Source organism: Halichoeres trimaculatus, unplaced genomic scaffold (genome assembly GCF_033239565.1).
Source record: "Halichoeres trimaculatus isolate MK-OKI-2021-1 unplaced genomic scaffold, fHalTri1.1 fHalTri1_scaffold_18, whole genome shotgun sequence".
NCBI classification, from domain to species: domain Eukaryota; kingdom Metazoa; phylum Chordata; class Actinopteri; order Labriformes; family Labridae; genus Halichoeres; species Halichoeres trimaculatus.
In genome coordinates this window covers 6,564,404-6,804,136 of record NW_027437196.1, presented here as the reverse complement: position 1 = coordinate 6,804,136, position 239,733 = coordinate 6,564,404, and the positions used below count along the sequence as shown (strand labels likewise).

Genomic DNA, 239,733 nt, shown 5'->3' with positions numbered 1-239,733 from the left:
TCAAAATTTTAAACTTGACCAGCTAAACTTCATTCAGAGCAGGGGCAGAGCCAGACTTTTTTTAATCCTGGGTTGGCTAAACTGGAGCACTGATATTTGTTGGGGTGGCCGTGTATGGTAAACAGTAGAAGATTATGTTTTATTATTTTATACATTTAAGATCAAAGAGAAGCTCAACAGCAAGGCAAAATAAAAATATGCTGAAGATTTTTGTCCAAAGCCGATATTTGTTCCACACACAAATGCAAAGAAGTTTCTAGCAGCTCATCAAACAACCCGAATCGCTCAATTTAAGTTCTTCCTCTAACAAGTTAGTTAGCCAATCAGAGTTTAAAAGTCCAGGGTGGCCTGTCAGATCTCAGGCCCAGCCACCCTCTAGCACCGGCCCTTCATGAAAGCCAAAATCAAACCTCATGAAACTACTTTGTAACATCTTTCCTCCACTTTTTATGATGTTAGATTATTTGAAGACCATGACTTTTTGCCTCACACACACGGAAGCAGGTCCTGCGACTGTGTCAGTGTCTCAGCATGTCTTCTTCAACCAACTCTCACACACCTACACACGAACACACACACACACACCTTATCTTTGTTTCCTGTAAGAGACTGTTTCTGAATCAATGAGAACACTGAAAACAGAGCGAATTCTGACATCATCATTCGTTGAATTTATGATTCACGGGAACTTTTTATCTCAGCTGCTATCAAGAAACTCATAGAAGCACAATTTGCCGTGGGCATTTGAGGTAATGGGGCTTTTTTCTTAATAACACATGGATCATCACACAGTCAGAGCATGGATTTATGTCTTAAAGGTGTTTAACAACCAAGAATTAAAAAAACAACAACACACAGACCACAGCTCTTTTAGGGAGTCACTGTCAGACCTGTCTCTCCATACACATTTAGTTTTACCTCATAAACAAAGACCATGAACTGGCATTAAAATAACTTGGCCCTATAAGTGAAAAACGTCAGCATTTGCCGTAGCAACCAAAAAATCTTATTTCAGAGATCAACCATTCTGGACTCATGTTAACATTTCACCTGCTGTTGGTGACTCATTTATATCCTATTGACGCAAGGGGACAAACCTTTGAAAATAGAAAGAGTGTTTAAAACATGGTCATAGTTCATGATGTCACTGATCTGCTTCCAAAGAAGAGTTTTTGAAGCTGGTTAACATCTGAAAAAGCTGACGCAACCTATTTTTGTTTAAGTTCTAATGAGGTAGAAAGGTGGGCATTTATTTTCCTTGTTAACAGCTACAGGATGCACGGCATGTCAGTCAAGTCAGACAAAAGTATGCAGGTTAAATCACTTAAAAATAACAAATTATCAAAAAAAACACCTGTACAGCATGTGCTGATAGAGAAATGGCTATACAAACTATAATACACTTTTTAACCAGAAGATTGCAAACATGCATATTATGCATGGTTTTACAGCGCTTCTGCAGCCACCTTCTAGTGGACACTCAAGGAACTGCAGTTTTTTTTTTCTTTTCTTATTTTTGCATCCCCACATCAATTTCATTTTTTTCAAGATCAAACGTTAATGATTGGAAATTAATGTTATATAAAGACTCTAACCAACAAAATGAAAGATCAAAAATATGACAGACTCCCACACAAGTAGTTCAGCACAGTTCATTTTCAGGTCATTAGAAGACCACAAAATCAACTAAACCCACACATAAATTAATTTTATATGTGAGTTTTTCTTTTTAGCAATATCATATTTTTTTATGTTATGATATTCATTTGAAACAGTAGACACTATATGTTTCAAGTAACAAGTATAACGAAACACAACAACCAACCTGAGAAAGTTAACTGTGCCATACAGATCTTCAGAATACACATCATGGCTTTTTAGCATCCTACACATTCTTTGCTTCTTATTAACTTGACCTTTTTCTGTGGTTTGTCACCTGGAGTCAATTGTTTCTGAATGAGTTACACCTCCCAGCAGGTGAAATGCTGATGAAACCCTCAGGCTGAAACGAGTTCTTTTCTCAAAGCTGCCATCAGTCGCTGACATCTTTTCATCATTTTGAGCTTTATTACTCTTTTCTTACTGGCAGTTTGATGTACCCAAACAGGAGTACTTATAGAAGCTTTTCAAGCACATTTACATTAAAATAACTGGTTTTAAATTTACATATAGGTGCAAAAACAGCTTGTAGAAAGAGAGAAGAGATGGTATTCTATAGGGTTTAAGGGTTTTATGCAGAAAATGCTGAGTGTTAAAATGCTGAGCCCTAACCCTGAACCATATCTCAAGCCCCTTTTGACATAATCGGCTGTGTGGTTTCCATGGCAATGGAACTTTTCCATTCATTTCAATTGGGGAAAAAACAACAACAATGCTGAATATCTTAAAAAATATGAGGGTTAGAGACATGAAAAGTATAAGCATATTTCTCCAGAATATGCTCAATATATTCCTATATGTCAATATGTTATGTGCTTTGCAATTTAAAATACTTTCTAAGAAATAAACACATACACAGCTATCACTTTAATGTGCTAATTAGATCAATTAATTACATCGCAAATTAATGCCACCCCTTGAAAAACATCAGTTACTTCTTTAGACACAGTATATGTTTGTAATTGAATTGGCATCTATAGACGTCAAAAGCAGTGAACATGGACATTTTAATATTGGCCTGTTGAAAAAGATGTGGATTTACAAATCTTCTTTTTTAGTGTATGTATTTGATTAGTCATGCACCACCATTAATTGTAATGTCCTAAAATTCAAATTCTTTATTTTGGGACCTTGAGCCGATATGAGATCAAAATGCTATTAATTCGATTAATTAATTACAAATCCTGAAATTAATTTTTTTAATCACCCGGCAGCACTACACAAAACCCAACAACAACAATGATAAAAAAAAAAAAACCTATATCAAAGCTGGTGTTTTGGATAATAGAGCAGAATGTGTTTTCAGTGGCTGTTTTTTGTCTATCTTCTGTTAAAATATAACAGTACATGTGTTGGTGTGTGTTAAAAAGCATGTTAGCTACATGTTTCCTCTGTCTCGGCTGTTTCTCTGCTCTCAGTCAGCCCAACAAGGATTCAAGGTGACAGGTTTGTGCTGGTTAACGTGTCGAGTGTTTGCAGGTGGAATCAGGTTAATCGTGTGAGAGGTGGTTTTCAGGGGACATAATGGACTGGGCAGGGGAACCAGGAGGAAAATGTAGGTGGGGTACAACAATAAAAAATATGAGGTTATAAATATTCTAGCAGGTTAAGTATTCAGAGCTGCATTAGAGAGGAAAGAAGGAAGGAATTAGCCCAGATGAGCGACCTGAAATTCAGATATTTCAAAAATTTCAGGTTAAAAAGTCAAAACGGAGAACAGCTTCTCTTTCAGGGAACCTCTGCTCTGCTTCACTTTTCTTTGAGCAGTTTTTCTTCTTCTGAGGTTTAGTTCAAGGAGAGTTTAACCTCAAACCACCAAGAGAGGAAGACAAAGAGGTGGAGGAGGAATTAAAGGAAGAGGAGTGAAGATCAGATCTTTGGGTGGAGAGGAGAGGGTGAACTAATGAGCCCAGATGGCTTAAAGACACTCAAGGATGAGGATTAACTGTACGGTGTGTGTTTGTGTGAGCGTGCGTGTGTGTGTGTGTGAGATCAATACCCAGCATTAGAAGTGAATATGTCCTCAGGCTGAACACTGACCCCACATTCAGAGAAAAGCTGCTCTTTGTCGTGTAAATGAAAAATCAAATTGATGTTTTCTGCACCATTTAACACTTAGCTTCCTTGTCTTTGCACATACTCAGACTAATAATTGAACATTTAAACAACATATCAAGTTGTTTAACCCCAAAAGTCTGAGCTGTTAAATGCAAGGTTTGTTCATCCAATTATTCATAAACATTACACCCTGATTTGCCCGTATGCAGACGACACTCTGGTGTTTCATCCAGACTCTGGTTTCCTGAGGTCTTTAAAGAGCACTTTTCCTCATATTGGCAGCTGAATGGTCTGCAGCAGGGGTCTAACAAACACACATGCACAGGATAAATCAAATACTGCCACCTGCTGGTCTTTTAGTGGACTACAAGGGGTGTTTTGCAAAGATTTTCTGCATCTAATATAACCAAAATTAACACATTAAAATTGTGGTTTTGATTCTATTTTATTTATTACATAAAATTCTTATTTAATACATATTTGTGACTTAATAAATGTGTTTATTCCACCATGTCACATCTTCATACTTTTAAATTTTCAGAAAACTATCTGCTTGCTTTTACCTGTGACAAATTACTTAAAATTATTCACCGTGGCCCTCTGTACCTGTTTTTTTTTTTTTTTTTCAGACAAGCAGCCCCCTCTAGCGGCTGCTGTCAGTTACTACACCTTGAGGACACTTTCTGACAAATGTTAGAACATTTTGTTTTTCACTTCTTCCCTGAAAACACTTCAAATAATATCTGCTAATTTTCTTCTGTTTTAGATCTGACCTTTGTGATAGTGCTCATGGGAAATGGAGTCTTTATCCTTGAAGAAGACTACAGATTCCAGATAGTCCTAACAGTGCTTTGAAATCCCAGCATAGGTTTAATAGATGTAAGGAAACATGTTTTTTCAGGAGAATGAAAGTTCCTGGTAGTTTTTGTTCAGGTCTGCAGGTTTGATTTTAGATAGCTGTCTACTGCCCCCCTGTGACTGATTTAAGCACTGCACTAAGTACAACAGGCTGTGTGTTTTTTTGCATGCTGAGAAAAGTTTATTTCTGCAGTCAGTATCTTCTGACCCAGTACTGTCAGAAAGGTTCTGGTTTCCCTGTAGGATCTTATTAAACCACTAAATTGACCAGAGCTTTCACAGCTGTACAACAAACGTTAAATAAGCAGTGATAGGGAGGAAAGAAGGAAGGGATTAGCCCCCAAAAAATTCACGCTAAATAGTTAGCATGGAGATTAGTGTATCTTTCTGTAAACCTTGGCTGTACTTCACTTATCTGTGAGCAGATTTTCTTCTGAAGTTACACCTAAGTTACAATTAACTGTAATTACATTAAGAATAAGTTTAATTACACTTTGTGACAGGGCATACAAGAGTACCTGAAAAACTTAGAGTCACTGGTCTCCACTGTTGTTTATGTCGCCTGATGTGACTCTGGCTTTTACCATCTGACAAAAATGGTCATTTCAAAGTAGTTTGAGATAAATTGAGCTTTGTGACATGGAAGTCTCCATCTGAAGATGGGTACACTGGGATCATAAAGGGATGGACATAGTCAGCAACTATACTCAGGTGGGCTGTGGGGCAGACCAGGCCATGTTTTTACAATTTCCCATTATCCAATTTTGGTGGGCTCTGCCTCTGTGTGAATTGAAGCCTCAGTTTTTTCCTGTTTTTAGCTTATGGGAATGTCACCCATGGTGGTCTTGATTATTTTTTCTCCAATCAGTTTGTCCTTTCTCCTCTGACCCCTGGCATCAATAGGATTTTTTTTTTTTTACCTCAATGACTGCTGCTGCTTAATCGATATTTTCTCTTTCTGGGGTCATTGGCCATTTTCTGTAGGGTCTGAGGATGATTTTGTGTAAATATCCCAGTAAATCAGGCAAATTATGCCATTTGTGGTATTTTATTTTCTATCTTTTTATTATTATTATAATTATTAACTATTAAGTAGAGGAGGTGGGTATAAATAAGATTAACTTCTACTCACTCCTTTTCTGATATATGATTTATTTAATCATTTGATATGCTTTATTGCTTATTTTTCATGTGTTTGGCTTCTGTAGAGTATTTTTTTGTTTGTTTATTATTATCATCACTATTATCATTATTATTACTGTATTTTTAGTACTATTATTATTATTGTCATTATTTTGTCCTAAATAAACTTTGCTACTACTACTACTACTACTACTACTAATAGCAGCAACTACAGCAACATGACTCAAGGGGAAGACTACTTTAATGATTTATTATAAAATACTTATTTGAGGTTTAATTATTTTGTTTTGTCTCATTTAGACTACACATTTTATTCACATTTTATAGCCATTTATACGTCATGGAGTTTTCAATTAGAGGTGATATAATGCCATTTTTGAGCTTATTATTCTTGCCCTCCATTATTATTATTATTATTATTATCATTATTATTTTTATTATGATTATTATTATTATTTAACTCGAGGACTCAAGGTTTCTCCCTCGCTCCCTCTCTGTGGGAGTGGCCTCCAGCAGGTCACGTGGTCTCAGCCTTTGTTGATGTGATTCAGTGGAGAAAGAACAGGAGGACAAAAAAAAAAAAAAGGAGTCCCAGTCCGACCGACCGACCGACTGACCCACCGTACCGCATCCGTTCACCCTCCCCGGCTCACACTCACTCCTCCTCGGTCTGGGTGCTGCTGGGAACCCCTCCGGATCACCACCTGGATCTTTTTCTCTGCGTTCCGCGGCGCTCCGCGGTTTCCCCCGCTGGTTTGAGAGCGAGGCAGCGGGGCTGGGGGATGGAGGCTCTGTCGGGGCTGTGAGCAGACTGGTTTAAAGGGGTGGTGGAGGTGTGGGGGGGTCGGTGTGTGAAGCCCCAGGCCCTGCTTTTGCTTTGTTATCCTGGGCTCGGTTTACCGGCTTTCTCTGCGTGTTTTCCAGCCTATTTCTTCTCCTTTTTACGCTCCAAGTCCTCCCCCTGAGAGGCTGGAAGGAGTTTTTCTGAAACAGAAGGAAACACATGTACAACAGAGGGATTTGAGGCTGTGATTGGCTCCAGGACTTCATTTTTCCTCGTTTTCAGTGGCGTATTTTCCTTACTGAGGATTTCTTTGAAGACTGAATCCAGGAAAACATTTCCTTTCATTCATTTTTCCTGATTTTTTTTTTACATTTTACCCTTTTTTATCCACCTATCTGTCCGAGCAAACCTCTATCCACCCCCACACACACCCTTTGACACCTCCGTCTTGTTACGTTTAGATATTTACCTCTCCTTTTTGGCCTTTAATCCTCCCATTTCCCTCTCCTAACCTCCATTTATATTATTATATAGCACCTTTCAGTCTCCACCTCTCCCCTCCATCTGTTCCCCTCCCTCCCTCCCTTCGTCCTCCATCATGGCTCCAGCGTGCCGGTTCCCCTGGTGCTGTTCCCTTCTGGTCCTGCTGCTCCTCCCCGCCATTCAGAGCTCGTTTCCCCGCAGCAAAGAGGACTGCGGTCCGGGAAAGGCCACCGACTGCCCAGGTGAGACTCCTAAACGTCCTGTTTACACCTGAGCTCCTACTTCCGGTCTGTCAGGCCGAAGGTGTAGGTGGGCCTATCTGATGCTCTCGACGTGGAGGTCAGAGGTCGTCTTTATTAATCTCAACCTTCCTGTCACGTGGTTCAGATGTTGTTGATGTGTCTGGTGATGTATGGTGTTTCTGTTGTCATGGTGAGGACTGAAGGTGTGTGTGTGTGTGTGTGTGTGTGTGTGTGTGTGTGTGTGTGTGTGTGTGTGTGTGTGTGTGTGTGTGTGTGTGCGTGTGTGTGTACTGTTTTCTATCAGAGCCGTCAATAACACACCTGCAAAGCAGCCATGTTGCTTGATGAATTGTGTGTGTGTTTGTCAGGTGGTTCAAGGCCTTCATGTTAGATCCTCATATGTGTGTGTGTGTGTGTGTGTGTGTGTGTGTATGTATGTGTGTGTTTGACCACTCCTCACTTTAACTGGGCTCTATTTTGGCTCTTAATGACAGGGTGGAGAAACAGGGCGAGGTTAAATGAGTAGGTACCGTGTGTGTGTGTGTGGTTCAGCCTATATGTACAAGCACTCATAGAAACCATCCTTACTGGTTAACTTTGAAGACCCGCTTTGCTCAAGCTTTAGACTGAACAACAAAAAAAGATCATGCAAAATGTTGCCTGGACGCTGTAGCAGTTAAAAGTGTTCACTTAGATCTTAAAGGGGACATATCATGCTGATCCCTGATTTAATACTTACATAAAATATAATAAATTTGAAAACAAGACCTTACACCCCCTGAATTTTCAAAAAATTAGATATTGTATTTTTTCTGATATCCTAGAACGAGATTTGATGCCTCTGAAAATTGGTCATTTTCAGTTGGCCGCGAGATTTCAAACGTCGTGACAACACGAGGATCCCTTCTTTTTATTGGAGTAATCTGATAAAGCAGCTCCTCCTCTGTGATGTCAGTTAGTCACACAACTGCCACCGAGGGATACACCCACCAAGAGCAGAGTATAAACGTATAAACTATACATGTTACAGTACCGGTTTGACTCACCACACTGAAGCGTCCTGAGATGATCTGTGTCCAGGTGGATTTTCTTCCTCCTGAGCTGCAGAACCGTCCGGGTCTGAATCGGGGTCCAATACAAAAGGACGCATCCTACACTCTGCCATTTTATTAGTGCTATCAATGCCTTACGGTGAAGTTTTGGCAAACAGCAAACTCGCTCGGTCTGCTCCATTCAATGTGGTGATTTTGTAAATACTGCCATGCTGCAAAAACCGCCCCCTAGCTCTACCCCCTCCGCCCCTCTGATAGAACTGACCAATCAGAGCACAAAGGGCTGTGACGTTGCGAGGTTACTGGAGGTCATTCTCCAAACGGAGCATTTCAACAAGATCTTCAGAATGGCCTAAAATGAGGATATTGAGAACGCTATTGTGGGGCAATGAAGGAACTAAATGACTTGTACTGAGGGCAGAAATGCTTTACAGGCATCCTAGTCTGGCATAGTGAAAAGGAGAAACAAGCATGATATGTCCCCTTTAAAAAGGTGAAATCAGGTCTGAACATCAAGATTTTCTTACAGGAGTAGCATCCAGTCAAGGGTTTGTGGTGAGTCTCAGTTTCACTGTAAACACTAAGTTACACAGAGGCTTCACTTTATAGAGGTTTGGAGCAAAAAGTAAGTAAAAAGTCGTGTTTTGTTTGGTCTTTTTTCAAGAGGGGAAAAAAAAATACTTAAATATTTGTTAAACTGAGGTCTCCAAGAGAATGAGGAGGATTCTAGAATTTAAACATCAAATACAGAATTCTGCCTTTGATCTCTGAGTTCTAGAATGCTGCTGTTTGTTTCAACTGACACCTGATTGGTTGATGCCACTGAGACAACAGACAGAAACAAGAATGCCTCTCAGATTTCAACTGTTTTCTTCCTGGTGATCAATTAATTATTTCTTTAAAATAAAATAAAATAAAAATGTATGAGTGAAGTAAAGAGGAACACCAAGCTGTGAGGAAGTTTGTGCCGCCTGTCATGAGCAGTCCTCTTCCCTCTCTGCTCTCTGTGGGATCATTCCTCTGATCTAAATGTAGACACATGGAACTAAAATACCTCCAGCAAACGCTCATCTGCCTTCAAAGCATGGCTTTAAGTTCCTTAATGATCTAAAGGATAAAATCTTTGTAATTTCTATTTTCAGAAGATCTGAACTCTTTCCAAACATGTCTGCCCACTTCAGCTCAGCCACAGATGCTCTGTGAGGACACACCACTCTGTCACTGTTTCTATTCAGCCATATGCAATTTACGACCTCTGGACTCCTTCTGTTGCCTTAAATAGGAAAATGTGTAAATGAGGAGTAAACATGGAGTGTGTGGGTTTTTAGAGTAAGGGCTTAATGGACTTGGAGCCTTTTAGACAGTTTGTGGGTTGAGGAAATGGTCGAAGGAAGGGGTTTGGTTTTTTGATTTACAGTGCTTAACAAATGTATTCCTCCACTACCCAGTGTAAGAATATAAACGGCGATAAAAATGAAAAATGTTGTCTCCTAAATATCTGTCATATTTTTCCAAAGGATTAACTTGGTCCCTAAATATCTTTTATCTTTGCATGAGCTCAACATCTGCCATCTTTAATACACTAACCCCTTTTTTTAACTGGTAGTTTCCTCTGCCAACGAGTTTATGTTTTCGGGAGAGTTTGTCTGTCAGTTTGTGACTCAAAAAGTAACACACAGATCTCGATGAAATTTTCAGGAAATGTTCAAAATGGGATAAGGAAGAAGTGAATAAATTTTGGAGGTGATCCAGATCACTGTCTGGATCCAGGATTTTTTTTAAAGGATTCTTTATCATTGTGAGATAGGGCCGTTTTCATTATATGTATATAACTCCACCATAAATGGTCGGATTGCTTTGAAGAAGAATACAAGACAAAGTCACCATAATTTCTGACAGATTGTAAAAGTACGATCCAGATCCTGGCAATATTCTGGATACTAAGATCTGGAATATGAAATATGTACTGGGCCGTCATAATTTTCAACACTGTCAGGAAACAAATTTTCGCAACCAAAATCAAATTGGAGCAGACAGACTGCTGAAAGGGAGTACAACATTAAAGTAGGACTAAAGTGTGAGTGCTTTTATAGTTCAGTCTGTTTTCATCGCTAATGACTGAATGTGCATGTGTACAAAGACCTGAAAGCAGAAGTCACAGTGATGCTAACCAAAGTAGCTTTTTCAAAGTGTCCTCAGACCTTTCCCTTTGTATCGTAGCCACAGTGTCTCTGGATGTAGGCTGGGAGGAGGAAAGCAAAGAGAGGAGATAATGAAGTCAGCAGAGCGTAAAAGACCAGGAGACATGGAGTGACAGAGAGAGCAGCCTTCACTTCAGTGAGCTTTAGCTCTTCCTGATCTCAGATCAGCTTCTGTACAGAATACTCTGATAATTCTGCCTCACTGGTTAAAGAGAAGCTGCAGTCCCTGAGTGTCCACTAGAGGCTATCTCCAGCAGTGAGCCAGTGTCCATAGAGTCCCAGCAGAAAACCAAGTGGTTCAAACCACTGAGACTACGTCTGTTTTTATATAGTCAGGTGAAATCCAATAATCATTATCTCCTGACTTACATTCATTAACTCTAGTCCTGTTCCCTCTTCGGACCTGACTCTGACATGTCGTTCTACTGTCACATCACAGGTCACTGACTCAGCACAGTTTTAACAGTGGCCTGATCAGCTCCTGGAATCCAGTTCACAGCACAGTGACACACTTTCCCACACTGAGAGCCAGACGGCTTCCTCTGAGTTTGTGTGATCAGCAGCTCACTTTGATCTGTTTTTGGTCTAATTTGTTTCGTCATAGCCGGCCAAGTTGTTGCTCAGAAAGAAACGGACACGTCATGATTAGGCTTGAACAGTCCGTGTTTCTGGAGCAAGAATATTTTGTTGCCGGAACCAGGGACAAACATAGAGTCAGCTACTTAAAATGTTACTTATCAGAAAAAAAATCTGTTCTGAAGGCTCCATTTTGTTCTTTATCTTTTAAAACTTTTACAGGCACATTAGCGATGACGCTACATGAATGAGAAAATCTTAGTTTTATACCACTAGACTCATGAATTGATAAAATATGACAGGGAAGAGGGATTATGATCATTTTATAACCACAAAGTTGCTTAAAATGAAATAGAAGTTTGTAATATTCAAGTTAAAGACTTAAAAACATTTTTGGTATAGAGTAAGATATCGTCTGCATACAGTATGAGTGAGATGATTGCTTGTTTTGCGCATTGCTAGGTTATATATTTCTGGAAAGTAGGGATGGGTACTTTTCACATTTGAAATGATACAGTACATATTCCCAGTACCTGGCAATCGGTACTCAATGGTACCAATTTTTGGTACTTTTGTGTGTTTATGTGGTAAAAAATACCATTTTGTTTAACAATTAAATGTAAATTCTTTTAATTTAACATATTTATTCTTCAACATATAACCATGTAATGCTGTGTTCATGTCCAGGATGGAAAATCACCTTCTCTTCCACTCTCTCACAGTCACAAGGATGCATTTAGGTACCTTTTCATTTTACATGAATCGGTACCCGGTATCTATAAAAGTACCAATTCAGTACCCATCCCTACTGGAAAGTGGGGAGAAGGGCTCATGAATCTGCTTTTTATGTATTCCTATGAGTTTCATCATTGTCAACTTTGGCCTGTTACTAAAATCTCAGATTTTGTCAGAACATCAAATTCAAGATTTAACTCTGAAATAATAAAAAATGTAGACTGAAATTAACTGAAATGGTCCATCCAATAGATGTAACCCCAAACTCTTAAAAAGGGTGATCTCTGTTGCTCCTGTTAAAGGAACACCGACTTTAGACTTCCAACAGATCCCTGTCCAGTCCATCTCCACTCCACTGTCTCAATTATATCGGTTTGTTGTTGTAGTTAAGGGAAATACGATATGCTGTCATCACTGAACAGTGTTTTAATCTAAAAACCAACCAGATATCTGAGTGTAATTCTGCTGTCTGACTTTCTATCCTCCTTTCAATCCACGGTCTAGTGATTCACGCAATGTGCTACGGCAAAATTGAAGTTAGTTAAAACACATAATGACTAGACCTCCAGCTTATTAGATCTGCTGCCATGGCAGGGAGGAAACAGACCGGACACAGATCTGGTGGAAGTTTGTCATGAAGAAGTCCTTTAAGTAAAACTACTGAAAGAAGCAGCTCCTCTGTCCTGAAGTCGGGAAAAACTGCTTGTTTTGACAGTTATTTTCTTGATATAAACCGAGTTGACTTTGCAGTTATGTGGTAGACTGAATTTGTGGGTTTGTTTCCTTCCTTTAGATTTCAGTATTTACATGTTGGCCAATCAGCAGCATAGTTAGTTTGGACACAGGGATGTAGCATGTAGCAATTTTGGTATTGATCCTTTAGTCAACAACCTGAGCCTCTCAGTTTAACACCTATCCGGGGTTCCTGCCTTCAGGGCCCGACTCAGCCTCGCTGTGCTTCTGTTCTCCAGATGTGTCAGTCATCTCCACAGCACGCTATCATCAGCACAAAGCTTGAGCTCCCTGTTGTCTTGTCTTCAAGGCTTTCCTCTCTTTAGCTCCCCACAGAGCCTCTGTGTCGGGGTCTCTGCAGACCTGTGTGTCGCTGTAAACAAGCTGCGGCTGCTGATGCAACAAACACCTGTCAGATGAGGAGTTAGTTACTGCAGCAACAGAGGGGGTTGATGTTTTTCAGAGGAAAAGAGATGAAGAGCTGCAGACGGGATGAGAGCTGACAGGTTTTATCTTCACTGACCCACTTTTGCTTTTTTTTGTCGAAGTTAACCCTGAAAATCCTGAAGCAGTTTAAGGGACAAAAAGTTTGACATCTTGAGCAGTTATGAGAAAAATTCGACAGAGTTGACAGAGAGGATCCTGGGAACACAGTGGTTCTGTTTCACCGTCCGCCCCCACAGTAGCCTCTGTGTGTCAGCCGCTCGTTCAGGCTGCCTCAGCACACCGAGGTATTTACTAATTACAGGGGAGGCGGGGGTCACGACCGCTGTAATTACCTGCTCTAATAGGCCAGCCTGCAGTGCTGCCGACCAATCAGCTGCCATCAGGAAATTACAGCCCTGGATAATAGACAGTGTGTGTGAGTTGTTTCAGTGTTTCCCGCGGTGTTTGTGTGTTTCACAGGGTTTGAGTGGTGTCTTAATTTACTGACACGTTACAGCCGTGCTGGTTTCATGCTCCTCAGAGGATGAATCCAATGTAGTATAAGATATGATGCTACCCCTGTAAGAAATCAAAGCTTTGCTGTGCCATGGAGGCCTCTCAAAAACATCCAGAAGTTGCATCAGAGATTTCACAACCAAACTCCATCAAAAAACATTTTTTTCAGACTCATTGTTTTCTCAAACTGCAGTCAGACCAGACAAATCCTGAAATCACTGATCTGATCTGATATTGTTATTGTTTATGATGGTGCTTGTTTTTTGTCATTAAATCAGAAAATATGGGTTAACTTTGGCTCCATAGTGCTGCACTGGAAAAAAAATGAATCTTATAAAGTATTTTGTCTTATTTTCAGTAGAAAATGTCTTTTTAGACTTAACATGAGCCACATTCGCCTGACCAGTCCAGAAAAATGGCTTATTTCAAGTTATTTCAAGACAAAAATGAGGTCTAAATTGCGTGTAACAAATTCAAAAAATCCACAAATGGAACAAGAGAAACGTTTATTGTATCAAGACATTATTCTAGTTTTAAACTAATTTTTCTTGTCCTATTGGCAGATTTTTTTTTACTTGTTCTGAGCAATTTAGACCTCATTTTTGTCCTAAAATAACTTGAAACAAGACACTTTTCTGGACTGACCAGGTAAATGTGGCTCATATCAAGTATAACAAGACAATTTGTATAGAGATAGACCGATATGGATTTTTTGGGGCCGATATGGATACTGATTATTAGTAGGCAAGGAGGCTGATATTTGAAGCCGATATTAATTTGCAGTCAAAGTGAAAACATTGGCGTAAAATTTCAAAACAATACAAACTCCAAAACTTAACTGCAATCAAATGCCTTCAAGCATATGTTTATTAAACAGCTCCCAGGTTTAGCAGCATGTTTTATAAAGTTAAGTTAAATCTTAAATGAAAATAAATAGCTTAAGTTTTCTACGGAAAATAAAGTTTTCCAAAATTTCTATGCAACTGCAATAAAACTGGACAGAATTGAGTTTGTGCTGCCTTTTACAGGCATGTAATGCAGCTGAATTAATTTTCTGTTTGATTTTAAATGTTTTTAACATCTAGGGCTTCCATGGTGGAGACAGGGAGAAATTCTATGTAGAGAAGCATCAACAAGCAGCTCCTGAATGTCTGCAGTTTAAAACATTTCTTATAATCTTATCATTTTTTCAAGAGGCAGAAAAACATATTCCTGTGGGTATTGATAAGAGGACTGGTTCTTGTGTCTGTGGAAGTTAAAATAAGCTCATAGACAGTAAGATAGTCTCAATGCTAATTGCGTTAGACCGTCAATTAGCATTATCGGCCTTCGGATTAAAAAAAGGCCCCAAAATGCCAAATATTGGCCCCGATAATCAGCCCGGCCGATAATAGGTCTATCCCTACATTTTTACTGAAATTAACACAAAAACACTTAATGACATTCTGTTTTTTGCAGTGTGCAGTAAGCTTGGCTTTCATTTTAGTTACAGTGAAGCTGAGACCCTGCTGACACGGCTCCACAGCTCAACGATGGAGATTTTGTTGCCTGGCTTTTTTTTCAGGGGCAAACAGTTTGAGATTTTTGACTGGCGTGAACAGACTTGAATGATATTTCAGTGAAGTTGTACAATCAAATTTTGGGGCATTGGTGATCGGCCCATCCTTACATATGAAACTGATCTTATATACCTCCGGGAAGGTCTGTCAGCCAGCTATTGTTGCTTTTTGCTCTGAGACCTAAAACTCAGGACACTTTAGTGGTTGTTTGAGTTAAAGCACAAAGTTTTTATTGTTACACTGGTATTGTTCACAATGATTGTCAATAAAAATAAGATTGGAACATTGAAGGTATATACTGTCGGTTATAAAACCAAAAAATAAAAATGGTTAGTGGCCCAAATCGGTATTGGCAGATCAGGTTTTTTAATGATCGGTGATTGGCCAAAATTCTAATCGATGCACCCCTACTTTTGTCTCGTTTTTTCAGATCTGTCAGAGAAGAAGAGCGACCTGCGTGTGTGTGACGCTGGGACATGTCGCTTCGGAGGAACCTGCCGAGAGAATGGAGCTGACATCAAGTGTGTCTGTCAGTTTCATGTGAGTCACACACACACATTCCCACATGTGAACATTATCCAACGTCTCCTCTGCTCTAATCCTGAAAATGATTCTCCTCATGTTTTTATTCATCCTTGTACGTGCTGCTCCTCTGTGGTTTGAACCAGTCACAACATGTATACTCCACCTCCTCATGCAGACACAGTTTCTTATCTATGACTCATCAAAACAAAGATAAGCTGTAAAAATGAGGTCACACACCCTGAAACGTAACCTCTGATTGCTGAGTGACGATGATGTCATCCTGCAGCATCATCCATTAATTTCCTCAATGCGTTTTGCTTTCACAGACATCCTGCATTCCTTCCTTTTGACTTGTTTTATTTGTGTTAAATAAAATAAATCTTAAAACAAACTGTGTGTTTCAGTGTCATAAGAAGTACATCCCTGTGTGTGGGTCCAACGGTGACACGTACCAGAATGAGTGTTTCCTCCGGAGGGCCGCCTGCAAGAAGCAGAGAAACATCAGCATCATGTCTGAGGGGGCCTGCTATCATGGTAGTTACACACTAACATACACATTTTTAGTGTTTTCAGAGAATCTAGTTTGTTGAATATGAAAATAAGAAATTATTATAGAAAAAAAAATTTTAATGTCAACCTCTCTCTTTGTGTCTTTATCAGATGGAGGCTCAGGATCCGGTGATGGAGGTAAACAGCGTCACACTTTTACTCCTGTGTTGAGTTTTATTTTATCTTCAGCTTCAGATTATGATGGGGTTATATGAAACTACAAATTTTAGAATTTCATTTTAAATTTAGAAAAATAAACCAGAGCCACACAGCTAGTTAAATAAAATTCAGAAACAGAAACCAAAAGCTGCAGAAAAATCAGATATGTCTGGACTCAACATATGGTGTTAATAGCTGCAGATAAACTGATGTTATTTTACATTTCAGCCTCAAAAAGTATAATTTCTTGACATTTTATTTCAGCTATGTTTAAAACTAACCCTTTTTTACAATCCCAGTGTGTAAAAAACAACGTGTTTTTCCATTCTTGATAAATTGACTTTTTTTTTTTTTTATTTCTGCATTATTTCCATTTTTGAAAGCACATAAGTCTCTTCCTCCTATATTTTGTTTTAATATTTTTTAAAAACCCATCTTGGCTTTTATTTGTCACATTTACTGCGTATTTAGAAACTTCTGGAAAAAAATAACGGTTGGAAAACCGTTGGCTTTCCTGCGCATGGCAATTGTGCGTTGGCTATTTCGCGCATGCGCACAGATGGCGGCTGGCTCCCGGTTTGTTTACCTTCGCCCGATAGTGTCGGGTTGAAATACATGTTATGAGCAAAACCTCGCTGTTTTTCGTCGTTATATTTTGGCGTGAGGAAGAGAGAAATTCCCGTGGACCGTAGTTTTTGTAATTCGCTTCTCCGTACACAGATTTAAGGACGGTTAATGTTAACGCTCAACACGCATGCGCATAACTTTGTGCTCAGTCTGTGGGCTCTGAAGGTTGACGCTAGCTAACGGTCTGGCGTGCTTACACGAGCGTTTCTAACGGTTTCTGTGTTGCTGTGTGAACTAAGACATATTCAAAATCACAACATGGGTGGATTTTTCTTTAAAATAGAGCAAGAAAGAAGATATATTGCCAAAATTTCTAATTAGTTTAAACTGCAATCATCATTTTCTTACTTAATCTTGTGGGAACACAACGCCTCCAGTCACTCAAAACAGAGGTGTAAGGATGTTTTTTCTTTGTTCACAGATGATGAAGGCTCTGGTCGAGGGAAAAAGGCCTCAAAATGCGGAAACTGCAAGTTTGGAGCCGAATGTGATGAAGACTCTGAGGATATGCTGTAAGAACACATACACAAAACACCTCCTCTTTCAAAATAAAAGTCCTACACTGACACAATGAAACTGATGCAACAACAAAGAGCCACACAAGTTTCACAGTCTTATTATGTGTGTCTGGGTGTGTTTGTCTCCAGCTGCATGTGTAACATTGTGTGTAATGGCCACAACGAAAACCCAGTGTGTGGGATCGATGGCGTCACCTACGACACGCCGTGCCACGTCCGCGAGGCGTCCTGTCTTAAGCAGCTGAAGATTGATATCAAACACGTGGGCCGCTGCCAAGGTAAGGAGGGAATACACACACAGACACACACTCTGCTGCAGGGGCCTGATATCATGTGACCCTGGAGAGGAAGAGGAAGGAGCAAACAAAGATGGGAGAGTAGAAGATGTACAAGAGCAGGAAGAATAGTGAACATATTAAAGCAGTGAAGAAAAGAATACAACAGACATGACGTGACGAGGAGGAAAGGATGGAGGACAAAGGAAGGTAGAGGACAAGACGATGGGGAATAGAAGATGAGGAGGAACCAGAGGCACAATGAGGCATCTGTGGGAGAAGAAATAAGAAGGGTTGGAATGAGGGGTGATACGTTTGCTAAGAAAATGGTAAGAAATAGAAAGAAAAGAAGGATGGTGTTGAAAAGAAGAACATGGTTTTCAGAGTAATGATAAATAAGAGGAATGAAAAACAGAGAAGAAGTTGGAGGAAACAGAGGGATAAGGGGAAAGAGAAGGAGGAAAGGGAGTTGTAGGAAGAAAGATGGTAAGGGACAACAGAAGAAGAAATCCAGGGGAAGAATGTGAAAAAATGTAAAAAAAAAAAAAAAAAAGAAAGGGATGGAAGAAACAAGAGATAAGGGAAGGAAAGGAGGAAAATGAAGAAAGCAAGAGACTCCAGAAGAAGAGATCCAGGTGAGAAAAGAAGAATAGATGGAATGATGGATGGAGTGTAAAACAGGAGAAGAAGGAAGGAAAACAGAATAGAAAAAAGAAAAAGTAAGGTGGAAATGGAGTAGAAAGAGGTTGGATAAAGAGGAAGAGAAGGAGATGAAGGATGTGAGGAGGGACCATAAAAAGAGAAGAGCACATAGGTGAACGAAGATCAAAAAGACTGCTGTGCTGTTTTTTTGCTCATCCATATTGAATGATGACCTGACCCCAATTCTGACACACACACACACACACACGCACACGGAGGATTAACTCGGCCGACTGAACAACCAGCTGGTCACATTTTAACACGACGACCTTCTGTCATCCATGTTTCATCCCTTTTGTTCTCTCATTTTGCTTCCTTTCTTCTTCGTTGGTGTTTCATTCTGGGCGTTTAAAATCCTTCACAGCTTCTTCTTCTGTACTGCTAAATAAAAGAAGATTTTACATCTTATACTACAGCAGGGTAGATTACTAAGATATGCTCATTTACTGTAGATGAATTCACAACAAATATTGAGCAGTGTTTCAGTTTTAAGAGCGACCCTGTTAACTGGAGACTTTGTTTGGTTTATCTTAAAATACTGATCTGAAGAGGAGATCTGAATCAAAACTAAACCAGGATACATTCCCAGAGACTTCTTCAATGTTTTAACAGCTTTAGTAAACTCAACGTTCAGCTGAAGGTCTCCAGTTTACAGGGTCACTCTTTAAACTGGAACACTGAGAGCTGACAGAGACATGGTCACGCTATCAGGCTAAAAGAAGACCATTGTTTAGGAGTTATTAAACCAAGTCAAAAGCTGCGTTTCCATTACACCGAGAATTGTGCAAAACGTAAATATCCCAATAAAGAAATGATTGTGGAAACACCATGTTTTAACAGCTCTGCTGTAAGTTCTGTGTTTAGTGCGGATGTTGGTGTTTTTCACCGACATTTGTGGAGGCATCAGGACGGCTGAGAGCTGGTCAGAGAGCAGTAGGAGGGAGGGGAGAAGGGCTGTTTGTCTGAGTGAGAGTACGCGAGCTGGAGATGACGATTTTCATTCAGTGTCTGTTCCTGCCTGTTTTGAGTTTGCGTGATCACGGCCGACAGTTTAACCAGAGAATAGAAACACTAATGCAGGGGTGGCCAACCTGCAGCTCCCTCTGGCTTGTGGCTCTTTGATCCATTCGTATAAATATATACATAAAATATTGTTATGAATAGTGGTGTGACAATCGATCTAAAATATTGATATATTGATGCCAACGTTGGGATCAGTATTGGCCAATACCTGGGGAGATTAAATTAATACTTAAGTTTCAGTTTCTCTTCTCTACATGTGCTCCTCTCAATCATTCATAGATAGATAGATAGATAGATAGATAGATAGATAGATAGATAGATAGATAGATAGATAGATAGATAGATAGATAGATAGATAGATAGATAGAAAGATTGAACTTTGTCTCTTCTACGGTAAAAACAGAAATTTGACCTTGGTAGGCTCCAAGTGCAAATTTGCACACGCTTACACACCCACTCAATCTTGCTTTGAAAATTGGAACTGTATTGTTTTTCATTTTATGTCATTTTGTTAATGTGTGAGAAAAAGGGGGGTTGTAAGACCATGGGTATGATGTGGCTCTTTGTAATTCCACTGTAGTTTTTGTGGCTCTTGGTCTCTGACTGGTTGGCCACTCCTGCACTAATGTCCATTGAACGACATTATCATGAGGGCAGCGTCTGGACGGACGTTACATTTTATTTTACTCAAGCTGTGCGCAATTCTAGTCGTAATGGACACACCGGCAAAGCGCAATTGTTCTTTATTGAAACTTCAGAAATATTGATTTTATTTGCAAAAAAGTGTAAACGCAGCTAGTCAAAAAGGTTCCTGGATCTTGGGAAGGAAAAGTACCACATTCTGAGCTAGAACTTTTGACCTTGATTCTTGCTGTCTTTACGCACTGACTTCCCCTCCTTTAATTTTTGAATATTTTAGATAAATCTGAAAAACAAAACACATAAAATCAGCTCCAGAATTTCAGATTTTCACGAGTCTCTGTAAACGTTTCCTCTTTGTGTGTTAAAGAGTGGAGAGAGGAACAAATTATCCTGTCGTTTTAAGTAGGACATTTCTGCTGATGAAGCGTCACCCTGAAGCAATAAGATACTGTGTGTGTGTGTGTGTGTGTGTGTGTGTGTGTGTGTGTGTGTGTGTGTGTGTGTGTGTGTGTGTGTGTGTGTGTGGGTGTGTGTGTGGGTGTGTATGTGTGTGACCTGTTTAAACACTCTCTCTTCACCACTTAATCACATCACATTAACTCTGAGCCTGCTTCACTCTCTGGAAGCTGCACACAGTCCGTGGATGGAGTGCACAGTTTGTCCTGAGGGGGGCGCCAGAGGAACATCTTCATACACCAGAAATCCATCACAAAAATAAGAAACAACAGTTTAATTTTCTAAACTTCTCCAGGCTCTAATCCTTGAAAAGGTTGGACTTCAAGCCTGTTTAATCGTCTGATTTATCTACATCAACCTAATTTATCTCTGAATTAATGAACCACATTTTTTTCTTTTTTTTTGTTTTTGTTTTTTTGAAAGAGTGGAGACATTTTGGATATTAAAGCAAAAAAAAGGCAGAAAAAAATAAGTAAAATATCTTAGCTTGTCATTTTGCAGTGTGTCAATCCATTTTTAAAACTTTTGCCCCTTAAAGAACTCATTAAAATTAGATTTTCTCTAAACGATTAAGACAAAAAATAAAAATCAAAGCAAAAATGAGTCTCACTTTGCATTATTTTCTCCTGTGTTTTTCAGATAAGGGCAGGAAGGACGACGGCATGAAGAGTAAACCAGACATCTACGGTAAGACCTCCTCTGTAATGTTAATATTCCTCAGACAGGAAGTCTGTCCAACAGCCAATCAGAAACAAAATTTCTTCTTCTTTGTTTTCCAGCTGTGTCTAAGCCTGGTGACGGGGACGGGTTCGGCGATGTTCCCACGCCCTGTCACGAAGACTACGCCCAGTTCTGTGAGCACGGCCAGTGTGAGATGAGACACAACCTCCCCACGTGCAGGTAACACTTCTTCTTCTTCTGTGGTGTGAGCCAATCAGAGCCCTCAACGGGTTTATGGTTCAGTCCTGCACCTGTTACATTAAAATGTTGCAAAAAATAACTATATAACCATCACTAATTATTTAATCCTATATTCTTTTACAATTTGGGTGATGACTCCACCAGGGGACGCCAATAGTCAGTGTTAAAAATGGCGATGTGAGCAAATATTGGTTCCACAGCCACTAAAAAAAAGAGACAAAATTGGGAGCATGAATGTTTTTAGTTTTCTAGCCAAAATGTGTAAGATAAAAAATCTTCTGATTAATTATTCTTTGTAGTCTTATACGGATCCGACTCGTATCCCTAAGTTTTCTTGTGGTAGGAAACTTGCAAAAATCATTTGGTATGAACACTGTCCTTTTGTTAGGGCAGAATTTAGCATTTTCGTCTCTGCCATCTTGTTTTTTTTTTTAGCCAAACGTTTGCTTAGGCATAAAAGAGAGGATTTGTATAAAGCTGTCTTTATACTGAATGAAAACTGTGAATCCTGGTAGTCAAATGCATAGATTTCAATATTGTCGCCCCCTGCTGGACATTAGAAAGAATGCAGTTTGAAACATGTGATAATATTTTTGTGTATCTGTGTGTGTGTCAGGTGTGAGGCAGCGTACGGTGGCCCTCAGTGCGATCAGCTCCTGGACTTCAACATCCTCTACGTGGTGCCTAGTGGTCAGAAGCTGCATTACGTCCTCATCGCCGCCATCATCGGAGCCGTCCAGATCGCCGTTATCGTAGCTGTCGTCATGTGCTTCACCAGGTACCCTCCTCACTCTTTCATGCCCCCCAAAATGACTTACAGTAGAGCTGTATATAACATGTAATTCCTGTTCTGTCCTGCAGGAGGTGCAACAAGACGAAGCGTGGGCGGAGACAGAAGCAGCATCTCGGCCACTTCCCGTCAGGAACGTCCTCCAGGATGATGTAGCTGTTTTTTTTTCTCCTCTATCTCACGTTTTTATGAAAAACAAGAAGTCTAACGTTTTCACACAGACTGACACATTTTTGATATCTCGACTTTTTGGTGCCTCTGTTTTTCCCTTTTTTTAAAATGTTTCTTGAATTTCGTACGGGGCCTTATTTTAAAGATTTTCCTTCATCTTTGATTTCTGTTTCTTCCTCCTGTGGGACAGTTTTCCGTCCTCGCCGTTCGCAGATGGTTTTCTGTTTTCTATCAGACGGAGCGAAGGCGTTGAGTTTGATTTGTCGCGGCGCTGGCGGACTCTGAAACACTGTGGATCCTCCGACGTGACTTTCTGACATTATTTATGTGATTGTATCCTCACTTTGGACCGTCCACGAGCAAACTGGAAAAACACAGATTGTCTGTTTTTGTTAGGACCCTGTGAGACGCACGTGATGCTCTATCTGTGCCTTTGTTTGGGTTTAGTTTGAGGGAATATTTACACCTATCATAGTCCTTATCAACCTTTTCTTTCCTGACCTGCTGCTGAAATTTGACTCACGCTTTAAAGTAGAAGTAAACACTAACATTGATTATTAAAGGTGATGTGTCATGGCAGAGGTTAGTTTTATCATCAGATTTTCCTTTAAAATGCACCCAAACGACAGATTTAGCACATTTTTCTGCTGATATTTTGCATCTTCTCTTTATCTTTTACATTCGTATGATTAAAGCCTTAATACTCCAGGGGGCGCTTTGTACTAGGACCACAGGATTATCAGGGACCACTGAAGCCCTCTGGGTGTTTCTGCTGGAGTTAGTCTGATTGTTTTCTTTTTTTCTGCCTCTCACAGGGTCAAACACTCCACTTCATGTAACTGAATTTGACGTTTTTATTTGTATTTGTTACGATGAGTCGCACCTGAAAACCAAAATGCTGTTTTTTCTACTGCTTAAAAAAAAAGATATGGTACAAGCTAACATGTACAGGTTGTTGTTATAATTATTTTAATGCTTAATTTTCAGATGACGCCATTCCGGAAATGGATTCCAATGTTTTTTTTGTGTGTGTTTTTGATGAGCCGATGCTAATTTAAACGCTGGAGTTTCGTCTTCTTTTATATAACTTGTAATGATGGTACGAAGTGTCTGTTTGTGTTTGTTGTGGTAGAAGGAGTAGACTCAATAAGCTGCGAGCGTCCCTGAAGCCTGGCTGCTCTGAGGTCAGACTGAAGCTGTCGCTCTGGGTCAGGTGATGTCTGCGGGGATCCAGCCCGATTTTACTGTAGATGTTGCATAATGCATGAACCAGTGAAGTTGATGTTTAGACTGTGCTGTAGATGAGCTAGAATTAAATTATGATGTTGGAAACTGCTGCGTCGTTTTGTAATTTCATGTGGGTAAATCACAAACACGGTAAACCAGGGGTCTTCAACCTGTGGCTCTGGAGCCTCATACAGCTCTTCAACTCCTTTGCAGTGGCTCTTTGTAGCTTTAAAAATTATTAAAATTATCAAAATAAAGGGCTTTTATATATTTTACTGATTACAACACAGACACTAAGTAACATAATATAAAATTTGGACTAAAAATGCATCACCTCTTGAAACGAATCTTTAATATTTTAGTGATATTTTTGTAGTTTTTATTTATTTATTTATTTATTTATTTTTTCATTTCAATTTTTGACATTTTTGCAAAGTAAGAAAAATAATTCCACATTTTTAAAGATTTTGCAAATTTTTGTTTTTTTTAATATATATCCCTTTTTTTTTTTTTTACAGTTTTTGGAAATTAAGCAAATTTTTGAAATTGCAGTATTTAGGTTTTTTTATTTAAATTTATGACATTTCATCAATTTCTTTGAAATTTTGCACATTTTTAAATGAATATTTTATTTTGCAAATTTTTGATCTTTTTTTTTTCAATTTCCAAATTTTGCAAAATTTATAAAATCTAGGACACTACAATTTTTTTTCTTAAATTTGCAAATTTGTTAAAAAATAAAATTAATAAAATAATTAATAAAAAACTAAGAAATCACATGTACAAATTTATAAACACTAAAACTTCTCTTTTAGATAACTATTCTTTATAACTAGATGATTACTCACTTTTTTTTGTCTTAATGTGAAGATAAAGTAGATTTTGCGGCTCCTGAATGACTTTCATCCAGGTGAGGTGAGGCAAAACGGCTCTTTTGAAAGTAAAGGTTGCAGACCCCTGCTGTAAACCACCAAGATCTTCTTCAGATTATCCCTTTTAGCCTGGTTGCAACAATTATGTGTGTATACCTTTAAGACCAGATGCCTCATATGGATGTTTATCTCAGATGGCTTGGGATGCGTGGTCATTTTAGACTGTGTCATCAGTTTTAACCGTCAAAAACGACTCATAAAAAGAAATAAATAATAACACAAACTTTCCATGTGAGTTTAGAAAAAATCCAGGAGCACATTTTTAAAAGTGTCATGTCCTGAAAATGATGGCACCGTCTGAAACGGACTGCACGTCACGTCTGAGTAAATGTTCAACAGATTCATGAACACTTCTTTAACTGTTGATCATTATCTCAATTATTCATGGTCTTGAATTCATAAATGCCCTGTCCTCTTAATTTTATAGATTTATTTCCTGATTAGTCAAGATATACAACCCTTAAAGGTGTAGTCGGCGATCATCTAATCTGCACTATATGTCAAAATCGCCGTATTTCTCCTCTTACTCCACAAGATATCACTGACAGCATGTTGAAAAAAGTCCGGTTTCAATACACAGCATTGGCTCTGAATTTCAGATTATATTCTGGTTATATAGTGCATTTACACCTTTAAAAGCTCAAAGCCCTTCACAGGTAAAAAGTTTCATCAGCAATTAAAACGTTCAACAATAAAACAACAACAACAAAAACACTCAGCTCAACTCAGTGTTGAAGGCCCTTAAAATAAGATGTGTCTTATTTTAAGATGTATGATTCAAAATGCTGGAGAGAATCAGCGGTCCTGACATGCAGCGGTAAATTGTTCCAGTAAAGATATCCTTCATACATTTAAAAACTTTAATTTTAAGTTTTACACCTACAAAGTAGCTATTTGATGTTCAGGCAGCCAAATCATTTTAATAACCATGCCTTATTAAACAAACTAATAAAGATATTAAAGTTTCATTAACCAGCCATAGTGAATAGACCAGTACTTCTGCACCACACTCGAACTGGACTCAACTGAAAGGGGGACATTCATACTCAACACCCTACTGACCTACAGAGGCAGAAAACTTTTCCGAACTTTTGAATTGAATTATTCCCGAATGATCAGATCAGTATGTTTGTCCAACATTGCCTTAACTCTCCCAAACCTCACACTCAACTCAGGGACATTCATACTCCTCCATACCCAGCTGATCCGTGGAGATAACAGAGAAAGAAACAAAAATTTGAACAGATTTTATTAATATGCCACAGTTATGTTCACACCTGATCCTACTGATGCTGCATCTTTGAAAATAGATGACATGCAGTTCCTTAAACAGCCACTAGAGGCTGCTCAAAGTAGCTTCTGACTGCAAAGTTAATGCACAGGTGTTGACATCACATTCATGTTTTGCTGCTGTCGTCACTGTTACTAAAAGTATGACTACCCCGCCGAACAGCATCCAGCTTCCTTTGGCCCTTCAACCACATCAAACTCTCTCCTCATTCTTTAAACTGCAGGCACCAGACCTTAAACCCCACCCATCCATGGTTAACGAGGAGTGGAAACCAGCCACCAAGCGCTCCTGCTGGCTGTAGAAGCATGTGTGTCTTTTACAGGGGGTGGAGTTAAATATAGTGGTGACGGCAGGATAATTATAGGCAGCAGCTGGTGGAGGGTTTTTGGACTGCGGGGAGTCCCCTTATTCCTCCATCTGATTCCATCCCTCCTTTCTCACCTCGTCTTTCTGTCTCTGTCTCTTTCTTCTCTGTGTTTTGATCACCAGCTGGATGCTGTCCAGGGGTCTGGAGGTTCTCTGAACTTTCAAGGGCACCATGGCTTCTGCTATAGAAAGAAATGTGACATGATGCTGCTTCGAGTGAGAATGAGAAATCAGAGTTAGAGTTTAGTTTTCACCATCATCTGTGAGAAACATGGTCGTAACCAAGGTGGACATTACGCAGTCAATGTAACCACGCCCCTTTTATGCACATCAACAATGAACTCTTAGCCTTAATACAAAACTGATACTCTAATGAAACTATGAAAAACAGACAGCCAGGATGTTTTAGTCCAAGGCTGTAGACATGTTGATTTTATCTTTATAGATGGACTTTATAACATGGAGCCCTATGGGGACTTACTCACTACTGGGGACAGCCTCTAGTGGACACTTTGGGAACAACACAAGTTTTTTACATTTCCGTTAGAGCTACCAAAGCTTTCAAATCTGCCACCCTAACCCAAATTCAGGTGCAATACTTTCTTGACTGAAGACTGCAGTTGCCAGACTGCCATTGGTGTCCACTAGAGGCAGGTCCCAAAAGTGAGACAGTCCCCATAGAGCCCCATGTTAAAAAGTCAAACCTAACAGCAGAAATGAACATGTGCACAGCTTGGAAAAAAAATGGTACATTGTTAATACATCTGTCATTTTTAAACAAAAAAATAAATAAATGAACAAATAAATACATGAATGAATAAATACATGTAAGAACAGAGATGTTTTCTGTATTTCATAAAATAAAAACACAAGTTATTAGAAAGCTGTTTTGGTGAGGGCTGAAAAACATTTTAAGTACAGATAGGCAAAAATGCCAGTAAACCGTTAATTTTTCAGCTTAGTACATTGTATTTCAGTATTTATATATATATATATATATATATATATATATATATATATATATATATATATATATATATATATACACACACACATTTTTTTATTTTATATATTGTCATATTTTTATTATATTTTTATATATTGTTTATTTTGAAGTTATTATTTATTTATATTATTTCCATTATATTGACTTGGAACTTGTTAATACCTGCAGTACCTTCCGTGTCCACTAGAGCTGTGCCAGCACTGAGACTGTTCTTACAGAAGCCCATTTTGAAATTAAAATATTTTAAAATTTGGTTAAAAGTCAGGTAAATTGGGGGGTTGGCCTCATGGAGTGCAAGGCAGAATCTGTATGCTAAGTTATTTCCTAAGCTAAATCAACACTGACCTCTGTGGTGTGATTGGCGTTAAGATTTTACCTCAAATCTAGTCCTATCATACCTTCACGGACTCACGACTTGATTCTTTGATCCTGCTTTACAAGTGTACCCACCTCATTAGCTTTTAAAGCTTCCAGCAGTTTAATCTGTTGTCTTCACTTTTCCCAGTGAGTTATATCAGCTTCTGCTCACTCATCCCATCTCAGCCCTTCCCAGACTCCACCCCGCTGGTACAAATTTGGCCTCCCCGGGTTTCAGTGCAGACAAAGATGGCAGCAGATGCAAATGTTAGCACGAGGAATTCTTTTGGGAAACTTAGCCGTTCATTCGGAGGCCTGAACGGTCTAAACCTGGAGGGAGAGATTAAGACAGAAGAAGTGAAAAGGTGGCAGATGATAGATGGCTGATGGAGGAATAGACGAGAGGGGGTTTCCATTTCTTCAAATACACCCGTCTCCCAAAGAGGTGCAGGGAGTCACTTTACCCCCCGTGGTATTTTTAGCCACAGAGAACACAGAGAGGAGCCAGGATCCATCTCAGTCATTAACACATTCATTCCTCTAGTGTTCAGTTTACCTCCACTCTTTGATTGGTGGGCAGTTTGCAGGAATGTCACCGTTTCTCAGCGGCTTCAGAAGTTAGACATGATGTTGTAACACTGAGCTTGCTCTTGTTTACTTTTATAGTTTGCTCATTCTCTTTATAATCTGGCGCCGTGCTCTGAAAACATTGATTAATGATTGTTAGAGTCAGTGATACTCTCAGCTCTACCTCTACTTTTACCTTCCCTCTCATTTTAGCCTCATTATGCCCCCTCCATCCCTCCTTTCCCCCTAACTCCTGTCATCCCTCCCTCCTTGTCCCAGTAGGGTGGAGTCTATCACTTGATCTGACCACAGTCAGGGTCAACCTCCAGTAGTAGAGGGGCGATCTGGTGCTCCTGTCCTCCTCCCTTGTGCTCCTTCTTTTTCTTTGGATCTGCCAATGCTGACTCTCTCCACCTTCAACTTTTCGTGGCGTTGATCGTCTTTTTTACCCAAACATCCTGCTGCCAGGTGCAAAAAGATTGTGTAGGACCTTGGACCACCCACCCGTCTTTTCCTCACCCCTTCTTTCCTTTGCATCTGGATCGCTGGGCTCCAACAGTCGATCCAAGTACTAAGACAAGCAACACCAGTCAGCTGAGTTTGAAGACAGTATGACGGACAAAGGTGGCGTGACAGGTGCCGGGGATGATGCAGGAAGCATCATGGCGTTGCTGGAACGTGTGGCAGGCCTCATGGACACCGTCCAGACCACGCAGCAGCGCATGGAGGAGCGTCAGCTGGAGCTGGAGAGCACGGTAAAGACCATCCAGGCCGACGTCATCAAGCTGACCAACGAACACGCCAACACCAGCTCGACTGTCGACCGGCTGCTGGAGAAGACGCGTAAGGTCAGCCGCCACATCAAGGACGTCAGGGTGCGGGTGGAGAACCAGAACCTCAGAGTGAAGAAGGTGGAGGCCACTCAGGGGGATCTTCTCGCCAAGAACAAGTTCAGGGTGGTCATTTACCAGGTAAGACTTGAGGACGATCGTAGAAATGGACCTTTGAGGAACTCCAAAGTTCCTGAAAGTGAAACTGAGGGTCCCAATGTGCTTGAATCAAATCCCATAAACTCAACCAAAGAGATAAAACAGGATTCATGCCAAATCAAAATCCACAGCTCCAACCTGACCAGAAGGAACATGCCTCTGGTTAGGTCTAGGCAATGAGGAACCATGTACACCTGTGGGCACATCTGGTTGGATAAAACTTTGTCTAAGAAGTCCAAATTCACCTCTTCAAAGCCCCAAAGCAGAAAACATCACCAGAGTAAATGAGTTTGATCTGTACAGGAAGAAAAACATCCTTCTATTCGTGATGATGTGGCCAGAGAAGCTTGTGCTCTTTGAGTAATACTTTTAGAGTTGACTCAGATCTCTGAGTCCTTTGAACATGAACAAACTGCATTAGCTCAGTTCATTCTGGGGGGGTTGAAATAGCAACAAGGCACACTCACACCAGGCTTCGTTTTACTTCTTTGGCCTTCACAGTTAGCAGCTGCCAGCGCAGTGGTGACCCGGTTATTTTAGCCCTGGATAAACGTCAGTGTGCTGAAAGGTTACACCGCAGAGCTGCGGCTCATGGAGGAGACTGAGAACAGTTTGTGAATGATGATTTGGCAGTGAGACTTCAGTAAACTGGATTCTGTGTTGGTGAAGACAGTGCAGCTTCAGGTTTATGTTATGCTAATGCTACGAACAGCTGAGACGAAGACCAGAGCTGAATTCTTGAATTGCTCTGTGGGGTGCGGTTCATTACTGTAATCTAGGGTCTGCAGGGTACAGTGTCGGTTTGCAGTGAGGTCACATGTCGATCACACCTCAGAGGGAGCCTGTGATTGGCTGTCTGCAGCTGCTGGATGTCAGGGTGCACCATGCACATTTGGTACAGAGAAAAAAAAAAACGGAAAAATTGCAGTTTCTTTTAGGGATAGACCGTTTATCGATTGGGGCTGATATTTGGCATTTTGGGGCGTATCGGCATCTGCTTTTTTTTTTTTTATCTGACGGCCGATATAAAACTCATTCAAAACTGTGATGCTTCTCTGCACAGAATTTCTCCCTGTCTACACTATGGAAGCCCTAGATGGTCATTTAAAATCAGTCATGTAAAACCAAACAGAAAATTAATTCAGCTGCATTACATGCCTGTAAAAGGCAGCACAAACTCAATTCTGTCCAGTTTTATTGCAGTTACATAAAAATTTTTGAAAACTTAATCTACTGTAAAAAATTTATTTATTTTTTTGAGTTAACTTTAGAAAACACGCTGCTAAGCGTGGGAGCTGTTTAATAATTATATGTTTGAAGGCATTTGATTGCAGTTAAGTGTTGGAGTTTGTATCGTTCAACATTTTCACATTGACTACAAATGAATATCGGCTTCGTTGCCTACAAATAATCATTATCAGTATCGACCCCCAAAAATCCATATGGGTCTGTCTCTTCTTTCTTTGTCTAAACATTTTTTAGTTTGTGACATTGCTTGGTAAAATGTTACAGACAAATGTCAGAGTCTGTTATTTTTAAAAGGAAATTTTGTCTTTTTAGGAATTGGAACACTGACTTTACCTCTGTATTTATCGAGCACATCTGAAAACCCAGGCTAAACCACCACCTCTAGTGGGCTGGAACTCAATAAAAAGCAAAGTCAGAAAACTTGGCTGGTAGAATGAAAGTTTCATCAGAATCATAAATACAGTATTCTTCCAAGAGGGCAAAAATTCAGCTCACAAAATTGCTCTTAAACACTATTAAGTAATAAAATTGGAGGCTAATGGAAGTAGCCTAAAACTTTGACACCATTAGCTTGTCCCTCCATTTGCAAGATATCGAATGTTTTCTGTATTGACAGAGGAGAGGCAAAATCTGCGTCATTTTTCCCTCACAGCTTTGTTGCTTCTCTGCATCCTCTAAATGTCTAGATTTTTGCAGAAATATTCACCAGTTGAGCCAAAAAGGCACTGAGCTTTAAAGCGACCACCTGCATCAACAACAGGAACAGTCGTGTGGTGAAAGTTAGAGAAACAATCAGGGAAACCAAGCCCAAATTTTCCCAAAATACATTTTTAGAGAGTAAACTGCATAAAACCTCATCAGAAACCAATTGCAAACACCTACTCCCATGTTTTGTCTAGTGTTGGATGCTCAAAAGGTATTATGAAGCTGTAGAAAGTTATGTCTAAAAATAAAAAGACTGGGTTTTTTTTTTTTTCACTGATTCTCCATCCACCGGCAAATAGAGGCTAATAGTGCAGCAGATAATGACAAATTTCAGGAGCATCGTTTAAATGGTGAGGCAAGCATGAAATTTGGCACAGATACTCTCTAAAAGCCACTCTTTTGAAATACAATGGTAAGACACGTGAAAATTTAAGATGGCGGCCATTTTTTTGTCTGACATTTCTATCAAAGGCTTATTATTTCAATAGTTCAAATGGTGGTGCCAGCATGAAATTTGGCGCAAATGCTCTCTAAGGGACATTCTCTTGAAATATATCATTAGAAATGCATAAATTAAGGATGGAGGCCATTTTTTAAGATGGCCGCCATTTCTATTGTACGCACATTTTTTCAATATTTCAAATGGTGATGCAGGCTTAAAAGTTGGCACAGATACTTTCTTGAATGGTCACTTGAATGGTGGTCATCTTGAAAAATGGCCGCCGACTAGAATTTTCAGTTGACTAAAATTGTATTTCAAAAGAGGGTCCTTTAGAGAGCATCTGTGCCACAATTCATGCTTGCATCATCATGGGGACGATTTTTTTCACTTATCTGCTGCACTATGATATCAAGAGATGATGAGCTAAAATTGAGAGGCTAGCAACAGATTAGCATTCAACTTTTTGCTTGTTTAGCTTGTAGAGCCCGACCAATGTGGGATTTTTGGGCCTGTTGCCGATACCGATGCAAAAAGAAGCCGATATCTGATATATCGTCTGTTTTCCGATATATTGACTGATGTCCGATATATCAGCTGATATATATAGTAAAATCATTGATATACACAGGATAAATATTCAAATTATTACTAGCTATTGAAAAGTTCCATCTTCCATTTAATGCATGGGACTAAACTAGATTTTAACTAACATTGAAGCTGCTTTCAAAACATGCAATAGATACAATTACTGATTAATCGGGCGGGCCGATTAATTGGCCCGCCCAATTAATCGGTCGGGCTCTATTAGCTTGTTGGTTGGCCTGCTCACCCGACTCATTGGTAGAATTTTTCACCTTTACGATTCTATAATGAAATACTGACGTACGGTAGGAGGAGATTCCTAATACTTCTGTTTAACATGAAAAATGATGAGATCATCAGATTTCAGCTTGTTTACAATATCCATTACCTAAATATGTCTCTTTCCAATTTTTTCTGCAACAGATAAAAACTTCATTTCTTTGAAAACTGATTGATGATGATATTCATTGTATTTTGAAAAGATTTCTTATCTTCATACCTGTTGATACCAAAAGCTGGCGCAGGCCGATGCTCCTATTTCTATAAAAGTTATGTTGTTATGGAAGAATTATAAGAACAGTTAAGCCTGAATAATGAACGTAACCTCATCCTCAGAGGTCTGATTGCTGCTCCCTTACTCCAAATTATCACAGTTATTATTATGACACAGTGCTGGGAAACCAACTAAAGAGACTCTTGTTGGGTTTCAGTGACATGTGAGGCGTGAAATGAAGATTAGTTTTGTAGTAATGTTAACAAACATCAGCTTCAGTTAGCCGAGCTGCTCTGCTCTCTATACTGTAAGTGACTGTGCCAGCTGAGCGCTGACGGACCGGGTTATTCTGAGTCTGAACCTCCACCATCTCCTAATATAGATGTCTGCTCTCTGTCTCTCTGGACGCGGTAACGGCGGCTTCCTGGACGAGGGTTATAAATCATTCTGTTAGCCGCTAACAGGCCGTGCTCGCTCTTTGATTTGTTCTGACTGTTTCAGAGACTAATGGAGGAAATCCTCTCAGTCAGCTGGAGTGATGGCTCTGTGATGTCACGGGTCGTGACCTTTCACCTGAGGTCTCTAACCCAAAGAGAAAGTCTTCAGTCGCTTATGAGTCCGATACTCCAAATAAATATACAAATGTGATTTTTGTTCAAAACTGTAACAGATAAAAAGAATAAAACTGGATTTAAATCTATATGACTTTTTCCCCATTCCACTGTTTAATGAAAGTGTAACTGTTACTTTAAGACGGCACAGAAGGTGTCAAACATTGTTGGAAAGTCACATTTTCCTGAACACGTCCATGTCTGTGTGGTATAAGCTTCCTGGTAATATTGGAATACATTTTTTATTTCTCACGTCTTGCAGTTTAACTGATCTGAAGCCATTTGACTGATTTAGTTAGTAACAAGATCGTTGTTTTAGACACTGTGTAAGATGTAACTCACAAATTTGTTTTCTTTGGTTTTTAAATTTGGCAGCCAAATTCCCTTTTTTTTATGAGACACTGGCTGTTTTCCAAACCCCCTACTACACTAGCAGTGCCTACTATTTTGGCTAAACTTCAGTATGTAGTCGTCAGTATGCGAAAACTTGCAAAATCTGCAGTAAACTAAAAGTCCCCAGATGTCCTACTGATCCAGGAAAATTTCTCAGTATGCAACAGATCAGTCTACCTCCCACAATGCATAGCGCTTTTGGTGAATTACCGCCATCTACTGGAATGAGTTGGGATTACAACTAGAATACAACAACACTAACGTTATAATTTCAAATTTTTGCAAAATTTTGAAATTTCAGAATTGTTTAAACTTTTGTAAAATATATTCAATTCAAAAAGTTTCAAAATCTTTCCAAATTTAAAAAATTCAAAAATGTCATTGCATTTTTTAAAATATTTTTATTTTATTTTGGCAACTTTGATTTTGAGCTATTTTTTTTTTCAAATGTTCGATAATAAAAAAAAAAGTTACAAAATTTCTGAAATTTCCTTATTTTTTAATTCCAATTTTTTTTTTTTTTTCCACATTTGCAAATTAATTTGATTTAACTTTTATACATTTTTGCATATTTGTGATTATTCTTTTCAGAATTTTTGTTTGTTTAATTTTTTAAATATTTGCAATTTTTTTTAATTATAATCTTTTTTTTATTTTGCAGATATAAAAATAAAAAAATACAACTAACACATCACTTTTTCAGTTTCATAAATTCAAACTGCTCTATTGCAAATTTAATAATGCTATAAGATATATGTTGTACTATTTTTATTAACTCTATGAGCCTGGTTGTGAAGATTAAGTTGACTAATGTGGCTCCTGATATAAGAATAACTTTAATCCAGGTGAGCTGATGCAAAATGGCTCGCATGAAAGTAAAGGATGAAGGCCCCTGCCACTTTGCATCAGTTTCTGACCCCCTCAGCGTGTTGCAAAAGATCCCAGTCTTGTGTGTTGGGTTAGCAGCTGCAAAAAAGATAATGCTAGTCCAAGTTAGCACTGAAGACGAAGCTGAAAGAAACAGTCACAGCATTTATTTTTCAGCTCAGGGCCTCCAGCTGCAGGTGGTGAGCGCTTAAACCAAACCTGGCAACCTTTCATTGCAGGAAGCTTTGAACAATCTGTGAACGAGCGAGCCTCTCTAGCTTTTAGCTTGTTAGCTTACTCTGCTGAATGCTCTCTCTCCTGCTGTGAGGCTCAGGGATGACAGTTATGTATTCTGTCAAAGCTTTGGAAATGTCAGCCTCTCGGTCTGGTTTCATAGACTGCAGCGGCTCTGAAGCATGCACTGAAAGATCCTGATGATCCCATACAGAAACACATTCTACCTTCAGATTGATCAGCTTTAGATTTCACCTTCCAGGTTTTATAAAAACAACATCAGGGACTTCCAATTATGTCCGATCAATTTGTGGCTCACTTATTCTTAATGGCAGGTTTTGGTGGACTGATTTTTTTTCCAGATCCTGTGCCTCGCAGTAAAATGTTGGAGTTCAGTTCAATGGTTGAGAATCAAACCTCCCAGAGTGACCCGCTGCAGAGATCTGGGTCAGTTTGCAGCTTTGGCCTTAAAACGGTTGCTCTGTTTCATGATCGGGTGTAATGTGATCGCTCAGTTTCAGACTGCTGCATGCCATGACGTGGTCTGAAGCTGAAAGTGATCCAGATTTGCTCGGCACACTGCTGCTGCTGCTCCCTGATATGTTTAGCTTTCTGCAGCTGAGCGCTGAGCTGCAGAGACAGGTGCTGCAGTTTATTTATGGACGGAGGATCAGGGCCTGCACGCTAACCGCTAAAGTCTGCAGGACAGTTTAACTAGAGGCAGCTTTAAACCTGCAGAGAGAACAATCAAAACCAAGCCTGGATCGAGACCCATGGTGGTGTTTGGACCAAGAGACTTTGGAGGATTTTTGATCAAAATCAAGACCAAGAATATGAGGGAACAGGACTGAGTCAAGTCCAAAAGTTTAAGAGGGTTAAGACTAAATTGATGCCCTGACCAGAAAGAATCACTACTAAAACTTTGGGGGTTAAGGACTGAGCCAAGACTAGGACTTTGGGGGACTAAGTTCAACCTTAAATCCAAGACCCGAGATGTAGCCAGTAGAGTCCAAGACAAAGACAAGGTTGTCAAGAAGCGGGGTTTCAGAGAACATAGTCCAAATCAATGCCAGAGACCAGAGAGTAGAAGACCCAGACTTTAGGGGTTAGGGACTGTGTCAGGACCAACAGTTTGTGCAATTAAGACAAAATCAAGACCTAGACCAGAACAGTTTTGAGGGGTTGCCTAGACCAGAAAGAATCACGACCAAAACTTTGGAGGTTAAGGACTGAGCCAAGATGAAGACTCAGAGGGGGTTAAGACAAAATGAAGACCTAAATAAAAAGAGTTTTGAGGGGTTCAGAAACTGAGCCGAGACCAACACTTTATATGATCAACATGAAATCAAGACCTGGACCATAAGAGTTTTGAGACCAAGACTTTGTGGGGTTTTAGACCAAATTAAAGCCTAACTTTGACCTCAAGCCCCCAAATCTTGATCATGACTCAGTCAAAGTCAAATGCAGGACCAAGGCAGGGAGAAGCCAACAAAGCAGGGTCTCCCAAACTTTTCAGCCCACGACCCCCATAGTTGCAGTTTCAGGTCCAGAAGACTTTACTTTGTCATGAAACCAATGGTTGTCTCTGAGATTCACAGGATTTTTCTCTCCTTTCTCAGGGTGACCAGGAAGTCAAATCTGTTGCACCAGGAAATGAACCAGCAGACTCCAGCAGCGGTGCTGGTGCCAGAGCTGAAGTGGAACCGGACAAATTCGAGCTCCCTCCAGAGTCGGACGAGGAGTACATGGTTGTGGAGGAGGCAGACTCCGCCTCGGCCGGCCGCTTGAAGAAAACCGGGCTGACGCGCATCGAGAGCTTCAAAGCCACCTTCTCCAAGGAGAACATGAGCAAGACCAGAGAGAACCTAGGCACCAAGGTCAACAAGTTCGGTGAGCGCATCGTGACGGCTGAGAGGCGCGAGAAGATCCGCCAGTCTGGCGAGAGGCTGAAGCAGTCAGGCGAGAGGCTGAAGGAGACAATCACCAAAAGTGTCCCGGCCAAGCTCAACTTAAAGAAGGAGAGGACTGTAGCAGAGGGCCAGGAAGGAGCCGAGGGAGCCAGTGAGGGAGCCGTGCCAGTCGCTCCTCCAAAGGGGCGCAAGGGTAGCCCGGGTCCTGCCAAGTCTGCCGAGGCTGAGGGAAAGGGAGCTGAGGCTGAGGTGCCAATGTACGACATGAAGCAGCTATCGTAAACCACCGGACAGTGATGAGATCTGGGACGTTTAACTTGGACCACTGAGACCGCAGAGAGGGAAGGGAAGCTGTTACAGAGCAGAGCCGCAGAAGAGGAAGTACGGAGGAGGAATTACTGTTTGTTGAAGGAAGTGATCAGAGAGCCGGCCAGTCACAGGTCCAAACATCAAGAAAATAATGAAACATTGAGGTTATGTCACATGCAAATGTTCCGGACATTTCTCATCAAAACTACAAACATTTACTGTCTTTGACTGTTTTGTGACACTGACTTGGTAAAACAAAGAAGAAGGGACTTTTCCATCATCACACGGATGCTGTTCGCTTGTGTTTGCATGCTGAAGATGTTGAAATGTTGGATGACAAAACTCAAACAGGGTTATGGTACGTTTGGTTCTGTCAAATGTTTGGACAAAGTGTTTTGGACCCACTGTGGGTGGATTGATAGAGGTTAAGATGTCAAATAAGATAGAGGCTGAATCTAGAAAGAGTAACAGTGAAAGGAGCTATTGGAGTCAACAAATTGGGTGTTCATTGGTGCCTTCAAATGTCCAAAAGTTTGGATATGTAGACCCCAGGCCAAACAGTGGGACCCAGATAAGATTACCTGTCACAAAACAAGTCGAAATATTGTTTGATGTAGTCATAAGTTATTTTTCATATCCAAACTGGCGCTGATGGAAGTTTAGCTTGCTAAGAGTTCTTATTTGTGTCCCTGACAGGCTCAGATTGTCCGTCTTAGAGTCTGACAACTTTACAGGAATGATCCAGACAGATAGAGCACCCTTTCTTATGAAGGACAATGTTTTTTTTTATAAACACAAACAGCTGCTAGCAAGTGCTCTACAAAGCTAACCAAACCCCATTGAGAAAAAGAGTAATTTTTCAGCTCAGCATGCAGGAGTTGCTGGTCTACCCTTGGCTTGCTTGTTCACTTTCTTTGTGTCACAGTGAGACTTTTTTGTTTGGTAGCTACAACAGAGTGTTCATGCAACACACAACAATACAGAGTCACAAGGAGATAAATGGGGAGGTAGACCAGCAGCTCCTGTTTGTAGTGAGGTGAAAATCTCTGTTTATTTAAATGGAGTCTGGTGGGCATGTGAAGAGGGATTTACCAGCTGCTCCCACTGCTTTTTCTGAGTTTTTGTTGGATTTTTTTGGAATATATAACACCAATAGACAGTTCACGCAGAAGATAATTAGATTTGTACAAACAGAGCAGGTTATTTTTCCCTTAATGAGACAGCCTTTTCCACTTCTCTAAAGTTATTTATTATTTTAACAGTTATTTATATCAAAGCTGCTAAAGATAGAATCTGATTCTTCTGTAGTTTAATTTATTCAGCCACATCTGACCAACAGGCCACCACACTGAACATAAAGCCGTTTTTGTGGTGATTTATCTGCTCTTTTTGAAATGATCTACTCTGTGAGGATGCCTTGTACCTGTAACGTCATGATGATCAGCATTTTTCAGTGTTGTTGGAGTTTTTTGGTGTTTGTTAGTGAGTGACTGCATGGCTGTAGTTTGTCAGAGATGTAACATTAAAGCAGATTGTGTTTGTCATTTAAAAAAAAATAAAAGTTCTTGGATCACTTATGTAACAAAAGAGAAGTTGTTTAAGAACATTTCATTTCTACAGGCCTGTAAATCAAGTTTTATCCAACAAAAAAAAAGATACAGATAAGATTCAATAAGTTTAATTCATTAGTTGGAGTTAATCATGTGTAACATCTTCAAAACTACACAAGTAGCATCCCAGGTGTGACATCACCCATGACGCTACCTGCCTGGTCACTCCGTAAAATCCTCACATATGTATTGTATCATATTATTTTAATTAAGTTAAAATTGTGTTGTTTTTTTCTTCTTTGAAATTGCTTAAAATTCTATACGAGATGCTAACAACCACATTAAAGCTAACGTGGTCATATGGTCACTTGCAGTCACAGAGCAGAGCAGCTCCTCTCAGCGTCCAGTGCTCTGCCGGCTGCGCGCTCCTCAGCTGCAGGGAGAAGATGAAGTTCAAGTCTGTGCGACGAGGTTTCTTATAAACGGGACATGAGTACAAGTTGATTGTCCCGCCCCCTGGCTGTCGCTTGGTGTCAGCCATGTTAGCTGAGCTGACGGCGTAGACATGAGCGACAGGGAGGGGGGTGAAGAGGACCTAAAGAGAGTCGTCATAGGAGTGTCAGGATTACATTTGACGTTAACAACTTTTTCTCTCAACATTAGCATTTCATTTTTGTAGCATTACCAGGATTTTTAAAGAAAACAAACGCCAACCTTGGGTGGTGCCTCAGTGAGTCTGGCGCTGCGTCTGTCCCAACCTGCCCCGTCCAGGAAGAGGCCGTAAATGTAAACCCCGCCAATATCCTGTGGGGGAGGAGCTGACACATCCTCCCTCATCATCTTGGTGACATCATTGCTCAGGATCACTGTATCTAAAGCCCAGCCTCGGGACACGTTAGAGCGAGTCGTCTCCTGGCGCATGGCGGTCAGGAAACCCTGGGATGAGAAAATGAATATTAACCTGCGAAGATGATTGGACACAAGGTGAAGCGTCAAAGTTTTCAGCCTTGCTTCAGTCTGGGCCAACCTGTGGGTTAAAGAACCCGGTGATCCAGAACTGGTTGGGCCGCCCACTGCTGATCCAGGTGCTGAGCTGCTGGTTCCTCTCCAGCAACTCGCTGAACCAGAATCCTAAGGTGGCCGAGGGCCAGCTGAGGCGCAGCCACAGGCGAGGGATCCGAGCGTCAAACATGCAGTCGAGAGCGTCACGCAGGTCCTCTGACATGATGATGGTGCCTAAGGATGGAGAGGGAGGGTACTGATACTGTAATCACTCTTTAGAGCAAGCCACTTTAAAGAGGGGGTACTTTGCTTTTGTTAGGCTTCTAACTGTCAATGACTTAATTTAACTAAAAAAAAAAGCTCTTTTTTCTTTTCACTATTCTATTTTTTTCTAAAATCCATTGTTCCACCCTTTGTCTGAAACACTGTCTCTTTAAGGCACCTGCTCCACATACCCCTTCCTCCTTATTGGTCAGCCCACTGGAGACCTGTCAGGGGCAGAGCTATTGGTTTACCTTTGTGTTTGAGGCTCAACCCGCCAAGGTATCATAAACCAATTGGGAGATTATGCAATGACCTCACATCACATAAAGATTTCAACCTCCTCTTTAATCTGGCTCTATGATCTGGTTTTAGGACATAAGAAACTGTGCTGTGACTGACCATCAATGGCCAGGTTGAGGTCGGTGAGTGTGGTCCGTACACTACTGATGACTCGCTGCATGCGATCCAACTCCTGTCGCAGGAAGATGTTCATTGGCTGGAGTGCACCCATCTTCTGAAGCTGACCTTTGACCTTAAGCACACAGAAACAGTCTTTCCTGTGAGATTCTCTGATTGTGTTTGAGTAGACTGATACTGGGCACTTTCATAATCCCTGTGACCTCACCTCATGGGGGATGTAGTCAGGTGGAAGCTTCTCCAACATCTCACAGGCCAGTCTCTGCACACTAGCTTCTCTCGTCTCCCCGCCACCGCCCCCGCTGTCCTTTGGTTGAATGCTAATGATGGTGCTGAGTGTCTCATTGGCCAGGTTGGTCTGATAGGTGATGTCAGCGTTGGAGTGGAGCCCAAAAACCTGCAAACAAAAACACAGACTTATCAAAGATGTTGGACTGTGAATGTCCTGATGAGACTCTTCAGTGGTTCAGACCTCGGGGGTGTCGACCAGCGGCAGGGTCTCGATGTGATGAAGGACATCCTGGACGGTCTTGGGCTTGCTCGGGATGCAGTAGCCTTTGTAGAAGCAGAAGCTTTCGCTGAAGGTGTTCTCGCTGAACCACACTTGGGTGAAGGTGTTCAGGAGACGTTTGTCCAAGTCGTCTGTCACCCTGCCGCCATACTGGACCTCACCTGAGTTTGACACGAAGGAGTAAGAAGAAAAAAATCTGATAAGCAGAGGAGGTCAGAAGCTCTGGTTTGTGCTCATGACACTTAGCCGTACTTAGAGAACAAGGAATCAGCGTTTGTTTCGCTCGGTTTACCCAGGCTGTTCTCGCACATTGATACATCAGTCTTTTCAGGAGCCATTTTGAACCTTTGAGTCTTTTCTTCCTGGTAGACTAACCTAGCATGTAGCGCAGGCAGTTCCAGTTGACTCCTCTCTTTTTGTCCAGCTCATCCAGGTGATTCTGCACAAACTGCATACTGGAGGTGAAATCCGCCTGGTTGAACTCATACGGGATGTTCCAGCCGAGAGGACCAAACTTGCGACGCTCCTGATGTGAGAAGAAGAGAAAGACAGTGACAGTCTAAAGACACATTTCTTCATTTGTTTTTTCATTTGTGTGTTGAGCTAAATTTGTTTTTTGGATGCACAGACCTGCACGACGGTGTGAAGGAAGGCTACAGCGTACAGCAGAGGCTTCCACTGGGGCAGGCTGATGATCTCGAACTGATCCTGAGTGACACCATTGAAGGTCCTCTTCAGGCCAGCTTTCATTCCTAACAAAGGAAGATGAATGAACAGTAAATGAGATTAAACAGGAGTGTTTAGATTCATAGATTCAAGATTAAGTTCAGTAAAGATCAGGAAGAAGGACAAGGAAGCTGAGGGTGACCATAAAGCAAACCTAGAGACCACTGAGAGAGGAGTTCTTTGTTTTACCTAAAGGAGGTTCGTTGGTGAACTTGATGGAGGACTGAAGGAAGGTGATTGGGAATCTGCCGCCAAACACAGATGGACAGGATAGATGTTAATACACAAACAAACCTTGTGGTTACGAGCAGCCTCTAGTGGACACTCAGGGAACTGCTGTTTACGGAACTGCAGTGCTGGCTTAAAAGGTTGCCGCTTGGCTATCAGAAATGTATTTACCCTTCAAATCCAATCAGCTGCATCTGTAAGCACTATATCTTTACTGTAGCGCCACCATCAGGTCAAGCCTCCTCATGTGAATCGGTTACCTGGGATGCACGTCAGTTGTCAGCCAAACCCTGAAACCTTTGTGCACGTTCTCTGGTGACGCTGTGACAACAGTCTCCAGCAGCTCATCCAGGAAGTCCAGTCCCAGGTGGCAGTTCTGGAGGAGGAGCCAACCACCGTCCATCATGCTGTTGGCTAATAGCCTGCGAGCATGAACTTCTTGGCCCTGCCCCATGGAAATAGGACGACATGGCGCCCCCTGCAGCGAAAGAAAAGGGGTTTTGTGTTGTAAATCTTTCACCTTTTGTTTGCCTTCCTCCACCCACAGACTGCATCCATCGACCGGACTCCCTCACCTTGTTCTTGGCAAGTCTCTCAATGTTTTCTGTCGGGTCAGAGCCCATCGACAGCAGACACACCATCGGAGTCCAGCTGTCACTCTCTGCCCACATGGCGTCCAGGTCCAGAACCAAACCTTCAGCGTACTGCGGACCCAGAGACTCTGAGATGTAGTGACGCGCCTGGTGGATGCACAGAAACACACTCCGTCAACTCACAACCCATTTCTCTTCCTGTGACATCACTAATGTGAACAAGTCAGACCTGAGCAGTGGTTCGATCAGGACACCAGCTCCGGATGAGCAGAAGCTTCCCGAAAGTGTTCAGCTTCTCCTGGTAGCCATCAGGCAGAGTGGCCTCCTCTGGAGCGGGATGGTCAAACCAGGTCTTCCAGGAGCGCTCGTTCTGGCTCACCTGGGAACAAAGAAGCTCTGGTAAGTCTCTTTCTTTCATCTGTACCTGTGATGCTGTCAGCAGACGTAGGGTTTACCTGGGTCAGGATCTGGCTGAAAGCCGGCAGGGTGGACAGCTGCACCAGGTTGAGCCACGTCTGATCCAAGATCCAGCGCCGTGGTTTGGACTCAACAGAGTTAAGGTCTAATGAGGCTCCACCTACATGATTGAAGTTTTCCTGTTTGGTTTCTTTTTAAATAGTGTAAACACAGAGAAAAAGACGGTGTGGAGGAAGAGTGTGTAACCTTTGACGAAGGTGAGCACCTCCGTGTGCGAGATGTTTCTGGACTGTAGGTCGATCTTCAGAGCCAGCAGCAGCGTGAACAGCAGTTTGTGCTCTTCGTACAGACTCCTGACTGTGTAACAGAACACCTGAGAGGGGGACAAACAGGTGCTCAGATGAGGCACACCTGAAGTTTACATAACTGACAGTTACCTTGCAGTCTGGTTCTACTCAAGGTTTCTGCCTGTCACAGGAAGTTAGTTGTGTCCAGAGTAGAGTCATGCTGGGTTTCTGTCAATCAGACCTGCCTGTTTTTTTTGGAAAGTGTCACGACCTCGTTAAAAATTAACTTATTATGTTGATTAGATCTTCAAGAGTCTAAGATGATAGACCCAAACCAAATGGACCTATATCCTTTCTCGCGAGCAATGTTTTTCAACCAGGAACCTTTGGAACCCAAAAATTCCCTTCAAGGAACTAAATGCTTCCAGTGACTCACTGTTGCCATGTTTTTCCACCATGACTTGAAGTTCTGTGAAGATTAGGCAAATCAGGCAGGTGAAGTTAGGAAGAGGAATAAAAGTGACTGCACTACTCATCAAGACCAGGAGAGGGCAGTAAGAAAAGACACTCAGGAATACAACAAGATAAACCAAGATGGATTTTAAAAGCCATGCTAGCGATTACCAAACAGTACCTGGTATGTGAGGAAGCTGATGATGTTGCTGATGCGTTTGGATGTCACTGGTGACTTCGTCGAGTTCTGCATGGAAGAGTCGAAGAGTCCCAGGAACTGCCGAAGAGATGTCTGGTACATGACGTTAACCAGCGACATCTCCACGATCAGGAAGTAGAGGATGCTCCCCCTGGTGGCCACCGGACGATACTCCTCCCGAGCCTGGTTGATCTTTATCTCCGTCTCTGCTGCAATGGACAGTTTCTCACTCACCTGGAAGGCAAGAGTGTTTATTCTGCCACCTGTTAGTTATCTCCACGGATACTCTTACATTCAGAGAAGGAGCAGTTACCTCCTGAGCGGTAGTCTTGGTGACGCTCAAAACCTCGATTAGAGACTCATCCTCCACCAGAGAGCCCTGTGTGCTGGTCAGCCTGAAGAGCAGACTGTCCTCAAGCTCCTGCATTTTCCTCTTGTTGGAGGTCACTTCCTCTAGGAGCTGCACTCGCTCTGCCTCCAGCTCCTGGTGGGACCAACAGCAGCAGAAGGTCAGACAGTGATGCTTGCTCTGTTCTGTACACTGGGGTCTTTGTTGCTGCTCTCTTGGCCTTAGATTTTCAACCACACTAACAAAAGAGGATATGTGTGCTCTCCCTACCTTGACTTCAATATCTACACATAACTGAGAGGAGAAGTGTGCTCCTCCTACCTCGACTTTTATAACTACACATGATTAAGAGGAGGTGTGCTCTTCCTACCTTGCTTTTTATATCAACACTTGACTGAGAGGAGAAGTGTGCTCTCCCTGCCTTGACTTTCATTTCTACACATGATTGGGAGAAGTGTGCTCCCCCTACCTTTACTTTTATATCTACACGTGATTGAGAGAAGTGTGCCCCCCCTGCCTCAGGCTTTGGTATTCCCCGTAGGCAGTACTTTACTTCCTGTATGATACTGTATCTAAGTGTAGCTCAGGTGAGATGACCTGTTTCTCCAGCAGGATGACCCGGCCCAGCAGCTGGTCCTCCAGGCCGCGCTGAGTAACGGTGAAGTCGACCACTGCCGTCCTGGCGCTGACCTCGGGACTGTATGCCGGATTGGCCAGTTTGGTGGTGATATAGAGGGTGAAGCCCTTCATCACATCCACCTCTTTATCTCCCACTTTCACCTGCAGGGGGCAGAGGAGGGAGGAATAACCAGGTGGGTCTGATGGTTGTACATTTAAATCAATGGAAATAAGTCAGTGATGACTTGCTTTATAGGTCGATCCAGACTTGATGTAGTTTTTGTCCAGTATGTTGTCCAGGACAGGGTCCAGCTCCTCCCCCACGTCTTCTAGTAGCAGGGGGCGTCCCAGAGACAGACCGTCCTCCAGGTGTGAGCGGAAATATTTATTGTTCAGAGACGTTACCTGAAACATGAAAACGATGACAGTTAAGAGTTTTATCTCCGTGTTTGTCGAACATTGCTTGAATTATTGCGCCCTGTGGGAGTCATGGTTGTTTTTGAATTTTCTGTAAAATGCTTCTCATATTCAGTCAAAACTAAGATGTAAGACAATCCTTCTGGTCCTGACCTGGAGTTGGTGGTCCTTCTCTCTGTTCTGGATCCAAGTCTTGCCCTGACCCTGAGGGTCTATTAGCAGGGGGTAGCGGGATGCCTTTGTCACCACAATGCCGTTCTGGATTGACAGGTCATCGCTGGGTAAACCCTGCAGGTTCCACTCACTCACTGTGGCGTTGTCCACCAGTAGTCCGATCACATTCAGGTCCTGCAGCAGAGCAGGACATTTTTTCAGTTTGCAAAGGAAAATCATCAGGGAGCATGAAAAGCAGAAAACTGTCTCTCACAGGACTAAAAGGAATTTTCTTCTCCTCCATCTCTCCCTTCCACAGATCAAGCAGCAAGCTGCGATACTCCTGGTTAAAGGGTCCAGCATAGGACAGGAAACCTGCCGCCAGCAGAACGTCCCCCACCAGGTTTGAGATCTGGGTCTGAAAGCCTGCGCTGCTGTTGGTCCAACGAACCTGAAAACACAAGAGCAGGACACAGAGACAGAGCGTGTTGACAGAGAGATGGTTTAATGGATGGATGCTGAAGGAGTGAGAGCCGACCTTCTCTCCTCCCAACCCATCAATCAGAGCTGTAGCGTTGGCCATTTTACGGCGGCAGGCCTGGGCGTCGTCTTCAAGGTCCTGTTTCTCCTTCATGGCGGCATCATAGAGCGCCTAAAGTCCAGGAAACAAATATTTATGTATGTGAACAAATTTTACTAAAAATTTTACCAAACAAATTTCTAAATATGTACTTATGTGATTGTTACCTGCACGGCATCCAGCTCCTTCTGTTTAGCGTCCAACTGTTCCTGAGCATTCCCCAGCTCAGTCTGAGCGACCACCAGCCGAGCCTCCTGCATGGCCAGGTTAGCCTTTGAACAGACACATCACAACATTTAATCCACATGAATTCAACGCCATGCTATCAACATTTCTTGCTGTAAACCCCTGGGCTCCTCCGTCTTGGTACCTTTAGCGGTAGCACCTCCTTGTTGATGCCAAAGAAGTCGACCATGGCCTGGGTCCAGGAGCAGAGTCCTGCTACGTTTCCACAGATCCTCTTGGCTGACTCCAGGTTGTAGTCCTCCATATCCAGGTACGGAGCCATCAGCTCCACCACCTCCTCTGTGATGGAGTCCTAAAAACCAAGCAGACGTTCAATCAGCAGACAGTTCTCTGTCTTTGGGGGTCTTTGCTGATGCTCTCCCTTCTTTGGCTTTTTATGTATGCACAAGAAAGACAGGGGAAGTGTGAACCCCATACTTCAGTGTGCAGTATAGACATGAAAGAGAGGGAAGGGGTGCTCTTCCTGCCCTAGCTTTGTCATACGCACATAAAAGGTGGGAATAGTGTGCTCTCCCTGCCTTGGCTTTTATGCCATCTAATGCCCTTGCCAAATCTGGAATGAAATCAGACATTGTCTGTTTCGAAAAGCCACACACCTTAAAAAAACTACAGTGAAATCTTAAATGTGTCTGATTGAACCTTGCTGAAGTTGAGCAGCATGCCGAGGAAGCCAGAGTTCTGCATCAGCTTCATCGCCTCAGCCCACGACGGTCGAGGACAAGGCCGTTCAGGGTCAGCGGTCACAGGATCAAGCTAGGAGACAAACAAAGCAAATAAGGTCTGTAAGGAGGGCGTCACCCAAACATCTTATTTCAGTGATTTTATTAAATCAGATGAGCTAGAGAGACCTTCCTCTGGAATAGCAGCAGCACAGCGTCCATGATCCTCATGATGAGGTGAGGAGGCTTCTGCAGCTTCCTCACGGTGGCGATATCTGCTGGTTTGATGGTCTACAGAGACACACACGATGAAGCAGATTAATCTTCCAGAGTTAGTGAATCAGTGTCATGACTACATTTTTTTTTTGTGTGTTCCAGCGCCCTCTGGAGCCCAGTTTGTGTGCTGTACTGAAACCTTCTGTGTGTGCTTGTGTGTGTGTGTGAGAAAGAGACCTGCAGTGCCGCCTCAGCAGCCTCCAGAGCAGGTTTTGCAGCTTCCAGTTTGGTCTCTGCTACTGATTTGTCTGCTTCAATCTCATCAACGATGAGCTGAGCTTTGTCCTTTACCTTCTGCACCTGCTGCTTCACCTGCACAGTTGTAAAATTAAACAAACAAGGACTTGAAGAGACTTAAGACTTTAGAAAAATCCACTACTCACCTCCTGATTTATTCTCTAGCATGATCTTTAAGCTGCTGTTTAACTGAAATTGTCATCATAAAAGTAAAAGTTGTGTGTCAGTGTGTTGTGTTGAACCTGCTCAGCCGCCTGAGCTTTGGCCGTGACCTCCTGCAGGACCCCATCTGCCTTTTGAGAGGCGACGGCGAGCTCCTTCTCCTTCACCACCAGCTCTTCAGAGAGCTGAGACACCGACACCTCGGCCTCCATCAGTTTACACAGACCTACAGACCACAAACAGGACATGCAAAACTGCTCTTTCTGCAGTGCATCATGGGAAAACACCACAGCCTCACCTGTCTTCATGCGCTCCGCCAGCGTGCCGACATGGGCGATCTTCTCAGAGTAGATGATTTTGTAACTGTCAATGAAAGACAGGTACGACTTCGGCGTCACAAACGTTTGACGGCGGAATCGCTCGAAGTATTCAGTGCATTTCTCTGCCACCACGTCCTGAAGAAAAGACAGGGGTCATGTGATCAGATGGCTGGACATGGTGATGATACACCTGATCAGAGAGGGAGCGATACCTGGAAGGTTCCCATCGTCGCCACCACGCTCTGCTTTACGTCATCTGAGCAGCGGAGGTCCTGGTACTGAGACAGAAAGTGATGGGATACAGCGACCAGGGCGTCCCGAGGCCAGCGCTGGAACCAATCCACCGTGCAGCCGGAAATCAGGCCTGGAAACTGTAGAGGTCAAAGGTCAAAGATGATGATATGTTGTAAAAGAGGAGCGGGGGGGGGAACACGCTGTGATGTCTCATTCACCTTTAAGGCCCGAGTGCGAAACTTTTCTCCAACGGGCGAGAAGCAGAGCACAACGTGGAGGTTGCTGCGCACTCGGGATAGGAAGAAGTCATAGAGGTTCTCAGGTGTTGGAGGTCGACGAGGTTGCTCTCGCTTCATGACGGGGATCAGATCCTGAGTGATTTCATCGAGCTCATCACGGGCGAAGAGGTTTGATACTTCCCCGCTTGCCAGGACGTTGTTCATGTATTCTACAGAGGGAGCAGGATTAGGATTAGAAACACTAATGTGAGCTTAACAAAGCAGGTTAATGGGAACATTTGATGAGGAAGTTATAAAAAAAAAATTCTCAAGTCAAAAAAACAACAGTTGCGGGGAAATCAAGGTCATGTACCAAGGAAAGCTTCATCTTTAATGTCGTTGTCGGTAAAAAGGAAGGTGACTCCTTGTCCCTGCTGACCAGCGATTCGATACAGAGCCTTCAGGTCCTCCAACAGGTTACTGCAGCCGTATGACCTGCAGGACACACACACTTGATCGCTCAACGACACAAAACAAATCCACACACACACCTTGGAGTGACTCGAAGGAGTGTCATCTCAGACCTGGTCAGTGTGATCTGGAAGGTTTGGTATCCAGCGATAAACGACGCCAGCCTCGTCAGACTCTGCTTCCCCGACCCCCCAACCCCAACCAGCAGGGCGTTCCCCTGGGGTGTGCGCAGGATCCGAGAGATCCGCATCAGGTGGATCATTGCATCCTGTTGTTGGATGAAAAAGAAAAGGATGATTTGATGTCAGCTAAACATTTTACAACATAACTCTGTAGTGGAAGCCACCGCATGGGCTTAAAATCAACCCAGAAAACCAGTTTGGATGGACCTCCAACATGGCTGTCCATGATGGTTATTACCTTGAAAAAGACCAGGTCCATGGCTCCGCCCCTCACCACCTCGTTGTACTGCAGCTGGAAAATAGAGAGCCGCTCTGCCAGAGCGTCCAGCGATGGGATTGGCTCATAGATCTGCCAATCATAACAGTTTAAACTAAAAATATTGGAGACATCTAATCATATCATCATGGCATAGCCTTTTTAACTGAAGTGAGGAAGACTTTGGCGGCCACCAGAGGGCCACACCCCACAGTTTGAAAACACTGCTCTATGTTAAGGATATCATTTCATGTAACCAATGAGCTTATTGTTCAGAACCTTTGGAGCCTCCAGGTCAGCATCTTCAGGTTCATCACCTGTCGCCTCTGGAGCGTCCCGCAAGAAGTCCACAAAGCTGCTGTCCCACTGAGCATGCTCAGTCACTGCTTTTCCATGATCCTCCACTGTGATCTGGGGAAGAGGAGGTATGGCTGAAACTCAAACTCAAAGAATCTTTATTCTTACACTCGTAATAAAGTTCCTTCAGCATTTCATCACCCACCCTCTCCACAATGCCGTTGAAGGTTTCTCGGTCGCTGTAGTCGATGAATCTGTCAGCGATCACTCTACAGCATTCGTGGTGGAAGAGAGCTGAGAGGAGCTCTGAGCTCTGACACACCTCAGATGTTACCGTGAGGTTCCCCTGAAACACAACACAACACACTCTGCTGAACAATCCCTTCAGAATAATCCCATTCAGACTTCAGGAATGGTGGTGAGCTGTTTACCTGCCAGATCCTGCTGAGGTCCCTCAGGTTGAAGATGTAGTGAAACTTTGCAGGAGATGGTAACATCTAAAGAGAAGACTTTAATAGTTTTACAAACTGAGGCTTTAATATCAGAAACATTTAAAGCAGGAAGAGAGTCAGAAAACATTTAGCTGAGATCTGACTTTTGTTTTACCTTGGCCTTCACGGCCTGCCACAGCCGCCTAGTGGTGGGTACGATGGCGGCAGCAAGCTGGCAGACGTCATCGGGGAAGCCTCGCTCTGGGCAGAAGTAACCCTGAGCCACGGTGCTGAAGATCTTATCGATGGAGGAGTTGGAGGGCAGGGTGCAGTTAAAGATGGAGAACTGTCTCTTGAGACGCTGAGGGATGTCGTTACGCCCGCCGCCAGGGTGGATCATGGCTGCTACCAGCTGATAAAGGTCATTACATGGTAATTATTCTTTAATTCAAAGTGATGGTTTAGATATGTTCATGCATCATCCTGAGATTTAACTGAATTAATAGCAAAATATAACAAAGACTTTATAATCAAATGTCTATATTCATGTTGTAAAGTAATAATATTATACTGTCAGTGTCACGGGTATAAGGTTGTAATGACCAGATTAGAGCGGTGATGCTACAAGAATTCACTTTCACCTCGTTATTTGTTTAAAGTCGTAACATTACAGGAACAAAGTCACAATGATGAAAGACTCAGGTCTTCTTACAACAAGATAAAAGTAATTCTGTTTCAAAATTAGTCATTATGTTACGAGATAATGCTCATAGATTAAACTAGTAATGTAATAAGATTAAAGTCATCTTGTTACAGGACAGAAGTTGTACTGTTTTATCTTTGACTCATATTGTTTTTCTACTTTTCTACTTATCAGCAACAAATATCACACATCTACCTGTGTGTGTCTGTGTAACGTGCAGTCAGAGAGGATCTGCAGCAGCGTCTTTGGATCAAACCAACTTCAGGGAGAGGGGGTGGATGCTTTTTGAGGTTTGAATGTATGGCACAAGTAGCTGACTTGTGTTGACTTGAAAAAATATTAGAGATGACAGGACCATACTTCAAAATAAGGGGTTATTTGGGAGAAAAAGCAGGAGAATTTCTCTTAAATCTGGAGCGTTGGCAGGTCTATCTGACATGGCTCGCTCAGCCAGACACAGGACAGGAGCTGCAAGTTTAATATGCCTGAGTGCAGAGTGGTCTGTGGGGTTAAAACTGGCGTTTTCAGGATGGAAGTAAACAGACACCACTTCAACGTCATAGATGTAAAAAGCAGAACATACATGTGAACATTATGTCCCAGAGAAAAACCTGCTCAAAAACTGAATTCTTTTTCAAAATTGAAGGTTTTTCAAAAAAAGCAGCACAATAATTACTTTCCCTGGTAACCAATTTATATGAAGGAATAATTCCATTACTAATTCAATTAATTTTTAGGGAAAGTAACAAGTAACTATAATCAATTATTTTATAAAGTAATTCGCACAACACTGGGAATGACATGGGAGAAACAGGCCACAGGCTTGATTCAAAACCGGGCCCCTAACTTCATGGAGCGCAACCTAAACCACTAGGCTGGTGTTATTAAGTTACAAGTCTTCATCTTATGAGAAACAACTTGCTTACTTACCATTTCAAGATTACAGTCAATAAAATTTGTAATGTTACTTGATTAAAGTCAGAAAGGAGAGACAGAAAAGTTATAATGTTCAGGATTAAAAGTAAGACTTTCAAGTAGTTTTTTATAAGAAAAAAGTCTTTGAGTTACCAAAAAATGGCGCAATATTTAAAAAAAAAAAAAAAAAAAAAAAAAAAGTGGGAATGTTTCAAGTTTAAGTCGTAACTTTAGGACTAAGAATTTGTAACCCTATGAGATTAAAGTCGTAATGATAAGGCAAAAACATAGTAGTGTAATGCTGGGAGAATAAAAAACTTTGCTTAAGAGAAGAACGATCTTATTTCATTTTTTAATGGAATGGAAATAAAGCAAAGGGCGATTAATGGCTCACCTGAACATCCACCACAGTGATGAACTCTCCTGGACGATCCAGACTGTAGAAACCTCCCTGCTCCATCAGCTGACGCACAATCTCATTGGTGATCTGAGTTGAAAAGGGGGATAGCACAGGAAATACTAAAAACTGGTTGGTTGTATAACCAGGGATAAACAATTCAGGAAGCTTTTGATTTTCACTTTTTAAACTCAAACTTAGAAAAAAAGAAAACTGATACAAAGAGAGTAGAAGCAAAGGAAAGGACCAATCAGAGAGTGACTTGGGCAGACCTGGTCTCCCCATTCGTTAATGATGGGCATGTTAATGTCATCAATGAAGACAGTCATCCTACGCCCTCCTGGCGGCCCGTAGGTGGCGCCCATTCGCTTATCAATGTAGCTCTCGATGCTCCTCTGGAACATGCTGGGCAGCGTAGCCGACGAAAAGTTCAGCGTCTTACTGAGGTGGACCTCTGGGTCAAGTTTATTGGTGTAGCCCTTTAAAGGGACATGACATTAGCATTAGCATTCCTGTGGCACTGAAACCATCCAAAAACATTTGGCACATTTGGCAAATTTGGCACAGCCGTTCAGAAAGTCCAAGGGAATTCGACTAGGACCATTGATCTTGTTACAAAATCTCGGTCTCACTTTTATCATGACGGTTTTGGCCGTTCCCTGCTCCCCGATCAGCAGCACGCCCTTCTTCTGCTTCACAATGGTCTGCATCAGGAAGTCTGTCCTTACGTTGTCCACATTAGGGACCAAGATGGACGAGTAGTCTGGGACATGGTCCTTTGGGTAGATGTAGTCTGGGACCTGCATGACAGAAATATGTCAAAGTGGAGACAAAGAGTATGAGAAGAAACATCTTTGACATTTGGGACTCTAATGAAAACATCAGGGAATCATCAGCATAACAGGAGATCAGGTTAAAGCACAGACTGTGTCAAAGGATCCCTGATCTGAGCCCTGAGTGCTCCATGTTGTGTTAATCTGCAAGGAAAGGAGGATGTATGTCTGACCTTGCTGGACCAGTGCTCCCACTGTCCCTCCTCGTCCACGGTGAACTCGAAGATGGTCTGGTCATCCTGAGTGTTTGGCAGGTCCAGTGATGAGCTGAAGCTCTTCAAATAGACATACAATGAAAAACTGCATTGGTTAGAGCCCCCTGGAGGACATGACACTCAATGCTGCCAACACGTAAGCAAATGCAACTCATGGAGATTACCGGAGCAACAAATGCTAAGTTTGTCCTAAAGAAAGAGACAAGAGAGAAGGTCCTAAACCCTTTCAAAACATCTTCTTCAAAGCAAACTTGACTGGAGGAAAACAAAGGTGCCACTTTCAGGAAGCCCAGGACCATCAAACGATAATCCCAAAAATGTACAGTAACACTACCTTCAGGACAGTCTCCATCTTGGCTCTGTCGTCCAGCTCCAGCAGTGCTCCCAGAGACCACATCACCGCAAACACGAACAGTCGACCCACAACATCACGACCGCCTGGCTTCTCTTCTGGGGCAGGAAGCAAACCCTGAAGACACAAATACATAAAAAAGACTAAAAACAAGCTGCAACCCTAAAAACATCTGGACTGTGGAACGTTTTTATCTTAAAGCTGCAGTGTGGTCCCCTTCTCTAAAACCCTAAAACATCAGCGTTGTACCTGCAACAAGTCGATTGTCTGTTTGATGTACATACACTCCAGCACCTGCATCTTTGGAGACACAGCAGTGGAGATAAAGTCCAACAAGTCCTGTAGAAAAAAAAGGAAATTCATTAGACCCAGGGATTGCATTAACCATAGACTGTAAAAAAAAATGGACGTTCGCTTGCTCAACTCGAGGTGAGGTCTCCATAAAATCAGAACAGAGCTTTGAAGCTATGAAAAGTCCCTCATCAGTGGGACTAGCTTAGTTTTCTCACCTGGTAGCAGCAGTTAAAGCAGAGCTTCAGGGCGTCTGCCTGCAGCTCAGGCAGCGTCTGTAACCAGGCCTGCAGGATGGGACTCCATCCGAGCACTGACGAGCTCATGAACACCATCCCATTTCTGGAGACCGTGGCGGGGGAGGCGTTGTCGATGTTGTGGGGCTCAAACACGATCTAGGGGAGTTGACATGGAAGTAAGTCTCATTTGCTTCAGGATTCACCTGACACCTGAATCAAGCCTAATGAGTGTTGGTGGTCATGTCACCTTGCAGCAGGGAGCCATGGGGATGCGGTCTCCGTTTGCCAGCGTCAAAGTTTTGTTGTCATCCAGGACTGAGTTTAAGTTCTCGATCCAGATGGCATCAACCGGCCCATCCAACACGATCCAGATGAATTCCCCCTGAAACACAAACAATGGATGCCTCATTTGTATACTTTTCTGGAGCAGAGATATCGGATGCACACAATGAGGTGACTGGAGTGCCTTTGTTTTGCAATGAAAAGCAAAGAACATTAACCTTAAAATCAAAAAAAGCTCATCATACTCATTCAGTGAGCTAGAATATGAAGAACAACCTTCTTGGCTTTGAGCGTTTTCCTCCACAGAGTAGAAAAGATCCCGTCCGTCCAGTCGTTGGTGGTGACATCCAGCGTACCGAACATCTGTGACGCCGTGATCGCTTTGGGGTTCATCCTCATCTCGCGATGCGGGGACCCACACTCTGTCATGGACTTCATTAGTGTGTGGATGCAGGTCGACTTCCCGGCACCACTTGGACCCAGCGCCATCATACCTGCAGGGGGCACAGGTGAGCTGGACTTGTGTAAATCTGAGCCAGTAAATCGGTTCTACATGAGTTTCTAGCAGTAACGTTGTAACAGATGAATTCTCAGTTCAGGTCCTGTCAGGTTTAGTTTCAGTACCGTGTCGGACTCTCTGTGTCTCGTAGAGCTGAACCAGTTTGAGGATCCAGGGAGGATGAGCGATCAGACCGGCCTGTTGAGCCTGACCGCAGATGGATGCCTCCAAATCAGGATACCCGGCTTTATCCAGAACTACAGAGGAGGATTGGTCGAGTCAAGATTTACCCCTCATGGATATTAACCAAAGGATGTAACTTGTGTAATACAGCATATTTGGCGAGCCAGCCAGGAGTTTAGCTTTAGAGACACTATGGGGAGGTTAAAGTGACAGTTAATGGTCTCTTGTTCCCATCCAGTGACTTAATCAAGCACGAAGCCGGATTATAAAACGTTCAAGGGCAAACATGTAATGACATTACCACACTGTTTCAAACTTGCAAAACTTAAGCAGTGTGCAAGAGCAAGAAACTCACCAATGCCAGGGAAGAGATCATTGATCAGACTCATGAACAAAGGCTCGTCCTCATCGACCTTCAGAGATACAGAGAATCAGGATGAAACTGCTTTTTAAAAAGTGTGTCCCCTCAAACGACCACCAGGGGATAAACATTTTCCTAAAGAGTTTATGGTGATGATCTTAAGTTTCAAGTCTTCTTCAACGCAGTATGACAGTTATTATCAAATTTAAAGGGAAGGAATCGGAGGGAGCAAGACAGGGGGACACCTGGGATTAAACAGTTTGGACCACTTCTGGGTCCAGAAACAAAAAACCAAGCGTGCAAAAGCTTTGTTAGGTTTCACCTTGTTTGATTTTTGCCAATATAAAGATAATTATTACACAAAAACTCTATGAACTGTGCTATCTCTTAAGTATTAGAGAGCCAACAGACCAGTTTGGAGAGGTTCATGTCTCTCAGGACTCTCATCACCACCGTCTTCTCTGGTTCTGTGGGGTTGGACCTCTTCACAGCTCCTAGAGTCCTCAACACAGACAAAATGTTCCTCAGGCCGAAGTCATAATGGACCTGGTGAACAGGAAGCAATGAGCATGTGGTCGTTAAACCTTTGTGGAACAAGCAGAGGCTGTGGGTTGCTCTATCAGATGTAACTCTTGTCCCCTGACCTGTTTGGACAGCTGCTCCTCACACAGCTTGTACAGTGTGAAGAACTTCCTGCTGAGCACCTGGTTGTCACGAAAACCTGCACTGGCCAATTTGACCCTCATGATGATGGCTCGATCCGGCACCATCATGGCTACAGTTCGAAACTGAATCTTCAGGTTCTCTGGCAGCTCCTGGCGGCCTGCGTAGCCCGGGTTCTGGAGGACAGAGCAGTGGCTGTTAAAGTCCACAACACTGAGGTTCACAGGATCATGAGCGCCTGAAGCCCAGCTACCATGGTGAGGAAGATGCCAAACTCAGGGTCCATGTCGACCACGTCTCCATCAGTGAAGATAAACTGCTTCTTCTTGTTCTTCTTACACTGCAGGACGATGTAGATCTGTTGGGCAGCGACGGACAAAACCGGCAGTTCAATCCGGTTAAACTCATCAAAGCAGCCCCAGGCTCCGGACTGAGCCAGACCTGCAGAGACCCACAACGACAAACTAATGAAAAAGCTTGCGTTTCGGATGCCAGACTAAAGTGGTTGCTAGAGGAATTGCAGCTTTTTGAAATTTAAAGTCAAGACAAAAATGAGTGCACAGAGTACCCAGTGATCACACACCTTTGTAGATGCGTCCCAGTCCTCTGTAGTCCATCTGGTCTGAACAGTTGAAAACCACCACATATTTCCCCAGACAGCGCCCCATGTCTTTAGTGGTCTCTGTCTTACCTGAAAACACGACCAGGTACATTTTTAAGTTATTTTTTTAGGGCTTTTATGCCTTCAGTTGGAAAGGAGAGGATAGTGGATGGAGCAGGAAACATGGCGAGAGTGGGGAGTGACATGTGGGATAGAGTCCTTCGGCTGGACATGAACTTGGAATAGTTCAGGGATTTAGACAACATGTGAGATCTGCACAGTTTCAGTATGAACATCAGGCATTGGTACTTCATGTTTATGTTGAAAATGTCTGAAAGTGTAACACCCCTCATCAAAGAAAGGAATGCGTCTCTGAGCCGTCACTCTGTTACCTGTTCCTGCCGGCCCGGCTGGAGCTCCGCCCATACTCATGCCAAGAGCCTGTGACAGAGTGATGTAACACCTGGACAGATGTTTAGAGGAGGGTTAACAATCAGCTGATGCGTGTACTGTCTTCCTCTGAGCATGTTCCAGGCGTGTTCATACCTGTCAGTTAGTGGAGTGATGACCAATCTATCTGTACACCCGAGGTACTCGTTGCAGTAGCTGAACTCAACATCCGTGATCTGGATGACACACCTGTCCGTCTCCTCCAAGAAGTAAAACCTCGACTGTTTCTGCCACTCAAAGTCTGACGGGGATCGCACATTCAGACGCACCTGATAACACAGCATTATGGGAAAAATGTCCACGCCTGTGTCAAATTGTTTTTTAGTCACTTCTTTGTCCACCCACCAGCTCGTCAAAGATGTCCCTCTGGTGGACGTGGATGGTGATCAGCGTCTCATATTTAGTCCTCTCGTTCTTGCTCAGCTCCTTCGTCGTCATGTCAATCAGCTCATTCAGGAGGTCCAGGAACTTCTGATTGGTTGTCTGCATGATCTGTCAGCCAATCAGGAGCAGGTTTAGTGAGAAGAGAGAATCAAATATTGAAAGATATGATCACAACTTTTCAAAATAAGGACACCTTCTTGTCTGACTTGCTGTGAACAAGAGCATCTTCTGCATCTCTGGTCCAGATCATCTGGATCCCCAGCAAGCCGACCTGAGCAGGGAACGCAGACTGGAACTCAAGCAGCTTCAGACCGGGGTCACTGATGGCCAGGGAGGCTTGACGAATGATGGCGTGGAGGGTCTGTCTCACACCAATGAGCAGCTGTCCTAACCACTCCTCCACATTCCCCTGGACAGAAGAGTGTATATTCTCTTGTTGTCGACCTAACAAATCTCCCCATCAGGATCAGAAAATGACAGTTTACGTTTGTTTGTGTACCTGAGCCTGTACAGGTTGACTCAGATCCACAGTTTCGCCTTCTTGAGACTGAAAACTGACAATCTGATCGTAGATTTTCTCGTTGAAAACAACTCTGTTGACGTTGTCGAAGAGGCTGAGCAGGTGAACCTGAAGGGCAGAGATAAAAAAGGCAAGTTGTGTTTATTGGTGCTTGAGTCCAAGTCGTCATCTGAAAATCCGGCTCAAGCTTTAGTCCTAGAAATGGATTCTAGTGACTTGTGTGTGTCTTACCTGTATAGTATGTGAGTCAGAAGCTTGGCCCAGGATCTCCAGCAGGGCGGGGTCAGACACAAAGAAGAAACGAGGAAACACAAGACGTTTTTTCTCCAGGTAACCTGACAGAGACTTCTGACAGAGCTCCAGCTGCTCCAGGAGGTGAGGCAGCAGCTGAAGGAAGAAGAGGAAGATAAGAGAGCCTGTCAGGCACTGAAAACTGCAGCATCAGGCTGTGTTGTGTGAGTGTTGTACCTGGCTGAGCGTCTCGTCTCCCACGCAGCACTGCACCACGTTGGGAATCTCGTGCGCTCGCTGCATGATCCGCTGCCATGACTTGTCGATGTTCTGGAAACGTTTGGCTTCCTGCAAGAGTTTGAGGCAAACTTTAAGAAGTTAGAAGTCACAGAAAGCAACTTCGGTACAAAACCTCTTCAGTGATCACTCCAACCTGAGGCAGCTGCTTAGCAATGTCTCCTCCCACAAACACCGCCTCCAGGTAGATCCAGAGGTTTTGAACCTGCAGCCACTTCTCGATGATCTCTGAGGTGTTGGACAGTTTCTGGACCCACAGCTGGATGGTCGGCTTGAAGTGAGTGTTGTACCTTTAAGAGGAAGAACAGATTCATCTCTTTAGACCCATTACAGCATCTGCGTTGCTCTTTTGTTCCACTTCCTTTCTTCCTTTCTTCCTTTCTCGCCGTCGTCTCCTCACCTGTTGCTCAGCAGTGATGTCAGAACCATCAGGCTGTCCTCCATCATGGAGACTTTCTCCGCCGTGTCAGCGCCTCTCAGGAGCAGTTCCCCTCTGGTCCTGAAGGTGGCGAAGGTGAGCGTGTGGCTGCTCCACTCGGCCACCACGTCCTTCAGCTTGGCCTCGATGTCCTGCTCCTTAACCGCACTGATACACACATCCTGATACACACCGAAAATAAAGATGATGTTCTTTAATCTCAAAATAAGCCAGCATTTTTTTTATTCTTCTATCCTGTCATCAGAATTTTTAAAGAGAAGTTCTAATACGCACATTTGTTTCATTTCTGGACTTGTAACTAATCTTTTACTCACAGTATCATTTTAGGCATCCCAACGTTATAAAAATCTTTTCTGCTTGCTTGTTTTGTATTCAACTTTTTGGTTTGTTTCAAATATTAAAAGCTACTGCTAACTTTTTATCAACCTGCCATCTTATTTTGCCATTCTGACAATTTAATTAATCTGAAGTAACAATTTCCTTTTGACAATGTCCAATTGTTTCAATTATGGTGCATATTTTCCAGACTTATTGCAGAATATTTTGGATAATAATTACTTTGCATTGTGATTTCTGAACTTTTATAGAATATTTCAAGAGGGTTAATGTGAAACAGATGATGAAGGAGCCGAATGTGTTCATTTAAAACAGTGTAACTAGAAAACAGTTGACGATATCATCTGTTCAAAAACAGCCTAAACATTTTTTAAGAAGGTCATAAAAAGAAATTAAGATCTGTAAAAGTGTATAGAGTAACTGTGTTATGGAATCAGATTGTGGAAAGCATCATCATCTATCTTTCATAGTACCTCAATATCCTCTTTGTATCTCAGCAGCGGCGCCTCCATGATGTTTCTAAGGGCGAAACTCTCTGACTCCACCTGGAAGCTGTGACCGGTCAGCTGACTGATGCGGGTCCAGTGTCGGGCCAGCATGGCCTGAACCATTAGGAAAATGAAGAAAGTGGTGAGTATGTTGGGTAACTCCAGAGAAACAGGAGTGAAGTCAGACAGCAGGTTGAACAGAAAGAGTAACACCACCTTGTTAGCCATCATGTAGAGCAGCGGGCAGCTCTCAGCGAAGTCATCGATGGTTTTCTTCAGATCTCTGAACGCCTGCCACTCTTTCAAACCCTTTGGAAGCTTCCGGATCCTGACACCAATCAAAGTCATCATCAGACTGATTAATCCACAAACAAAACCAGCAGAAGTTTATAAACTGACTCACAACCAATTTAAATTTTTTAACCCCAAAACAGTCAACTCATTTAAAAATCAGTCAAAAAAAAACCCCAAAAGACTCTACCAAGATTCAACCAATGAACCACAAACCATCCAGTTATCAGTTTGATGGATAAAATAATCAACCAACTGAAACACTTTTTAATTAAATAACCAACTAATCAACCAATCAACAGACTTAAACAATTTAATAAATGAACTAACGGACCAAACAATGAACTATGTTATAGAAAAAACAACATAATCAACCAAAATTAAAACAAACCTTTTAAGTAACTGGAAAATTTAACAACTACCAACACCAAACCAGCTAACCAATAATGCATTTTAAAGAAACAATCATCTCATCAAATAAAACAACCAAACAATCAACTGACAACAAGAAATTAACCATATTAAAACCAATCAACTTATCAACCATACACCAACAAATTAATCAGCTAGTTAGGCAACTAGCAAAACCAACATCAATTTAACAGTTTAACTGGTCAACTAATGGTCTTATACAGCAATCAACAATGAAACAAAAAATAAAACTAATTTCATAAAATAAAAATTAAAACCAACTTATTCATCACCCAACAGCTATGAATAAATGATAAGGAATGTATAAATCTGCAGTTTTCATGTTGTACCTGTTCTGGAAGTCCTGCAGCTCAGTGTTGATCTTCTCAATGTCAAGCTCCGCCCACAGGATGTCTTGGTATCCGCCCACGCTGTCGATGACGGAGTTATACAGAGAGTAGAGTTTGGAGAGCAGAGAGAGCTCCCTCTTGATCCTCTGTAGGTCCGGGTACTCTGAAAGAACGAGACTGAGGTCAGTGAGCTGCTTACTGGAAGCTAGCTGTCACCTCGGCTAATTCAGGTCTTGAACTGAACCTAGAGGTGGTTTTTGTGGAGACAAATTTTATAAGATAGTCCTTTAGAAAATAAGAGGGTGGAGATGCTTCTTTTCTAAGAAACTACCGTTAACAGGAAGTCCAAACAGCTCCTCCCCTCCGCTGTACGTGATGTAGTTCCTCCACAGCTGATCAAACTCGGCCTGGAAATTCTGCAGCCTCTCGCTGGCTTCAGCTGGAGCCACGCCCTCCATCCCAGGACCCCTGAAAACACACGGGTGGGAGTATTTTCCTTGTTACAGAAAAGGAACTGTTTGAGCCTGGTGTGTACCTTTCGTTGTAGTCGCAGTAGAAGCTCTGAACACGGATCTGGAAGTTCTCCACTGATGACAGCAGGTCAGTTTTCATGGTGGGCTGGATCTTAATAAGGGTGTTCTGGTTCTGATCCACCTGAGATTAACAACATCAGAACAAACAAATCAACTCAAACAGAACAACCTGTGACTGTTGCTCTTTGGTTTAACCTAATGAGAGACAATAAGCGGAAAAAAATGCAGTAAAATATGACAACACTTCCTCTGCCTTACCAGAAAGTTGAGGTTTTTCCAGGCGTACATCAGGCTGTCCACACGCTCGGCGTTACCGTCACTGAAGAGCAGCTCGTGCTTGTTGAGCAGAGCAAAGGATTCCTCCACTGGACCAATGGTGGCATCAATACGAACCTCCTCCTCCCGAACCTTGAACATCAAAAGCAGCAAAACATGAGCAGAAGTACTCCAAGTATCATTTGGAGAAGAACAAGGTAAGAATCAGCCAATCAGAGGCTAGCTGACCTCTCGGAGTGCTGCCATCGCCCCCCTAACATCCTCCAGGTCTGTGATTGGGCGCTGCAGCCGCTTTGTTAGAGTGTCAACAAATGAGAAGACATCGTCCATGTCAGCAGATGCTCTAGAGTGGAGCGCGGCGCCGAAGGCTCGTTTCCACAGCCGACACTCCTGAGTGAGCGCCATCTTCAGCTGGTCGGTGTCAAAGAGAATCGAACCCACCATCAAAGAGGCGGGAAGCTCCGAAATCTGCTCCTCCAGTTTCTGTGAGGGAGATTACAGAGGGAGGGAGAATTAGGGGTGTGGCCTCCTGACTGACAGGTGGGAGCTTCTGTCTGCTGCATTTCTGCTACTGTCTCTTTAAGTCACTTCAAAGCACTAAACAACTCAGTGCTAACATTCTGGAATTTTCCTCCCAAGATCAAAGAACGGAATGTTTTTGGTTCAGTTGTGTTAGTGTATGATACTCTTATAAAAACATTCACCAATTAGTGATGTCACAAGTTGAGCAAATCTCATGATCATCTTGCAAAATTCTCGTGAAACTCATCCTGGGATTACTCCAACGCATGGTTACCTCACACTTTGAATCCTAAAGGCTATATCCACTGGGTTTTGAGTTTATATATGAAGAAAACTTCCAGATGTTGGTAAGAAGTTGAATGAACTCACAGAGTAGAAGGAGATTTGAGAGCTGAACTCAGTGAGTGACGGCTCAGACTGCAGGAAGGCTTGGACCTGCTCGTCTGGATCCTGAAAGCACACACGCCAATGTTAGTGTTAGAACAGATTCACACACACACACACACACACACACACACACACACACACACACACACACACACACACACACACACACACACACACACACACACACACACACACACACACACACACACACACACACACACACACACCACACACACCTGGTTCCACAGATCAGAGAAGTGGGAGAGTTGATCCAGGGTGTCGTCCTCCTCAGCTTTAAGATACGACACGATGGAGCCGAGCTGTATCACACACCTGCTCCACACGTGAAAATCATGGTCTCAGTTTATAAATAAACCTATACCATAATAATTTATTTGTATATCATCAAAAACAATGGTTGATTAGCTTGTTGGACTGACTTGGTGATGTCTTTGTGTTCAGCCAGCTGTCGGTCTAAAGACTTCATCACAGGCGGCTTCACTGGGATGTCGTCCCCAGCATCTCTGACTGCTGCCTGCTCCACCTGACAGAAGAAGTGATACTGGAATGTGATTGGCTGGCTGTTAGCAGGTGCAAAATATGAGGAAAGTGAGTAATGAGTATACCTGATGCTGTTTAAACTGCAAGTGAGCAAAAGTCCACAAAGGGATGTCTTTAGCTACCGTCAACAAGACGCTAACCAGCTTGTTCACCATGCTCTGAAACACAGTTTTTAGTCTGAGTAGCAGCAAGCAATCAGAAAAACTGTCTGTATAGAGAGCAAAAGCAGGAGGAACACAATCCAGATCCAAGTCCCATTTTAAAGTCAGTAACCAGTTATTTCTAAGCCTGGTTCAAATCCACAATCCTGAACAAACCCATGATTCTAAAAGTACCTGGATGTCATCCAGACTGGGTGTGAGGACGATGTTTGGAATGGCCAGCTGCACAGAAGCTTGAAAGAGAGGAGCAGGAGATGACTGGCTGCTGCTCGAGGAAGAACGAGGTGGGAATTTAGGGACGTGAAGTCTCCTCCTCAGGGAGTCCAGAGAAGATTTGGTGGCTGGAAGGGAAAGGACCAATCAGAGAGCTAAAAAATGACTGTCACTGCTTTCGAATAAAAGAGTGATTCTATAAATAAAGGTACATTTCAGCTACACAAAAAAATGATAACAACATGTGCTTTTTTGTTTCATATTCTATTTGATTGCAAATGATTCACCTGGAATGTACTTAATTCATTAGTTAGAAAGAGTAAGCTCTAATCATTTTTTTAAATATTTAAGTAACAAAAGAATTTTGGAGCATAATTTTGTCAACCTTGTTATGGACAAAAGTTGTGACTATTTTTTCAACATTAATCCATATTATACAGAATTAAGCATAATTCAACATTTCTCTGCAAGACTACGCTCCCTATAAATGTGCCTCATCATTAAATCACAGTTTAGACAAAATTTAAAAGAATTATGGCACAAAAATCACATGTAACACGGTTGACAGGACAAACCTGTCTCTATAACATAAAATTTTATGATGGGTAACACAGCTGACATTTTCTCTATATTTTACCCCTTGTGCTAACCGCAGACCTTGAACATGGCACCACCTGACCATCATAACCTCATATTTCTGTGTATTTTCTTCACAGTTTGGTCTTTATACCATCTAAAGTAGGAACACCAGAAAACTTTGGTAACACAGTTGATGAAGAATTAAAGCGTATCATGTACAGACAATCATTCTGATGAAATATTGATAAAGAGGAGTTAAAATATGCCACACTTCTCCATGATTCCCACCAAAAAATATGTGACTTCAATTGATTTAAGTCGTGACTTTGAAGCAAACTGTTGCTGATTTATAGTTTTTTTTTCCTTCAACAGGTAACATGGTTGACACTGATTTCTCAGACACACACAAAATGAGTTATGTTCTCCATATAAATTGTTAAACATAGTTTTTGAAACACCTTTGACATACTGTAATTATTACTTTCAACAAATAATACTGAAAATAATATTCACAAACATGTATCAAAGTGTTAATTTTGAAGTGTAAATCTGACATTTGAGAAATCAGACAGCAAAAAACTGCAAATTCCAACACATGATTTGCATTTTTAGCTAAATAAAAGATGGAACCTGCTCACTTTCTGTATTAAATAAAAGTGAATTATTACCCAAATGACCCACAAAAAATTGGTAAATCCCTGAATGAATGAAAATTAATACTCAGTAAAACTGATTCCTAATTTCTGGGGGCTGACCTTTGACCAGAGCTTCAGTGCTGCGATGACACAGCTGACCAATCAGGTTGTAGTAGTAACAAGGAAGACACGACTGACAGCGAGTCTTCTGTTTGGAGTCTGGATTGAGGCACTGGAAAGATCCCTGAGGAGAAGAGAGAAGAAAATCCAAAAAAAAAGATGGGAAAAAAAGCTAAACTATTTGCAGATCCTAAAATCAAGACACTTTGTCAAAGATCGGAAAAGAATAGCTACTTTTAGAGTTATCAAAAAATAGCCATGAACAGTCAGAGAAACACAGAGAGGATCATGCAGACAAGGACAAAGAAATAAAAGACAGTGGATAAAAAATGTGTGTAAATTACAGAAAGAATATGAAATTAGAGGGAAGCCTTAATACTGGCAAAATATTGACAGGGTCCACGTTTGACTCCGCCCATTTAAGCTTGAGTTTCATACAAAGTCAACGTAAAGACTCAAGTAGGCAGCATTTCTTGTCAGCTGGACTAAATTACACAAAAGACAGGAGTAGAGTGCTGAGTGTGTTGTAAAATGAGTCATCTCATATTGCAATACACAATCACATAAAAAATTTGAGGCCAAGCCTGATCATTCACTGACAATCACACTGCAAAAACGGAAATCATATCAAGTGTTTTTGTCTTATTTTCAGTAGAAAATATCTTTTAAGACTTAATATGAGCCACATTCATCTGACCGGTCCAGAAAAATGTCTTGTGTTAATCTATTTAAAGAGAAAAATGAGGTCTGAATTACTTGTAACAATTAAAAAGAAATCTGCCAATGGAATAAGAGAAAAGTTACTTGTATTAAGATATTATTCTAGTTTCAAGCAAATTTCTCTTGTTCCTTTGGCTAAATCTTTTCCCTTGTTACAAGCAGTTTAGACCTCATTTCTGTCTTTAAACCTGTGACTCATAGCGAGTGTATTTAGACAATTTTTACCTAAAATAAGACCAAAACACTTGATAAGATTTCAGGTTTTTGCTGTGTAGATTTATGAAAAATGATAAATGTTGGAAAGCGTTTATTTATTATCATCTGATTGGGATTTTTATTGTTTGATGAGAACATTTCTATAAAATCCAATGGTTCAATACTGTAATGCACAGCTTCCGCCACCAGGTTGTGCCAAAGATCACTGTGGACCAAGTCAAGAAAAATAGGCACCACCAACTGTGCTGAGATAAGGAGAAACAGAAGAACAAGAACACAAGGAAGAGAAAAGAAAGTAAAGAATAGGAGAGCACAGAGAACAGTACAATAAAGGATACAAAAATGAACAAAAAGTAGACGAAAAACTGAAGCATGATAAATGATGGTGATAAATAAACAAGGACAACAAAGAATGGACAATGATGAGGACAAACACAAAGATTAATGTGTCTATTGTTTTACCTCCAGGTTAAGCGCCTCTGTGGTCGTCATCTTCCCCTTCAGGCCATCAATCAGCTCAAAGACGTACCTCTCCACCTGCTGGCTCTGCCTGAGTCCACACAAACAAAGACTGTGAGTTGTCAAACTTGAGTTAGACCTGAGTCAAAGCTGCGGCATCAATACTACCAAGTATGTAAATATCACCTGCTCAGGGTGGCGGCAGCAGCTCGGACTGAGCTCTCCGCCTGCAGCAGGAGGTCCTGAGGTGAGACAGGTGAGTCCTCAGGCAGGATGAGCAGACAGCAGGACGACATGGCCTCCAGCAGGCGACCAATCCCACACTCCAACAGGTCTGAGGCAGCTTTGGAGACCTGATCCAGATCGTTAAGAGCTGCATACACTCCCTGTATGACTGAGGGGGACATAGTGGATGGAAGTTACTGTCAATAATGATGTGACAGAAAAACAGCTGATGTTCTTTCTGCATGAAACTGTCTATGTATGCTCACATGACTCAGTATTGAGAGCGGTCCAGGACAGTGTGGTGAGTCCAGGGGAGAGACAGGCCTCCACCCGACCGATGAAGGGCTGCATGAGAGGGAGGAGTGACGATGGTATCTTTGCAACCACAGAGGAGTAGTCCTTCAGCAATTCCAGCAGCCTGGACCGAATCAAGAAGTTATTTAAATCAGAATTTTCAAGTGATGTCACACTTACAGACCCGCCCCAGAGAGTCGAAAACAGTCTGCTGCTTTGGATAAGATAATACGCTCACCTCTCGTGCAGAGTTTTGATCTGTGCTTCTTTTAAGCTCAGTTTGGCGATGACCCTTGGGACAGAAACCCCAAGCTTGGTCATCCAGCGGGACTCCTGCAGCACCTGTAACACCACGGGGTCCAGGTTCACAAACACCTGCTGAGAATCCACACAGTTCTTCACATTAGCCTACAAACACATTCAATGGCATGACAGTAAACATCTTCACAGGTTTTAATATTTACTCTCAAATAAACTCCATAATCTGGGATTTAGCTTTTCTATCCAAGATTAGGTAATCCAGCTCACTTTTGTCCCAGTATTTCAAAGTTTTTGAAATTTTGAAATCAAACCCCAATGTGGAAATTAAAAAATAAGCACCAGACTGCTGCAACAACTCATACAATCATCTGATGTGTCTTGTCGTCCAGTACCTTGGTGTTCTCATGCCGGACCAGCAGGGCGGCGCTCAGGCAGTGAGGTGCACCCTCTGCTGCCTCACTCCACCCCTGCAGGTGAAGCAGCTCATACTGCAGCAACCCCGCAGCCAGCTTGTTGTAGCTCCGGATCACTTTGGTCATCTCTGGTCCCTAGCACAGAAAAAAACATGAGGCTCAGCAGGGACATATCGATCAGTGATAATAATGATTGAAGAGTAAATTTAAAGTTTGTACTTTGAGGCTGTCGAGCTTCGTCTTTAGAATCAACATGGGAGCTTCAATCTTCCTGAAAAGCTGGCGACACCACAGGATCCTGCCCGCTACCTGAAGGAGACCAGGGCTTATTAGTTATCCCTTTGTGATCTAAGTGTCACACAGGCCACCTGGATTTTTTTGTTGTTTTTGCCCTTAAAAGAGTCCAAGATAATGCCTCAAATGCTCATCTTCTCTTCTTGATTTGTGTATGTGTGACGGAGTGTGTGAGCATATCTCAAACATACTGACAGCCGCTGCTCAGAATCAATTGCTTGATCACTGCTTGATGGTTTCATTTTTCTCATACTGGGAATGTTCGCAAATAATGCAAATTAAACGCAACGTCATGTGTCTATGCGTAAAGTTTTTTTCTGGATTACAGATCAAAAAACCGCATCTGAAAAAACAGACTCAGTGTGCAAAGACCTTTACAGTAATGAGAATGACTTGTATCCAGTATTGCCTGTGATTGGAATGTAGCTGTGCTTGGATTCCTTTGCAGGACCCCAATACCCCGGAAATTGCTACAGAGCTTTTCATTTCTTCTTTGAGGAGCCGATTGAATTTTCTTGCTAGCCCAAATGGTTGAGGAGTTACAGTAATTTTAAGAGCACCAGATGAATTGTGAATTTTTCAAACTATGACATTTTGATTGATAAAGAAAAATAAGAGGACCAAAGACTGAGCCTTGTGGAACACCATGTTAGATTAACGCATGCTAGAGGTGTGTTAGTACCGGAGGCAGGTTGCGTCCCAGAGGTGGACTCTCCCTCTGCCTCTGGTAAGTCTTCCTCAGCAGCTCCAGCTCTTTGCTGTAGCGCTGAAGCAGCAGTAGGTAGTGCTTCTTTAGGTCCAGAGCAGCTGCAGGGCCGGACTCGAACACCTCCAGCAGCTCCAGCATCCGCTCTGTCTGAAACACAATTCTCTGCATGTTTACCCCCACATGTTTCACACATGATTCGCTGACATCGCATTTGTGTTGGACTCACTGTGAGAGGCTGCTGGAACCAAAAATCCAGCAGAGACTGGAGAGACTCATATAAACCCTTAACCTGGTGCCGGAAGTCGGTGTAGTCATTTTCAAACTGGAACACACAAACAAGCTGCATTTACATGCACCTAGAAATTTCAGGTTTAGCTGCCTGTGTCAACACGGATCAAGATATTCAACTCAATTATCAATTTTATATTGAAAAATCAATCTAACCTCCAGCTTGCGATGGTCCAAGATGTCATAGGTTTTGGACTTTGTCATGGTGACAATCGTCTGGTATCGAGCGTAAATCTTGTCAACGCCCTCCACCTGGACAAAACCGCCACCTTGTTAGGATCAGGATGCTGACGAAGTTCACTCACATAATGTGTGCTGCATGACAAATGAACCAACCTTCATGTTCTGCAGAGCTGCCAGGCTCTCTAGCGTGGATGCCATGTCAGCAATCTTCTCCAGACGCCTGCAGAACGCGTCAAACTTCCCGAAAATGTGGTTCTCACTAGACAAAGGGAAAGAGACATTCAAATGTCATCTTTACAGAATAAAAGACAATTTTTATCCTGTTGCTGGTCAAAGTTCAGGGCTTGAAACTACTTGATTGAAGTTTTGTTAGAGCTAGGTGTCCTTTTTTGCAGACGATGCACTGATGCACACTCCTGCAAAACAAAAGCTGATTTATTTGAAAAATCAAGTGTTTCTGCTGTTCGGGTTTACCTGAAGTCAAACTGTCTGTTGTCAGGATTCTCTCTCAGCTTGTCTCTGACACTCTGGAAGTTTCTCTGATACTCCATATTCAGCTTACAACAGTCTGAGATCCGCTGCAGCAGCACCGGCCTGCAAATTACACTTTGGTCAAGTCTAATCCATCTAACATCAAATCCAAGCCTGTCTAACTAGGTGTTCTGGTCCAGTCCTCTGTACCTGCCGTGCTCCCAGATCCGGGTCACACCTTGGGACAGGTAGCTCCTGCAGGTTGTGATCATCTGATTTGTGATCTTCAGCAGCAGAGAGGTCATCCTCTCTGAGGTGTTGTAGTAATGAGACACCGTGTGGATCATGCGGATGCTGGTCATCAGACTGGGGATGTGCTCCAGGATACTGGTCTGTCAGAGCCAGAGAGAGTGGGAGAGTCGTCACCCATTCAACACCTGATCCACACCTGAGACGTGTGAGTGAAGCCTGAGCTACAAGGATGTAGAGAACAATCCTTGCAAGCACTTCCATGATAATTATTTTGTTTTACATGGCACTTTCCAAAAATTTAAAAACTTTAACTCAAGTTATAGAATTGTCTTTTTTTGGGGGGTCATAGTTGATGAAAGAAATACCCATAATGCTCAGCAAACTGAGGCAGCATGTAATTTATCTGGCAATGAGGAGAGAAGCCCCTGTCTTCACATTTATTTTGCAAACTTACAGACTGAGAAATGAGGGCAGCATGGAAACACAATAAAAAACTGCAGTTCTCTCAGTGTCCACAAGAGGCTGTTGCAAGCTGCATGAAGCCTTATGGGGAAATGCCCAACTTTAGAGCAGAATGTCTTTCAAAGGTCAAAGGACAGAACAGGACGTTTCTGATTGATCAGTGTTGGTTTTTGTTGCTCTGGGCTGTATTTCAAAGAAAAGATGAAACATCTTCAAGAATTTCTATTTCCAGTCCAGCAACGTTTTTTGGATCAAGCTTAGAGGCACGTGAAGACTTTCATCTTACCGGAGTGCTTTCACCCAGAGGTCCAAAGAACTTGTCCAGCGTGTAAAGGTACTTAACGTTGTCCTTGGCCTCATTGGCGACAACAGTGATGTCGGCGTCCTGACAGAATCAATGAAACATGATATTAACAAAAGGAACTTCTGAGGAACTAAACTGAACAGACTAATCTGCTGACCAGTTCTTTCCAGGATCTCAGGATTCGAGATTTGGTGATTTGCAGAACTCCCAGAGTCTTTTTCACAAGGGGGCGCTTCAACTCCTCTGTAAGACTGAAAGACACACAAACACACTATATTAATCATGCGTTTTGGCACATTTTGTCCCTTTAGCTTCTTCAGATTTCAGCTGGCGTGAGTCTGATCTGTCCTGAAACTTGTTGGTCAGTTACAGACGCTCACTGTGACTCTCTCTACCTGTTGAAGGTGATCATGCGTCTCTTCCAGTGCTCCAGCTCAGCTGAAGGTCCCACATCATTGGCTTCTTTCCTCATCTGCTCACTCTCTGTCAGCACCTGCTTGATCTGACAGGTCCACGCTGTAACCACGCCCTCCAGATGCTCCACCAGCTCGCTGTTATTGGCTGAGAGCAGGAACACAAAACAATTTCTTCTTTAACATCTGCATTTCAGACATGGGTTAAAGCCTGGTTTGTTGACTGACCTGCAGCAGTGTAGTCTGCTGGGCTGCTCAGCTGATGGATGGCGTCAGGAAGGTCGACCTGCTGCAGGTGGAACTTCTTCTCCATGCTGACTCTGGTGGAGCTCAGATTATTGATGAATTTGTCCACTGAGGACAAAAAGGACTGGACAAGCGGACAGGACATGCCCTCCTGGACTGAACCCCACGCCTAGACACAGATTGATTAAAAAAGCTGAATAAGTCCCACTTTCTGTGACTGCGTTAGGGGAACAGGTGTGCATACCTGTTGTGAGCGGAGCGCTGGTAGCATAACGTGAGCCAGCAGTGTTTCCAGACTACTCAGGAAGCTGCCCTCACTGCAGTCCAACGAGCCAAAGTTCACCTCCTGCAGAGAGAGCAGGTAAAACAGTAAGACTACACCCTGTCTCCTGAACATGAGGACTAACAGTACCAAGTCACTGACCTGCTGAACATTAGCTGTGGTGATTGCCTTGTCGGTGGTTCTGAGGAAGAACAGACACTTCCCCAGTAACGGCTGAAAGAAGCAAGAAAATGTGCATGAATCAGAAACTGAGGCCAGAGAGTAGGGCTGAGCGATTTTGGAAAATAATCTAATTGCGTTTCTTCTTTTTTTTTTTTTCTTTTGCGACTGCAATTTAGCCTGCGATTTCTGTGGCTGTACGTTTATCTTCTGCACAAGCAATAATAAATTATTCTTGAGTATGACAAGCTCAACAAAGGATACTGTCAACATGTAAACAATTCTTTCCTGTGGGCCTCACCCACATGTTACGATGAAATAAGGTGAACTGATACGAATAACATATCTTTATTTAACTATTACAGTCACATTGGAATATTATTGACTGATTGATTTTACTTCAAGTCTTGTTGACATGTAACATAACTATCATTAATGACCTTAAATAAAATCAGAGAGAGGAACAAAGCAATGCAGAACAACAAGCCTGGTGTGAACAACAGCAAAAGATAAATAAAGATCAATTTTTGCCTGAAAAAACAGCATATTGACTTTTGCTGGGTTTAAAGAGAAGGAGTACAAGTTGCTTTTTTTCCTCCAGGTCTGTGTACATGAAACTTATTCTCTTTTTTTTCAATAGTGATTTTAAAATTGCATTCTATTACATTGCAATGTCATTTTTATTTTAATTAATTGTTCAGCCCACATCTTTTGGAAGTGTCCCAAAATTCAGACTTTTTCGGTTGATGTTTGTGTTACTTAAGAAAAGATTTTTGGTTACGGATTGCCTTATGATGTAAAGTTCCCGTATTTTGGTTTGACAAGTGAAAATCTTGTTATGCCAAAAGATTTATACCTCTGTAAGATCCTACTCATCACCTTTAAAAATAAATATATAAATATAAAGAGATGGCATAAACCCAAGCCTCCAAATCTCAACGTTTGGATGGAAATATTAACAGCAATATATCAAATGGTAAAGATGACTGCTGAGACAAAGAGGAGCATCCTTTGCAAAAAAGTGGGAAAGTTGGGCAAACTTCATCACAACAAGGAAGGGCACTATTGTCTTGGGACTTATTTGAACTTTAATGTACTCCACTAGGAAAAATCTTCTTCTTGATGTGCCCCACAATGTTTGACCTGTTTTACCTTTTGTTTCTGTCCTTGTCCTCTTATTCTATATAAGTGTAAAGTTCGGCTAAATAAAACGTATCAAAACAAATAATTGTTCAGCTCTACCAGAGAGTAAAGACAAATTTCCTCTGCCTTGAGAAAAACCTTTATCATCTCACTTCAGTGTATTAAACATCACCCTGTTAACTACCAAACAGAGTAACAGAGGGTTTATCTCCAAGGCAGCACAACGCAGTCTCAATGGGAGCAGTCATTATCTCAAAGGACGGACAATAACTGACTTAAGCAGCACTAAGGTTAGACTGAAAGTGGATAGGTGAAGAACTGCACAGAAACACCTTCAGTTGTTTAGTTACAGGACGTCTAGAAAGGGGGAACAGTTGAGTTGGGGTCTGAACACCTCCCGCCCTCTTTCTGCAGGTTCCCACTTACCTCAGAGCTTCCTGTAGTGATAAAGAGTTTCCTCTGAGACACATCAGGGGGCGCTACATCAAGTGATGAGGAATAACCAGACAGACTCTGGAGATAAAGAGACAGAGAACAAAGGGGCAAAGATGAGAAGTCACACTGATTGAATTTAGCCTTCAAAAAGTGCCAGTTACCTGTTTCACGCTCTGGTAGAAGAACATCAGTTTCTTGGATCCGTTCGCAGCAAAGAAATCCTCAATCAGGCGGAACTGGAAGACACAAACTTTTCATCCAAATGTTCACAGTTCACCTTTCTGAGTTTGTGTTTATGCTGTTACCTTTTCATCAGAGAGGAGTGCGTCCTCCACCTCATGCTCCCCAAGCGTCCCGGCATCCACCAACCTGCTGATGAGGTATTTGTGCCGAGCGTCCAGCAAGGCTCGTCTCTCCTCCTTCACAGCTCGAGCCTGTTTCGCCATTTCTCTCCTGGCCTCGTTGGACATCGGCAGCGTCCTTTTACCAGACACCTGAAGATGACCCAGCAGCCTAAAACGTTGATCTCTACCTTCACTCAAACTCAGTACGACTGTTATTTTGGATCTCTTTTATAGTTTGCGTCACTGCTTTTTGATTTTGGAAAGTGTCAGAAAAGCTGATAGTAAAACTGCTTCAATACTAGTAACATATGACCGCAAAATAATATCTACCATACTTAACTCTGGCATCACAGCGCCTCCTGTGGCCAGTTACTGTCAGTGTTTACTCACTGAGGTGCCAGGTATTGGAGACGCAGCAGCTGCAGGTGACATCGGATTAGTAGTCCTCTGGTTCTGGCCTCCTATTCGCCGGTGACTTCTGACACTGAATTCTGAAAATCACAAACAACAATCAAAGCTCATTCAGGAGATCATGAACTTTCTGTTTTGTTTCACGACAGCTAACTGTATCAGTCTGGTTGCCTCAAAAAGTTGCATTTAGGGTTTAGTAGAGCTGCTAGACATTTTGAGAATATTTTCCTTTTTCCTCCTTTTGTATTGGACCCTGAGTCAAACCCGGACGGTTCTGCAGCTCAGGAGGAAGAAAATCCACCTCGACACAGATCATCTCAGGACGCTTCAGTGTGGTGAGTCAAACCGGTACTGTAACATGTATAGTTTATACATGGAAATATAGGCAGACTTCACCAATAAACTATTTCTATAACAGGGCTCCATCCTGCTCCTTCACTATTCTCTGTCTGTTTTATCCATCATGCTGAAAGTGTAGTCTAAAGATCGCCTCTACCGTCAGTTCCTCACTGTTATTACCGCAGCATTATTGTGGTCCAGGTTCACAGTGCATGTCAGAACAAGCATGCAAATATCATAGTCTCACAAGTATTACGAGGTCTGCTAAAACTACAGTGTTTTAACTGCTAATTCACCATGTAAAGCCGAGCTGCTCAGCAGAGCAGAGTCCCTGCATCCAGCACTCAGTCAAGTTAGCCAGAGGTAGTCGGGAGCTGTATTTATACTCGGCTCTTGGTGGGTGTATCCCTCGGTGGCGGTTGTGTGACTAACTGACATCACAGAGGAGGAGCTACTTTATCAGATTACTCCAATAAAAAGAAAGGATCCTCGTGTCGTCACCAAGGTCGAAATCTCTCGGCCAAATGGCAATGATTTTGAATGAATTTTTAGAGGCATCAAATCTCGTTCTAGGATATCAGAAAAAATACAATATCTAATTTTTTGAAAATTCAGGGGGGGGGGGAGTCTTGTTTTCAAATTTATTATATTATATGTAAGCATTAAATCAGGGATCAGCATGATATGTCCCCTTGAAAAAAATCCTGGATTCAGATGGTGATCCCTATCACCTCCGGAATTCAATCACTTCTTCCTTATCCCATTTTGAACATTTCTGAAAATTTCATCAAGACTCGTTTGTTACTCTTTTAATTATGTTGTTCACAGATAAACAGACAGACTCTCCTAAAAACCTCCTTGGTGAAGGTAATAAAACTTTTTATGCATAAAACTTAGTTGAGGTCATAGCTAGTGATGAAAAATCGGTACACCTCAACCTGAAAAATACTAGAATTATTATTATTTTTCCTTTTTTTGGAGTCCCTTTTAGCAGTATTTGGCTAAGGCAAGAGAACCACAGCAGGTTACTTATCATCTCATTTTATGGATTAGTGCAGTGGTCCCCAACCCCCGTTTACCAGTGGGTCAATTGATACCTGGCCGCACATAAAAAATACTCAACTTACATTATTTCAGTTTGATTTATTATCTGATTCTGAACAAGGTTTTATTTTGAAAAATCACCAGATTCTCTGTGTTATACCCATCTATGACTCATTCTTGATGCCAAACCCCCCAAGCTAGCAAAATGGACAAAAAACTAACATCTTTGGAAAGTTTCTTTAGGCAGGCAAAGAGCCAGTGAGGAGACAGAAGAAGAGCCGGTACATGAAAATATTGTTTGACATTAAATCAGTCTGTGGTGCAAAGGAGGTTTGGGACCACTGGATTAGTGTATTTTCTGTACCTTGGCGTAAGCTAAGCAGAGGAGCTCCGGGTTGAGTCATCTCTGCCTCCTCTTCCTCTCTCTCCTGGACTCTGTGCTCCTCTGCCTGGAGCTGAGCATCCAGGGAGGGTACCAGATCAGGTCCAGGTCCAGAGCTGCCAGTGGGAGGGACAACTGTCCCTTCTTCTCTTTGTGACTCCATAGTGGGAGATTCAGATTTGGGATCTTCTATCTGAGAGCAACATGTTAAAAACCCACTGCATCAGGTGTCACCAGTAAATGGTGGTAAGTGGTAAGTACAAAATGAAAACTTTATTTAAATCATTGATAAAAAAAAACAAACAAAAAAAACAAGTATGTAAAGATGGACTGAATGGGTGAAAATGGAGTAAAGAAGCAAGTAAGGAGGGGAAGAAAGAGTTACGAGGGAAAGAAGACGTAAGTTAAGGGTAAGTTAAGAGTAAGTAAGAATGAGAGAAAAAGGACGGAGGAAGCGTCGAAGGAAAGGAGGAGGAAAGAAGGACACACACACACACACACACACACACACACACACACACACACACACACACACACACACACACACACACTGCTTGTTAACATTTTTAATTAACAAATGCAAAAAAAAAAACGGTTATCTCGGAGAAAACAGCTCTTCAACGGTTACCGACCAAACTGACGGTAACCTGCTAACCAACGGCAGGTTAGCAAACCGACGGTTGGCCAAAGTGAGCTGCGATATATTGTTTGAAAACAGCGGTTATACATTCTTCGGTAATTTGGCTTACGATTTAAATGCTCTTGTATTTCCTCTTATATGTTCCGTTTGGTCAGTCATCATGCCATTTTACATTCACATCTAAAAATTTGGTGTTTTAACGACCAACAGGAGAATCATGTACTCACCATCAAAGACGAGCAGAAGAATGTCAAACTGTCAACCTAACGTCAAAAGTGCATCGAGGTGCGTTCACTTACACTCGGAAATTCTATTGTGTGAGTTGCAGGTTTATTTTTCTTCAGCGTAAAATAAAATAAGTCTTGACTGTATTATTTTAAAGGACACGTAAGACCGCATGCGTGTGTGTTTATTGTAAAGTTCAAAGTGTGGTACTAATGAGGTACATACTGGGAAAAACAGCGACATCAGACTGTCAGAGAATATAAATATATATAATATAATACAATATAATATAATAATATAATAATATAATATAATTGAAAATAATATAATAAAACATAATATAATATACTATACTATACTATACTATACTATACTATACTATACTATACTATAATGTAATATAATACAATATGATATAATATAATATAATCCAATATAATATAATATAATAAAATATAATATAACATAAATCATATAATATAACTAAACATAATTTAATACAATATAATATAATATAATTAGAAATAACATAATTAAACATAATTTAATATAGAAATAGAATGCACAGTATGGGGCCTGAGTCTCCTCAATGAAGATGTCCACTTCACCTTTGATACGTAAACATAGCATTCAGGGTGGACATATTTACATATCCGATTGGAAGCCCACAGAATAAAACTATTATGTTCGTTTCCAAAGAACCTCTTGATATTTATATATATATATATATATATAGACACACATGTAATAGGCTGTCTAATGAGGAACTCTAGAGTCCTGAGCGTTTATCGCTCCAATCACTGCTTCTGTCACACAGATCATTTATTTAATCTCTGCCAGAATTACACATTGCTCTTGCACTTTCTTATGTTTTTTTTTTTGTTTGGAAACTGGATATGCCGAGCCACTTCACTACAATGTAGAAGTGATTCATGCACAGAGAAAAAGTCAGAATTCTGAGAAAAAGTGAGAGTTTACTCTATGGCAATAAATAAATAAATTGGAAGTTTTTTGTGGTTGTCTTTTTCTTTCCACTTTTTCAGTGGCCCTGATCCTCTTCCATAGATTTCAGTGTTCAAGATTAACCAAGGTAAGCTTTGAACCTCAAACTGAAATAAGAAGAGTGGTAACCGACCTTTTTTCCCATCCGTACAAGCTGCTGAAGTATGAGAGTGAGGAAAGGACACAAATCATCCAGTACCAGTCACAGAGAGCAGGGCAAGGGAACAAGGAAGTACTTAAAAACTGGCCCTGCACAGGAAAAGTTTGACTGTTGCTAAAGTAACCCTGCCAGGAAGTCAAGTCTTTGAATGTGTGTGTTTGTGACTCAGCAACTGAAAACACAACAGAGCTGCCTGTAGCTGTCACTGTCTGAGTGAAATTGGTTGCCATGGCAACACTCGAAGCAACAAAAAACTGTATTTTATTTGATATTATTGCTTCTTGTGTACCCTTTCATGCAATCTTTAAAGAGAATCTATCCTGTCAATACTGGCAATTGTAGTGCCTCTTTCGTGAAGAAAAAAACAATTAGAAGTCTTTTATTTTTTCATTCCAGTTTATTTCACATATTTTGACACTTGACAGAAGCAGTCAGTCATTTTGCTCTTTTGTATTTGTTTACAGCTGAGGTTTGGAGTTGTGTTGCATTTCAAGTCTTCCATTAAACGACAGCTTAACATTACCACTGCAGTCTCTCCTGTGCTTGGTTCAAAAAGGTGAATGACTGATTGAAAAGGCTCTGTGTCCATTGGTTTTAGGCCTCAACTTTGGAACAACCAGAATTACCTGGAGCCAGACCCATCAGGTTGGGGATAGGGGTCAGGTTTTGCAGTATCTTTGTGTTTTCATACAATGTTTTTGTTTTTTTTTTGAAAAATTAATTTAAAAGAACCGAAAACTGTACCCTGTGGTACACCATAGCTCTTTAGAGGTTAAAGAGGTTTGATTTCGACTGAAACTATAACACTGAAACCAAAAAAGTGCATCGTCCCTGATATCTATTTATCCATTTTAAGGCATTCAATTGCCTACATAAATAAAATAGGTCCTGAGTAAGAGTGCAACAAAAACACAATTTGAATGACTGATTATAACCGGCATGTTGACTGGCAGAACCAAAAGCCACTGAACATTCATTTTAAGACAACAAAAAATGATGTAATTATATTTATAAAGCATTTTATAACAAAAAATGTACCAACAGAAATATTTTAAAACAGTAAATAAGAGCTTTAAAAACATCTGCTGACCAGCCTGCCTCATTTCAAGAGCAAGCAACAGCGAGAAGGTCAGTCCCCTGAGAACGCCGTGTCCGACCAGGCTCATATGATTTAAACAGGTCAGTTTGATTGATGTTTGGTTGATGAAGAACTAAAGCGCCCCATGTACAGAAAATCATTTTGATGAAATATAGATGAGGAGTTGAAACATGACACACTTTCTTCATGGTTTCCACCAAAAAGGATGTGACTTCAACTTGTTTAAGTCATGTGACTTTGGAGCAAACCATTGCTGATTTATGAGGGGTTTTTTTTCAATGGGTAACACGGTTGACGCTGATTTCTCAGTCACACACAAAATGAATAATTTTACCCATATAAGTTATCAAAATAGTTTTTAAAACACCTTTGTCATGTTTTAATGATTATTTTAAACAAATAAGACTAAAAATATTATTCACAAACATAGGGATGGGTAACTTTCATAATAAGCATCAATTTGTTTAATAACGAAAAATAAAAAAAATTCAATTAAACATTTATTCTTCAATATAAAACCTTGCAATGCTGTGTTCATGTCCAGCATGGAAAATCACCAACTCTTCCACTCCCTCACAGTCACAAGGATGCATTAAGGTACCTAAACATGGAACCTTTTGATTTTATGTGAATTGATACCCAGTACTTTTGACAGAATTTAGTTGGTACCTATAAAGTTCCTAATTCAGTACCCATCCCTACACAAACATGTATCATAGTGTTAAGTTTGAAGAGTAAACTTGACATTTGAGGAATTGGACAACACAAAAACTGCAAATTCCAACACATGATTTGCATTTTTAGCTAAATAAATGATGGAACCTGTAACTGTGTATTAAATAAAAGTGAATTATCACCCAAATGACCCACAGTAAAATTAGTCATTGCTTGAAATTAATACTTGGTAAAACTGACAAGTATATCCCATGGACATGAATAATTACAGAATCACTTAGAAAACTAAAGTGCTTTTTTCTGATGTCCTTCACCCTGTCATTGAAATACTCCAAACAATCATGGGCTGACAGATCAGTGAATAACAGGCTGCCTTCCACAGATACCTGCGATCCTTGATCTTCATGAGGCTACTGAATCCAGCAACGCGTTGCTTTTGCTTCACAGTAAATCCAGCTCCCCGGAGAGAAATTGATCCAGGTCACAGAGAGCGGCAATGAGTATTGAGCTGGCTTTATCTCCCTTTTTTACAACCATTTCAATCAGGTCTCGTGCTTTATCTAGTCTGGTTTTATCCTTAAGATGCATCTTCTCACCATTGTTTATAACACGTTCATCGTCGAGTTTGTCAATGAGGCCTTCCAGATTAGGATCAGACACTCTGTTGATAAGCTGTGTCTTAATTTTGGACAGCTTCTGCGCTGCTGGAAGATACTCCTGTACCGGCTCAGTCTCCTGGACCGGGATACTCTCCTGGACTGCGGTGGTGCTTTTTGGAGTCTCTCTTCCTGAACCTGAAGTAAAGAAACCAAAGATTGATTATTTATGAGAAATTACTTTTTGTCTGATGATGACGTACTTTTGCTTCTCATAAATGCTTAGTTGTGATTTTTACAGATTTTTTTTTTCAGTCCATGATGTGTTTCTGATTTCTTTGCATTGATTTTCTTTTGCTAGTTCATTAGCTGTTCATAAATTTCAGATTCTGTTTAAATCCACAACTTGCTCAGCCCAGCGATGCCTTGAAAAGACAGCTAAAAGGAGGAAATAGATCAAATATGAATCCTTTAATGAAAAAATCTACTAAACATAAATTTCCACACGTTTTGTGCTGAGCTTCTTTTCACCTGGTAGATACACGACACGTTTCCAGACTTCTTTCTTGTCTTTGTCCAGGATGATCAGAGTCACTTCCTCGGGGTCAGAAGTGAGGAAAACTTCAAATGTTGGGTAAAAGTTTGGTCCATCCTTTAAGCCAAACTCTGCATGCTAAACAAGACATTTTACAATTTGTTAGTGAAAAGTAAAAGCCTTAGTCTCCTAATTATAAATATAACTTCAACATGCAGTCAGGGTTTTATAAATGATAACTCTGAGATTCTGAAATGAGTGAAATTGTCTCACCTCGGGCTGAATATGAAAGCCTTCAGGTTTACAGAGGACGCTGTAACTGTGATCACAACACAGTCGACAGTCAGAGGAGATCTTGATGTATTCAGCATCTTCCTGTTGGGCTTTAACCTACACACAACAAAAAGTTTGGTTTTCAGTATTTCATTTTCCATTTGAATTTTATAACTTGGCATGTTTAAGAACAAAAAGGATGATGAAAACGTCCTCAAAGCTCTGCAGCTCTGACCTTTTGATTCACAAAGCTTTATTGTCGTACTGGCACATTTTTACATGTGGACAGCATGAAATTTCACTCTCAAGGTTCTGTTTTTAAGCCCGATAATATCAAAGAAAAACAATCTATAAGAATAGGATTAAGAAGTGAACTTAAGACCAAGAAAAATATATATATTTATAAAAACATGGAGTAAACATAAATGTGCAAATTCTAAATTTTTGCTGAGCAGAGCTGTGCACTCTAATTCTGACAGAGCCCCAGGAACTTTAAGTCTATGGAACTACTCTTCCAGGACCTAAACAGTTCCTTGGTCTTATTGCTGTCTGCTTTTCCAAGGCAAAGATTATTCAAGTCAGGCAGGGGGAAAGTAACTGCACTAAACTGTTAGACCAGTAGGGGGCGATGAAGGTCATTCAGCAAAGGGGACACGAAAGGCTTTTATACAGTTGTGTGCAAAAGTCAGGGCCCCCCTTTTGAAAAAAAAATATTTCACATATTAGAAAATTAACGTTCATATTTAGAGTCTCTCGGGTATATGGGACAAAAAGACATTATAAGGAAACATTAATGCGTAGTTACATTTTATTCACAAATTGAACAAAATTACAAAAATAAAAAACATCATTTTGGCATGTGCAAAAGTTGGGGCACCCTACAACATCAGTGCCTTCAGTACTTCATAGGACCCCCTCTGGCAGATATCACAGCTTGCAAACACTTTTTATAGCCAACCACAAGTCTCTGGATTCTACTACTTGGGATTTTTCCCCATTCTTCCTTACAAAAGGCCTCCAGTTCTGCAATATTCTTGGGTCGTCTTGCATGCACTGCTCTTTTAAGATCCACCCACAGATTTTCAATGATGTTTAAGTCTGGAGACTGTGAGGGCCATTCCAAAACCTTCAGTTTGCGTTTCTTGAGGTAGTCCATGGTGGATTTTGAGGTATGTTTAGGATCATTATCCTGTTGTAGAAGCCATCCTCTTTTCAGCTTCAGCTTCAGCTTTTTTACAGATGCTGTGTTATTTGACTCCAAAATTTGCTGGTATTTAATGGAATCCATTCTTCCCTCCACCGGAGCAATGCTTCCTGTCCCACTGGCTGCAACACAACCCCAAAGCATGATGGATCCACCCCCTTATTAAACAGTTGGCAAGGTGTTCTTTTCATGAAATGCTTCTCCTTTTTTTCTCCAAACACACCTTTTCTTCTTGTGGCCAAAGAGTTCTATTTTAACTTCATCAGTCCACAGCACTTGTTTCCAAAAGTCTTCAGGCTTCTGTAGATGTTCTATTGCATATTTTTGATGTTGTTTTTTATGATGAGGACTCAGGTAAGGTTTACTTCTGCAGACTCTTCCATGAAAGTCTTGTTTGGGCAAGTATCGCCACACAGTGGAAGGATGCACGACCACTCCTGAGTCTGCTAAATCTTCCTGCAGGTCTTTTGTAGTCAAATGTGGGTTTTGATTTACCTTTCTGACCAGGCTACGAGCAGGCTTGACCTCCACAGTTCCCCTCACCTGCCATCTCTTTATCATACCTCACACTGTTGAAACTGCAAACTGAAAACTCTTTGCTATCTTCTTGTAGCCCTCCCCAGCATTGTGGGCATCAATAACTTTCAATTTTTCTGTATTACACAGTTTCTTAGAGGAACCCATTGTTGCTGTGTGTTTGCACAAGGTTTGTGGAGTCACCATACTTAAAAAAACCCTTAAATTTGCAACAACTGGTGCTAATTATGACAATTGTTGACACATGCTTCTGGATCAAATAGCTGGTGAAGGTCTGAGCTTGTAGAAAGAAACTGACACTTCAAACTCTCAGGGTGTCCCAACTTTTGCACATGCAAAAATGATGTTTTTTATTTTTGTAATTTTGTTCAATTTATAAAATAAAGTGCAACTATGCATTAATGTTTCATTATAATATTGTCATTTTTTCCCATATACCGGAAAGACTATAAATATGAATATTAATTTTCTAAAATATAAAATATGGTGTTTTTTAAAGGGGTGCCCTGACTTTCCCACACAACTCTATGTGCCTGTTACTATGGAGGATATTTGGCCTCAGAGGTGTCATAGGTTTTTACATCCATTACTTAAGTATGAACATAGATAGTGGTTTAAAAAGACTTTTGTAGACGTTGAAGTATCAACTCTAATTTTTTACTTAAATAGAAGTGTAAAAGTGCTGGCTTCAAGACGACTTCAAGTATAAAAGTAAAAGTAATGTGAAGGGAACAAATGCAATCATCAAAATCGTAATTCTTTGGCAAAAAAATCTTTTTTTTCCAAAGAAAAAATTCAATTTCCTCATTTCAGTCTTTGTTCCTAAACTGGATTGGAAATAAGTTACAACATTTCTCCAGCAGAGGGCGAAATGTTTCTCTCTGATTCACATGTTGTGCATTTTGTGGCAAAAAATGGCTCATGATGGAGTTCGTAGAGATTATCATCAACATCATTTAAATTTTTTTACATGGTCTGGTGTTAAAATAACAAACTAAAAATCGAAAACATTGAAGAATCGTATCGTGAGAATAGCATAATGTCCCAGACCTGATAGTCCACTAATCCGAAACGTCACTGAGGAGTCCCCGCCCCCCTTAGTCCTGAGCAGGGCTCAATTTGAGAGCACTTTATGCTTCCTTCTTCTGACAAACTTAATGGATTTTTGATTTTCCAGCAGGTCTTGACACCTGCCCACAGCGCCAAAAGCACCAAAACCTGTTTAAATGATACCACCAGCAAACTCGCCAGACCTGAACCCCAGATAAACCCAGACAAACCCAGGACCGGAATATGTGTATTATCTCTGTGGGACAGAAAACACCTCAGGATGGTTCAAAGCAGGTATGACAGTCAGTGTTACCTCATGCAGAGGGATGTTGTTTGGCAGCAAAAACATATCCAGCACTTGATGCCTTCTGTTGGGAGGTCGGAGGAACAGGAGGACTTGGCCTTGTATTGGCTTGGATAAATCCAACACCAGACCAAAGGCAGAAAGATGACAGACATCGACGACCACGTGAGTGTCTGTGATCTCCTGTGGCTTCAGGAAACTCATTTCAGCCCCAGTGGTGTGAGCGACGGACAACAAATCATAAGCAAAAAGCGCTGGGGAAACAAAGGGACAAGCAATTAAGAAATCAATAAAGAAAATCTGAATCTGGAGAACAGGACTCACACGACTTTTCAGCCCAGAGACCAGTGACCTCCTTCTGTTATAATACACCAATGGACCATCAATAACAGACAGAAAGATGTGATTTAGCTCCATTGAACTTCTTCAAACACTAAGGAAACAGGAAAGCTTCGTGGTTACCTTCCTTTGGTTCACAGTGCGGGAGGTGGAGCTGACGCACAGCTTCTTCTGAGCACTCGACGTTAAACAGCAGCCCAGCAGATTTCTTGCCAGCTGATTGGAGGAGGCTGTTATCCCATTTGGCAGGCCCGTACAGAAGCTCCGCCTCCTTTGCCATAACAAACACCAGTCCTGTTGAAGTACACTGGAACACACCTTGACCAGGACACCTGAACCTGCGGGACCCAAAACCAGTGAACTCGTGTAAAATTTTGTGTAATGCATAAGTTTACATTCAATAGCTTAATGAGTTCATAAAGTGGATCAACCATAAAAGAAGTTTTTTTTACCTGTATGTAGATCCAGTCTGTTCAGGTGAGAATGATAATGGAGCCTTGACAAACGTGAAGAAAATCATCAAATCAGTAAGGAACAATCTAAACTGTTTTAAATTAATTAGACAGTATATTCCAACTCAAGCAGCTCAGATATTTATGCATTTCTAATTTCTCCTTCTGTATGACAGTTTTGACTCAAGGTTGATTTTCAACTATTACAAATCTCTCATCCTCAAAATAATAGACCAAAAAACCCATCCGTTGGCATCTTTGCCACATTCTGTAAAAATGTAATTTTACTGAGCTTTGAGAGCTTAATGCACCTCTCTTTTCTAAAATTAGTTTCTAAATGTGTCGATAATCTGGACAGACAGGGCTCTGCACTTTTTCACTGGTAGCACTGGTGCGACCAACTTTCTCAGCTGGTCACACCAATTGTGTATTTATTCATTTGGAGGGGGTGGGGTGGGGGTGCAGTAACTCTATAGCTATAAATTTGATAAATATTTTATTTCAAATATGAAGTTTGCAACAAGCAACAATCACTAGTTGACAAAACAGGTTATTTCTTTTATGTAACTTTAAAGACAGCAAAAAATGCTTTTTAAGTAAAAGCAAAGAATAACAAGAGACATGCATGTGTTTACATGTCAGGGTTATTAAAGTTAATAAAAACATTTTAGTTGAAATAAAAAAATTAAAACGGACTACTTAAATTCTTAAGTGAGTTTACAAAACTCACTAAAGTAACCTAAAATGATAGAGAAATGTTTTAGTTTTTGTCTTTGTCAATCTGTGTCATACATAAACTCATTACTTTCACCTGTCTGAATATGGAGGGAGTTACAGACTTAAATTCCTTCACTGTTAAGTGCTGGCTGAAAGCAAAACCGAGCTGTAACCATTTTCAGTCTGCCACGTTTGTAATTTCCTGTTTTGAACTGTGAATTTGTTGTTTTTTAGGCTGATGTTATCCTTGTAATTTTACTTTTTTCCTATATTTTTTCTTTCCATTTTATTGCTGGTAAATGCACATTTTATGATCTAGTTGTTTTTTTTTAACATGTTCTGTCCAGCGTCACGGCAACAGAATTATGGTCTGGCTGCCGTATTGTGCAGAACACATTTACTTTTCTCCCTACTTTGCTCCCCTTGAGTTTTAAAATGATAATCTATGATCTAGTTTTTTAAAGGCACAACTAGAGACAAGAGTTGGAAACTAGCACTCGCTATAAACTCTCTATGCAGCTGTGAACTATGTCAAACTGCATCGTCCCTATTGAATAAAAAAATTCGAATTCAAAGCCAAAGTGTTTAAAAAGAAGTCGTTAAAGTTTCATTAAGTTATGACATCATTGCAAATCAAGCACATCCTGCTGCTCAGAGAGAAACCACATGACTGGTGTAACACTGTGAAGCTGAACAGGGGACAAACTTGAAATGTTTATAACTAGTCTTGTTACTCTGCCTGTTCAATGCAGGCATCCAGAAGCAGAAATGTAATTCAGTAAATTCCAATCAAGAAATTCTAATCAACCGTTATCAGTTTGTGTTTCTTATTTAACGCTGTTTTTCTCACATTTTTGACATCATCCTCCAGGTGAAGCTTTTCCTTCATATCCTGTTGGACATCGTATTCAGCTGATGGTAAGAGGAAGCGTTTGAACTTTAAGGCTGTAACAAAAACAGAAAAGGTCAAAGTTAAAAAAAAAAGTACCTACAGTACTTGTTACAAAATCAAACACCTCTGTAGAGAAGCTTGATGGAGGATGCTACTAAACTCACATTTTGATTGTTCATTAGATTCCACAGGCACTTCATCAGCCCTACAGAAACAAAAACATGGATTGATTTAACTTTCTGCGTTACTCTGAGTGTAATGCTGAAACAACACAAACATGACCCGGTGGAGGCAGTGTGAGTCGACACATTGACTTAAATGAAACCTATCAGATCCTGAACAGAGAACGCTGCAAAAACAAGTAATTCAGACCTCATTTTTGTCTTTGAAGAACTTGAAACAAGACACTTTTCTTGACTCCTTGCGTGAATGTGGCTCATATTAAATCTAAAAAGACATTTTTACTGAAAATAAGATGAAAACATTTGATACTATTTCAGTTTTTTGCCGTAAATAGACAGACTGGAACCAGAATCTGATGTAATTTGGCTGTCAGTTTCCACATCATTTTTAGGCAACTCTCAACATAACAATGAGAGGAAAATATGATAAATCATTTATCTCTGTCAGAATGACAAAATATTAATGAGAAAAATTTACCATGGTAAGAATGGTACTGCTTTAACATTGAAAACGAAAAGTGTTTCCAAAGAGATAATTGATATGAGAAAGTCCATACTCTGAGTCTGGGGGTCCAGGTTCATTCCAGAAGTTGGTGGGATGCTCTTTAAACTGGTCACTATTCCCATGCAGACAGCTGGAATCAGGAGACTCCGCTTTATCCTCCTCTTCCTCTGGACATTCACTCATGTTTTGCTCTGTCAGAGATCAACCATTAACACAAAAAATGAGAGGGTAGGATACGAGCTTTAAAAAGGAAAAACCTGATCAAAGACTCAGAGAACAGGAAGTAACACACACAAAAAAACACCGGCAGAATACTAAAAACAGCCAGAAAGCTCTCTTCTCCATCAGTGTTATTGTGTCTACATCTAAAATTATATATTGGTTACAAAGGAAGAAGCTGTTTTATCCATAACACAGACTGACTGACTCTAGACTGAATGGGATCTTTTCAGATATGTTTAAAACCCATCTTTAATTATTCACATTTGTGTTGGAACTATTCTCACGTTTTAAACGTGACTATTTTTAACAGTAATTTGTAAAAAGGAAAAGAAAAAGGGAAAGGAAAGAAAGGTTTAAAATATTAAACTTATGTTAACTCTCTAACCTTACTAGACTCCCAAAGCTAACTGCAACTTATCTCTTTCTCTCCTTTCTCTTCATTTTCGCTTTGATTTATTTATTCATCTACTTTTTGCTTATTTATTTATTATTTATTCTTATTTTACTTTGTAAATTTTTTATCATCACTTTCATTTATGGCAATCATGGTTTTTACTGCTTTAACTCTTGTTGCTGCCACTATGACTGCTTAATTTTGTTTCTGATATTAATTTTTGTTATTATTATCCCCCCCCTGTTTTATTTATTTATTTATATATTTTCTTTCTTTTTCTCTCTTTCCTTTTCCTTAAATTATAACTTCTTTCTTTTTATCTTGTACAGTGAGCATAGCCATCTGGGTGGGTGGGTTGGTGGGGATGGAGGGATATTTCGTGTTTTTGTCTGTCACTCAGGTTCTGTTCAGTATTCTTTTTGTTAAGATCTTGGGGAAATGTCTTAAAAAGAAAAAATGTCAGACTTCTCACTTGGAGATATACTTGTACACTGCTCATGATGTCTTTTAAAGTCTGCACAATAAATACATTATATATATATATATATATATATATATATATATATATATATATATATATATATATATATATATATATATATATATATATATATATATATAAACTTAAATCGTGATATAGTTGTAAATCTTTAATTTTAAATCTTAGAAAAAAAAACCTAAGGCGTCTAGATAGTATCACTAAATAACTATCTGCATTCTCTGCATCTAAAAAGCTGCCATTTTCCTACTTGTATCAATTATATCCATGTAATATAAAAACAAGTGACTTTAATTCAGAAAAACACCGTTCCCTTGTCCGCTTGATTACGGTTTACACGGCGGACTTGCCCCTAGTAATATGGCGGACGTATACTAGCGGCAACCGTTGAAGTGCTGCTGCAGCGGAGGAATACAGTAAACACAGCATCTCTAGATAAAAGTCTTCGGTTAGGACGGTTAGGACCCGATGAACGCTTTTGTTTCACCGGCAAACGTTTGACTCCAGGGACACGAGGGATGCCTTTTTAAGAAAACCCTTTTAGTGAGTAAAACACAAGAAAAAAATAAGCATTTCCACCTGGAGACTTGAATTTTTACTTGCGTTGTGTGTGTACGTGCGCGCCTGCACTCTGTTTATGTGCTGACACTCATATTAAACCGACCGGTGTTCGTTAAACTCCATGAACCGAGCCATTGTAGCTTATAACACCGTTGTCTTGCTAACGTCTATTTGCAAGCTACAAAGTACAGTACCAAAAACGCCAGGTTAATTTCGGTTTCTTACTTACTTTTCTAGGTTCCTGGAAAGGTGTCTGATGAAGTATGAGCTCCACCGTGTTCTCCTGTTCTTCCTAGAACCGTTAAACTTACTTTCGAAGTGATGGAGAGTTCTCGTTCACCTGACAGGAACGGTAGGTAAACGCTTCGTCTTCTTCTTCTTCCTCTTTTTCTTCTCCTGTAAGATGTAATTACCGCCCCCTACCAGACTGAAGACTAAATAAATGAGTAAATAAATAAATAAATAAATAAATAAATAAACTTAATCATAATAATCCTGTTAATTCTTGAGCTGTTTTAACTTAGTACTCTTTTTTTTTTTTTTACTGATTGTGCATTCTCCAAGAAAGCATAAGCATGCTTATGAACTCCCTGAGGCACTGATACTCAACCTTGCACTTTTCAGAAGCTCAACTAAAATATTTTTGCAAGAGCTCATATTCAAAAAGTCCATTTCTCCCCTTGAAGCATTTTGTATGTGAGGATATTTATAATGGTAACATTTTTATGGAATGAAGAGCATGATATAACCTGTAATAACCATATATTTATTATTATCCTTATGCAAAAATAAAAAAGTAAAACATTAAAAAAAAAAAAAAAAAAAGTCATACACTTTTATTTTCGCTCTTTTATCTTTATTTTAGGAAAAAAAAAATTAGGAGCACTTTTAAAAAAAATTCAATTTTGAAGTGATGTTATCAAAAACCAGACGGAAGCATTTCCATGAAACACTATGTGAGTTATAATTGTATATTATTTAATAATATAATATATAATTTTAGAAAATAGTATTAGTTTTCTTACTCTGATAAGACACTTGTGCCATCCCCCCACTAGGTGTCAGTCTTGACCTTTTTTTCAATTATAGTTGAGCATAGACCCATTTACTGCTTGTAAACAGTTACCGCTGCATGTGCATGTCTGTAACAAAAGTACCAAGCAATGTAAGGAGGATCATCAAAAAATAAATAAAGATTTATTTTATTTTTTTACCTAATGTCACTTTGACAGTTGGTAAATTATTTCAGCACTCATGAGAAATCAGTCAGTGAATAAAAGACATCAGCAAGTGCACAGGTGTTTTTTTGTTTGTTTGTTTTTTTTAAGTCTAGCGTTACACCAGAGAAAGATTCAATGGTTTTGTAGCTAGTAATGCTAGTTATCTTATCTATAACTAATTTTACTATGAACATGAAGTCTGTATCTGTTAGTCCTCAAAGTAATAACAATTGGACTTAGAATGACACCTGTTAATGTTACTTACTGACAGTCAAACCTGGTTAACTAAAGTTTAATACAGAGACACATTAAATAACTCACAGCCACAGAGTTTGCCGGTGTTTCAGTGTAAAGTGTGACCCTGTTAACTGGTGACTTACAGCCGTTAACATATTCAGTTTCAGGTCACCAGTTAGTATGGTCGCTCTGGTAGTTTTTCTTTGTGTTGAATTAAACCCAAGATATTGGATTTATATACACTCAAGTATACCTGCTTAAGAAGAGAAATGAGTCAAATAATTGGCAAACATATTCAAAGGAAACTTACTGCACATTTGTTTTTATTGCTACATCAGAGCATGCATTATTCTCATTCACATCATCAGCCAAATGTACTGGTGTTGATTGGAAGACTCTACATCATGCATACACTAAAGATAGCCAAAAGTATGAAACTGAAAAAAAAATTAAAAATCTTGGAAGGTATTCACACATTTTCAAATACAGAGCTATAAAAAGTAGAGCTTGTGAAGTCTGCTTTTAGTCCAAATAACATTGTGGTCCCAGGTGGAGGAGGTGATTGAGTGTGGAGGCTCTCAGAGCGTCTGTAGAGGCTGTGAAGTCAGTCGAAGAGAACACAGGGATGATTTCAATCTCCCTGGATCATGAGGATACAGCCAATCCTCTCTGCGCAGACTCTGACTGAGGTCACTTACGCCATCTAAAGATTAATGAGAGAAGAAAGTAGAAATTAGAGGTTGCTGTTACTGAGGCTCGTTTCATCAGCCGTCAGAAAACTGCAAAATGGGACAAGAGGTCACACAGGTTCAATGGGTTATTTGAAATTGAAGTTGCACCCGTCCCTGCCATCACAGGGGCTAGCAAAAATTAAAAGGACAGAGTTGAGGCCTTGTACACATGTAAACTGGTAATTTTAAAAATGAATACACCCCCATTCGTTTTAGGAAATACTTTCGTCCCCATGCACGGGGAAAATCCACCGAAAAGCATGTCAAACCCATGCTACTGGGTTACTGACCTGAGAGTCTCCAGTCGATACTTTGGATTCTCCCTGAGGTCAGACAGAGGCCGTACATCTGAATCCTGAAGGTTGTTTTCCCTCAGATCCAGCTCTTTTAGATGAGAGGGGTTTGACTTTAGAGCTAAAGCCAAAGATGCACAGCCAGAGCTCGACAACCGGCAGGAGCCCAACCTGAAAACAGGATAAACAATAAAGCTTAAGTGACAATCAGACACTTCGCGTGTAAATAATGTTGCAGATTAACTTCTAATTAAATTGATTGAATGCACATAACTCAGTTCAATATTGGCTCATATTTTGTTTCTTCTTTTTTTTTAGAGGACTTCTTTTAAAAAAGAAAGTATCTCACCACAGAATCTCGAGTCTGCAATCAGGGCTCGCCAAAAAAACGCACAGCATCTCCACACCTGAATCCCCCAGCTTGTTAAAGTTTAGCCACAGCTCTCTCAGGTGGAAGCGGTTGGACGTCAGAGCTGAGGCCAGAGAAGCACAATGGGTCTCGGACAGGCCACATTCACTCAATCTGAATAGGGAAAAATTAAGTGAAGATTTTTTCTTTATTCAAACAAAAGTACTTTTTCACAAATAAAAAATCATTTTATTCCAATCCCAGCTTCAGGCCTCAAACTGACCTCAGAGTCTCCAGTCTGCAGTTTGGACTCTTCAGAGCAGCACAAAGTATCTTCACTCCTGAGTCGTGGAGCTTGTTGAAGCTCAGGTTCAGCTCTCTGAGGTGTGAGGGGTTTGATTTCAGAGCTGAGGCCACAACTTCAAAATGAGTCTCTGAGAGTCCACAGCCAGAGAGTCTGTTAGGACACATTTTTTACAGCAATAAAAGCAACTTCATTTTTAAAAAACATAATTTCATCTGCTTCCACATCATGTTAGTTTATAAAACCTCTTAACAACTGAACTTACATCGCTCTCCTGCAGTTCCTCACAGCTGGAATCAGTCTAAGTCGTCCCACCTCTGTTGTGTTGTACTTCTTCAAGTTCAACTCATCCAGGACCTCCTCTGACATCTGCAGCATGTAGGCCAGACCAGAGCAATGGATCTCAGAGAGTTTTTTCGTGACTCCATCCTTTGACTTCAGGAACTTTTGGATCTCCTGATGGACTGAGCGATCGTTCATCTCCATCAGACAGTGGAAGATGTTGATGCTTCTGTCAGGGGCGGTTCTGGTCTGGTTCTCTTGCAGGTTTTCAATGATTCTTTGGACCATGTCTGGGCTGTTGTCTACCTGTCCCAGAAGGCCTCCTAAGAGTCTGCGGTTTGACTCCAGAGAGAGTCCATGAAGGAAGCAAACGAACAGGTCCAGGTGGCCGTTTCTGCTTCTCAGGGATTTCAGCATTGCTTCACGTAGGAGGTCATCCAGGGTCAAATCCACATGTCTTGCCTCCATAAAAGCCACTAATACGGCTGTGTTCCCGTGAGTGAAGCAGTGGAACATGTAGACAGCAGCCAGAAACTCCTGAACACTCAGATGAACAAAGCTGTAGACTGTTTTCTGGAGGATCACACTCTCTCTTTTGAAGATCTCTGTACAAACTCCAGAGTACACCAAGGCCTCTGTGACATCCAGACCACAGCGCTCCAGGTCTTCTTGGTAGAACATGATGTTTCCTTTCTCCAGGTTTTCAAACGCCAGTCTGCCCAGCTTCAGGAGAACTTCTCCATCAGCTGCCATCAGCTCCTGGGGACTCATCTCTTGTCCCTGATCGTACTTCCTCTTCTTCCTCTGAGTCTGAACCAGCAGGAAGTGTGAGTACAGGTCAGTCAGGGTCTTGGGCAGCTCTCCTCTCTGCTCTGTGCTCATCGTGTGCTCCAGAACCGTAGCAGTGATCCAGCAGAAGACTGGGATCTGACACATGATGTGGAGGCTCCTGGACGTCTTGATGTGTGAGATGATTCTGTTGGACAGATCTTCATCCCTGAACCTCCTCCTGAAGTACTCCTTCTTCTGGGCGTCAGTGAAGCCTCGGACTTCTGTTACCCTGTCCACACATGAAGGAGGGATCTGATTGGCTGCTGCAGGTCGAGATGTTATCCAGATGAGAGCTGAGGGAAGCAGATTCCCCTTGATGAGGTTTGTTAACATCACATTTATCGATGACCTCTGTGTGACGTCAGACACGACCTCAATGTTCTTGAAACTCAAAGACGGTCTGCTTTCATCCAGACCGTCAAAGATGAACAAAAGTTTACAGACAGCCAGCGTCTCTGCTGTCAGCTTCTGTAATGTTGGATGGAAAACATGGAGTAGACTAAGGAGACTGTAGCGCACGTCTCTGATCAGGTTCAGCTCCCTGAATGAAAGAGGAACCACCAGACTGAGGTCTTGGTTTTCAGAGCCCTCTGCCCAGTCCAGCGTGAACTTCTGCACTGAGAAAGTTTTTCCAACACCAGCGACACCGTTTGTCAGAACCACTCTGATGAGTTTCTGTTGGTCAGGTGAAGGTTTGAAGATGTCCTGACACTGGATTGGTTTGTCTTGGAGGGTCTCCATCTTGGAGGTTGTCTCGAGCTGTCTCACCTCATGCTGTGTGTTCACCTCTTCACTGAGGCCCTCTGTGATGTAGAGCTCAGTGTAGATCCCTTTGAAGAGGGTTCTACTTCCTGTTTCATCAGTTCCTTCATTCACACGTTCACATTTTTCTCTCAGACTGATCTTATGTTCATATATAACCTCTTGTAGACCACCATCTACTGAAAGAAAGGAGGTGAGATTCTAGTTTAATTCTCAAAACTTACTTTTTAATGTGTACAGACATTTTTATTTGCAGCCAGTCTTACTTTGTTCAGTCCTGGTCAAAGGGGTTGTCAGCAGTCCAGGTTCTGTTCTGGATCTTTTTCCACACTGGGGACAGGAGGGGTCTCCTGATGAACCAGACGGGTTCATCTGGCACACAGCACAGCAGGATGGCTCCTCCTCCACAGAAACATCACTCCTCTTCCTCTTCTTCGTGTCTCTGTTGGAATTAAATTTTTCTTCATTCAATGAATCTCAATATACTGGCCACTTTATTAGGCACACCTGTCCAACTGCTCGTTAACGCAGATTTCTAATCAGCCAATCACATGGCAGCAACTCAACGCATTTAGGCATGTAGACATGGTCAAGACGATCTGCTGCAGTTCAAAGCGAGCATCAGAATGAGGAAGAAAGGTGATTTAAGAGACTTTGAACGTGGCATGGTTGTTGGTCTGAGTATTTCAGAAACTGCTGATCTACTGGGATTTTAACCCACAACCATCTCGAGGGTTTACAGAGAATGGTCCCAAAAAGAGAAAATATCCAGTGAGCAGCAGTTCTGTGGGTAAAATGCCTTGTTGATGCCAGAGGTCAGAGGAGAATGGACAGACTGGTTGGAGCTGATAGAAAGGCAACAGTAACTCAAATAACCACTGGTTACAACCGAGGTCTGCAGAAGAGCATCTCTGAACACACAACACGTAGAATCATCTCAGGCTGGTTTCTTCAACATGACAATGAGTTCCCTGTACTCAAATGTCCTCCACAGTCCCCAGATCTCAATCCAATAGAGCACCTTTGGGATGTGGTGGAACGGGAGATTCTCATCATGGATGTTCAGCCGACAAATCTGCAGCAACTGTGTGATGCTATCATGTCAATATGGACCAAACTCTCTGAGGAATGTTTCCAGGACATTGTTGAATCTATGCCACCAAGGATCAAGGCAGGTCTGAAGGCAAAAGGGGGTCCAACCTGGTACTAGCAACATGTACCAATAAAGTGTGAGTGTATATTATGAACTCAACACAAAAGGTAAGTAAATTTGTGTTTGGTCGATCATTTCTTTGTCGTGACAATGCTTCTTGGCAGTAAATCTGAAACAGTTGTAAAACCTGTTTTCCTTTTAAATGAAGCCACCATGAAAGAAACATGCCACAATTTGGTTTTGTAGTACTGCACCTTGAGGTTGACCTATCCAGATATGTCAAAAAGCATTTGCATGTGTTTCAAGTTAATTGGCTGATGCCGTCATCCGTTTACAAAATTCAACTTTTAAACAATGTTTAGTTCAATGAGATACTAAATTTTGGGTTTCCATAAACTGTAAGTCATAATCACAATTAAGCTTTAATTCAGAGTGTATCATATTTGGTACGTGAGTTTCAAAGCTATCAGTCTAATCATCATGACAAATAGTTTCATTTCACCTAATAAACATTAAAAAACAAATCATATTTACTAAAAGAGTTGCCAAAATTGCACATTTTATCAAGTGTGGTGCAAAAAATACACGTTATATTATATTATCATATATTTTATTATATTATATTATATAATACATTATATTTTGTAGATTTCCCCTCGTTTATTGAGATGTGCCTGTATTTACCTGGTACTGATACTGTTTAGTTTTTTATTCTTGCTGTATCTTCTTTTATCTGTTCAGTTAAATGTTAATGTTTAATATCTGGTTATCGCCCTAAAGTTGCAGTTCATGGTACAAACTCATCGTGATTAAAGCTATAAAGCTGAACCTTGGACCACATCATGGATCATAGAGTTTATATAAAAAGGTGTGACAGATTTATGAGTAGCTGCTGTTACTTCAGACGGTTAAAAAAAACCCAACAATTAATCCATGTTTAGGAGAATAGAAGTAATCTTTGTTTTTGTTGGACATCTCTGGGGACTTTGCCAGAAAAAAGGAACTTGGCTTAAGTTACGATTAAAGATCAGTTTTGCACTTTAGACTCTTGTTCGGTTGGAGCAGAAACGGTGTCTTACTTTGTTCCTGAGGGTCCAGGCTCATTACTGAAGTCTGGAGGTCCATGTTTGGATTTGTCACTCTTCAAAGACAGACAGGTGGGGGCAGCAGACCCTGATTCTTCTTTATCCTCCTCAGATACGTCCATCTTCTCTGATCTGAGGGGGAAACAAGCAGCACTGGAATACAGAAACAGGATGAAGACAGAAATCCACATTTAATGTCACCAACATGACCTCTGAATATTCCTGCTATCCAAAAAATAACTGTGACTTTGATATAAATCAGAGTTCAGAATTCTCATTATAGAAATGATTCTTGTTAAAGCACAGAGTATGAAAACCTGTCTTACCTTCAACTTTTTCTTCCTGTGTGCTGTCCAGGTTTCAAATAGCTCCAATCAGACGGACTCTTAACTTCAACTGTCACTGTCCTTATCTGTTTGCCCCTCCTCCACTCGTAGTAATAAGAAATTGTGTGTGTGTGTGTGTGTGTGTGTGTGTGTGTGTGTGTGTGTGTGTGTGTGTGTGTGTGTGTGTGTGTGTGTGTGTGCGTGAGTGTGTGCTATGACTAACAGTAAGCTAATGCAGGCGTGGCCGCTGGTTGGTTCAATAATCAGGATTTCTGCTTCCTGATTTGATGAAGAAGGAGCGCACTGGTTTGAATCTCTTTGACGCTGCCCCTATACTCCCTCTCCTGCCACACTCAGCCTCAGACAGTTTGAATCTTTAATTTCTGATCTGTGCAAAAAGTGCAGGTGTGCTTCTGGTGGCAGCAGTGGAAACTATACTTACACTCACCATTCACTTTATTAGGTACACCTGTCCAACTGCTCTTTGCTCTGCTCTCTGCTGGAGATTTTCATCATGGATGTTCAGACGACAAATCTGCAGCAACTGTGTGATGCTATCATGTCAATATGGACCAAACTCTCTGAGGAATGTTTCCAGGACCTTGTTGAATCTATGCCACCAAGGATTAAGGCAGTAGGGGTGGGTAAATAAGTAGTTAATTAATCATACACTGTCAGTAAATAGCACAATCAGATATACAGAAGCTGTGAGTAGCTGTCTTCTTGTCTTGTTATTGTTGATTGGGAGCTAAACTTGGTCAGATATTTGGCTTTGCAAAGTCCTGTACTCATGGTGGGTTAAGATGAGATAAGACTCCTTATCTTGTCTTGATGTTGGGTTTCTGTAAATACAATTCTATTAACATTAACGGGTCTAGGCCTGTTAATGTTTCTGTAAAGTGTCTTGAGCTCTTTCAGTTTTCTAGTCTTGTCCTCTATTTGTCTCTGAACGGCACCTCCTGGTGTCCTCTGCACCTATTACCCCCTGGTATTTTTGGTATTGTGAGGCCTGTGAGACCTCGCAGCACATTATTGGTCAATTTCTAATCAAAACAAAATATTTGAAAACGTGAAGATTTCAGCAACCTTTATTGAACACTTTCAAATTTACAGTTCACATATAAAAACATCCAAGACATAATACGCCATAAACAAGGACTTTGATACAAAAATATACAGCCTCAGAAATCATTTATTTACAACAAGGCTTTACAAAAAGTGCTTGTAAACATGTACCGAACAGCCTGTTTCATTTCAAGACAGACACTGATCTGAAGAGTTATTGCACTAAAACTCCTGCTCACCAACTGTCTTTTTCTGACCTTAGGAATGGTGAGAAGGTCAGTCCCCTGAGAGCACAGTGTCTGAGCAGGCACATGGTTTCAGCAGGTCAGTCAGGAATGAGGCTGCAGCATTATTTGCTGGTTTTTGATCACAGTTTAGTTTCAATGACAGGCAGCCTTTGCAGGCATTCTAGACAGCTATGTGTGTTTGTTTCACACTTCAGGCCAGAAGTGCCACTAATGCTCCATTTTTCCAGAGTTCTTTCTTTATGTTAATAAATCATCATTGTGCCAGGGTAAACTGGTCTTTGAAGGGCTCTTCTGAGTCTTTACCGAGGCCACTGAATCCAGAAAGCCTTGGAGTGCACTGCTTAGGATGTGTAAAATACAACTAGACTACAGCTAGCTGCAATCACCATCACGTCCCGCTGTTTTTGTTGCTCATGGGCCTTAAATTCAGCTCCTCACAAAGAAACGGCTCTTTCTCACAAAAAGCATTGATCAGTATTGAGATGGATTTTTCTCTCTTTTTTTCCACCATTTCAATCAGCTCTCTTGCTTTATCCAGTCCAGTTAAACCCTTAAGATGCACCTTCTCATCAATGCTTATAACACCTTTACCCTCGAGTATGTCCATAACAGCTTTCAGATTAGGTTCAGACACTCCACTGATGAGCTCAGTTTTAACTGAGGACAGCTTCTTCTTTAGTGAGCCACACCCCTGTACCAGCTCAGTCCCCTGGACAGGGACAGTCTTCGGAGCTTGGACACTCTCAAGAACCTGGATGGTGCACTGTGGAGTCTCTCTTCTTGGGCCTGGAGTAAAGAAACCAAAAATCAGTTATTGATTAAAATTATGTAGTGTTTTCATGTAAAAAAAAGAAAACTGTTTTATATTTTTTTATGTATGTTTGCTTCTTGTTTTTTTGTTTATGAGTCCTATAGATCTGTTTATAGTTCATAGCTGTTCATAATACACTAGATTAATCCTAAATTCACAACTCGCCCAGCTCAGACGGCTTAAAAAGGTGGCAAGCAGGAGGAAATAGATCCTTTTTGAGCTGGCCTGGGTGTGTACCTCATGCAGACTGCATGTTCAACAGCAGAATAAGCCATTTGTCATTGGCAGAGAAAATTGGCGGGTTTCTCATGGTGCAACCCACACAACTCCGCCATTCTGCTTATCCACATATTTACATTCTCTACAAATGTGGCTTTTTCTCCTGTTTGTCTGGAGATCCTACATTTAACCATGGCTGCATTATTTACATGTGAAATCAGCTGTTAGCAGCCTGTAGCATGTCAAAGCTAACTGGTGCAAGGCCTGATGTTTCCCACAAGGTGAGAAGGAAGTGAGTATGATGTGCTGGTTCTCAGGTGTGAGCTAAGAAGTGACGACATGGACCTGTCCTTTCATCCATCGTTATTGGGAACGTAAGATCTATCTCCAGTCAGATGGACAAGCTAGCCATGCTAACCTAGCAACAGACGGAATACCAGAGGGCAGAGTAGCATCATGCTTTTCAGAGACATGGCTAACGGAGCTAACATCAGACACCAACACCACAAGAGCTTCGCCTGCTGTGAGCAGACAGGATCCAGGAGACAGAGACTGAACAAACTGCTGAAGAAGCTCAGTCCTGGACCCTGTGGAGGTGGAGGCTGGCTGAACTGGACAATGATGGACAAGCTGTCATCATCTATTTTCTTATGGAGCTTTTTGCACTTTCTATACACTTTCTTACGTTTGTTTTCTTGATTGCTGCTGTGACTTCTCCTCAATTTCCCCTCAGGGATAAATAATTTTCTATCCTTATCTCAGATGCTGGTCGTCTGCTACAGGACGAACGGGGAAAGAGACATGATGCAGCACTGGCCTTTTTGTACACTTACGGATTTGTCTGAGTTAAGACAGCCAATCGAGTAACAGAAGGATAGACCTGGACCTCTAACTGCTCTGTCAGAGAGTACAGAGACATGAGGTTGGGTCTCACTCCTGAGGGCTGAAACCGGCTTTACCTGTCAGGGGCACGATACGTTTCCAGACTTCTCTCCAGACCTGGTCCAGGATGATCAGACACACTTCCTTTGGGTTTGACTTGAGGAAAACTTCAAATGTTGGGAAAAAACTTGCCCCACTTTTTTGACGAAATCTTGCATTCTGGAAACAAAAAAGAAAAAGTAATTGTTGTGCTCTCCTCTTTATGTGTGACTGTGATGTGAAGAACAAAATGTATTAATCATAACCGTTTCTGATTGTTGTGGGGATCAGTTCGTCTCACCTTGGGCTGTAGATGGAACTGAGGTTCACTCTGGATGCTGTATCTTTGATCATGGTTTAGTAGACAGTCAGATGAGATCTCAATCTGAGTTTTGTTTTTTCGTTCTTGCTGGGCGACAAGCTTAAAAAAAAAAGAATCCTTTCAAAAACAAAATTTATCAAGACCAAAACAAAGCAGTTTTCTGGCTTTACATCCAAAGAGCTGCAGGCCGTTATACAGGAGGTTGCTCTGCTAAGTACTAATAACGGGAGTCCTAAGGGGTTGAATAACTTTGAGACTGCAAAAGTCATTAAGGATGGTTCTAAGCAGGTATGACATCAAGCTTTACCTTATCCATGTCAGTGTTTTCTGGCACTAGAAACACATCAAGGACTTGATGCCCGTCGCCTGGAGGTCGGAGGAACAGCAGGACCAGGCCATTTACTAGCGAGTTTTCCAGAGACTTTTCAATGAAATCCCAGACCAAGCCAAAGGTAGAGAGTTTGGGGACGTTCACAACCACATGGGTGTCTGTGATCTCGAGCGGCTTCAGGAAGCTCTTTCCATGATCAGTGGCGTGAGCGACGGACAACACGTCACTGATAAGTCGCTCTGAGGAAACAAAGACATGTTAGATGTATCTCATTTACTTCTCACTGATTGAATTCTGAGTCATTATTTATCGACTGAAATCTGTTCTGAAGAACGGTCAGCTCTATATCCATGTGTGATCCATGTGTGTGTGTCCAGTGTTACTGCTCAGCTCATATAAATCTAGCTCGATTGAACTGATTCTTCAAACACTGAGGAAAGCTTTGTCATTACCTTCCTGTGGTTCACAGTGTGGGAAGTGGAGCTGACGCACAGCTCTCTCTGAACACTTGATGTTGAACAACGGTCCCGCTGCTTTCTTGCCAGCTGATTGGAGGAAGCGCAAATCCCATTGGACAATCCAGTACAGAAGCTCCGCCTCCTTTGCCATAACAAACACCAGTTCTGTTGAAGTACATTGGAAGACACCTCTACTAGGACACCAGAACCTAGAAGACCAGAGAAAATCCAATTAATATAACTTTCTATAATATGTTTAACATTAAATTCCCTTTGATTCACAATGTATTTTGACTGTTTGGGTAAATATGGATAAATACATCTTTGCTTGTATAGGGGTTTCACATTAGTGCTCACAATCTTTGAACATTACCAGTTTACCAATCATGCAGGCTGCTGTTTTCTGTGCAGAGCTGAGTTCATGCACTGATTTCCACTACAGAGTCATGTAGTTTGTTTGTTCTTCGTTGCTAGGCACTGCCCAAGTAGCTGCCTGTTGCAGTAGTTCTCTCGTTTTTGTCCGTTTCTTGTAATTTTTTTTCGTCTCTTTTTCGTCATCTTTGTGTTTGGAGTGGATCATAACTTTGTGTGGCCCATTTGTTGGTCAAGGACACCAAACTTTTTGTGGCTTCAGTGATATTTTTACTACTTTTTCTCCTGTGTTTGTCTAGAGATCCTACATGTAACCATGGCTGCATTGTTTACATGTGTACTCAGCTGTTAGCAGTCTGTAGCATGTCAATGCTAACTAGTGTAAGGCCTGATAATTTCCCTTGAGGTGAGGAGGAGGAGGTGAGGAGGAGGAGGTGAGGAGGAGGAGGTGAGAACGACGTGCTGGTTCTCAGGTGTGAGCTGGGAGGTGACGACGTGAACCTGTCCTTCCATCCATCGTTGTCGGGATTGTGGATCTATCTCCAATAAGATGGAGGTGGGCAGACAGGATCCAGGAGACAGAGACTGAACAGACTGTTGGGGAGGCTCAGTCCTGGACCCTGTGGAGGTGGAGGCTGACTGGGCTGGACAATGATGGACAATGATGGACAAGTGAATGGGATGTCGTCATCTATTTTCTTGTAGACCTTTTTGCACTTTGTTTTCTTGATTGCTGCTGTGACTCCTGAATTTCCCCTTGGGGATAAATAAAGTGTTTTTTTATTTTTCTTCTATTCTATGTCTGTTTTTAATGCAGTGCTGAGTCCATTGGGTATTGATTTTAGTCCTTATATATATATATATATATATATATATATATATATATATATATATATATATATATATATATATATATATATATATATATATACCTTTTGTGCATATTTCTCCAGCTGTTCTCAATCTTTTAATCCTATTATGAACTTTGGATGACGATTATTCTGCATTTTAGCATGTTTCATTCTGAGACTCTTCAGATTCATATGATGAAATTAAATTTATGTTACATATAAAACATATTGATATTTGGTTACAAGAGTTATAATTCTCTAGCTGGCTCCCCTAGAAGCCATAGAAAGTTGACTGTCACGCTAAGAGAAGTTATCATCATCAGCTCAGGTACCTGTTGGGTTCAGAGTGTTACCTGTACATACGATCGATCTTTTCAGGTGTAAAGGGTTGTGGAGCCTGGAAATAAGAAAGACAGAGGGATAAAAACTTTCTGTAATGTTGAATCCACTTCTGATATAAATAAAATAATTCTTGAGAGTGATAACATGAGAAATTAATGTAAACAGAATATACTTTAATTTAGGTCACAAGGTCAAGAGATGGCTGTATTGTTTCATTGTTCTTATCTTAGAAATTCAACTACTTCACATAAGAACAGCTGAAATCCTACCTGAAAACTCTGACTAATCACACAAATAACTTACTTTCTGTTCGTACTTCACAACTTGTTTGACATCGTCATCATCCGATGAAGAGAGGTGGGGCTTCGACTCTTGAGCTGTGAGTTTGAAAAAAAAAAGATGAAAGATGAACAAGGGGCACCTGCTGATTGAGAAATCAATAATACACAGTATATTCTGCAAAATAGTTTTAAGAATGGAGGACATTCTTTAATACTCACATTGGGTGTGTTTGTTGGCTCTGCTCACCTTTTCTTCAACCCTGAGGAGATGACGATAAACCCAAAAAGTTACAGACCCAGTCAAAAAAAAAAAAATCTGTCTCTTCAGTTTGCTACATGGTTGTACATGTTAACGGATCAAATGATGTGAAACTTTACCTAAAATAAATTTTAAGACTTATATTCCCTGTTGATTTATAATTTCTGAGCTTGAATCAAAGAAACTAACCAGTCAAATCTGAGAGCTCCTTTACATCCAAGGATATATTCATGAGGAATTTGAAATCTCAGCCTCTTGATTCTTCCTCTTAACTTTTTTTTTTAAACAGGAGCTTTCATTTTTTTAAAACTCAGGTTAAAACATGCAATGAAAACAGGGAAAGAGTAAATGTGTAGGGCTTGGCTCCAGTGAGCTCTGGGCAGCAGTGAAGCTGCAGAAACCCAAGGTTCAAGTAGCACAAGCTTTCTTTGATTACTTTAGAGGTACCTCTACAAAAGATCCTCATCCTTATGGTGCTAATTCCTGCTGGTTCATTTACGTGCCAGAGTAGTTAAAGGAAAACTTTCAGAATAACTCCAATGGAGTATAAACTGACTTTCCAATCTCCAGGCTGTTAAAACATGAACTGACCTCAGAATCTCCAGGCTGTAGTTTGGATTCTCCAGAAAAAAACACAGCAGCTCCACTCCTGAATCCTGAAGCTTGTTGTGGTTCAGCTCCAGCTCTCTCAGATGGAAGGGGTTGGCCCTCAGAGCTGAAGCCAGAGAAGCACAGCTTTTCTCGGACAAACTGCAGTAACTCAATCTGCACGATTGAAAAAAAAAAAGAAAAATTAAATTAGATTATTCAACTCAGAAGTGTTTATAACGCTTTGCTCAAAATCTAAAGATTCAAGAGACTTCATTGTCATACCTGCACGTTGACACATGGATAGTACAAAACTTTACTCTCATCTCGTTATATACTGACCTCAGAGTCTCCAGTTTGCAGTTTGGACTCTCCAGAAAACCACACAGCAGCTCCACTCCTGAATCCTGCAGCTTGTTGTGGTTCAGCTCCAGCTCTCTCAGATGGGAGGGGTTGGACCTTAGAGCTGAGGCCAGGAAACCACAGCTTTGCTCTGTCAAAACGCAGTAGCTCAGTCTGGATAAATTAAAAAAAAAGGTGCAAAAAGAAATTAGATTATTTTAACCAGAAAGGCCTGAGAAACACTGCTGGTATTTTGACAATCTGCAAAACACTTAAGCCACATTAAGAACAAGTTACACCAAGAAAATCAGAGTAAATTTAATACGGTAATAAACTGAACAAAATTAATGGTAGATGAGCAGAAAATAGGGGTGTGAAATAACAAAACAGCAAAATTAATTCAAAAGATGCACAAAGCAAAATAAAGTTAAAAAATATTGAACATTGATCTTAGTGTGTGACTGTGGGTACTCTGCACAAAATATTTCCAAGTCTGGCGCCGATAATGGGCCTCAGAGGGTTTTCTCAACAGGAGGTGCAGATAGCTGAAGGCATCAGTTTAGATCAGCGGTTCTCACACCCTTTACCCAGCGTACATTAGGGCACAGGAGGCTATTGCTGGTTTGGAACAAACTTTGAGAACCGTTAGTTACGTTTGATTAAAACTGAATAAATGGCAGAGTCTAACGGCCTGTTTCAGCGTGTTCAACCTGATGTCTGTATTGGAGTTTGAGAAAACGCTGTCAATCACTATCCTTCTCATCAGCTGACGCTCGTGTGAGCTAAAGCTGAAATACTTGTGCTTAACTATTAACCCTGCCATGTTAAGTGCTAGAGTTCTTATAAAGGGTGTATTTTTGTTTCAAGGTGTTCAGTTTAATTCTGGAGGTCTGATCAGGAGATATGACTGCACTGTTGTGTTTGGGTGTGTTTGATTTATTCTCCCAGTCTGCCCTGTTTGTGAAATAGCTACTGTCTAAGCTAATGCCAGTTATGTCAGGAAGACGTGAGAATCAATTCTTTGATCAAGTAGTGAAACAATCACAAACTTTAATAAGAAAAGGACTTCTATGTTTTTTGAAAGCAAATCTTTTTCTGTGATATTGCAAACAAAAGTCGTATCGTATCACATCATTAGTTGACTATTTTGTTTTGTTGATACTGTGATACCTTCTTTTTCTGCTTTGCTGCATCAATATTAGTCCACAGTTGTTGGTTCAACTGAAGTTTTTAATATTTAGTTTTATGCAGAAATGAAACTAAAACTCTGTGAGACATTATTTGAAACCCCAGCAAAAATTCATATGAATGCAAAACACTTATACTTAAGCACCAGTCATTGAACTGACCTCAGAGTTTCCAGTCTGCAGTTTGGACTCTCCAGAGCAGCACAAAGTATCTTCACTCCTGAGTCCTGCAGGTTGTTGTAGCTCAGGTCCAGCTCTCTCAGATGGGAGGGATTTGACTTCAGAGCTGAGGCCAAAACTTCAAAATGGGGCTCTGAGAGTCCACAGCCAGATAATCTGTCATAAAAATAAAATAATTTAAATGCTATTTAAAAACGATGGACTAATCCCAATAATCTGGTCTGAAACCATTAAATTTCTACAATGTGCACATTTCATAAATAAGTACAATTCCTTATTCCAGATGGACTTACATCGCCTTCCTGCAGTTCCTCACAGCTGGAATCAGTCTCAGTCGTCCCTCCTCTGTCGTATTGTACTTTCTCAAGTCCAACTCATCCAGGACCTCCCATGACATCTGCAGCATGTAGGCCAGGGCAGAGCAATGGATCTCAGAGAGTCTCTGTGATCTGTACTCTGACGTCAGGAACTCTTGGATCTCTTGATGGACTGAGTGATCGTTCATCTCAGTCAGACAATGGAAGATGTTGATGCTCCTGTCAGGAGAGATCTTCTCACTTTTTATCACCTTCAGGTTGTTGATGACTCGTTGGATCATTTCTGGATTGTTGTCTGTGTGACCCAGCAGGCCTCCTAAGAGCCTCTGGTTTGACTGCAGAGAGAGTCCATGAAGGAAGCGAACGAACAGGTCCAGGTGGTCGTTTCTACTGACAAGGGATTTCTCCATGGCTCTCTTCAGGAAGACATCCAGGGTAGAGTTACCACAATCTAAGTTTTTAAACTTAGAAGTCTTCTTTAAAGAGTAAAATGAGGGCCTGGATGTGTAGTCCCCTAGGAAAGCCATCAGAACGGCTGTGTTCCTGTGTGTGAAGCAGTGGAACATGTAGACAGCAGCTAGAAACTCCTGAACGCTCAGATGAACAAAGCTGTAGACTGTTTTCTGGAAGATCACACTCTCTCTTCTGAAGATCTCTGTACAAACTCCAGAGTACACCGAGGCCTCTGTGACATCCAGACCACAGCGCTCCAGGTCTTCTTGGTAGAACAGGATGTTTCCTTCCTCCAGGTTTTCATACGCCAGTCTGCCCAGCTTCAGGAGAACTTCTCCATCAGCCTCCATCAGCTCCTGAGGACTCGTCTCTTGGCCTTCATCGTATTTCTTCTTCTTTCTCTGAGTCTGAACCAGCAGGAAGTGTGAGTACAGGTCAGTCAGGGTCTTGGGCAGCTCTCCTCCCTGCTCTGTGCTCATCATGTGCTCCAGAACCGTAGCAGTGATCCAGCAGAAGACTGGGATCTGACACATGATGTGGAGGCTCCTGGACGTCTTGATGTGTGAGATGATTATGTTGGACAGATCTTCATCCCTGAACCTCCTCCTGAAGTACTCCTCCTTCTGGGCATCAGTGAAGCCTCGGACTTCTGTTAACCTGTCCACACATGAAGGAGGGATCTGATTGGCTGCTGCAGGTCGAGATGTTATCCAGATGAGAGCTGAGGGAAGCAGATTCCCCTTGATAAGGTTTGTTAACAGCACGTTTATCGATGACTTCTGTGTGACGTCAGACACAACCTCAGAGTTCTTGAAATTCAAAGACGGTCTGCTTTCATCCAGACCGTCAAAGATGAACAAAAGTTTACAGACAGCCAGCGTCTCTGCTGTCAGCTTCTGTAATGTTGGATGGAAAACATGGAGCAGACTGAGGAGACTGTAGCGCTCATCTCTGATCAGGTTCAGCTCCCTGAATGAAAGCAGAACCACCAGACTGAGGTCTTGGTTTTCAGAGCCCTCTGCCCAGTCCAGAGTGAACTTCTGCACTGAGAAAGTTTTTCCAACACCAGCGACACCGTTTGTCAGAACCACTCTGATGAGTTTCTGTTGGTCAGGTGAAGGTTTGAAGATGTCCTGGCACTGGATTGGTTTGTCAAGGATGGTCTCCATCTTGGAAGTTGTCTCGAGCTGTCTCACCTCATGTTGTGTGTTCACCTCTTCACTGAGGCCCTCTGTGATGTAGAGCTCAGTGTAGATCCTGTTGAGGAGAATTCTACTTCCTGTTTCATCAGTTCCTTCAGTCACAAGTTCAAACCTCCTCTTCACACAGATCTTATGCTCATCTATAACCTCCTGCAGACGGCGACCCACTAAAAGAGAGGATGTGAGATTCTGATTTTCATCTTTACAACATGTTTTTTTACCGTTTAGACAGTTATAATTGCAGACAGTCTTACTTTCTGATGAACCACACTGGTCCTGGTATGAGGCGATGCACTGTCTGCAGAACCAGTGTCCACAGTCGAGTAAAACCAGATCCTCAAGGACGTCCTCACATCTTGCACAGGAGGACAGCTTCTTCTCCACAGAAACAGGACTCCTCTTCATGTGTCTGTTGGCATAAAACTTCATCTGTTAGACAAGTTTTGATACCTACCTATACATAATGAACTTGACACAAAAAGTTAGGAAATGTGTGTCTGATGGATTATATAGGCTGAAGCTGAGAGGGACTACTGCCTGGGTGAGGAGGGCTTTTCTGTCTGAGTGTTCTGGATAGGAAAGGGGCTCAGCACCCACTGCTTGTTGTGAAGCAGCAAGTGCTGCTGTGGATCGATAGATACTTTCAAATCAGTCCCCATACTCCAGAAAAGTCGCTGAATTTGTCGCTAGTCGCTCTTCAGAAAAAGATGCTGAGAGGAGTCTAAAGAGTTTGCTAAATATAACAACAGAGCTGCTAAGTTGGAAACCCCAGCCAGCCACTGGTGGCATCATCAGTTTGGGTACTGAACCTCGGCAGCATAAGACGAGGCATGTTTTGATACTTTGTACTGCTGAAGCATTTCAGTCAGTCCCATAGAAAAAAAAAAAAAGTTCAGTACCCTGCCCCAGCCTGGCTCCTTCTCATGCCAGTTACACGCTGTTGTAGGATGATATCCTGTTCTTTAACCAGCATTTGACACAAATCTGCTGACTTGGATCACTCTGACACAAACAGCACTCCCAAGCTGATCCCACAAGTGTTCAATGGGTTGAAGTCAGGACTGCTGGCAGCCCATTCCACCCTCTGTACCCCCAAATTTTGGAGGAGGTCTCTGAGAAACCCTGCTGTGTGGGAATGGCGTTAACATTTTGGATAATTGAGATCAGTCCCAGACTGTGAAGATACAGGGTTGTCACCGATCTCAGAGTCTCCTTTCTCAGCATTAAAATGCCCTCCAACTATGACAAGCCTTAACACTGCAGTTCACAGTACAATCTCATCATGATTAAAGGCTGCATGGCTGAACCTTGGATCAGATCATAAAGTTTACATAAAACCTTTTTTTTTGGACTTCTCTGGTGACTCAGAAAAGTGACACCGTTGTAGTTATGATTAAAGATCAGTTTCTCAGTTTAGACCCTCGTACAGTTGGAGCAGAAACAGAGTCTTACTTTGTTCCTGAGGGTTCAGGATCATTACTGAAGTCTGAAGGTCTGCGTCTACAGTTGTCACTCTTCAAAGACAGACAGCTGGGGACAGAAGACACGGATTCTTCTTTATCCTCCTGAGATACGTCCATCTTCTCAGACCTGAGGGGAAGACAAGAAACAGAGGAAACACAGAGGCAAAATGAAGACAGAAATCCACATTTAAAGTCACCAACTTGACCTCTCTATGTCCCAGCCATGCAAACAATAAACTGTGATCCCCATATAAATCAGAGTTCAGCTCAGACAAACTGTCTTAACTTCACTGTGAAAGAAAAAGGAAAAGTTTTCCAAGACTTCACCTCAGCTAAGGATTATTCTTATATTACTATTAATATTCTTACATTAGAGATGATGATTTTAAAAGTCCGAGTATAAAAAACTCACCTTACTGTTTTCTCCTTCTGTTCAGGTTTCAAATGGCGTCCAATCAGACTGACGTCAACCTTAATCTCTCTAGTGATAAGAAATAATGAGTGTGTGTGCTTTGACTGTCAGCAGAACCAGTTTCTATAGCCAAGAGAGACTGGATCTATCAGGTTCTCCTGAAGACAGCACAGCAGGATGGCATCTCCTCCACGGAAACAGGACTCCGCTTCCTCTTCTTCATCTCTCTGTTGGGATGACATTTTCTTTAACAGATGATTTCATACCTATATAAGAAACTTTACACAAAAAGTAAGGAAATTTGTGTTCAAATCAAATCAAAGTTTCAGCCTTTCTTTCTCCACTTGCATCTTAACCCTCCCACCAGAGATGCATGGGAAAGATGCAATGAAATTTAAAAAGTGTGGAAACAAGGGGATTAATTTTAGGAAAAACGAGACGTCCATCCATCCGTAACGTCAGCTGATCACAGCTGGATCATTTTTCAGTCTGCTCTATCGGCTGTTTGTGTGTCTACCAGTAAAGTATGCCATTATTAGATTATTTATTCTTTATTTATCCTTTAGATGGGGGGTATCTTATCATTTACCTTGAAATTTATTTAAATAACTTATTCTTTATATTTTTATTTAATGATGTGTCAGGAACACAAAAGTATTAGTTATTAGATTTCAGGAACATGGCAGGAAAGGGTGAGTACTGGTATCAGGCTGGTACTGGCTTTATTTTAAGGTATCAGTACTACAAAGGCTGCCAATACCAGTAGCTGACACTCAAGACAAAAAACTCTTACATCAACACCAGAGCAAATGTGCGTCAGGTCCTGTTTAGACAACATGAATTATTATATTTATACTTGTATTATATTTTGCACCTTAGTTTATTTTAAAAAATTGCTCAAACTCTGACAGTTGTTAGTTTTGCACTTTTGTTAATTTATTGAAAACAAATCATTAACTGAGAGAGTTGTTTGTGTTTTATTTTGGACTTTATGGCTGAGTGACTGTGCTTTCTTTGTACAAACAATCTGTCACTGCTAATTGAAATTTTATGCATCAAAGTACTAGTAATACCAGGACTCTGTATCAGTGAGTACTAGGGCTGAACGACTTTGGAAAATAATGTAATTGTGATTTTTTTTGGACTAATATTGCAATTGTGATTTAGCATGCGTTTTTTTGGGAGGATGTTTATATTCTGCATTATTCACCAAACACAAGCAATAAACTGTTCTATAGTATGACCAACATGACAAAGAATACTGTCATCATATAAACAATCATTTCCTCTAGGCCAGGCCTACATGTTGTGATGGAACGAGATGATTTGATGCATGAATTGATAAAAATAACATATCTTTATTTAACAATTACAATTACAGCAGAATTTTGACTGATTAATTTAACTTCAAGCCCTGTAGATATGCCATAGAATTATCATCAATTACCTTAAATAAAATCAGAGAACTGAACAAAGCATGACAGAACAACAGGCCTTTTTTAATTGCAGCGTTTGCAATTTGAAAATCGCATTGTATTACATTGAGATGTCTGTTTAAATTTGATTAATTGTTTAGCCCTAGTGAGTACTCAAGAGGTAGTATGGTACTGGTGGTAATATGCCTAGAGCATTGAAATCATGTTACTCTTTACTTACCACATGCTCAACAATGGAACTTAAAAACCTCTAATGTTAATGTAACAAGTGTTTTTATTCATCTTTTAAAAACAGACTTCTCTTCGACCTAAATACTCTTCATTAATAGGGAAGCAATCATGAATATTTACATCCTAATGTAAGTTATTTTTTAGAGGCTGGATTTGACCAACACAGTTATAAAAACTCAGCCGCGATCCTCTGTTATATTGATTTTAGGACAGCTGTGCTCAGTGTTCTTAATATACTTTCATAACTGTACTCAGAGACAGTTTACAACTCCGTCTTTTCTCTATCACTTGTGTCCAGTGACGTGAGGTTTAAGATAAGCCCGAGCCCCTGCAGTATCTGGCAGTGAGTGATTTCCTGTATGGGGGCGTGTCCGTCAGTGTGAAAACTTAAGCGAAACTTGCTCTCGCATCTCATCGCCCATCCGATCAGTCTCCTCTCTCCTTTGAGAATAATTAACGCCTGGGATGTCACCCTGTATGGCGGCTCAGGAACTACTTTCGGTGCCGCGGAGGAAAGAGGAGACTGCAGTTTAGGGCCAAGGGATTCACCCATACTCTGTTCAGGAACTGACAGGTGACGTCGCAGAGACAACGCCCGTTAGCCACTCTATAGTTTGAATACGTCTCTACTGTTAACTTTGAGCAGTCTGACTTAGATGGTTACATTTCGAAACACATTTATACACTTTTCTAGTAACCACTACATGTAACACACACTTTAAATACTACTTTTGTAACAGTTTCACTATCGCAGGTAAACCCTCAAAATGGCGTGTCTCGGCGCTTCCTGTTATACTACGCAGTAAAAATTACTACACTTCTCTCGTCACTATACATCTCAAAACTATCGCTAGACAACACAGAACTACTTTTAGTAATCTTACATAAGTTAAGAAACATGGCTTTTCTTTAAAGCAAGTTTAAACATACCTGTGGAGTATAAGACAGAGGTAGTGGTGTAGGGAGAAGTGTGAAGGGATGTGTCGGCGAAACACGCTTCAAGGCTCGGTTTATATTTAGGAGGAGGAGCCTAAACTGATGACGTCTGAAGCCGCCCTGCCTGGCTGTACCACGTGACTGCCAAGGGAGTTTTGGGGGTTTTTTTTGTTTTTTTTTCTTCAGATTTTTTGCTGCAAGGTTTGACAGAAATGTTAACCCCTCTGGCTCTTTTCAAAATGAGGGTTTTTCATGGAGAGTTTTGGTTAGACTACAGTCTGAAATTTAATAGTTCGGATGGCGTTTATGTAGTTTTATGATAGTTTGGAGAGTTTAGTGAGCCCTAGCTGAGGTAAGTCATTACGATACTACAAACCCACTATCTTAATTTTTCCATGCTGACTATTGTTTACTGGGGCCACACCCCAAATTATATAATCTTGTGCTTGTGTGATGCACGTCATCATCTTCTGTACCATGTGAGATGGTGTTATTCAAGGCAGGAGAGGTTTTGTTAGAAAAAAAGTCACAAAAAAATGTGAATCTGTTATTTCTGAATAAGAATGAATAAAACCTCCCCTGTTCTGAACATCATTGTCCAAGCTACAAAAACACATTCAGTGCCCTCTTCAACCACAACCTTATCTATCATACGATACGACCATTTCTGTCAGAATTTACACAGAATATATCCAAAAATATTTTATTTTACACATATGATAATACATGCAGAGCAATAACTTGATCATACATTTTTAATTTACAGTCATTCAAAAGAGCCATGACAGACACAAAAATAAAATGCATAACACATTACATGGTTAAGATACAGCTGCCTGTGATTATACACCTGACCAGTAGGTGGTTTTGTGTGCACATGAAGTTTTGAGAGATACACTCTTTCTCAAATCAATTGGCTCAAGTGGTTACATTCACGGTTACACCCCCAACTGTAAAAAACCCAAACACTTTTCTGTGTTGTACTTAGTTTAACACTGAAGTATGAAGGCTGAGCCAAAACTCTATACAGTTAAATATGAAATGTCATGCAAAGGAAGAAATTAGTGTGTGGCAAGCATTTATAATTTTCAACAGTTGTTAATTAGACAATATGATGTTTTCCTTGTTTTGAATCAAATAGAATAGAACTTTATTGTCATTGTAACAAGTTAAACGAAATTGAAGTCACAGCAGCAATCAAGAAAACAAAAGTAAGAAAGTGTATAGAAAGTGCAAAAAGGTCCATAAGGTGCCGCAAGGCATTATGGGGCGTTTTCTTCTCCTTTTCTTTTGAAAAGGATGGTCCGGTGTTTCCTAAGCTAAAGGAGATGTTAAAGGAAGCAACGACCCTCCTTTCCTTAACTTTTGAAGAATTCGAACAGCACTTATCATGGCCGATGCTTAAATGCTTCCAGGTCATTTCTTCAGTTAGGAAGGTTCCTGATCAAAAAAGGACTATTCGGATGCCCCCTTTGTCTCCTGGATCCTGTCTGCTCACAGCAGGAGCATGCTGATCATGTCAAAATGCCATAAAATGCCATAAAATGCTATTAATCTGCCTGATTAATCAATCTGTCACTAGTTGACAGAAGAACTGTTTACCTGCATAGAGTTAAGGTTCACCTTGTTAAAATGTGCATTATAAATACACTTGTATTGTATTGGTGCTGACAAGGAATTTGGATTTACAAAATGTGTAAGAATAAATGACAAAGCAGATTCTTCATTTTCATATATTAGAGAACCCTTTTTTAATAATGCAAAAATGTACAAAAAAGTGTCCAGATGGCAAAACTGTGAAATGTATCATTTTTACATGGGACTCTGTGGGAATTCATTCACTTTTGGAGACAGCCTCCAGTGGACATATGATGAACTGCAGTTTGTTTCCGTCCTTTACTTTTTTTTTTTCATACTCTTGTTGATTTTTTCCCTCTTCCTTTTTTACAACATTGGGGGCTTTACCCGCATGGAGTAAATCTCTTTCACTTGTGACAAACAGCCACAAAAATCCACATTTTAAGACAACGGGCAAAATGTAAACTTCCAGCTGTTATCATCACCATATCCCGCCGTTGTGTTGCTTTCTCTTCACCTCAACTTCAGCTTCCGGGAAAGGTATGGATCCAGCTCACGAAGGGCAGAGATAAAAAATAAGCTGGCTTCATTCCCCTTTCTTCGTATCGTGTCAATCACTTCTCGTGCTTTATCTTCTCTATTTGCTATATTAAATGAGTCCATCTCACCATCATTTATGACACCTCTCTGCAGGAGCCGATCCAGAAGATCTTTCAGAACAGAATTAGACACACTCTTTACAAACTGTGTCCTTGCTGAAAACAGCTTTTCCTGTGCTTGGACCCCATCATCTGCTGGGTCCCCGTCCTCTGCAGGGTCTCCCTCCTCTGCTGAGACTCTGTCCAGTCTTGATTCCCTATGTAAACCTGAAAAGCAGCCCAAGAAATGATATTTACTCAACTTATTATCCCTTAACAAAAAAAATAGATAAAACCAGTTATTGTGGTTCAAAATATTCATATTTCTGTAGGGCCGGCATTTGGTTGCCACCACTTGCAGAGGCAGACATGGGGGTCATGTGCATGGGAGGCTGGGTGGCAGTCAAGGTTCTGACCCTCAGTGTGCTGATCCCTGTCAGAGTAAACTGGTCTTGACCTTGAACATTACCTCGCTGACAGGGAAAGAATTGCGGTTTTTGCAGGAGGTTTACAAAGAGGTTACAAAGCGGAAGGTTCTGACACTGGTCGGGGTTGTGAATCCCAGGGACCTCATTGTTGGAAAATCCCAACATGTAGTTCAAGTGAACAGGAGGTCTTCAACTCTTCTGGAGGAGCTTGTCATGCATCCTGGGGGAGGTTGGGAACATGGAATCTGAATGGTCCATGCTCAGTTATGAAAGTGGGTGCAAGAAGCTCTGGCCTAAAGGCCTTTTGTGCCTGTCATGGTAATAACCTTCAAACCTGCTGGTGGACACCTGGGGCGAAAGTAGTTGTCATGCTGAAGAATGAGGCCTTTCAAGCTTGGCTAGCCCAGGAGTCTCTGTTAACAGCTAACAAGGGTCAGGTGGCTAGGAGGGCTGCAACTTCTGCAAACTGTCAGCCCGCTTTAGATGGGAAACAAGTCTGGCCCCTGACTGTTCTCCACAGAGGAGAAGAACTATTGACCCAGTCCATAGTTATTGCCAGTGCAAGGAGGCAAACTTTTGTGGAGTCTGAAAACCCATGGGAGGCTTTGTTCTTATGAGTTTGTTAACTTGTTTAGAATGCTGCTTCAACAACATGACCCTGGATAAAGGGGAGGAAAAAGGTGTTGGATTGATATATGTTAGAAAATAGGGATGTCCTCATCCCTATCTCAGATGCTGGTCCTCTGCTACGGGACAAATGGGGAAAGAGGCTTTAATGTAGCAGTGTAATTTTTTGTGCCACCAAGGTGTTGTCTAAGTAAAGAGAACCACTGGAGTAACAGAAGGATAGACATGGACCTTTAACTCTTCTCCATCACAGGGGTACAAAGACAAGGGATTGGCTCTCACAGCTGAAGGGTGAATCCTGCCTTACCTGTCAGGAACACAGTACGTTTCCAGACTTCTCTCTGGTCTTGGTCCAGGATGATCAGACACACTTCCTCTGGGTTCGACTTGAGGAAAACTTCAAATGTTGGGACAAAACTTTGACCATACTTCAGACGAAATGTCGCACTCTGAAAAGAAAAAGAAGTCATTGTAATGCTCTCCTCTTTATGTGTGACTGTGATGTGAAGTACAAACTGTATTAATCATAACTGTTCCTGATTGTTATCGTGATCAGATTGTCTCACCTTGGGCTGTAGATAAAACTGAGGTTCACTCTGGATGATGTACCTTTGATCATGGTTTAGTAGACAGGCAGAAGAGATCTCAATCTGAGTTTTGTTTTTCCCTTCTTGTTGGGCGACGAGCTTCAGGGACAGAACAAGATTATTTCTGTTATTGGTTTCATTTGCTTTTTTCATCTTTACTTGAAGAATACAGTTAACTTCGTCCAAAACAATCTTCTCAAAGTAAAGTAAACACAGCCATCATTCAGTTCAGTCCAGGATGCTTCTTTAAAGTAAAAAGTGATTCAGTTTGATTCCATTATGAACAGTCTGACCACATCTGATGCAAACTAACCAAGACAATGACCCAAACATTATCAATGCACATTTCTGTGGATAAGCATGAGGCTTCAAATGTTTGCCTGTTTAACAAACAAGTTTCTGCAAATTGCAATATTGGTTTCTGTTATTCAGATCTCCCATAGCTCACTCAGGAAGCACGCCTAGAAAGTAAATTTTGGCAACCACATTACCCCTTTCCATCTGCTGTTGAAATACCATACATCTAAACTTGAGATCACAAGCGTTGGTGTAAAGGTATCAGTTTAGCATCAACACCTCAGGATGGTTTTTAGCAGGTATGACATCAAGCTTTACCTTATCCATGTCAGTGTTTTCTGGCACCAGAAACACATCAAGAACTTGATGCCTGTCGTCTGGAGGTCGGAGGAACAGCAGGACCAGGCCATCTACCGGTGATGAGTTTTCAAGAAACCTTTTAATGAAATCCCAGACCAAGCCCAAGGCAGAGAGGTGGGGGACGTCCACAACCACATGAGTGTCTGTGATGTGAAGCGGCTTCAGGAAGCTCATTCCATCATCAGTGACGTGAGCGACAGACAACACATCATCAATAAGCAGCGCTGAAGAAACAAAGAGATGTTAGATGTATCTCAGTGATTTTTCCCTGCTTGAATTCTGAGTCATTATTTATCGACTGAAATCTACTCTGAAGAACGGTCAACTCTATATCCATGTGTGATCTATGTGTGTGTGTTCATTGTTACAGCTCAGCTCGTATAAGTCTAGCTCCATTTAACTGATTCTTCAAACGCAGAGGAAAGCTTCGTGGTTACCTTCCTGAGGTTCACAGTGTGGGAAGTGGAGCTGACGCACGGCTTTCTCTGAACACTTGATTTTGAACAGCGGTCCAGCTGCTTTCTTTCCAGCTGGTTCGAGGAAGCTCAAATCCCATTGGACAGTCCCGTACAGAAGCTCCGCCTCTTTTGCCATAACAAATACCAGTCCTGTTGAAGTACACTGGAACACACCTTTACCAGGACACCTGAACCTAGAGGACCAAAGAAACTCTAATTAACTTTTATCTCATGCATATTATTCTGAATGTGTTGGATATTAAATTCCCTTTAAATCACAAGATATAAAGTAATACGCTCTGCTTGTGAAAGACTCCTGGTGCTCCCAGCTCAGCGCGGCTCCAAATCTCTAACCAGACTCTTCTCCTCTGTTGTGCCCAAATGGTGGAATGAATTACCTAACTCTTTATGATCCACAGAGTCCCTTTCTACTTTAAGAGATGTCTGAAGACTCATGTGTTCAGGAAACACATAAGCACTTAATCTGACCCTTCTCCTCTTTGTCTTTAAAGGTAGAATGAGTCAGGAGGTCTAAGACCCAGCTCTTAGTGAATTTTCAGCACTATTTATTGAATGTTGTTGAAGGTTGAAGTATGCTGTTGCAGCAATTAATTGTTGTTTGTAAGCTAGATCATTCTACATTATTAAAGAAAAAATCCTGCACTTAATGGCGGCACCTGCAGTCGAATAACTTGTAGCACTGTTGTTGCACCTAGGTTTTACTTGTGTCCAATTCTGTTCCAAATTCTTGCTTGTGTTTTCTGTCACTTTGGACAGAAGCTTCTGCCAAATGAAACTGTAGAGCTGTAGAAATACATCCTCATTTGTACTGGGGTTCTTAGAACATGCCAAACTGTTTTACCAATCGCGCAGGCTGCTAGTTTCTGTGCAGAGCTGAGGGAAAAAAACTCTCAGACTTTAGGAAATGACAGTTGTGACACACAATGTCAGTCGTCAGCATGTTATTTTGCTGTTTTGTTGGCGTACAACTTCATGGTAGCTGTTTGACATGCAGCACCAGAAAATGTCAAACTCATCAGCAACAACATCAGCAATGACCAAAGTGACTCATTTTGGACAACCAAGTCAACAAATCATTGCACTCCTTCAGACAACAGGATAGTTTTCCACTTCTCCTCATCTAAAGGTCCATTTATGCTCAACGTTGCATAGGAATACTGATATGGACAGAGCTCTGCGTTCATTTCCTCTGTATTTCTGCACGTTTCCATAAAGCTTACGGATATGGACCAAACGGAGCAGTATCACTGGAAAGCGTGGGGGCAGTGTTGCTGTTACTACTCGACACAAAGCTTTAGCGAGACACAATGGCTGAGCTTTCGCGATGTATTTGACTGCCTCACTGATCATCGCCTGCTACAACGCTGCCTCTGTTTTTGTCTTCTATGCAAGTGGTACGTTATTAATACCTCCTCCACAGTCCCCATGCTTGTTTTTGAGTTAATTGTCATTAACTTTAAACTCTGGGCTGACCCCCCTGCTGGATGTACTGGTTAACTGCAATGCCAACGCAAAGGACGCACTGAAGCAGTGATGGTACCATCATTTGAAATGGACTAATACATTTTTCGTTTGTAAAGGGAGTATCAATGGGCCTTGCGCTGATTTCCACTACAGAGTCATGTCTGTTTTTTATGCAGTGCTGAGTCCATTTGGTATTGATTGTCTCTCTGCCTTTTATACTGATTTTTCCAGGTTTTCCCAATCTTTTAATGGTATCATGAACTGCTGATGATGATTTTCCAAATGTTTGCAATTCTTACTCTGAGACTTTCAGATTTTTATGATGACATTAAATTTATGTGACATACACAACACACACAACATACCCCAGAAGCCATATAAAGTTGAATGCCACTGTAAGAGAAGTTATCATCATCAGTTCAGGTACCTGTTGGGTTCAGACAGTGAACTAACCAGAAAAGAAAGGATGGAAGAGTGTTACCTGTATGTAGAATCAATCTTTTCGGGTGAGAAGGGTTGTGGAGCCTGGAAATATGAAAGGCAGAGGGGTAAAAACTTTCTGTAACATTGGGTCCACTCCTGACATAAATAAAATAATTCTTGAGAGTGATAACATGTGAAGTCAGTGTAAACAGAATAGACTTTATTTTAGATCATGAGGTCAGGAGGTGGCTGTTTTGTGTCACTGTTGTTCTGATTTTAGTAACTCAGCTACTTCATGACCCCACACAAAAACTATTAATAATCAAAAAATAAATTATATTCTGTTTGTTATTTTAAGAACTATATCAGTAGAGGAACCTTATGTGTTTTGCACCTTTTCTTCATCATAATACAGGGGAAGCTTTTCCTTCGCAACCTGGTTGACATCGTCATCATCTGATGAAGAGATGGAGGGCTTGGGCTGCTGACCTGTGATTTAAAAAGAACAAAAAGATGAAGAAGGAGCACCTGATGGTTATGAAACCAGTTACGTACAGTATGCTCAACAACCTAAAGAATGGACTCTTCAGCCCACCACACAGAAGCTTCGCACCTGAGTCCTGAAGCTTGATGTCCCTCAGGTCTGGATAGTAGGAGTGGAACTGTAGAGCTGAGATCCCAGCCTCACAGAGACGTAATAAGACAGATATTCTGTAACAATGTTTAAAATGTGCCGTTAATAAGAAATCTGTCAAAAATTTCCTTAACCAAAACAAATCCCAGAGTAACTGGGCTTTAGAAGATGGTGTTTTTTGGCTTGGCAGCTGGACCACACCCAAAAAAAGGAAAACAGGAGGGCACAGAAGAGAAACCGTTCAGGACCACCAAGTTACTAGCTCTAAAGTAAGTTCTGATAAAAAAAAAAGATATGTCAGCAGACTGTGAGGTTTTACTTTGCTCATTTTCAGAGCTCTTACTGCTTCTTCAAATCAACGTGATGATGAAGTCTCCCTTTGTTCGGCTGGCAACAACTGAAACGCTTTCAAATGCTTCACACACGTGGCTCATCGATCCATATTTTGATCCATTCATAAAAAGAGTAATCTACAAACCCCTCATACCTCTTGATTAAATGTTAAGGTTGGGATACAATTGTTAACAAGGGGTTCCAAAAGTTATCCTGAAGGAACAACCACTAAAATTGTGAAGGGATAGAGGAGAACAGACAAAATGATGCTGAGCCACGGCACACAGACTCCCTGAACCAAAACAAAGCTCACATACTCTCACCAGCCACTTAATTGGGTACACCTGCCCAACTGCTTGTTAACGCAAATTTCTAATCAGCCAATCACATGGCAGCAACTCAGTGCATTTAGGCATGTAGACATGGTCAAGATGATCTGCTGCGGTTTAAACCGAGCATCAGAATGGAAAAAAAAGGTGATTTCAGAGATTTTGAACGTGGCACAACCATCTCTAGGGTTTACAGAGAATGGTCCCAAAAAGAGAAAATATCCAGTAAGCAGCAGTTCTGTGGGACAAAATGCCTTGTTGATGCCAGAGGTCAGAGGAGAATGGACAGACTGGTTGGAGCTGATAGAAAGGCAACAGTAACTCAAATAACCACTGGTTACAACCGAGGTCTGCAGAAGAGCATCTCTGAACACACAACACGTCCAACCTTGAGGCAGATGGGCTACAGCAGCAGAAGACCACACCAGGTGACCCTCCTGTCAGCTAAGAACAGGAAACTGAGGCTACAATTCACACAGCAACACCAAAACTGGACAATAGCAGATTGGAAAAACGTTGCCTGGTCTGATGAGTCTGGATTTCTGCTCCACATTCAGATGGTAGGGTCAGAATTTGGCATCAACAACATGAAAGCATGGATCCATCCTGCCTTGTATCAATGGTTCAGGCTGCTGCTGGTGTAATGGTGTGGGGGTATTTTCTTGGCTCACTTTGGGCCCCTTAGTACCAACTGAGCATGGTTTAAAGTCCACAGCCTACCTGAGTATTGTTGCTGACCATGTCCATCCCTTTATGAGCACAGTGTACCCATCTTCTGATGGCTACTTCCAGCAGGATAACGCTCCATGTCATAAAGCTGGAATCATCTCAGACTGCTTTCTTCAACATGACAATGAGTTCCCTGTACTCAAATGTCCTCCACAGTCCCCAGATCTCAATCCAATAGAGCACCTTTGGGATGTGGTGAAACGGGAGATTCTCATCATGGATGTCAAGACGACATGAATCTTGAATCCCCTTGAATCTATGCCACCAAGGATTAAGGCAGTTCTGAAGACAAAAGGGGGTCCAACCCGGTACAAGCAAGGTGTTCCTAATAAAGTGGCCGGTGAGTGTAGAAGCTCAGATAAAACCACTGCTGCTGAGCAGCTGACCAGAATACAAACTTCTCAAGAATCACTCTGAATCGTTAAAAAAGCACATGGGAGACCTGGAATCCATGAAGGAAGAACACAAAAAAGCCCAGCTAACAACCCTCACAAAAACTGTAAACTAAAACTGTAAATAAATGTGACTTGCACTTCAGTGCAACTTGTTTTTTTTCCTCTTCCAGGTGCGTTTTTTGAATGATAGCTTAGGAAGTAAAAAACAGTAAGATTCCCACACCTGCTTGAAACTATGAGCAATCAGAGTCAAAAACCTGACTTGCAGTGTGATAACTCAATGAACAAAACCAACAAGTGAGATCCCCTCACACAGTGTTAACACTTTTTCATTATTTCAGTCATAGATACACTCACATTGCCTTTCTGTAGGGCCTCTCAGCATGACTCTCAAGCATTCTTTGAAGCTCATCAGAGCTATTTATTTCATCCCCTATCATATGCAGCATATCAGCCAGAGTACGGCGAGATCTCTCAGAGAGTTTTTCTTCCTCTGACTTCAGGAACTTTTGGATCTCGTTATAAGCTGAGAGGTCCTTCATCTCCATCAGACAGTAGAAGATGTTGATGCGCCTGTCAGGAGAGATCTCATCACTGTTTATCTCCTTCAGGTTGTTGATGACTCTCTGGATCATTTCTGGACTACTGTCTGTGTGACCCAGCAGACCTCCTAAGAGTCTTTGGTTTGACTCCAGAGAGAGTCCATGAAGGAAGCGAACAAACAGGTCCAGGTGTCCGTTTTTACTGACAAGGGATTTCTCCATGGCTCTCTTCAGGAAGACATCCAGGGTTGAGTTACCACTATCAGAGTTTATAAACAACTTGGAAATCTTCTTCAAATAGAAAAACGAGAGCCAGGATGTGTTGTCCTCTAGGAAAGCCTCCAGTACGGCTGTGTTCTTGTTTGTGAAGCAGTGAAACATGTAGACAGCAGCCAGAAACTCCTGAACACTCAGATGAACAAAGCTGTAGACTGGTTTCTGGAAGATCACACTCTCTCCTCTAAAGATCTCTGTACAAACTCCAGAGTACACCGAGGCCTCTGTGACATCCAGACCACAGCGCTCCAGGTCTTCTTGGTAGAACATGATGTTTCCTTCCTCCAGGTTTTCAAACGCCAGTCTGCCCAGCTTCAGGAGAACTTCTCCATCAGCCTCCATCAGCTCCTGAGGACTCGTCTCTTGTCCTTCATGGTACTTCTTCTTCTTCCTCTGAGTCTGAACCAGCAGGAAGTGTGAGTACAGGTCAGTCAGGGTCTTGGGCAGCTCTCCTCTCTGCTCTGTGCTCATCATGTGCTCCAGAACCGTAGCAGTGATCCAGCAGAAGACTGGGATCTGACACATGATGTGGAGGCTCCTGGACGTCTTGATGTGTGAGATGATTCTGTTGGACAGATCTTCATCCCTGAACCTCCTCCTGAAGTACTCCTCCTTCTGGGCGTCAGTGAAGCCTCGGACTTCTGTTACCCTGTCCACACATGAAGGAGGGATCTGATTGGCTGCAGCAGGTCGAGATGTTATCCAGATGAGAGCTGAGGGAAGCAGATTCCCCTTGATGAGGTTTGTTAACAGCACGTTTACGGACGACCTCTGTGTGACGTCAGACACAACCTCAGTGATGTCGAAATCCAGGGGCAGTCTGCTTTCATCCAGACCGTCAAAGATGAACAAAAGTTTACAGACAGCCAGCGTCTCTGCTGTCAGCTTCTGTAATGTTGGATGGAAAACATGGAGCAGACTGAGGAGACTGTAGCGCACGTCTCTGATCAAGTTCAGCTCCCTGAATGAAAGAGGAACCACCAGACTGAGGTCCTGGTTTTCAGAGCCCTCTGCCCAGTCCAGAGTGAACTTCTGCACTGAGAAAGTTTTTCCAACACCAGCGACACCGTTTGTCAGAACCACTCTGATGAGTTTCTGTTGGTCAGGTGAAGGTTTGAAGATATCCTGGCACTGGATCGGTTTGTCTTGGAGGGTCTTCTTCTCGGAAGCTTTGTCGAGTTGTCTCACCTCATGTTGTGTGTTCACCTCTTCACTGAGGCCCTCTGTGATGTAGAGCTCAGTGTAGATCCTGTTGAGGAAGGTTCTACTTCCTGTTTCATCAATTCCTTCAGTCACACGTTCACATCTTTTCCTCAGACTGATCTTCTGTTCATCTATAACCTCCTGTAGACCACCATCTCCTGAAAGAAAGGAGGTGAGATTCTAGTTTAATTCTCAAAACTTACTTTTTAATGTGTACAGACAGTTTTATTTGCAGCCAGTCTTACTTTGTTCAGTCCTGGTCAAAGGGGTTGTCAGCGGTCCAGGGTCTGTTCTGGATCTTTTTCCACACTGGGGACAGGAGGGGTCTCCTGATGAACCAGATGGGTTCATCTGGCACACAGCACAGCAGGATGGCTCCTCCTCCACAGAAACATCACTCCTCTTCCTCATCTTTGTCTCTCTGTTGGAATTAAATTTTCTGTGTTCGATGAATCTGAATCTATACAATGAGCTCAACATAAAAAGTAAGAAAATTTGTTTTTGGTGGATCATTTCATCTATATGGAGGATTCAACAATGGGGGGGGGGGGGGGGGGGGGTAGTTAGTAAGTGACTTTTAAGAAGTGCTGGGATGACTATACCTGGTTTTACTTTGAGTAAGACTTTTGTAAACTGCATTTGGAGCCTATGTTAAAGCCCTATCTGCATTTTCAGCAAGTCAAATTCAAAACTATTTAAGACTTTCAAGGATGTGTGGATGCCCAGATTATTTATAAAGTGAAAATTCAAGGGCAAACCGTATTTCAGGCACACATAGGTCCTCTGATGATACTAATATATATATATATATATATATATATATATATATATATATATATATATATATATATATATATATATTATAATAATTCTAACTATTTATATATTTTTCAGTAACTGCTCATCACACACATTTAGTGTATAGTCTCTTACCTCTTTCCTGTGAACTGAACCTTTTCATTCTTTGAGTCACTCTTTGAAGGTGGAGACCCTGGTATCTCCTCTTTCTTTGTGTGTAAATCCATTTTCTAGTTTTCATCCAGTCTGACAGTTAAACACACACACAGCTCAGGATATAATCAGCAAAACATGTTTTCGCCGAGAGAAGCGAGATCAGGAAGTATCAGCCCGTCTATCTGTCAAAACAGCGACTTCCTCTACTTTATGTGTGCCATACGAGTTCACTTTAACGATCCACAAGGAGAAGTCTGATCCGGTTCAAGTTAAAAAGGAAAAACACGAAAATACCCACCTTCATGTCTCTCCAAACTTTGAACCGTTTCCTCCTTTCTCTGACAGCTGAAGCTCCTCCCGTTCACCTTTGCGTTTATGTGCGTGTGTGTGTGTGTGTGTGTGTGTGTGTGTGTGTGTGTGTGTACGCACTATCTGTGTTTTTGCTGCCCTCTCCTGGAGCCTGCAGGATGAACTTCTTAAGGCTGGTCCACATTACAAGATTCTCCCAAACTTTACACATCTAGAGACCACACACTTCGTGATAACAAAAGACAGATCGCAAAAGATTTCTCCCTCCTGAGCTTCAGCTTCTTCACGCTCAACATTCCAAATCTCGCGTAATAAAACGTGACTTCGGTGCAAAACATGACGGACATACGGGAAAAAGCAAATATGTTTGTTTTCGGACTCTAGAATTTTAAAAAACAAAACAAAACAAAAAAACTCCACATTCTGCAGAAACTCAAGAACTTTCACAGTTGACGTCTTTGAATACATGTTTTGATCAGGATGTGAAAATGTAAGAGTTTAAAAAACACATTATGACACACAAGATGACATTAAAGTTACAAAATGCAGCAGAAGAGACAAAACTGATGACTAAGAATAGCTCAGAAATATTTGCGTATAAAAAGTTTTGCATGCAAAACCATCTGAATATAAAAAACAATCCAGATCCCAACATTAAAAAAAAATCCTACATATTTTGACTGCATCACCCCCTAAAGGAGAACATTTCCTCCACAAATGTTATTTGATATCCATTGTGTTTGTAAGAGACAAAAATAAACAGAACTTAATGTTTTAAAACCTTTATTGCAAAATCATTCAACAATCTCAACTCCATAAATAGTTGATGTTTAACTTCCTTCAGGATCACAGTCACTTTTTTCCTAGGTCTTCTGGGATACAGTTATTCAGCAGGTCTGTATTTTCCCAGAGTTCAGTGGGTGACGACCTCCTGAGTCCAGAGATTTCGCCATCGTCTCATCAAAAAGAGAGGACGGCCTCACAGAGAAGGTGTCTCTCTGGTTTTCACATGATACAGGCTCACATCCAGCAGACATTGGAGTGTCTACGCCACAGCAGGGATGAAATACTGCAGCGACACGTCTTCATGCAGCAGAATCAGGTGGATGACTCGGTCATGGATGATATCTGCCGGGTGAAGAGGTTTTAATCAGGTTATTAACTGCAGTGACTTCCTGCTGGTTTGGGTGTTTTCAGCTCTGTGTTTGGACTTACTGCACATGGCTTTGCTGGGGTTGACCTGCTGACCCATGAGGAATTGCTGCAGCTTCCTTATGTCCACTCGGGCCTGGGCCATGGCCTCTGGGTCCCTGCTCTGAGATGGACCGCCATCCTGAGAGGCGTCGTCACCTGAAGGGAAGGAGGGGAACCAGCGAGGTACAGTTTCAGGCACCTTTGAGAGCTCCTCATTTAAAGTTTAAGTGTTTCATTTGTTTTCATCCAGCTGATCATGACGATAAGACCTCATGATGTCAAAACAATGACATCAGCACACAAAGAGTAACATCAGCACTGCTTTAAAACTACACCACAGCCTTCTCACTTTTTCCTCAAACAGCACAAATTTTGACTTCTTCAAAATCTTTGGAGATTTCACACAACAATACGGTTCAGACAGATTTTTAACGCTCTGAACTGTGAAGGTTTAGGGCAGAAATTACCCCTTCAGCAGTGTTTTTGTGCAGCAGAAGCCCAGGGCGCACACACCAAACACCCCCTCCCTGCTCCTCTGCAGGTTTCCTCTGCACTCAGACGGGGCCATATTTTACTTGACCAAAAACAAAAATAAACGGACTCCCACCGAAAAAATCTGATATCAGTCTGCATTCACGCTTTATTTAGAGAATTTTCAGCGCGTTACTAACACAAAAACACCGCTAAATAAGGCTCTAGTTCTCATAAGTCGTAAAACGGCGCTACCTCCGCTGGAGAGCCACAGCTGGCAATGAGGTGCTCGCCGCTGAGTGTATCTGGCGTGCCAGATATAAACAAACGCAGGTAGTCTGCCAGGACGAAGAGACATGATGAGAACTAGAGCCTTATTTAGCTGTTTTTGTGTGAAAGTAACGCGCTGAAAATTCTCTGAATGAAGCGTGAATGCAGACTGATATCAGATTTTTTTGGTGGGAGTTCGTTTATTTGTGTTTTTGGTCAAGTAAAAATTGGCCCCGTCTGAGTGCAGAGGAAACCGGCAGAGGAGCAGGGAGGGGGTGTTTGGTGCGAGCGCTCTGGGCTTCTGCTGCACAAAAACACTGCTGAAGGGGTAATTTCTGCTCTAAACCTTGTGATAGGACCCAACTTGTTCCATCCCGGAGTATCACTTTAAGCAACGATGCCACAAACATGAAATCTGACAAAATCCAACGTGATCCAGCGTGACCACCATCGTCAGTCAGCTGTCAAGCTGGCACGTGTTCAGTCTTCAGCAACAAAAACCAGGTAAAGTATCAGAGTGATTAACGCCACAACTATGGCGAGCCGTTTTAACATTTAAATGCAAGACTGGATATGTGATGCAGATATCTGTAATTCAATTTCGCCTCAACAAAAAAAAACATTTCATATATCTGCAAATATATTCTGCCTATCCACAACTGTAATTTCAGATACCTACAACATCTTTTTAACTTGGTGAGATGACGTCACTTTTCGCCATTCATGTGTATGGATTATTTAATCTTTAAAAAATAACACCTCGCAGCTCCAAGAGAGAAACTTTTCCATGATGATAGTTAGCACTTTTAAAAACAGAGAGAAGCAAGTTTTGTTTTTACCCCACGGAGGATTTCCCAGGTCTTTGAAGTGAGTGGTGACAGAAACAAGATCAGTCTCAATCTTCAGGTTCATCTCTCCGTTCAGGTTGGCCTCCAGCACCTGAAACACACACAGGGATACAGGCAGACTTTACAGCTTCTCTGGCCAAATTTACCAGAAGCTCCTGTCACATCACTTTCCTGTTAAATATCACAGAAGCACAGAGTTTCAGCAGCAGGGTTGGGGGGTTAAACTAGGTGCTAGATTCACAGATTAGTGAACATAAAATCTCAAATCAGAGTTTGTGATCTAACAGTCTTGTTCAGAGTGATATTTCTATTTTTTTCTCATCGTGTAGCGTGTAACTTTATGTCCTTAAGAAAATCTTTGAAGTCTGATGTTTCAATCTGTTTGTATTTTTAAACTGCTGCAGTCCGAGTCCAGACCAACTCAGGAGATCCTACCAGGAAGTTAGAGAGGTTCTTCATTCTGTCCACCACGTTCTTCATCGTCTTCAGAGGAGGCAGGTAGATGCTGACCTGTAAAGACAGATGTCGAACATTTTATGCAAATGTGATAACAAAATTGAAATTTCAGACATTTAAGAGCATAAAACAGGTCTATATTTGATGTTCTTACATCAAAGTCTGGCATGTCAGGCTCTTTGAACTCGTGCCACAGTCTTCGGGGGATGACATCAACCGGGACGTCATGGGTGACAACTCGACTGACACTGGACAGGGTGGGCTAACGGAGAGAAAGGATGGATATCTATGATAATAAACTTTGTATATATTTATATATGTGTGTTTGTGTGTATTTTGATACTCTGTTGAGTTTTCTAAAAGTCTTCTTTCCGCTCTCACCAGCTCAGCAGCGATGGTGAGACAGGGACAGTGCTTCTTGGTCAGTTTGACTTTGACAGCTTTGGCGTGCTGGCACGTCTTCAGGGCTCTGGACAGATTCTCAGGAGTCACCTCCAGGCAGATCTCATTGTCCTCAGAGGACACGCCCTCCATCTGATATTCATCGAAGAAGTTAGCCTGGAGAGTTGGATGACATTAGAGATGACAAATCATTTCTAGATAAACAACCTAAACCTGTCAGAGACAAAAACAAGAACTCACCTGAGAAAGCTCACACCACATGCTCACCCCTCCGTTGGCCACTTTCCCTGACAGAACGAAGAAAAGGTTGTCTGGAGTCAGCCGCAGGACACACGTCTTGGTCAGCTTGGAGATGGTGGTGATGACTCCTGGTGGGGATGAGGAAGAGCAAAAACACATGGCTTTAACAAGAAATCTATGAGAAACTGAAAAAGTTCAATTACTGTGATAAAACTGTAAGTTGTAAGTTAATGTGAAACTTCGTGGATCACAACCAGATATCAAATAAAATAGAAACCATTACTATTTCCTTCCTTGTGTATATGACAAAAAATGAAGGGACTGACAGGCCAAGGAAGAAAGCTGAAAGTGTCACTGAGCACTCTGGAAAACTGAATATATTTTAAAATGACATGAAAATTAATTCACCAAGAAAAACACATAAATTAAACAGAGAAATCGATATTAGCAGTACTTACTGACTTCAAAAATTGATCTTTTGGGGTTTTTTTTGACGAATAAAGATTTATTTTGAGTCCCTTTTTACTGATTTGCCCTAACAGTCTCAAAAAACTGAAGCGTGTTCCAACACTGCAGCCTGCTGAGTTCAATGAAACGTAAAACCATTTTCTTTGTAATGCTCCTTTATTATCTAATTCTTTCAACTAAATATTTTATCCAGATAATTTTACTTAATTCTTAGCTTAGCCGTTTAAACCTTATTTCGTATTGATTTTATTTTAAAGTATTTAAAAAAAAAAAAAAAAGCAAAAACTTTGTATAAAGGTTGTTGTGTTAATGAAGTTGAAGTTGAGCTTAGGAGGCTCTCATCACATCTCAGGTGTTGTGGTACTGGATCAGAACGTAGTTTAATGAGGCCTGGGGAAAGAATGAGTATTAAAAAAGTATCTTTTATGTGTAAAACTTGGTTTTAATGCGACTTAAAACTCTGACACGTCTTAGTAAAGCAGTTTTGGTTTAGGACCTTGTTTCTCTCTTTCCTTGAATTAACAGTAAGGTACGACACTTTGCGTACTGTTCCTCAAATGTAACACACTGTAACACTATAATTTAAACATGCCGATATCTAACATAGTAGGCAAATATTTGAACAGGTACTGTATTGTTTTCTTAAGTTGTTCCTTGTTGCTTTATTTGCTTAAAAAGGCGAAAAACTGACATTTTGTCAATGAGGTTTGGTTAGCATCGTTTGTCGGTTAGCGGGCGGTTGAAAATGCTAAAAACACTCACGGGTGAAATGGTTGAGACAGGCGATATCGATTATTTTACCCCGAAACTTCATTTTGAGTTTCCATATAATACTTTTTTTATTCCTAAACTTCGAGGAGAGCTTCCACGGCGGGATAGTTTTGAAACGCACTGTTTGGTCCGTTTGTATCAAGGGTCCGACGGAACCAATCGGGAAGGGTGGCATGTAAATAGTTCCGTTGAATTCGAGCGATCATTCAAAGAAAACTGATCATAGAAAATAAAAGAGATAGAATTGATATTTCATTAATATTCCCGAAGCAAGCAGCAAAATGACCATTAATCGTAAAAAAAGACAGGTTTGTATGGTTCATTCACGTGATTCGTGAATAACAAGCATAATAAGTGTGATTGGTCGACCGTGACGACTGACCAATCACAGAGCTTCGTTGTTGATAAATAGTTTTGCAGACTGAAGATCCTCGTGTTTCGTCTTCCTGCAGACTTAGAGAAGGCCTTATGACTTTTAATCTTCCCGACTCCAACATTTGTTTTAATATATAACACAATGCCGCCGCTGTCCATCCAATCAGGAGTGACATACGTCAAAACTCTGCTGCCAGAGGCTCTGGTGAGGTGAGCAGCTGTGATTCTTTTGAACAAGCTGGGCTGGGGAAATAGCATTGGGTGGATTGGTTGACAAAATTTGGGTGCATTTCTTCCTGTTTTTTTTATTTTCCTCAGAAAATATTAACAAAGTAGGCTTATTTTTATGCCAAAAGTTTATAACTTACACACGTCAGTGTTCAGATTTGCACTTAAATCTTGAGTTTAGTTATTTTGAAATGGAGAAAATTTGTCCAATTGACATCATTAATCAGTGATAGTCATTGGTTAGCCATGTGTCACTGTGAAACTATTTTTGATTGCTAATTGTGCGCACCCTAAACGAGGTTCAGAGTTCAACACTGAGGTAGGTTGAAGTAAGGGCCTTTCCTCCCTAGTTTGGACCGTGTCATGCCGAATCAGGAAGTACAAGAACTTGTTAATAAAATGAAGAACTGATCTGAAATGTTGGAGCTGAAATTCATGATTTAAAAGAACATGGTGCTACAAAAAATATAGGTCTAGTTGTGTGTCATGGGTCAAGTATTTTGCAGTACTGATGGAATCTGATTCTGGTCAGAACCAAGATTAAAATAGTTTTGGATTTGTTATTATGGTTTAGTTTTAGTTTTGACAGTTTTTTCCCTATTACAGTTTAGTTTTAATTAGTTTTAGAGCGGGCATTCTAGTTTTTATTTAGTTTTGATTTTTGCAACAAGGCTTAGTTTTAGTTTAGTTTCAGTTTAGTTTCAGTTTAGTTTCAGTTTTTTCATACCTTATTAACCAGGTGCCGGATTCAAAAAGGTCAGAGTAAATATTTTGTAATACTGTTTATTTTCAAGTCCATCATAGTGCTCGCTGCTCAGTCAATGCTGATACTGAACTGAACTGGATGCTGCCTTAAACACCAGAAAATAATATAAACTTAGTATAAAAAATATAAACATAAATCACATAAAAATAATATAATATGAGCTTTAATAATTAGAAACTTGGACTCTGTAACAATAAAGTCAGACTCACGTGAAATTAAACTATTACAGATGCTCTGATTCATTGCTCCACTACGTTTTGTCACAGCACAGCGCACAGCCAGTCAGTGCAGTAAACAAGCACGTCCCACTACGTCACTATGATGGTGCCGTACAGCACTGACAACTGCTGAAAACTGTCATAAAATTGTTTGGGAAAATGTGTCAGATTAGTTTAAATTCTAAAGGCTATTAATATTGTCAGAAACTATAACTAAGGGAATTTTGTCTATAATTTTAGTTAGTTTGAGTTATTTTAATTATTGTTTTTGTTTTCTTTTCTAGTTTTTATTAGTTTGAGTTAACAGCAATGTATTTTAAATTTTAGTTTTCCTTTTAGTTAACTATTATAACCTTGGTCAGAACGCAATAAAAGATGACCAAAAATACTGTGAAATGAGGCTTGCAACATATGTCGCTTGTCACTCATCTATCAATGCATTTCCTGTCTTGTTGGATGTTATTGAGGATGCCCTTCTTTCGTTGTGTAGTTAGTGCAGTTGCACTTTTATTATTGCATGTGCTATAGTGTAACATTTTTTGATATGAGATTTGGTCTTGTTTTTATTGAGGTGGGTGGTTTTTACAGTGGGTTTGAGCTGGAAACTGTCAGATCTGGCAACCCCAGTGAGCAGGTAACTTCTGTTTATTGTTGGTTTCAGTAAAAAAGCTCCACAGCAGCAGCTGGGCTTCATTTAGGCCCTGTCTCTGTTTCTTTTTAATCTGAGAGAATGAAAAGTGGGTTTATTTGGTGATGTGCCTCTTTTTAAACACTCTGGCTTCTTGGCAGGTCTGTATCATCCCTCCAAACCTCCGTCCTACCCTCTGCTCCATCTTGCAGTTTTGAGGTCTTCACCCACCGACGTAGAAATCGATGCATCCTGCAAGCGTCTTCTCTAAACCAGCTGCTGGAGCAGGTGAGTGAGCCACACTCCCTGTACCTGGATTACAGTGGGATTTAAGTGAGTTTGTTTCATGTGTGCTGGCTCTCAGGCTGCCAGAGTCTTCATGTTGACCCACCTCCTGACCCTGGTCCTGGAGGAGGACGGGACAGAGGTGGACTCAGAGGATTTCTTTCAGTCTCTGCCGGGCAGCACGTCTCTGATGGTGTTGGAAAGAGGGGAGACGTGGACACAGAACAAGGTGAGTTCATTCATGTCATTCTCCTGCTTCTCCACTAGAGGGCAGTGTGTCCAAACTTGTGTGGGCTGCTTCATGGACAAAAAAGATCCCTGCATGTAGAAAGTTTTTCTTGATGTATGGATGCTACATTTTCAGATCCTCTCAAGCTTCGACAGGCCGAAGAGAAACGGGATCGCTAAACTGACCTTTGACCTCTACAAGCTGCACCCTAAAGACTTCCTGTGCTGCCTCGCCATCAAAGCCTCCCTGTGCGACATGTACTCGCTGTGTTTTGACTTCAGGTGCACCAGGATTAAACGCATCCTCAGGTGGGTTGACCTCACCTGTAAACAACACAGAACTGTAAATCTAATATGCTTCTTTTTAAAGGTGCAGTTCGTAGTATTTGAATCCTCAATTAACAGGGGTGTGTGCGTTTCCTCCCGGCAGGTCTCTGCTGCAGCGTCTCACCTGTCTGTGCAAACTGACCGGACACCTGCTGCTCTTCACCTCCTCATCATTACTGCCACTCACAGTAGAGGACGACTCTTAGTTCAGAGTGTGTGTCAGATCACTGCCATACACAGCACATTTTATCCATCTGTCCTTAAATGTCTTTGTTTTGTGTGTTTTTGCTGTAAATAAAGTATTTTTTGTGAGAGGATCTGAAAGTTTTAGCTTTGGTTGGAGCTGTGGGATTTTGTATGTGATGTATAAACAAAGATTTTGAGCCGTAAATAGTAATGTGTATTGTTCTGCAGATCTAATCTATGAATAAAGATGAGCTGTCTCTATTCGCTGTCTGCATTCTTGAACTTAAAAGCAGCTCGGCTTGTTCTCTGCTGGATGGAGAAATGAAGCAGAGGTCAGTGTTGCGCAGCGATCGGAGCAGACGCACAGTGTGTCAGCAGTGATGAATTCCTGCTTTATAGCTCTGTGTAAACTGACTCTGCCGGCCTCAGCAGCAGCTGACCCGTGCTTCATCGTCTCTGTGTGGGAAAGTCCACCACATGTTCTCTGAGAGGGCAGAAAAATCCCCCACAGGAGCCTCCCTCATTTTTCAGAGTCATTAAAACTCACTTTATCTAGAAAAAGGTTTTCATCACATGGCTTTCTATCTTTGTTGGAGCTGTGAAAATGTACATACATGATTTTTTTTGTTTGTTATTTCTCCATGAAGATTATCTTAACTCGATTGTCATGCTGTAATAACGTGGTGAATAGTTATCTCCACAGAATGGTGTCAGTGTTTCACTCAGACTCACTGGATTCAAAGCCAGGGCGTGGTCACGTGGGCCCGCGTGAAAGGAGGAGGAGGATGGTGATGAAGAGATGAAGCCGGTCTCTGAATCACAGCGTCACACAGCAGCAGAGCACAGACAGAGCTCAGACCACCAGAGGAGAGACAAAGAGACCAACAGAGAGAGGAAAGATGAGAGAAATAGTTCACATCCAGGCCGGACAGTGCGGGAACCAGATAGGGACCAAGGTACGGACCATGTTTGATTTATCATGTGACTTTCAGCCGTTATCATGCAGATAAATTAACACTGAAACTTTTCATAATACCCAGTCAGGCTTAATTTTACGGAACATTACCAGTGATACAACAAGTATAGGTCTAGCTTCAGTTTAACTGACAAATGTTGAAAAAAATAAAAGGCAAAAATCTGAGAGAAAAGGGAAGATTTTGTGCAAAAGAAGTTGCCAGTTTATAAGAGAATGTTGTTACACATTTCCTAAAGAAAGCCCGCAATTTGTTAGGGAAAAAAAGCTAATTGTTGGACACAAAAGTTGGAAATATTAGAGGAAAAAACTCAAAATATGTAAGGATAAAAAGTGGCAAATTATGAGATGCAAATCTTTTGCAAAATGTCTCAAATTTTGATGGAATAATGGAAAATCAGAAATTAAAAAGTTGCTGATTTTATAAAACAAAAAGCAATCCTGTGAAATTTTAGGAGAAAAAAAAATATCTCAATTTTCCGCTAAAAAATATGCAACTTTTCTCCAAAATTGACAAATTTTTGCTCAAGAAATTGTAAATTTGTGGGGAAAAAAACTTGTGGCAAATTATCAGAGGAATGTCCAAATTTCTTTAAAAAATTAGAAAATAAAAAAGTGAAAAAATAAGCAAATTTAGGACACAAAAGTCGCAAACACGTGAGAAAAAGTCAAATTTTGTAAGGATAAAAAATGCAAGTTTGTGTAAAAAAAAAATGTCATATTTAGAGAAAAAAAAGTGGAAAAATATATTTTAAAAAAATGCAAATTATTGACAGAGATTTTGCAAATATTTGAGAAAAAAATTATGAGATTTTTTTTTTTAAATAATTCTGGTCTAGCCAAAAAACAACAACCAAAAAAAAATTCAAGAAGATGAGTTTACTTTGCGTTTTAGTCATTTTAATTTATTCCACCTTGTTATTGTTGAAGATGTGGGTGAGTACACAGAAATTAAATTGATGAAACTTTTTTTAAATGTATATGTCACTTGAAATTTAGCTAATTTATTTTAATCACACATATCTGACTTTTTTCTCCTAAAAATGTTGAGTTTCTCTGAAGTTCTTGCGAGTAATTTCAGTAGCTCACTTTTTTTTTTTTTTTTATTCATACAGTGGCCCTTTTGGTTTATTCAGGCCTTTGTTTGCATTCCCTTTACTCACACACAGAAAGTTTAGCAGTAAAAACTTGTTCTCATCACAAGTTCACAGATCAGAGACTGCTCTCTCTCCTGTTATAAACTCATCACTGTGGTGTGGAGGAGTGAAGTGAACTCAGAGCCACTGTGAGACTATTCAAGGAATCCGGTCGCACACACACACACACACACACGCACACACACACACACACACACACTCATGCACTGACGAATCACACGACTGTTTCTGTGTTGGTTCAGTGGGCTGAGAGTCAGAGGAATGAATGTAGTGAAATCAAAGAATTAACTTCAGCCAAATGAACAGTGAGCAGGTTGAACTCTGAGCACAAAGGCTGCTGGGTAATGAAGCAGTGGAGAAACAAACTCTTAAAGTGTTTATAACTCTTCATAAACTCTTTAATTTCCATTGTTTAAAGTGTCAGTTCAAGCACGTTTTCTCTAGAAGACAACAACTAATGTATGTACTCTGAAAAGACGGGGGCAGCAGTGGGCCAGAGGAGACCAAATCCTCTATACATGGGTCGCGTGATTACCCACCAAGCCAAGCTGGCACCCTGCCACCGTCATGTTTTGTCTGCTTTGTGTTTGAATGTGGTTTGATGACTTTTTAAGCTCCTCCAGGAAACCAAACAGAATATTTTGTTCCTAAAAATCCACCTGTTGAAGCTCAGGAGCTCCGTCAGAGCAGACAGGGTTAAATTTAGTGAAGTGAGTCAAGTGGATGTTCTCTGACTCCTCATCTTCTTCCTCTTCTCTTTGTTTCCTGCGTCTCCCTCAGTTTTGGGAAGTGATCAGCGATGAGCACGGCATCGACCCAGCGGGGAGCTACGTGGGCGACTCATCTCTGCAGCTTGACAGAGTCAACGTCTACTACAACGAAGCTTCCTGTACGTACGACACGTAGCATCAGAGGGTGTGTGTTTGAGTCACAGTGAGTCAGATTCTTCTGAATCAGTGACGACGTGAGCTCCTACTTCACCCATGGCAACCCTCGTTTCAATAACATGTATCAATTACCAGATTCTGAAGCCTCCTCTCTTTTTGTGCAGCACATAAATATGTCCCCCGAGCTGTGTTGGTTGATCTGGAACCAGGAACCATGGACAGTGTTCGCTCAGGAGCCTTTGGACAGCTCTTCAGACCGGACAACTTCATCTTTGGTAACAATCTGCTGCTGATGCTCAGGAGATTTATTAAAAAAATTTACAAAATCTATTCAACAAAAATTATAAACTGTGGATGAACAGATTCTGAATTTTAGGCAGAGAAAGAAAATACTGAAAATTTTGTGTGATGTTCAAAAACCAGCTCACGCTAGGTCACAAAGACCATCTAGGGCAGGGCTGACCAATTTGGGGCCCGCAGGCCAAAGTTGGCCCTCCAGCAATTTTTTTTTGGCCCACTGCCCATGTTTGAATTTTTATTATATAGATTTTTTTTAATTATCATCATTATTTTCCTACTACCACTAGCCTGAATTTCTCATTCATTATATATTTATTGTTGCACCTTTTCTCCTGACCACAAATTAACACTGTGTTACATTGGGAGTAGGGTGGCGCTGACGCTAGTCCCATCAGCTCAAATCTGTAAGTCCAAGAGAAAGTTTAAAAATAGTTGGGAACATGGACACTTTTTTAAACTTTTTTTTTTTTACAGAAATTGATTCTCCAGCAGAATGCCTAATATGTAGGCAAAAAGTTTACGTTTTAAAAGAGTATAATCATTGTGAGTTAATGTAAATACAGTCGTCATTTATAGGGAAAAATATGTAAAGCAGGTTTCCAGTTTTATGACTATTTCTCATTTTAAACGGATGAAACATGCACTGTTTTGGTTTCATAGGAGCATGCTGTGTACCACGTTGTTTAGGTTATATTGCACTAAATGTCTTAGAATACAAAGGCCTAGTATTTGTGCCATATTTATTATCATGCACTGCAACATGAATCTTTAGTTTTGGCCCGAGACCCTCCACCTGATTCATTTTTGGCCCTCTACTGAAAAAGAATTTGGGCACCCCTGATCTAAAGGATGTAATATCATTAAAGGTTGAGAAAATACGGAGAAACCTCTGCATTAAAAGGAAAGAGACACAGCATGATATAAAAACAGACACGACTCTGTAGTGGAAGTCTCCGCATGGGCTCAAAATCACCTTAAAAATGGTTTAATGACTCAAACTGTAACACTTATTTTGAAAATCCTGCTTAAAATGTCCTTTTTAAGGGAGGACCCTTCATATCCTGACTTGTTACCCACTGAAACCCCTTTCCAAATTTCAGAAACTGGTCTCCTGGTTTCACAGACGCTGTGATGTTCAGGTTTTGTGTGTGTGTGTGTGTGTTTTTGTTGCAGAGGTTTGGGGGTGAATTGTTGTCGGTAGCAGGAGACAGATTCAGAGCAGCAAAGAAACTTTCCAGCTCCTCAAATGTTCAGTGAACAGACTGAAATAACTCAGGGTTTGTTTAATAACTGACGGAGCAGGGAGGTTATAGATGGCTCTCTGTCTTACACACACACACACACACACACACACACACACACTGAGCTGAGAAATGGGTCACCAGACAAGCGTGTGTCTGCACTCACATTCCCATCTGCTGCGGTGATCAGTTTACATTTCTCTGATGGGTTTCTCTCTCATGATTGGTCGTCTGCAGGTCAAACAGGTGCTGGGAACAACTGGGCCAAAGGTCACTACACGGAGGGGGCGGAGCTTGTGGACTCCGTCCTGGACATAGTGAGGAAGGAGTGTGAGCACTGCGACTGTCTGCAGGTGATGAGGTGTCATGGTTTGGTGGAGTTAAACCTTGAGCTTCTGTCAGAAGAAGGTGTTTCAAGTGTCCAGCAGGGGGCGACTCTGCTGGTCTCAATTTCTATTCCAGTCTTCTTCAGTACAGCATGATGTTCATTCATTAACTTATGGTCCCAATAGATTGTTTAAAGTGACTCAAAAAAGTCTTGTTTGGTTCTGAGACGTCGGTATAAAAAGTTTTTGCCAGTTAACTTTTGGTTGTAAACTTTTCATATTGCTATCGCTTGACCAAAAAGAGAAATTCTGGCTGGATTCAAAGCTAGCTTAAATAAGGATTCAGGTTAGCAAACTTAGCATTTAATAATGACCTCAGCTTCCCTTCACATCCATTTTCATTTCTGCCACTTTTGGCCCCAGATAAAAAATGTAAAGTGTCTTTTTGTTTTTGTTGAAATTGTAAACCTGGTTGAGAAATTTTGAAGTAAGTTGGAACTTCAAACCCAAGTTCTTAAAAGTTGATCTTTGTCTTTTGCGGAAGTTCCTTCTTGATTTCTTCTTTTAATTTTTCTCACTAGTTTTTTTTATTTCAAAACTCACGTTCTCCACAAGCATGACCGTATTTCTGTCTGAAAATCAAAGACCATCAGCTGATAGAGCCTACATTCATGTGTAATTCTGTCTGCAGGGTTTCCAGCTGACTCACTCCCTGGGAGGCGGCACCGGCTCGGGTATGGGCACCCTGCTGATCAGTAAGATCCGGGAGGAGTACCCGGACCGGATCATGAACACCTTCAGCGTCATGCCCTCACCAAAGGTATCGGACAAAAGGATCAGTCGGGAAAAGGCTTCAACAAATCCTTTTTGTCTTCCTACCCTATTCCTTTATCACTTGTTGCTTACCGATCCTTCTTCAATGACCTAAAACCTTTGTCTGAAGAGAACACAGTACAGTTTTATTTTTTTTAGCCTTGGTAGTTGGTCTAAATTTCCGACCATCTCTCTGATCCCTCAGGTTTCCGACACCGTGGTGGAGCCTTACAACGCCACCCTGTCGGTTCATCAGCTGGTAGAAAACACAGACGAGACCTACTGCATCGACAATGAGGCCCTCTACGACATCTGCTTCCGCACCCTCAAACTCACCACACCCACATACGGAGACCTCAACCACCTGGTGTCAGCCACCATGAGCGGCGTGACGACCTCGCTTCGTTTCCCCGGGCAGCTGAACGCGGATCTCCGTAAGCTAGCTGTCAACATGGTCCCTTTCCCCAGGCTGCACTTCTTCATGCCGGGATTCGCTCCTCTGACAGCGCGGGGAAGCCAGCAGTATCGAGCACTCACTGTCCCAGAGCTCACACAACAGATGTTTGATGCCAGGAACATGATGGCGGCCTGCGACCCTCGTCACGGGCGATACCTGACTGTCGCCACCGTCTTCCGTGGCCCAATGTCCATGAAGGAAGTGGATGAGCAGATGCTGAACGTCCAGAACAAGAACAGCAGCTACTTCGTGGAGTGGATCCCCAACAACGTCAAGGTGGCCGTCTGCGACATCGCCCCTCGTGGGCTCAAGATGGCTGCCACCTTCATTGGCAACAGCACGGCGATCCAGGAGCTGTTCAAGCGGATCTCTGAGCAGTTCTCAGCAATGTTTCGCCGAAAGGCTTTCCTACACTGGTTCACGGGCGAAGGCATGGACGAGATGGAGTTCACCGAGGCGGAGAGCAACATGAACGACCTGGTGTCCGAATACCAGCAGTACCAGGAAGCCACCGCCAACGATGGCGAGGAGAACTTTGAGGATGAGGAAGACGAGATTGTTGAGTAAGGATTGAACCAAAGACGAAAACTCTTTGAACCCTGTTAGAGCAATTGTTTGGTAGTTACGCACCGTTAGGACCAGGAGTTGAGGGTGAGCCTGTCAGTTTTTTGAAGCATTACGAAGCATTTTTATCCCACATTCGCCAGAACTTTGAAGATTCCATCGCTGATATAAAAACCTTCGTAGATGCTTGATTAGATACACGAACACAGTTTTAATGGCTAGACCAGAAGTCTTTAGGGTAAAAATTCTGACCAAGTTGTCCGAAGAAAAAACAGTTGTTGTGGGTTTTTCTCGGACAGTTTTTCTATTCCAAATTTCGCTGGAATAAAAAACTTTTAGAGCCTGACTGCATCATAGAGTTTGGACCATAGACTGTAAAAGAATTGGACATCATCTTGCTCCGCTTGAAGTGAGGTCCCCACAAAAACTGCTCTTCCTGGTGGCTGGCTGCAGTATAGGTCAAAAAATCCGGCTCTCCAGTCATTCCAGATGGGCTGTGGTCAAACTTAAAAAAAATTAATACACCTCGTAGAAATGTTTCTCACGTCCGATTGTTGTGGTGATTTGAAGATATCATTTGGCTGCCTTGTGTTCAAGTCCTCTTTTTTCTGAAAAGTTTCATTTTCATTAGTTATAAGAGGTTAAAAATGAGGTTTTACGTCATGTTTAAGGATGATTGACAGATGCCGTTCTCGTGTATTTTTTTTCGGGGATTGTAAAATATGTCAGGAGGTAGAGTCAAGAAGTGATTAGACTCACGAAAGAAAAAAAATATATATATTTTTTTGTCACCCAGCTCCACTCACAGTCTTTACTACGCAGACTGTGCCTGTGACGGGGGAATTTTGGCTTCAAAACCGTACAATGATAAATGGCGGAGCCAGACTGTCCACTCTATATACAGTCTATGGTTTGGACCATACAGGCTGATAAAAGATGATTAAAAATGTAGAATAATTGAACGGCAGCAGATCTCAGCACCCTCTGCTGGACAAACTTTGTAACAACATTTCTCCAGATCATTCTGTTTCAGCTGACTGATGTATCTGTCAAGTTTTCTTCGGCTTGTTTTCTCGATTTCAGTTTGGTGATTGAGTTGTTCATGTTGGTTGTATGAGGTGTCTGTCAGAGTGAGAGCATTATTCACACAAGATATCAAGGTCAAAAGGTCAAAAAACCCCAGATGTGCCTCTTTCTGTTAGCAAAATAAAGCTGCGGTGATGTTTTAACGGTTGACAGTGTAGCATCTGTTCAGGTTCTCTGGCTGGTTCCTCAAAGAAGACACTCACAACTGACTACAAGTTCCTCGTACAACCAAACTTTAAAAGCAAAAATAAAAAGTTTACCACACTTTTATTTTCTTAGTTTGACCAAATGCCCACCTCAGAGGCATCCCTTTATTGTAGAAACATTTGAACCAGTTAATCCTTTTGTTAACTTTGTATCCATGAAGATGTAAGAAATGCCTTGACCCACACAAGGTGTTTGAACTTCGAAGAAAAGATGACGTTCATTGATTTCCAATCAAACAGAGATGTGCTTTCTTACATTTACTAAATCCATAAGAGCGTGTTTAATGCTGTTTTTCTGAGTGTGTTTGTTGCTTTCACGCTGTGATTTTTCTACCTGTGAACAGGTGTACAGTACCTGAGGAGAGGTTTCAATAAAAGCTGCTGCTCTGAGATCTTACAGTGTTGTTTGTGTCCTGTGCTTATACGTGAATGATTCGGGGTTACAGGTGTTGCTGGTCTTTTATTAGGTTGTTTTGTCATCATGTGTCAGACAGTTAGTCCATTAGTCAGGTAGTAAAGTTAAAATCTAAAATATCATCCCTGTACAGAGAAAAATAAAACATTTGGCCTAAAATCATGTTTTAAACCAGGCTGTAAACATGTTTGTTTTTGCTGTTAAGATCAGTGTTTTTGGATGAGTGTGTATGTGGTTTCTGGAGCCTGCCTCAAGTGGACACTCGAGGAACTGCACTTTCAAGTAGCTGAGCCAAATCGTTCCTTCATTCTGTGCTGTTTTCAAAATTGTTCGCCGTCAGCTGAAAGCTTTATATAAAATCTGAAAGCAGATTTTTCATGTAGGACCAGAAGCCACCTGACTGATGAGAGAATCTGCCCGCCGCCAGCGCGTTAATCTCCGCTCTGTGTGGGAGTTGATTTCCCAGCAGTTCTGTTTGTGTTGAGGATTAGGTCCAGAGCTGCAGCAGAGAAAAGAAACGCTTGTCTCATGTCTGCTGTCCGTGGATCTGTTCTCCGTCGCGTGGCCTCGACCACGAGGTGTTCAGCAGACTCATAATCGCTCAGCGGCAGGAACCGGCTCTTTTATTCAGAGGTGGGGTTTTAATTCAGTCTGCTCCAGATTCAAAAGGCTGTCTGAAGGTTAAGGTTAGCGCGAGGTTAGGGTGTGGGCCTGAGGAATGTGTTACCTCAGTGGCTGAACAAACGTGTGTGTGTGTGCGTGTGTGTGTGTGTGTGTGTGTGTGTGTGTGTGTGTGTGTGTGTGTGTGTGTGTGTGTGTGTGTGTGTGTGTGTGTGTGTGTGTGTGTGTGTGTCAGATATGCCCAGCTGCTCAGTCGGCTGGTACAGAAATAATTCCCACCTCCCTCGATGTTTTTTCTTTTTTCATGGAGCAGATAAAAACTTTTTTGAACCGAGATGAACTTCATGAATCTGGCATTTTGTGTTTTTGCTGAATCTGTTTTCAACTGTTGCATCCCGCTCATAAACAGAGAAAAAACCATTAAGACCTTTCAGCCAACAGTTTACGGTGCAGCTATCCCCCCCCAGAGGCTCCAGTGGTTACTGCAACCCAATAAAACAAAGTGACATGGCAGAGATATTTCAGTGTGATTTTTGTCTTTATTTTGAATATTCAAACACCACAAAGCTTCAGTGAATTTGATTATTTTTTATTTTAAATTCACATATGAAGTCTAAATTAAAAAAGGTTAGTTACACACATACAGATACATAAATTGAACCCAAGATTCAGAACTCATTTTGCTTCAGAGCATGGGCTCAGTGTGACCTCTAGTGGCCACTGAGGAGAACAGCAAGGATAATCAAGACCCAGATGGGAGCATTGAAATACTTCTACAGCACATTATCAAAGTGGTTTTGTTGATATTTTTTTTCGAGAGCAGCTAATAAGAGAGAAGTAAATTAAACATGTGCATTAGAACATTTATCTCAACATTTACAAAAAAAAAAAGAAAAGAAAAAAAAGTATATATAGCATTTTTGATTTAGGTTATGCACAGCTCTCATCGTGAAGGGATTGTTTTCTGGTATATTAAGACAATTGATCCTCAGAGTGTTGTCCACGGACCACTTGTCCACCACAACTGTGAATGAATTGTATTTTTTATGGAACAATTTAAAAAAAACAAACAAACAAACAAACAAACAAAAAAAACTTAACAAACAAACAAACAAAAAAAACCTGACAAACTGGCTGGGACTCTCAAAAGTTTTCTTGAAGAGAAAATGGTCATGCTAACATTCTCTTTTAAAATCTCTCTTACGCTTATCTTTTCTTCTTTCTCAAGGAGCTGTTTGAATTTCCTCACCATCTCAAATGCTTGAGTTGCGGTTATTTAAAGAGCACTTGAAAAATTTGAGCACTGGTGCTCTGACGAATTTTAAGGAATTGAACTTAATAATAACCTTTTTTTTTTACAATAATATGATGATTATACGGAAGCAGTTTTTTCCAACAGATCTAACTGCTGACAGAGTGTAGTCCCTATTACATACTACTGCCTTAGTTTTGCAGCATAAAGTCAAAGAGATAATATTGTAATAATAATAATAATAATAATAAAAAGTTGTAAAAAACAAAAACAACAACAACAACAACAAATAATAATAATAATAATAATAATAATAATAATAATAATAATAAATAAATAAATAAATAAATAAATTTTGTACCAGGCTGTAAAGGTTGACTTCTGGAGTCAGCCTCTTGCAGACTCCCAAAGAACAGCTCGTTTTTGCCTCATATTTTCAGACCAGAGGTTGATGAATTCTGACCCTTATGGCCTTCCATACAAACAGGAACTAACTTCACATCTGCCCACGCGCACGAAGCGAGCAGCGGTGGCTGAGCAGTGGACAAGTGTCGCTTTTGAAACAGGAGCAGGGAACAAGAAGGAGTCAGAAACACCGGAAACGACCACAGGTTTGTGAGGACACGCAAATTCACGAACGTACCCATTGACGTGTTAATTTTTTTTTAATTGTAAATGACGCTGGTTAAACAGTGACGTAAACACGTTAGGTTTACCTCAAGCGGTGAAAAAAAGTTTGTTTACAGCTCACTGTGCGTCCATAATATCAGGATAAACTCCTCAAGTATGCGCAGTTTATAAAAACAAAGTCATACAAAGTTAAAATAATTATGTCAAGGAGGATCAAGGTCAGTATTTTCCAGTGTATTTATAACCAACACATGACCTGTTTGAGTCCAAAGTTTACTTTTTATTGTCATCAGAGCTGTAAAAAGGTGCTGAGTAGCTTCTGATCAGTCTCATACTCCACCTTGTCATCAGGCTAGACTCAAAAAAGTTAGTCAACAAATATCTTTAACAACAGAGCCACTGAAACAAATGAATCATATTTTTGCTTTTCTTGTTTTGAATTTATTCAGAGATGGATGAAGCCTCGCTCCATCAGGAGATCCAGGAGTACCTGAAGTCAGAGAACAAATCAGAGATTACACTCTCTGAGGAACACTGCTCTGCCTTGGCGGACGTGCTACAGACATCAGAGGAAGTTCTGGATGAGCTGGACCTGAATAAGTACAACACAACAGAGGAGGGACGACTGAGACTGATTCCAGCTGTGAGGAACTGCAGGAAGGCTGTGTAAGTCCAGATGTTAGTAACGCTCAGTGAAGGTTAGAGGTCAACATTTTTTTTTATTGACATCAAGTCATATATTAAATTCAGTCAGGACCACTTTGTCAAAAATAAACTTTATTAACTTGCACAATTTTCATTTGGCGGTATGGTTCTGTTCTGGGACTCCCTGCTCTTCCACGCGCTTGCGTGGAAAGCCTGAGGCAGGAAGAGCACACCTTCCTGCCCATCATGAGCCATCATGATCGGCATAAACAGGGAGCGCAGCAGCAAAATCAAAACCCAGACAGAGCAGAGCAAAACATGAATAAAATAACAGGAGGAGCTGGGGTGGAGGTGGGTTGTGAAGTGCCAGCAGAGGAAGCAGGAAGTAGGTTTGACAGGAGCAGCTTAAATAGCCCGCTCTAACAGCAGTTTTCCAATAGGAGGTGGACACGGGAGTCAGCCGAGCCATCAGCTGATCTGCACCGATGATGACAGCTATGTTGTTAGAGCTTGACGTCGTGACCTGCCTGAATTAACGCTACGCTTAATTTGTATCACAATAAAAATATTCTGAAATCAGTTTGATCAGGTAATCCAGGATCCACTTTTTTATCTGGATAAAGCCATCAGGCCACCCAAATAACAGGATCATCCTGATCCCAGTAGAGGGGATAATTAAGTCTGGATTACATTTATTTTTTATTTATCTATTTTTAATTCAACTGATTTTTATGCTTGTTGCTATAATGAGGTAAAAATAAATACATTAATTGTTGGTTTGGCACCCCCAGTGCCGTGCAGTCCCATGTAAAGCTCTTGAAAACCAGAATTGGTAACTCAAAAAACCTTTGAATCAGGATAAAGCATCAATCCAGTTTTAGTCTTCAGAGTAGGACAAAAGTTATTGAGATAATTTTGATCCTTAATACCCAAAATCTAGACCAGGGGTCTGCAACATTTACTTTCACAGGAGACATTTAGCCCAAGCTCACCTGGATTAAAGACATTCAGGAGCCACAAAAACTACTTTATCTGCTCAATAAGGAAAATAAAGTGTATAAAATTCCATACATACTTAAAAATTGTCTGAATAAGAATTTTTTTAAATAATTTATAAAATACGTGTTGTTTTAGTGTAACAACAACAACAGAGTTAAAAAAAATTGAAACTTTTTAAATTGCAAAAATCTCTGTTTTGAAATTTCCCAAATTGGCAGAAATTTTAGAAAATAATTACTTGAGCAAAAAAATCCCATATTTATCAGTTGCAAAAAGTCCTTTAAAAAAAAACAAACAAACAGAAATTTCTAAAAAATGTTAACATTTCAGAAATTGCAAAAATTTACAAAATTATCAGTTTTTCAAATAATAAAAAAAAAAGTTTAAAAAAACCCACAAAAATAAGACATTTTAATAAATTTGGAAAAGAAAAATAAGAATAAGAAATTATGTACATTTTCCAAAAATGTAAAAAAAAAAAAAAAAAAAAAAAAAGTTATGAAAATTTGCAAAACTTAAGTTTTAGGTAAAACATTTAAAAAATTGTAAAAAAAAGAATAGAAATTTCAATAATTCACAAGCATTTCCAACAAGTATTAATTTCATAAGTTTTCAAAAAAAAAATAATAATAAAATTGAAAAATGTCAAATTTCTAAAAGAATACACAAATTTTATGACATTTATTGACAACATCAGTAGCTGATCTTTATTCGTTGTTTGCTAATGTCTTGCCACATATCAAGTATGTATGTTAAGCTGGCAAATTGGCAGCTAAATGGATCCATCCCACACAGAATTCTTTATTTCAATAATATTTCTTAAAAGCTATAAGGAGCCACAGCAAAAGAGTGAAGGAGCCGCTTGAGGCTTCAGAGCCGCAGGTTGAAGACCCTTGATCTAGACTGAACCCTTTACTTCCTGAATTAATTTACTGTTTTATTAAAAAATGTTTTGTGTGATTTAGCATTCTTACAGGTGGTAAATTGAGTGGAGATTGTAAATTCAATATATTACATTCAATAGTTTCAATAATTTTATGAAATAAAGACATTATAAGTTCACCCTTTGACCAATACAACGGGACATTTTCCATTTGATATAATCCTCAATATGTGTAGAATATAAATCAATGGGCAATAGTGGCATGCAAAGTTCAGCTCAGCTACATCGTAGCCTGACCAAGTGTGTCACAAATTTGCGACAACACATATCAAAGGGTTAACATTTTGAACAGCGTGGCCCTGTGGATAAAGGAGACTGTTCGTGTATCTCTGATGGTTCTGAATCTTGTTGTTTACCATTTTTGAGAGACAGTTTGTTGTCTGCTGAAGTCTGCTCTTTCATTGTGTGGTTGATCCTCTCTGTGTAAGGTTCAAGAGTGAGACAAAACTGTTTTCCTACTTTAATGTACTGCTGTTTGCTTTCTTGCAGACTTACAGGATGTGGACTCACAGAAACTCACTGTGCTTCTTTGGCCTCTGCTTTGAAGTCAAACCCCTCCCATCTGAGGGAGCTGGACCTGAACTCAAATTGCTACCTGCAGGATTCAGGAGTGGCGTTGCTTTCTACTGGGCTAGAGAGTCCAAACTGCAGGCTGGAGACCCTGAGGTAAGATTTTTTTTGTGTGTGTTCGTGTTTGCATTTTTTTTACTGAAGACTCTGCAACTAAAACCTCAAGTTTTTGCTCATCCAGACACTAATCAAATTATGGCCTCTGAATAATTTTAAGTGAGACTTCCAAGTAGTAATCTTTTATCATTTGTTTTTCAGATTGATTGACTGCAGTTTGACAGAGCTTGGCTGTGCTTCTCTGGCCTCAGCTCTGAAGTCAAACCCCTCCCACCTGAGAGAGCTGGAGTTAAGTGCAAACTACGAGGTGGAGGATTCAGGAGTGAAGCTTCTGTGTGGTTTTCTAGAGAGTCCACAATGCAGACTGGAAATTCTGGGGTCAGAATCCATTGTTTCTTTGTATTCCAAAATAGATATTATAAAACATTTGGTACCATTTAACACAAGGCTGACCTTATCATACTCGATATGAAGAGCCAGCTATGGCTTATTGGGGCACTTTTGCAAAAGTGTTCAGAAGAAGAAGGGGGAGCCTCTGGTTTAAGGGATTGGGACAGAAGAAGAAAAAATGACACCAAAAAGTGACACCAATCATTCTCTATTCAGGTTGACTTACTGCAATTTGTCGGCGATCAGCTGTGCTTATCTGGCCTCAGCTCTCAAGTCCAACCCCTCCCATCTGAGAGCACTGTACCTGAATGACAACAATGTGCAGGATTCAGGAGTGAAGTCGCTGTGTGAAATCCTGCAGAATCCACAATGTCGACTGGAGGGTCTGAGGTCAGTTTACTGATTCATTGAAGCTGATCTTGTTTCTATTTTCCATTTATTGCACTTAAAATGTGTGTATGAATGTTGTAGTGTCAGTTAAGTTGAGCTACATTATGAAAATCTGAACACAACTGATGGATTATGAATATCTTGTCATAAAAATAATTTCTTTTCATTTAGACTTTGGGACAACAGTTTGTCAGAGAACAGCTGTGCTTCTCTGGCCTCAGCTCTGAAGTCCAACCCCTCCCATTTGAGAGAACTGCAACTGGGTAGAAATCATCTCCAGGACTCAGGAGTGACCCATCTGTCTGCTGCTCTGGAGAATCCGCAATGCAGACTGGAGTTTCTGGGGTATGGCACTACTTAATTTATCTGAGATTATCGTAATGTGAAGTTTTAGTTAATGTTGCAAGATGTCAAAGTTTTTGACAGCTAATTGAGAAAACTGATCTGACAAACACTATTCAATTTATGCATTTAACGTTAAATTATGTATTCTTATTCTCAGACTGGATAACTGCAGTTTGTCTGAGATGGCCTGTGCTTCTCTGGCCTCGGCTCTGAAGTCAAACCCCTCCCATTTGAGAGAGCTTGACCTAAATGACAATTGCATGCAGGATTCAGGAACCAAACAGCTGACTGAGCTTGTGGAGAGTCCAAACTATAGATTGGAGACCCTGAGACCAGGATATACCACACCACTCTGGACATGTTCAGAGCCCGACTTCTCTGGTAAAAGTGCAATGGACGATTGGGGAGAATCTCTGGATTGAGCAAAAATTAAATTGAAGTCAGTAGACTTTGACTGTAATGTCTCTGTGTTTCTAATCACATTAATTCCTTGAAGGGCTTTTTGATGCACAGATGATCCTTTATTTTTGGTAAAGCTATTGTTCATTCAGCACAGGGGCTAAACTGTTTGTGATAATGTTGATTCCAACCCACAGACAGCAGTTATTCTGCAGCGGTCTGTTCAAACTTGAGAGTCTATCAATAAAATGAAGAGTGAAGTTAGGTTAGCTCTGGTGGTAGATGGCTGGCAGGACATAGCTAACCAGGTTTTACTAACATTAGCTACACATTACAGACATATCTTAGAGCACCGGGCTGCCGGCTAAGCTAAAAGTAATTTATGACAGTGTTCAGAAACTCCGGGCCAGAAGGTGGCGAGGTAATCAAAACAGATCCTCCTCATAGCATATAGAATCTCAGGTGCTGGGCTCCTTTAAGTATGATTTACGTGTTTGAAGGGGGGCGTGGACAGGGAGGGGTTGGGTACTCCAACCTGTGCACTCAATTCCACGCTGATTGGGATGTACCAAGGAAATGTGCTTGGATTCATGCTTGTGCACAGAATCATACATCTGGATACATCTGTGCGTACGACGTTTTCTGGATTCTAGCGTACGCTAAGTTTCAGTTGGAAATCTAGGGAAGTCTTTGTACATGAGGCCTCAGGTCTCTGGGACCTTTGCAAAGGTGGGTCCCTATTTTTCACAGATTTGTCAAACGTCCTGATATATCCTGTAAACAAGTGTGTGTGGTGGTGGTGAGTTGTAGCCCATGTCATTTTTAAAATATCAAGTTTTTCTCATTTTCATTGTGAATTTTAAAAATAAAGCACATTAAACAATCTATTAATCGCTGAAGTGTCTAACGTCACAAACTTTGGAGCAATATCTGAATTAGGAAATATAACATGTATAATATAAATTCACCAGTATGTGCAAAAGTAATCCTTTTTTTAACCCTATTTTTTTTTTTAAATCCTTTGTTTGTTTCTCACAATGGGGTCCCAGGACCCCCAGTTTACCATCCGTAGAAGTGCTGATATAAGTTTAAAACTGCGTTTTTGGTGGTTGACTGTTCCACGCCAGTTGACAAACCATTATACTCCACAGTGCTTCTGCACCCAAGTTGATGCGCCCGCATCGGGTGTTGCTGATAAACAAATAATCCCTCTATAAATGTAGCCTAATTCCATCATTCCGAAATACAATATATTTTTACAAAGTATTAATATTAAGCTATACATTGTTATGATAACGAGGGGGTGAAAAAAGTCTGAACTAAAAGGGGTCCATGGTCTAAAAAAGTTTGAGAACCTCTGCTCTAATGAACCCTCTTCCACAAGTGTTTCTGTCAGTATCATGAGCAGCCACTAGGGGGCACTGTAACACAGCTCTGTGTTAACACCCTGGCAGAGAGATCTTTCTTCATTTTTCACACAGTTAATGAATCCACATTAGAGCGCTGAATTTATGATCTCTTGTATTCAGTCAGCATTTCAAGGACAGCCATCTGACATGTGTTTGTGTGTCTGTGTTTCGACACCTCCAGGGTAAATGCATGCATGTATTCTGATAAATAATTCCACGTCCTCTCTGATTAAAGCAGCAGGAAAAAGTTCCTTCTTCTCACCTCAGTCTGAACTTCAGGAAACAGGACGATGTAAACTCTGCAATTTAGCCAAGCCAGCAACTTTTCCCTCCGTGTTTTAGTCGATTAATGTTCACATGAGACGAGCCGCTGCCCCAAACGAGCGACCTCACATAATTGGCTGCGTCTAACGAGCAGTCTGTGATAAGTGTCCGGCTGTAACACGGCGGCTCAGATGAGCGGATAATGTTAACGAGAACTCTGCTCTGTGATCGAGAGCCAAAAAGCTGCAGAGACAAGCTCGACGTACGCCAGGTGCTTTAATTGGCAATTAGAGGACGAGAAGCGCTCTGCAGAGAGGGTCTAAATATTCAGACCGGCCGTCTGCTCAGGCTGCAGCTGCTCAGGTTTTAAAAATGATGACGTGGATTCTGCTGCTGTTCTGACCACCCCCAAAACTTTGGCAGAGGAGTCTTTGCTCCACATGAACTCAGCTGGAAAGAAGAATGAGGTACGTTTGTCTTACAACATCTTTAAAGGTAGGGTCTGCAGGATTTTCCTATCGTCTCCTAGGAGCCTCTTCACATGTGTGTCAGTGTCAGTGTCTGCCACAACCCCCTCCTCTGTATGTGTGTTGATCTTTTGGTTGTATCAGGATGTTTCTGGGCGGCGAGTCGATGTGGTTACCTCAGCTACTCCCATCAAGCCCAGTGCAGAAGTGACTTAGCGTGTTGATGATAGTGAGTGGAAGAAACTAACATGAGCGGCTACGATAGCAGACGTAGCACGGAGGAAGAAAAGCAACCAAAGAGAAACAAAACGGCAAACAGATAAAGCTTTTTCCGAAAAGAGGGTGAAGCTTGGCTTGACTTTCACTCACTTTCAGGAAGTTGGAGAGTAGCAGGAGACAAAAAATGACATTAGTTAGCTTTATGCTAACCAGGTATGTGTTAAATACCTGTGATTAGCTTGTGCTAACATCCCAAGTCAGGTGCACAGCTCTCAAGTCTCCTTCCCGGGTAGACGTGCTACGCTAGAGGTGGTTGCTGGGTTAGAGAGTGTGTTCATGTGGCTTCAGTCAGAAGCAGTGGGTGTGTGCTGCTGCTGGCACTGAGCCAAGGGGGAGGAGCCAAATTTGAATGTTGTGTTTACTGACAAGTAACAAAAATTCCTGCAGAATTTTGATTTCAAGGAGACGTGTGGCACAGATCATGCTCCAACTTTGTGCAGTATTAGCATCTCTGATTGGGGACAAACAAAATGAAAAATCCCCCCCCTTTTTTTTGTAATGAAATCAGAATTCTTGAAAAATAGGTTGCAACCATTAAACGCACCAAAACAAACGGCTTTAAGGATATTCAAGCACTAAAAGACCCCAATAGTTCAGCAGCTCTGCGCAGTTTGCTCCCCTTTTGCACAATTTTGTGAGAGAGATGAGCTTTTAGCATCTCCAATTGGACGACCCAAAGTTTTATCTGCGTATATGATGAGCTGGATTGAGATGGAGAGAGATGGAAGTCCTTATGATTTTATTTAGGAGTCAATTCAGGACAGATGTGACTCCAAATCTTGTAGCTAGCTTACTTCCAGGATCGAGCTAGCAAAAGTAAAAAGCAAACAAATTTGATCCCTAGTGGTTTAAATAACGTCTTTTTGGCTCATTTGTACACTTGGTGCAAAAGACGCATGACCCTTAAGAGAATCAATGAATTCTTTGACCAACTCACGGCTACATTATTTAAACCTGTTATCAAAGTCTCTCTGACATTCATCATAAATTAATCTCTTTTCTCTCTGCTGTTGGTCTCCACCACCTCCTGACTTCAACCTCCATCTCTTCAGGTATCAGATATTCCTCTTTCTCCAGCAGCTGCTCTTTCTCTCTGCGTCTGTATTCCTGTCTTGTCTTTCTCTTTGCCCTCACCGCCTTCTGCAGTCAGAGGGAAGATTGCAAACATTAATCCAGCAGATGGAGCGGCTGACAGCGGGGCTCTCTGCGGCCTGACGGGCGCTCACGTCCACAGATCAGAGTCTCACCCACGCACTGGAGCTTTTATTATTCGCAAGTTTTAGAAGAGATTCATCTTGAGTTACTCAGAGACGGACAAAAACTGAAGCAGTATAAATGAGCTGTAAGTAACCAAACTGAACTGTTGCTTATTCTCATGTGGAACTGCACAACACGACACGACACGGCACGACATGCAGCATATGTGAAGAGGTCATAATTTGATTTGATAACTTACATTGGGGAAAATAACGCGTTTGAACGCGTCAACTTTTTTCTCTTTACATTTATATCCAAAGCTGCAATTCAAACGATATTTCTACCAGACAGTGGTATCAACTCAAATAATCCACACATGAAAAGAAATCACAACGTTCAGGTCCATAAATAATGATTATGTGGAATTAAGTACGATCACAGGAAAAAAGTATTGAACACACCATGGAAAGGCTGTATACTTTGGCAAGGAAATGCACCATACCACCTGAAATCTGTCAGTAATTATTACTTGAACTTCCAATTAGTGCAAACCAACATCAGCTGGGCTAGAACAAATTGATGGTCCTATAAAAAAGGTTGTTTTTTCACCGAGCAGTTAAATGCCACACACCTCATGATGGGTAAAGGCAAAGAGCTCTCTGAAGACATTCACAACCTGATTGTTGCTCGGCATCAGAATGGAACTGGTTACAGACTTATATCAAAGCACCTGAATATTCCAGTCAGCACCGTTGGGGCCATTATTCACAAGTGGAAGAAGCACCACCTTACCATCAACAGGCCACGCACAGAAGCTCCTTGCAAGATTTCTGACCAGAGAGTCAGAAAGATAGTCAGAAGAGTACTCAACCAGCCAAGGACCACCCTGAAAGTGCTCCAGAAAGACTTGGAGGCAGCAGGTACAATTGTTACAGAGAAAACAATAGGCAATGCACTCCACCACCATGGCCTCTATGGACGCTCAGCCCACAAGACTCCATTCCTCAAGAAAAGGCATGTTGAAGCTGGTTTAAAGTTTGCTAAACAGCATCTTGACAAGCCTGTAGAATACTGGGAGAATGTTGTCTGGTCAGATGAGACCAAAACTGAACTTTTGGGCTGTCATACTACAGACCATGTTTGGAGGAGAAATGGCTCTGCACATCAGCCAAAAAACACTGCACCAACAGTGAAGTTTGGAAGTGGAAGCATCATGGCATGGGGTTGTTTCTCATCTCATGGTGTAGGCAAACTTCATATAACTGACAGAGCAATGAATGGAGCCATGTATGGGGAAATTCTTGATCTGAATCTGCTGCCATCCACCAGGATGATGAAGATGAGACGTGGCTGGACCTTCCAGCAGGACATCGATCCAAAGCACACGGCAAAGTTGACTCTCAAATGGTTTCAAAAAAGAAAATCATGGGATCTTGAGGAAAGAAAAGTAGACATGCTCTCCAAAACAAATGCAAGCCTTGGAAAGAGTCATGTTTTTATGACAATGGGTGATGGTGCTCATGGGAAATGGAGGTGTCACTGCAATCAGCGTCAGATGAGCTGCAGCTGCCCTCTAGTGGCCACAGTTTGTTAAAAACGCCACACACACTCTTTCTATCTCTCTCTCTCACACACCATTTCATCAAACTTGGAACTTTTTCCTCTCTTGAAACCTCATCCTCGTCTCCGAGCAGCCTCAGAGCTCGCTCTTTGTGTGTTTGCAGAACTTTATTGGCATTTTTACAAATCGGGCAATTACCAACAAGCCCTGGGCCTCTGAGCTGTTTTTATTGGAGGCCTCCCCATATATGGCAGGAGGGAGCGAGGGGAGAGGGGTGAGGATGGGGGAGGGAAGAGAAGAAAAGTGAGATGAATGAGGGAGTGCTTTTAATTTGGCGGAGTCCTGAGAAGCAGCATGCGGGGACTGAACCGTAGCCGAGATTTGCTGCCGTGGTAACGGGGTTAAGAGGGGGAGGAGGGAGGGAGGGAGCAGAAGGAGAGAGGGAGAGAGGTACAGTAGCATGTAAATATAAGAGAGAGGCAGTCTGTGAGCGGAGGGACACGGAGAGGAAGGAGCTGTGTGCTGCAGCCTGAACCAAGGAAGGAAGAGGAAAGGGGCCGAACCGACAAGCCTGAGCCTGAGCCTGACACACAAACTCTTTCTCTTTCACACTCACTGCACTTCTCTCTGTTCCAGCAGCGTGAGGAGAAACCAGAGCTGCAGAAAGCAGCCCACGTCCTCTGGAGCCACCGCAGCTGCCTGAGAGTCAGGACTCAGGGTTTACTGCTGAGCCGGAGCGCTGACAGGAGGATCACCTGGAGGAGAGGTCTCACAGTTTATCTCCAGGAGCGTCTGTACGGACCTCTACCACAGGTCAGAGAGTTTCTGAGGAAATCATCCACTAATGTCAGGGGATTTTAAGAAAGTTTGAAGTATATCTGCTCTGGGAACTCAGCTCTGAGAAGGGAAATCATGTGGATTTTTAAGCTCAAAACAGCTCATCATTTTTATTTTAAAGCTGGGAGAGAAGTAATCCAACATCCTGAATATTTCTAAGTGATCAATCAGAGGAAAATCAGGAAGATTTCAAAGAACTCTGATTTTTTTGTGTGTTGAAATTGTGATTTAATCCTGATTCATAACTTGTGTTCATCACTTTAAAGAGAAACCTGAAGAGTCTGAGGAGCAGCAGGATCATCTCTGTGAAGTCCAAACTGTTTGGAGCTGGACTTTGAACACGATGAATCATCAAATCTTCTCATGAACCTGACGAATAAAGATGCTGCAGGATTTAAAACAGAATCCTGAGGATGTCGAGGAACTGGAAGTCTTGAAGCTTTGTTCAAGATGTGAAAGAGAAACCAGACGACTGATGAATCTTCTGCTTAAATTTGCTGAAAGGTAAGAAAAAAAAATCTCTTTTGTTAATTATTTTTGCTCACTCCTGAATGAAATGCATTATTCTTCATCGTGGAACAGAAGCAGGAGGAAGGAGCTTTGGGTTTAATGTCTCCTCCTGCCTCAGATGCAGTTTCAGGGACTCAGAAAGATCAGTGACACTCGCTCGGGGTCTCTTCAGATTTCTCTTCTTTAGGGATGAAAGCAGCTAAGCTCTCTGGGTTTCACTCTGCTGAATCTTCCTCACGCTTCAGATTCTGCTTTAACTGTGCACAAAGTGAAATATTCAGACGCAGAGAGGAGGAATAGTTTGAGGTGTCCTCTGAGGAGGAGCTGCAGAGCAGGACAGCGTCTGCTCGCTGCTTTCCTCAGCAGCAGGAGGTCTGCGGTGCTGTTTGGGGTTTGTTTAGTTTTGCACCTGTTGCATGAGAGCGGCTGAACGCAGCTTCTGTTTGATTTGAACCTGAAGAGCTGCAGAGCGTGACTCCTGGGACACACAACTTCCCAAGTTAGTGTGTAAACTCACATCAGAGTTTTGGATTCATTTCAGATGTTTTAGATCACATTCAAATTATTTTTGGGAACCTGAAGAGTATTTCTTTGAGTCAGCCCCGCTTCCACCAAGCAGTCTAGATCGGATCAGTTTCCACAGCCAACCGTGCCCCCTAGTGGTAGGCAGCGTGTAAGCCGAATGCCGATAGCTGCATCAGTTAAATAACAGCGTGATGCCATATCTGTTTAACCCGCTAATAAATCCAACAAAGAAGAAAAATGCGACACAGTAAACGAAGAGGAACGATGGAAGACATCCAGCATTTTGTCCTCTTTGTGATTAGCATGTAGCTCTTTGATACAAAGAACAATCAAGCTTTGTTTTTAGAGAAGTCTGTGTATAGGGAGGAGAGATGCAGCCGCTGTCACACAGTAAGTGACGATTCTTTCGGCCAATCAATGGTCTGCAGTGTTGTTGCTTCATCTTTCGGGATCGGATCGGTTTAGTCTGGCACCCCAACAGAATGGTCCCAAAAAGTGGGACAGCATTTCTCGATTATTTTGGGATCAGTCCCGGGATTAGTCAGTCCACTTTGTGGAAACGGGGCTATAGTGGTCATGCCACACTGAGCCGAAACCAAATCGTCTTGGTTGATCATCATTTTGTAGCGTTTCCTTTGGCTAAAACTGGGACAGGCCCCCAAATTACCGAACCGTACCTTCCCACTTTTTGGTATCCTTCTGTTGGGGTGCCAGATTAAACCGATCCGATCTTGGAAGGTGGAGCTACAGCACTGTAGCCCAGCTCTATCCAATTAGGCCATGTTTACACAACGCCAAAAATGGTCAAATCTGATAACGTTGCGTTTTTTCCAAAAACTGAAACTTCTGAAAATGCTCTCCAGATTGGAGAGTTTTCAAAACACTCCTCCATCCAGCCTCGTATAAACACAGAGCAGAGTGTTTCAGGTGATGGTTGCGCGCAGCCACAACTTCCAGTTAAGCCATTCCGATCCAGTTGGTGGCAGTAATGAGCCTCAAGGTTGGATTGCCAACCATCTCACAGAATAAAACAGCAGAAAAAGAAAGAACTACAATCAAAACAGGATCAGGACCGATCCGACCCATACCAAACTGTACTGCTCGAAGTGAGGTTGCCACAAAAACTGCTCCCCCTGGTGACTGGCTGTAGTATAGGTAAAAAAAATCTGACTCCCCAGTCATTCCAGATGGGCTGTGGTCAAACTTTAAAAAATTAATACACCTAGTAGAAATGTTTCTCACGTCCGATTGTTGTGGTTATTTGAAGATATCATTTGGCTGTCTTGTATTCAAGTCCTCTTTTTTCTGAAAAGTTTTGTTTTCATTAGTTTTACAAGGTTAAAGACGAGGCTTTACGCAACGTTTAACGATGATTGACAGCTGCCGTTTTTGAGTGTTTTTTTCAGGGATTTTAAAATATGCCAGGAAGTAGAGTCAAGAAGTGATTAGACTCTTAAAAGAAAAAACAAAAACATTATTTCTGTCACTGAGTTCCACTCAGATTCTCCCAGAATCCCTCACCGTCTCTACTGCAGACTCTGGCTGCCAATGGCGATGCCTGTGACGGGGGTATTTTGGCTTCAAAACCGCACAACACACTGGTACGACAGTATTTAGAAATGTTCTCCTATAAATGTTACGTCTAAAGTGAATTACTGCACATTTAAAAAAATAAGTTGCTGTGAGTGAGGACACTGTAAAATTTAAGTTAAGCACTAAATGCTAAAAAAGTCATACAGTACTACTTATCTTTTATGTTTAGTTTTAGTTTAATATTTTGCATAACATTTAGGTTGAAATACAAAAAGCACCAAAAATCTGTTGCAAAACTGCTATCAGAAACTTTTTACTGTAATCCAACTCTTCAAATGAAGAATTTCTCTCCCTCTATTGTTTCTTCATCCTTAATGTCCAAAACATGGTCCAAATGTAAAATATTTTTAACCAGCTCAAATATTTGTGTCAGAAGTTTTTGGGAAATAAAAACCAAAGAAAAGTTCAAATCCTTTCAAACCCGGCGCTGCCTGAATCCTGGCTCTGCGATCGTATAAATAGATGCTGATATTTGTTTCCCCCTCTCCTGGGATCAGCTCGAGAACAGCTGCAGAAGCAATCGCCTCCTCGCCACACACACACTCCCATCAACCAGAAACACACACTGGCGTGTGGAGAAGCCGTTCCTGATCGATTCTCTCTTGGTTGAATGTCTTTCAGGAGCGTCCGAGGAAATCATCAGAGCTGTGAAGCGTCTTTAAGAGAATCGCCGACTGACTTCTGGTAACTCTTTCTGTGTTTTTCCGTGTAAGTACTTTTCTCTCAGCTCATGGTTTGGATGCTTGTGTGATCGGAGCCACAACCGCATCAGGAAATTGTTCCAGAGCTAAATGATTGCATGTCAGAGTTTTTGGAAACAGAGAGAAACTTGTCCAATGGCTTCAGGAGCTGTTTGAGATTCAAAGGGTTTGCTCTTGAACCCGGCATGAACCTCGAGAACAGAAGTTTCATTAGAGAGATTACAGATGATCAGATATCCCAGTTTCCCACGTTTACGCAGGAAGAAAAGGATGAAAAGCTGCACCAATCAGAGCCTCAGAGTCAGAGATCAGAGCATTAAGGATCCTAAAACGTCAACAAGGGAAATTTTGTTTTAACTTTTGTTCTTTCCCATCTTTTCTTTCCAGGCGCAGACGTTTTTAGTCGTTTGTTCCCAGTGAGTTAATTTCTAGGACGCAGCGGCCTCGAAAACTTGAGACCCCACGAGGAGGTGACGTGAGGACAAAATGACGGGGCAGCGGGAGCCTGCTGCTGGCGTGTGTGAGTGAAAGAGTGTGTGGTTTCAGGAGCTGTTGGATGCTTCCTCAGATATCCGTGTGTGTGTGTGTGTGTTTGTGTGTGTGTGGAGGCCTGGATGCGCATCACACAGCGCGACGGCCACTCGCCTGCTTCTGAGTTATTTCCTGTTGCTCAACACTTGAACGGCTCGCTGAGAGAAAAATAAACCAAGCAGACGGATATGAAAAGACGAAATCTCACCACGGACTGGCGACACTTCCAGATATTTCTGGTGGAGACGCTGCAGAGCCGAGCCGGAGGTCGGACGAGTTGACTCAGTCACTAACCAGCAAAAAAACATTTAATTGAGCTCCATAATTTGGATATTTCTTATGATTTGATTCAACTTCCTGGACTTTGGATTACAGCGATGATTCCTGGTTTCTACTAAAAGTGAGAAATCACAGAACAACTGCAAGAAATATCAGTTTCTGGATGGGATCACTCGATATGCAGACGATGGGATGCTTTCCTCCACAGTTCAATCAGTATTAACTCAAAGTGAGACTCTTCTCTGAGGTCGACGTCGTTTTCCTGAGTCTTTGTTGTCGACCTCCACCATGCTCCCTGGAGGACTGATCTCAGGTGGAGGGGGTCGCGGCGGCGGTGGCGGTGGACTCTGCCTGCTCCGGTGGCTGGGACTGAGGCTGTGGTCTCGTCGAGGGACCCTGGTGTTCGCTCTGCTCTGGTTTGGATCCTGGTTGTTCCTGAACGGCCTGGTTCTGGTCCACAGGAGCATCCTGTCCGACTACTGCACCGACGACAAGAGCAAGAGGATCCTGCAGAGGCTGGTGAGTGAAATGCTGTGTGGGTTTGCTTTGTGATGGCGCTGTAAAGATGATGAATGATAAAACTTCAGCATTAAATGAGGGGTAAGATTGTTTTTGGACTCACAGCTCGTCGCTGTGTTGCTGTTTTCATATTTGAGTTTCCCTGAGGTGATTTCAAACCAGAGACGACGTTTCCCTGGAAAGTTTCAAGTCTCCACACGCTGATATTTAGACGTTAACTCCAGCCCGTCGGCCTGAGGGAATGAAATCCATCTAAAAACTGATGATGATCTGAAACCTCAGCAGAAATGTGAGAGGCAGTTAGAAACGACACTCGTCTGTTTTCTTCCTTTTCGTCTTTCAGCCGTAGAAACAAGATTTAAAAAACAGCAAAGAAAAACAAATCGATGTGAATAGATGTTTTCTTTGAATCCTGATTCACTCCTCATACTCTAACAGTAAACAGACGCTCCAGTGAAGATAAACCTGCAGAGGTCATTGACCACTAATGGCCTCCGCTCTTATCCTCCGCAGCATCTCCTGATGCACTGTGGGTAAAAACTGATAACATGACACGCTGTCCCACTTTAGAGAAGGACTCTTGTTCTTTGTCTGCTTCTTATCCTTCATGTCCAGCTTCATTCACCACCTCATGGTCTTGGTGTGTCTCCTATAGCTCAGTCCGTTCCCTCAGGATGAGAGTTTTCTGATAAAAGCAGCTGAAGGACGGGTGAGAGTGGGTTTGTAAATGGAGTCTGGCATTCTCAAAGAGAGACGTACGGTGTTTTTCTGATGAAATATTATCAATCTTTTTCAGACTCAGTTACAAAACCTTCATTAAGGATGATATTAGTTAAGGGTTTTAAGAGTTAAGAAGAGGAAAGGAGAGGAGGAAAGGAAAGACAACTGAAGAAGAAGAAGATGAAGAAGAAAAGGATAGGAAAAGAAAGAGGAGTAGGAGATGGGGAGGAGAGGAGGAGACAGGGGAAATAAAAGGAAAGAGGATTGAGGAAAGATAAAAAGAGGAAAGGAGGGAAGAATAAAGGAATAAGCAGAGAGGGAAGGAGTGAAGCAAAGATGAATGAAGAGAGAGGAGGAGACTTGGGGGAGGAGAGTTGACAAGAGAAGGGGAAAGGAAAGGAAAAGAAAAGGAATGGGACGGAAATGAGAGGAAAGGAAAGGAAAGGAAAGGAAAGGAAAGGAAAGGAAAGGAACTTTAGGAAAAGGGAAGGAAGGAGAAGGAAATAAAACCAAAGAAAGGTAAAGGATGGAAAAGGAAAGGGAAGTTAACCAAAGAAAAGGAAAGGAAAGGAAAGAAAATGAAACCAAAGGAAAGCTAAGGAAAGAAAAGGAAAGGAAAGGAAACCAAAAAGGGAAGGAGAAGCAAGGTAAGGAAAGGAAGCAAAGGAAAGGTAAGGAAAGAAAATGAAAGGAAAGAAAATGACAGGTAAGGAAAGGAAAGAAAAGGAAACCAAGTAAGGAAAAAAAAGAAAAGGAAACCAAGAAAGGAAAGGAAACGAAAGCAAAGGAAAAGAAACCAAAAAAAGGGAAGGAGAAGCAAGGTAAGGAAAGGAAGCAAAGGAAAGGTAAGGAAAGAAAATGAAAGGAAAGGAAAGAGAAGGAAACCAAGGAAAGGAAAGGAAAGGAAAGGAAATGAAAGGAAATGAAAGGAAATAGAAGAAAACCAAGGAAAGGAAAGAAAAGGAAAGGAAAAGAACAGAAATAAAGGGAAAGGAAAGGAAACCAAAGGAAAGGAAAAGAAAGGAAAGGAAAGAAAAGGAAAGGAAAGAGAAGGAAACCAAGGAAAGGAAAGGAAAGCAAAGGGAACAAAGGGGAAGGAAATAAAGGAAAGGAAAGGAAAGGAAAGGAAAGGAAATGAAAGGAAAGGAAACGAAAAGAACAGAAATAAAGGGAAAGGAAAGGAAACGAAACGAAACGAAACGAAACGAAACGAAACGAAAAGAACAGAAATGAAGGAAAGGAAAGGAAAGGAAAGGAAAGGAAAGGAAAGGAAAGGAAAGGAAAGCGAGTTAAAAAACAATAGGAGAAAGGGAACCAAACTTCGGAGAGGACACGGGAGAAGAGAGGACTGAGGAGAGAGGAGGAGACTTTGGGGAGAAGACTTGACAAAACAAGGGTAAAAGAAGAAAGGAAAGGAAAGGAGGGAAAGGGCAAGGAAAAGAAGCACAGTTAGGGGAGGAGAGAGGACGAGAGGACGAGATGACCAGGTGAAAAGGAAAAAAAAATCAGGTGAGGAAAGGAGAGGAGAGGAGAACGGCAAAAGGGAAGGATACTAGACTCAGGAGACGATACTAGAGAGGAGGGAAGTGACAGGGCTTTGAAGGAGATCAGAAAAAGAGATAAGTCTTGGGAAAGGAAAGGTGAAGAGGTTACAAATTTTGGGAGATGAGATGAGATGAGAAGAGTTTCGGGGCTCAGGTCTTAAGAAACCAAAAAAAAAAACAAAAACAAAAGCAGGGCTTGGACTGAGGCTGATGTTCCTGCTCCTGAACTTAACTTCAGCCCCCTCTGAAGATCCTTTCAGAGTTATCAGACACTTGGAACAAGTCAGGGGAAAACTTCTATAGGACACATTTTGAGGATTGAAGGTTGAAGGTTTCTGCTGGATCAGGTCTTGACCTTTCTGTTATTGAGGACCACAGATGATGTGAAACCAGATCTCAGCCCTGAACACTTAAACACTGTGGCTGGATTGCTGTCAGGATGAAATATGATGACATTAAAAAACTTTTGTTTTCAGTCACACTCACAAAGTTTCCATCCCTTACTCCCTCCCTACATTAAAATCTCATCAAGATCCAGAAACTGACGAAATCCCAAACAAACAACCGTCCAACGAAAACAAACAGTTCATGTTTGGTGAACTAACGCTGCTCTTTTGCTTCATACATCACCGTTTGACATGTTCTGCACTGTTGGAGGTTCAGAGGGGGACTCCAGGAACATGACGACTCAGACCTACAGGAGGGTTTGGGTCTTTAGAGGCCAACTTGGCTCTGGAGACAGCAGTAAGTCAGGACAGATGCAGGACAGAGAAAAAACATGAAAAACGTTGATCCCTACGAACAAAACCTCCCATTGTGCCGCCTGACTGACGGGTAATCCTGCCGTCTCTGCAGCGAGTCGGCGGATCGTTACACACATGTGGTTCAGGCTTGTCTTAACTGCTTCAGGTGTTGTGTTGGCCTGAACGAAAGCCCATCAATCCTCCGCTGCTTTCCTTCCTTCCTCCACGATCATCCCTTCTTTTCAAAACGTCAAGCCTGCCTTTGAAGCAGCAGATTAAACCGTCAGTGTGTTGAAACTCTGTTTCAGCTGAGTCCTTCAGGCTCTTTGGGACGTAAAGAGTGAGAGGTTTAGATGGTGTTGACATGAGAGTGATAAATCATACCGCAAGAGAAACATTTGATGTGAAGCAAACAAAGTCTGGACGCCTGATTAAAACTTTTCCTCCTGAAGGAAGACAGAAATATGAGAATAAAAAATGAGACAATGAAGTAGCTAAACTCCTGATCTTTATATCTTCTAAACTGACGAATTCTGGAAAAATCCACCTCGTACAGTTTGTGCTGATAGAGGAATGAGATTTTTTTTAGCCAGGCTGTTTATCAGTGCTGTAAATTTCCACAATTTTGTTTTTGTGAGTTTGTAGTTTCTGGTCTTTCTGCTACAGAATCTTCAAGATCTGCTATATTTTGCTCCTCTGTGATACTTCATTTCTCACAGCTTGAGCTACTTGGTTACACATGACAAAGAAAACTAAAGGTCAGAGGCATGGTTGAAATGTCATTACCAAGGCGACATTCACACGTACAAATTTATTTTCAGAGATGAACCTTTTCCCTCTTGTTAAAAAAGAAAAAAAAGGATCAAAAAATATTTTTAAAATCAAAATCAAAGACAAGATCACAAGCAGATATTGTTGATAAAAGGCATTAAAATATAACAGTTAAAATAAAATAAAATAATAATAGTAATAATAAAAATAATAATAAAAATTGTAATAATAATAATAATAATAATAATAATAATAATAATAATAATAATAACAACAATAAAATATAACAATAATAAATCAATAAATAAATGTAATAATAACAAAAATAATAATAATTAAAGCTGCAAGCAGCGTTGGATGGGTCCTCGGGCTCCAACAAAAGGAGACGAACATTTTGGCGTTTGTTTCATCTCTCTACGACATTCCTAGCCCCAGTTAGGGCTGTTTTGGTGTGTGTAGGGTGGAAATGAGCCTAATGGCTCTGAGAGAATATTATGGGATGTCAGGGAGTCAGTTGATACCATGGCAACGTATCCTCTGCTGTGCTGAGTGACATCACCAGCTGCTGCATGGATGGAACTCCTAATTAGCGTGACACAAACCCCAATAGAGTGTGGAGGGAGAGTTTATCAGCCATCTCATGTAAAGAAGTCCTCCACAATTTGACCCTAATCTGTGTAAAAATATCATGTGCTTGTAGGAAATTTTGTCAGGAATCCTTTTTTGGCATTTTTAAAGCTGTACGAGTCATACATTTTTCTGTAGAAGCCCAAATGCGTCACAAAACCTGGGAAAAAGTGTCGGAAATAGATGATTTATTTTAGAGCAATGTCCAAACTACTTGCCCTACAGGCCAGAATGTTGACTAAATCTGTGTAAAAATATCATGTTGTTTTACGAAATTTTGTGAGGAATCCAATCATGTAATTTTTGAAGCTGTATGACTTTTAGTTTTTTGTCTAGAGGCCCAAATGCGGCACTAGGGAGGTGAGATGAAATCTCTTCTCCTCATCTGCTAACATGGAGAAGGCCGAAAGCGGACGAAAGCGGACGAAAGCAGTTGGCGACTTTGAGGGCTCGCCGTTCGATAACCGGGCCCGAAATAGCAACTTCCCAAACAACTTTTGGACACCTCCCCAGGGAGGTGTCCAGGAGGCATCCTCACCAGAAGCCTGAACCACCTCATCTGGCTCCTCTCGATGCAGAAGGGCAGCAGCTCTTCTACAAGCCTCTCCGCAATCTTGTTCTTTCGGTCATGACCCACAGCTTGTGGCCATAGGTGAGGGTTGGAACGTAGATTGACCAGTAAATTGAGAGCCTTGCCTTCTGGCTCAGCTCTCTTTTCATCACAACAGACTGGTATAGTGTTAGCATCACTGCCGACGCTGCCCCGATCCGTCTGTCGATTTCTTGCTACGTTTTCCCCTCACTCGTGAACAAGACCCCGAGATGCTTGAACTCCTCCACTTTAGGCAAAGACCATCCCGACCTGGAGTGGGCAGTCCACCCTTTTCCGACTGAGAACCATGGCCTCAGACTTAGAGGTACTGATCTTCATCTTGGCTTCTTCACACTCGGCTGCAAACCGGCACAGCGCCAGCTGGAGGTCAGTGTTCGATTAGGCCAACAGACCCAAAACATCTGCAAAAGCAGAAGAAGACTGTAGCCAGTCACCAGTGAGAGCTCTTAGTATTGGGGCTTTTCATTAAAGATGGTGAAGTCACTGACACCTTGTATGTGTTTCATGTGGACTGTTTGAAGCCAATCAGCCGTGCCTCTGAATGTGATGGTGGCTTTTGTCTTATTTACTCGCTTTAAGTGGTTCCAAAAAGCCCGCAACCCCTTCATAAATGAGACCCTAAGCACCTCCTTGTGTTACATTTAGACATGAGAAAAGGGCGGTTGTATTTCTTTAAAGCAGTACAGTCTGGTGTGTTTGATGGATGAAGTCAGTGATGTTAGGGATGGAACGCAGGTTTATACTAGAAGTAAGCTTTAATCAAATGATAATAATAAAACAGCCTAAAATAACTGCAGTCCAGTCAGAACGGAGCAGGATAAACATCAGAGACTCAGTGTGGAGATTTATAAGCCGCCGTAGTGATGTGGGACTAAGATAAAAATACACTCTTGGGAAACTCTGGTTGGTGCTCATTCATCTCGGACACATTAATATGTTGTTAAAGCTGCTCCGTGTCAGATCGGCTCGGCTTGAAAACAAACCCTGCAGAGAAAATTGATCTCACACAGCTAGGTAAAAAATGTTTACTCATTCATTTTCATTTCGCTTTGTGCGTCTTCTTTTATGTTGGGATTTCTGCCTGAAATCCAAAAGGAAAATTGGCTGCTTTAAAACTGAAATCAATAACAATCTTTACACAAACACATTTTATTCCTCCCTCTCCTCTTTCTAAGAGGGTGATAACTCTGGAGCAGTATTCCCTCTGATTCTCCTCCCCTCTGCTCTCATGTAAATATTCAAACATCAGACGGCGCTATCATCTAATATTCCCTATCATGTCTGTTTCCTGCAAGCCAGATTTCATAACAGAGGAATATATTCCAGAGGTATTGTTTCAAAAGCTTAAAGAAGAAGAAACGTTTTTTAAAGAGGTGGTGTTCCATTTTTATGTTTTAATGTTTACGGATCAAACTTGGAGGAAACTGTCTCAGAATAATCCAAGGATGAGTTTTTCAAAAGTTACACGAGAGGATTACAAGATTTGTCACTCAATCTGTGACATCACTGATTGGTAGAGCAACATTATCTAACACTAACCAATCAGAACTATCCTGAACTGTTATTTGATATTTTGATGAACATTCCGGAATGTTAGGTTCTAGAATGCTGAGTTCCTGAGTGCTTTGGAGTGTCTTAAAGAGACAGCAGCAAAAAATTTAGGGCAAGTCCTCATGGATAGAGAAATAAGCTTAGAAAGCCAGACAGTTTTTGTACCAGGATGTAAACATTTTGATCTCTGCTATTGAGTTTTATACTTAAACCAAGTGACAACCTTTAGTCTCAGAATATGAGACAATGTGGAAGTGCTAAAATCTGCTGTTTCTCCAGTGTCCGCTTGAGGCTGACTGCGAAAGTACTGGAAGTCACACACGGAGCAAGCCAAGAAAACACTTTTTCAAAGCAGAAGTTAACCAATTTACAGCCTGGTTCAAAAATGTCTCCTGACTGAATCGCTGATTTCACTATTTGCACACACTGTACAGGGGGTGAATTTTTTTTCTAACTTGGCAGTTCAGAGGATATTAAAGGCCACATATTCTGCTCCTTTTCTGCAGTTTAATATGGATCATTGATGTCTTCATGAATCGGTAGTAACATGTTTTGGTCCAAAAAGCCAATAAATCAAGCACAGCAGCATTGTTTCCAGGCTCTCATAGCCCCTCTGCTCAGAACGCGCTGATTTAGTGGGTGTGGCCTTCATATGTAAATGAGCCACCGCTGATACCGCCCCGCTCTTCCACGTCACTGAGAGTGGCGCCACGAGCTCCGAGTGCACAATGTTTAGAAAACAGCTAAGCTCGTTTACCGTAAAATTACAGGCTAAAACAACAGGCTAACTGCAGCTAAAGTTAGCATCCTGAAGCTAACACAGAGACAGGGGGGACACTGAGGAAAAGCTCTTACATCTGCTCCACAGCACACAGCATTTAAAATACTCACATTTCCAGGGTCCCAGGTTTGTTGGTGGATGGTTGGTAATGCGCCTGGATTCAGGACCTGTCTATTCGCTAGCCCTCTGTTGTACTGTCCAAAGTTGGAAAAGCAGTCGGCCGTGAAGTGTCTAGCACACACATGCACAGTTTTACTGAGTGTAGCTGGAACATTTCCTTGATAAATGAACTCTAGTTGCTTAGTCTTGTCTTCTTCCGAGATGGGAAGCTTGTGCATGGAACTATGTGGCTGTTTACAGCCAAAAACAGAGCAGTGATGGCTCTTCAACTTAAGCATTCTCCTCCCCAAGGGGGGTATCTGCTCCGGTGGACCAATCAGGTCAGACTTGCTCCTGATTGGTCAAAAAAGGGAATCGCTGACGTCAGCAAACCCCGGAAATCCCAAACAGCTCGTTTTAGGTCAGGATTTTACATTCACAAGCTCTACTAAGTACAGGTTTTAAATGTCACATTTTGTGGACTGGGAGGAAAGCCAAAGACCCACAAATTTCACTAAAAGACTTAATAAAGCGATTTTTGCATAATATGGGACCTTTAAGATCACAAGCTAGCCCAATCAAAGGCACAGCTCAGGTCACGTGACCAACAGGCCCCATATAGCTGTACGCTAAGCCCTTGCCACTACCAATATGGCTGCAATTCCCAATTTGCTTTATTTTCCGTTGCAGAAACAGACAGGTGACGTCAGGGAAACTATGTCCATTTTTTATACAGTCTATGATTTTAACACAAAGCTCAATGGGAACCAACTCACTCCTGGAGACAGCCTCTAGTGGACACTCATGGAACTGCAGTTTCTTTCTCTCAGATCACAAAAATCCACATTAACAGTCATATTTCGTCTTCTTCTGTGTCTGATGACCTATTCAATCTGCAGACCCTCATTCTTCACACACATTGTTTCAGCAGAAATCTGCATGTTTCTGGAGATCCTCCGACTATTTATGGAGCACTGGCTGATCTGTTGCATGGTCTGACCCTGTCCCTGCATGTCTCTGGCATCCCTCTGCCTATTTATGGTCTATGCTTCATTTTTTATGGCCTAACCCTGTTCCTGAATGAAGCCTGGTTTGTTACAGAGGGCACTCTCTGCATTTCCTCACACTCTGTTGGGAAGTAAGATCTTCTAACAGGGAAAAATAAATCTGATACCAGCATCAGATAAAGCGATCTAGCACCTTTTTCTTTTCGTTTTTCTAATAGAGCAGGAAGGAAAAACCTGTAAAACACAAGTCCACAGACACCTCATTACCTCTGTAGCACTTGTCAGAGGTTCATAGAGGTCCCGGCACAAAAGCAAACACGCTGACATTTTGACGTTGAGTGCTGTGAGGCCTTTTGACCCAGTGAGGCTGTCAGCGAGCTCGTTTGTGTGTCGCCTCTGGCAGAAGGACTTAACCCCGTCTCTGAAAAACCGGCGTGAGCGTGTGGTTAAGATGCAAGAGGTGATGGGGTGCAACGCTGCCAACGGCTAAAAAAAGACTTCTCTGACTACACCATCAAAGTTCTCACTGTTTACACATTTCACAACATCCAGACCCCCTGGGGCTGCTGGGAATTTGCTAGAAAATCTCCCTGAGGTTGTGTATGTGTCATATCTTGCATTTTTATCTTAAAGAGGACCCTGTAAAGTGAGAGGACATGTCAGAGTACATGTTAACATCTGTTTGTCTTAGTGTTACATCTTTTCAAGACCATCCAGTCTTGGTAATGATGGTCGTCATGAGTATAAAAGCATTACATGTGTGTGTGTGTGTGTGTGTGTCGGGGTAACTTGTCCTTCTACCTTTGTGGGGACGAAATTGAAATATGGAAACGTTTGAAGGAAGTCTTTGTGCTAATGGATTTGAGTTTTTGGTTCTCTTAATGAAGGTCCTTGTAAGTAGAAGATGCATATTCCATATTTGTGAAAATATACCGTGTGTGTGCAAGTGTCTTTACTTGTTCTTGTTTTTCTGTCTTTGTGGGGACTCGTTTTTTGGGACACTTTTTGGGGTACAGCTTTTTTGTCATTTCACACTTCAACACTTTAACAGAAATGTTCAAAAGAAGTTCACATGTTTGTGTGTACATGTGTCTTCATCTCTTTTGCCTGACCAGCAGCCCCAGAGAGCAGATATAGCAGATATGAGCAGACTGATGAGAAGATATTGTTCGGGTAATAATTCAGTCTTGGAGTTATTTTAAGTGATTGAAGAGGAGGAACATTTCAGGATTTGGCTTAAGCACAACAAAAACAGAAGAGAGTTGCTCCTTTTTTGGTGTTTTAGATTTGTCTTTGTGGTTTTATTTTAGCAGTTAAGCAGCACATCTTGTCTCTACCTGACCGTTCTTGATTTCTTTGCTGTTTAAAATCTGTTTTAAAGTCTGTGTTGTGGGTAGTTTTAAACTCTGCCAGTCTTTCATGAAGATACTGATAAGATTTTTGCATTAGCATTGGCATTGTTCCTTGGCCAGGGTTCGTATTGTTTCAGCATTCTGCCGTTTCTCAGCTGTAAATTCACTATTTTTGACTTATCGACTTGGTCAGGAATTCTTCTTGCCTTTTTCTCTGGTTAAAATAAAAGTAGATTCATCATACCTTCCTCTAAGTGTAGTTTAAATCTCAGGAAATGAAAAAGTAGCATAGAAATATGACTTCTCCCTCCCCCTGAATCGATTCTGCACATCTGTGGGACTCATTCATCAAACTCTGCATTAATGTCTCTCCTTAGAAAAGCTTTTGTTCCCTCAGCGTTCTGCGGGGAGTGAAGCCTCCAGCCAGAGGAGGGGTTCAACCTTTTTCATTTTTCTGCAGCACTTACAGAACTCACACCTGTGACCTGCAGCAGTAAATCAGCCTCACGCAGATCTATGGTTTTCCTGAGATTCATGCTCCTGTCATCTTTGTATATTTATCTCACAGTCTGGTTTGATTTAGCAGCTGCTGCCTGCCCATGTGTGAAGGAAAAGCCCTCTCCTTGCAGAAGACTCATGTCTTTAAGTAGTCAGGATGTTTCACAATCTTGATTTGAGACCAGGACTACTTCCTGCTGAAGATAACGCTGAATGAAACTCAAACTACAGGAAAATGTGGTCCCTATAGCAGCATGAAACACTCCTTCACAGCAGCTCTGAACCTCTGGTGATTTCTGAACTCTGAGTGTTTGCACATTTGAGAGGGAAAGAGAAGTCCTCTTAAGATATGCTGTCAAAAAACAATATCCAGACAACTTCATGAAACTTATCTCCAGCAGTCAGGAGGGAAGTGTTTATCCCTACTTATTCCCCTCTCCTCATCATCAAGTGCCTGCTCCAGCGGCTGTCGCTCATCCTGACAAGCTGTCATTTAGCCTGAGACGGAGGCAAACACCATCTGTGAAACCTGCGCAGATGCTGAAAAAGCAGACGGGTGCTACAAAAAGTAAAAAAAAAAATCTGTGAGACGCTGAAATTTTAGTTCAAAAAGGTTGAAACACAGGATGATTGAGGCAGAGAGTCTTGATGTTTCACCATCAGTCAGGAGCTGTAACTTCTGTCAGACTGTCTCGAACTCACCTCTCCTCCTGCTGGCTTTCTCAATGTCTCCAGTAACACCAAGAAAATGAGCAATCTGTCGACTGACTCCCACTTCCTGTCAAACAGCTGCATCTGCAGGAGGCCGGTCCGCTACTTGTGTTAAAGTTAAAGCTTCATATTTTAATTCAAAGCCATGAAACACTTTCAGCAAGACGGGCAGGTTGATAAAGCCTTTAAAATGTAGATTTAGGGTGAACGGTTGATGAGTCATTGACGGAGAGAGAATAAAAAGAGGAAGAAACAAGTGAGGGATGTTAAACAGAAGTCGCAGAGGTAAATGGGCATCTAGGTGAAGGCAAGCAAAAACAGCTCTGACTTGGTGAGAAAATAACAAGAACAAGAGTAGTTCTAGTCTTAATTGGATCCATACAAAGCTGAAAATAACATGGTTGCTTTACAATTGTTCCCAACCATCAAAACAACCATCCTCTGATTGGCCAGCCCTCTTGAAGCCTGTTGGAAGGAAGAGTTATGAGCAAACATTGGTGTTTGAGGCCCATCCTTCCTCTGTGTGATGACACAGATAGGAGATCCTCATGTGATGACCTCATCTTTTCAGCAAGTCTCATGAAGAGCTTGTCAAGATCTCGTGAACATCTACTGGGGAGCTCAAGATCCAGAATTGGTACTTCAGTCAAGACCACTTTGTCAAAACAATCTTTATTAACTTGCACAGTTTTATTTGGCGGTTTGGTTCAGTTCAGGGACTCCCTGCTCTTCCACCTGCTTGTGTGGAAAGCCTTAAGCAGGGAGAGCACACCTTCCTGCCCATCACGAGCCATCGTGAACGGCATAAGCAGGGAGTGCAGCAGCAAAAATGAAAACCCAGGCAGAGCAGAGCAATCGACATGAATACATTGACAGGAGGAGGTGGGGTGGGGGTGAGTTGCAAAATGCCACCAGAGGAAGCAGGAAGGAGGCTGGGCGAGAGCTGTTTGGATAGCCCGCTCTGAATGCAATTTGGAGCTGCACGGTGGCGCAATGGTTAGCGCTGCAGCCTCACAGCAAGAAGGTCACCATTTCAAATCCCCAGATTGGTCGGTGGGTCCTTCTGTGTGGAGTTTGCATGTTCTCATGTGTGGGTTCTCTCCGGGTACTCTGGCTTCCTCCCACAGTCCAAAAACATGCTCACTAGGTTAATTGTGCACTCTAAAGTGTCCCTAGGTGTGAGTGTGTGTGAATGGTTGTCAGCCCTGTGATTGCCTGGAGACCAGTCCAGGGTGTACCCTGCCTCTCACCCAATGACAGCTGTGATAGTCTCCAGCCACCCGCGACCCTGAACAGGATACGCAGTATAGAAAATGAATAAATGAATGAATGAATTAATGCAATTTTCCAGTAGGAAGCGGACACGGGAGTCAGCTGATGATTACAGCTAAGCTGTTAGAGCTTGACGTCGTTGCCTGCCTGAACTAACGCTACGCTTGATTTCATATCCATCTTTACAATATGTGAAAGCAAGGCACCAACCCGATGGTCGTAAGGCCCGTTAGTCAAGAAATCATAATTGACACACATTGATAAAGAAATTCGATCCCATGTTATGTCAATCATGATTGCACCCTGATACCAAAGTTTCACCCCATCAAAAAAGTTTTGGAACCTGTTTCGATTTTCTAACTTTTTCGCATCCATTCTATTTCTTTTGCAGGCAGAGAAAAGGTGTCCATGTGTGACTTTTTTTTTTGCGTCCTTTAAAATTTGCACAAAGCAGAGCTTAACATATGCACACAGTGGGCAGTTCCCCAGGGCCTGTATGCTCCCATGAGTTAAGGGGACCCTACAGATAAACGTTAGCATGTTAGCATGCATGGTGCCTCAGCTTACTGATTCGCCCGGGGTCCCTTGATGTTGTTAGGACGGCTTTGGTACAGATAACATGAACGCCCAAAAATATCATCACTTTTAAGTAAAAAGATTTAGAACAATAGTAACAAAAAGTGGAAGCTTTAACTTTGTTTGAAACATGAACCATAAATCCAAAAATATAATGAGACTGAAAAACAAAAACTAATCAAAACTAATTTTGTAACAGGGCTTCTGACTCTAGAGTGAATCCTGAAAGGTGAAATCCCCGTTTTAAAGTTTCTTTCTGAATTTTTCTCTTTTTTTTAACCACTGTATGGTGGGAGAAGTCTTTTATTTCACATGGATTTAGCTGTCAGGTTGACTTCTAACTTGCCTCTCTGAGGAGAAGAACTAGGAGTCATACAGATAAGAGGAGTGAGATAAAGTTGTGGATCAAGTGAGGCTAAAAGTTCTTCAGAGAGATCCAGAGGAGATAGCAAAAAGCAACACAAACAAACTCCCAGAGCTGGAAGAAGGTGCAGGAGAAGGTGCTGCTAACTTGAGCACACAAGCTAAGGAAAATTCTTCATCCATATAAATGTAGAAGCGATGACTGGGCTTAAAACGCAAAGACAGACTTTAATTTGTATTAAAAGGTCAAATCTGATCTGACTGATGGGCTTCAAAGCCGTGTGCAGGCCTCAATATTAATTTGAGAAAAAATGATTTAGAGCCAGAGGATGAAAGCTTCTGGTGTGAATTAAATTCAGAGATTGGACTCTTTATTACAGATCTGAATCAGTCTGCTCTCTCCTGCTTCCCTCAGCTGAAAGGAAAGTTATCAGCAGTGTTTTTGATCAGGCCTCAGTCATGTCTGCAGCGCAGACGCAGAGGAAAACGAAGGGGGGAGCTGGAGGTCAGGGAGGGACAGAGCGAGGAGAGGCGACAGATAAGAAGAGAACAGAGACACTTAAAAGCCGAGCAGCAGCGTTTGAGATGGGCTCTGAATACCAACGAGGAGGCCTGCAGGGTCACAACAAAGCGGAGCAACGTCAACACGACAACGCGTCTCTGCAATTCTGTCTGAAGCCAGCGCTGACCCGAATCAGACTCCAACAACGCCTCCGTGTTCCAACCTCGGCTCTGCCTCTGAACTTCACGTCACAGTCAGAGGAAAACACTCTCCACGCTGAGTTTTTAATCTGCAGCTCCTCATTACCGCGGCAACGATGGGAACCTTTGGGACAGGCTGAACGAAAAGTTTGATCTCAGACGTTTGATCTGCTGTGTTTTTAAAACAGGATCTTTGTTTTTGGACGTTATTAAGTCTGAATCTGCTCATGATTCACAGCTTATTAAAGTAAAGGCAGATCATCAACTCCTGTCTCCTGCAAGTTGACATGTCAGATTCTGCATGTGGAGTCTGCAGACCTTAAAGAGACTGACGTGAAAGATGATTTTAGGGAAAGGGAATGCTGTTACACTCCCTTAACAAAATCAACCCGAATGAGTCATTTTTCCAAGAGTTTGATTGTTGGTCTACCTTAAGTTTTGTTAAGAGGGAAAAAGGCCCTTCCTTTGCATTTGAAAATTAATCCATGTTCATTTAACATTGTTGGGAAAATGTTGCAAAAATCTGCCCAAAAATAAATGCCAGGTCAATTGCTGGCAGTAGTTGCTTTCCAGCTCCTTCTCAGCTCCGGCAATCCACTTCCCCTCACAGCAGTTACACAAAAAGTCTGGAAGTAAGAAAGTGTATAGAAAGTGCAAAAAAGGTCCATAAGAAAATAGATGCTGACAGCTTGTCCATCATTGTCCAGTTCAACCAGCCTCCACCTCCACAGGGTCCAGGACTGAGCTTCTTCAGCAGTCTGTTCAGTCTCTGTCTCCTGGATCCTGTCTGCTCACAGCAGGTGAAGCTCTTCCAATGTGGCGTTGGTGTCTGGTGTTAGCTCTGTTAGCCATGTCTGGGAATAGCATGATGCTACTCTGCCTTCTGGTATTCCCTCTGTTGCTGGGTTAGCACAGCTAGCTCGTCCATCTTATTGGAGATAGATCTTACGTTCCCAATAACAATGGATGGAAGGACAGGTCGATGTCGTCCTCACCTCCTTCTCCTCACCTTGTGGGGAAACATCAGGCCTTGCACCAGTTAGCATTGACATGATCAGGCTGCTAACAGCTGATTTCACATGTAAACGATGCAGTCATGGTTACATGTAGGATCTCCAGACAAACACAGGAGAAAAGTAGTAAAAATATCACTGAAGCCACAAAAAGTTTGGTGTCCATGACCAACAAATGAGCCATACAAAGTAATAATCCACTCCAAATACAAAAATAACGAAAAAAATAAATTCACAAGAAACTGACAAGCAAGGATGGAGCTGTCCAGATCAGGTACACGAGCCTCCTATCTTTGCAGGATGCTGTAGTAATGGTGCATCAATTTGCCGACTGAGCAGGGCAGGAAGTTGTGAGCAGAAACCACCTAAAAACACCCAGTGGCTTTCAAAATAAAACTAAAAAGTGATAAACAGATTGTGTTTAGCTTAATAGCACAGCTTCTTTGACGTAGTCTGATGGACGTTAGTATTTACAGGGCCAAAAGGAGGGTCAGTGTAGATCCAGATCCTTCACCCTGTTGTCTTTTCTTTCTTTCCTTGCAAATAGAACGCTAATAAAAAACAGAAAATTTAGCATTTTCACAGATATCAAAGAGGAAAATGTTTGTCGTACATGTTGCTGTTACTTCACATCTTCATGAGACTTCACAGTGAGTGCATTGTTTAATGTTTAATGTTTGTTTGACACCAAGAGTGGAAACTATGTAATGTGACATGAGTTAACCACGGTGCAGACAGACGCTCCTCTGCTGAATCAGCCTTTTGTTTGCACTCCCTGCAGATGTGTGTGTGTGGTCTGTGAATGTGTGTCTGCTCTGATTTGCATGCATCTCTCCATCACGCTCTCTTGAGGGATGGATAAGAGTTTTGACACGTCTCGATGTCTGCAGCCAAAACACGACTCAGCACAAAGCAGCTCGTTCTCTGATCGCGTCTCTGTGAGTCTAACGGGTTCACGGCTCATCGAGCGTTCCCGCTCCCTGCAGGGCGCTAAAAACACAAACTGCAGCTGAGTGAATGAGGCTGATGAGCAGCTGTGTGAGGTGTCAGCACGTCTGTCTTTGTGTGGAGATAGTTTTTAAAGGTTTAATCCGCTGTTTGTTTTAAATTTCAGGGAACCATAAAAACTACAAGTCATTAAGGTTTCCATCATGTCAGGTTAGATCTACTCAGAAATAACTTCAAGAAATGTTAATCACGCCATTATCTGATCACTTATTCATGCTAGCCTGACCATAAAACAGGAGTTTAGTGTAACTTGGAAATGTAACAGAACGGTGCCATGAAACTGATGCTTGAGGTACTTTGAAACAGACTTTAAAGGTATCTTTCACCATACTCTTAAATCAAATATAAACCTTGAGGAATAACCTTTAGAAAACCATAAAACAAATCTGAAAAGAACCCCACTTTAGACATTAGAGGCTAGCTTAAAAATGCTAACAGGAACTTTAAAACAGATTCAAAAGCTACTTCAGGGTACCTTGAAACAGATACTGATGATTTCTTTGGAATAATCTCTAAAGGTTTTTTGAAACAAAACTTTAAGGTAAAAAGAAAAAAAGGAAACAATTTAAAGGAACATTAACAACAAATGGAAGGTACTAATTAAGCTAAAGGAAAATTAAACTTGAGGGTTACAGCTCCAAAAGCAAAGCTTTAAGGTATGTGACTGAAAAGCAAGTGTACCTTGAAACTAAAGCCGCGTCTCCACTATAGACTGTATACAGAGTGGACCATTTATCATCGTACGGTTTTGAAGCCAAAATACCGCCGCCACAGGCGCAGCCATCGTGCAGAAGCTGTGCAGCCAGAGTCTGCGCAGTAGAGACTGTGAGGGATTCTGGGAGAATCTAAGCGGAGCCGGCAAAAATAATAATCATTTTTTTTCTTTCGAGAGTCTAATCTCTTCTTGACTCTACCTCCCGATATATTTTACAATCCCTGAAAAAAAAAACACGAGAACGGCAGCTGTCAATCAACGTTGAACGTTACGTAAAGCCAAACGTAACTTTTCAGGAAAAAAAAAGACTTGAATATAAGACAGCCAAATAATTTCTTCAAATCACCACAACAATCAGACATGAGAAACATTTCTATGAGGAGTATTAATTTTTTAAAGTTTGACCACAGCCCATCTGGAACGACCGGAGATTTTTTGACCTACACTGCAGCCACTTTTCGTGGCAACCTCACTTCGAGGTAGATGACGTCCATTTTTTTTACAGTCTATGGTTTTCACTAAGCAGACTGGTCCGGTTCGTCTCAGTACGGGCGGCACATTTTGTGGCGTTTCCACTGACTTGTCCTGGGACAGATCCCCAAATAACCCAGACAAGCCAACCCGCTTTTTGGGACTCTTTCGTATGGGTGCCAGACTGAACTGATCCGCTCTTGGAAGATGGAGCTACAACACCACAGACCGTTGATTGGTCAAAAGAATCGTCACTTACCCCGTGACAGCGGCTGCATTTCTCCTGGTGGCACACAGACTTCTCTGAAACAAAGCTTGATTGTTCTTTGTATCAAAGAGCTACATGCTAATCACAGAGAGGACGAAATGCTGGATGTCCTCCATCGTTGCTCTTTGTTTACTGTGTCGCCTTTTTCTTCTTCGTTGGATTTATTAGCGGGGTAAACTGTGTCACGTTGCTACTGCGTCACGCTATTGTTTAACAGCTGCAGCTTTCAGCATCCGGCTTACACACCTCCTACCACGAGAGGGCACAGTTTGCTGTGGAAACGCAAACAGGATCAGGCTAAACTGTACCTAACCGTGCCAAACCGTACTGAACTGAACCGGACTGCTCGGTGGAAACGCAGCTTAAAGTTAGATGCTCAATGCAACCAATAGCCAATTCAAAAAGATTCATAAGAAAAAGGAACACTGAAAAATATTTTAAGGTACCTTGATGCAAAATTAAAGAGCTACTTGAAGTAGAAACAACACTTTCTTAAAGTCAACAGTGGGGTACATGGACAAAGGGTAACTTAAAAGAGATACTTTTTGCTAATGGTAGCATAAAAAATACCCTAAGGGTACCGTAAAACAGCACCAAAAGGAAAGCTGAAGGGTATATGACCAAGAAGCAGGGGTATATCAAAACAGAAATCAACTGTACCTTAAAACTTAAATAAGAGGTTTATCCCAATAGCCAGTAAAGGCTTACGTAAAGATCACCTAAATTGTAACAAAATGGCTAACAGATTAAAAAAGGTACCTTGATACAGACTTTATTTCTTGAATCTATAAAAGACACTAAATGCTAAACTTTTTGAAAAACAATACAACTGTTTGAGGTTTGCTAATAATGCTGAAACTTGCAGTAGATGTACGAGGCTGGCCTTTAATTCAACAGAATTTATGAGGAGATAAAACAGCATCATTGATACAGTTTGATCAGTGTTTTTTTACATTTTTACATCACAACTGTTCATTGTTCATGAAAGACCTCCCAAAGCGCTGCTAAAGCCGGTTTACCGAGCCATAATTCTGCACATGCTCGTGGTTTTGTTGCTCTGATTTTCCTGCCAGAAGAAGCAGCCTGTGGAGCTGTCCCTTAAATCACTCTTATTGTATGTTTTTTCTCTTCAAATCTGCAGAGATGCCCACAGGCAGAGATGGCAGACGATAAGTGCTTCGGGAAAATGATGTGTTGTGTTAATTTTATGAGTGTTTCCCTGCTCCAGTCGCTCACTTTCAGGCTCGCTGGCAGCTGACAGCTTGATTAGATTTATCATCCTCAGCACCGAGCCACGCTCTAGAAGTGTGACGAGTGGGAGTTTGTGCCTTCAAGCACCCAGACGTCTGAACATGCTGTCCTAAAACCCAGGCTCAACCACAGAAATCATGTTTATATACAAGTATTTATATGCATACTTGGCTTCCTCAGGCTGCTTTCACATTTTTGCTCTCTGACTGTCATTATTTCCTCACCGCCAAGACCAACCTGGGACAAAAACTAAACTTTTTACCACAGTGTCAACAGGCAGATGGTGAATCTCACATAATATGTTATGTAAATTTATTTAAAGGTCCCATATTGTGCAAAAATCACTTTATTAAGTCTTTTAGTGAAATTTGTGGGTCTTTGTCTTTCCTCCCAGCCCACAAAATGTGATATTTAGTGACAAAACCTGTACTTAGTAGAGCTTGTGAATGTAAAATCCTGACCTAAAACGAGCTGTTTGGATTTTGGGGATTTGCCGACGTCAGTGATTCTCTTTTGTGACCAATCAGGAGCAAGTCTGACCTGATTGGTCCACCGGAGCAGATACCCCCGAACCCCCTCCCCACCCACTCCTCTCCCCGGGAGGAGAATGCCAAAGTTGAAGAGCCATCACTGCTCTGTTTTTGGCTGTAAACAGCCACATAGTTCCATGCACAAGCTTCTCATCTCAGAAGAAGACAGACTAAGTGGCTAGAGTTAATTTATCAAGGAAATGTTCCAGCTACACTCAGTAAAACTGTACATGTGTGTGCTAGTCACTTCACGGCCGACTGCTTTTCCAACTTTGGACAGTACAACAGAGGGCTAACGAATAGACTGGTCCTGAATCCAGACACATTACCAACCATCCTCCAAAAAACCTGGGACCCTGGAAATGTGAGTATTTTAAATGCTGTGTGCTGTGGAGCAGATGTAAGAGCTTTTCCTCAGTGTCCCCCCTGTCTCTGTGTTAGCTTCAGGATGCTAACTTTAGCTGCTGTTAGCCTGTTGTTTTAGCCTGTAATGTTACAGTAAATGGCTACGCTGTTTTCTAAACATTGTGCACTCAGAGCTCGTGGCGCCGCTCTCAGTGACGTGGAAGAGCGGGGCGGTATCAGCGGTGGCTCATTTACATATGAAGGCCACGCCCACTAAATCAGAGCGTTCTGAACAGAGGGGCTATGAGAGCCTGGAAACAATGCTGCTGTGCTTGATTTATTGGCTTTTTGGACCAAAAGATGTTACTACCATTTCATGAAGACATCAATGATCCATATTAAACTGCAGAAAAGGAGCAGAATATGGGAACTTTAAGGTTAATTAGCAATAGAGGGAAAGGTTATTCTGTGATATACTTTGAATTAAAGCAAAAGCGCTGAAAAGTTAAAAAGGTACCTTGAAACGGACATTAATCCTTAAGTCCATAAAAGACACCAAGAGCTAATCTCTTAGAAAACGTTAAAGTTAAGAGTTCATGAAAACGGAATTTTGAGGATAGCTTAGTTACTAAAAAAAAAAATTATTACCACGTAACGGATACCTGTAATTTTTCTGTCAATGCTGTTCAAATGATTTTATCAGTGTTAAGAAAAGATGGGGAATGAGACGGACTACTTTCTGTGGATTGATTTGTGTGTGATCAGGTTGTCTCTGGCTGGTTGTCTCTTATTCACGAAGGATGGCGAGCAAATGTATATTTACACTGTAAGGACGTGGCTAATCTATAGATGTATCTTGTTTCACGGCACTGTCGGTCTCATGTTGGTTTTCCTAAGTGGGCGGGGCCTAATTAAAGAGACAATGCAGTGATTGGCTGAGCTGTTTGTTATGAGTGTGATCACCCACTAACTGTACACTGTGGTCTCTGCTTCATTAAGTCAACAGCTGTAAACAATACTCACCTGTAAACCAGCTCAGTATGAGTTTAAACACCCACAACCCTCAGGGTGAAGTGTGTATAGGTTAAATGTGTGTGTGTGTGTGTGTGTGTGTGTGTGTGTGTGTGTGTGTGTGTGTGGAGTAGCTGTTCCTTCGTGGGGACGAGGGGTTACACGCTGCGTTGTGGCCTGCGGCTGTGGACTCACCAGCTGTGAGATCAGCCCACACTTCCAGCGAACTGATCCCGAGTTCAACCAGTCCACCCACGCTGTGTGTTTGTGTGTGTGTGTGAGTGTGTGTGTGTGTGCGCAGATACACACCACACACATGTAGCGTTGAATACGGAGCATTCAGCCCACACCTCCTGCCTCCTACAGGCTGTAAAATCACACTATTGTTCTGAGCGGGAGCTGATCTGAAGGAGTGGATTTACTCTGCTGACTCAAAGAGTTACTGTACGTTACTGCACGTGACCTTTGACTGTCATCAGTGATGAATCACTCACTTTGGCCTGTTTGAAGACTCCGGCTGTACTGATTATTAGAAATTACTGTGATTCTTTATCGATCAACAGGGGAAATTACCGTTTTAGGGATCTAAACGGTTCTTGGCTCAAAGCCCAGCCCCCAAAGTTCCTGAACTACAAGCAGGAACTTTTCAAGAGAGATCAGCTACCCAGCCCAAGTTGGAACACATTGATATTTAACAAAAATTAATCGTGACATTTTATCATCAATATCTTTTCATCTTTTATTTCTTCTTTTTAATTTGTTCCAACAGATTCTGAGTAAAATGCTTCAGGCTCTCGATTCCTGAAAAACCGTTTTAACCTACAAGTCCAGACAGAATGATCCCAGTGAGTTTTTTCTCTTTCTGCTCTCGCTGCTGTGGTTCTCGCGGGGCCGGACAGCCCAGGCTCTGGGGCTCAGCACTCACAGGAATGTCATTAAGGCGTTTTAATGTTCCTGGTCCATTCGGCCTTTACATTTATGGAATGTAACAACAAAGAGATCTTTGACTGAAACCCAGAGCGTCTGAGGCTCAGGCTCAGCTTTCTGCTGCGGCTCGCTGAGGGAACAGGGAAGGAAAGTATGAGAAAAAAAGAACAAAGAAAGAAAGAAAGAAAGAAAGAAAATGAGTGTTTAAAGAGTGGAATCAGAGTTTTACAGAAGAAAAAGAAAGAATGAGCTGGAAATGAACCAACAGCTCACTGCGCTGGCTTCAGGAGAGAGGAGAGAAGAGTGGGAAAAGGAAGGAATGCAGAAACAAGGAGGATGACGAAGGGGTGAAAAGCTATGGAAGAGAAAAGACCAAGAAAAGAAGAAGGGAAGGAAAAGAAGTAAAGGACAGAAGACAGAAAGAACAAATTATGGGGAAAAAAGGGAAAAAGTAAAGAAGAAAATGAAAGAAAGAGAGGGAAAAAAAGAGAATGAAGGAACAAGAGAAAGAAAAAGGAAGAAACAGATAAAAGGAAGAGGAGAAGAAAAGAAAAAAGGAAAGAAGAAAAATTCTTGAAAGAAAGGAAGGAATCAGGAAGACTAGACAAGAAGGATGGCAGTATGGCAAGAAAAAAAAAGAAAGGAAGATAGGAAAGAAATGGGAATATTAGAAAGGTAGGAAAGAGGGAAGACAACAAGAAGAGTAAAAAGGAAACAAAAGAGGGAAGAGGCGAAACAAGGAAATGAGAATATCAAAAAATGAAGGATGGCAGAAAGGACAGGATTATTGGAAAGAAAGAAGGAAAGAAGGAAAACTAGAAAACAAAGAAGGAGGAAGGAAAGAAATAGGACAAAATCATGAAAGAAATAGAAAGGAAAGGAGTGATAAAGGAAGGAAAGAAAAGTGAATAGATAAAACTTGAATGAGAAGAAAGGAAAGACTGGAGAAGATCAAAAAAGGAGGTCAAATATGAATAAATGAGTAAAAACAGGAACGGAGAGAAGGGAAGAAAGTTTTGAATGAACTTAAAATAAAGTGGAAAGAATGAGAAAAGTTAAACAAGGACAGAGAAACAATTGTGAAGGAGCGGAATGAGAAACAGAGACAGGAAGAGAAGAAAATGAAAGAAGTAAGGACAAATGTGAAGATGAAAGAAGAGGCAAAAAAGGGGGAGGGGGTGTTTAGAGAGGAACAGAGAGATGAGGACAGAAGGAAATGAAAAAACTAAAAAGAACAAAGATCATAAGAAGCAATAAAATAGAACATGAGAGAGAAAAAGGATGTGACAGAGAGAGGAGGAGGAAGGAAAAGGAGAAAATCTTCGTTGTCATCGACCTTATCTCTCGCTGAACGTCTTCCAACATTAACATTTCCTGTGACTCCAGCTGCAGAGAGGTGAAGTGTGCCGTCTCTGCGAGCCCGAGCGGAGGTAAAGTACCTCAGAGCTCATGCAGCGTTTGGCAGACCAGCTCAGACTTCATTACCACATCTTAATGTTTCAGTCTGGAGCTCATTTACTTCCTGTTCCCATTTGTTTCTGTCGTTAGCTGGAGGGGACGCGGCCAAATAAACACTCTGCGTCGCTCTGCTGGCAGGAGTCAGCTGCTCTGAAACTTGGCGTCCTCACCAGATCTCAGACGACAGCGACTGGCGGGCTCCTGATCGAGTCCGTGTTGTTGTTGTTTTGGAGCTGGCTCTGGCTGCTGGAGACGGACTGTGTTTACTGTCGGAGCTGGAAGCTTCCTAAACAGCCACCAGATGAATGTGAACATCTGTACGCAGGCTGCAAAGCACCTGCTGCTCCTCACCGCAGGAGCTGCACCCTCAAAGGGCCACATTTCAAACAGGGAAATTAGTTTGACTTATTTTTGTTCTGTATGTGCAGAAACTTCTGGAGCTGCTCCAGTGGATTGTTGGGAAAAAGGTCGTGTTGGCAGCAGCATGATCCCTGCAGACCCTTAAACGATGCACGCATGAAAAGTTCTTCTTTAATCACTGTCAGCCTCAAAATGTAACGCACTGTTTCTCTCTGCAGTGTCTGGTGTCTCCCAAGAGAGAAATGTTCGTACAAAAACCCAAAACAAATGAATAAGACCCCAAAACTGCAATTTCTTAAATGTCCACTAGAGGCTGGCTCCAAATTGGAGTCGATCCTCATAAATCCCCATGTTAAAATGTTTAACTTTACCATCTATATCCTATCACTTTAACAAATTCTACTGCAAGATGTGTGACTACATCACTGCAAGAACCCTTTAATCCTCTCTTGTTAAAGCTCTTTTTAAACTCATTCTTCGGTGAATGCAAAAAAAAGCAAAACAAAACAAACAAAAAAATGTTAATTGGCTTCTAAAGCAACCAGATTCCATCAACAAATATCAAAAGTTTACCTCAAAGATTCGAGGAGTCACTGGTCCGTCTAAGTTAGTTGAAAATTTACCTGCAGTTTCTCAAGTGTCCACTAGAGGCTGGCTCCAAAAATGGAGTTAATCCTCGTAGATCCCCATATTAAAATGTCTAACTTTACTGTCTAGATGTTGTCACTTAAACAAATTCTACTGCAAAATTTGTGACTATAAGACCACAAGAAACTACTTTTTTCTGTGAACGCAAAAAAAAAAGAAAGAAACAAAACAATACAAATAAATGTAAATTGGCTTCTAAAGCAACAAGATTCTATCAACAAATATAAAACGTTTACCTCGAAGATTCAAAGAGTCACTGGTCTACCAAAGTTAGTTGAAAATCCACCTGCAGTTTCTCAAGTGTCCACTAGAGGCTGGCTCCAAAAGTCAGTCAGTCCTCATAGATTCCTATGTTAAAATGTCTAACTTTACTTTCTATATCCTGTCACTTTGACAAATTCTACTGCAAGATGTGTGACTGTATCAACACAAGAACCTTAAAATTCTCCTTTGTTATAGCTCTTTTTCAACTCCTTTTACCTCAAAGATTCAAGGAGTCACTGGTCTGTCTAAGTTAGTTGTAAATCTACCTGCAGTTTCTCAAATGTCCACTAGAGGCTTGCTTTAAAATGGAGTTAATCCCCATAGATTCCCATGTTAAAATGTCTACCTTTACTGTCTAGATGTTGTCACTTAAACAAATTCTACTGCAAAATTTGTGACTATAAGACCACAAGAAACTTAAAATCTTAATTAGTCAATACTCTTTTTAAACTCATTTTTCTGTGAACGCCAAAAAATCAGAAAAACAAACAAACAAACAAACAACAAAAAACGTAAATTGGCTTCTCAAGCAACAAGATTCTATCAACAAATATCAAATGTTTACCTCGAACATTCTAGGACTCACTGGTCTACCTAAGTTAGTTGAAAATCTACCTGCAGTTCCAAAAGTGAGTCAGTCCTCATAGATTCCTATGTTAAAATGTCTAACTTTACAATCTATATCCTGTTACAAATTCTACCAAAAAATATGTGACTATAACACCACAAGAACCCTAAAATCTTCTTTAGTCAAAGCTCTTTTTAAACTCATTTTTCTGTGGATGCCAAAAAATAAAAACAAAAAAATAATAATAAAAAACAAACAAACAAAAACATAAAATTGGCTTCGAAAGCAAGAAGATTCTATCAAAAAATATTACCAGTTTACCTCAAAGAGTCTAGGACTCACTGGTTTTAGTTGAAAATCTACCTGTAGTTTCTCAAGTGTCCACAAGAGGCTGGCTCCAAAAGTGAGTCAGTCCCCATAGATTCCTATGTTAACATGTCAAACTGTACAGCGAAAATAAACTTATTTAGAGCCTCGTACTAAAACAGTTTTTGGCATGTGGCTTATTTATTTATTCACACACACTGCAGTGTTTTTAATGGCACATCTGTTATAATTTTAACAGTGATTGATTGGTGAGGGAACATACACACATTAATGCAGTATTAAGAAAAAGACTTATTAGGAATTTCCTATAAGTCTAGGTTTGACACTAGTTTCAGTTCTGGACAGATACGAGAAATAATAATAATAATAATAATAATAATACATTTTATTTTTATAGTGTTTTCCAAAAACTCAAAGACACTGTACAATTGTTGCAAATAAAGGAAAAAAAACCAACAAGTCAAACAAAACAAAACAAAACAAAACAAAACAATAGTGCTACCACAAAGTGAGGATGCACACAAAAGCATCACAAATGGTGTTTCTGGGTAAACACCACCCATACCTTTTCTTAGCCTCCACTCACACACACACACACTCACACACACACTCACACACACACAGAGCAGTAAGTGGGAGCTAATCCTCTCTAAACAGTGTGGTGGGAAAGTTTACAGTCTGCAGGGCTGAGGGAGCGGGAAGCAGCTGGAGAGTGTGATGTTACGCACGGTGAAGGAAATCCAGAGAATTAGAGCGGATAAGTGAAGGCCGCAGAGCTCACAGAAATGTGATATAGACGAGAGTCTGCAGATGTCTCAGTCCACGGGGAGAAGTCCTTCACCACCCTCTGAAAAAGGGACTGAGCATCGTGTGATCCCTCAGACACATTCAGATAGATACAGTCAGTGTTAAAGCTCCCAAAACCTAGGGATGGGTACCTTTCACATTTAAAACCATACGGTATCAATTTTCTGTATTTGTTTGTGTTTATGTGGCAAAAAATATCAATTTGTTTAATAAAAAAATGTGTTTGTAAAATACAGAAAGAGAAACAGAACAGCCCTTCTTTAAAACCTCTGGGCCGTGTTTGTGGTGTTAGAGGTTTGTTCATGTAAATATCAGACAAATAATCTGTCTGACTCTAGGTTTGGCTCACTTTTATCGATGTTTAAAAAAACTGAGGCAAGATAAACTGAGGTCAGAGAAATGTATTAATCAATGTAATGTTTAAAAACACACACACACACACACCTCCACACACACGCACAAACACACAGAGCGATGATAGACAGCAGGAACCATTGTGAACTGAAGAAGGAGGAGGGGGGGACGATAATTGCCGAGGCCTCTTTGCCTCTCAACACTTCTCCGCCCACTCCTGTTGAGTCCATCAACACACACACACACACACACACACACACACACACACACACACACACACACACACACACACACACACACACACACACACACACACACACATATTTTTGAACGATCCTTAATGGGTTCAGGTTGTAGAAGGTCTTCTTTGTAATTACACATAGAAAAATTAAAAGTTTTGTTTTCACGTTGAGTGAAAAACACCGAGCCACAATAGATCATGAAAACAGTTGGGGAGATCACGGCTTTTTGCATCCACTTAACATTTTCAGATGAGCAGAAAAGACATTGTCTAATTCAGAAAGGGTTAAATGCTTTAAAAGCTGCACTGCAGGACAAACAGTAACTCTGTGCATAAGGGTTATTTGTCTCATAGCATTCTTAAAGAGTAAAATTTCAGTTAGCAGACGCTTTTGTCCAAAGTGACAACACAAACAAGAATTTGCAGCAACAAAATGCTTCAAGATTTCTGGCCACATGTTCTGTCATCTAGTGCCAGAAAAGTTGAGTTTGTTTATTTATTTTTCCCATCTAAAAGAACGCAGCCACAGCTAACCACAACTAAAAGTCAATGTTAACAACACTGTTGTGTCCGAGTGAGCCTCATTACACATAAAAGCTGACTCAGGAACACTGTTGCTGACAGCTCTTTATTCAAAAAGCTGTTTTTCTATCTGTTACTAAGTAACTTAACAATAAATCCGAAAGTAGGGATGGGTACTTTTCACATTTGACATGATATAGTACTGATACCTGGTACTTGGCATTTGGTACCAGTACTCAACGGTACCAATTTTCGGGACTTTTTGTGTTTATGTGGTGAAAAATATAAATTTGTTTAATAATGAAATATATATATATTTTTCAAATTAACATATTTATTCTTCAATATATAACCTTGCAATGCTGTGTTCATGTCCTGCCTACTTTTCCACTCTCTCACAGTCTTATGGATGCATTTAGGTTCCTAAACATGGTACTTTTGATTTTACATGAATCGGTACCCGGTACTTTTGACAGACTTTGGTCTCTACCTATAAAAGTACCTAATTCGGTCCCCACCCCTATCCAAAATAAATGTGTCATTCTTTTTCTCATTGTCTCTATATCAGCAGATTAAAGTTCAACACTAGAATAAGAATTAGAATAGCCTTTATTCTCCAAGTATCCTCAAGAATAGAAGGAATTTATCTTCGGTTTAAACTGCACTCTCTGTGTATAGTTGTTGTGAATAAGCACTAAATATTACAAAAAAAAAAGAAAAAAAAAGGGCGTAATTATGAAGAAAAAAATGAAATTAAATTAAGGACGTAATACAGAGCAGAACAAAAACATATACATTTTATTATCTCCACCAAGGTGGTTATGTTTTTGGGAGAGTTTGTCTGTTTGTCTGTGAACAACATAATTCAAAAAGTAACAAACAGATCTTGATGAAATTTTCAGGAAATGTTCAAAATGGGATAAGGAAGGAGTGATTACATTTTGAAAGTGATCTGGATCACTGTCTGGATCCAGGTTTCTTTTAAAGGATTCTTTATCATTGTGAGATAGGACTGTTTTCACCATATGTGTATATAACTCCACCATAAATGCTCAGATTGCTTTGCAAAACAATACAAGACAAGGTCACCATAATTTCTGACGGATGTAGAAGTACGATCCAGATCCTAGCAATATTCTGGATACTAAGATCCAGGATATGAAATATGTACTGGGTCATCATCATTTTCAACACTGTCAGGTAACAAATTATCAAACAAACCTGCAACTAACACCAAATTGTAGCAGACAGTCTGCTGAAAGGGAGTATAACATTAAAGTAGGACCAAAGTGTTAGTGACGATCACAATATGCTTGGTGGAGGTCTGAGCTCTCTGAGTGCTTTTCTAGATTAAAATATGATGTCAAGAAATGTGCAATTAGCAAAAGAAAAATGAATCATGATGAGTCGTTACGCTAAAAGTTTGTCTCTACAATACAAAGTAAAACAAGCGCTGCAGAACTTTATGGGTGTTTTGTTGCTAGAGTTTCTGAAGCAAGATTATGGGGCTTGAGACAAAGCAGATGAGGTGGAGAGAATTGTCTGTCTCCATGTGTCTCTATATCCCTCTCTGGCATTTTTAGATTAACAGTTTTCTGGTTTTGGAAACCTGTTGCTATCATCACAGATGCTACATTTTTGCTCAGGCTGTAGCAGCAGGAACTGAACTTTATTCTACACAAGTCACTGAAATGTAAACTAGGAAAAAATGCACCTCGGAGGTAAATGCAGCTGTTCAGCTGCTCCATCTGATCCCCGAGTGAACCAAACGGATCCAGCTGGCAGAGTGATGTCAGTCTGAGATATTCTCCACTCATGTCCAGATTTGTGGACCATGTGGACACGACTCAGGAAACACGTGAAGGGCAAAATGAGTCTCCTCTCTAACATAAGAACTCTCCAACGTTATAAAGACAGAGCGTCGTCCATCACCGGTCTGCTGTCATCGAGTTTTATCTCAGTTTCTTTTCTGAAGTCGATACTGGAGTCCATCTTTCTGCTCGTAGTTAACCCTGTCAGCATTCCTGTCTCTGATCGTCTCCTCTTTCTTCATTTACCTTTCTATGAGCTGGTCACACTTCAGGTTTTTGTCAAGTTTTTTTAAGCTACTTTTGAAATAAATTAAGAAAAAACAGTTTAAATCATTTTTTTTCCAGTGGGTTTACTCACTGAGCTGAAACAACTGACTTTGATAATCTAACTCTATGTCAATGTGCTTAGGCTTTGTGGTCTTTACAGCACAAACACTGCGCAGATTAAAAGCTCAATCTGCAGGTCTAAACCAACACTCACAGTCCAGCAGGTGTTTGAGGTGTCCAGGTTTTCCTCTCTGATCTTCTTACTGACTGATGTTTGTGTTGGAATGTGGGAACAGCGAGGATTAGCCAGGTAATCCTCCACCAGAACTACGCTAAGCCCTCACACCTCTGGACACGGAGCTGGACTCTACGTGTTTCTGGTTCGTGTGTGAGCTGTCGAAGCTTCTTCAGACTTGGAGAAAAGATGTTATAGTTTATGAACTAAATGAATGCACTGTTTGGGAATGCAAATAGTTGATTATCTACCTGTGACTGACTGATTTCTTTCGATCCTCTACAGTGTCTGGAGTTCGGCGAGGGCTCAGTGACCGGGGACATGTGTGAGGATCTGTGTGTGCTCGGTCTGGTGGAGTACAAGCGCTGTCTGTACTACGAGAACGGCAAGAAGGTGATCGAGGCGCGATGGCGAGGAAACCCTGTCATCCTCAAGTCCAAACTGGAGAATTTCTCCTCCTATGAGCCTCTGGGGATTCTGGACTACCAGGTGATTTGTGTCTTAAGGGGGCGCTATAAACGATAAAAACATGAGACCCATATCAAATCAAAGCTTTTGGTGTTTCTGATGGGTGTACCAATTTTTCAGGGAATCTGAGCGTCCCTTGACCCTTAAAAGCAATTTCTTGTTGAGCAAGACGTGCAGATTAGCCTCTTCATTAGCGTAAAGGCTAAAACAATCTTTTCTGCAGAAAGGAGGAAGATTCAGGGCTGATTGAGCATTGTTTATGTTTTCATGTTTTTTTAAACCACATTTTATTAAATTTTAATGTGTAATAATTAAAAAAAATACAAATAACACACACATAACATAGACCCCAGCAATAGCACTAATTTATAACTGTTCTTTATATTAAAAAATTGTATAATAATAAGATAATAATAAAAACATATAGAGACAGGGAGAAAATATTGAAAAAAAAAATTCAACTTCAACAATAATGATATAAAAAGTATCAATGACATAAGAAAATATCAAACAAAAACATGACTGAAAAGGCAGCAGCAATGGCAACTTAAAGACCTTAAGTTATTCCAACTTTCTCATCTTTCAAAAATTCCAAAAAAGATTTCCATACAGACCTGATCAAAATCTTAAGACCAGTTGAAAAATTGCTCGAATTGACCTTTTGCACATTTGGATCTTAAAGGTCCCATATTCTGCTCCTTTTCTGCAGTTTAATATGGATCACTGATGTCTTCATGAAATGGTAGTAACATGTTTTGGTCCAAAAAGCCAATAAATCAAGCACAGCAGCATTGTTTCCAGGCTCTCATAGCCCCTCTGTTCAGAACGCTCTGATTTAGTGGGCGTGGCCTTCATATGTAAATGAGCCACTGCTGATACCGCCCCGCTCTTCCGCATCACTGAGAGCGGCGCCACGAGCTCTGGGTGCACAATGTTAAGAAAACAGTGAAGCTCATTTACCCTAACATTACAGGCTAAAACAACAGGCTAACAGCAGCTAAAGGTAGCATCCTGAAGCTAACACAGAGACAGGGGAGACACTGAGGAAAAGCTCTTCCATCTGCTCCACAGCACACAGCATTTAAAATACTCACATTTCCAGGGTCCCAGGTTTGTTGGAGGATGGTTGGTAATGCGCCTGGATTCAGGACCAGTCTATTGGCTAGCCCTCTGTTGTACTGTCCAAAGTTGGAAAAGCAGTCGGCCGTGAAGTGACTAGCACACACATGCACAGTTTTACTGAGTGTAGCTGGAACATTTCCTTGATAAATGAACTCTAGACACTTAGTTTTGTCTTCTTCTGAGATGGGAAGCTTGAACATGGAACTATGTGGCTGTTTACAGCCAAAAACAGAGCAGTGATGGCTCTTCAACTTTGGCATTTTCCTCCTTGGAGTGGGCGGGGAGGGGGTTTGGGGATATCTGGTCAATCAGGTCAGATTTGCTCCTGATTGGTCAAAAAAGGGAATCGCTGACGTCAGCAAATCCCCAAAATCCAAACAGCTTGTTTTAGGTCAGGATTTTACATTCACAAGCTCTACTAAGTACAGGTTTTGACATTAAATATCACATTTTGTGGGCTGGGAGGAAAGCCGAAGACCCACAAATTTCACCAGAAGACTCAATAAAGTGATTTTTGCACAATATGGGACCTTTAAGAATGTCTCTCCTTAGGCTCTACTTACAGTAAATTTTGTTCTCACTCTAACTTTCTTTCTTTCCTCGAACAGGACACGGCCGAGGATCTCTCCCCCCTGGATGTGGTTTTCTATGCAACGATGGAAGTGAGTCACATCAGACGTTCAGTCGCCTGAAAGCTGACTGATATTCCTCTGATGCCTGCACAGAAACAATAATGCACACTTTCCTCTCCTCTCAGGTGCGTAACTCTCTGGGGTTAGCTGAGGACGACGACGACGAAGAAGGAGGAGGAGGAGGAAGTAACAGCTCTCTGGCCAGGCTGTGGGGGAAGAAGCTGAAAAACAGAGATAAGAGTTACTCCAGAGCAGAGCTGGCCTCGCTCTGGTCTCTGCTGCAGCAGGAGGAGTACACCTTTCTCAGGTGAAAACCAGTCGGGAAACTTTCATGACTCCAGCCGATGTTTGAGTCTAATACCATCCATCACTTTCACCAAATCTAAGTCTGTAGCCATTTTTTCACTGCTTTATTCGACCTTTTAGCGTCTTCATCCTTAGTAAGACACAAAAAGAAAGACTTCAGCCTGTGTTTTTACTCCGAGGGCACAGACGCTCAGGCATCCCAACAGGCCCGAAGCCAAAACTCCACCGAGTCCAAAAATAAAAGCGAGGAAGCGAGGTGACCTGTGCTGCTTATCTCGAGGCCAGGGGACGGAGCTGCCGTGATGGATGGAGTTGGAGTATGAAGAAGGGAGATTTGTGGTGCTTTGGAGGAAATTGGATGTGGGGACGTAAACAACAGAGCGAGGGGGTTTGGGTTGAGGAGGAAGTGACAGGGTACTGGCAGATGGTGGGAAGTCCCAGTACAGCGAGGGTTAAATTTAGACATGGCTCTGCAGACTGGCCTACATAATGTCCCTTATGAGAACACTTTACTGGCTGTTTGGTCCCATGTTGCTCCAGTTTGCAGAATAAGCTGTAGGTCAGTAGATCAGCAACCAGTTGGAAACTGCACTCAAAAATGTAGAAATTGATGTAACGCAATTGGGAGTGACATAATCTGCATGCAAAGTGATGAAAGGGCAACGGCAACAACATCAACCCTCAGGATGAAATTTTCTGGTTGGACCGTAACTCCTGTAATAGATGTGAAAGAAAAAAGACGAGTTTGACAAGAAAAGAAACTAGAAAAGCACTTAGAAAGTGCAACACTTTAGTCCGACTTTAATGTTATACTCCCTTTCAGCAGACTGTCTGCTACAAGTTGGTGTTAGTTGCAGGTTTGTACGATAATTTGTTTCCTGACAGTGTTGAAAATTATGACGACCCAGTGCATCCAGGATCTGGATTGTACTTTAACATCTGTCAGAAATTATGGTGACCTTGTCTTGTGTTGTTTTGCAAAGCAATCCGACCATTTATCGTGGAGTTATATACACATATGGTGAAAACGGCCCTATCTCACAATGATAAAGAATCCTTTAAAAAAAATCCTGGATCCAGACGTTGATCCAGATCACCTCCAAAATTTAATCACGTCTTCCTGATCCCATTTTGAACATTTCCTGAAAATTTCATCAAGATCTGTTTGTTACTTTTTGAGTTTTGTTGCCGTAATTCTTTTCTTTTCTTTCCCTCAGAGTCCTCCAGGACCTCAGCACACACGTAGCAAAGGTCTTGGGTTCCTGTGGTCATTTCTACGCCGTTGAGTACCTCTCAGCCGGTCACGCCTGGGACCAGAACATCTTCTCCCTGGAAGACGTGGCTGTGTCAGGGCTGCAGGGTCAGGGCCAAGCCGGGGCCGGATCAGGAGCCAGGGGGAGATGGACCTCGAGGGAGATGGTGCACCGCATCGCCCTGAGCTTTCTGGACATGGTGTGGCACTTTGACAACGACTTCACGCACAAACTGCACCTGTGTGACATCAAGCCGGAGAACTTTGCCATCCGGAAGGACCTGACGGTGAGTTTTCATCACATTACGATTCACGTTGGAGGTTTGGTGACCTTGGTGGGCCCGTCTGAACATCCTGAATGTTTCCTGAGGATGTAAACAGATTAAAAGCAGAGCAGCAGAAAAGGTAAAAAGCTATTAGAGAAAGCAGAGATTGGCGAGCAGACGGAGGACTACGTGAGGCTTTTCTTGAACAGAATTCTGAAGATGTGACCCTGCTGCTGGGAAAGACAAGGTCATCCTCCATCTACACACACCTACACACATCTACACACATCTACACACACCCATACACACCTTGTGGAAACAGTCTGTCAGGAGCTGCTCCGCTCAGGGAACCACTCACCTGAAAGTCCTCTGATAAGTCAGAACAGGTCGTTTTCTGTATAAATCTTTTTATTAACGATGCACTTATCCAACCTTAGAGTGCAGCTATGGTTTTTGGACTTTATGATGATATTTTAGCTAAAGGAGGAGGAGGGATGATGAGGACAGGGCTGAAAACATTCCTGTTTTTGTTGGTACCATACCCTTACATGGGCAAAACTCGTAAGTTAAATAACTTTGGAAATAATTAGTTCCGAAAAAATTCACTCCTGTACTGTGTGTGTTGTTAAAAAAATGAGTGATTCAGACTGAAACTGTTTTTGTACAAGGCTGTAAACTTGTTTATTTCTGCTGTAAAGTTGGACATTTTAACATGGAGCTCTATGGAGAATGACTCGCTTTTGGGACCAGCCACTAGTGGACACTAGAGGAACTGCAGTTTTTTGGGACTTGAGCATTTTTTGTCTTATTTTGTTGCAGATGTTTCTGTTTTGTTTCTAAATTTGAAATCTTCTTAAGCACTTTCTTCATGTATTAATTTTAAAATTTGGAGGTTTTTTTTCTCGTTATTTTTTTTTCTCAGAAAAGTGTTTTTTTTTTTTGAAATATAATAACAGCTAAAACAAAGAATTTAAATGCTGAATATTGTTTGAACATATTCATTTCTGACTTCAACATGTGTTTGACCCTTAAAAACCCATCAAAGTGCCAGCATTCCCATTTTACAAGTGCTCTATAAATTACCGTAACTCCTCAACTATTTGTGCCTTCAAAAAAATTAAAATGTTCAAGTTTTATGACGATTTCCAAGGATTTACGGTACTGCAAAGGGATTCAAGTACAAAGACATTTAATTCAAATTACAGGTAATTGATGCAAGCTGTTCTCATTTTACAAGTGCTTTCATTACCGTAATTCTTCAATTATTCGTGCAGATGAGCTTTCCGATTGTATCATCACAAAATCTAGGTGGCCTATATCTGTTGAATCCTGGGTCAGTGTTTACTGGATCTTTCCTGGGTCTGCTGTCTGACTCTGAGGAATCAAGTTATCAAAATCTCACGTTTTCTCTTTAAATTCACTTTTGAAAAATAATCAGACTGTGTTTGGAAGCCTGGAGACTGCTGCTGAAAACTTTCTACTGTTTTCATGTAAAGTGTTTTATGATGTTGGCGTTCCTACAGTGAGTTTTTCAGTCCGTTTCAACACTTTAATGGATAAACTTGTTCACGCAGTAAGAACAGTAACAAGCTGTGTTTCACTGACGTTTCTTGGAGCCACAAACTCCATATTTGGCCGCTGTTCTGCTCATTTTTCTGCTCCTTCTCCCATCGGCCTGAGTCAGACGTGAGGTATGAAATATCTGAGACTCAGATGTGATGGTTGGCCGGAGCTGCACTCCGACCTGACGTGGTGCTGAGTTACTGACGTCTGGCTCAGTTTTCTGTGTGATAAAAGTCTCAGACAGAGCTGGGACAAAAACTTTATTTTTCAAGAAGAAAAACTTCTAGATTTCTGTTTGTTTTTTCCTGTGAAACAGTTTCAAAGAGGATTTACTAAACTTTCCAGTATTTAAAACATGGGTATAAAGAAACATTAGCTGGATACTTGAATAAAGGCATGGTTTGTTATCCTATTGCGCAGAATTAAATTTCTTTAAAAAACTAAAATGGTTAAAAAAACAACAAAAAAAACCCCAAAAAACACGGAACCAGTTCAAAGAAGAAAAAATTCACTCTGTATTAACTTTAACACTGTTTTTTTTTTTCAATTCACTTTTTAAAAAACCTTATAAAAATGTTGTTTTTTTTTCACTTTCGTACTAACAAAACATTTTTCAGCCGTTCTTAAGCCATAAAAAAAGAAAAAAAAAAGTCTGAATAAAAAAGATACAAGAATAAAATTTACTTTCATAAAGAACATTTAGATTAAAACAATTAAAACAACACATCAAATCTTATTTTCCCAGGTCACAAATGTGAAATATACTGTTCTCATGAAATGTTTGTAAAAAATATTTTTATTTAAGCTACATTTTAGAAATATTTGCAGATATTAAAAATAAATGTAAAAATAAAAAAAAACATCATTCCCAAAAAGAAATGCTTGCTTTTCAGCTCATCTGTTTATTTATTTCATATTTTTGGTTATTCTATAAACATACAGATTTAAATAACTGAAATTTATTAATAATTCAATAATATATATATATATATATATATATATATATATATATATATATATATATATATATTTTTTTTTTTAATCGAAAAAATAAAAATTAAAGCCTGAACTGTATTATTTTCTTTTTGTTTTGTCTTTTTCAGGTGGTGGCGATAGACGTGGACATGGCGTTCTTCGAGCCGAAGATGAGGGACATCCTGGACCAGAACTGCAGCAGCGACGACGACTGTAACTTCTTCGACTGTTCGTCCAGGTGTAACCTGAACAAACGCAGGTGCAGCCCCCGACGCCGGAACAGCAACCTGCAGGTGAGCCGGAGACGGGCTGCGGATACCTGGAGGCTCGGTGATGATGTGACATGAAACTAGATATGAAAGCACGAAACTTCAGGACACTAAACACATCTTTAGACTCAGAGAGAATTAAAGACTGCTTGACCAAAAATTAAGAGGAGAAAAATATTTCCATTCAGCTCAGAAAGTAAACTGTGAATGATGAATTACTCATTTTAATAAGAAAAGAACAGTCTTAAAATATAAAATAGAATAAATTAAATAGCAGGTAAAAAACTAGAATTTAGATGTTTCACTAAAAAAAGTAGGTTCACACAAGTCCTCTAAAAAAAATTTTTAATGCTGAAAAAAGAAAAAACTCAAACATTTAGTTTACTAGATTTTATGTTTCATTCTACCACATTCTAAAAGTGCTGCAATATTTTTCTCCATATTTCTTGTTTAGTAGTATTTATTTGATATTTTACGCAGGTCGTTCTTTAGGTAAACTGACAGAGTTCAAAGTGAGGCCTTGATGTTCTCAGGCTGCCGTACGTCTGCTTTACTCTGAGACAATGTGTTTGATGAAAGACTGAAATGATGCCTGAATAACCTGTTTACAAAAAAAGGTTAAAAAAAGAGAGAGAGATTTGCAATGGGGTAAAAAAATGTACGTATTTAGTTTCTTTTATGAAAACATTATTTTTATTCCAAGAAACTTCACATACAGATTTTCATACCACTTTTTCGTCTTCTGATATTTTCAATATTTTTCTGGACGTACCTAATAAGACAGTTTTTGATTAAAAAAAACAACAACTTTGATTTCAGATTTCAAAGTGTTGCTGATTTTATTTCTATGTCCCATTTTTATCTAAAAGTTTTTGTTATTTTTTACTTTTCAAAAACTGATTTGCTGCTATTTTTTGGAAAACAAAAAAAAAAGTTTGTCAGAAAATATATTCCTATATTTTGAGCACTTTAAAATTAAAACGAGGTTTAAAAAAAAAAAGAAAAGAAAAGAAAAAAAGGCAAGAAAAGTTTTTGTTATTAGTTTTAACAAAAAACAACATATAAGCATGTAAAAAATGAAAGGACACAAAATTATATCAGTTGAAAGAAAAATAGCTGACCCAATAACTGCTAAATTGAAAGTCTTTGTTTATTAAAATATTCCTATGGAGAAAAAAATATCACATGTGCGATCATTTTAAACCATGAGGCATTATTAATTTTAACAATAATGATATTGATGATTTAAGTTTACTATGATATGCAGGACCAGTTCTTAACCAATAGCAGTCCACCTTTTTTCCAGCATTTGTTTACGGTGAGGTTATTGGTCTAATAATTTGTCACTACCAAAATGGAATAAAAGGATTCTTAAAATAAGGATTAAAAAATCGTTATAATAAATTATGTTGGTTATTCTTAAATGAAGACAGTTTGAAACAAGTTTTAAAAATGACTGTTGACATGTAAATAAATTTAACACAGAGAAGTGATCTCACCAGAAACACCGTTCAAACCAGTAAATCCTGTTACTATAGATTTTAAATTTAACACTTTATGGTACTGTTATTTATCAGCCGACATTAAAAGGAAGGTAAAATGTTGATCATAATGAAAATTTTCACAATAGAGAGAAGATAAATAAAAATACGAAGTGCCGGCCTGCAGATTCGCTGAAAACGTCGGTGTTAACGACCCAAAGGCCAACCTGGGTATCATCACCGTCATCACCGTGACAACAGACTCTCATCACCCTACTGGCTCTGGTATCACGCGTCACATGATACCTGCATTCATCCGAGGAGAGTATGTGTGAATATGAGACGGAGGGAAAATGTTTTCCTGGAGGTGATGACGGGATGTGCGCAAACATCTGATGATGAAGAGGAGGAGGAAGACGCGGACACTAATACCTGTTAAAGAAAATGTAGATCAGTTAGAAGAAATATATGAATATTAATTTAGTCATTGAGTTTTGAGTAAGAAGGAAATGGAAAAGGGAAAATAAGGAAACAGAAAGAGGAGACGAAGGAGACGGGATCGAGTTATGAACAAAGGAGAACAAAGGGAAGACGAGCGACTGGACACAGGACAGAGGGCGCTGATGACACAGCGATGACATGCTGCTGTCCTATTGGTCCATCTGAGACTCACCAGGTGACCTTTGATGACCCCTCACCTGTCAATCAACTCTGAGGAGAAAGAAAGAGTTGTTTGTGAGAGCAAAAACTCAAGTCTCCACTTTATCCCTGACTTTAAAAAGTTAATCATTGGTTTAAAGCTGAGCTGAGACAAAAGATTTTATGTTCAATGTCACAAAAATAATTTTATAATCAGTGCAGTGTCGTCTGAAGTGAGAAAAACATGATTATTTGTGTGTTTGATAAGAAAAGCAGAGTATCGTCTGCATAACGACGGATAGGGGATTTAAGGATTTGCATTTTAGTCTTTGCACATAAGGATAAAGACTTCTTGGCAGTGAATTAAAAGTTTTGAGAAAGTTGTGTCAATGCAAAGTGATGAGAACGTGAGTGTATTTGAAAAGAACAGTAGGGAATCGTCAGCATAATGGCGGATAATGCAAAGATCCCTTTTTCCCTTCACATACCCCCATGTTGACAGTTTTTCCCCCTTTCTTTTAGCATTTTTTAAGTTATTATCTTATAATATTTTTAATATTTTTCCTTTTTCTGGTCTTTTTCTTAAGCTTTTCGCCTCTTCTTTGACTTTTTGACACATTTTTCTTTTTTCCCCAGGTCAACTTTTTTTTTTTCCTGATCTTCTTGAATTCCTGTTGTTTCTGTTCTTTTCTTCTCATTTCTTATTTCAAACCTTTTTTTTATCCTTCAAATTTCTGTTTCTGTTCGTCAGGTGATCTGTGAGAAGATCTTCAGACCCTGGTTTTCACCTACGCTGCTTGGAGCCAAAGCAGGGCTCCCCCTACAGGTGGGATAATACTCTTACACTTCCATCTTTCATCAGAAAACAATGTTACATCTGCAAAACTCCAATCCTTTCCTGTCTGAATGTCTGTACCTGCACAGGTGGAGCTGCAGCGAGCGGTGCAGGAGTGCTCGGAAACAGAAGGAGGTGAAGACGACAAAGAGGATGATGGAGGTGGACGAGGGGAGGCGGATAAAGGCGGAGGCGTCTATCAGCGTCTCCTCAATATCTTAAACCGTCTTCTTCAGGAAGGAGCGGCTTCAGGAGAGGGCGGAGCGGCCTGGGAGGTGAAAGGTCACGTCCACACGGCGCTGAACTTCTGAGGAGGGACAATGGAGACCGTCAGAGACCTTCAAAGAGGACCACAGAGAACAGTGTGTGTCTTGTGGCGTGTTATCCACCAGAAGTTTTTTAAAAGGACAGCGCCTCCTGTGCACAAAGACAGATCTGTGAAAATCTGGGACCATGACACCTTTGGGATAAACTGGATTAGAAATGGAGGATAATTTAGATTCCAGACATTGAATCTGGATATTGAGGACTGGAGCACTGAGCGAGAAAGAGCTCAGCGATGCCTTAAGTGTCTTCTCTTTAGAGGAGCTGATTTTGGATCCAGTGCACATGGATCCTCTTTTATTATTCCTGATTTTACTCTTAGTCTCAGTGAGATTAAAGCCTCATTTTTCTTAAATAGACTGATGTGTGAATGTAGAGTAAAAATAAACCACTAACAGTTGAATTTGTTTTGGATCCAGGGAAGAAGCGTTTAACATTTACATCTTAGGATCTCATCTTAAAGAGGGGGTATCGTGGCTTTTTCTTGGCTTTGTTTTGTCCCTCTGCTGCCCCTGTAGGAGTTTTACATGATTTACAGCTAAAAAAAAATCCCTTCCTCTGATTGGCCAGCCCTCTGGAGGCCTGTTGGGGCAGACCTTGGTGTTTGAGGTCCGCCCCTCTAATGTATCGTGATCCAGATCTTGTGTGATTTCTAGAACAGAGCATTTTGATCAGTTCACTGACAGATTCTGGGATTTCGTCAACATATGAATCAGTAGAGGTTTGAAAATTTGCACACGGAAAGCAGAATACCCCCTCTTTAAAATCCTCAAAAGTTAGACCAAACACAAGCACTCAAATCATTTCATCTCGTTTTGTTGGTGACAATGTCTGACTGCATCATATAGATGCTGTAATTCACTGCTGGTGTAAATAAACAAACTGGCTCTTTCTGGTTTCTTCTGTCAAGTTGAGCTGAATAATAAAATCTGTGATGATGTAAACCAAACAGCTGATGCAGGTTTGTCTTTGAGGTAGGAGCTCAGAGACTCTCAGAAAGATATGCGGTCAGAAACTCCCGAGGGATTTAAGCGATTGTTTTTCTTTCACAGGAATGTGTTTCCTACAGTTTGAAAAGCCAAAAAACGAGGAAACGGGCTTCCCCCTGAGCTGTGATATCAAAACAAAGAGGGGAAAACACTCAGCTGGAGTTTTCCTCTAACAGCTCTGATACAGATCTTTATCCCTCCTCCAGATGTCTGCCCCGGGGATGGTCGGGTTTCTGTTTCTGCAGAAATCCCAGAGAAAGATGAAGAAGACACAACATGTCAGATTTAACCTCACATCCATCTGCAGAGAGAATTCAAAACAGAAGCTGAAGCAGCTTTTTACAAAATACCAACTGGTTTGGATGTGAGGTGAGATGTGAAGTGAAGCCTGGAAATGCGATACAGCCTCAGTGTGAAATGAGTCGACCCTGCGGTGGCCTCAGAGAGGCCTCCTCTGACGCCTGCTCAGGTCGCTCAGGCTAAAATATAAACTCAGAGAAATGTGAGGAAGAGTTTCTGCCCCGCTGTGTCCAAGCAGCACAAGAGACTCCGAGAGAAATCAACAGGACTCTTCTGCTCCCGACTGAGATGTTGATGAAAGCCTCAGATTTTCTTAAAAAGGGGTGAAAACTAATTAACAGGATTCAAAAGAGAAGGCATCCATCCAGGGTTTAACTTTTAGTGACTTTATACGCTGATGATGTTAACGTTTGCTTTATTCTCTGCAGTCTTCAGCCTTTGTTTACAAACTCTTTCCTCTGTTGTCCGTCCAAATGTGAGTTCAGATCAAGAAGCTAAAATCAAACAGCTCACAAAACATGCAGGAAAATAGCAGCTGTCACAGATTTGCACAAACTTTTGAAAAAGTTAAACTTGATCGCAAATGCTTGATCTGTTTGCCAACAAAAACAATAAATCTTTAGAGTTCCTGACTTCCTTGAATGCATCAGAAACCAATGCTAATTTTCAAGAAGCTGCGGTTAGAGTAACATCTGTATTTTTCACGCAAATAGTTGGCACGTTATTTAATTTTTTCCAACCTACTGTTTTTCAATGCAAACCTTTACACCAGCAACATTATTTCACTGGGCGAAATTACGACTTTTATTTTTTCCGAATCAGAATCAGAATGAGAGTCACCTTTATTCGCCAAGTATTTTCAAGAATACAAGGAATTTGACTCTGGTTAAAGCTGCACTCTCTAAGTACAATTGTTGTGAATAGAAAGACACTAAGAAAAACACTAAATATTACAAAAAGTAGACAAAATAGAGCTTAAGTAGTATAGAAAAAAAATAATAATAATTACAATATTAAATAAAGAACTTTGGAACTTTTGGACCAAGGTTGACTTTTTCCAAAGATTCGCTTGCAATGAGTACACATCCGACCAATCAAAATGCTTGTTTGTGACAAGTCACATATCAACGCATTCAACATTGATTGTGTTCGTGTCCCTGCACCCGGTTCTTAACGTCAAAAGACATAAAAACTATGAAGACATCGTTTGGAGGAGAATAGCTGCAGAGATGAATATGACTTTGCACTTTTGTGCCCTTTATTTGCATCGCTGTTGGTGGGCAAAGGTCTTCATTTACTAAGTTGCCAAAACTGCCCGATATATCAAAAGTGATATAAAAATATATATCATAAACAAATGATAAAGACAATCTTTTTTTTGCAGACTTTGCTGAAAAATTAGATTATTTTGGTTATTTTTTGATGAGTCATGCTTTACAGGGTTAAAATCCAGTAATTTAAAAGGAAATCAGTTACTTTTTTTTATCTCCAAACCTGTGAAAGAAGTCAGGGTGAAGCCTCCATGTAACTTACTGTTTACTGTGAAGCTGAGACTCACCACAGACAGACGCCTATCTGAGGATCAAAAAATGATGGTGTCAACTTAAAAATCATATTTACTGTAGGTCGAGTTTACGTGATGTTCCATGCGAAAATACTAAGGGGATGTTTACACGACAACGGTTTTAGGGTGAACTGCAAAAGTTTTGTTGCGTTTCAGCCTGGTGTTTGCACAGAAATGGCATTTCTGCTGACCTAAAATGCAAGCTTTTCAAAACGGCCTCCAGAGTGGGAATTTTCTGAAGCCACATTTACACAGAGACTCCCGCAAAGATTCTTCCTTTGTGTTTACAAAAGCCACCCGCGTTTACATGAGGACGGCGTGAAAACAATCTGTGTTCATACAACTCCAAGAGGACAAGTCACAACAATGTAGTGGCCATGCCAGGCCAGTAGTTGGCGATGTGGATATATGTGTGTATATATGCCACTCAGAAATCAGCCATCATTGTTGTGGTTGTTCTTTCTCTTTCTGTCGTTTCATTGTGTGGGAAGAGACGGTTGGCAATCCAACCTTGAGGCTCATTACCGCCGCCAATTGGACAAGAATGGTTTAACTGGAAGTTGAGGCTGCGCGCACAACCTTCACCTGAAACTGCAAGTGCCATGCAGTGACGTCAGCGTTTCACCCTGAAACGCTCTGCTCTGTGTTTATACGAGGCTGGATGGAGGAGCGTTTTGAAAACTCTCTGGAGAGCGTTTTCAAAAGTTTCCGTTTTCACACAAAACGCAATGCGGTCTCATCCAAACGCAAGGCCAAAAAGCAACGACATGTCCTCAGATTTGACCAATTTTGGCGTTGTGTAAACGCGGCCTAAAACGCAGCCGTCACCCTTGCCGTGTAAACAGTAAGCCGGCGTTTCTAGTGGAAACACTGACGTCATAATCCGCTTTCTGCGAGCGCATACAACAGGACAACAGTAACGTTGTTACGATCGTCGCAAAATACCGTGTTGTGCTTGTGCTGCTCAATCTGCTGAATCTGCTGACTGCCTTTCAACAAAATGAGCATCTGTTGCTCCACTTCTGCTCTTAGCATTTGTCAATACACCAGATGATCGGCTCAACTTTACTTCGGTGGAGATCTCCCAAAGGCAGCGTCTGCAAAAGACAGTTACAGCGCCAACTACAGGCCTGGCATGCTTACGACAGGGTTTTTAGTCCCTCTGCATTTTGGTGTAAATGCAGAAATTTTTCACTTTAAACGTTTTCAGATGAAACTTTGTCATGTAAACGCGGCCTAAAACGCAGTGAAAAAAATCTGATGTGGTAAGCATGCCGGGCCTGTAGTTGGTGCTATAACTGTTTTGTCCAATAGCAGCTTTTGGTAGATCTCCACTGAAGTGGTTTTGGCATCGGCAGTGTTTCTGAAAAAATTCCCCTCTAGAGGCTGTTTTCAAAAGTTTGCATTATAGGTTTGCTAATACGCTGTTTCCATGTAAACGTGAGGCAGAAACTCAACAAAACTTTTGTGTTTTAACCTAATACCGTTGTCTTGTAAATGGCCCTTTAGTGGGGGGAATTTCTCCACACGGTCACTTCCAACTGGACTCCAAACAGTGTTTTCCGCTGCAGAGACACCAAAGACAGGACTTCATACTAGTACATAGTATTTGTCAAACTCAGACAGAGGCCTCGCAGACTCACACGAGCTCCTGATGCGTCCCTCATGTGCTTTTACTACGCTCTGCCTCTTTCCTGGACGCCACAGAAAGAAAGTGAGGCACAGAAACAGACAAACTGATGTCACCACATCAGTTTAATGGAAAATATTTACACAGGAATCTGTTTTTTCTCTACTGGCTCTGAGTCAAACCCAGCCTGGCATCTTTCCACGGCTCTCTCCTCCAGAGCGACACTAAACACGGCTCTGAAGCACACTGAGGCGGAGATTTAAGACTGGTGAGACTTTTACAGTGAAACAGCGGGGGGAAAACAATCTGATCCTCTTCCTGCTGAGTCTCTGCTGAGGAAACTTAAGCTTTGAGTTTTTGTGTGTTTGACTTTTACCGTCCTGCAACATTTACTCCTGCTGCCAACACGCAGAGCGGCTTGAATTTAAAGTTTCATGGCTTATCAGGCTCCAAAATACCAAACAGCTGTTTACAGACGGACAAAGAGTTCACAGTGAGCAACAGTTTCATCATCTGCCTCCTGTTTTCTCTGTATGCTCAGATGGTGCCAGTTAAAGAGCCTCGTAGATATCAAGTTTACGTTTTCAAACCTCGATGACTCACTGACTGGAAGTGGGACTGTTCAAATATGGAACGATGGCAAAACAGTTCCTGGATTTTCTATCCGTAAAAGAAAAACAACTCCCAGCCAACATCACAGGAACTCACTTTCCCTGGAGAGCGCCACATTTAGTCTCTGAAGTGCTTCCCTGCCGTACTCAAAGATATTTGAGAGAGAGTTTAAATATTTAAGAGCTGTTCACAGACGAACAGAAACTTTTGACCCACTCTTTAAAAGAGCAGTTGAGAAACATTCTTTTTATATATTTAGTTACTTATTTGAATTTATGCATTTTGTTCAACATCCAACCATCCATCTTCTGCTGCTTATCCGGGGCAGAGAAGCCCAGACTTCTTTCTCCCTAGCTACTTCGTCCCGCTTTTCTCTGGGGATCCTGAGACGTTCCCAGGCCAGCCGAGAGATGTAGTCTCCCCAGCGTGTCCTGGGTCTGCCCCCGGGTCTCCTCCAGGTGGGACGTGCCCTGAACACCTCACCAGGGAGGCGTCAGAGAGGCATCCTCATCAGATGCACAAGCCACCTCATCTGGCTCCTCTCAACGCAGAGGAGCAGCGGCTCTACTCCGAGCTCCTCCCAGATAGTCGAGCTTCTCGAAGGGAGAGCCCGGCCACCCTACAGAGGAAGCTCATTTCGGCTGCTTGTACCCGCGATCTTGTTCTTTCGGTCACTACCCAAAGCTCATGGCCATAGGTGAGGGTGGGAACGAAGATCGACCGGTAAACAGAGAGCTTAGCCTTCCGGCTCAGCTCCCTCTTCACCACGACAGACCTGTGCAGAGTCCGCATTACTGCAGACACCGCACCGATCCGCCTGCCGATCTCTCGCTCCATCTTTCCCTCACTCGTGAACAAGACCCCGAGATACTTAAACTCCTCCACTTGGGGCAGGATCTCATCCCCGACCCGGAGAGGGCACTCCACCCTTTTCTGGCTGAGGACCATGGACTTAGATTTGGAGGTGCTGACTCTCATCCCAGCCGCTTCACACTGGGCTGCGAACCGCTCCAGAGAGAGTTGAAGGTCACGGCTTGATGAAGCCAACAGGACCACATCATCTGCAAAAAAGCAGTGATCCAATCCTGAGGTCACCAAACCGGACCCCCTCGACACCCTGCCTGCACCTAGAAATTCTGTCCAAAAAGTTACGAACAACATCATACTCAATAATTCTTTTCAGTGATATTTGTCAGGATGAAGCAAGTTACCCCCAAGATGGATTCTTGAAAACAGAGAAAGATAAAAATGAGTCGATCTTTAGAACGACTCTTTTCGGGCGTAACCCGAAACGTGTCCATTGAGTCCAAAAAAGGGTTCCCACACACTGCATCACTCTCAATTATGTTTTATTTATGTAATGTTTTAGTCAGTATGACCTTCGTCAGACATATCAATAATGATACTGAGATGATATGTCTGATGAAGGTCATACCGACCGAAACGTTACATAAATAAAACATAATTGAGAGTGATACACTGTGCGGGAACCCTTTTTTGATTTTGTGGACTCATTTTCAATCAGAAATAACAGTTTCTCACCTGTTTCAACGCCATCCAAACTTTGGTATCCAGACTACCAGTGACTGCAACTCTCAATCAAAAGCCTACATTTAAGCTTTGAACCACTTTCTAAATCAGTCATGTGGTTCGGACGTCATTATTTTTGGCTCCTCCCCCTAATTAAGCAGGCCTCGATACGTGCTTTGCAGAAACGCTCCCTCCATTACTCGGTACACGCTTTGAAGCCTCGGCACATCTTATAACATCACTACCATGAATCCTGCAAAATGATATTTAGAAAGAACCGATTTTGATGCTGGTCATCTCATTTTAAAGTGTGGATTATGAACAGTCAAACATACAAAAGTGGGATAAGCTAAGACCACTTATGAAACCCTAAAGGGGCCTTGAAACCAAACAAAGAAGACCAACCAGGACAGGAAGTCAAGCACAAACACCATGTAACATCCTCTCAATTTCAGAATTAAACACCACACAGGTTGATAAGGATAAAAAAAGACACATGTCCTTGATCCATGGCTAATTTCTAGCTGAAAACTTTGTCACAAAGTTACAGCTCGATGTAGTTGAACATATTTTTGAATTTTAAACACATTCAAACTTGCAGAAAAGTTAAACGTCTGCATTATCTAGCATTCTCCAGGATTGGAAAAGCACCAAAGTCCCAGTAGTATATCCAAATGACTGATTCAACCACAGAACGGCTCTGTAACCTCGAATGTAGACTTGACTTATTCTTGGCACAGACCGAGCAGAATATAATCTGAGATACTTTCTCTGTCAACCTGGGAGATTTCTGGCGTTCACCGTCTTTCCTGTCCAAACCTGAATCTGTGCTGCAGGAGGAAACACGTTCAGCTGCTGGAATCCCTCCTCTTTGCCAAAACGGGTCGTCAGATTTCAGGTTCATGCCTCTTCAGGATGAGATCATCACAGATTTATGATGTTTGTTCATTAGTCTGACTAATCAAAGACGGGTTTGATGCTTTGAAGTCCAACTCTGGATATTTTTCGGTGGAGATAAATTATCTCCCTGTGATGTTCACCCCGTGTTATTGGATTTCTATCCTCTGGTTTTATTTACAGACCTGTCAGTCATGTGCATGGACCTGCATGGGAGGTACCGCTCTTATTGGGAAGGCGTGGAGGCTCTCGTAAAGGCAGTTAACAGGAGAAATAAAGTGGAGGCAGTTTGGCTTAAAAGAGGCCGTAAAATTTTCCTGGATTAAAAACGAGGGTTGTAGATTCTCTCAGGAGCTCATCTGCATCTGATTTGTTGATTCGTGGAGTTTCCAGGAGCCACCGGAGGAGCCAGGAGAAGCTGATCTTCATTATCCCTGAAAGGAGGCCCGCCTCCTCTTTAACTCATGTTAAACTGTTTCAGGGAGAAGCTGGAGAGGACAGACGACAGCAGAGGAGCAAACAAGAAGAGAAATACAGAGGAGGGAAGTTTAGTAAAGCGCCCAGCTGATCAAAAGTCATATGATTGAGTTACAACTTTAACACTGAATCAGTCAAATTTATTTCTCCAAACTTTGTTTTTATCCTCATAAAGGTCTTATTGGTGTTCAAAAACTTTAAATCACAGGAACAAAAGTCAACTGGATTACTGGATTGGATTATCAGACATATAAAAAGTAGATTTCCAGTTTCTGATTTCCTGATGTTGGTTCGAGAAACTAGACACAAGCTTGTCTTTTTTGGTCCAACTTAGCATTATCTTGTGAAGTCTGAAAATATGAAGCCTATATAGAAGAGCTAAAAGCTGCAGTTCCTCAAGTGTCCACTAGAGGCTGGCTCCAGAAACACACTAAGCCAAAAAAGCAGATTTTTACAGGAAAACGAATAGGTTAAAAAATGGTACAAATGGGCACATGCTGTACTGGGGATGAATTTTTCCTTACTTTTTTATCTACGAATAAATTAAACGTATGAGTTTTGCCCATATAAGGGCATGTCTGACTGGAAAGAGCCCAAAAACCCACCTCTTTACCTTATCCAAACTGGAACAAAAGCTGCGTTTCCACCAAGTAGACCAGTTCGGTTCGTCTCGGTACTGCGCGCATTTTGTGGCGTTTCCACTGACTTATCCCGGGACAGATTCCCAAATAACCGAGACGAGCTGTCTCACTTTTTGGGACCCTCTCGTATGGGTGCCAGATTGAACCGATCCGCTCTCGGAAGGTGGAGCTACAACACTGCAGACCGTTGATTGGTCGAAAGAATCGTCACTTACCATGCGACAGCGGCTGTATTTCTCCTGGGGGCACACAGACTTCTCAAAAACAAAGCTTGATTGTTCTTTGTATCAAAGAGCTACATGCCAATCACAGAGAGGACGAAACGCTGAATGACTTCCATCTGTGCTCTTTGTTTACTGTGTCGTGTTTTTCTTCTTCGTTGGATTTATCAGCGGGGTATACTGTGTCTCCCTACGGCGTCACGCTATTGTTTAACAGCTGCATCCGGCTTACATGCCGCCTACCACGAGAGGGCACAGTTTGCTGTGGAAAGGCAAACAGGATCGGGCTTAACTGTACCAAACTGTGCCAAACCGGCTAAACACGGCTAAAGCTAGGCTTTTTCAGAATGGTGCCATCGACAATGGGCCTCAAAACTCAGAATTTGAAACAAATGGATGACATCACAGAGACTATGTTCAAATCATGAGGTCTGGTTTTGACGATTCTTAGGAATAGTATGTCGAAACAAGACGTGGATGCTCCAATGCAGAAGTAGAGCACATCTTCATGATTAACTTCCACCAGAGCAAAGTCCCGTCTGTCTTTCTTTGGCCCCATCTAAGCTCCGGCAATCCCAAATCCTTCACAGCAGATACGCAAGATTTCTAATTTTCCCAGATGCAACAATGTACCACTCAGCAAAGAGCAGATCTAATGGGACTGGAAGTGAAACAATTAATTGATGTTCAAACATCCAGTTGTCCATGTCTGTTCATCTGTGACAACAAATTATCATAATGAGCCGAGCCAGGTTCAGGGTCAACAGGTCAGAGGTTTTTAGGGATAGTAAAGACAACATGAAGTGAGGCTCATCAAAAACCTCTGATCCTGTAAAATGCAGTCAGTGGGTGTCGACGGACAAATGAGCGAGTGTTGATAAAAAGCCAAAATCAATAGTTAATAAAAAATAATACCACTTTTGTCCACAGGGGGTGCAAGAATCAACACAAACTGAATAATTTGTTGATGAAGTAAATATTAAGTTATAGTTAAGTTTTGTCACAGCTCATGTTTCCCTGATTTAAAGCTCACTGTTTATCTTCATTCCTTGAAAGTGACGTTAGCTTAGCTTAGCTTTAACATCCTTTTCCAGACACAAAAATCCACATCTGTCTTTACATATTACTCTGCAAAACTTGAGATATTTTGTCTAACCACAAGGAGCCTGTAGCTCTTTCTGCTCTGGGTTAACGTTCGTTTTTTGACGGAGACGTTATTGTAAACAAACATCCTGATCTGATTTAAATAACTCATTTCTGGGCTTTTAACCGCGTTGCATTTCTTTCTTTGCCTCTTTGCTTTTTATGATCTCAATATTACCCCTCACACTGTGAATTTTCAGCGTTCAGAAAAAGTCCCAGTTAAATATCTCTCTGAGTCTGAGCGTAAACCCTCTCTCAGCTCTCCGTATTAAAGTCTGACGCTGTAATGAATTGATCGGGGAGTCTGGTTCATTCTCAGTCTGAGCTCTGCTGCTCAGCTCCACTTCAATTAAAGAAGCAGAGATAAAAGGTGATAAAACAGCGCAACGGGTCTGTTCTTCAGAAACTCATTTCACACTGTGTTAGTTCTGAACTGGGAGCAATAAACTCTGACGAGGAGAGCGGGAGAAACGGACAGAGAGCAGGTCAGAGTAACGTGAGGAGAAAAGTTTTAATTTGGGCTTTTTTTTTATTGATTTATAAACTCCTGTTTGGTTTCTCTTTAAGTAACCAAAAAAAAAATGAGGCTGACGAGGAAAATGAAAAAGAAATGAGCTCAACACTTACGAAGGACAGGAAGAATGTGTCACACACAGACACACACACATATGTTAACAGGTGACCTCTGCTGTCGCTAACATGTGATCAGTTTCCTGGCATCTGGCTGCAGTTTTTGCTGCTTCTCTGATCACAGAGCTGCACACTTCAAAGACGGCCTGCAGCCTCTGTGTGTGTGTGTGTGTGTGTGTGTGTGTGTGTGTGTGTGTGTGTGTGTGTGTGTGTGTGTGTGTGTGTGTGTGTGTGTGTGTGTGTGTGTGTGTGTGTGTGTGTGTGAATTTGTGCATGCACAGACAAATGTTTACAGATGAGCTGCTCAGAGGCCAAAGTCTAAATAGGTTCATGATACCTCTTAATGAACACTTGAATTTCCTCACTTTAAAAATTAAAGGGACATTTCACTGTTTTTGAAGTGAGGTTAAAAAAAATTCCTGTCAATGATAATTGTAATTACATCAATGGATTCATGGGTAATGAGGTAAAGGTGCTGTGGGGACTATCCAGAAAATCTAGAGTTTTCCTGAAGTAAAGACTCCATTTCCCATGAGCACTTGCACCCACTATCATAAAGATGTGACTCTTCCTTAGGCATGAATTTGTTCTTGAGAGCAGATTATTTTTCAAACACTGCTTTTCTTTGGTTAAGACTACTTTTCCTAGGATGCAAAGCAGCGAGGTAATGTCTTTATTCACCATTTGAAATGTGACAACAATCAAATTTTGAAAACTCAGTTTGTACTATAGTTTAGTAGTCGGCTACTTATTTACAGCCTGGTGCTCTAAGACATGTTTGTATTGTTAACGTTAGTGAATCCAACTCCAACCTCACCAATCAGAGCTAACGTAACCTCACTCTTCATTTCATTGATAGATCCTCAAGTTTGAACAGACCACTGCAGAATAACTGCTGACTGTGGGTTGGAATCAACATTAGCACAAACAGCTTAGCCCGTGTTCTAACCCGTGCTCTACCACTCTCCTTTTTATCTTTCTTCTGCTCTGTCCTCCTTTTTCTTTCTGCCAGTCCAGCCTCAGTGTCCACCATCACTACAAAATCAACCCAAGAAACCTTTTTCAGCTCTTCTCTTAGCTTAACTTTTTAAGTTGGAGTGGTATCATCACTATAACTTCTGTAAACTTTAATTTTAGCTCAGTCATTTTACATCCTGGACTTTAATCAATGTCATGTAGAAGTGAGACTTTTTCAAGAATATTTAACAAAAAATTTAAGACAGTAACATTTAAAAAATATCTAATAATAATAATTTATGAATTTGTTTTTTCTTTTTTTAAATTTTTATTTAGAATTCAAACATTATTTTCTTTACAGAATCAAAATCACAAAAAGTTGGAATTTTTTTTAAAAGTTTCAATTCTGACAGTTGCTACTTTGATCGCAGAGATCTAAAAAAGACAGTTTGAAAAATATTCTTAAAATGAAGTCATGGTTCAAAAAAGGGGAAATTTCTGGTATTAATCTTTTTATCTTCTTACTTTCTACCAGAATTCAGGTGAAAAAAATTAACAACTTTAACTTTTAAGTAACTTTTTCTCTAGCCAAACCACTAAAAAGAAAATTAAAAAAAAACTTTTCTTTTCAGGAAGTTTTTTAGACTCACCTAGCATCTTTTTCCCCCCACTTTTTGACCTTCCACACTTTTCTCTAAAACTACAACAGATGATTTGAAAAGGAATGGTGTTCATTTTGTTTGTGGATCTACAGCATCATGAAAATGAAGCAGATTTATCAAGAACACTGGCTTAGAGCTGTTACACGTGTCAGACAGCAGAGCCAGGTCGTGGTCTGGGACGGTGGATTGGATCAGCTGCAGGAAATTTGATTAGTGGTGGAGAAAGTGACGCTGGGTTCTGTCACTGAGTCCTCAGAAAAGTAATAATAACTCCTGTTTGTGATCAAAATATTGAATCATGAGGATGAAATATTTTATTATCCTCCTTTAAACAAACTGACATGAACACTGGATGTCATCAGTCTGTTAATCTAAGTCTTGTTCATATTGTTGCAGATGAGACTGAGCGCAGTCGCCCTACATTTCTACGTCTCTCAAGTTCAAACCTGACTGAGGGGAAATTATCTCCAAGCTGTAAGTGCAGCTGTCAGGATTCAAACTGTTGCTTCGAGGCACTTCAGTAGCACAAACAGCAGAGTGAACCTGATTTAAGGTTAGGACAAACCCTAACGTGCGGGGAACCACTGACCCAGAATGAACCACGTGAAGAAGAAATGAATCAATCAAACCCAACATGAGATCTCTGTCAGGGAGTTAATTCACCTGTGCAGAGACAAACAGCTGTGACATGGGTTGAAACCTGATCCCTGTTGTGTCTGCACTGTAATCAGTTCAGGTCCCAACATGTGAGAGTGTTTACTGGGTTCATGTGATCGTACGTACATCAGAGCAGGGGCCTCTGGGTCGGGCGGAGGACCCAATAATCACCTCAGGTTACATTAAACCACGCACACGTCTCCTTTTCCTCTCTGATGACTTCCAGAAAACTCCACGAGTCCAAACCTGCAGGGTTACAAGAAAAATCCTCGAGCTTCAAAGAAAGAGAGGTTTTATCAATCTGAGAAAGTTGAAGGTGAAATGATTCTGGAGAGCCACCAAAGTCCTAATTACACAACCTACAAGAAAAATCTGTTAGGTTTAATGCACAACACTCAACATGTAACCAAACATTTTTAAAAACAAAACCAGCTGTAATCTTTAACAAATCAAACACTTCTTCCTCAGGCCCAGCTGCAGTACCACCAACCTCCACCAGGGTGTCACAGCCCACATTTGGGGAATCAGTCATCTGTGAAACACTTTCATTTTATTCTTTGAATGCAAAACAAATAAATCTCCTCTGACAGAACACTGGCCCCTACTTCTCTGTGAAAACCAGGTCCAGATTTAAATTTCTTAAAATGAAACAAAGTTTAAATCCAGGATTATTCAGATGAACACTCTGATCTGAAGGATAAACAACATCCACCTGATCCCTGTCTCTAACAACGTCCAGTTCTGTTTAGTTTCTTCCTCTCTGGACGCCCATGTCAGCCGCAGATGTTTCAAACAATAACCAGACGCTCAGAGACTTCCCACTGAATCAGATTTCTCCTGACGTAAATGTTTTCAGACGCTTTTACATCAGGAGAGAAAGATTCACTGACAGTTCACAGCTGTTTCTGCTCTCAAGTTTTATTTTTTAATCTAACTTTTTCTGATCAGAGCTGTCAGTCGTCTAACAAGCGTCCTCTGGGCAGGTGGAGCTGGATTATTACCACCTGAACTCCTGACCCTAAAGGTCAAAGGTCAAACTAACTGTCGGTGTAGCTTTACTGTCGCCTCAGGCTCCACGTTACTTCCCTGACACACTGAGGGCTAGGTTCAATCATTTATGTTTGTATATTATATGCTGAAGAGGAATTTGTTCATTCTTTTGACGAAAATTAGTCAAGATGCTTAAACTGATCCCTCTGTCTCAGCACGCCCAGCCTCAACAGTTTCTGTTCTCCAGAGTCTGGCTCTGATTTAAGGTGCTCTGACACCCTTATGCTGCTAATGTTATCAAATGTTTATTTTTATTTTTATAGTACCTTTAAAAAGTGGGCTTACAAAGTGCTTTAACAAACAATTTAATAGATCAGTAAAACTGCACATATATGAATAAATAAAAATAACTTTTTTGCAACTTTTTGAAATTCCAAACATTTTTGATAATTATTAACAAATTTATCTTAAAAAAGGTTTTTTTTTTGCATTTTTAAAGAATTTCAATAAATTTTGACATTTTTGCAATTTTTTTGAATGTCAAATTTTTTGTTTTGTTTTGCAAAAATAAAACCTCTGCAAATTTTTGAATTTTTTGCAACTTTTTGAAATTCCAGACATTTTTGAAAATTCTCAAATTTATCATTTTTTTAATTTATTTTTTTTTTGCATTTTTAAAGAATTTCCATACATTTTAAATTTTTTAAATTTTTTTGAATGTCAAAATTTTTGTTTTGTTTTGCAAATTTTTTAAATTCCATTTTTTTTCAATATTTGCAAACTTAGAAACACTAATTGCGTGCAATTGTATGACTAAAAAAAAACAACTTCTTGTTTAGAAAATTATCATTAGATTTTACTCTGTATGGAATTTTATACTCTAATTGTCTTCTTTGTAAATGAAAATTACATTTTTAGGCTCCAGCATGACTTTAATCCTGGTGAGCTGGATTTGCCAAATTTGCTTCATCTGTGACATCACTAATTGGTGAATTTTTCATAAAGGCGTCATGCTTTAAAACAAACCAGTCAGAAATGTCCTGGTCTGTTCTTTGATGTTAGAGGCTGAGAGCTTTGAAGCATCTTAAAGACACAGTAGCACAGTAGTGTTTTGGTACTAGGTTGTAAACATGTTTATTTCTCTAGTAAAGCTGGACATTTTAAAAGTCCCATATTACGCAAAAATCACTTTACTAAGTCTTTTAGTGAAATTTGTGGGTCTTTGGCTTTCCTCCCAGCCCACAAACTGTGATATTTAACGACAAAACCTGTACTTAGTAGTGCTTGAGAATGTAAAATCCTGACCTAAAACGAGCTGTTTGGATCTTGGGGATTTGCCGACGTCAGTGATTCTCTTTTTTGACCGGGAGCAAGTCTGACCTGATTGGTCCACCGGAGCAGATACCGGGAAAATGCCAAAGTTGAAGAGCCATCACTGCTCTGTTTTTGGCTATAAACAGCCACATAGTTCCATGCACAAGATTCCCATCTCGGAAGAAGACAGACTAAGTGTCTAGAGTTCATTTATCAAGGAAATGTTCCAGCTACACTCAGTAAAACTGTGCATGTGTGTGCTAGTCACTTCACGGCTGACTGCTTTTCCAACTTTGGACAGTCCAACAGAGGGCTAGCCAATAGACTGGTCATGAATCCAGGCCCATTACCAACCATCCACCAATAAACCTGGGACCCTGGAAATGTGAGCTGAGGCAAAGTAAATTAAAAAAAGATTGCAGATCCCTGTTATAGAATTATTGCATTTTTCCTAGTCAGGGTTGGACTCCGCTAGGGCTGCTCTTTGTCAACGATAATGCTTGTTTCTTTTTTGGTGATAGGAGGAGTCAGGTTCCTGCTTTTTGCAGATGATGTGGTCCTGTTTGCCTCATCGAACACTGACCTCTAGCTGGCACCGTGCCGGTTTGCAGCCGAGTGTGAAGTAGTCAGGACCTCTATGTCTGAGACTGTGTTTCCCAGCGGAAAAGGGTGGACTGCCCACTCCAGTTCAGGGGGGAGTCTTTTCCCCAAGCAGAGGAGTTTTAGTTTCTCTGGGTCTTCTTCACAGGTGAGGGGAAAATGGAGCAAGAGATTCACAGACGGAAAGGGGCGGCATCAGCAGTGATGCAGATGCTATACAGGGCTATGCAAAATCGTGGTACAAGCAGCTGAAATGAGCTTTCTCCACAGCGTGTCTGAGCTCAGCCTCAAAGACAGGGTTTTGAGCTCGGACATCCAGGAGAGGCTCGGAGTAGAGCCACTTCTCCTCTGGATCGAGAGGAGCCGGATAAGGTGGATCAGGCAGCTGGTGAGGATGCCATTTGAAGGATTTTGGATATGTCCTGCTAGGATGAAACACAGGAAAGGGTGGAGAGATTATGTCTCTTGGCTGGCCTGGGGACATCTTGGTATCCCCCCAGAGGAGCTGGCCGGGGACAGGGGCCACTGGTCTTGACTGATCATATTGCTGTTTAGAAGTTCTTTTAAAAAGTTTGTTGTAGAAGAACTTATTTACTTTCTCTGCAGCGTGTTAAATGTAATAAAACAAATACACTGAACTCTTACTGTGATCTTTTCCTTGGGCTTACAGAGAACACAATTAGATATCAAAGGTGGAACAAAGAGCACACTTTGAGCTTTGAGTTTGTCTCCTCTTTGGTTTTAAGGGTTAAATTCAAAGTAGGAGTTTTATCCAGAGGAGCCCCGGGCTGAGCTTTCATCTGCTGCTCTTCTTAATGAATCAGACTCCAGCAGCAGAGTTCAGCCTCCTCCGGGCTTTTTAATTCATCACTCTGCGGCGGGGAAGCATTCATTACATCCACCTGACAGAGGAGGAGAGTGGAGGACATTTGTCAAAGCTGCAGTCAATTTTTTTTTTTATATAACATCACACATGTTGGATTCAAACCAAGACGCAGTTTAGAAAAGATTCCTACAACATTTGCTACTTACGAGCAGCTTGATAACCTCAGAGGGACATCAGGTACACAAAAACAAATCGAAATAAAGTCTCGCATCTTCTGCTTTTTGAGACTGAAACAGAAACTCACCCGTCGTCTGCGTAAATGTTCAGCAAAAACATTGAAGTGCAGGTCACAGCACCCATGCTTTAATGGGGTAGAGAGTTTTGGATATTTGCTAATAAGGGTTAAATCTGGACATAAAATGCTGAAGGGACATCTGAAACTTTCCCAAAGCGTGGTCTCATTCTGCCCTCTGATTAAAAATGCACCGTTATCAGACTGGAAATGAAAATAATGAAGAGAGCTCTCAGAGGTTTTTCACTCCAGTAAACTCTTCAGAAAGCAGCGCAGGATCTCTTTGATGTAATAACCTTCAAACAGTCTCTGACTCACAGACACGCTTTGATGTTTGGTTATAACCTCTGCCATCTTTTCACTGACTTTATAAAAGTGACAGTGGCTTTCAACAAACTGTCTTTGAGGAGTTCGATCGGTTTGAAAGGAGCAGACAGTCTGACTGCCCCTCTTAGAGCTGGTTTGTTATTTATGGCTTTAATAAATGCAAGGCACACTGTGTGACAGCTCTTTGTTACATGATCACGAAAACATCCAAAATTGAAGACGCACTGTTCTGCTGTTTCATTTTTTACACACAAACATGACATTAAAATGTTGGATGTAAAAACTAAACATGGGAAAAGTTTCGAACTGAGAGGGAACTGTGTGTCAGAGTAATCCAAGGATGAGTCATGAAATTTGCTTAATCTGTGACATCACTAATTGGTGAATTTTTCATAAAGGCGTCATACTTTAAAACAAACCAGTCAGAAAATGTCCTGGTCTGTTCTTTGATGTTTGAACAAACATTCCGGAATGTTAGGCTGAGAACTTTGAAGCATCTTAAAGACACAGTAGCACAGTAGTGTTTTGGTACTAGGTTGTAAACATGTTTATTTCTCCAGTAAAGTTGGACGTTTCAAAGGTCCCATATTATGCAAAAATCCCTTTATTAAGTCTTTTAGTGAAATTTGTGGGTCTTTGTCTTTCCACCCAGCCCACAAAATGTGATATTTAATGACAAAACCTGTACTTAGTAGAGCTTGTGAATGTAAAATCCTGACCTAAAACAAGCTGTTTGGAATTTGGGGATTTGCCGACGTCAGCGATTCCCTTTTTTGACCAATCAGGAGCAAGTCTGACCTGATTGGTCCACCAGAGCAGATACCAGGAAATGCCAAAGTTGAAGAGCCATCACTGCTCTGTTTTAGGCTGTAAACAGCCACATAGTTCCATGCACAAGATTCCCATCTCAGAAGAAGACAAGACTAAGTGTCTAGAGTTCATTTATCAAGGAAATGTTCCAGCTACACTCAGTAAAACTGTGCATGTGTGTACTAGTCACTTCACGGCCGACTGCTTTTCCAACTTTGGACAGTCCAACAGAGGGCTAGCGAATAGACTGGTCCTGAATCCAGGCGCATTACCAACCATTCACCAATAAACCTGGGACCCTGGAAATGTGAGTATTTTAAATGCTGTGTGCTGTGAAGCAGATGTAAGAGATTTTCCTCAGTGTCCCCCCTGTCTCTGTGTTAGCTTCAGGATGCTAACTTTAGCTGCTGTTAGCCTGTTGTTTTAGCCTGTAATGTTACGGTAAACCAGCTTTGCTGTTTTCTTAACATTGTGCGCTCGGAGCTTGTGGCGCTGCTCTCAGTGATGCGGAAGAGCGGGGCGGTATCAGCGGTGGCTCATTTACATATGAAGACCACGCCCACTAAATCAGAGCGTTCTGAACAGAGGGGCTATGAGAGCCTGGAAACAATGCTGCTGTGCTTGATTTATTGGCTTTTTGGACCAAAACATGTTACTACCATTTCATGAAGACATCAATGATCCATATTAGACTGCAGAAAAGGAGCAGAATATGGGACCTTTAACATGGGGCTCTATGGGGACAGACTCACTGCTGGAGCTAGCCTCTAGTGGACACTAAGAGAACTGCAGTTCTTGACACTGAGGTATTCTTCATATATATATATATATATATATATATATATTTAAAACATAGGAAACTGAAAAGTATTACGATGATACAGAATAACAGATTGTCTTTGTCTTATGCCTTCAGCTTTAAACACAAAGAAAAATGTGCATAGATAACCAAAACTATGTCATCATTATAATTGCAAAAACACACCAAGCGGCCTGGTTTCTTCTCCTCTGTAGCAGCTTCTGAAAATCTTCCCCAGAAAAAAAAAACAACCCAGACATGGTTTGTGGGCAGGAATCAATACAAGAACTCCCATGAATAATGAAGAGCTGGATGCTCATTAGTGAAGTTTTCCTGATTTACTCGGCAGCGAGAACACGACTGATGAGTCTTCAGATCATTCAAACACAATGGGGATAAAAAGATATCCATTAAAAGTGTTTTCATCAGAGCTTTCTCTTCCTGCTCTGATTTCTTTAAGAGGAGCAGTGACTGTTTCCAGACAGAGCGGATCGATAAGGAGACGAGATTAAAATCGGTTGTAGAGAGATTGAAACTCAGATGTACGAGTCGGCCTTGAAGCAATGGACCCTCTTCATCTTCATGCAGGATGCTAGCAGACTGAGGGACCCTGATCACACCTTTAACAGAGACACAGTTCAGGGTCTTGGCAGTAATATTGAGGATAACTCGCGCTCAATGTCTGGACTTTTAGTCCAAATAATGTAACGAGAACTTCTTGGACTGTGAGAGGAACCGAGCGCCCACAGGGCAGTAGGCACGTCCATCATTTTGTGACTTAAAAGGGCAAATGAAATAGTGATTTAAAAGACATTTGTTTGTTGTGTACCACAAAAGAGTCAAAAGCTATCACAATATCAGTCAAAAGCTATATCCCCCGTACCCGTCTTTCTATGTTCTGATTCTGGTGGTTGGTTCGTCGTCCATGGTCCACGTCACACTACCTCAGGTCTTTCCTTTTGTTAGTGTGTAATGGTCTATTTTTGCATTGTAGGGAAACAAGCTCTAAGTTGCTGGCTAATGTTAGCCAGATAGCCTGGCAACCAATCAGTGGTTGGTCCAGCGATGAGAGACTTGATGTCTTGTGCCCATTTGGACTTGAATGCTGGCCCCAAGGCACAAAACATGCAGAAGGTTACAAACTCAGGAGAGGAGCTTTCTTCATTTCACAGGACGTAAAGATACAAGAATAGCTTTGGTCAAAGACCAGGTTCCAGCGATGAGAAGGACCGATTCCCCTGCTCCAATTAAACTAGAAGCCAGACGGCTTGGCATGATACCAGCTCTTCTGCTGACCATGGCTCGAATGGAAAAGGTGAGTAACGTTAGCTTTTGGTTTTACTGGTTTGTTTTGCTTTCTAGGGCTCTCTAGGCCTTGATTCAGAGGGAACAGGTCAGTGGATGGAGTAGGACACAGGGTGAGATTGAGTACTAGCGCTTGGTTTAACTGAAGCTACATGAGACCACTTCCTGGCGTTCTTGGCTTGCTTCGTTCTGTATCAGGGTGCGAAAATGAACGTTCATAAACATCTAAACCAGCTTGACTAAAGCTGTACTTCTACTAGATCTGTCTCTGGTCCGTCTCAGACCGCTGTGGTTTCCCTGCCCCCTTTGGCCCTCAACACGAACTAGCTGTTCCAGGATCAGGGCTGCTATACTGCTGGAGGTTTTCCTGTCCTAATGATGGACTCTCCTCATCCATGTTGAATTCCTTGGTCTCTGAACGTCCATGACTTGTTAACTCCAGGCCGGGCTCCACAAATCTGATTGAACCTAGTCTTGATGGTGCTGTTTAAAACCTTCTCTGAAATCCCTAATTTTACCGGCTACAACAAAAGTGATTGAACAAGATGGCAATCCTAAAAGTCGAACAAAAGTTTTCAAAGTTAACAAATACTTTATTGGAAACTGAGAAAGTCTTATCAGGAAATGGAGCCCATGGTAGATAAGAGTCTGATATCTGCTGGAGACTTCCAGAAAGGCCCAGATATCGCCAGGTTCAGTTTCATTCGAAGGTGGAGTCCAAGGACACACACATCGAGCGTGAAAGGAGCAACAAACAGAGATTTCTCTCTTTGTTCTGTGCTGTCAGGAAACCTTTTGTCCTCTTGTTCCCCTTTTATTCCTCTGCATAAACAGAAGAGAAGGAGAAAAGAGGAGGATGAATCTGATCAGACCCGCGGGGACAGCTCGATTGTCTGTGCGGGAAGAAAAACTGCTGCACGGATAATAGAGGAACAAAGTCATCGCCTGGAGGAAGCACTGGAACGTCTCAGAGACGAAATGTCAGCGGACAAAAGCAGCAGAAAGCTGGAAGCAGGGAGACGACCGGATCAGTACTGATCCAGAGTCAGGGCGGCTATAGGTACTTTCTGATGTTGAGTCACAAAATCCACAACAAGACCGGTCTAAGGTCCTCAAATCTATCAAAGTAGGCTCTAAAACTTTAGGTGTGACCTTCTCCCTGTGTTACCCGTCCAGCTGATTTGCAGACTCTCTTGTATCAGAGTAACTTTTAACGAGCAGCACTCATCATTAACCTTCTCCGATATTTATAGTTTGAGCATTCAACGTTTTGGAAACAGGACGTTCCCTCTGCCCACTAACGGTGAGTGAAAAAGCTATAAATAACACACACACACTCACACACACATGCACACTAACACACACAGGGGCAAGTACAGGCAGCATAAAACTCACAGTTAGCTGGTGCATATCCATCACTCTGACTCCCTTCTGGTTCCAGTCCCACAGAAACAAAAGAGTCTTTGTGCAGGATCTGGACCGAGTCTCTCCTCTCTGCAGCTTCGCCAACTTCTCCACATGAGGATTTAGGAATTAGGTAATAAAAAAGGAGGCAGTAAAGACAAATCCCACAGCTTATGAAACACCCACAAACCGCAGCGAAACACGAGCAGTGATGGAGATTTTTGCTTTTAGAAAGGAAGGTCAGTGTTGACCTGCAGAGCCGGAGAAATCCAGAGACAGATTTGATTAGAAGGAACCACCAATGGTTTCCTCCTGAGGGAGCTTTGTAGCTTCTGTTTTTTTCTTTTTAACCAGATTTCTTCAAATTAAGCTGCCGTCTCCACTCTCAGCCCCGTCATTGTTCCTCCGTCAATTCCTTTGAGTTCAAGCTTTGCAACCATTCTCATCCCCTGGAGCCCAAACACTTTGGTTTCCTGTTTGAGGTCCGGTGGGTTTTAATGAGGACGCCTCTTGGTCCAAGTTGGCATAGTCCTTCCCACCTCTACCTCTTGGTAAATGCTTTCACCTTGGTGCGTTTAGCACCAGTCCAAGAATTTCACAAAGACATTTCTTGTGTTAACACAATCAGACTGCAAAAGACACATTAAACATCTGTGATATCAATTCCACAGATGCAAAATCTCACAGAAGCATGTGTGATCAGACAGGACCTCAGAAGATAAACACAGAGGGTGATCCACATTAGCCGGCTGTCCTTGCATGTTTCTGGGTAAAAGACACTTCCCAACCTGCTCCTCTCATTGAATGAGTTGGCGTCCTTGCCATTTGACAGAAATTTATGCAGCTTACATACAAGGCCCAAATTGCCTTGACCTTGAAATGCAAGGTTAGATTTTTGTTTTGAAGTTTTTTTAAAGGAAAACTTGAACCTGTGATTCCCCTCATCTTTTCTCGATCCTCTACACTGGGCAGCAGGTCACACTGGCCATCTGTACTGTTCTGTACCAGACTGTAAAAACATGGACGTAGTGACCTCGTCGTCACCCGTCTGTTTCTGAAACGGAAAATGAAGCACATCAGCTATCGCAGACATATTGATGGTGGCAAGGGCTTTGCGTACAGCTATAGGGCGCCTGTCAGTCATGTGTCCCTGAGCCGTGCCTCTGATTGGGCGAGCTCACGATCTTAAAATCCTCTTTATACAAGTGAACCAGGCTATAAATGGGTAATTTCTGCTTTGAAAACGTCTTTTGTTGGCTTGGTGTGTATGTGACATCCGGTACTGCCAGAGCCAGCCTCAAGCGAACACTCGAGAAACAGCAGATTTTAGCACTTCAGCATTGTCTCATATTCTTAGACCAGAGGTTACTGCTTGTGCCGTACTTGTGGTTGATTTCCCACCACAGCGCCTTTCCCTGACAGGCCAGTGCAGCTCACAGCCACACTACTCCAATATAAATCAGGCATAAGGCACATGCACAAAGTGTGGTTTTAATCAGAGTACCAGAACACGGCCATGACTTTAGTTACTTTTTTACATTAGGTCGTTTTGGTCCAACACAACCACCGCCATAAACGTCATGGATTATACATCATACCCTTGTCATGTACGCTTGCTTGTCTGTGCATAAAGTGTACCGTTCAAAAGCAAACCTCTCCAAAGCAGAGAAATCTGAGCACGGTACACTTGGGGCCACACTGGCTAAAGGAAATTGACTTTAGGGTTGAAGGTGCTTGGGTACGGTACGAATGGCACCAGATGAGCTTATTCTGTTGGGGGCAGTCGGACCTAACTTTGCAGAGCAGATGGACCTGCCTGATTCAGTTTCTGAAATCCTGCCGATCCATCTTGCCAGGCTCCATTGACCAACAAATTCACTCAGCTAAATTCTGACCGGCCCAATCAGGGAAGAGAATTCCTTTGATTCTTAAGTTGACTTTACAAAAACGGCAGCAGTCGTCTAACGCTGTTATCACAGCTGTTTCTCATGTTCCTGTAGTTCGTCTATTGTTTCTCAGCAGCGGCGCACATAAGCTACGTTATACGGTGGCTTGATGTGGATTGGTCTGTGGTGAGTGTGTCAATCAGAACGGACGTTCGATCACCAGCTGCTGATTTTTTTGAAGGTCCCTTCCCTGAAAACAAATCCAAAGAGCTGCTACACCGGATAGACCAGTGAAATATTTCCATGGCAGATAGATAAAAATGTTGGTCTGGTGTGACCTGGAATCATAAATATTAAACAAGATGACCTCTCACACTCGCACTTATTTAGACTAATTATCAGCTAAGATGAGCCCTGAATCAGGCCACACCCCCTGGTTGCTGAGAAAGTTAAATTTGGCTGAATATCAGTTTGAATGTATTTATATTTTTGATGATTCTGAAAGAAACGTTTCATGTTTTGTTTGGTCGTAAATCTTTTGAATTTGCTTGTTCTTTGCTCTCCTCCTCCTTTTTTACTTTTTTAATATTTCATAGTTACTCCCCTCACGCCATAACCATTCTGTATCGTAACACTTCCACTGATGGATTATTCCGCCTCCTTAAAGTGACGGATTATTTCACACTGAGTGTGTGTTTTAGATTCCAAGTCACTCAGTTTAGTTTAGTTTCTCCACTTAAAGAGCCTCCTCACAGACAAGAGGTTTCTGTGACACCCCACTTCAAGCTGACAGATACAGCCATACACAACTGTGTGTGTGTGTGTGTGTGTGTGTGTGTGTGTGTGTGTGTGTGTGTGTGTGTGTGTGTGTGTGTGTGTGTGTGTGTGTGTGTGTGTGTGTGTGTGTGTTAAATCTTTCACAGGGTTGATGAGACTCTCGGGGAGGTGAGATGGAGCCAGATGCTGCACGGTGTTGATATCCAGAAAGTGAATTGATTGAACAGCTGACAGTGACTTCACCTACAGAGAATCCGACTCCTCACACACACACACAGTCACTCACACACACTGTCAGTGTGTCTAACATACAGGAATTCTCAAGCGCAGCAAACCTCAAGATTTAGTTTCCTGAAGGGGAAAGCTGTCAAGGTGCGTTATGGGAAATATCAGACTTCACACGGAGCGTGGAAGATGGAGGAGCTGATGTCACGGCTTTACATAAATCACACACATCCCTTGATACACACACTCACACACACACACACACACACACACACACACACACACACACACACAAAGAGGCCAAACGTTCAACAGGTGGCTGCTGAGATACGAGGAGTCAAACTCTAAACATTCAATCTGAGAAACTGATCATTCTCAGCTCAACACACTCCAAAATCTGTGTGTGTCAACGCTCCACAAAACAAAATTACTCAGAATAAAAAGTCTCAATGAAAATAAAACAACATCTGAACATGAAATTCTTTCTACTGGATCACAAAAACATCCATATTTTTGTAAAATAAACTTGTTTACCATCTTTAAGCAGTCTGTGGTAGATGAGCCTGTAATATAATATAACTTGCGCTGATGTGGAGAAGTAAAGTCTGTACTAAATAAAACATTGCGTTCAAGCTAAGGTGACTTTAAGGAGTAAAATATTCTTTAATTTTCTCTTTCATCTTCTGTCTTTGGTCTTACCTCTTTGTCCCTGAGCTTAAAATTCTGTATTTATTCTGCAAGGGAGGTAAAAACACTAAATTTGAGAAGAAATTTTTTTTTTAAACTTGTGAAATTATTTGTCCATGCAGCAATTTAAGGAATTAACTTTGCAAGAAATCCTTAAATAAAAGAAGGGAAAGTAGGTGGGGCTGCACGGTGGCGCATCGGTTAGCGCTGCAGCCTCACAGCAAGAAGGTCACGGTTTGATTCCCAGCTTGGCCAGTGGGCCTTTCTCTTCGGCTTCCTCCCACAGTCCAAAAAACATGCTCATCAGGTTAATTGAACACTATAAATTGTCCGTAGGTGTGAGTGTGTGAGTGAATGGTTGTCTGTTTCTGTGTCAGCCCTGTGATTGGCTGGCGACCAATCCGTACCTCACCTCTTACCCAATGAGAAATGTGATTATTTTTGTTTAATAAGAGATCTTGTGCCAAAATAACTATTTTTGTAGTATTGTTGGACATAAAGGGCGTTCTTCTGTCTATAGAGTTGTGGTTTGGGTCGTATGGTGTCTCTTCCATGTTGTTTTAACATGTGTTGCAGAAGTTTGAGCCATTCAGTTGGTTACAATTACCAGTTTCCAAATTAACTGATTTCAACAGCTTTTTCATAGTTTGAAGTAGGGATGAACTGATGTTGATCGTCCGTGTATCAGTGCCCCTCAAAGCTGGATTGGTAATGCTGGGAAGAGATCTATGTTGCCGATCCAGGAAAACAGCTCTGTGCCTTTTTTTTTTCTTTTTGAATAATTTTTTGACGGTAAAAATTCAAATTAGGGCTGTCATTTTAACGCGTTAATTAGATTAATTAATTACACCGCAAATTAACGCGTTATAAAAATTAACCCAGATTAATCTGGAGCCCAAACCTGCAGGGCGTTCAAAGACGCACTTATTTTCAAATGTCTGGTATTTACAAACCGTTTGTCCTACTTGGAAAAAGTGGTGTTCTCGTCAGATTTTCAAATTTCCGACGGTCCCTGAATGTATCACACCTGACGTCAGCAACATGCTTTAAGGGGTGAAGCGAGAGTGATACAGTCCACGTCTCGTTTATTCACACGTCCTTTTTGAAAATCTGCAGAAAATCAACCGTTTTCTTCTCAATTCTGTAAAAAAACAGATAATTCTACACTCTTTACTGTATTAAACAAGCCCTGAATGATCGATGTTTGTCCTGTATTTAAATCTAAAGAATCCTTTGAAAATTTGCTTCCATCTTCCTGGTGTCATGTTTCAGCTTGGGGCTGCTCTGCACCAATGAGCAACAGTTCGTGTGTTCAGAGCATGTTAAACTGAAAATACTTCACTTTTCTTTGATCCAAGACTTGAATTAAGTGTTTTGTACATAGTTCCTCACAGTTTTTAGTCTTTAGCCCTGGTTCTCCTGACCTCATAGAAGTATAGAAGCTCATATTGCAGTGAAAATTGAGTCCACATCGAGTAAAAAGTGACAGAAGCAAAAACCATCCTAAAAATCAAATCAGCTTATCTTAGGTGCAGGACTGTGTAGATTTTGTTATGGTAGATTAAGTTAAGGTAGGTTCATGTGTTCCTTATGCCTCAGGGTACCTAAAAATGTGTTGTATATATTCCCACTTTATTTTTTAAAGTCTTTAAATGTAATTTTAATGTCCTGGAATTCAAATTCTTTGTTTTGGGACCTTAAGCAGATATGAGATTAAAATGCGATTAATTAGATTAATTAATTACAAATCCTGTAATTAATCAGATTATTTTTTTTAATCGCCTGACAGCACTAATTTAAATATTTTATAGTTTTAATAAAAATTAACTTCAGTAATTCCAAATACTCATTTTTAGCCTTTTATCCAAAACAATACCAGTCTTATCCCACAGTAGGTCATGCAGAATATTATTTAACACCGGTATAAGATCAGTATCGGTTGATACTAAAGCCCAGGTATCGGAACCAGAAAAGCTGGATTGGTGCATCCCTAATTTCAAGATCCATTGACTGAATGAGAAAAATAAGACATGTTCCTGCTCAATTAAACTGTAAACTCAAAGATAAAAGCAAGTGAAATGCTTCCAAAACAAAATTATACTTGTAGCATGTCTCAGTCTCAAAAGTTTTGTCTTCGATCTTAGAATTGGCCCTTTTGTAAAACGAAAAAAGTGCTCCTGAAAAAGGGTCTCATATTTGGGGATTCTTTGTATTAAGGTTAAGTTGAGCTCATAAACACAAACATATAAAGGCTTTGGGAGCTGGCTCATACTACTTATTCTCATGGTTATGGTAAATTTCTTGTTATTTGTTTTCATTCTGTAGTTTTTCACTTCGATAAGAAACATATGGTTTAAGATCCAGCAACTCATCCTACAGAAACACTTTCAATGATTCTCCCTGCTGGACTGAAAATCTATTTAAAAAACCCTCTTCTGCTTTTGAATCCAGAAAAAAACGAATGTCTGTGTTTGCGTTGGAGTTATATTTAGAGCAGATAACTTGTCTGTTATCAGGAGAAGAGCTCGTCTCATTAAGTGGAGTCCTGAGATGTTTGTACTGAGAAAGTCTCTCTGCTCAGGACGGCAATCATCAGAGCTCTGTGTGTTTTCACAGAGAGAGTTTAGTTATCTTAGCCCCGTTCCCAGGAAGAGACAGATCAGTAAAATACACAGAACTCAAGACAGACTCATTTTTCTTTGAATGTTGAAATAATTACACAGTAAAATGAATTATAACTCCTGTCCTGCTCAAAGACACATCAGGAAAATGAAAACAAAACACTGACACACACATTTAAAGACAAATAAAAGTGGAACAAATGCTTTAGTAAACACAAAACTGAACAGTTTCTGTATAAATAGTGTTTTCACAAGAAAATAGAGGTTTCAATTTCACACGAAGAAGAATACTTTTCAGCTAAATTTACTTTTTTATCCCAACCAGAACAAACCCTGAACACAGAACACTCTCCTGTCTGCTCTCTCAGCTCCTGTATTTACCCAGAGGCAGAGAATTAAGAGACTAAAATCAGAGTTTTTAACCTGAGCTACTTTTAATTAGACAAATTTCCAAAAATGTGTTTGAAAAATGGTCTAAATTCCCCTTTAAAGCAGAATGTTTGAACTGAATGACATCAATACAGGAGGTTAGAACATGGAAATCCTCCTGTGTGAAAAAAAGTGAACATTAATCTATATCTCACTCCTCCTGTTTGACAATGAAAACCCTTTTGTTTCATAAATAACAAGTTGCACTGAATGTCTAACCAGAAATACTCCCAAGGGTCTGTTTCATTTTGCAGTTTCAATTTCTCCCTCCTTGCTCTCCTCTTCCCTTTTTACCCCGATTTTAAAAGACAATTTTACTTCATACACTCATACGAGGAGCTTAGCACAGCATAAATACTTTAAAATACTGTGTTGAGAGTGTGTATGTGTGTGGGGAGGTGTCTTAGGTCTCTACCAGACAGGCCATGACCTTCAGCATCAGCTCCTCCTTCCTGTGTTTGGCGCTGACGGTCACGCCTCTTTCCTTCAGCCAGGCCAGCAGGGTCAAAGAGCTCAGCTTCGAGAGCTGGAGAGAGAAGAGAAAGAAGGTTTGTATAAAGGAAAAGACACAAAGGAAGTGGAAATAAAATGGGAAGACAGGGAAAGTAAGCCATGAATGCTTCCTAAAAGTGAAGCCAAAACACACAGAGCTCCCCCTGCTGACTGGACTCAGTTTAGGTCATAAACCCAGCCTCCTTCATGTTAATATATGGGACATGGCTAAGACTCAAAAATCAAATAAAAGGTCAAATAAATGTTTGTCAAACAGGTTTTCTTTCATTATGGTCAGTGCTTATCAATTCAATCCATGTCACAGTATCAATAGGGTTTGCTATGAGTAAATTATTTGATGCAAATACAAAAATGTTAAAAAACAGAAAAGCAGCAAAAAGGGGGACAAGTGCAGTTTCATTTTTACAACTAACTTTTCTTTTTGAGATCAGAGTCAGAATTCTGTCTTTCATCTTTAAAATAGTCTTCAAACTTTGAATTCTGTCTTTGGTCTTTAAATTCCCTTATTTGTCTTTGATCTTTGAAATTTGTCTTTGCTCTTTAAATTTCATCTTCAATCTTTGAACTCTGTCTTTGATCTTGGATTTCTGTCAACGTTCTTTGATTTCCTTAATTTGTGTTAGTTCTTTGACTTGTCTTTTATTCTCTTTGATCTTTGAATTCTGTCATTTGTCTTTGAACTTTCAATTCCCTCATTTGTCTTTGATCTTTGAATTCTTTCTTTGATCTTTGAATTCTTTCTTTGATCTTTGAATTCCCTCATTTGTCTTTCGCTCTTTGAACCCCATCATGTCTTTGATCTTTGAATTCTTTCTTTGATCTTTGAGTTCCGTCATTTCTCTTTGAAATTCCAAATTCTGTCTTCTGATCTTTGAATTCAGTCTCTAATCTTTGATTTTATGTGATTGATATTTTAATTCCATCATTTGTCTTTGATCTTTGTTTGATCTTTGAGTTCCGTCATTTCTCTTTGAAATTCCAAATTCTGTCTTCTGATCTTTGAATTCAGTCTCTAATCTTTGATTTTATGTGATTGATATTTTAATTCCATCATTTGTCTTTGATCTTTGTATTTAATTATTTGTCTTTGATCTTCGAATTCTGTCTTAAATCTTTGAGTTCTTTCTTAGATCCTTGAATTCAGTCTTTTGACTTTGACCCTTGTCTTTTATTCTGTCTTTGACCTTAGAATTCTGTTTTTTGTCTTTGATCTTGGATTTCTGTCAATGTTCTTTGATTTCCTTAATTTGTGTTAGTTCTTTGACTTGTCTTTTATTCTCTTTGATCTTTGAATTCTGTCATTTGTCTTTGAACTTTCAATTTCCTCATTTGTCTTTGATCTTTGAATTCTTTCTTTGATCTTTGAATTCTTTCTTTGATCTTTGAATTCTTTCTTTGATCTTTGAATTCCCTCATTTGTTTTTGATCTTTGAATTCTTTCTTTGATCTTTGAATTCTTTCTTTGATCTTTGAATTCCCTCATTTGTCTTTCGCTCTTTGAACCCCATCATGTCTTTGATCTTGAAATCTTTGTTTGATCTTTGAGTTCCGTCATTTCTCTTTGAAATTCCAAATTCTGTCTTCTGATCTTTGAATTCAGTCTCTAATCTTTGATTTTATGTGATTGATCTTTTAATTCCATCATTTGTCTTTGATCTTTGTATTTAATTATTTGTCTTTGATCTTCGAATTCTGTCTTAAATCTTTGAGTTCTTTCTTAGATCCTTGAATTCAGTCTTTTGACTTTGACCCTTGTCTTTTATTCTGTCTTTGACCTTAGAATTCTGTTTTTTGTCATTGATCTTTGAATTCTGTCTTCGATCTCTGAAATTCCTTCTTTGATCTTTGAGTTCTGTCTCTGATCTTAAGGGCAAAAAGCTGCCGGACCAGTAACAATCACTGGTCCAAACCCTCTTCCATATTTAGTCCATGTTTGACAGAAGACTGGTGTTCTCTGGTTGTTCTCTGATGCTCCAGGATAGAAATAAAGTGCACATATAAAACGCTTTTATGTGTCTGGTAGTGAAGCTGTGTAAATAAAAGTAAAGAGAAAACACATCTGATAAATTGTTCTCCAAAACTTGCAGGTTGGAGCCGTAAAACTGATGAATGTTGTTATTAATGTCCCGAGCTCCCTGTGGGCTCGCGGCTCCTCCTGAACCATCCATCACTTTAACAGTCCTCACCCTCCTGAGGAGCCATGTTTGTAAGGAGAGGGAGCAGTGTGCGCGCCATTCATCACACTAACACTTCTTAATGCATCACATTAATGTGCGTCGTTCTCCTCCGCCGTGTTTATGAGCGAGCTGACGCTGTGTGAGTGGACGCGCTGCAGATTCATCACTTCGAGGTCTCTTCTTTTCTAAAACTAAACACCAGGCCTTTCACTTCTTTACTCTTTAATATCATAAAGAAGATGATCGTGTTAGTTCTCCTTTTAAGCTAGGGGTGGGTGATATGACCTAAAATTTATATCACGGTATTTTTCCTTCAAATTGCGATAACAACATTATATTAAAGTTTTCCAACATGAAATAAGAGAAGTCTTTCCAAAACATGATTCTGACTCTGTTCTGTGTTATAAGTGTATGCATCCCACCTAGCAGGTGGACAATGTCTAATACTGGGTTAGAAAAAGACTTCTGCCCACAATGTGCTTTTGAGGGAGAGACGCTTATCTCATTTCAAGCTTGAAGTGCACGATACTGGTAAGCAAACGGTCTGAGGAATGAAGAATATTTGCAGACAAAAAATGACTTGGATGCCAATAAATTTGTTAAAATTAACATTACTAGTTTTTTCGTCCCGTGAGTTTTCCTAATTTATGTTCTGTATGTTTTCTAAAGCCTGTGAGGTTGTCTAATAAAGCGCTTAAGGTTTCTGAGCTTTTATTTCTCTAAACTGCTGTAAAACAGACGGCTGTTGTATGAGACTTAACATTTCACTGATGTGATTTTTCCGCTGCTATCGTCTTTTTTTTTTGGACAACAGACAAACACAGAGATACTGACAGATCGGTGACTAAAGAACAAAGGGCGACAGTTTGGACTCAGACCCTGAACCACGACCAAAAAAAAAACTTTTGAGGTAGTTGCTCGGTCTACAGCTTTGTCAATCCAAGATAGGATTCATGAATCATTTAATGCTGTTTTAAGATATTTATCATCATCAATCACAAGGAGTAAAAACAATAACCTGTCCTGACAGCACAAGGCATTTCGTAGCTGCATGTTTATTCAAAAAAAGAAGGGTAAAAACAAATTTAAAGCAAACTAGCACACGCTTGTTTCCCCTTTCCCATCAGCAGAAACACCTGCTGACATGACAGCGGCCACTCCGTCAAGACGTACCGGAGCAGGCTGGCTATTCATGCCTCAACTCCATCATAACGAAATTAGGCCGTAAAAATCCATAATTTAGCCGCACCACTGTATAGGCCAACTACAGTAGTGACTTTGTGTTGAAATGTTTATTTTGGTGCCACTACTTTTGTTAAAAAATTGGTCTTTATCACATTTTAGGTTTTGAGACTTGACCATAGACACTTGGCTATAGTGACTTACCTAGACGCCTTGTCTGATGTGCCTGAGCTGTTTCGCTTTCGGCACGTTGGTAAATATTTACTCCGTCTAGAAAGTCACGTCACTGACTCAGTGCTACTGGCCTTAAAGGGTTATTTTTAGAATGGCTGTGGCAGAAAAGTGGCTAAATGGACTAAATTATGTGTAACAATGCTTTACCGCTGTAATTACGGCGACGGTGATGAAACCAGTATACTGCCCACCCCTACTTTAAGCTGCAGGCTCTATCACATATACAGATTTGCGTCTAAATATATGGGAATTTTTCTACTAGGATTTTTAAAATTCTTTGATACTTAAACATTTCTCAGTGCTGCGTGCTTTAAAACCTTACAGCTTCTTACATTTTAAATGTTTTCAAAAAATACAGAAGATTATGGATAGAAAACTTTTCATATTCTCTGCAAAAACTTGTCGGGATGAAAGGGGAAAAAGGAGGGCGACATTAGCCAAGTGACAGGTAGAGATACAGTGAAGCGAGCGTGCAGTGCCAATGAAACCAAAGCAGTGAAATGTAGAAATTGAGCATTTGGCTTCAACATTTTCACATATTTTTATCACCTGGTTGCTTCTGGCCATTTTCTCCACATCAGCGACTCGTTTCACAGATTTTGGTTTCTTTGGCTTTGACTCAAACACGACTCCCTGAAACTACAGGAAAGAAAATAAACAGTAAGAATAATTTACAACCTGAGGGTCTGTAATACGTAGTCATATTGAACAGGATTCATTCTTGCCAACTGGTTAAAAAAAGTAACAAATCAAGCCAGACTTACTGTGTTGCTGTCAGAGCTTCCTGTAGCTGTCAGCGGTCGAGGATGCTCAGGTAGAGCAGGCTGTGGTTGGATACTTTCTTGTTCCTGCACCGTTCCACCAGGGGGAGCTGTCTTCCTGGTTTTGTTGCTAGAGATTGGGTTAAACCAGATCTCTGGACGTTGGAGTTCGGACCTGGATTCAGGGCTGAGGCTGGGGAGTCGTTTGAGTTTTGGATGAGGCTTGAAGCGAGGAATGGTTGGAGGAGGAGGAAGAAGAGAAGAAGATGATGAAGATGAAAGCGTGGTTGGCGTCTCCTTTGGAAGCACAGAAAACGTCACCCTCTTCTTTTCCGCCCCGCCTCCAATCAGCTGCTCCTTCTGTTTTTGGGCGCGTAGGATGGCCACGTTGACGTGACGTGATGGACATTTGTTTTTGAAGATGGGGACAAATTTGGGCAGTGGAGGAAGAGGAGGAAGAGGAGGAGGAGGGAGAGTGGTGAAGGAAGAGGAGGAGGTGAAGGAGGAAGCTGGTTGGAAAACTGATTGAGAAAAGTAAGAGGAAGGGATGTAAGGAGCTGAGCGGCGACCAAATGAATCAGGGATTGAAAAGGAGACACCGAAAGAGGAGGAAGAGGAGTCTTGATCTCTGTGACACCCTTGACTTTGTGTCAGTCTGCATCCATTCCCCAGAATCCTTTGCACTCCGTCCTGCTGGGACACAGGCATCCAAGGAGAAGGTTGAGACCCAAACATGGGTTTCACAGGTCGGGGAAGAGGAGGAGGGAGCTGGGTGAGGATTTTCCTGACGGAGCAGGAGGAGGTCAGGTTGATCTGATCTCCTCCTGACACCTGAAAATCCTGAACAGGCAAAAACAGAAAAGTGAGATGACTTCATGAACACTGAATCGAGTGAATCTGCAGCGCTTTATTTGCCGTGAAGCAGTTTTTTGTGAGCTGACGCTGACGCTGAGCTGAGCCCAGTCTGATTTCACTCCATCAAACATTGAAGAGTACTTTTTGAACTCTCTCTACAGTATAAGAAATAACTTTCTGCTCTGACTCATGAAAATAAACTCAGCACAAAGTAACATCCCCAAAGATCGATTCAGCGCCTGTGGAGTGAAACTAAAATATTTATAGAGCTCTGCAGAGTTTCTCCAGTTGATAAAGTCGACTTTGGTTGCAGCCTGTGAATAAGAAAGCCCCAGAATGAGCTCAGAGAGAGGAGGAATAACTTTACTACAGCACGATTTATAGTTTAATCTGTAGGATGAGGATCACAGCTGCTTAGGGAACGCTTAATGTGGAAACTGAACGTGCTGAAGCAATTAAACGAAGATTACTCTCCATTTACCTCCCTGAGAGCTTTTTTGAATATACAGCAGAGATGTTTAGAGGATGTAAACGATGTTTCATACGGATGATTAATTTCATGACAATCCAAACCTCCAGAGATTTAATATTTCTTATCGTCCTCTGATCCTGCATCAGCAGTAGCTTTTTATTAAAAACAAGAAACACATTTCCTCCTCCTTCCTCTTGATATCTGTTTTATGAAACCAACTCCTCAGTATTCAGCGAGGGAGTCCTCCCTCCTCCTCTTCCTGCTCGGGGTCACACCTCTGCGCTCATAAAACTGTCCATGAAGGTTTTACAGAGTAGGAAACACTCTGATAATCGCTTTTCCTCCTTTAGCTCCAACCTTCAACACACGCACATAAAATAACACACCTAGGTGTGTGTGTGTGTGAATGTGTGTGTGAGGAAAGAAGGTAAGAAGATGTTCAGAGGCCTATCCTAAAGCTTAAAACCACATCATTGGTGTCACACCTGAAAACACTCGTACCTGTGCTGTGGCGGCCGTGCTCAGACCGACCGCGCGGTAACAGGGTTTCCTGGTCAGTTGTGCAGGAAAGCCGCACACGCTCTGCAGCCGGATCCTCATGTCAGACAGGAAGTGGCCCAGTGCCCCCTGCAGGTCAACACGGGGGCAGCGCTGCACAGGCTGCAGGCGGATACAGCTCAGAGGGTAGCTGCTCAGGGCGGAGGTTAAAGAAAATAACAAAAAATAATCCTCGTATCATCTGAGCTTCATCTCTTCTGATAAACATCACAAATTAAGAGAAGCTGGGAAGAAACAGGTAAAGTAAAAAGTCAGAATTTTGAGATAAAAGGTTTAGTTTTAGTTGTAATTGTGACAAAAAAATAAAAAATATTCTATAAAACAAGATTCTTGAAAAATGAAATTAATTTAAAAGAAAAAGAATCATGAAGCAGACAGTTGCAGTTAAAAAAAAAAAAAAAGTTGGGGCACAGACGGCCTGGCAGTTTAGGTCACACCCCAAGAGGTCGGTCCTTGAGCGGGTGGCCTGGGTTCTAGTCCAGCCTGTGGCCTGTTTCCCACATGTCACTTCCCACTCTTACCCCCTTTCCTACACTAGCCACTGTATCTTCTCCTGGCATATATATATATATATATATGTCGCTTTTTCCAACTTTCCCATTTTTGAAGCTCCCTGGCAAAGTCTAAACGAGCAGTTTTGATGAGTTGAAAGAAACAAGGTTATTGAATGATTTTTTTGTTTTTGAAACCCTTTTCCTGCAGATGCCGTCTGATGGTTACTGTTCTACCGTCGGCTCCAGTAAGGGTCTCGATTTGGATGGACAGCCAATTGGATCCTCCAGCTCAGCGCAGGTGTAATTTTTTTGGACGTTTTTGTTTCATAATGCTCAGGATCTTTCAAAAAATGTAGAATGACTGTCTTACTACGTCCAGCCTCAGCAGCAATGGCACGCTGCGAGAGGCCTTGCTTATGCAGCTCAACGATCCGACCACATTCAAGAAGAGACAGCTTCTTAGGTTTAGCCATCAGGAGGACATGACCGTGTGAATGCCTGACAGGAAATGAACATTTTGAGCAGATTTTGGCTTCAATAGCCTGTGGTCTTAAACTTTTGATCAGCTGATAAACAACCTATTTGATTTTTTTTCTTTATTGTTTTTATTTCAAGTACCAAATGTTTTTTTGTCACACTCCCCCTTCTTGCCTTTGCATATTGTAGGTGTTCTTAAAACCTCATTAAGATCCAAATGTGCAAAATGCATATTCTAGCAGTTTTTTAACCGGTCTTACGATTTTGATTAGATCCGTAATAATAATAATAATAATAATTATTATTATATATATATATATATATATATATATATATATATATATATATATATATATATATATATATATATATATATAATTACGAGATAAAAAGGTTAGAATGGTTAAATTATGTGATAAAAGATTTGAATTGGGAGAAAAATTCTTAGAACAATGAGACAAAAGTCAAAATTTTGAAGACCAAATTATGAGAAAAAATATAGAAATATAAGATTTATAATCAGAACTGAGATAAAATTACGAGGTTACAAATTGAAAATATGTGATTAAAGTCAAGATTATGATTAACAAGATCAGAGTGATGAGATAAAAGTCTAGGTTATAAAATAAAAAATCAGAACTAGAGATAAAAAATTGGGATCTTGAGATAAAATGTTAGAATATAAGAGATGAAAGCCATTTTTTTAGAGAAATGTAAAAATCATGTGAAAAAAGTTGGAATATAAAGATTTAAAGTTAGATTCATGAGCCAAAAAAAATCAAATTTTTAGATTAAAAAGTTAAATTATGGGATGAAAGACAAACTTTCAAGATACATCCAGCTACTCGTAAAAGTGAGATCTCCACATCCTTGAGGTTCATACCTGTCAGGTTAAATCAGACTTTATTTGATTTGTATATGAGGTCGGAGATGTTATTGTGATCACTCATTTGTAACATCACAAGTTGCATAGACAGCAAAAAGAGCATTAGACAGTGTGTTATAAGCCAGGACTGTGTGTGGCTTATTTCACATTTAGCGGGTGATTGAAAACTTCAAACTTCCAAACATGTGAGCAAATAAACTGAAAACAGTTTTTACTGATTCGTCCCCTTTAAAGGATACGTGAAGAGTCTGTCTCCCACCGGTCTGAAGTAAACGCTGCAGTACACCACCTCTTCCTCTGCAAGATCAGGGAGTCTGTAACCATACTACAAAACACACACAAACACAAAGTCAGACACACACTCTGCTTGAGGTTTCTGCCTGATAAAGAGAAGTTTGACCTCATTTGTGGGTTTAGATGTGACCAGACTGCCGATCTTGTCTTGATGTTGGGTCCCCATTAGCTGGTCTAGAACTACTAATGTTTTCATCTTGAGATAATGTTTGTTGTGATCTGGCGCTGTGTAAATACAGACTGACTGATAAGGAGAGAAAGGCTGCAGGTGTGTGTGTGTGTACCAGGTGGTTCCAGTGGCTCTGGAGGTCTCTGTAGGTCCTAAATGGTCCATCTTTGGGAAGCTGGCGGCTGATGGTGACGATCTGACCCTTCTTCATGCTAAACACACACACACAGAAAACAGCACAGCACAAAAGAGGAAACGCTGACTACATCCTCAGGTGTGTTTAAACAGAGCTGCAGCTCCCCCTGCTGCTCACAGTCTGAATAACACACACCATCTCATCCTTCTGTCTGAATTTAAGTTTTTTTTGTGCCTTTTGATCACAGATCCACAGCTCTTGAAAAACATTTGGAGCAAAAACGGGAATACCTGAGTCTTTACAAACTTTCCACTTTTCTGTGTTGTTGAGTTGATCTCTAACAAAGTTAAATCTGTGTCTTCACAGTTAAAAAAAATCCAATGTCTGAATATCAGGAGTTTAAAGACAGCTCACTCTTTTGTTTTTCTGATGTAAAAAGCAGCGAGAGCTCAGTGAGGGATCTGTTTCTGGACTGGGAAAAGAGAGACTACGGTTAAAATGTTTGAAATTCTCCTCGTACTCGACACTCTGCTTCAATATTTTATAGGAAATGTCAAACATCCAGAGTCGAGTCTGAAGCGTGAGACTAATAAGGCAGAAAGATCTGTGAAGTGAGATGAGGAAAGACGGATTTCATCTCAAATTAAGAATAGAAACACAGTTTGTCCTTGAAGTCAGAGGGTATTACTTTAGATCTTTTTTTTGTGTCCAGCAGGTGGAGCTGTCTCACCTGGGGAGGACGTGACACCAGATGGCTCCCCCTGTGGAGGTCGGGTCGAGGATGGCGTCAGGATCACTGCAGAACCTCCTCAGCACAAAGAGAGGGAGGTCAAAGTCCTGCAGCTGCAAAACACACATACACACACAGCTTTTCTGACCAAATGATGTTTCATTCAGTGTAATTCTGTCGTGGTTTTCTTTAAGGTGGAAATTAAATATCAGAAAAGCAGAGTGCAGATGGACTTTGTATGATGAGTTTTATTTCTCTCACTGTAGTCGGAGGAAGTCTGACTGTGTTAGCTTCGATGCTGATGCACAGTTGTCCCTCGGTGGTGCTCAGCTCCAGGCCTGAATCACAAAGAAAACACTTCACTTCCACTTTATCTCCAGCACAATCACAGATCCTCGGTGACAGTAACTCAAAGTAATCTGGTATTAGCCTGTAATCTGCCGCCCTGGTCCAAAGTGTAATAATAAAGACTTAGAGACAAAGTGTTGTAGAGATAAACAAGCTGCAGTGAGACTTACTGACAGCGTTCAGCCTCCCTCCTTCAGCCAGAAAGTCTTTGCCTGAGACGACATAGAAACAAATATTAACATCAGAGGATAACACAAATTCATATAAGAATTCTTCAGCATGCAGCAGTCAAAAAGGCTGTAAAGGCTGCAACATAACCAGGGGCGTAGCTACAATTAGGCAAACACAGGCAGTTGGGGCCCCAAGATTCCCATTTTCAACCATCAGACCCGATAAAAAAGAAATTCTAACTCAGAACATCAGAGTTTGTGGTCTACCTCTGCCTTGACTCTGAGAATATTTATTATGCTTCTTTTTTGTTTGACTTGCAACTTTAATTTGGTTAAATATGTAGTTTGGATTCAAAATAGAATTCATGCATCACATGCCATCAGGAAAAAATAGGCAGAGGTCCACCAGCAACTCCTGTGTTCTATGAATCAATGTAATAGTTTCTTTGTAGTCGGTAACATGCATTGTGCTATTTTTTCTAAGCCTCAGACCTCACTGATAAAAACAGGAATTCTGCATCAGAACACAGGAGTTGCTCGTCTGCCTCTGCTTTGATCTCTGAGTATTATTGTTGTGATACTTTGCCATGTCAATAGTTACTTTGAGTTTAAAAGATTCACAATGACAGAAACAAAATATCTCATTGAGGAAGAGGTAGACAAGCAACTCCCGTTTTACCAATTCATGCAAAAGGTTTCAGACTTGTCAAACCATTTTATTTTTAACCGAAAATGTGTGTATTTCTTCTGTAAAACTGTAATGTCACCTCACAGGATGCTCAGGAGTTGTTTATCTGCTGCCTCCAGGATGTGGTTAGTTTTTTTCATTTGGGTACAACTAATAATTTCCATCTAAAGTGATCAAAATAAAAGCCAACCACTCTTTAAATTGTGATAGTTTTACAGTTTCCTTTAAGTCCAGAATGTTGTCCGAATGTTTTCCCATCTGATTTGATCGAGCATTAACCACACACCCATATAAACTCACTCACTCTCACACAGTTATTTTATGCCTGACTGGGCTAAAGGTGAAGGATTGATGGAGTGTTGCAATACTCTGCAGACACTCAGTAACCCATCCACACCCACACTAACACTCTTCAGCCCACTGATCGACTGTTAATAATCTACAGACGATGTATGATAATCCCAGTGTCATGATATATGAAAAAGAGCTTCTGAGCTGCAGATGACTGATTCTTTGATCAAAACTAAAAATACGCAGGTGTTTGAACAAGCGAGCACAAACGTGAGAGGACCAGAGATGAGGAAGAGTCCGGCTTTATTCCAGCTGGGAGCCAGTCTGGTGATCAGAGAGTAGGAGAGACAGGCCTGGAGGATTCCTGGAAACACACACTGAGGAGGTCCAACCTACACACACACATAATCCAGTTTCATAACCTAATGAGAAGGCTGAAATGTTTGAAATGATCATAAAAGGATCATCTCCATCCTTCCATCCCACCTGTAAACTGCGTGTTCTTCCAAACACCTGCAGGATGCCTGTTTGAAAAAATGAGATCTGCAGGGAAATAAGACGAAATGTAAAGATTAGTAAACATCATAAACCTCAGCAGACTGCATCCAGAGCATATCAAACTTCCTTCAAATGAATCTGATGTAACTAATATTGTCTACTGAGAGCTGCACATGCTCAGTAGAGACCTGGCAAGATGAAAAGATGAGAACATCAATGACACGAGAACAGCGTGAGAAGGAGGCAATTTTATGTTAGTCAGTGGGATTTCTGCTCCGTGTGTGCGTGTGTGTGTGTGTGCGTGTGTGGACACAGTCACAAGAGGAATGTTTGGAATTTAGACCAGCTATGTTTTGGCAGCGTGTCTCTGCTTGGGAAGTGTCTGCACGCAAACACACTTCTCCATGCCCTGCAGCTGAGGAAGTACTCAGATCTGTAACTACAGAGACTACAATGTGTGTGTGAGAGAGTGTGTGTGAGCATTAGGCTGAAACAACAGAGAGCAAAAGTACAAACACAAACCTTGAGGATTATGGAAAAGATTTTAAACCTGTATCAAGCCCCTCTTTGTGGATAATTCCCAGTTAGATTACAAAAATTATATGTCTCAGAGCTGACGATTTTGTACATGTGTGTGCGTGTGTGTCTTACAGCCATGACTGCTGTTATCTCAGTTAAGGAGTCCAAAGCTGGAGAGGCCAAAACATCAGAGTGCAGAAGCACCAGCTCTCTGTGGACAAACACAAACACACATCAACACAGAGAAGTGAAGGACACACACATTCACAGGGGTGCAGCGTTCAAGATCATGTAACAGTGGAAACGTCCCCCACACAGAGCAGGAGACGACAATGACTGATGTAAGGATTAGTCAGATCTGGTTACACCTGTTGTAGCTTTAACAAAAGACTCAAAACTTTTCTAACTTTGCTGAACACTTCTTCTAGTTTCAGTCAGGCGAAGATTTCCTACATCTCCAATAAAGTCATAAGAAATAAATTCAATGCTGCAAAAAAAGAGACGGAAATTACAGGGTTTCCCGTTGTATTACACTTTTTGTTCCAATTATCTATTTTGACCCAACTGGATTTAACATAGGTCTCAGGTGTACGTTTTCCCTTGGGGTCACCACCTGCAGGTTTTGATCTGCTTGGTCCTCAGTTCCTCCCCCTCCTCCTCCTGCAGGGTCAGAGTGATACTGCAGAGCTTCTTCAGGTCTGGGAGCCCGAGGAAATACATTGACTGATGAGCTCCACTCATCCTGCACAAAGACGGGAGAAGAACTACATTATTTCTATTCTTGGTGGCATAAAAATGCTTAAAACGTAAAATATTAGAAATTTCAAACACTTTATCAAACTTCTAGTTTTCATCAAGTAACCCTGTCAAAATAAACAAATATATGTAACAAACGTTTGTTAAAGATGAAAAAGGTCCAAGCCCCAATATAAAAGAAACCTATGAAATAAAACAGACAGTAAAATTAATACAACTTCCTCGCTTTTTGGCATTTTCCTAGCCTTAGCTAACTAGCTAACAAGCTAGTTTAGTGTTTTTTTTTTATTTAAACAGTAATTTCTCAGCCACCAACCAAATATTTACATATCCACTAACCTGTAACAGTTTTCATTTCGCCACCACCAAAAAAAGAGAAGTTTCTTGACGATTATTTCCCGAAAAGGACAGTTTGTTTGAAGAATAAGTACAGGAATTTAGCTAATGTAGAGAAGATGTGCGATGAACAGAAAGATGTCTCACTCCGATACTAATAATACAAACTTGGACATTTATATTTCACTATAAGCTGATGTTTTCTGAACATAATTTCTATATATGACTGACATTATGTCAAACAT

General features: G+C 41.2%; 11 protein-coding genes and 1 long non-coding RNA gene across 17 annotated transcripts; 6 read left to right on the top strand and 6 right to left on the bottom strand.

Moving 5' to 3' along the window:
• The first annotated feature begins 7,014 nt into the window (after positions 1–7,014).
• LOC141807376 (tomoregulin-1-like) lies at positions 7,015–23,730 on the top strand. The gene is made up of 10 exons (XM_074693341.1): positions 7,015–7,227; positions 15,455–15,564; positions 15,954–16,083; positions 16,210–16,236; positions 17,306–17,396; positions 17,532–17,680; positions 21,140–21,187; positions 21,280–21,400; positions 22,038–22,199; positions 22,283–23,730. Exons 1-10 carry the CDS (start codon positions 7,101–7,103, stop codon positions 22,365–22,367), a joined length of 1,050 nt encoding a protein of 349 aa, XP_074549442.1. The 5' UTR covers positions 7,015–7,100; the 3' UTR covers positions 22,368–23,730.
• A 4,925-nt stretch (positions 23,731–28,655) lies between these two features.
• cavin4b (caveolae associated protein 4b) lies at positions 28,656–37,663 on the top strand. The gene is made up of 2 exons (XM_074693337.1): positions 28,656–29,099; positions 36,312–37,663. The coding sequence occupies exons 1-2, from the start codon at positions 28,740–28,742 to the stop codon at positions 36,882–36,884; spliced, it is 933 nt and encodes a 310-aa protein (XP_074549438.1). The 5' UTR covers positions 28,656–28,739; the 3' UTR covers positions 36,885–37,663.
• A 1,022-nt stretch (positions 37,664–38,685) lies between these two features.
• dnah5l (dynein, axonemal, heavy chain 5 like) lies at positions 38,686–75,154 on the bottom strand. Its single transcript, XM_074694049.1, has 97 exons — positions 75,115–75,154; positions 73,347–73,447; positions 72,918–73,106; positions 72,774–72,848; positions 72,604–72,690; positions 71,017–71,088; positions 70,837–70,938; positions 70,575–70,761; positions 70,329–70,494; positions 70,091–70,184; positions 69,916–70,014; positions 69,126–69,307; positions 68,919–69,038; positions 68,598–68,703; positions 68,418–68,513; positions 68,200–68,295; positions 67,947–68,120; positions 67,190–67,279; positions 66,950–67,105; positions 66,535–66,674; positions 66,269–66,420; positions 65,964–66,171; positions 65,781–65,868; positions 64,383–64,506; positions 63,010–63,176; positions 62,740–62,832; positions 62,554–62,657; positions 62,350–62,446; positions 62,096–62,176; positions 61,433–61,687; positions 61,187–61,336; positions 60,931–61,049; positions 60,727–60,863; positions 60,396–60,558; positions 59,560–59,671; positions 59,329–59,457; positions 58,481–58,680; positions 58,217–58,370; positions 58,021–58,131; positions 57,784–57,939; positions 57,532–57,660; positions 57,226–57,441; positions 56,994–57,140; positions 56,745–56,917; positions 56,591–56,661; positions 56,181–56,288; positions 55,851–56,038; positions 55,579–55,773; positions 55,346–55,480; positions 54,929–54,986; positions 54,516–54,647; positions 54,168–54,385; positions 53,857–53,991; positions 53,589–53,765; positions 53,329–53,418; positions 53,062–53,196; positions 52,686–52,787; positions 52,312–52,479; positions 51,952–52,158; positions 51,677–51,769; positions 49,840–50,076; positions 49,665–49,730; positions 49,439–49,579; positions 49,216–49,347; positions 48,919–49,029; positions 48,612–48,766; positions 48,401–48,522; positions 48,028–48,257; positions 47,788–47,946; positions 47,554–47,710; positions 47,336–47,481; positions 47,034–47,168; positions 46,770–46,871; positions 46,561–46,674; positions 46,046–46,213; positions 45,843–45,947; positions 45,634–45,747; positions 45,370–45,546; positions 45,096–45,290; positions 44,775–44,930; positions 44,505–44,687; positions 43,872–44,042; positions 43,541–43,792; positions 42,866–42,992; positions 42,658–42,779; positions 42,432–42,581; positions 42,185–42,349; positions 41,870–42,087; positions 41,571–41,626; positions 41,286–41,407; positions 41,031–41,181; positions 40,617–40,816; positions 40,353–40,541; positions 40,127–40,259; positions 39,489–39,697; positions 39,176–39,397; positions 38,686–39,056 (listed from the first exon to the last, which is right to left on the bottom strand). Exons 1-97 carry the CDS (start codon positions 75,152–75,154, stop codon positions 38,826–38,828), a joined length of 13,872 nt encoding a protein of 4,623 aa, XP_074550150.1. The 3' UTR covers positions 38,686–38,825.
• Positions 75,155–77,573: 2,419 nt separating this feature from the next.
• Positions 77,574–97,146, bottom strand: LOC141807831 (uncharacterized). Its single transcript, XM_074694048.1, is given in 16 exon segments — positions 77,574–79,727; positions 80,061–80,202; positions 80,338–80,454; positions 83,442–83,686; positions 83,895–84,089; positions 84,224–84,267; positions 90,674–90,847; positions 91,026–91,199; positions 91,309–91,482; positions 91,595–91,698; positions 91,795–92,735; positions 92,887–92,934; positions 92,937–93,383; positions 93,471–93,646; positions 95,437–95,574; positions 97,091–97,146. Coding segments are annotated over 16 exon segments (3,528 nt in total). The 3' UTR covers positions 77,574–79,374.
• LOC141807378 (uncharacterized) lies at positions 85,997–88,565 on the bottom strand. Its single transcript, XR_012599840.1, has 3 exons — positions 88,425–88,565; positions 86,572–86,710; positions 85,997–86,037 (listed from the first exon to the last, which is right to left on the bottom strand). It is a non-coding gene; the product is annotated as an uncharacterized LOC141807378 (long non-coding RNA).
• On the bottom strand, positions 96,897–123,616 carry LOC141807369 (NACHT, LRR and PYD domains-containing protein 1a allele 5-like). Of its 3 annotated transcripts, XM_074693331.1 has the most exons (16): positions 110,990–111,060; positions 108,393–108,619; positions 107,970–108,107; positions 106,772–106,926; positions 104,839–106,684; positions 104,528–104,701; positions 103,179–103,352; positions 102,840–103,013; positions 102,209–102,249; positions 102,012–102,085; positions 101,720–101,763; positions 100,138–100,352; positions 99,662–99,924; positions 99,334–99,453; positions 99,071–99,212; positions 96,899–97,867 (listed from the first exon to the last, which is right to left on the bottom strand). In XM_074693331.1, exons 3-16 carry the CDS (start codon positions 108,095–108,097, stop codon positions 97,470–97,472), a joined length of 3,948 nt encoding a protein of 1,315 aa, XP_074549432.1. In that variant the 5' UTR covers positions 108,098–108,107; positions 108,393–108,619; positions 110,990–111,060; the 3' UTR covers positions 96,899–97,469. The 3 variants fall into 3 exon arrangements, with proteins under 3 accessions (XP_074549433.1, XP_074549431.1, XP_074549432.1); XM_074693332.1 differs by lacking the exons at positions 106,772–106,926; positions 107,970–108,107; positions 108,393–108,619; positions 110,990–111,060 and adding exons at positions 121,331–122,475; positions 122,563–122,738; positions 123,251–123,616 and having other exon boundaries at positions 96,897–97,867; positions 104,839–106,094; XM_074693330.1 differs by having other exon boundaries at positions 96,898–97,867; positions 104,839–106,926.
• Positions 123,617–124,420: 804 nt separating this feature from the next.
• On the bottom strand, positions 124,421–128,877 carry hus1 (HUS1 checkpoint clamp component). Its single transcript, XM_074693336.1, has 8 exons — positions 128,692–128,877; positions 127,462–127,589; positions 127,201–127,377; positions 126,974–127,081; positions 126,799–126,873; positions 126,355–126,454; positions 124,796–124,930; positions 124,421–124,708 (listed from the first exon to the last, which is right to left on the bottom strand). Exons 1-8 carry the CDS (start codon positions 128,873–128,875, stop codon positions 124,626–124,628), a joined length of 990 nt encoding a protein of 329 aa, XP_074549437.1. The 5' UTR covers positions 128,876–128,877; the 3' UTR covers positions 124,421–124,625.
• A 215-nt stretch (positions 128,878–129,092) lies between these two features.
• On the top strand, positions 129,093–132,200 carry cidea (cell death inducing DFFA like effector a). Of its 2 annotated transcripts, none has more exons than XM_074693339.1 (5): positions 129,093–129,285; positions 131,077–131,203; positions 131,367–131,429; positions 131,565–131,737; positions 131,859–132,200. In XM_074693339.1, exons 1-5 carry the CDS (start codon positions 129,218–129,220, stop codon positions 131,959–131,961), a joined length of 534 nt encoding a protein of 177 aa, XP_074549440.1. In that variant the 5' UTR covers positions 129,093–129,217; the 3' UTR covers positions 131,962–132,200. The 2 variants fall into 2 exon arrangements, with proteins under 2 accessions (XP_074549440.1, XP_074549439.1); XM_074693338.1 differs by having other exon boundaries at positions 129,095–129,285; positions 131,280–131,429.
• A 489-nt stretch (positions 132,201–132,689) lies between these two features.
• tubb6 (tubulin, beta 6 class V) lies at positions 132,690–140,241 on the top strand. Its single transcript, XM_074693335.1, has 6 exons — positions 132,690–132,897; positions 134,852–134,960; positions 135,123–135,233; positions 136,737–136,852; positions 137,517–137,645; positions 137,844–140,241. The coding sequence occupies exons 1-6, from the start codon at positions 132,841–132,843 to the stop codon at positions 138,660–138,662; spliced, it is 1,341 nt and encodes a 446-aa protein (XP_074549436.1). The 5' UTR covers positions 132,690–132,840; the 3' UTR covers positions 138,663–140,241.
• Positions 140,242–140,931: 690 nt separating this feature from the next.
• LOC141807830 (ribonuclease inhibitor-like) lies at positions 140,932–146,876 on the top strand. The gene is made up of 6 exons (XM_074694047.1): positions 140,932–140,999; positions 142,727–142,850; positions 143,319–143,535; positions 145,946–146,122; positions 146,285–146,461; positions 146,690–146,876. Exons 3-6 carry the CDS (start codon positions 143,321–143,323, stop codon positions 146,874–146,876), a joined length of 756 nt encoding a protein of 251 aa, XP_074550148.1. The 5' UTR covers positions 140,932–140,999; positions 142,727–142,850; positions 143,319–143,320.
• Positions 146,877–148,175: 1,299 nt separating this feature from the next.
• Positions 148,176–198,679, top strand: dipk1c (divergent protein kinase domain 1C). Of its 3 annotated transcripts, none has more exons than XM_074693314.1 (11): positions 148,176–148,336; positions 153,421–154,125; positions 156,871–156,957; positions 157,338–158,279; positions 187,896–188,099; positions 189,809–189,862; positions 189,958–190,139; positions 191,356–191,677; positions 194,323–194,487; positions 197,335–197,409; positions 197,508–198,679. In XM_074693314.1, the coding sequence occupies exons 4-11, from the start codon at positions 158,049–158,051 to the stop codon at positions 197,727–197,729; spliced, it is 1,455 nt and encodes a 484-aa protein (XP_074549415.1). In that variant the 5' UTR covers positions 148,176–148,336; positions 153,421–154,125; positions 156,871–156,957; positions 157,338–158,048; the 3' UTR covers positions 197,730–198,679. The 3 variants fall into 3 exon arrangements, with proteins under 3 accessions (XP_074549415.1, XP_074549414.1, XP_074549416.1); XM_074693313.1 differs by lacking the exon at positions 148,176–148,336 and having other exon boundaries at positions 153,216–153,597; positions 153,888–154,125; XM_074693315.1 differs by lacking the exon at positions 148,176–148,336 and having other exon boundaries at positions 153,216–154,125; positions 156,871–156,933.
• Positions 197,586–239,137, bottom strand: cunh18orf63 (chromosome unknown C18orf63 homolog). Its single transcript, XM_074693312.1, has 14 exons — positions 239,010–239,137; positions 238,529–238,607; positions 237,866–237,922; positions 237,660–237,771; positions 236,401–236,442; positions 236,144–236,220; positions 235,883–235,995; positions 235,132–235,228; positions 234,793–234,878; positions 232,640–232,826; positions 230,815–231,651; positions 230,600–230,689; positions 226,360–226,470; positions 197,586–197,725 (listed from the first exon to the last, which is right to left on the bottom strand). The coding sequence occupies exons 1-14, from the start codon at positions 239,135–239,137 to the stop codon at positions 197,702–197,704; spliced, it is 2,040 nt and encodes a 679-aa protein (XP_074549413.1). The 3' UTR covers positions 197,586–197,701.
• Positions 239,138–239,733: the final 596 nt, after the last annotated feature.

Excerpts from the sequence above, each read along its gene's own strand:
- LOC141807376 (XM_074693341.1), top strand. The coding sequence starts at position 7,101 with ATGGCTCCAGCGTGCCGGTTCCCCTGGTGCTGTTCCCTTCTGGTCCTG. Across the intron at positions 17,397-17,531 it reads GAAGACTCTGAGGATATGCT|CTGCATGTGTAACATTGTGT; the intron begins GTAAGAACACAT and ends GTTTGTCTCCAG. Across the intron at positions 21,188-21,279 it reads GAGTAAACCAGACATCTACG|CTGTGTCTAAGCCTGGTGAC; the intron begins GTAAGACCTCCT and ends TTTGTTTTCCAG.
- cavin4b (XM_074693337.1), top strand. The coding sequence starts at position 28,740 with ATGACGGACAAAGGTGGCGTGACAGGTGCCGGGGATGATGCAGGAAGC. Across the intron at positions 29,100-36,311 it reads TCAGGGTGGTCATTTACCAG|GGTGACCAGGAAGTCAAATC; the intron begins GTAAGACTTGAG and ends CTCCTTTCTCAG.
- dnah5l (XM_074694049.1), bottom strand. The coding sequence starts at position 75,154 with ATGACTCAACCCGGAGCTCCTCTGCTTAGCTTACGCCAAG. Across the intron at positions 62,447-62,553 it reads GAACACAAAGACATCACCAA|GTGTGTGATACAGCTCGGCT; the intron begins GTCAGTCCAACA and ends CGTGTGGAGCAG. Across the intron at positions 52,788-53,061 it reads AGATGGAGACTGTCCTGAAG|AGCTTCAGCTCATCACTGGA; the intron begins GTAGTGTTACTG and ends GTCTATTTGAAG.
- LOC141807369 (XM_074693332.1), bottom strand. The coding sequence starts at position 123,342 with ATGGATTTACACACAAAGAAAGAGGAGATACCAGGGTCTCCACCTTCA. Across the intron at positions 122,476-122,562 it reads TTTGACCAGGACTGAACAAA|GAGATGGTGGTCTACAGGAG; the intron begins GTAAGACTGGCT and ends CCTTTCTTTCAG. Across the intron at positions 103,353-104,527 it reads TGCAGACTGGAAACTCTGAG|ACTGAGCTACTGCGTTTTGA; the intron begins GTCAGTTCAATG and ends TAATTTATCCAG.
- hus1 (XM_074693336.1), bottom strand. The coding sequence starts at position 128,875 with ATGCCACCCTTCCCGATTGGTTCCGTCGGACCCTTGATACAAACGGAC. Across the intron at positions 127,378-127,461 it reads TGTGGTGTGAGCTTTCTCAG|GCTAACTTCTTCGATGAATA; the intron begins GTGAGTTCTTGT and ends CCAACTCTCCAG. Across the intron at positions 127,082-127,200 it reads TCACCATCGCTGCTGAGCTG|CCCACCCTGTCCAGTGTCAG; the intron begins GTGAGAGCGGAA and ends TCTCTCCGTTAG.
- cidea (XM_074693338.1), top strand. The coding sequence starts at position 129,218 with ATGCCGCCGCTGTCCATCCAATCAGGAGTGACATACGTCAAAACTCTG. Across the intron at positions 129,286-131,076 it reads CTGCCAGAGGCTCTGGTGAG|GTCTGTATCATCCCTCCAAA; the intron begins GTGAGCAGCTGT and ends GCTTCTTGGCAG. Across the intron at positions 131,430-131,564 it reads AGACGTGGACACAGAACAAG|ATCCTCTCAAGCTTCGACAG; the intron begins GTGAGTTCATTC and ends CTACATTTTCAG.
- tubb6 (XM_074693335.1), top strand. The coding sequence starts at position 132,841 with ATGAGAGAAATAGTTCACATCCAGGCCGGACAGTGCGGGAACCAGATA. Across the intron at positions 132,898-134,851 it reads GGAACCAGATAGGGACCAAG|TTTTGGGAAGTGATCAGCGA; the intron begins GTACGGACCATG and ends CGTCTCCCTCAG. Across the intron at positions 135,234-136,736 it reads ACCGGACAACTTCATCTTTG|GTCAAACAGGTGCTGGGAAC; the intron begins GTAACAATCTGC and ends GGTCGTCTGCAG.
- LOC141807830 (XM_074694047.1), top strand. The coding sequence starts at position 143,321 with ATGGATGAAGCCTCGCTCCATCAGGAGATCCAGGAGTACCTGAAGTCA. Across the intron at positions 143,536-145,945 it reads AGGAACTGCAGGAAGGCTGT|ACTTACAGGATGTGGACTCA; the intron begins GTAAGTCCAGAT and ends GCTTTCTTGCAG. Across the intron at positions 146,123-146,284 it reads TGCAGGCTGGAGACCCTGAG|ATTGATTGACTGCAGTTTGA; the intron begins GTAAGATTTTTT and ends TTTGTTTTTCAG.
- dipk1c (XM_074693314.1), top strand. The coding sequence starts at position 158,049 with ATGCTCCCTGGAGGACTGATCTCAGGTGGAGGGGGTCGCGGCGGCGGT. Across the intron at positions 190,140-191,355 it reads GAGGAGTACACCTTTCTCAG|AGTCCTCCAGGACCTCAGCA; the intron begins GTGAAAACCAGT and ends TCTTTCCCTCAG. Across the intron at positions 194,488-197,334 it reads GCCGGAACAGCAACCTGCAG|GTGATCTGTGAGAAGATCTT; the intron begins GTGAGCCGGAGA and ends TCTGTTCGTCAG.
- cunh18orf63 (XM_074693312.1), bottom strand. The coding sequence starts at position 239,137 with ATGAGTGGAGCTCATCAGTCAATGTATTTCCTCGGGCTCCCAGACCTG. Across the intron at positions 236,221-236,400 it reads AGGGAGGCTGAACGCTGTCA|GCCTGGAGCTGAGCACCACC; the intron begins GTAAGTCTCACT and ends TTTGTGATTCAG. Across the intron at positions 230,690-230,814 it reads GAAGCTCTGACAGCAACACA|TTTCAGGGAGTCGTGTTTGA; the intron begins GTAAGTCTGGCT and ends TCTTTCCTGTAG.